Source organism: Calonectris borealis, chromosome 3, assembly GCF_964195595.1.
Source record: "Calonectris borealis chromosome 3, bCalBor7.hap1.2, whole genome shotgun sequence".
In the NCBI taxonomy this organism is placed as follows: domain Eukaryota; kingdom Metazoa; phylum Chordata; class Aves; order Procellariiformes; family Procellariidae; genus Calonectris; species Calonectris borealis.
This window is the reverse complement of record NC_134314.1, coordinates 85,149,705-85,438,062: the sequence shown is the minus strand read 5'-3', so window position 1 is coordinate 85,438,062 and position 288,358 is coordinate 85,149,705. Positions and strand designations below refer to the sequence as shown.

At 40.3% G+C, this 288,358-nt stretch overlaps 7 protein-coding genes and 1 long non-coding RNA gene across 24 annotated transcripts in view; 3 read left to right on the top strand and 5 right to left on the bottom strand.

The window, feature by feature from the left end:
* Window positions 1–33,222, bottom strand: part of ACTN2 (actinin alpha 2) — a 67,214-nt gene extending 33,992 nt beyond the window's left edge. For 6 of the 7 annotated variants that reach the window (XM_075146523.1, XM_075146520.1, XM_075146521.1 and 3 more), the window contains exons 1-5: window positions 32,800–33,222; window positions 10,718–10,832; window positions 9,297–9,416; window positions 3,079–3,165; window positions 1,932–2,019 (exon numbers count right to left, since the gene is read on the bottom strand). In XM_075146523.1, the coding sequence (XP_075002624.1) occupies window positions 1,932–2,019; window positions 3,079–3,165; window positions 9,297–9,416; window positions 10,718–10,832; window positions 32,800–32,934 (545 nt within the window). In that variant the 5' untranslated portion in view covers window positions 32,935–33,222. Of the gene's footprint in view, window positions 1–1,931; window positions 2,022–3,078; window positions 3,166–9,296; window positions 9,417–10,717; window positions 10,833–32,799 lie in introns of those variants that run through there. The other variant, XM_075146522.1, reaches the window with a different exon arrangement.
* A 15,849-nt stretch (window positions 33,223–49,071) lies between these two features.
* On the top strand, window positions 49,072–91,998 carry HEATR1 (HEAT repeat containing 1). 2 transcript variants are annotated; one of them, XM_075146514.1, is made up of 45 exons: window positions 49,072–49,154; window positions 49,393–49,571; window positions 52,132–52,348; window positions 53,287–53,428; window positions 53,956–54,057; window positions 54,990–55,130; window positions 56,929–57,140; window positions 58,381–58,514; window positions 59,318–59,426; window positions 59,778–59,888; window positions 60,333–60,450; window positions 61,659–61,766; window positions 62,188–62,283; window positions 63,289–63,377; window positions 63,682–63,893; window positions 64,173–64,294; window positions 64,832–65,029; window positions 66,670–66,853; window positions 67,127–67,275; window positions 69,394–69,586; window positions 70,130–70,302; window positions 70,649–70,816; window positions 71,671–71,913; window positions 72,662–72,793; window positions 73,369–73,475; window positions 74,575–74,718; window positions 75,491–75,609; window positions 75,866–75,987; window positions 77,473–77,601; window positions 80,546–80,776; window positions 81,479–81,605; window positions 82,688–82,854; window positions 83,505–83,551; window positions 84,395–84,518; window positions 85,348–85,488; window positions 85,697–85,986; window positions 86,762–86,912; window positions 87,441–87,599; window positions 88,342–88,476; window positions 88,734–88,838; window positions 88,932–89,100; window positions 89,849–90,003; window positions 90,374–90,532; window positions 91,230–91,338; window positions 91,777–91,998. In XM_075146514.1, the coding sequence occupies exons 2-45, from the start codon at window positions 49,430–49,432 to the stop codon at window positions 91,863–91,865; spliced, it is 6,474 nt and encodes a 2,157-aa protein (XP_075002615.1). In that variant the 5' UTR covers window positions 49,072–49,154; window positions 49,393–49,429; the 3' UTR covers window positions 91,866–91,998. The 2 variants fall into 2 exon arrangements, 1 of the variants encoding a protein (XP_075002615.1); XR_012673085.1 differs by lacking the exons at window positions 88,342–88,476; window positions 88,734–88,838; window positions 88,932–89,100; ... (2 more) ...; window positions 91,230–91,338; window positions 91,777–91,998 and having other exon boundaries at window positions 86,762–87,127; window positions 87,441–87,528.
* LOC142080685 (uncharacterized) lies at window positions 71,907–73,437 on the bottom strand. Its single transcript, XR_012673086.1, has 3 exons — window positions 73,349–73,437; window positions 72,388–72,502; window positions 71,907–72,283 (listed from the first exon to the last, which is right to left on the bottom strand). It is a non-coding gene; the product is annotated as an uncharacterized LOC142080685 (long non-coding RNA).
* A 1,071-nt stretch (window positions 91,999–93,069) lies between the features above and the next one.
* On the bottom strand, window positions 93,070–109,424 carry LGALS8 (galectin 8). 4 transcript variants are annotated; one of them, XM_075146516.1, is made up of 10 exons: window positions 109,276–109,424; window positions 106,927–107,065; window positions 101,965–102,053; window positions 101,025–101,235; window positions 100,266–100,382; window positions 98,469–98,525; window positions 98,366–98,392; window positions 96,893–96,981; window positions 94,821–94,986; window positions 93,070–94,366 (listed from the first exon to the last, which is right to left on the bottom strand). In XM_075146516.1, exons 2-10 carry the CDS (start codon window positions 106,966–106,968, stop codon window positions 94,217–94,219), a joined length of 948 nt encoding a protein of 315 aa, XP_075002617.1. In that variant the 5' UTR covers window positions 106,969–107,065; window positions 109,276–109,424; the 3' UTR covers window positions 93,070–94,216. The 4 variants fall into 4 exon arrangements, with proteins under 4 accessions (XP_075002617.1, XP_075002618.1, XP_075002619.1 ...); XM_075146517.1 differs by lacking the exon at window positions 98,366–98,392; XM_075146518.1 differs by lacking the exon at window positions 98,469–98,525.
* An 8,136-nt stretch (window positions 109,425–117,560) lies between these two features.
* EDARADD (EDAR associated via death domain) lies at window positions 117,561–136,610 on the bottom strand. 4 transcript variants are annotated; one of them, XM_075146511.1, is made up of 6 exons: window positions 136,497–136,610; window positions 131,537–131,595; window positions 129,800–129,839; window positions 126,127–126,227; window positions 123,201–123,246; window positions 117,561–120,678 (listed from the first exon to the last, which is right to left on the bottom strand). In XM_075146511.1, the coding sequence occupies exons 1-6, from the start codon at window positions 136,525–136,527 to the stop codon at window positions 120,302–120,304; spliced, it is 654 nt and encodes a 217-aa protein (XP_075002612.1). In that variant the 5' UTR covers window positions 136,528–136,610; the 3' UTR covers window positions 117,561–120,301. The 4 variants fall into 4 exon arrangements, with proteins under 4 accessions (XP_075002612.1, XP_075002614.1, XP_075002611.1 ...); XM_075146513.1 differs by having other exon boundaries at window positions 126,127–126,215; XM_075146510.1 differs by having other exon boundaries at window positions 131,537–131,598; window positions 136,497–136,606.
* Window positions 136,611–145,132: 8,522 nt separating this feature from the next.
* On the top strand, window positions 145,133–178,331 carry ERO1B (endoplasmic reticulum oxidoreductase 1 beta). Of its 4 annotated transcripts, XM_075146505.1 has the most exons (16): window positions 145,133–145,545; window positions 150,279–150,398; window positions 155,714–155,797; window positions 156,196–156,237; window positions 161,047–161,129; window positions 163,107–163,180; window positions 165,848–165,968; window positions 166,059–166,105; window positions 167,239–167,250; window positions 168,115–168,141; window positions 169,581–169,673; window positions 169,831–170,077; window positions 170,928–170,997; window positions 172,201–172,287; window positions 173,556–173,689; window positions 174,605–178,331. In XM_075146505.1, exons 1-16 carry the CDS (start codon window positions 145,447–145,449, stop codon window positions 174,663–174,665), a joined length of 1,401 nt encoding a protein of 466 aa, XP_075002606.1. In that variant the 5' UTR covers window positions 145,133–145,446; the 3' UTR covers window positions 174,666–178,331. The 4 variants fall into 4 exon arrangements, with proteins under 4 accessions (XP_075002606.1, XP_075002609.1, XP_075002607.1 ...); XM_075146508.1 differs by lacking the exon at window positions 150,279–150,398; XM_075146506.1 differs by lacking the exon at window positions 167,239–167,250.
* Window positions 178,332–180,314: 1,983 nt separating this feature from the next.
* Window positions 180,315–206,387, bottom strand: GPR137B (G protein-coupled receptor 137B). Its single transcript, XM_075146509.1, has 7 exons — window positions 205,881–206,387; window positions 197,062–197,111; window positions 191,621–191,843; window positions 187,627–187,780; window positions 185,603–185,727; window positions 182,575–182,699; window positions 180,315–181,038 (listed from the first exon to the last, which is right to left on the bottom strand). Exons 1-7 carry the CDS (start codon window positions 206,247–206,249, stop codon window positions 180,927–180,929), a joined length of 1,158 nt encoding a protein of 385 aa, XP_075002610.1. The 5' UTR covers window positions 206,250–206,387; the 3' UTR covers window positions 180,315–180,926.
* Window positions 206,388–234,191: 27,804 nt separating this feature from the next.
* Window positions 234,192–280,718, top strand: NID1 (nidogen 1). Its single transcript, XM_075146504.1, has 20 exons — window positions 234,192–234,421; window positions 241,580–241,879; window positions 243,110–243,339; window positions 243,979–244,406; window positions 245,526–245,675; window positions 246,972–247,223; window positions 248,352–248,552; window positions 250,422–250,667; window positions 251,626–251,769; window positions 252,864–252,992; window positions 256,141–256,284; window positions 257,018–257,140; window positions 265,424–265,648; window positions 266,303–266,475; window positions 268,492–268,618; window positions 272,197–272,368; window positions 274,371–274,528; window positions 275,926–276,049; window positions 277,215–277,327; window positions 278,875–280,718. Exons 1-20 carry the CDS (start codon window positions 234,218–234,220, stop codon window positions 278,994–278,996), a joined length of 3,765 nt encoding a protein of 1,254 aa, XP_075002605.1. The 5' UTR covers window positions 234,192–234,217; the 3' UTR covers window positions 278,997–280,718.
* The last annotated feature ends 7,640 nt before the right edge of the window (window positions 280,719–288,358 follow it).

The window sequence follows — 288,358 nt, the reverse complement described above, 5'->3', positions numbered from 1 at the left end:
TTCTGTTACTGTACTCTTCTTCCTGTAGTACGTACCTTACTCTACAGTCCATACACACTTGAGGACTCCATAATGCTTTCTAGGCAATGTACATTATGTGCAATAGTCCCTGATTTCAATCGCTTAATTTGTGCAGTGTTCCAGGACAGCTCAGAGTACACATTCATCAATGAAAGTGCATAAGCTCCTATTACACTTACAGCATGTTTGCAAAAAACTAAAAGGAGAGCAAACCTGCAATTACTTGAATTTGCTGAAGCAATTGGCTTTTTCTGTGTCAGTTATTTCAGACAATTTATTTCAGACAGCACCATGTTGTGCTCGTAGAAGTAAGAAGTCATAAATCAGCTTAGTTTATTTAAAACATTTCACACATATGACAGCTTCGATCTGAGCTCTTAACTTCAGTGTGACTTCAGGCCCACTGCCTTTCGAGGCAAGAATAGGTAACGAACGGAGCTACAAATAATATCTATTTGGAAAGATTATGAGAGGCTCCTTTCAGCCAGAAGCAATTATTCTGAAAGATACGTTATGTAAACACTTTATGCAATGACTGGGACTGTGGGTTTGAGGTCTTATCCTGTGCAGTAATTGTGTGATACTAAACATGTTAACACTGTTAGAATCCCTCTCACTGAGATGTCTGGGTAGATCCTTCAAATAACAGAACCATCTCCACTAAAAATGTAATACAATTAAGCATAATACACATACATTGTATAATATAAAATCATCCAGAAGATAAAACTGAATCAAAATGAGCACCAAACTAACAAAAAGCTTTTTTCCAAAAGGTATAGACTAAAATGGTGTGGACAGCCTATTGTAAAGTAGTTCTATAAGAGCTGATCAACCCAAATATTAATCAAGGTCCTTCCATTTAAGGTGTTTTCCCCATATCATGTATCAGACGAGCATATGTATGTATATACACACTAAGATTCTGATACTGTAACTTACAGTATACCCTGCATCCGTATAAAGCTCTACTGAAATATACCTCTATATATTCAAGGAAAATAACACGTAACAAATTTCAGATCTCTTAAAGGCAATACAGGGATTGTAAATCAAACAAATTCTCTTTATCTGTGGATGCATGTGTGAACCTTATCTTCTCTATCACCACACGTGCTTTAGGTGCTGCACATTAAGAATGAATTCAAAACACCAAAACACTGTAATGCAGAGCTCTTGTTGTAAGTACTGTAAGGGTTTCAGGGAAGGCAAGATCACATGGTTAAACAGTGCAAATGGCAAATCATGTAGTTTAATGAGGTGGGTCACCAGCAGAGCTACAGGAACTAGCCCAATTCCTGGGCAACAAAACCAGGCATATGGCCTAGAACTCCCTTTCTAGCCCATAATGAAAACACAGAACCACAAGGCTGGAGCGTCACTAAATTTTCCAAGTTAGGTAATGATCCTGATTCTGAAAACAAACATGTTTAAAGTGCTGCTGTTGTGTACTGAGTGCATTTTTGGCTCCTTATTTATAGTTACGTTACAAAATAATAAAGACTGATTCATCATAATGAGATATTTGCATGTTCAACACATTGGTATTTTTGCCAAGAACAGTCTATACCTATAGTGCCTCTCATTTGAAAGCAGTCATTTGCCAAGTCACTATGCGGTGGTACTCAGATATTCCCATACACCAAGGACCTCTAATAATGTAATATGGTCATTCTGTATGTAGTAGGGATTTTTTTTCTTTTAAATAGTAACTATGGAAGCCATGGTTAAATAATGCCAAAGGCTAACCAAACTAAGACTCTGAAGATAGAACACAAAAATTTGAAAAAAGTCTAGTTAACAGTGAAGAGTGAAATTCTCCTGTCAAATATATACCTACAGAACTATGGGAAAAATCTCACCTAAAATATTTTAGACTGCTTCTAGCCCTTGAAATAATGGAAGTTTACCTAAGATGGAAGTTCTGAATGTTCACATTTCTGTAAGGGGCAGTTTTTCTTTGACACCACAGCAGCAGCCCTTCTTTGGCAGAGGTTTCTGAAAAAGACACCAGGGAGTAAAAAAAGGAAAAATGTAAAAAGTGCTCAAGTAATTAATTTCTTGAAACTGGTTGGCATAAGCCAACATTTAATCCTAAAAGATACTCATACAAATGGACCAATGGGGCTCCATCAGGACACAGAGGTCAGCTCAACGGGAACAAATCAGACTAGAGTCTCAGCCTGCACAATAATTCTGAGATATTAGAAGGTTAAGAAATTATATTGGTTGGATAGCAGAATGTATATATGGAGAAAAACACACAATACAAATATAATAGAACTAGACATAAAAGATTGTGTTGGTGCCTACATGAAATACGCTTGTAGCCTCAGTCCATTTGCTTACAGGGAGATGTAAGGGCTGAAGAAACACCTTCATTGTCTGAACCCTATGGGCATCTGAATGCATAAGTAAAGGACAGAAAAGATTCAAATAGACCATTAGGTCCACATTTAATGTCCCACAAATTATGGGCAGGACAGCACGCAGAGCTTGAATTGACTTTACTTCTGTTGAAAATTGAGATTAGTTTCTAGAATTCTAGACTTCTCATAGCATAGACTTGATTTAAAGAGTATTGTAACTACAACACACTTTTTGGAGCCAGTTACCAAGTGAAAGTTAAGAAAAAAAACTCTGAAGCAGTGGGGGGAAAAAAGTGATAGAAAGAAGAGGGATATAATCAGATAATATTTGCAAAGAACGTGAGAAATGGAGAGGACTAAAAAAAGTATGTTGGAAATAGGACCACCATGCAGGGTACAGCATAGTTTCAGGCCACCGAAGCTCAGAAACACAGGCATGTTTCTCTCTCTGTAACTAAGAGACACGCCCAGAACTTCTGCATTTAGAAGCTGGCTCGAGGTCTCTGTCAGGGTAAGGAGAGTAATTCTCTCCAGAAATTGATTTTTTCACCAGGCAGGGAACTTGCAGTATCATTTTCTGTGAAAAAATAATTCATTTTTAGAACACTCATCTCACTTGTGCACAATTCATATAAAAATGTCTTTAAACAAATTTCCTAATTATTTAACATAGTTGCATTACTATTACCTTCCACTGAAATATCCTGAATAGCAAAGCGAAGGATGATAGTCCAGATCATACCCAGTGTCATTTTCACATTGCCATCAACAATTTCTAAGGTGAAAAAAGAGATAGTAGTAGTATTTAGAATGTGTTTTCCATTTTCTCTTATTTTAATCATATATTTCTATAAATAATATACTGTATTTAATAAATTTGTAATATTTCTACCATAATCCTTTATCTACACAGAGTTCACCTGGGTTCATTTTTCAACAAACTCATGCTTGTGCTACCCTGGCAGTAGGACTGAAGATTAGTGAGGTTAAGGTCACTTCAGCCCTTCCATGCTAAAAGGCTTCTCTCCAGGTAGTTGTAACTGTCTCAGATCTTTACCTTTTAGGCTGACTTTTTCAGAGAACAGCCTGAGGGGAAATACTTATTTAAAGTTTGAAATTTAAAATTTGAACAATATCAGCCTTACTGTTTTAAAATACAAAGAACTGAAAAAAATATGGTCTTACCCCAAATTTTTAAGAAGCCACAGGACATGAACAATATTATTTTTTAATAAAATGCTACTCAGAAATTCCCCTATACTATTTAGATCTTTTTGAGAATTTTACCTATAGTGCCAGCACAGACTAGATATGAAGAACAGCTCAAAAGACACAGCACCTCCTGAGACTATCCTACATAGCTTCCTGCTAAGCAGTTCAGAAACATGGTCACGAGGTTGTAATGTCTTATAGCTCTGATGCCTATGCACATTTATGTATCTTTAATATAAAATGGGATTTTTTACCTTTGGGGACTCAATTTGTTTCAAGACTGCTTGAGTCTACCTACAACACAGGGCGTTAGGAAGGTGCTTTCTCCAACCCTTCTCACACATACATGGGAGTCCCTTCCACAAGCCAAGTCATAATCCAGTCTTCCTACATTGTAATATGAACAGTGATACCACTTAAATTTCTCAACACCAAAAACTGTACTGCCAGACCACTTAAGTGTGGTGATAATGTTAAATCAATCTGAAAAGTATGGCAAGAGACTCAGAAGAACATAGTGAGACTATAAGGAGGGTCCAGCACTGGAAGGGAAGGAGGTGGGACAATGAGAGAAAGGAACTGCAGACTGCCTTTCCAGTCACCTCACATCAAAAGAGCAGTGGAGCAGGGAAGGCACCAGCTGCTCCCCTACTTGAAAGTCACCTCCAGCCATCCTCAAAAAGTGGAGCAGCTGTAACCGCCTGGGGGCCCACTGGTATTCTGGGGAAGCAGCAGGAGGAACTTACAGCAGGAGGAATTTCCTCAATTTAACGTCAAATGCCAATAGAGGTGCCAGCAGAAAATGCAGTCGCTCTGCTACTTAAAAGTTGCCTGAATCCAGGGGCAACTTTTACAGAACTAAGCAGCTGCTAGCTCCAAGACTTGAGATACATGTTAAATTGCAGCAGTATGTGACACAAGCTGTCATCTGAACCTATCAAATTAACAAATGTGGTAGGAGATATGTCACCCATCACTAGTCTATACTTACTTTGCCAGTGTAATAATCCAAGTTTATATATGAATGGCTATTTTTCTGCTTTCCCCTTTGGGTCCTACACTAATTTTCCAGAATTCTTACCTCATTTTGTCTGCCTTCCCTGCATTATTAGCACTTTATTGGCCCTGAAAGACCTCAAGTGTCTTCAAATCTCAAAACTAAACTCTTTCAGCCAAAAAAGACCAAATGGCAATTAGGGCGTGTAGCTACTTCTCTCTCCTCCCTCCTCCTCAGTCAAGTATTTCATTGTATTTTGATCAGATGTCTGATATGTATATACAGTAAAGATGAATTTCTTCAAATGTAAAATAAATTAATTTAAATACTCAGGAGGCATTGCGAATTGTCAGGCCATCAATTCATGGATTTGCATAATCACTAAATTGTTGTTTTGATTTACATATCTGTATGTACACACAGTCTGAATGAAAGAGCAAGAGAGGGAATTTTCTATGTTTTGCCTCAAGAGTATTTTCAAGCTATTTGCCAGCTTTGGTTTCTCATTATCTACTGCTAGCAAAAACCACAAAAAAGACATGTATAAAAGACAAGGAAAAATATCTAAACAAAAGGAAAACAAAGTTGCTAAATGTTGAAAAGAATCAGTGATGAAAAAATACTGTTTCATTCCTATCATTTTCCTCTACAGGTCAATAGAAGACTTCATTATTTTCTTCACACTGCCTGCTTGCTCTGGGAGGAATATAGTTCCTACACCTCACATATGTAAAGCTACAGCTTTCTGGGGAAAAAGGTCTTGCTGACCTATGAGGACAGGAAAAGAGAGAAAGGAAAGGGAAGGGGAGACAATAAAAATGCCTAGGGAAAAAAGCTAAGCAAAGCAGTGTGGCAAGTTCTCAAAGGCATTAGTTTTGGTTTTTTATTCTGCTTTGGCTTTATTAATTTTTTTTTATTCTAACCTTCTTGTAGCAGATTCACAGATCATTTGGTCTTTAATATTTCTCCCGCTCCCCAGAAAAGCAATACAGAAGAGTTTCCTATTAACAGGATACTTCTCTTTTGTGGTTCTCCATATCTCAGTTCATTTCATTCAGGATCCAATTACCTTGCAAATGGAGTTACTGCACTTTTTTAAAAGTTAAGGGAAAACTTCGAACTCCTGGACTGTGAATGGCTCGTAAGGACCACTTGCACAGCTTTTGCTTTAGCTTCTTGACTCTCTAGTCTCATTTCATCACCAATGGAAGGAAAGACTCTTCCACAAGACAGATCAGAATACCTAAATTGGACTTCTGCTCAGCATCACGTTTAAAGGTGATCACCTCTCTCTTCCACTCCACAGACAGCCCAAGGAAGTCAGCCTCAAAACAGTAATGATGGCTTTAAAGAATACCCCTGGCTCCTTAAAAATACTAAATTGAACTTTGTACAGATGTCCCACAGGAATCGCAGTTTAATCTTTTTTTTGAAGCCCCATTTTAAATGCCAGTTGGTCCCCTTGGGCCTACATGCTCTTCACCACTCAGCATGTCAGATAATAAAACATGATCCTCAGCAGATTTAGATAGAAAATTTTCATGCTTTGGAAATTAAAAAGTATTCCAATCATCCATGTGACTCAGAGAATGCCGAAACAGATGGGTGCAGACAAGCCCATATGCCCCATGCTCACACACAGGGGCAGTGAGTTAAGGGGTTAAGGACTTTGATAACAATACAAGCTTAAGGAGCCTGTGCTCTGCCTCCTTGGTGGCGTTCATTCCATCTTCATGCTATAATGACTGCCCAGTCAACAATGCTGAAAAATGCAACAAAAGAAAAAAAAAAAAGAGGTGAAGTGTGTTTTGAAACCAGATCAGATTGCTGATCCAGTCTCCAGCATAGCTACAGAAACAGTTGTCAGCCCAAGTGATGGGGTAGGGCTGTGAAGTGTGGGAGCAAGTATGCAGGACAAGGGGGCACAGGGACTCTTTAAACACTGGTGCTAGAGGTCCCAACACTGTGAAACTGTACCCAGTCAGATATGATACTGCATTGCTGCATCAGCACGGCACCGTCCTTTAGATAACAAATTTAGTAGAGGGGTTGTGCCTTAACAGGGCACTAAACACGCCTGGGCCAGAGCTGGCTTTGTGTTCAGCCTGTTTAGAGTAGGAGTGGAAGGCACACAAATCTATCTGCTCCTGCCCACATGGATGTAATCTAATGTGTGTTAGTAGCCATACTTGGCATAGTGCAATGTCTTACAATGACAGGTTCCTCTCTGCATCTAAGCTATGACAGTAGCAGTGGATTTTTCTCCTGTGCTTCCACCCAAGAATTTAAAACCTTTTTTTTTTAATGCTAATGAATGAATTTTTGCTTCTAATCCCTCAATTTTACAGATCGAGAATTCCAGAAACAGGCAATAAAAGCCTGCAGCACAGCCAAGAACATCACCTTAATCTCCTGGCTTACTAACTATGGCCGGCTGTTACATGCAGGAAGAAATATTGAGTGCAACAACTGGCTGAGAAACTGGAAGAGGTTACTGCCTCTTGTTCCCGCTTCCCTCCCAGAGGGAATTACCTATTATCACAGAGCATCTAAGCTCACGCCAGTTGCTGCCAAGGAGAACAGCAGGGTTAGTTTAAATGGTTTTAATGGCTGATCTGATGCTTTGCCTTCAGGTGATATAGAAAGTGCTCAAGCACTGCTCCCTAGTCTGAGCACCAATAAGCAGGGCAAAATAAGGGAGATGGGAGTGCAGAGGGCTGGCACTGATATGCAGGTATGAGCTGATGTATCTCAGTTTAAATACTCCAGCCTCGCTTGAAGAACCTAGGTGTGAAAACACTAGTACATTGTGCAAACTGCGATCAGAGAGAACCACCACTCTGTCCCACAAGATACTCCTTTTGCTACACTCTTGTTTTCAGTCAGGAAGCCTCAGAGTCCCAGCATGACATGACAGAAACTACCATTCATTTGCTCCACACTCTGTACTCCCAGTATTTCTGCACCAGCTAGCGAACAGGCTTCTGTATTCTTAATTTTCATTTCCACACATAAATTGTCTCTTCAGTACCCTCTGCTGTCCGTTCAATGCCATGTCGCTCTCAGAATAACCTTAGCTGCAGAGGTTTAGGGTAGTGGCACATTTTTCCATCCCACTTCATTTAATTGAGCAAAGGGCCCAGCTGCCCCTGACTGCCTGTACAACAGATGCAGGGAGCCAGGCACCTCTGAAATGCAGTAGAGCTCCTCTGAGATTGAAGTGCCTTTGGGAATTGCCGGGTTCTCCCCACTGGTGATATATTCCCCAAAAAAGGTCTCTGTTATGTGCCTAAAGATAGATAGTATGGATTTGGACTCAGATGGCCCACCCAGTTCAGTCTCAAACAAAAAAAGGGTGAGTTCAAACAAATGCTCTACCCAGAGAACACGCATTTCTTGGGATTTTGGAGTTCTAGATCTAGAAACTGAACACATAACTGAACACATCGTTCACACACTGAACGATACTGGAGGAACCAAGCGGGCTAGGTCAAACCATTGTGTGATCAATGAATGCTGATACATCTCTCTATTACATCTACAGATGCCCTTATCCCACCTAATGAATCTTCCTGCTCCAGCCACAATTACAGAAAGCTCCCTGAGATCAAGATTTGGAAGCCAGAATAAGGACATATATATATAAGCCTGGAGAAATCAGAAAACAGGAAGAGAAGGCTCATAAATCAATCTAAAAAGGCCTAGCAACGTGAATATAATATAGCTAGTGTTTCTCACTGTGATGCTGAGGCTACAGCCAGAGTTTTGCTCTAAGGACATGTTAGAGGATGCCCCCAGAATGGACAGCACATCATTGAGGCTATGGAATCAAAAGTAGTTGGATATCATGCTAGCCACATCACTCCTTTGTATGGTAATGGCTATGCAAAGCATTATGCAAATATCTCCATGGAGCAGCTAGTTCTATATAGACCTTTGTCCTTTTTAAACAATTAATTGAATCTCACAGGAGGCATAGGTTCATTTGTAGTGAAAGCCTTCCTTCTTTTGCTCAGTTTACATCTGTCAGCATTTAGCTAGCCAACTGCATGTTTTTATTTAACTACCTGAACAACAGAACAATAACAAAGTAATAACTTTAGTAAATAACATCCCATCCCACTTTCTTCATATGTTCAGTCTCTCCCCAGCTACCATAATTTCTTTTGATCACTCCCTTAACTCTACATCTGAATTCTAGAAACACAGCTGCCATCCACAGTCAATCTCATAATAAAATGGGAGTAGGTCCCAGCCACCTGGTAGTGATGTCAGCCTTTGTCTCGTCTGAATAATATCTCCTAAAGATAGAAAAAGATCCCAGACTGGATAAAGCACACTCTAGAATCCAACCTGATTTCTAAAGGCGTTCCTTATTTTTAATAATGTATAGGAAAAACGTAATGCTCTGAAAGAAGAAATCATTATCTGAACATCCACTGAAACCCAGACAATTCAATTTAACCTTGGAGAAAAACTAATCTTAGAGCCCATTTATATCCCTATCCCTCTCCAGGTGTCCACAAATTTCCACCTCTCGTCTTTTCACAGATATAGGTCAGCGATCAATATTAAGGGATTTTTGAGGCTGTTTAGAGAACAGCCTGCGCAATTTGGCCAAGGATCTCTGTCAGACTTCTTTGCAATGTGAATGCCTAGGATCTAAATAAGGTGCATTGTCAAGCTCTGTCACGTACCTTCTGCACCAATTGACACAAGTTTCACTCCTTTGCTGGCGATATAATCCAGAGCTTTGTTGACATTAGCAATTTTATGGAAGCGCATCTTCCCTCTGTCTGGTTTCGGTAGTCTTTCCCCTGCAGAATAACAAATTTAATGTGTTTACTGTTGCATACACCTGGCTACAGACACCCAAGTGATTAGAACTCAAGAGTGAATGTGCCCTGAACACTGTCTAAAAGTTAGCAGTTATTTTAACAGGTATTTTTCTGAAAGAATGTCAAATGGCTTTGAACAAAACCCTGAAGAGAAAATTCAAATACTGAAACATCTGACTTAGATCTTTCTGATATAGCAGTAAAACCAGAGTAAAATTTTTTACGTTTGCCGTAAACATCTAGAAGATATGTGAGTGCTTCCTGCTACTCAACTTCTGGTTCATTGCTACTGTGTTAGAGTAGCTGAATATTAAGAAGGCAGGATGTTCTCAGAGCTCATCACCCTTACCTGTCTTACTCTAAAGAGAGGCTGGACTCTACCCAGTAGATTAGCCATAGCATCCTTCCACATCTGACCAAGAACAATGGCTTTTAACAACCAGTACAGCAGAGCAGCTAATTTCAGAACATAGACTGATGTGTTTGAATGAACTTCTCTTTTCAAATGATCGCAAAGAAGAATAATTTCTGAAAATATGACTCTCCATTTCATGAAGAGTGATCATTTGAAGATCATCTTTCTGCACTGAAATCTCCAGCAAAAGTCTAAACTCTCTTTTCCATAAAGACGTCTTAAAAATCTTCTTGCCCTTTTTCACTTTTATTGTGTGTCTGTAACTTGAGCTATTCCCTTCCCATTCAGGGCCATTCTCAGTGTACCTTGAGGACTGCCTCTCTGAATAACACATAAACATGGGTGACACAGTGAGTTTACACCAGTTAGTCAAAAGGAGTTCTTGGATGTTCCACCCTTCTGAAAAATGAGACCTTTTACTTGTGACTAAATATTGATCTAGTTTTACTTTAGGCACTCATGTTCGAAAGCATTGGTCCATCCAATAAAGTCATTAAAAGCAAAACAAAACTTCTATACTAAAAGTGAAATAAAACGAACTTGTAACCTAAGTGTAAAGGCTTTTTAATTGTTAGGGGCTAAGACCAGCTCCTCAATGTTTGTGGTTTGTCCAACAACACTGTGATGTCAGTGATACCCTGATACACACTGAAATCCTAGAATACAAGCACAAAACAGAAGATTTTGGAGACAAGGAAAGAGCAGAGCTTTTTTAACTCCATTTTGGTTTACAGTGTGTTTCATCTCTCACTTTTCAGCCTACTTAGAGTTTGTGTTTGCTGTTTTGAATGGTTAACGATTTTTGTCCTTTTAAGTGTTTCAGTTAGCATGCTGTAAATACAGAGCAAACTTTATTTTAGCCAACCTGAGATAACTTCCAAGAGCAGCATCAGTTTGAGGCCATTTCTGAAGTCCTCCTCAATGTTCTCAATCTGTGTGCCTGCTTTCCTGAGGTGGGAATTGCACCAGGCTGTAAACGTCTGTAATAGTAAGTAAAAAAAATACTTATCAACAAGGCATTTTCCAAAACAACTGCTAAGCCATCTTGAGTAAACACTGCATCTGAGATTTTCACTGCTGCCTTACAAATTCGGATGTCCAACTCCATTCATTTCACATGTGTTGCTGAGTTCAAAATTCTTATCCTAGATGTTCATGAAGATGCAAAGAATTGCTTGATAAGAAGCAATATCGTGCTAGATTCTGCTCATAAATGCGTCCCAAAAAAAGATCTACACATAAAGGCAAAATTTGTCTAGTATTTGTTACTACACTTAACATTTTATGAGCACGTAATTTTATGTTGGGACTTATCTGTTACACATTCTTCCTGAAAAGAAAGATTGATATAGTATAAAGGAAGCTGTTGTGACAGTAAAATGTAGGCAATACCAAGCACAGAAGCAAAAACTTTTAGTACTTGAATTCATGCCATGATAAACATTTCTTATACAGACTGTCTATGCCAGGGACAAGTAACATGCATTTCTCACAGGCAGGAGGTTGTGAGAACACTCTTCAGGATGAAGTAGCTGAAGAGAGACTTTATACAGCAAGGATACCAGCAAAATTGCATCTGCTCCTACTTGTAACTACAGCAAGAAACAGAAAGCCTTTTGAAAACACGGACAATTAGAACGGATTTTGAAAGTTTACAACAATTCAAGTGCTGAAGATTCATATTCACACCCTGCAGTTATGGCCTGCCTTACCAAGGGTTTTATTTTTAAACTGTATTATATAATTTTCAGAAAACTACCACAACTTCATGAAACACACAGATGCAGACACTTAAGTTTGCAGGGCAAAAATGGTCACAAAAGCAACCATGAACATTTCTTTCTCCATGGAGAATAACCAAGTCTGCTTTTACTTGCAGAGATGAAAAGCAGAACTAACTCCATTGATCTACAGAGGTCTTATACACATCACCTTTTGCATGAATGAAATCAAAACATGGGCTACTATAAAATTTAGTAGTTAAAATTAGTCTGTTTTCAAATATCCATTACTTCTCAGCCTTCTGACAAATTCTCCTTGCTCTTCAGTGTCTGTTAAGATATATAAAGCAAGTTTGTATTTATTAGGTATTTCACCAGGTATTTAACTCTAGGTATATAACAAGGCCATACATTTTGGTAAGTTAGACTCCAGCTACTTAAAATTGTCAGATATCTGGAATTCCCCTTCTTTTGCCATTTCAAATTACCATAGTTTTAAAAACATTTAATGTAAATAGTTTGAAAAAGAAAATATATCCTAAATCCCCATTGTCAATATGAAATTTCCTTTGGCCTTCTTTTTTCTTGCCTGTTTTTTTAGACTATTTAATTTGTGATGTCTCAGAAACAGAATAAGAAAGGCCAGTAGATGAAGGCAAAAACTTGCCCTGGAACTGAATCTTGTAAATTCTAGACAGATTTCATACCTTAAGACGGTATTGGATTGAATTTTCAACCATGGTCTTTTCTTAAAAATGCAAATTTCTGTTAAAGAATAACATTTTGATTGTTGGGTTTGACTCACTTTATGTGAAGAATTTATGTGCAGCTTGTTGGGCTCTTTTCTCAGAGCTCCTACAGTGACAAGGAACAGCTTGCTAAACTTTAGTTTTATCGACTTCTCCTTTCCAATTGAAAGGAAGAAGCAAGAAGTGCTATGGGTATGGGGAGCTGTGCAGTGAAATCCCTAATCCTAGATATCCAGAGAAAGGAGAGACAAGACAGTATTGGGAGTGGTTCTGGGCAGGGATCCTATTGGCCTGCAGAGGATGAGTTGCAGGTAGAGGCATAAGAAAGTCATTCTGTGTGCAGATGAAGATAAGTATGGCTGCAGCTGAAGCATCTCTGCAAATATATCTATTTTAATAAAGGGATGTTAGCTTGAAAAGCAGTCATTCAGGAAGGTAAAACTTTCCTCATTTTAAGGTAACTAGCTTTACTGAGCTCATGGGAGACCTGAAACCAGAGTGTATCAAGCATCACAACAGAGATACTAGGCACCTCTACCCTCAGGGCTCAACATGATGGAGTCTTAGGATGGTATTTGGTTTGGATCATTATACAGTTAGGATCTAGTTTATAAGACTAATTTGTCTGCCTCAAGCAGTATCTTGTTCTAGTGATATGTATCTAAAAAGGCTTAGCACCACACTAAGTCACTTGCAAACACTAAAAATTACAAGCAGCATCCTTGGAAGGAACAATGTCATGGTAATACAGGAAAAACAGTTGAAAGCACTCAAGGGTAAATGCACATGGCGTTTGGTAATAAATATTAGAAAGCTGAATCAGTAAATGAATGAGCCTTTCATGAATTAACCTTCAGTGATGGACATGTGCTTATCTGCAGATGCTATTGCAGTTTGTAGAATTGTTCCAAGCTAAATCAAAGAGGAATTTGAAGAAAAGCCTCAGCCATTTCCATCTCTTCTTTTAGACATTTATGATGAACGTTCTGACCTGGTACCACTGAAGTAAATGAGTTTTCCCCATTTTTCATTTAATTAAGAGTTTAATGGCAACAACCCCCACAGTCTTAAAATACAAATCTCATTCCTACTGTGAAGAAAGCTACTTCTCACTCAGTTTCTTAAGAAGAAATGGAACCTGGCACTGCTTAGCTCATATATGCATATATAAATATATATATAAAAAGAAGCAAATTAGAATTTTGTCCACTTCTAATCTCACTATGGTCCTCTACTTCACCTCTACAACAGCTGATTCAACTCACTGGATGCCGCACTGGTAGACACAAAACATAAGTTTTATCCAAAGTTCCCGAAGTTTTCAAATAATTTAAATAGTTTCTCTTGAAAACTGACATTTTTACGGCACTGAATTTGCTGAAAGACAAATTCTCTTCTCAATCTTGTTCATTTTATGAAGACACTTCAGCAGCCAATGTTGCTATGACATAAACAAGGAAAAGGTGCTACTTCTGCTGAGTCAAGATGCTTTCAATAAATAGTTTGATGACAGTCACTGGTTTTATGGGCTGCCTTTTTATATCTGTAGGTTATTTAAGATTCTTTCCAGTCGTATTGGGGTTTGTCATTGACATTGTAGCATTCTGAAGGATAAACTTGGAATTACCTACAAAGCCTCCATTCATGAGATAGCAAGTTCTGCTGAAGCACTCTACTCTGCATGGATTCTTTATTTAGACTATCTGTATCTAGATAGTTTAGATTATCTTCTACATCTAGAATAAGAGATTTAGATCTTTTATCTAAACTACAGTTTCTCAGAGCTTTCTGTTTTACCAGTGCACCAGGTCATGAAATGGTGCTATCCCCTTATGCCAGTTGTCTTGTGCCTCATGGAAAGTGCCTGTCATGTGCTGCAGTACATTGCAGCAGTCTCTCAACATGTAGCTTCATAGCCTGGTGCCTTCCAAACCAGCTTATTTTCCTAGGACTAAACATGGTTATAGGAATGCTACTTAAGGAAGTGATGCAATCCATAAGTGACTGTATTAAAGCTACTGAAAAACTTAACTTGCAAATTTTAATAGTTTCCACAATCCACATTTTATTTAACCCTCATCCATCTTTTCTTATTGTGATACCACTTGTTCTCACTGCTTTGGCTTTAACTAACAGTTCTATTCATAGTTATTAAGAAACAATTCAAAGCACGTTTAAGTCCTGGAGATCAAGATACAGCCAGCATATTGTACCCTGCAAATTTGTAATCCACGGGGATTTAAAAGCTATTAAATGACTTAGACAAAGCAAATTCCTTTTCCTGCTGAGCTGTACAGCACATTTCAGAGTATCAGATTGCCCAGAGAAACAAGGCAGGACTGAAGGCACCAAGCCGAATACCAGGAGGGACACAAATAAATGCCTAGAAAGCTAGACATTTCTTTTTAGAATTTATTTATCATAGGTGGCTCTACAAATTTAAAAAATAAATAAATAAAAATTTTTCCTTTCCAAAGTTGTTACTACAAAAGAAACTTTGCTGACATTCTTAGATGAGAGACCACAGAAGAGGGGATGCAGGGCAGGAAGCCAAACAATTTTCAGTCCCACAGGTAAATGTTCTCTTAATGCATTATTAATTATCTACTCCTGTCACGGGTCTATTTTGGAAAAACTAACTCCAGAAAAGGGAGCGCAGTTTGTGTTCTATGCCCACTTAGTCTCACTGCGAAGACTGCCGATAGCATATTCTCCATAATTTGGATTCATAGATCTGTGATGGCAAAGTGTGTACCTGAGGAAAAAAAAAACCTTACCTGGTAATTTACTCAGGCCACTTAATTTTACAAGCCCTTGACAAGTAGAATTGCAACCAAGGGGCAGAAAAAGGAGATATCCCTAATCAATTATCAATCAACTGCAGCTAATGACAAAAAATAATAGGGTATGCCCGTTCTGTGCAAATATTTTTACATATGCACAATGAAGGACATGCTTTGATGGAAAAGTGATGTCTCTGAGGGCTGAATTCTCCTACGTTCCTGAGAAAGCCCACACGTCCTTTTTATGTGAGTGTAATGATAACTTACTTTTGATAGTGCTTCAAAGCCAGAAAACAAGATGCTATAACAACAACTTTCATGTGTGCATGTGATAATAGGGATAAAGAGAACTGAGAAAGCACCAGTTACCACCCTCTCCAATACTGTTACCCATCAGTGGGTCACAAGACAACTTGTTCCACCTGCTGAAGATACAGGGTAAATGTCTAGTTTGGCACTGACAGTGAGTCCAAAATGTGTATCACCAAAACAGCAGCATAACTTGCATGAGGACATGTTCAGGGGATACACTCCACAAGTTCAGGAAGATTTACTTGCACTCAGAATTGAAATTGAGAAGTAGATCCAGCCCAATAAAGGATTTGAGACCCATATCCTATTTAGTAGATATATCTCATAACAAAGGTTAACACTGCCTTTCACTCTCTCCAACTCAAATCAATTTCTGTCTGCTATAATATTTACAAGTTTTAAAAATGAATATTGATTTTAAAAGGCATGTGTCTGCTTGTCTGTACCCCTACCAGAAAGGCTACTGGCCCACGAGTCATTATTTTTTGAGTTTCTAGCCTTTCCGTAACATTTACACATAAGAAAATATAGACAAAATCCAATTTTAACCTGTGAGTTGTGAAAAACATTGCATTAATAGGAAACTTAATACTTCTTGTGTCTGTTAAGTAAAGCAGAAGCACAAGTCATTTTAAGTGGACCTTAAATTCTTATTATCCCTAATTATCTCAGTCTGATAGAGTTGTTTCTTAAAACTCCGCTTTAAGAAGCCCTTCTTCTAAAATATTTTTTCTCTCTACTTGTGCTGGCTAAGGGTCTTCATTACTTCTAGGCTAAATGGGATGCAGTGATTCACTCTGTAGTTATACGGAACATTACTGGGCTCTGAGCGCATGGCAGGGCTGTTACAGAAAGAGCTCTGCCAGAACATTCCTACTAGGCCAGACTGAGGTTTCCCCTTGAAGAATTTCCCATCTGTCTGTTACCCATGTTTTAAAATATAAGTTGTGAACCTGCAACACGATCTCCTAGCTCCTGTGTCTACAGAGTGTTCTAATGACTGCAGGATCAGGGCTTTTCTCTGGGTTTGGGATACAGTCTGCGTTGGCCCTTGTTCTCTTAACTATTTAAGCCTGCTCCCAAAAGAAGGGGCATGAAGGTGAAACACAGCAGAAAATTTCACAGCCTTTATAAACTAGCTTGATGTGAACGAATGACTACACACGGCACCTTTTAGATGTTCCTAGAACATCTAGATCAGCTGTACTTTTAGTATATTAGGTGCATGCGTATATTTTTATGAATTGAAAATAAATAAAATCTTTCATCTTACTTGTTGATTTGAATTATTATTAACTGTCTCCTTGCTCTTATTTCCCCTTGCAGTGGAAGCCTAAATGCATTGGTACATGTTAGTACACGTTAGTAAAATAACTAGAGTAATTATAACAGGTGAGGTGGTTCACCAGTACAACTCGATCACGCCAAAACACTTGGTAGGCAAAGTGGGATTTTAACACCAGAGCACAGCAACAACTCAAATAGAAGCACAGTGAAAGCATAGTGAAGGATGCCATGAAGGCTAAGGTAGGGGAAATGTTTAGCATGTTCCAAAAGGTCATTAAAAGGAAACCCTCAAATCATAGGCCGTATGTCAAAGCCAAATTCCTGGGAACAACAGAAAGGACAGCATAGAACCGTCTCACAAAGGAAGTTAGTAGAAGCTCCATCACAAGGTCCCTAAATCCAAAGTTGGGGAAAGCCCTCCCTGCTCCAGCACAGCCATCCATATAGCTGAACAGATGGTGTCAGAGATGATATGCTGGCACATTCTGCACTGTCAGCAGATCTGCTCTAATAACTAAGGGAACTTCACCCCAGTTCTTTAATTTTATCATTCACAGGAGACATCGTCAGAGGGATGCATTCATCACACAGGACATTGCACACGTCTTGCTAGCATTCTGCATTTTGCTTGCATGGAAGAGCCTGGGAAGACCTCAGTCCTTACGAAGCAGGTGGCCTAATCCTGCAAGTCTAGGGTTTCCTGTAAAACATGCAACCCCCTCCCAGTACTGAATGATTGCACGTCTGTTTTACAGTGCTCGCTATTAACAAAAAAAAACAGAGCATGTAAATATCTTCAAGCATAATTTGGCAAGGCTGAACCCCGAGAAACGTAATGAAGATTGAGCCTTTTGTTGCAAAGTGAGTGACATTAGTTCTTTCTTTCAGAGGAGACAACAGAGAAAGGTTATGTTGTCCCATTGGTCTAAAATGGAAGAAAACTCCAGGAGGCAGCAAGATGTATAGGAAATTCGGTATGGGTCACTGCATGCGCTGTCCTCACCTCAGCCTTCTTTTCTTAAGGGAAGAACAGTAAGGAAAGGAAGGAAGATAAGAGGTTTCACAAGGTCTTTGGAGGGGCTAAAACAGTTAAAATATTGCAAGGTTTATTAGGAACAGGCAAGTAATATCTTTATTGGATCACCTGAGATAGCTGGAAAAGATAGGGAAGTTTTCAGGCACATAAGACCATCTTTACATGTGAGAGAGAAGCATCAGTCTTAAGCATGAAAATTTAGGTGAGTCTTCAGACAACTCAGGACTTTGATGGACCATCCGTGTAATACTACAACAGCTCTATTCCCTGAAGGAAGCTCCTTCCTTTTTCATTTACTGTTGATGACACACATTTATGAAAGTTTTACAGCAGCAGGCATCAGTGTGATCCAAATGTGTTTTCTCCCCAACTTTGTGACAGCTTTTAAGTCATCTAAGACAGGAATTTTTAAAATGTTTTTATTGTCCTAAATGCTGAGCATTTTACGACCCATGATTCCTCATATGGGACTATAAGCCTTTTAACAATGGGAGCAGATGTTAGCCATAGCTGAGTACTTTTAAGTGTCCCACTTCTGTATTCAAGGATAATGAGAATAATAAACCCTCCATATCCCACAGCACTATTGTGGGGGGAAATTCACCATTGGTTTTGAGGTGTTCAAACACTACCCTGAAAAAAAGCCCAATAAAGAAATAGTAGCAAGAAAGATTAGAAAGTTGACAAAACTATAAATATCTTGTAAATAAAGAACTGTAAAATTAATCAAAAACAGAACCTACTGTGAACAGATGGAAAACCACACATAACAATTACCAACATCTTCAGCATCTGTTCTCAGTCATCCAAAGTTAATTTTACGTTTAAAAATCAAAGCTAGCTGTTTAGCATAAACCAGTTACCTGCTACTGTAAATCTAGTTGCATGCTAGTTGTCCTTCCCTCCTTAAATTCTTAGTGAATTACAAAATGTGCCAGTCACTTAGGTATGGAGAAAGAAGTCACTCAGGGAACTGTTAAGAATAGCAATGACTCTGAATAACCCCAGAGATGCAATCTGAGAAAGCATTTTCACATACAGAAATTGTTTTAGCTTTCACCTCTATGATGAAAAGTCACTGTCCCTACCTCTCACTAATAAGGTCAGTTTTGGGCACCTCCAATGAAGCTGCCATTTCTGCTGGTTTAAGTGATGGGGACACCTGTCCCCCAAGAGCTAAACTGAGAGTACAACTCACCTCATAGACATTACCAAACAGCCTGCATGTGTTAGCAACCTTGTCACTTATTCACCTGGCCTGGGTTCAAAACACTGACCTAAAAGTGAAAGGTTCCCCCCAGCCACGCATCCCCAACCAATAAATTAAAAGTCCATCTTCAGTACAAGGTTATCTTTCATCATGAGTTGGGGTGTAGGAGCTATTAGAATATTCCACTCGGAAGACTTTGCAATACTGAGACTTTTAATTAACATTGTCACCACCTTGCTAAGCGGTGACAAAGGTCAGGGTTTTGCAAGTCAGCTTTCTCTTGGATGTGAATGACTATTTTTGCAATATAGTTTGTTCAGTCACATCATATGCATGAATCCTTGAAAAAAGATGGTCACAAACAGCATGCCGGCAATACCCCGTGAGAATTCTTTGTCCCAATGGCAATGTCCAGCTGTCTTATAGCAGTCCTGGATAATTCATTCTAACTAGATGGAGTAATGGGGAGCAATCCCTTGCTGTTTGCAATGATCTTACCTCTTCACCTTCCCTCCAACTTCAATAACAATATGCATGACATCATTTACAGTTATACACTACCTTTCTGATGACTCTACTCTCTTTGCTTTTTATGTAAAACAACAGGTATGTTAATACCTAGTGATAACAGAATTAATACCTCTGAATTTTTTGGATTACATACCATTATTCAATGCATTAAAATGCTCAAGGTACAACATTAGCACTACAGAATGTTAAATAAATGGTATAACCTGTGAAGTAAACAAAGTTCTCAAATTACTAACAGATTTCCGAGTTATAATAGCCCCCATTTTAAATTGCTTTCTCTCATTAGAGTGAAAAGACAGACAGCGAGTAAAGACTCAACATGTGAGTCCTTGCTCTTCCACAGCTTTTTGTACAACTTCTTTCAAGTGGTAAAACCTCTTTACACGTCTGTCTAAAATCTTTACCCCACAGTAAAGGTGAAACATAAATATGCCCCATGGACTGAGAGTTCTAAATGCAGAATTAGAAGGGCTCCTTTCATCTCTAAAATGAGTGATTGTGCAGTATTTTACAGTCTCATGTACATTTTGCAAATTTAAAATGCTGTAGCAAGTGAAAGAACTTTTATTTCACAAGCCTCAAAAAACAAATATTGGTGAAAAAAGTATCTGTGAATCAAGAATATTCAGAACACAGTTCTTAAATGGGAGTAAAGCTTTAAAAACAAAACAAAAGCAAACAAAAAAGAGACTAATGGAACAATACAAATGCGAAGTTTTGAATAATCTATTTTTGGTCAATGGCTTTTGTTTTCTTTTATTTTCAGATGTTGATTTTGTATTTCCCTCGAAGGAAAAGTTTATGGACATGTTGATCTCTTTCAATAGGCCATATTGTTTCTAGCATTTAATAATTTAACAATTAACAGATCATGCTAGAATTTTATTTTTTTTTTACATGCAACACTGCCAAATTTTGCCCTTCAAAATGTCTCCTACTGAAATCTGCAGAAATAGAGAAGCATCGCCCACAAGGACCTGATAGAGACACAGTACTCCCACACAGCATGACTGGGAGTGTACAGCATCCAGACTGAACCTCTGAGGACTGCCAACTATTTGCATGGCACAACAGTATTTTCTTCTAATAGGGTAACCTAACTTTAGAGCATACTAACCAAATATTCTCTGTTCCAATACACTGCACTTTGCAGAGCTTGAATTTACACTATAAAAACAAGTAATTCCGACATAGCAACCTAAAGCAGTATGGCTATAGCAACTAATATCTTACACAGCATTCCTGATCACTTTACACCACAAAACTTTACAGCGCATACCTACAAATAAATCAGTTCACACCTAGTTGTCAGAGCATTAAAATAGATTTGCCACTACACTGCACAAAGTTGAGTGCAGCAAAGAACTGTTGTACACATTTTTATAAAAGCTTTAATGGACTCTATCACTCATGCAATAAAAACTGCATCTTTGCATTTATATAGAAATATATATTCATATCTCATAAAGTGCTGTCCAAAAGATACCTCTTCCCAACCAACCAGGTAGGACACTAGGGACCTAAGCAGAGAGCTTGCAGAGCGTGAAGTGTGTAGGTTCTGTTAGAAACTCCAATGTACTGATGCATACTCCCAAACGCACCCTCTCTCTCTTGCTCTCTACAAGTTTTTCGATGCAGATCTTGGGTGCACAAAATCAAGACAACAACTGATACTTTTGAAGGCATACTCAATTAATGGAACAGTAAGCTATTTACATTCTGGTGCTTTCTGGATCACTTTTGAGCAAAGTGATATTTGGGAGGTCTCACTGTAAGCACTAGTTAGACAAAGAGCTATATTTAAAGCACACTTTTTGGATCTAACTACTGAAAAACTAAGAAACACAAGGATAGAAAACGGTATTTAGTATGTCATGGGACCAAAATCTCCAACGAGAAGTTGAACTGTTATAGGGTCAAAAGAAATTCACTCATTTCTACATGGTTCAAAAGGAGTTAATTCTGGAGCACGACCTTCCACACCCAGCATTTCTACTTCACAAGAGTATCAAGAAACTAGAAGGCATCTTCAGAAAAGGATTCACAGTAAAAATGCCAGCAGGTTTGGAGGGAATTGTTTCAGCAATGATAAAAGGTTTGAGACCAGCCATTTTTGTGGTTTTTCTCTCCCTCTATATTCTTTTCCAATTGGCCACTTCTTCGCTATTATGGAACAAAAGCATAATCTCTGTTATATTTGCCGCTCCCTGTGGAGAGTTAATAACGAAGTATAGGTAATCCAAAAAGGGTCTCAAATACTGTGGTGGATCTGCAAGGGACAAATCTGCAGGTGTGCTTTAAAGGTGAAGTCTATGCCCTTTATACTGCCTGGGGCTTTCTCTCAAGTATATTAAACAAAGAACATGCATTACCACTACCCTATCTGTGCCAAATGAACCTTCCTATAAAGAGATCATATCTCCTATTCTCCTTTCCAGTCTTGGGTCCTTCTTCCACCAGCTGTGCCCTACAGTGCTCCTCCTGGTTTCCCAAGAGTTCCTGAACTATCACAGATGGTGCTGGCTAACATTTTTGTTTCAGCAGATACACGTTTAAAGGAGCAAATACTAATTAGGATGAGGTGAAAGAAACATTCACACATTATGGTATGGAAGGAACTAAAGGTATGCCCTCTGGAAATAGAAGGATTAATTAAAGTAGGCTAATCCAGGATTTAGTTGACTGGATTTCCAAATGTCTTTCCCTTGCTTTCTCTGTTGATTTTCTTCACCATGCTATCTTTATCCAGTAATTATATACTACATTGCCAGGTGAGTAAGTAAATCCATTATAAATTGGTCGATACAGTCAATCAGAGTGGAATAAAAGTATGTTCCTATCACATTTATGAACATTCTTTAAAACACTTCCATAATCAGGAAAAAACATGTCATCTGACTGATAAAGCTAAAACAGATTTTGAAAGTTTTTTCAATTCCACACACACCAACACGCACATCTTTAAGTCCCTGACACCAATAAATGATGGGAAAAGCATGTCAAGAGTCAGACCCCAAGATATTTACACAGGAAATGTTGTCTTTGCACTCTGTTATGCAGTACATTTGATGAGCACCAAATCTAGTTTCACTTGTAATCTAAACTAAGGTTTCTGTTGAGATTCTTATAGAGAAAGGAAAACCTTTAATTAATTCCCAATTTAATTCCCAATTTAATTCCCAGTTATGCAACAAACAGCTCCTCTGTGGCATATATGCCAGGTTACTCAAGGCAGTATTTCAGTACACAAAGCATATAATCTGTCCATGTTAATTTCTTTACTGTTGTAACAGATGTTAAAAAAAAAAAAAATTTTGATTTCATGCTTATTTTAAGAATCTGTTTTTTAAAGAATTTGTTAACTTCTGCTGTTAAAGATACCACTTAAACATATCGGGTTGATTTTTTTAAGCTCTAATGTTTTTTTATGAGGCATTAGCTATAGAGTAACATTTTCTAAAACATTTAAAATATCCTGTAAGCCAGCAGACTTTCAGAAAAATTCCAGAGTTCATGAATAATTTTTAGTGAGGCTCAGGTTCTTAAATTACTGAGCTTTTCTTAAAAACAGAATAAAAAGCAAAACATTACTCGGGATCTTTGGATGGTTTGATTATATATGAACATGAAATTTAACTAAGTTAAAAAACTAAGTGTTCTCAAGCACTTAGCTAAGAATGGATGGGTAAATAACAAACAATGATGGCTGTAACTGCTGAAAGCACGAACACCTGTGTTTTAGACAGTACAGTGTTTGTGATAGGAAAACTGCTTTGTCAATTAAACACACAGTTCTTTGTTTATAGCATATCTATTCTTAACAGGAGCCATGCTGGGACCTGTGCTCTGTCATGGAAATGAAGGCCTTACACAAAAGGAAAGCAAGCAAACCAGCCTCATTTATGGTGTTTTGTTTGTCTTTTGATAAGTGCATTATACATAATATGTACATGTACAGATATAGCTGCTTGTGGGGCTGCGCTGCAAACTACATTACTGAAATGACTTGGGATTAAGAAGTGGTGAGAACAGGGAGGATTGCTTCAAATTTCTTCAATGATCTGGTATATAGCAGAAGATCACTGTACCAGCAAATGAAGGGGACTGGAAGTCTATGGATAGGAGTAGAGTCAAAGGTGGTCAGCTGCTCTGCCAAAGAAAATGCATGGTGGAACTACACTCCAGAGCACAGCTATAGAGGTTTTCCACAGCCTAAAGAAACTCCTCTGTGAAATAATACCCCAGAGCTATACAATAATTTATGTTGGAGTGTTTTTATTTGTATTTAGTGCAGCTGGGTACAATTGCACAAAGAGTGCAATTTCTTAAGTCTTGCAGCAGTGAAAAGCTACACTGGTGACAAGATTAAACATAAAACGGAGTTTAAAAAAAAAATCACTTAACGCTAGATGGTTAAGCCTTTCTGCGAGTGCCAAAATAGCAGGCTGATTTTCAGAGGTGCAAAATAGACAGAAGTTCCTCCTGACATCAGTGGAAATGCCTGGGTGTTCAACACCTATAAAAAATATGAGTGTTTCCTTAGACGTTTAAGGAATAATCACAGGTGCTAATTTTGGACTAGAGTAGTCACTTTCCACAGACTCCTGCTATGATAGTGGGGGTAAGCAAGGCTTTTCTAGGGGGCAGTTCAGAGTAGAAGCCATCTGGTCTAAATTAGGTTCTGCTAGTTATCAAAGTAATGGATGGCTGGACTGATTTTGCTTACAGGTTTTTGAAGAGAAATAAGAACAAGCATCAGATTTCAAGTTAAAGGGATTCTGACAGTTAAGGGCAGTTGGAAGGAAGCATCTGAAGTCAATGGAAAATCTTACTCATACCAAGTACAGCAAACACTTGACACTTTCATCTGTAAAGCCAGCACATAGGTATTACAACCACCATTTTGGAAATGAAGATATGGACAAAGTGATACGTCCTTATAACTCAAAAGCAGGGAAAACTGGGACCAGACGTACTAGCAGCAGTCCCTTTCTTGCACTTAGGACATAAACACAGGACTAATTTTCTCACACATAGAAATTTAAGGTCCAAACACAGAAACTAACTAAACATTAGCCAGACAACTGTCAGCTTCTGCTTCCCTCTGGACAGGCCTTCTAAAGAATGAAATGAATTTCTACAGGCTACCATTTCAAGTGGGACACTTTCCTAAAAGGAGAACATTGCATTTCAAAGTCTTCTACCTCTACCTCTGCAGACGCTCTGTTCCTGCAGATTCCTGTAATCCTTTCACACCAGTAGTTTGAGGATTACTAGGACCATGCTATCTTGATCTGTATTGAAGAGTTACTTGTACTGCCAGCAGGAAGAGCTACTACAGAATATGTACAGAAGCAGTCACAGAGGGTGATCATAACACTGTGTTTGCTGGTTAAATGATGTGAAAAGAGGTAACTTCTATCTTTAAATACATGCCCAATTTTATCAGGTAGAAAAAGAGCATTGTATAGCACCTGTATAATTATGATCAGCTTTATGCATCAAGTCTCTCAACATGAGGCATATTTAAAACCAACAAATCCAGTGATATTGTAAGAACAAATGTCACACGCTCTTACCACGGCATTTCATGAAATGATGTTCTTCAAACACTGAAGACTTGGAAATCACCCCCAAAACTGCTAAGAATGGAATCTAATTTAGGAGGAAATGGAGTGCTCGATGTAAATACATTCTCCTTCTGGTATCAGCTGAGAGTAAAAATTGCATAGCCATAAAAGACATATTCACTCAAGAGTTAGCAACTTTTCACTGTTCACAGTAGAAGAATACCACATCAGTTACACATTGTTTATCCTGACAATTAGGGCTCAGAAGAAATTATGCTTGGCAGTAAAGCCATCCAAAACAATTCAAATTTGCCAACTGTGTAAGCACTTTTGTATTTGTTTGCTTGCAAGGATATAAAACAACATGCAGGAAGGACGCCTTTTGACTTGGGACAAAGCTCAGCAGCACAAATTCCCATTTAATTCTACTTCACTGACATGCGTCTTCCTGCATCATGTCCACCTGCATTCCAAATACAAATTCTATGCATTCTTCTGTAAGCAGGCTCTGCAGTACAACTTCTAAAATACTACCAATATCTATATAGTATTCACCATTCACAACTAAAGAAAATCCTAATGCTCAGTCTCACTGAAATTAATTCAGTAGAACTGTACAGTGCAATACAGAAATTACTATCTAAACTAAACATCATTAAATGGATCAGAATTTATGCAACAGTGATTAAATTTATGTTAGGCATTTGGTATCCGATTTTTCCATCATAATGATGAAACCCCTTTTGCCTTACTTTTAAGAGGATGGAAGGGCTTTGGTGGGAGATTTTGAACAGTGTTACCTCATTGGCAAAAAGCAGTCAAAATTCAGCTTGCAGAGCTATCTTAGTTTGATTTGGAAATTGGTGACATAATCATGATATTTTCTTGCTGGGATTCATTAGTTTACAGAATATACCTGAGCCCTGCTTTTTCTCGCACAGGGCTACAAATTGTATGAGCGTGGATTCCCTATTTACTGCAGTCTCAGGGCTGAAGACCCTCAGTGCTCTTCCAAGCAAACACCTCCCATGCCTCTCTCTTCAGCTCTCCAATGACCCAAACACAGATCCACAGCAAGATGCAGACCTCCCACCCCCAAGAGATTATAGCAAAGTCCACTGCTTAACACATAGCTTTTCTCTAGCTCTTAAGCACCTTGGTTGCAGCTTATGGAAACCCACTTAGATCCATACTTTCTTCCAATCCTTATTGTCTTACTAATTGGATTAGCGTATCTGCAGACATTTTACTATACAAATATTTCAGGGGAGGCTTTGGTGTGTATCTGTGAGTGCAGGTAGGAGGTAGCCTTTGCTTTCCATTATAAAATGGTTCTTATAATTTCTTTTCATAACCATACAGTTCTGTTGATGGCAAATATTTGGGGGTGAGTGGCAATTAACAGCTGAATTGGGACTGTAGGAATTATCCATTTGACAACACTAACAAAGGCATACAGAGCCTGGAATGGGTCAACATTGAGAGGGCTGTTTGAGTTTAAATAGCAAATATAATATTGAGTAATACATTGATTTCTCACACTTAGTACTGATAAAGAAAAACTTCCTATTCGAAAAAACTACCTCCATAAACATTTCTAGGTAAGTGAATTTCATAATAGCTTTCTTTGAATTTTCCTTCGTACACCAGCACCACAGTATTCAGGGCCCTCTGTAGCTGCACGCTTTATTGACAGCTTCCAAGACAGAATATGAAGCACACTGACAAAATATGATCATTCCACTATCCTTTCAGCATGCTCCTCTCAAGCACCATTCCATGCAAGTAACATCAGCAAGAGGAATTTAACATGTTACTATTTTAACAAGCACTAATCTCTAAGAGGCCAATCGTACAGAACAAGCCATAAACACATCCTGTATTTCTTTAGAGTCCCTCTACCCTCATGGCAACACTTCATAGGACTAGAGAAACTGCAACTCCATGTCCTTCTTTTGCATCAGTGTCTAATACTTAGGACAATTATAGTATATGCTGAAAAATCAAGACATGCTGTCGCAGGAAAAAAAATGAAGTCTGTCCATTGACTACCAAGTTCTGAGTCAGACCCTATACGGGGCCATCTACCACTGAGAAAGTCACTTAAAGAGCACCCAGGATTCAAAAGGAAACGAGAGTGTGTGTGTTCTTAATACTAGAGGTTTTGGCATCCACTGTTTGAAAAGAAAATTCTTGATGTACCTGGAGGAGAAGCATTTGGCCTTGGAGTGCTGAAACTTCATGTTACTATAAGGCACATTCTGCCTCTATAGTGGCATATATCATTTGGCAAGACATTGTTCTTCCATAGAAGGCAGTCACAGAACTGGCCGAATACTAGAAAAAATAAGTCTAAAAAGGTGAAATTGTTTACTTTTCTAACTATTAGTAGTAATAGAAAATCCTCCATTTCAACCTACAGAATTCCCAACACACCCACGTCATCCTAATTCTGTGCATGAAAGGTAAGGGAGGCAGAGAATTGCGGTGTAGGACTCAGTGTAGCACATGATTTTTCCACTGACTATCATTCTGCTTTCGACTCTGGAGGATTTTCCTCCTAACAAATTAAATCCCTCCTGAAATTAGTCCTAAAGCTACTCAGCCCGGGACCCCCATCTTTATAAGAAATATCCAACTGTTAACAGGTAAGTACTAGGAATAAGTAATGAGAAGGCTGATACTCTCTTAGAAAGGAGTGTACCTTTTGCCTCCCTCACACCTCCTACATTCACTGCTGGTTCTCATCCAGACCCTGTTCATGTTGCTCACTTACAGAGGGGAATCTGTGTGCCTTCTCAACAATCCCACTGGTATTCCATGTGGGTAAAAAGTGTCACCTCAGTAAAAACCCTAAAGAGATGGATGGTTTCTCTGTGTGCTATGGGAGCTTAACCCCAAGGCCAATTATTCAAGGAAAGAATTTTGCATGGTCTAAAAAAACCTAAAACAAATAAAAACCGAACACACACACACCCCCAAAACCCCAAGTTTGATTATTTCCAGATAATCTCAGTAGAAGAGCAAGATCTAGGCTGGAACGCCCTGTACACACTGTAGATATTGCTATATTCTCCATGACAATGATTTCAATCCAGAGCCTGTAATTCCATGAGGAGGGGTTCTACAGTACTGAATTTTCCTGGTGGCAGCCAGCCTGTCCTGCCAACTTTCTTCTGCCTTACATTTCTTTTTCATTCATTCAAGGCTTGGTTATTTCTCTCCTTCTCTTCCTGGTTGACAAATGAAGCTGTTTCCTTTCACTGCTTCATCTGTCTTCTCACTCACCAGTAGAGTTCTTCCAGGAAGAGGTTTCTGATAAGAAATCAATTTAGGTTCCATCCATAGAAGACCACACAAACTTCATAGTGAATCTGGGACACTCATTGTAACTCTATTTATAGACACTGAAGTCACACTGAACACAAGGTCAATTTCTCTTTCAGGCTGCAATGAACCTCTCAAATCTGCTGAACTTAATGAAGTTGCAGCAACACTACAAGAAGAACGTTGTCCGTAATTCATAGTCCTGGTAGCTTCTTCCAAATAATTTGCCATACATGTGGCTTCCAAATGCATTTTTTTCATTTGCAAGGACAACAGCAGTTGTAGTACCAGCCAAAGGAGGTAATGCAGATAAATCCTTATAGGTCACACTGAAAATGTAATCTGATATGTACTGCTGAAGACTGGAAAGACACAGCTTCTTTCCTAAAGAACCTTTTCCAAAGTCCTCACTCATGCACAGCGTTCAGTGTCATCAAGAAGATTTGCATTCACAAAGAGTGCAATATCAAGGTAAATAAATATTCTGAGTCTTCTTGCTTATTCTATACCAGTGTAAAAAAAAAACATCAAACTGGACAGAAATTGCAGTGACACCTACATTAAAATCCTTCTGCATTAACAAAGCGGTGGTATCAAGGCCATACAGCAAGCTAGAATAAGATCATTCATCTAGAATAACATCAGTAAGGCAAGGAGTATGTTTCCAGTTCTTTCCTTACATGTGTTAGTGCAACAGTGTCAGAGAGAAGTCTGAATGACTGGAGAAGACACACATGAAATGTGGAGCCAGTTTAGTGCTTTACAATACAATACAACTGTCCTGAAGAAGGGATCACACCTGTTTCACAGCCTTCAGATCTTTATCCTGAAGGCTTAAGACTTCCTTGAAAAACTAACAAACCACATTTCATGTCAAAGTTTAAAAAAGCACACTCCTACAATGAAGTATTTATAGCAAAAGTTACAAATAAGAAAGAGCACCGTTTAACACACTGCTCCCTAAGTAGCGTTGGCAGTTCAAACACATTGCAAACAATGTTTGCATGTATGTTTGCATTTTGAGTAGCATTGTTGTGCTTGGTTTCCTAAGCTAAGGGACACTGCATTTTCCTATGTTCCTTTTAGTTATATTGAGATACAGGCTAGTGAAAACTAAAAGGTTTGTGGAGTTTGTTGAACTTTTTTCAGAAACTTAAGAAATAAATTTATCATGGAGAGAAGAGAAATCAAGTTTTAAGTCTTCCACTATGAGCTAATATGATTTTTACTTCCACTCCAGTCCAGCAGGGTAGGGACTGAAAGACAGCTAATCACTAGTTTGATATCACACCACAGAACCAACCACTTCTACCAGTTGTTACAAATATCACTGCTGTCCTCTTTTTACCAGTGGGAAAACCAAGGTCTGAGGTGAGCTGACCTTGCCTAAAGTACAGAGGAGAGTGAAGAAGAGAATCCCACCCCCTCTGGACAGACTTTTGGATTTCCAATACTTTTTTATTTCCGTGTAGTACTGAAGAAACAAGGGGCCACTTTCATAGATCTTTCAATTGCTGTTTAAGCACATGTGGCCAGTGGAAGTGTACTGGGTTAAGGAGCAGATTTCAGAAGTTTCCAATCTCATGGTTCCCATCTACATGTTCAAAGGACACCAAGGCTGTAGTTTTCTAATTAGTTCCTACTGAAGACAGCATGTCCATCCAAAATACAGTATTTTTTTGTTATTTATTCTTTCTCTAAAGTTGCTGCCTGAAATTTCCAGCCATATGATCCTGTTTAAGTTTTTAACAATAATGTCTAATGCAGCAAATGGTCAAATTGTTGTATTTTCTTGGTTTCTTGATTTGACACAGGCTAAATGTTACCCCAACTAAAGCATTTAATTTGTTGTTCACATTCAGAGAGACAGAGCTAAGCTACAACTCAGCTTCTTTCCTATAGTGTGTTTCATATTTATTCTGACATCTGCAACCACCGAGGAGCCTGGACTACAGCAGACCATAATACTCTATGAACCATGGTTATAATTAGGCGTCACATCCATTGTAATCCTATGGACGTCATCATGTGTTACCAGCATCTGTTGACAGATCTCATACCAGGCATATCACTGAAATGGCAAGTCTGGAGAAGGCAGCCCACAATAGAAACAATGGCATTTATTTTTGGTTTGTTCCAAGACTGTCTAATAGAAAATATATGCTGCCAACTGCCAGGGGTCCACAGCGGTGACTTTTCAATATTATATTACCAGTTAGAACAAAGACCTGTGCCCATGTACCTGCAATCTTTTCCTAATAAATAAGGAAATAAAGAAAGCACTTTCTGCAACTGTCTTAGCACCAATTAGAAAAAGATAGAAGCCTTGAAATTTTATAAAGTTTATCAGGCCCTTTATCATGAGAGTACTTATTTTTCATGTAATAATAAATTCAGACTGCTTTCCAAGACAAGGAATGAGGATCCCTCCTCCTAAATTTTATTGAAATGTGGTATCACTTTAATATTAAAACTAAGCCCTGGGAACTGGCACATAAAGTAGCAAAGCCACAATCTCTCTACTCTCTGGGAGTAAAGCAGAGTCTGCTTTAATTTATCAATGTGGAAACCTGACTTTCTGCTGAAGCGTTATCTGTTTGGAGGAATGGAAACAAAAAATTTGCTATGGGGTCTTATACTAACTACTCCCTGCTCTTCTGTAAAAGTCGAGACTTACTGTAAACATAAGAAAGCCTACAGAATCCAAATTCTTTTTATTTTTTATCATTTATCTGCGTTGTAGGAAAACTGCATTAGAATGCTGACTAGAATTAGTAACTTGTCCATTATTTCTTGATTTTGAAAATAAATGCTGGCCAATTGGAATCCTAATCAGATGTAACCACGACCTGTTATGGCTGAGCAGTTTCAAATCACTAAAGCACTTAAGCACTAAGATAATTTCCATTCTCATTATAAAACATAAAAGAATAGTTCACCACCTAAAAAGTGTCAAATTAAAACAAATGTCAGTGCTGATGAGTACAGCTCAATAATTGGTTAGGAGTTGCAACAGCTGGTAGATCAAGAAAACTGAACTTCAGCCTAGCCCAGAACTTCTCCCACTATACTCGTACAGCAGGATTCGAACAGGTGTGAATGTAGGAAAATTAATAAAAACAGCTAAAACTGACAGAAGGAGGAAGGTTACAAGTGAAAACTCAGAGGAAAATATTGGCTCTACCGATTTTAATGGCAAAGCAAACCTATTGGCCCCAACGATTCTAACAGCTCTTACTTTTATAGCTGTACTTTTATAGTATAGCTTTTATAGAAGCTGTGACTGTAACAGTGGGCCAGACTCTGTCATCAGATATAAGTTGGCAACTTCTACTTAAGTTTTTGAAGTGAGCTGCTCACCTATAGCAAAAAGCATATTCAACCTTATTGTCTAGAGCACCATTTTTTCTCTCTCTCTCCTCCCCCCTTTTTTTTTCCATCCTTTTTTTCTTGTAACCAGCAGATAACCTTTTAATCCTAGATCTGTCAGCTGTGACTTAACACCACCTTTTACATTAGGAAGTAACAAATCCTTTACAATATTTCATCTCTCTCTTTTCCGTATGCTGCTTAAAACTCAGTGTTCTGAAAATAGATATTGCAAATATTACTAAAGTACCAAACCATCGACAAGACTGCTGATGGGATTATATTCTCTGCCTATGCTCAGAAAAAGAGCATGGGCAGTACTTGCTGGCATAATCATCTCCCTACGCCTAAAAGGCAAGAAGCATTTCCTCTACAATGATATATTCCAAGGAGTTTACAGACCTGTTTTTTCCCAGACAGTGAATTGGCGTGTGGGAACCTAATCATGAAATAGAATTTTCCAAATCTAGCCTGGATATATTTCTGGGCAATATTTTCCCTGTCAGATCATTCAGTCAAAATTAAGAGTAAATTCTAGTAAGACCTGACTCGCAAGATCACAATTTCAAAAGCGATTTCTCAGTCTGCTCTCAGAAATATTGCAAACTATTTTTGCACACCAATTTTGAACCATCTCATTCATCTCCCTGTTTATAATTGCGATTTACTGTTTTTGAGAAGCAATCAGGCACACACATCAACTCAGAGTCTGCTTTCCGAAAGGAAGACCCAGGAGGTGAAGTTAAAAATTACTCAAATACTAATATATAAATCTAAAGGTACTGACAGAATATTTCCAGCGCAATATAAAAAGAAACTCCTGACTCTCATAAATTAGTTTCATCTTATATAGGTTTCACTTAAGAATCCAAAAAGCAAATGCTTTATCCTCAAAATATGGCATAGCTAATATATATTATATACATACTTTATACGATGTAAAATATATTCTTTTACAAAACTAGAACCCCTCGCTGCACAGCCCTGGCAATTCCAGGACATCATTCCACACAGAAGCACAAAAACAGACACATATTACTTTATTTCCAGACCTTCCTTTGCTGTTTCTCCCATGCTGGGTCCAGGAGCAGGTCCCTGTCCCATTCTTCTTCTTGGGTCATGTACTCATCTTCTTCATAGTTGTAGGTGTACTGCATGTTTGTTTCTATCTGGTTCATGCTATTCATGCTACCCGGGGATCAGCTTCAGCTGCTGTGGCTTCTACTACGTTTAAATATATGTATCTTTTTAAGCTTAGTTTACTTGCTGATGTGTCTTTTTTTTTTTTTTCTTTTTCCAAGGTGACAGGGGGGTGAATATTGATGAGTCTTGCTGAGAGCAGAGGCTGAAACTGTCAGGTAGGTGCTGACCTGTCGTGACCTTCCTTCCTTCCTTCCTTCCCTCCCCCTCTCTCTCTCCCCTGCCCTCCTTCCCTTTCTCTCTCTGCTGCGGCGGCTGACCCTCCGGAGAAGCCCGGCGCGGCTCATTGCTGCGGCTTATTATCCCCGCCGGGCTGTCACGTGGCGCGGCGGCGGCTCCAGCCCCGCTCCAGGCGGCGGGGCGCCCTCAGCCGGGCCGGGGCCGCCGCCACCGCCCCCGCGGGCGGGGCGGGGCGGGGCAGGAGCCCCGCGCCCACGGGCGGCGCTGGGGCCGCCGCACCCGGCTGGGCGCTGTTTCTGTCCAGGACAGCGAGACCGCCTGCAGCAGGGGAAGGCTGGCCGGGGGAACTCACCTCCCGTAAGCGCTCTGGCCAAAAATTACTGTCTGCTCGTCTGCCTGCCTCTCTTTCCTTCCAAATCGATAAAATACCTGTCTTTTTTTTTTCTTTTCTCTACTGACATGTATTTCTACTTCTCAAGACCTGTCTATGATCTGCTAATGTAGTTTGACATTGTTTATCATTAGTCTGAAGTCTGTGTGGACCCTTGAGTCACTTCACACTGTCCTTTTCACATTAACGACCACAAGAGCCAGCGCACACAAGGGCACCCGAGAGATGAAACAATTTCCAGTGGAGGTCAGGTCTGGAGTTAAACCAGAAAGTATGGAAGCACAACTTAGAAAAGCAACATATATCTTTTTCATCCAGGAAACACGCTCAGTACATCCCAAAAGCAGGCATCAAGAAGCACATACAAAGGTCTGTGGAACCAATAGCTTTATAAACGTGTGACAGGAACCGTTTACCCATGCTTTCCACAAGGTAAAAATCTGAAAAGATAGCACTCAGATCAAGCACCCTGGCAAGCATGTCCCATATCTCCAGTGTCATACCATTTCAGTTGCCCCAGCGACAATGTTTCTTCTGGGAACTGGCAAGTTTACTATGTTCTTCACGTAGCCTGTTATTAATGCCTGCGCCTATCATCAGCCAAGGTCATCTTCTCTAGCAGTGTCCACACTGGATACAATTTGAACCTTACTTAGAAAAAGAAAATGCTCACCAAAACCAAGCTTTTGGAAGCCATAAAAAGACAAAGTCAGATATAAGGGAGAACTATGTTCAGTAAAGGCAACCATAGGTCTCTAACCCAATGTGAATGAACAACCAGAATAATTAACAGCTAGACAGCATATGTTCACCACTTCGTATTGCTAACTAAAGCTCTGCTTTCTGCCAAGTCGCCTTCTATCCCATAAGTCTATGCACTTCAGAAGAACATGCATACATGCACAGCTAATACCTACCCATCAGCTCAAAAAAACTTCATAAATGAAGCACTAAGGTTGCAAATTGGAATTCAGAAAAGGATTGCAAAATGTTTCATGCAGTCAAAGCAAGCTGAACTTCCAAAGAACACACTGTAAGATAAACAGTCTAAAAATCAAATTCCAAATCTAAGCAACAAAGTCAGAACCACATGCTTTTCACCTGCTCAACGCAAATATTCTCAAGGTGCTACATTTCCATCTATCTAATGAAACAAATGTTGATGAATGCTATGCTTAGACTTTTTTGTTTCAAGTGCAGATGACCATTCTCTTAGGATACTCTCAGACAATATCAAATAGCAATTACAAAACAAAATATTTCCTGTATGTACACATTATGTATATGCTGGTGTAATTTGTGTGGTTTATTTTTTTAGCTGGGTAGTCATCTGTAGTTTGTGATCCATGTCCAATTTCAATCACCTAAATGACTAAGCCTTTGAAGTCAGTAAAACCATTTCTTCTTATTCACTATACACAACACAGTTTCTAGAGGAAAAGCAGGAAGGAGTCAAAAAAGTCCCAGAAGTATACATGTAAAGCTGTAATGCTCTGAACCAGAGCTGTCTCCTGTGCAAAGAGCTCTCCTGCACTGACAAGACCTGTGACCTTTTATGCACTACTTCATTGGAGGTGGGCCATTGCAACCAGCTTCGTGCCTTTCCTCAGCACTGCCTTGTCTGGGGATCTACGTGGATGAAGTCAGATGGCAGCGCCCCATGCCCCACTGTGTGGTACAGGTGAGCCTTACGGGTGCTAATGGCTTCATACAGGGAGGAACTAGTTAAAAGCCACATTTTATTTGTTGGCCTTCATCCTATAACACGGGCCAGAGTGCCTGTGTCATGAAATAAAAACTGCGGCATTGTGATGACAAAGAGTATCCGATCACACTGTGGATTAGGACTGGAGTCAGATCCATGCCTAGATTTCTGCAAATCAAAGGGAAATCTAGCCAGATTTTCTAGAATTCTGAAAGAAGGTTATTAAGTTTTTTCATAAAATAACTGGATTTGCTCAAAACATAGCTAGCCACTGCTGCAAAGGTACTGTTCATTTTTTCATGCTTACTTGGTACATAGGTAAACTTAGTACTTCCATAACAAAACAAATAAAACAAAAATGTCATCATTGTTCCAAGGAACCAATGGCTGGAATCATAGTATCTCTCAGCTAGTCTGAGAGATCAAAAAAATTCAGTTAATTCCAAATAGGAATAAACCCACATTTTTCTATAAGGGGTAAGTATTTCAAAATCCATTTTGGGTAGGTTATGTTAGTTCATTCTGGATGAAAAAAAAATGTCAGAATGAAAAACCTAACTTTTTAATTCTGAAAATGTCAAAATAGGGTGCTTCAGCTTTGTCAGTGTGCACTTTGAGATAGTTGGGCTTTTTACCTATGAAACAGGAAGCTAAGTGGAATATCCCCATTTTAAAAAAACTGCCTATCTTAGCGGAATCTGACCTGTTTTAGGTTCTCTAAATAACTGCTTACTGCCCCTTAATCAGACAGCATGAGTAGGCAGGGGAGATATTTATAGATGGAGCTTTAGGAGGAGTATCTGGTATTTTGTTTACTACTTTAATTTGATTTTATAAACGAACTGTGTGGATGGTAATGAGAAGCATATGAATGGAGGTCCATAGTGGAAAGAGAGCCAAAATGGAACTCTGACGCCAAGCTCGAAGTGGAAAGGGAGCTGCCTCTTCAAGCTCACCTAGAGAAAAGGAAAGCTGTGCCCAGCAGAATAGTATGAATAAAGCAGTGTGCTTCAGTCAGCTTATTCCCACATCAGAGGTAGGTTAGTATTATCCCCAGTAAAGCTGGCAGAGTCACATGCTACAAACTATGTGTGCCTAAGGAGAAAGAAAATAAAATCAAAACAGAAATAAGCAAGCTGAGCAGGAAAGAAAGGACAAAAGTCCCAAGCAGAGAAAGAGGAAGAAACACAGTGAACCATATAGATACAGAATTTTAAGCTGACATGGCAAGATACCCAAGAGCCAGCAGGTATATTTGAGATAGAAATGACACAAATTTCTTACAATGTGGTAAGACAAAAAGAATACTCATGATTGCCAAACAGATTAGAAGAAATAAGGTGGCACAGGGAGATCAGAAATGGAGATGGCAGAGCTGAATTGTCAACTATTTTTATCTTTTATTTGGCAAAAGGTGTGCAGTTGTAGTTCATGCTAACATAAATGCTAGTAAGGGCCTACCCAGGAGAATGCTTTTACCCCAGGAGAACACTGTGGCAACAAGATATCATTTCCCATGCACAAGGAGCACCAAGAAGGCCAGAACTTTCCTAACAGGAACAGCAGGTCTGCGGGTGAACTCGCTCAGTATTTCTTATCACAGTTCCAACTTACAAAGGATCTTTGAATCTAATACCACCTAAGCGAAAGCCTCCTGGCACGCTTTCATTAAGCTGCTTGAGAATCAAAGGGCTTTTCTAACTAAAGGAAGCAGTTTTCACCTCCTTTGTCAACCTTTATCATTTTTTTAATGAAATGGAAATTGTTTCACACAGTTTATATTTAACATCCGTTTGCTCCCCAAAAGCCATCATATCATTCTCTCAAGAACTCACTCCTCTGTATTTTCACTGTTCATCAGACTTTCAATCCCTTCAACCTGCTTCTTATTCTTCCCTCTCATGAAATCTTAGAATAGAGTAAAAGCCCAACTTTTTAATAAAACTTCAAAAATGCTGAACACTACAATGTTTCCCCAGATCATTCTTCTACTTGAACTTAGTGAGATTTAGAATAAGAAATTAGCCAGATTTCTTTGCTTAAATTATCACCTGTGAATCAATCAACTGATGTGAAAATTATCAGCATTAGTTTTCAGCTGTAACACTTGTGTGTAGGAACACAATAGTTCACATCTGCCAAAACTGCCTCAGAAAGGCCAAAGGAAGATAAAGAACATTATGAGAGTTCAATAAGTCCATGAATCTTTAAGCAATCGTCTTTTCATAGGCACAGCCTGTTTCTTTGTGAAAAAGAACAGTACGATGGTTTCTCAAGAAAGAAGTCAGTGAAAGATAAAAGAAAATAAATTCAAAGTGATTGTTCTCTCGTGTAAACTGTTAACAGAATCTTAAAAGAGGGATCAAAAAGCCCTTTTATTTTCAAAGCATGTCATATTACTTGTAGCAAATATCCACTAGTTTAAAACTTAACCAACAAAAATTTGAATTATTTAAAGACGACACTGATAATTCAGATTGGGCCAAAATGTTGGATTCTGTTAAAAATTATGCGTAAATTTCCCGAACAAAGCTAAGCAGAAAGGTGGGATGTGTTATAAAATGTATTTATTTTTTATTAGAGTTTGGGAGAAATAATGCGCTTTTTTTCCCAATACAATAAACATAACCCACCTTCTTCAATGTAAGAAACACACTATTTTGTAAGTTCAGGAAAAAACCAAGGAATTAAATTCAATATGTAAAGATAATATGAATAAACATTAAACTTGCTTCATATTCCCGAAATGAACATATACAGAAGGAAGACAGAAAGACAGCAGAGAAGAGAAGCATACATCTGGGAACAAAAATTCTGATTTTGTCTGAGCTAAGGAAAAGCACCGTGGGCACTGAGCATATTAGCCCTCCCACATTTAGCACCAAAAGGCACAAACTTTGACTCTGAAAAATCCCCATGCTACTCATGTGTGGTGGTATCAATATCAATAGTTATTTATTTTAAAGTATACTATTTCAAATTACAGGTTTGGAAATAAAAATGGAGAAAGAGCTGAAAAATGCATTGCTGGCTTCATGCTAACAACTGACATTGTCAGAAGATCCCGAAGTGTTTCATCAGCTATATATAGAGACAACTTACTCTGTCACTGAAATTCAGCCATGGGTGAAGTGTAGCAAGAAGCATTTATAGGACAGACAAATACTACCAAAGCATAGCTTGGGCTTCAGCAGTATGGAGAAAATGCTGACTGCACTGACATCACTGGCTTTTGCCAACCCTTTGTGCCGAAGGAAAATCACGGGACTGAGACATGGGGTGATCCATACCAGCTTAAGATGCCCTATGTGACCTTGAGCAAGTCAATTCAGATAAAATTTTCCCAAAAAGCTAAGTGTTGGCCCATTAGATTACTCTCACTGAGAGAAAGAGAAACAAGCTTGTTGTGCTGCACTCTCCCATCTCTAAAATAGTGTCAGCAATGCTTTCTTTGGTCCTTAATGTCCACCCACAACACAAATTCTCTGGAGCAGAGGCTTTTTCTGTCTAAAAGCCCCGAGGAGCCTACAGAACAAATATGATTATGTGTGCTTTACCTACTGTACACCCTTCACCTCCATGTTTGTCTCTCAGGTCTGTGTGCAGCCTGCACCCAAAAATGCCTAGCATTATTCTAGTATGTCAGGCTTGCTCAGGCATTCAGGGTCCCTTATACTCTGGAGGGGATGTCCCTACTGTTTGTAGGGCCACACTTGCAGCCTTGTAGCCTGCACAGCAGATGGTCCTTGTTCTCAGAGAGGCTTCAAGGCAGATATTAGTAGGAAATATTCAACATCGGGTCTCTGCCACAGTATCACTAGGCAGTACCGTGATAACAATCACAAACTGCAATGTGAGTGCTGAAAGATGTAATGTAGCAGAGGACAAACCCTCTAGTGATGGCGACTGCCAGGCAGCACTACACAAGATCATCCCTTCCATGAATGAGAAGAGCCCTCAGACTTCACATTCTGACATATTTCTGTTAAGTATTTCAGAAGAAACCATCCCTTATCCCTTGAGCTAGCCTCTTGAGGGTGCCTCTTTTTGTTTAATGGTCCTTGTCTGGGTTGATGCAACTCACAAAGACAGATTAGATCATGAACTAAATAATATCAGAAGCTTCGATAGATGCTTTGCACAGATTAGAAACGTAACATCAAAGAAAAAAGTATACAACAGTGCAGTCAGTCTGTTAGCACACTGAAGTTGTAGAGCAATATGCAGACAGTTACAACGTAATACTCACAGTAACAGGTGGGGAAACTACAAATAGTGCTGGCATAAGATCGGAAAAAATGGTGAGACAGATCCAGGATTTTAAAAATGGTTCAGTGATGAGAATGCAAGAGGCAGGACTAGGGGTATAGCATGGCCTGTTACAAATCTTCTGAAGCAACCTTCATGCCATCATGTGTTCTCAAAATCCTGGCTGTGTTCCTGTTTTATATTGGCTTAGCCGTATCACACAAAGATACTAAGCAAGGAAGAAACTGTGCGACTACGGCAATGTGAAAGCCTGCAACTGACTGTACAATCTGTACTTCATGAATACAACCAGTTAAAAAAAATCCCTTAGTGAGCCAGCCTGTGACCCATAACTGATTTACCTGAGACTATTTGTCTAAAAAAGTACAACATCATTCAGCAATAGTTTTGGTCACACTGAGAAAAGAGAACACAGATGTGTGTGTGAGATAAGGAATGCACAGACAACATGTCTTTATTTATCTAGAAACAAACATCATCAACTAAGTCAGAGTTTCCAGACAATAATTATCTAAGGGGCACAGATGAGACCTGGCAGGTTTTAAATCACTGAGGTATGAGGTAGAGATTATGGGCACAGGATATGGGCGCTGGATATCAGACACTGCTGTGTTCTAAACTCAGCATTTGTATAGACTGACTGAATGACCTTAGACAAGTTGCAGTCTCAATGCCCTCATTTCTCTTTCCAGATACACCCGTGTAATTTCACTAACGTCAATGAAATTAAAGTTACACACTCAAGAAGGCAACCTGGTTGAACAAATTGCCAGTCTGTGAAAATGAATACTAGCTACTTCTTATTCATTCCACGGGAGCGATACAAAGATTAGTAAAAGGGGCAAATTCATCCCGCCATGAGGCAGCATTAGGCAACCTGAATTACTGCCAAACAGGGATAACATGTTCTTCTTGCAACACGTATAGTGCAAGTTTTCCTTTTCCAGAACTGTTGCCCTTACATCCTGTCCAACAAAGCTTTAAGCTGACACTCAGTTGTAAGAATCAGCACTGAGAAAATGAGCAATGTTCCTGCCATGCCTGACATGAAAGCAGCAAGGCCTGAATTTTCCAACTCCTGTTCTGAAGACAATTGTTCCCTCTCCAACTATGATCTCTCTCACTATCTTCAGCCGTATTCTCATCTCAGGAACAATGGGTATCAACATACTTTCCAGTACAAGACTGGTTGCTCTTGAGATCTACCGGCAATAACCTACTCATGGTGAAGGCTCTTGTATATTCTCAATCCCTCTGAATGTGGACAAGTCCTTTGTTTCTTAATTGGCTCAGCTCGCTCTCTGCATAAGTCCAGTTCAGCATAAGCAAAGGAAGAGAGGAGAGTATTTGCATGTTTCTTCACTTTGAAACCAGTTTGTCTATAGGATAAATACAGTGGAGTTGTGCTAATGTGCAGTTTAGATCTCTGTTGTGTGCCATAGTTAAATCTGGAATAGCTGTAATCTTCCAGAATTTCATAACGAAACCAAATTCAAGAGGGTTTTTTTTTGTCAAGCCAGATGCTGTTCTAGGTATTTTTCCAGTTCAAATGGACAATAGTTACCGGAGGTGGAGTCAGCAACTAGGACAAAGGTGAACCTACCCTCATAGGCTGTAAGGCTCCACATGTATTTATAGCAAACTCTGGAATTCATTTTTTAGTTGAGACAGTCTGAACACATCTTCCCCTGACCTCTTTTCCCATGATAAAAGCATTCAGCAGAAAGCTTATTTGGCAGTTCAAATGGATGGATTCAAATATATCTTGGACTTCTCTAGGGGAGACTATTCAGTTATGAATGCGCTTCTAGAACCCCAAGACACTTTTTCATTTGTTCCCCATGGCTCAGCAATCCCCCTTATATCTCCTTCATAGGCAACCCTGGCATACAGATGATCTATGGAAAATTAGGTCAATCAGGTCCTAAATTTGTAGGGCCTGATTTTTTACTGTTAAAGTAGCAGTGGTGGAAGTCAGGAGGGTCATAGACTGCACATTCAATTGCAGGAGAGAATGTTTAAAAGAATGCATGATGGAAATACCAGACAAATACAGGATTCTGCTGGGCCTAAAGGTTCAAACCACCAGGCCTACTCAGTGGGCAAAAAGACAGTATGTAACTATACTCTGTAAAGCACTTCAGGGAAAAGACAAATTCCATAGTACCAGCATTCATTATCCTAAAACTATCCACTGGATGAGGAAATGGAACTATGGACAGTTTGGAGCACGTGCCTCAGTTTTCTTTCCGTAGACCAGGAACAACACTAATGCTGTGAAGCATAAGGAAGTATGTGAAAATCAAATACCCAATAGATTTGGAATACTTGAAGACAAGTACAAAGATGACCAGAGCTGAAAATCATAAATTACGTATTTGGGAACATGCTTCAACTGAGTGCAACAGACCTTCACTGAATAAAAAAGAGAAATCATAATGCTGTAGAGCACTGCTTATGCAATACACTAAACAAAGCAGGATTTATGGAGAAAAAGCAGTTTGTGACTATGCAATTAAAGTCTGCATTGCAATACATAAAAAGCAGCTGAATTAAGATTGCTTGGAAAACTTAACACTAGCATAGTCCACCATTAACTGACTTGTGGTCTTGATGTTCTTTTAAGATATCTGCTCTATAAGTAATTATAAATACATTATAAATTAAGTAATTATAAATGAGTTCTGAACTGGACAACAGTTCATACAAAATGCTAAGGAAAGCACTAAAGGTTTCCAGCTGCAGCCTAACAGTTACATAACCACTACAGCTTCTGCTCAAGAACGAGCATCATGTTTTGCACCTCAGGTCTGTCTGTTGTAGTTCACACAGAGTCTTTAAATGTGTTAGTGACACAGACAGACTAGGCGCATTTTAAAGATTAAATGATTCATAAATTGTTTAAAATGTTTTGTTCCCCCTCTACAGGCTAAAACAAGGCACGTACATCACCATACTGTTAAGAATCAGCAGGTATTGCAAACCAAAGGGATCCTACCACAAGTAAAGCGAGAAAGATTTTGAAGCGTAGCCTCTCCTGTGCAGTATTTGAGAGCATTGCAGCAGAGACTGCTTTGTCTCTGGCCACCAGAGAGGTGTATCAGAGGTGTATCTTTATTTAAAAGAGGTGTATCAGCATTAGTGGCAGAATCACCTGATTCTTAGCGCCACACATTCCCCTTCACTACATGTTCAAGACCAGGCTGCCTTCCTACCCACTATACTAATATTTTCTGCAGAAATAGCACCTTCCTCTCAGTGTGTCCAGGGAATTGCCTCTGATGTCACTGGGCCTCTAAGTCTCTCTCAAGTCGTTATCTCTGCGGAGAACTCTCTTAAGTCACTCGCATACACAATACGTGTATTGTGAGATGAGTAAGAAATGCATTGGAGAAAACATTGACATGTACTTTTGTCAGTAAGAGTTATTAGCTGTTATCAAGAACATTTCCAGTTGTCAAGACTATTTTATGAAAGGCAGCAGAGAGTCTTTACATCATCTCGAGATAGGGCCATTATTTTAAGTCTGAAAATATGGCACCCCTAGTAAATCAGCAAATCTGGAGATCTAGGCTTATCAGCAAAACTCAGTTGCATGCCCTCACCATCTAAATCAAACACACTATTTCTTTTAACAACAGGGTTTTTTTCCCCAAGAATTCGCAAGATACATAACAGCATGAACAGTTTCCAATGCACAATGAAAGCAAATAAAAAAGCTAAACATTTTTTAAAACGGCACTGAAATGCAGAGAAAAGTTTGGGGGATTTTTGTGATTGCAGATACTTTGTATAATTCAGTATCACAGAAATGCACTCTGACTTTCTAATATTTTTTAAATATTATAGTATTAATATCTCTCATATATATGCATATAAACATACGTTAAAAAATGTTCAGTTGTTCCCAGTGTTCACAGTGCCACTGTGCTAGGCATTACACAAACACATAACTCATTCTTATACAAAAATATGTAAAATAAATAAACTTTAGAAAGTGGATAAATAAAAATACGTAACTGAATATAATTGAACAGCAAAACTGGCAGATAGATATTCTCCTCTCTGCTACTGAATGTGGATCATACTGTTTTCAGGTATTATGAGCTCATTCTAGTTGAAACCACGTATTCACGAGGTATGGAAAAGGCCCATGGACTGGCAGTGACTGGGGCAAATGAAGAAATGAAAGCAGCACTGGCTTCAATGGCCAGCCTGGGAAAAGGCTGAAATTTGTATTTAGTGCATCTGGATAGGAATGACACTGTTTCTCCTTCAGGGAGATTCATCTCAGCATTTAAAAAAAAACTCAGCAAATGGCTGGCTGACAAGCAAACAGAGGTTTGAACAGCTGCAGGTCAGGAATGGGTAGTTGCACCATATGAGATCCCAACGCCTGTCAGTTGCTTGAATAACAGGCAATTGAGGGAGGCGATAGCAAGACAGTATACTGCAGTAAGAAAAGCATGCTGTGTTAAGCATGTTCCTTATTGATCACTTTTTCCTTCGCCCTGTCCTTCAGTTTATTGTGTCTTTTACTGTTTACAGCCCTGCTATGAAAGATGAGACATGTCTAGTACACAACACACTCCTTATTGCTTATTACATCCAAGTCCCTAATGGCCATGTTGCTACACTCTGATTACCAAGTTCTCCCGCATTAAACAATGTGACTCACAACTACCACACAGTAGACCTATGACACCTACTCTCTCAGTAGATTGTCTGGCACAGGTATCTTTTCATAATAATAAACAGCTAACATATACACACAGTATCATATTTCCCAGCCTAATAAATATCAAATCATGACAAAGGACTATCACAATCACAGTAATCATGAGAGACATTTTCCTATTTTTCACTGCAACAATTGTGCAGTCGTTAAAATCCAACTGTCTAGTTGACTTTTTACACAATAAACAAAAAAACCCACAATTCATCAAGTAGTTCAGCACTGAAAGGACTGCTTTTTTCTTCCATTTTTCACCATCTCCATTTGTCTTCCTTACTCTCCCTGATGCTTTTGGGACAAACCAGACCAATCTCCAGCGGATACAAATTGAGTTACAAAGATGACTATTGCCTACCCTTTTCAAGCTGATGCTTTCTCTGCATGTGCCTAGCTGAAGCTAGTTTGCTTATTTGGGGTTTATTTCTCCTTATCTAGAATATATATTTAAAAGCTTCCTTTACAACAATTTCGATTCAAAAGCCCTCAGTTTATAGTACCATATCAGAAAGCCTTTAATACAATAAAATCCCCAAAATAGCTTCCCACTATCCCATACAGAGGATTTCTCTTTATTGTTAGATCTGGAATGCAGCTACGCATGAGAATTTATGGATGGGGGAAGCTGCAATAGATTTTCCAAGAAAAGCTGGGGAAACACGATACTGCCTGCCACAGTGGTCAGTAAGTCGATGATGCACTTGATACACCACCTAGCAAGGAAGCTTCTTCCAGCCCTTCAGCTCAAGTGAAGAATTATTCTCCCTTCAGTCCTGTTCCAGCAGGGAGAACTGCAATTCTCTGTAATCTCAACCACCACCGAATTATGCTTGATTGTTTCTGCCTCCAGTGACATCAGCTGCGCACTCATACAACTTCACTGACCTCATCAGAATTACTCCTGAGTTTCACTAAGGTAAGCATAAAAAGATCAAGCCCTTAGGGGAGGAAGGGTAGATAGGGAAAACAAATCTTAACTCTCTCATTTTACATATTTGCATTGCTATATGATACGATGGCTCTAATCTCTTTGCTTCTAACAAAAGCTTAGCCAAGGGAATAATGGCCTCAAGGCCTTACCAATGTAAACACTGTAGAAGGGAAGGGTACTGTCTCATCACTTCATAATGTCCAGAGGTGAAGGGTGACTGCTGCATTGGCACAGGGAGCAGAAAGAACTGAAAACAGAGAAAAATACATTACTGCAGCCTTAAAGCACACAATAAAGCACTGTTCTCCCTGATAATTTCAGTAACTCTATAAATTCAGAGACCACAGATGTATTCTTATAAATGATAAACTTCCAATAGGGAGCAGATATGGACACAAATTAGCTCAGGACACACAAAGGACACAGATTAGCTCAGAATAGCAGATTTAACTGCGCAGCCTCCAAAACTACAAAACTTCTGCATGCCTCCTACAACCAATAGCAAAACAAAATATATCCCTTGACAATAAGATTACCTTGGCTTACAAGATGTTCAAGTCACTGCTCCAGAACACAGATTGGTCTACAAGTCAGTTGGCATACATATACCCACATTAAACACACATATCTGTTAACACCTACTTTTGCTTAAAAAGTTAGAGAACTTGATACACTCTAAGGAAGTTACAGTCTCCTTTGCATATCCTAGAAAGGTTTTAAGATTACTTCATTACATTGCAATCAGATCATATTTTAGATGTCAGGCACTGTCACATTCCCTGTTAGAAATGGCATGGGGAAGTGTCAGGGAACATACCAAGACTATTAGCAAGTGATGATGAAGCGCACGGAAGGTCGTTCTCGTCCATCTCCTTCAGAACTGTTTTAGCAATCCAAAATCATGGTGGCTCACTAGATTACAGGAGGTCATGCAAGAAGGAAAAAGAAGCATCATCTTAGCAAATGAATCAACAAGCTTTTGAGAGTACTTAAGAGTAGTTAATACACTCTCTAACTTTGTAAACAGTAAATTGTATAGGTAGTACTGAATTCCTTACCTTCATTTTGATATATTACAATTGAATGCTACTGAACACTCCTTTTTTGTATCAGAAGTGATTCCCTTTTCCTCTTTATATGAAATTCCCCCCCATCTGTTGCCTACACATGAAACCAAACAAGAAGATGCATTCTGGGAGCGCACTTAATGGGAATTTGGTCTATAGGGCATAACAAGATCTAGTCTGCATAAAAATTCTGAAATGCACACAGTGTGAGGAGGGCTCCTCAGCACACGAGCAAATTCTACAAATTTCCTCCTACTGGGTTGCGTTACTTACCAAGGTAGATACAGCTCTACATATGCACAACTGGTGAGGTGAGTTAGAAGGAAAGGAATATAAAGACTAGATGTTTATCTATATAAAAACATCAATTCTATTTGCTCCAGTAATATCACAAATTTACCCAGACATAAAGAACATTCGAAGTTTAATAGTGTTTGCACTTCTCAATCAAATGTTTTCAAACACACAAATGCTTGCGAGTGAATAGGCTTACAGAAAACACTTGAAACAGATCACTTTTTTCCAAATAAAAATTAGCATATGACAATTTATATGCTAAGACTTCAAGATTTTTTAACAGACAATCTAATCTGTCAAACACAGTTTAATAGCAGCCATCAGCAGAGGTGATCTCAGCTGTAGTATGGCTATAAGAATTCCACCCATACAGACTAGCTATGTGATGATGCAGGCACTGAGAAGCTAAAGGGACTCGTTGAAACAGGCTTGGATTTAAGTTCAGAAAAGCATCTCTTTGTAGTCCAGCATGCAGCAAATCTCTGTGATATTCAGCTTCACCACTGGGGAATTACAAAGCCAACAAAGCATATTTCCTAATAGACTTTCTGGTTTTATATTTTTCCCAGGAAACACTTTTTCAGAATTAAATCAAGAACAAATATTTTTCCCTCTGCAGAAGGTGTCTCTGTTCCTCCAATTAACCTCCAAAGGAAATCCCAGGAAATCTGAAACCAAACAAGGATGGAACAGAAAGCACAAAGGTATAAAACCTCTGCCTTGAAGCTCTCCAAGGGAAAGAATAGAGTGGGATAGGAGTACTGGAAAACCTGAACACATTTCGGCATTTACAACTTCTAGTTTATCTTTCTGGTTAGAGTATTCAAATAATGAACCACATTGCTAGAAAAATGACTAGTTTTCTTTTTTAGAAACAGCTTTCTGTCCTCTGCAAAGACTACATATTTTAACGTTTAGTATTTTTAGACATGGAAACATGCAGGTTTATGCAGGTTTAAACTATGCTAAAAATAAGGTCAGACGAAGGCAAAAGGAAAAAGATGCACAGAAGCCACAGGGAACGTGAAAAAGTGCAATAAATTGGCCTCTTGGTTTGCACCATCCCTAGGCAGCTCATATGCTAAATGATCAGACTCTCAGTGTTAGAACAATCAGAAAAATAATAGCAATAGTTAAATCAGTAATATCCTCCAAACACTTTAACACTGTTATAATTGCAGTGATAGCAACCCTTAACAGCTCAGCAATTGCTGTCATTACATCCAGATAATACCATGTCAGAAGTAACACGATATATAGTTAATACTATATGCTCTCTGACAAAGCACACCAAATATAATCAGGCACTAAGTCAGACATCCAGCTTCATTTCCTCTCTCTGCTCCCACTCCTACAAAGGTTTAACTTAATACAAGCAAAGAGTCTTGATGAAATCAGTGGATACTCCTAATGGATAGAATTAAGCATTTAAACAATTCTCTGCAACCCTAAAGAGCTTTTTGTATTTCTACTGTTTGCTAAATGATTACCAAATAAGGCAGCTTTACTATGTGAACAAATTCATTATTTCTGCCATAGCTATACAGCTTCTCAACAATGTATGGAAATAATTTTACAGATCTGGTGCTGGAATTGCTATCTTTGCCATCATTTTGTCCATCTGCTGCCATCAACTGAAATCAGTTTTATTTCTGCTTTTTTTTTCCAGGCTTCTCCTGGTTTGTCACAAGCCATGTTCCCTTTCTGGCTTTGTGCACCGACTTCCAGGTGCAGAACCCTTGAATGCAAAGCCTTGAATGCAAACAGGTGGGAGACATCATGGTTTTTAATCTTAGGAATTTCTTTTTAATCTGAGGGTAACCAAAGCTTAGATGAGAGGCTCAGTGAAGCTGTGGGATTTCCATCTTTGGAGATACTCCAAATGCAAATGGACAAAACTCTGAGCAACTTGCTTTAAGCTGGCCCTGCTCTGGGGCTAGATCAGAGGATGACGCTTCCAACCTACAACCTACCTGTGGTTCTGCAACTGGGATCTAGCCCATACACACTACAGTAGCTTTGAAGACCTTTTGCTCATGGGAGTCCCGCACTTCCCCTAGCATCACCCACTCCAGATATGGAAAAAAACCTAAGGTGGAGCAAGTCCAGGTGTGCGTGCCCTTACTACTAAGACACGCTGACCCCATTCAGTGGATCCCCATCCACGGCCCGGGCTGTTGCCTTGCTGGGCTCAGCACAAAGTCAGCAGCACGCCTCGCCACAGACACCTCACTGAGGCTTCTCCACCTCTCCTCCGGCACTGGGGGCCTTCACACCTTGACGGGTCGCCTGGACCGGCTGCTCTTCCCCAACACAGGCAACCTGGCCCCCGCACCGCACTTGCACGAAGGCTCCACACGAACGCTGAGCTCCGGGGCACCCACCCGGCTGCGCGAAACCGGCCACAACGGCCACCTCCCTCGCGCAGGCCTGCCATGCGCCAGCTCCTCCGCGCCCGCAGGTGGCGCATGCCCAGTGGCGCTCCTGCCCGCGGCCCCCGGGGGGCGGGGAGAGGGAGCGGGGCGGCTCTCTGCCCGTCGGGGGCGGGAGCTTCCCGTTCCGCCGCAGCCGCTGTTTCCGGGTTAGCGGCGCGCGCAGCCCACGTGGGGCCCGGCAGGGAGCGGCGCGGAGCCAGGTCGGTGTCGGGGACCGGGGCCGGGGCCGGGGCCGGGGCACGGGCACCTGTCACCGCGGGACGTGTCACCGCCTGCCGCTGTCCCGCTTCCTCCCCGGCTTGGCTGGGCCCGGCCCATCCCCACCCGAGGGGCAGCTGGCAGCGGGGCCTGCACCGGCAGGCGGTGCGGGGGGCGAGAGATGGCACGTCTCCCTGCAGCTGCCTTATCCGCGGGCCTGCTTTCGTTTTCTTTCATTAGGTTTCTTCGGAGGCTGCTTTCCTCGAAACACGGAGCTATGACGTCCCTCGCGGAGCAGCTGAAGCGGCTGGCCCTTCCCCAGAACGATCCCAGCCTCCTGAACCGCAGCGAAGTCGCATCGCTGCTCTTCAGCGGCAAGGAAGCTGCTGCTATTGACAGGGACACGTTTTTTGCAATCGGTGAGTTTGGCTGTTTAGGTGACTGTGATTTTAAAAATCATCTGGCCAAAGAACAGCTGGAGAAAGATAAACGGGAAAGGCAAACCCATGTTCAAAAAAGGCCAAAAGGATAATTCAAGAAACTACAGGCTAGTCAGCATCACTCCAGTCCGTGGGAAAATCATGGAGCAGGTCCTTTTGGAGCACGTTTCTGGGCACGTGAAGGGTAGAGTGATTGGGAAGAGTCGGGGGCCCCAAGGTGGTCAAGGGCTGGAGAATTTGCCCTGTAAGGGGAGGCTGGTGGGAGGAACGTCTCTGGTCTCATTCAGTCTGGAGAAGGCTTTGAGGGGTCTAACAGCAGCCTGCCAACGCCTATGAGGAGGCTTCAAGAACATGGGTCAGGCTGTCCAGAGGAATGCATGGCTGGAGGGCAGGAGACAATGGGCGTAAGTTGAAACAATAGAGGTTCACACTGGATATAAGGAAGAGCTTTTTCACCATGAGGGCAGTCAAGCAGTTGAACAGGTTGCCCAGGGAGGTTGTGCTCTCCATCCTTTTGGAAACTCCAACTGAATAATGCTCTGAGCAACCTGGTCTGATTTCAGGTCTAACCCTGCTTTGGGCAAGGCTTTAGACTAGAAATCTCCCAAGGTCCCTTCCAACCTGAATTCTGTGGTTTTGTGAAAACATGCTGGCACCCTGCTCTTTGGTAACTTTAAGGCCACAAATAATGTAAAATGGCAAAAGCCAGTGCTGTGTTTGCACACTTCAAATCCTTTGTGCTTGTCTCTTTTGTATAGAATTTTACCCAGGAATGTGATACTTCTTGAAAAGTAGAAACCAGAAAGATTGATATCATATATCGATTTTAAGTAACAAAATTGTAGATATATGTGTCTTTGATGCAACACAGAGTATTTTTTAGTTTCTTAAATAATTACTATAGCACTGCTGCATATAATCTTCCGTATTTCAGCCAGCTGCCTGGTTTCTTTGCTTCAGCTGAAGTTGTCAGCTTTGTGCTTAGCCATTAAGATTTACAAGCTTGTGTAAAATAAAGAAATAATTCCAATGGTTCTCCAGTGGTGTACATGGAATATTGTATTTCAGTTTATTCAAAGAGGTACCTTTGCTTGCTTCATCTGTATAAAATCATAGAATAATTTTGGCTGGAAGGGACTGTCCCGATCCAATTTCAGGGGAGGTTTCGATATGATCCTAAGAGCGAGATTAAGACAGAAACAAGGTCAAATGCCGCATGTCCTAAACAACTTTTATTATCAAAAGTAAAAATCAGTAGCAATAGGATAGATCAGAACAAAGATAGAAATCAAGCAAGCATTCGGGATAGAGTTGCAAGAATAGTCACCACCATGGATCCGCGGCGTCCCGGGGGCCCAAGTCTTTCGGTGTTTTGGCAATGAGTAGTCGCACTCTGGGGTCACGCTCCGGGGTCGGGGGGTCGGCGGTGGGCGACAACACCTGGGTTGTCTTGGCAGTCCCTTTTATTCCTGTTCAAGGGCTGTAGTCTCCATGGCAACGGCACGTTGCTACATTCCTGTGCTCAACCGAATCTTGCACACAGCGCAGCCCTTGCAAACCGGAGGTCTCCGTGGCCTTGCAGCCGCTCTTATCGTATTCAGAGCAACCTTTGAGACAAGTGTTCTACAGTTCAGTCTTTCGCACGTATTCAGAGGATTCTTTGCTTAGATAAGCAATCTTTAAGACAAATGTTCTACAGTTCAGTCTCTCCCAGGGACATCTGAAGGTTATTTGGTACTAGTCCAACTGAGCTCAGGGCTAGTTAGCACAGGTTGCTCGGGCCTGTGTTCAGCTGAGTTTGAGGGTGGAGGTTTCATGGTCTCTGATCCAATATTGGGCCTCTGATCCAGTGTTCGACCACCACTGTTTAAAAAAAAATAATCAATCCATACATTGGCTTGGAATTTCCTATGTTTCAGCTTGCATCTGTTGCCTCCCATCCTTCCATTGTGCATCTCTGAGACGAGTCTGGCTCCATCTTCTTGATGACCTACACTATATCCCATTAAGTAGTTGCAGACAGCAGAAGGATTTCCTTTTGGCTCTCTCTTCTCCAGGAGGAACATTTCATTGTTCCTCCAGTTCCTCCATTTCCTTGTATGTCATTTTCCAGTCCTCTGACTATCTTAGTGTTCCTCTGCTGGGCTCACACCCATATGTCAATGTTTTTCTTCTACTGTTGAGCTCAAAATTTTACACAGTACTCCAGATGCAATCTCACAAACGGAGGGGACGGTTCACCTCCTTCAGCCTGCCGGCTACGCTCTTGCTAATACAGCCCAAGATGCTGCTGGCCTTCATTCCTGCAAGAGCACACTGCTGATACTCGTTAATGTTCTTTTTCTTCATCAGTTAAGAAATACTTTTAAGTGTAGAAGAAGTTTTGGTCTTAGACCTGTTATTGTTGGTTTGGTTTGCTTAGTGAGGATGACGTATGCCAGTGTAGCAAAGAAGTTGGATATGCCAGTGAGGAGGTAGGTGGGTAGGACTGGTGTATAAAACTGTTGCGTTTAAAGCAGTCTTCCATTTTTTTCCACAGGATGCACTGGCTTAGAAGAGCTGATGGGGATTGATCCTTCATTTGAAGTGTTCCAGTCCAGTTTGTTTAGTTCCACATCCAAAGGCCTGGAACGCAGTGTTCAGTCTAAAGCAGTAAATCAGCAGCTGAATAAGAATATTTCGTTATTCCTGATTCACCTGTCCCCTTACTTTATGCTTAAGCCAGCCCAGAAGTGCCTTGAATGGCTGATTCACAGGTAATCCACTGAATATCCTACATGTCAATAGATAAGGCTCCTAGAAATGCCAGATTTTTTTTCCCTGATGAGAAAAATTTTGAATAATTTTACTTTAGTTTTCTGAAAATACAGGTTAAAATGTTAAAAATACCCATTTGGGCTTAGTCTTTGTGGGGCCAGAAGTTCTTCTTGTCAATTAGATTTTTGTCTTTTGGTAAATTTCTTGAAGATTTTGATCTGTCATGATATTCTACATAAAGCCAATTATTTCCTTGCCTGGCTTTCACCAAATTTGCCCAGCTCTGACTGTTTTACAGAGGATCTAGAGAGGCATTTATGTAATATGCTTTTAGAAATGGGCTGTGTAAAATAGCTGATTTTCAATATTAACTGTGAACCATGAACAGCATGTCCTTGTATTATAACATGAGCTAAGTATTCTTATTTCAAGGTTATGTAGGAAGGTGTGAAGAAAAAACAAACCCAAGTATTTTGTGAAGTGATGTATTTATTTATATAAATTAACCTATCCAGATGCAGAAAGTGTAATATTTCATGTTGTGAAAGAGTGAGTGATTTTGTTGATACAACCTTTGAATCACAGGTTTTTTTACATATGTATTATACTGAAATTCATACTAGATTATTGTAATGTCTGGTTTAATATTGAAATCTATGCAGAAGAAACTAAGCTAATCTTAAGTCATATAGGGACCTAAAATTATTGAGAGTGAGTTAAAAAATTGCTAGCGCTGTTTCTTTCCTCTAGCACATACAGGCTAGTGGCCACCTTGGGATTCTGGACTGTAGGTGGACCATATGTCTGAGTCAGTATGACAATCATCTCTCGTCTTGCTTAAAAGCGAGTAAACAAGGTGTTCTGAGAAGAACATGACTGGGTCTTTTTTTTGGACTTCCAGATCATTTTTAACTGTATATATATGTTTTTTCCTTAGATTTCACATCCATCTCTACAATCAAGATAGTTTGATTGGTTGTGTTCTGCCATATCATGAGACTAAACTATTTGTGAGAGTTATTCAACTTTTAAATATAAAAAGCCCAACTCATAAATGGCATTGGATGGATCCAATAAGGGTAAGGTATTTAACAGATGCAAGTTGGGAGAAACATGAGGGACTTTATTAATAATATCTTGACTCTATTACTAGGTTTATGAATATGGTCCACCTGTTCATGTGGTTAGTTGTAGAACTGTACTGAAAGATTTAATTGCAGGGATGAAGCCTGGATGCCCACCTGTTGTTTCTGCTATCTTTCTTTAAATATAAAGTTAATTATAAAAAGCTTTGATTGTAATTACTCTTCGTTTTGGCAAAGTTAAAGTGTGCTTTTAAGGTGCAAGTATTTGCTACTGCTAGGAAGATATGTCAATTACTAAAATATATGTTTATTTGAATATAGATTATATGTAATGCTCTTCATTGTCTATCTTAATGTAGATACAAAAAATTCCAGAAAGGTGTGTGGGTTTCCATTGCTTATTCCAATTTAAATGGTGTTAACCGATCGGTAGCATTAATTTAGAGATTATATTAATTTTTACATCGGGGGTTTCACTTTACCCTGGAGTGTTCTAATTTTACTTTTTTCACCATGTAAAGAAACCAGGAGTCCCACTGGCAAGGGGTACTGTCATTACACACTGCTACAAAGACCTGGATTTCATGGATTTCATCTGCAGGCTGGTGGCAAAATCTGTGAAGGTTGTTCATTTATTCTAGAACATTATTTGTTTGTTGTCACTTGGTTCTCCCCATCTTTGTATTTGTTTAGTATTATTCTATTTATTAATATTTTTAATTACATATCAAATAGTAATAGGAGTCATTTATCAGTAAACAATACGAAAATTTCTTTTCTTATTATTTGTGTAGATAACAATCTAGCAGAAATTCTTGTAAGGAAGTGGCTGAGAACCAATGAGCCATGACAAAACAATTTGGCAATACTGTATTACTTAAAGATACTGTATTGCTTCAAAGTACTTCATTGTCTTAATTTCTTTTATAAAGTCATTCCTGCTATTAGTTTGTAATTGTGCTTTGAATTTGAGTATCTCTTTTGGGGGTTGTCATGGGTGTTTTAAACGTACATCTACAAGTATTCATGAGAACTTAAATTGAGAATGTTAGAAGGTGAACGGATTTATTTGTTTTTTCAGTTAATGTCAAATAGAGAACTAGTTCTATAGTCTCAGAAGGGTAAGATGTACGACAGTTCCAGTTATTTAGAGAACTAGAATGCACGCTACTGTCAAACTAAGCAAAGCACACACAATATCAGGGTTTATTCACAGATGTAGTAGGGGGTGTTAAACATATACCAGTCAGCTTCTTAGCTGTCCAGTTCTCAGTCTTGAGCATTACACCAAAATCACGAGTGGTTTAGGTTACCTTATTGTAATTAGCTACAGTAGCTGAGAAGTAGCACTCATTTCCGTCTGCCTTGTCTGCAAGGGGGAGCAGTAACCTCTGGTGAGGGTTACTGCTAGGAGGAGGTGATGACTTCAGTTGTGTCAGCAGGAGCTGGTAGAGCTTACATGTTGGAGTTCTGAGATTTTGCTGGTTTGGGGGGAAGCTGTGTGTGTGTTTCCACTTTTCCTGATGTCTGAACAACTGATTTTTCTGTGGTCCAGGTCTTTTCAGGGTGTCCTGGCAACTCAGCTCAGTTGAGAGTTCTTCTTGTGTTTTATGCCTCCACCATTGTATCAGCTCTTGGAGCCACAGAGAAGATAACAGATACTATCGTCTCTATGCTGCTCCCTTACATCCAAAAGGTAGATGAAGCTTTGTTTTCCTTCCTGTGTGAAGAAGTGTACTGTGTTGTGCCGACATGCTTTCTGCAGATAGCATAGGAATCATAGAATCAGTAAAGTTGGAAAAGACCTCTAAGATCATCCAGTCCAACCGTCAACCCAACACCACCATGCCCACTAAACCGTGTCTCTAAGCGCCTCATCTACACGTCTTTTAAATACCTCCACGATTGGTGACTCAACCACTTCCCTGGGCAGCCTGTTCCAATGTTTAACCACCCTTTCAGTAAAGAAATTTCTCCTAATGTCCAGCCTAAACCTCCCTTGGCGCAACTTGAGGCCATTTCCTCTCTTCCTATCACTAGTTACTTGGCAGAAGAGACCAACACCCACCTCGCTACAACCTCCTTTCAGGTAGTTGTAGAGCGCGATGAGGTCTCCCCTCAGCCTCCTCCAGGCTAAACAACCCCAGTTCCCTCAGCCGCTCCTCATAAGGCTTGTGCTCCAGGCCCTTCACCAGCTTCGTTGCCCTCCTCTGGTCATGCTCCAGCACCTCCATGTCCTTCTTGTAGTGAGGGGCCCAAAACTGAACACAGTATTCAGGGTGCGGCCTCACCAGTGCCGAATACAGGGGCACGATCACCTCCCTGCTCCTGCTGGCCACACTATTTCTGATACAGGCCAGGATGCCGTTGGCCTTCTTGGCCACCTGGGCACACTGCCGGCTCGTGTTCAGCCGGCTGTCAATCAGCACCCCCAGGTCCTTTTCCTCTGGGCAGCTTTCCAGCCACTCTTCCCCAAGCCTGTAGCGTTGCCTGGGGTTGTTGTGGCCGAAGTGCAGGACCCGGCACTTGGCCTTGTTGAACCTCATACAGTTGGCCTCGGCCCATGGATCCAGCCTGTCCAGGTCCCTCTGCAGAGCCTTCCTACCCTCCAGCAGATCAACACTCCCGCCCAGCTTGGTGTCATCTGCAAACTTACTGAGGGAGCACTCGATCCCCTCGTCCAGATCATTGATAAAGATATTGAACAGGACCGGCCCCAGTACTGAGCCCTGGGGAACACCGCTCGTGACCAGTCGCCAACTGGATTTAACTCCGTTGACCACGACTCTCTGGGCTCGGCCATCTAGCCAGTTTTTTACCCAGCGAAGAGTGCACCTGTCTAGGCCGTGAGCCGCCAGCTTCTCTAGGAGAATGCTGTGGGAGACAGTGTCAAAGGCTTTACTGAAGTCCAGGTAGACCACATCCACTGCCTTTCCCTCATCCACGAGGCGGGTCACCTGGTCATAGAAGGAGATCAGGCTGGTCAGGCAGGACCTGCTTTCCATGAACCAAGACATGCTATCTGAAATGTATCGTACCACTCTTAGCCTGCTTTGAAATATCAGGCAGGTGAAGGTCCATGAAGAATAATATTTTTTCACACCTCAGATGAGCACTTTAAGAACTCTGTTTCCTACTCTGCATGAGGAGTGGAGCTGTGAGAAATGGATAGAGTTTGAATGAACCTCTTTGCCTTAGAGACTTACTGTGCTAAACAATGAGGAAATGGAGTCAGGGTGGACAGCCTGCTTTCCTCCAGGATTGTTGCTCTGTTAATGAACAGAGCAGTTAATGAATGTGTCTTCTGTATGTGTGCACCCTGCATGACAGCTTTTTCTTCCTGAAAGTTGAGTTTATAGATCCCTCGAAAGTTAACATATAGAGAAGAAGGTAGTGTGATTCCATGGATGTCAGAATGAAAATTATTTTTATGTTAATGTACTTTTTTTTTAATTCATGTGTGTTAAAAAATCCACCTTTATCTCTTTTCCTAGGGCTTGAAATCCTCTGTACAGGATTACAGAGCTGCAACATATATGATAATCTGCCAGATGACTGTAAAAGTGACAGTGGAGACTTCCTTGGTACATTCCTTGATGTTACAGATAAGCAAGACATTATCTAAAGGGCCCTCATTAGTCAGGGACGGGGTGGCGTGCTTGAACCTGCTTCTACAAACTCAGAAGGGAGACAAACTTGGGAAAAAGTAAGTCTACATGAATTGAGTTTTCCCACTTTTTAAAAGCTCTGACTGCACTTGGATTATCCTCCTCATTAAAGGATGCTCTCCTATCAGAAATTTTGGTATTTGACATTTCAAAGGGCTCGAAAGTTTCTTTGGCTTACTTTGAAAATTTGTATGCTCGCTACAGCTAAGGAGTCTCGGTGGTGCGAGTCTGTCATCTTTCGGTCCCTGTCCTGCCACTTCCCTCAGTAAAGGATTGCTGTCAATGTGCAAAACTGAACCCTGCCAGTAAGAGGTTTTCTTGAAAGTGGGAATCCTGGAAGACAAGCCAGCATAATCTGAGGTTATTTGAATAGCTTGGAAAAAAGAAGTTCAGTCCCTTCAATGGAAGGGCTTTGAGCTCATACAGTTTATAACACCTGAAGTGTAAGCGCTTTTATACCACCACTTCTTTGGTCCCACAAGTCAGGTGTTCTTCTGGAAGTACATATAGTATTTCATTCCCATCGATCTGTCTGCCCTGCCCTGATACAGTTAGCTAGTGCTGTTAACATGCAGTTGAACGTGGTGATGGAAGTCCTGCATGCTACAGGGAGTTTGCTTGCTGGCAGAGAGGTTAGTGTGGGTATGCCGACAGAATAAATCTTTGCTGGGATAAGTACAGTGATTACCTGCCAGATACTTGAACGCAGTCATAGAAGAGGAAAATGGGTTAAAAGCTAAGGTGTGGGGAACTAAGGACAAGCATGCTTGATGCATTATGCAGCCAGGTGGATGTAAAAGGAAACAAAATGACAGAAACTTTTTATTAGCAGGAAGGGAAATTGCTTCTACTCCCTTTGAGGATCTCTTGTCATTGAGGATGTCTTGTCATTATTATTTCTCCTCCGTTCCTTTTGCTGCCACTGGGTAATAGAATATGCTCCTTGCAATGTGAGGGTATCTCTTCATGCGATTCATGCAAGTATTTTTTCTTGTACTACCAACTTCACAAAAACATAGGTATGTTTGCTGTGCCATTGCAGCAGCTGTGCTCAATGTGACTGGCAGTACCCTGTTTTCTTCTTGGATGTTAAATGTGCCAATAAACCTTTGGCAATAAGGAAGTGGTACCCTTTGAATCTTTTCAGTATTTGTTTACAATGAGGCTGTTACCTGATGCTGAAAATTGAACCCTTAGGAAGTCTGCATGGTTTGAAAGTGTTGGTAACCCAGATGAGCATACATACTTTTTTTTTCATTTCCCTATTCCATTGTGCAGGCCGTTTTATTATCTGTGCAAAATCCCAGAACTGGTAACACTTTTGCAAGGGCTTTCAGCAGGCTATGATATCTCTCCTCTTCTGCGTTACCTGTTGCCTCATCTTGTTTGCACTGTCATGAAAAGAGATACGGGTAAGTTAGCGTACATTTTTACAATTTTGTTGAGTCTTATGGAGAGATGGCTGTGGTCAATATCATAGCTGTGTAATTTTAGTTGCTTCTGCCATTAAAACTGCACCAATACAGGTGAAGACCTGATTGAGCTTTTGTGTGTGTGTTGCTTTTTGGTTTTCCAGGTCCTACAGAGGAGGCTATTTTAGGCATTGTTATATCTATATCACTTTGATTTAGATGTTGATTTGCCGTATTTCAGCAGTAACTTAATTTTGATGTACGATATTTCTGACTCTTAGAGATGTACTGTAGTACTGAAAAAAATTTTAGATTACATGTAGTCCATATGTAGTTTGAGATCTGTGTTTACCTGGTGAATTAAATGTGCCTGGAAACGGTCCAGGGCAGCGAGGCTGACTGGCATGCAGTAGTAGCCTGTGTCTGCACTGGTAAGTCTGTTTGCACTGTGGACTTGTAACTGCCAAATCATGGCTGGAAAAGCTCTTTTGTTGAAAAGGGACAGATTCACGGCAGGGAATGCTCTAGCGATTTCCTGGCACAGGTAGCAGGTCTGGAACGTTCTAAAGCATACTTGAATTTATTGGTAGCAATACAGTCTTTGGCATTTTAATGACATTGGTATAAAGCATTGCTAGCAGCACATGGAGAATTAGTGCTAGTAATCAATGAACATTGTGGTCTTCAAGTTGTGTGCTTGGTTCACCAGATGATGACACCTGTACAAGCTATTAACTCCAATTAGTATGAGGAGGTTATTCTCAAACTGTTTTTCATCTTTTATGATTATGCGTTGTCTTTAGAGGAACAAGAAGAATCTGAGGAGACAGAGAATCAGATTTACATCACACATCTTGAAGCTATTCTTCAGAGTATACCACTGGAAAAGGATTTAGATCACCTGTTGGCTTCGTGAGTTAACTTTGATTATTTTTCTTCTTCAGTACTACAGCCATTTCTGGTTTAATAACAAGCAATTCCTGACAATGGCATTAGCATTTTATGAGCATGTTTTTCTGAGTTCGTAAGTTAACTCCAAACCTGGATTTTGAAACTGAAACATTCAGTAGTCCAGAAGAGCCATGCTTTTAGCATTTGTGGGAGTACTTGTAGTACAGAGTGAAACTTCAGGTCTGGAACAAATCTGTACTTGCAATAAGTAATGCATATTAATTCTAACCTGTTTAGCAGTGTGCTTTATAACGTTAATGAAAAGTGTACGATCAAAAAAATGGTGGCTTTTTCTTTTGTTTGTGATATTAGAAAGTTTCTTGAAGAGTTTATCTCCTATGGTACAGAGATTGAATCTAATCCCACCAAAATGACTGCACTCAATCAAAAGATGCTTCCTCTTATCAGACTTCTTGAGAGAAAGTAAGTTCCATTTTTCTATGACAGACCCACAATCTGTAGAGTGGTGATGTCAGCTATGATTTTGGCTTATTGGGTGTAGTAAGCACAACATTCTTCACCAAATAAATACAGTAAAAATAACTGACTCCTAATCTTTGTCCAAATTTTATTTTACTGATCTGTCCTTATGTATTTTGTTATCACTGTAATACATGGACACAGACCTACTGGCTTTGTACAGCTGTTTGCTGTGTAGTGACCTTTTCTGCTTATTATTTATCCTAGTGGTCTGCATATCGTTCATCTGTGTTAAGACGTAATGGTTGATTGCCTTTGCAAAGCTACTTAAAATAGCTGGTTCAGCGTGTGCATTCAGCTTTCTTGTATTTCCCTGTATTTCTCTAGTAAATACATGTTCTTCTGTAACGCTCTGTGGAAAATGTTGGGGGTTTTGTCGGTTGGCAGGTATCCTAAAGCCTTAGACTCTGTGTTGGAGAAGCATCTGGAAGATTGCACAGATGAGGCTGACCAAAATCTTTTTCACCAATTTATTTCTCTTTCATTAAGCTGTGGCAAATACAAGGTAAGTAGAAGCTCAGTTTGTGATCCTAGCTCTTATCCGATTATACTCTCAGAAGGCTGATATTTTGGCAAAGTTCTGCTCTCTCTTCCTCTTTCTAAACAAAATCTCTACCATTCCCACCAAAAAAAAAACCCCAAAAAACCAAAACCCCCAACTTACTTAAATGTGGTTTTTTGGGGGGGCTTGATCAAAACTGTGGTAAAATCAAAAGCTATCAGATCTTTTAAGTTCGTGTTTATCATGAGCTTTTTTTAATGGTTAATATTTATACATTTCCATCTGCCTCGATTGCTCTCAATAATTTTTTTCCTGAGGAACACGGCCACTACATATACTGTAGTGGTCGATAAGGACAACATGGTGGTGCCTCATCTTACTTAAAGATTTTGTCAGTGTCAGAGGTGTCTGTTTTGGGAAAGTTGACAAACAACTTTATCACTGTTGAGAGAAGGTGGCTCGGTCCTTTTTGTTGCATTGATTTTATGAATGTTTACAGTCAGTAACGTGGAAGAATAGAGTGACTACAGAGTTCTTCCTGTGCCACTTCTGAAGAGCAATTGAAACTCAGCCTAGCACAGAATAACCATGAGTGCAACAGATCTGTCCGAGGAATTTATTATTAAGAGATGGTTAGTATTATGACTGTTGTTTGCAATGATTGAAAGACTGAAAGCGCTTAGGAAAAGATGCTAAACTACATAAAGAAGTGCTTCATGTATTTTTGTACTGATTTAATGAAGGCACAGATTCTGTGACTGAATAACAAGTGGATTAACAGAAAAACAAGGCATGCAGAACAAAGGCATATGACTCTCTTCTAGCCTTTACAGTTCCTGAGATAAGCGCACACAATTGGACTGGCAGGGATGCCTTTTTAGCAGTTTCTATCTGTGCTCTGTCACACTGACATTGTCACTAGAGCTTTCTCAGAATCCTTAGATAAGTGTAGTGCTTTCCTAGGACAAAAAGGTGTCCGTGGCTTACTGTACTTTTCAAGCTGTGTTCCAAAAACTGTCTGCCAAAGTGAAGAAGACCAAATTTGAAACAGTTCTACAACATCATTGTTCTGTAATTGACACTTTTTGGGTCTGAATTGTACAGGTTTTCTTCTGGTACAAAAAATTGCTGAAAGAATTTCTCCTGTTATCCTTATGTATACTTACAATATTTTTAACATGCAGTGAGTCACTCTGAAATCTGTATTTCAGTTTCTGGAAGACTCTGATACCTCCCTTCTGCTTAGTTTGAATCATCCTCAGCCAGCTGTGCGGGTCCTGGCTCTTCAGCATTTGAAAGATGTTATTGAAACAACAAAGGTTTGTGTCCTGAATCTCTCACTTACAGAACTGACTTAACTTATAACGTCTTCAAAAAGCTGTTTGCCAGACATACCAGTTGAAGATGAGTGGTACATTAAACTATGCATATGTCATCCTCACTGTTTTTCATGGTGTTTTCAGTAGGCTTCTGTCACTGTTTCCCCCTATTCTGGAGTCTGGATGTAGTTCTTTTTTATTAAGCTGCTTGTAGTCTAAGATAAAATCTAAGTTAACGGATATTTCTGTTTTTCTTTCTTTTGCTTTTGAAAGTTAGTCTGCCTGTTATTTGAGGTTTAATTTAGATGATGCTACTGCTTTTCTTGTATGAGGATTCAGATATTTCATTAAAAGCCTGTAAATTGTGGTACCAACAAATGATTTTTTTTCTTTTGGCTCTTTTTTTCCTTTATTTTTTCAGGAAGGCTTTGATCAGTCTTTCATAGAAGAAGCAATTTTTGGTCGGCTCAAGGATGACAACAGAGATGTTGTAATGTCTGCTCTCAGTTCTTTGGAGGTATGTGTGTATCTTTTGATAAGTCAGGTGAGATTTCAGCTGGTCTTGAATACGTGTGTCTGGAATGTATTCTTTGTAATTGCCCTTCTTCTACTCATGTCCTTAGTGTACGGCTTGTGTCCTTTAGCAGGGTGAAGCAGCACAAATTTAGGAGGCTTGTGTTGTTTACCTCCTCACAATTCCCCCTCAAATTTCTGCTTCCTGATCTTTCCCAAAGTGTTTGCAGTTAACCTGAACTTATTGATCTTTTTCTATGTAGCTACTATAGCATATTTTGATCTTTGATTATTATTTGAAGTGTGCTTCCTGCTTATCCTTACATTTTTCTGTGAAAACGCAAGCCATGCCATCTGCCTTTTGGATGGAAAATGGTGCAGTGACAAGTCATTACGCTAGTGAGAAGTGCTCAGTTGAGTTTTTCCATGAGAGTCATTTGATCAGTTGATAGTGGCAAAGTACTAAACTCCAGCTCAGGTTTACTGGGCAGGACTCTGGTATGCATTGTACTGATTGTTTCCAGCTAGAGTAACAGTCTGTCTTTATTGCTTCTGCTAGTAGTAGTGGAGAATATTACTAGCAGTAGTATAATTGGTCTTGTGTGTTCATTCATTCTCAATCACTAAAAAATAGGAATAGAAGCACGAGTGCTTCTTTAAGCTTCAGTATTTTTTGTTAATGTGCCTTATATTTTTGTCGTACAGATGCTATGTAAAGTAAAAGCAATTCTTATTTAAAGTGTTTTGCTTACTGTTTATCAATTTTACCAAACATTTCTGCATTCGATAAATTCTCCGTACGTTAGTGTATCAAGAGGGCATACTGGGCAACCTTATAACTTCTGTTTACCCTGATAATATTTTTATTACATGATCATCAATAGGAATGCAATTAGTGACGTTTGATCCCTGTTTCCACTTGGTATAGCAGATGCATTTTCCATTATGATACGGTAAATTATTTTGTATTTTATTATACTTTAATTTCTTTTTCTTGATTACTTTTCAGATTTTCAGGAAACGAGTCAATCCAGAAGTAATAGTATCAAGTCTTTTAAACATCTTCCAGAGAGCTGATCTTTCAAAGGATGGGAAGTGGTATGGTCGTGTCTTTTTTCAGTCTACATTCTTTCTGTATAAATTAAATTTTTAAAATGTAACTCTAAAGAATACTTTAAAACCTGTTTTTCACTTCAAATAATTTTTGTATATATAATGCTATATCTATGCTGAGTTACAAGAGAAATGTTCAATTATTTGCATACCATTTCCCATGAATTCCTTATTTGTTCTCAGTGCTATTTGGATTCAGAAAATCACCATGGAAAATGGAGAACAAATCAAAGAAATATTGCTAGTATGATTGAGGAATGGGTTTTGAACATCACTTGTTCTCTTTTAGGTACAAGGTTCTGGAGCGAGCAGTAAAAATTTTAGTCAAAGAGGAGATTTTGAAAGAGAAAAAAGAACTACTAGATGAAGCAGTAATGCGGTTGTTACCTTTTATGGTAATCACTAATGCGAATTCAAAATCTTCAGATTGGAAAATGGCTGTTTGTCTGTCAGAATCTGATCTCTGCTCCTTACACTCTTTACTGAAAGGTTGGCCAGAAGGTAAAGCATTAGTTGTAACTAATTCGGTAAAAGAAAAACTGTGCAAATTTGGGACGTCATGCTTATTGAACCTAAACACTTTTCTGAAGGACACTGGCTGTCATTGACAAGCTATCATGCTATGAGTGTGAATAGAGTTGCTTAAAAAGCTCTTTGAAAAGATGAAAAAATTGTCTGGTATGTTTCTTGATTCTTTCTAAATGTTATTGAGCCACCACTGTTTTAATATGTGATTTTTATACCTAGATTGTCTGATTATTATTGTTTTCTTTGGAATAGCTCTTGAAGAGGCAATTAAAGCTAGCAAGTCTGCAGAGCTGATTGGAGTGGCCAACAAGAAAATGATTCTGCTGTTTTCAAAAAACATGACTTCAGGGGACCCTTCCTTACTATTGCAAATGGTATGCGTACCATGTTACCCTAACATTAAGAGATCTTACTTTCCAGGTGGTCACTGTAGTAGAACAAATGTGATATAGGAGAACTTTGTACATGCGCTTCTTAGCATTAGTATGCCATCATCAAGCTGCTAGGCAAATATATATATATACACACACACATATATATAGAATAACAATCCCCAATACAATCTAGATAAAACAGATTTCTACCTTAGCATAAGGAAAAGACGAAGCAAAGCTATTACCTATTTGACAAATTATTAGTGTAACTAAATTCCAGGAATTCTTAGTTTCCTGAAAAAAAAATTCTAGAGAATAAACAAGTATACCTGTGGGTAGTTCATAGAAACAAAATGCATAAAAATGTTTGTGCATTCCCAGATTCCGAAGAGTACCGTTACAGCAGTGATTTGTTACCGATGATGGAAGGTAACAAGGATTTAATTGGACATGCAAATGAAACACGGTGTAAAGTCATGATGAAGTCCCACTGTCTTACAGACTTTCTGTTGTTTTTCCTCCACTCCCTTTTCTAAGGTTGATGATCTGATACTCGTTGCTGAAACGGAATCTGACAGCGTGAGACAGAAAGTAACTACTCATGTAATTGGTTCAGTGCTTGTTCAGTGCTGCTGCAATACACAGATGAAGGAAAGTTATTTTTCAATGGCTATCAGAGTCTTCCGTTTCTTGGATAAAAAAATAAAAAATCTCAGAGCTTGTGACCCTGCAGAGGTAAGATGTAAACAGTTTGGAGAGGGCATTTTCTTTCTAAGAGAAATCTTTTTTGGAGGTTCAGAAACCTTGAGAAGGACTGAAGATCTCGCCTTCATTTCTTTTCAAAGCAAAAACACACACTTGGCAGCAGTACTAGAAGCTGCCATTAAGAATTGCTCTTACATTTTACCACTCTAGTGAGTCTGCGTTAAAAAATTAAGAACTCCAGAGTTTTAGGCTAGCATCCCACCAGCTGATTCAATGTTCCAGTGCTGTGGGCTTGGCACAAAGTTTGGGGCATTTCTGCCAGCTACGCTGTGGTGTCATGTGGTGTCATTGTTCGGCTTAGGAATATCAGGGGTTTTCGTCATTGAGTAAAGGTTTTGCTGCCTTGTTCAATAGGGGAAAGAAGGAAATGCAGTTGAGTGTAAAAAAGAGCTTATGCTAAGAGCGGTTCCAGAGGACGGCTACAAAAATGGTCAGAGGGCTGGAACACCTCTCCTATGCAGAAAGGCTGAGTTGGGATTGTTCAGCCTGGAGAGGCGAAGGCTAAGGGGAGACCTTATTGCAGCTTTTCAGTACTTAGAGGGGGCATATAAAAAAGGTGGGGAGAAACTTTTTACCAGGGCTGTAGTGATAGAACAAGGGTCAATGGTTTTAAGCTAAAAGAGGGTAGACTTAGCTTAGATACAAGGAAGAAATTCTTTAGTATGAGAGTGGTGAGGCACTGGAACAGGTTGCCCAGAGGAGTTGTGGATGCCTCATCCCTGCAAGTGTTCATGGTCAGGTTGGGCGGGGCTTTGAGCAACCTGATCTAGTGGCCCGTGTCCCTGCCCATGGCAGGGAGGTTGAACTAGATGGTCTTTGAAGATCCCTTCCAACCCAAACCACTCTGTGATTCTATGATTCTATGAATTGCAACCTCAAGCATGTCCTTGCAACAATATTGAAAGTGTTGTTCCTGGATTTGCTGGGTTTTGGTTTATTGTGCAGCTCCATAAGCAGTTGTATTGACACTTGTTGGGAGGTAACCTAGAGGCAAAAGCAGGAGCCATCAGAAGGGCAGGAACAATGTTCAGAAAGAGTATTTCTACATCTTTCTGCTACCTTTCTTTGCCTTATTTTTATGCATCTTTCCCGTTGGGGTTTTCTTGATTTATTTTAATGTTGAAACAGTTTGTTCTTTTTTTCCACGTGAGCAGGGCTCTATTTCTGTGTGTGCACCCCCTCACACACACACAGAGCAATACATGGTAATTAGTTATTCTGACCTCAGATTATTCCATTAAAGAGTTTTTATATATACAAATATCTGAAAGATAGGTATTATGTTGCTACAACAGAGCTAGATGAAAGGATGAAACTGAATGTCCACAAAATGCTGTGAGTAACTCCTAATGCCTTTGAAGAGATATTTTAGAGAGATTGGTATTTTACTCTTCTGTTACCTCACTTAGGTACGCTGTTAATTATAGCAGTAAGAGCTGGCATAATTTTTGAAACTGCAGGTGCAGGTTTAAATCAGAAATGTAATTTACTTCATAAGGATACCTCTTTTGGGGTTGGAAATTAAATATTGCTGAATTTTAGTGCTAAATTTCTGTCTTCTGTTGGATGAAATTGTGACAGTATACACTAAAATGAATTTTCATTCACAGGAAACTCCCCTAAATTGGTCTGTTGAAACAACAGAGGAAACTTTGGTGCCTAAGGACTTGTTAACTGCATATATAGAAAAGCTCAATAGTGATCACACTGCTCATGCAGAGGAGTCAGCTATGTTCCTGTTCTTATTGAAAAACTTCATTAATGGCCTAAAACCTCCTCTGTCCTTTTCAAAAGGTAGGTGTTAAGGTTTTGACTGTCTTTTATATCAGTGAAGTGAAGAAGGAAGGTTAATTTTTTTTGTCTTCAGAAGTTGTTGGAAACAAGCAAGCCTTGCTTCCCTAACCTTCTTCATTCATTGTTACCGAGATCTGTAAAAATTACTTACTTGTGATCATGAAATCAGCCAAATGTATTGTCTTCTTTTAACTAGAGATGTCTGTTTTCTCTTGGTTTCTGAAGGTGTTCATATGCATCCACTATGTCTTATTTATAACCTGTATTTTTTAGAGGAAACTTGGTGGAATCCCGAATCTCTACATCAAGATAGCCAAGACTACCTCCACCTCCTGTTGGGGCTATTTGACCTACTTGTCTGTGGAGCTAGTGAGGGGAGCAATGCTGCTCAGTACAGAACATTGATGAATCTCTTACTCAAGGTATTATTTTTGCATTTGTTGCTCAGAATTATTAGTCATCAACTATTAATGCAGTTACATAATTTTAAGAAAAACTGAGAAAAATGGAGAATTGATCATGCAACACTGCTTGTGGCATGCTGGTACTGTGAGCAGATGAAAGTCTAAGCTTCAGCTGGTTAGTTAACCCTAATTAAATGTAATAAATGAAAACTAAAGTAAAAAAAACAATAAATGGAGCAGTTGAGACAAAGGTGAAAACATAACACTGATTTGCAGGGCCAGGTCAAGAGCTTGAAGTTTGAGCTAAAAGTTTTGATCCTATCTGGGAGCAAAGCAAACAGTTGCTCTGTAAGATTTGTTAGTTTTTAAATTGAAAGGAAAACTTTTTGAAGACATTGCACGTTTCCTTATAACATCATCTCATGTTTTCTCACCTGCATCAAGTGATACATTTTTGTGAAGAGAATAAGAGATTTTGACAGTCTAGATTTTAGATGACAGGGAGTAATAACTGCACATTCTGAGGAAAAGAGAAGCAAGTAATTGACACAAAGCCGCTGTTACTGGAATTTGATGCTGTTTCATCAAGAACAGCACATGACAAACACAAACAGAGGAAGGAAGGAATAGCAATGATTTCATAACAAAACTTGTTTCTGATGTTAATTCTTATATACAACTTTGTCTAATTATCAGTCACTCCAAGGTCTAGTGGAATTGTACTGACGCTGAGTTGTAAAAGAGATTGATTCGGTGCCTGGCTAGTTAAAGGTTGTCAGCAGGGAAGCAAGGATGTTATTTTGGTGGGGTTTTTGACTGAGCAAGCTGGGTAATATTGCACAGAAGATGAGAAGTAGGAGGGAGGAGGGACTACAGAAGGTTTGTGGAATGGGGTAAGTAATGTCCTAGACCTAGTGAAGGCAACAGCTGCAGTAATAATTTGCTGCTTTCACTTGTGGAGTACTGCCGATTTTGAGGGTGTTTAATTTGAAAGGGACAAGAAAGATATTTTTGCCTACTCTAGAATAGTTAATATAAGTAGAACCTAGGCCTTGGTGGACTTGTGGAAAAGAGAATAGGCAAGAGTATGTCAGAAGCTGTATCAGTTGTTCTGGCAAGCTGCGTTCAGTCTGCAGGATGTTGCGTGGGCACTCCTGTTTGATGAATGAAGAGCTCTTAGGATTCCGGAGAGCATCTTGCAGACAGAAGTCATGCTAGCTATTGCCAGACTATGTAGTAAGCAAGAACTTTAAATTGATGTGGGATACTATTAGGAGACAAGGTAACTGGTTCAAAATCAGAAGCTATCCTCATTAAATTTTGACAAAAAGGTCCTAAAGCAAAGTTAAGGTAATTGGATGTAGTTGTGTGAAAAACTGAATTGACTCTTCTTGGAGCAGCTCTTACTATTGGGGCGGGGAGAAGGCACTCTGACCTGTGTCTGTGGTGGTCACTGATATGTTCATGATTCAGAGTTTGTTAATTTTGGTCCATGCTCTATTATTACAAAGCCTATATAGCCAATCTAGGACAAATTCTAAGAATAAAGTTTAGTGTGAATATTCAGCACAGAAAGCTGTGTTGTACAAGGAAATTGGATGCCCAGCTCTTGTGAGACCCTAGTTCATAGACTTCTGAAAATCATTTTGTATGACTGATGAAAAAGTCAGGGATTACTTAGAGAACTTTTAATATTAAGATTACTGCTGCACAAAACAGGAAATAGAAGTTCTTTAGTTTGCATGTAACAATTTTCTTGCGCAGCTGACATACTATCAAATGTTCATATGGATGTGTTTTCAGTCCATATGATTTTTTTTTTCAGATAAAAAAAAAAAATCTCTTGTATTTACATACCTATAGACTACAAGTTATCTGTTAAACTAAATAAGCCAGCTGTTAGGCAACATGTGGACTTGTGCACACATGCAAGTACTGCTTACCCAAAAGCATCTACTCAGTAACTTTTTCTTCCCAAAAGACACTGTTTCTGACTCTTTAGTTCTCTTTCTGCATACTCCTTTAATTTGGGTGGTTTATCAGATGTTGTGAGTAGTATTTTGCCAAATAAATTAAAGTTATTAAACAAGTGCTTTTTTCTTTTTTCTTTTTTTTTTTTCTTTTGTTAAATTTAAGGTACATCTAAAAGATTCAGAGGTTCTCTTCAAATTCCTTTCAATTTTGTGGACTTACAGTTATAACCTTTCAAATCATCTGAACTATGAAGTCAATGCAATGCTCCAGACTCAAGCTCTATATATTGGCTATGCACTGCTTGAATCACAGACATACCAAAAAAAGAAACAGCTGCTGTCGCCATCGTCTCCAGGTAAAGTAAAACAGTATCTCTCTCTCATCTTAAGACTTAAATCACAGTATTTTTTAATTTTGTGCAATTTTACTATGTTTTATACCATGAAGCGTATCTATAGTTATTTATGTTCGGCTGCACTAGACTGAGACAGCTGTCTTTCTTGCTGATTCACTGCTGCAGTTACTAGCCCAAGCTTGGAAGTAGGTGAAACCACTCTTTTTTTTAATCTTAAAAGTGTTAAAGAAACATGCTCCTATGCTGAAGAAGTCAGTTACAGCACCTTACTTTCTGTGCAGTATAAGGATGTGGAAGTCAGTAGCAATAGATGAACTCTCTGAGCTTACACACAAATATCAGGACTGTGATGAAGAAGTTCAGAGCCATGGATCTGTGAGATTCATGTTGGTTTTGTGTAGTCTTGAGGCTTACGGTGAAAAGAGATGACTTTTTAATTCCAAAGTAATGTTGATGCCTCTTCAGGGACAGATACAGTAAAATTCTGACCACTCACTTTATTCCGTTGTCTTTTCCTCCTTCCTTCCCTCACTCTTTTTGCAGTGTTGATATCTTTGCTAATTAACTTGGGTAGTCCTGTGAGTGAAGTTCGAAGGGCTGCTCTCAACTGCCTCCATTCCTTGAGCGGGATAAAGGAGTCTCTGTTTCATCCTATTCTTCAGCATTTGGAGCAAAAGACAGAAGAAATCATATCTGACCCTACATACATAACACAGGTATTTTTCTTATTAAGGTGTACATTGGTACAAGTTTTGTCTGCTGCTGTGAGCTCCCATCTTTTCTAAAAGAAATCAAGTTAACTGGGGAAGTTCATTGTCTTTGTATACTATAGTAGACTGACTTTTTAATATTTTTTTAAAGGGCTATAAAAACATTCAAATGATTTATTACATACAGAGAATTGAGAATATCAGTAAAATAAGAGGTATTAACTTGTGGTTTACGGATGAAGAATTCTGGTTTTATCTATATTGCATTATTATGAAAGCATTGAATAAACATTCTTTTAAGGCATTTTTATTGCAGGGAAAGAACTTAATTTTCACTTTGTTAATGAAATAGATTATGGAAGCTCTATTTGAGGAGCTTGAGACACAACCAAAACAGAAATCCCAGAAGAAAAAATTGTTGGAAGCTTTGGAAAGCATACTCGATTGTGTACAGAACCCTATTTTCCCATCATATATTGCAAGAAACTTAATGAAAATACTTCATGAAGTCCATGGCGAGGTAAGTGCCGCCTTTCTAGTTGTTTTATCAGTTCTGCACTTGATTGAAATGCAGAAATCCAATTTCATTTAGTAATAACACTGTTAAATAACTTCATAATGTATTAGACTATTAGGCATTAAGTTGAGACCTCTAATAATATGTGGTAGTGCTGCAAAGTATGATTGAATGAAACATAAAATATTTGCATGCCCCATCCAGGAGTGTAAGGGCTGCAGAATTTTGCACTGGAGTTCTTAAGGAAAATCCCTTGATGTTACAGAAAAAGACTGTTTCAGAAGAAGATTCTTCCAGAAGAAATTTATTACCTTGGTTAGATATCAGTGAATAAGGGTTTTCTGTACAGAATTGTAACGTATTAGGTAGTATTCTCAATTTTATTGGTATGTATTAATCTCCTCTTATCTAGTATATTCAGAATTCTCTAAGTGCTCACAAATACATGAGTTCAATGTTCAAAAAATGAATGAAATTACGAATTTTTATGCTCTGTTCAGTTGTATGTTTCTTGAAAGGATTGTGAACTGCATAGAAGATGAGTGTTCTTGCCTCACATTTGGGGTTTGTAGGAGACAGCAGTCATAAATCGGTGAAAAAAATTGCTTTGTTTCTGTACTTTAGAAACATGAAATAGTGCTCTGCAAAGAAGAATAGCAAAGTAGCAGACGAGCATGTACTCATGATAATCTCACAATAAGTCTTGTATGTTTCCTCTTGAATAGCTGTTGCATAAAATACTGTGTGCAGTGTGTTACCAGAGAGGGGATGTTGCAGTAAAATGAAGCTGTGCTACTGGGAGTTTGTTAAAATGAGAATGGATAAAAACTTCTGTTACGAATTTCCTCTGTTTGCAGATGATTCTTTCTCACCTCTTGCCTGCACTAGACCGGTTGCTAGAGAAGGTCTTTAAGAAACCTGAGGCAATGTTGAAAGATGAAGTTGTTCTCCTGCATCTCATCCTTGGAAAGTTTAATGAATATTCGGCAACCCTCTTGTGCAAGAATCAGCAGAGTCTGGATTTATTTATCAAAAGTTTGCATGCTGCCAAGAAAATCTATGAAGGAATTCCACCATTTCAGATCACAGCACTTGGGCAGGTATGGCTTTATGAAAGATCTTTAATTTATTTTTATGCTTAAAGCAAATAGCAGTGTTTAGGATTGGATTTACAAGGACTCTCTCGCTGTTAAGGAGTCCATAGCTTTTGACTTGTCTTTCTTTTAGTACAAGTGTTCAGGGTTTCCATAGGGTCTTTGAAACGTCTAAACAGGCTGCAAAACTTTCTCCCTTAAACTTACCAGAAGGAGAAATTGCTGCTTGCTTTATTTTTGCATTTTGACAAGTACAGAATAGAAATATCATTGTATTTGCGTGCAGATGAATACTTGTATCATTGCCTGCAGATACTACTGTTCCACTGTCCTCAGTTTTTGTCAGTCAGGCAGGAGCTTTACTTATGTTTTTCTCCTGAGGAAAAATTGTCAAGAAAATACAGTAGGTGAGAAGTAGTCTCATTTGAAGGAGGCTACAAATTCAGGCCTCCTATTAGCCAGGTATTAGCGTATACTTACCGACGGCTGGCAACAGCAAATTTGTTCACCCCACCAGGCAAGCTATGTGAAAAATTTCAGGAATCGGTATGTCTGATGGATATTTCAGAAGTATGTGCTTTGCATCTAAGGATTCCTGGATATATGCAAATACATAGTTAATATGCAAATTTTTACGATATATGTTCGTACTAACATGCATATATAATCTAACATACCTAAGTTCCATAGCTTGTGATTTTGTTACCCTCTTACAGCAAACCTCTCTGCATCCTTTCTTTTTTCCCTTTTGTAGATTACTAAACCATTCTTTGCAGCTGTGTCAGATGGGATAGTGCAACAGAAGCTATTAAAAGTATTGTTTGACTTACTGTTAAACTGTAAGAACCCGCTTTGTGCCCAGACTATCAGCAGTGTGTTTAAAGGGGTAAGTGGCAAACACCAGAACACAGAAATGTGTTCAAACTTGCTGCGGTAGTTCTATGTTGCTACATTAAGTAACGCTCATTGTTTATATCATTCACAGCATGCAAGGAATTGGAAACTATTTGTCACATAATATAATTGTGTTAATGGCATGAAAAGTTGTTAAATGACTGCTTTTAGAAGGTATTGTTTTAAAAGCCATGCATCAGTCATTTGCTATACTACATGAATGAATTTAGCAAATGTCATTTGTTCTGCTGCACCGATTTTCATTTTCTGGGTAAAAACTGCTTTTGTACTGTTACTAGGAGACTTCTCCCAAAATACATTCATTGTAGCTTTCATATAGCAATTTATTATATTACATAGATTTGAAATCACTTCCTTGTTTTATTTGCTATAAGAACTACAAGTAGGACAGGCATTCAGAGACTGTGGTGATATGACTTGAATATGTGGATTATATACCCATATGTGCATGAAAGGGACGTGTTTAAGAAAAAAAAAAGGTGGGGGCACAGATATGTGATATGACATGTTGTTCGTTGATACTTGCATTATTGTTCTTTGTTTCAGATTTCAGTGTGTGCCGAGCAGATCGTCAGAGAACTGGAGCCTCCTGAGAAAACCAAAAGTCTGGCCACCGTTCAGCAAACTAGAAGGCAGAAAATGCAGCAACAGAGGTAAAATAACTAGAAATCCAAAAATGTTATCTGTACAGTTTGAAAATGCCACTTGTTTTACTACATTTCATGGTTTGTACTGAAAGCATAAGCATCCTTTCCCCCGCACAGTAAAATAACTCTAAGCTACTTTTGGCAGAAGAAAACCAACCCATGTTGCTGTTTGAGAACTGATGGAACTATAGTCAAAATTTAAAAAAAAAAAAAAAATCATTTCCCAGTAGTTTTAGTGTTGGCATTTGCTCTTGTAGAATATGGCTTGACACGGCTGAACAAGATTCATTTTTGTAGGTATTAAACTTGGTTAGTAATAAAAACGTATGGACAAATTACGTACACATGGCTGAAGCCTATAGATGCTCATCAAAATGTTCCTGTTAGTTGACTGAAAGACAGAATGTTCTTTCAGTTAAAACATTAGTAATTAATTTTTAGATCTTTTTGTCTTGTTTCTTCTCTCCATCCTCATAAGGAAGGAGCTGTTCTGTCCACCATACTTACTCTCTTCTTTAAGCATCGGCTGCCAGCCACTGCTGAAACAGGATATTGAGTTGGTTTTCTTTGTTTGATGTAGAATAGATGTTCTTACGTTCTTATTTTCCTTCACTTGGCCTTTTTTAACAATCATCACCCATTAGCTTGATGCATCTGTAAACTGTGTCTGTCAGAGTTTGTAAACATACACGCTTGAGCACACACCCATTGCCTGCATAGTCAGTGGTTAGACAACGAGTAGTTCAGAAGATGCGAGTTTCCTTGCTGATCCTGCAAGATCAGCATTTAGGCAATTATTTGGTAATAGATTTTATTTTTTTTCCACAGAAGTCTGCTTCATTGTATAGACTTTTTGTATACACAGAAGGCATGCTATACTTGTTTGTTTTGTCAAGTTTGGTCTGGATTTTCTGTCAATTGTTTAAAATGTGTTGCTGCTTCAATCAAAAGCCCACACATTGCCACCTCTCCCAGGAGGAGCAATAAAGGATATTACTACGTGAAAGAAAGTTTGTCTTTTTTACTTATGTGTGTGTTTGTTCCCTGAAACGCTGTACTTTTTTTTTGCAGATGTATATCCTGATTGTTTGTCTTCTCTTTTTAGAAAGCCTCAAGATGCAGAATTGGCACCAGAAACAAGCCACTTCAGCTGGCAGAGGGTTATGCTTATTCTGGAATTACTGCAGCATAAGAAGAAACTTAGACGTCCGCAGGCATTGGTACCTGCGCTTTTTAACCTGCTGAGCCGGTAATCGTGCCTCCATAACACATGAGTCCTTCAGCTTTCTCTCCTGCAGCAGACACTGTAAAGCCTTAAAATAAAGGCTGCTTTCTCTCTGCTTTGTTGCCATGTTTTGTAGCTTGCCTTTTTTACTTGAACTTCTTTTAGGTAAATCAAATGAAGGGAATGGGAAGTTGTTACAATTTTTTTGCCCTGTAAACAGTGTGTTGGGCTTTTTAAGATGGTTACCTGATGCATAGCTTCCTATGTGAAGACTTTGTTTCTCAGGTGGAGGGCTTGGGATTTCTAAGGAGGATGACACCTATGCTAAAACTGGCACAATTGACAGGACTTGTCTCTTTTGCAGAGCTATTATAATAATACCCTGAGCTTTAAAATTCCTCCCAAAATGTTATGGAACAGCTTTCATCCAGTGCAACCCAAGAAACCTATTGCTTTTCCTGCCAGCCCTATCTCCAGGCATTTAGGAAAGTTTACATATAGTTTGGGTATTTATCTTTTTTTTCTTACATTTGCCTTCACATAGACTGGCAATCATATTTCAGGTAATCATCTTATACTCCTGACAGTGCTTTGATAAATGTCTTTTATTAGACCAGTTGATGTGTTTCAAAGCAAAAAAGAAGAGAAACTTTTTGGCAAATGCTTTTTAGAAGCCTCAATTTAGAACTAATGTAGAATGAAGATTGCAGTTTCTTATTTGTACCTTATACGCAGTTTGGCCACTTATTTTTCTGTCTCCTTTTTCAATTCCTAAATTTTTTCCCTGAATGTATAGGTGTCTGGAACCTATGGCATCAGAAGAAGAAAATATGGAATATACAAAGCAGCTAATCCTCAGCTGCCTGCTAAGCATCTGTCAGAAATTGTCTTCAGATGGTAGCAAGATCCCAGCAGGTAAAACTTGCCAGACCCGTTTCTTGGTACTTCTCTCACCAGTACAGCGTTAAAACAATGGCCTCTAACTTTTTTCTTCTCTGAGTCTATGCTGTATTATTGGGGAGAAGTAGACTCCGTTATAGGGTCTTAATCATTTTTTGTAGATCCCTTAGGTACGGTCTGCAAATTGAAACCAGTGCTTGAGAGTGTAGTGTTTTTATTCCTACATCGTTGACCATTAAGGTGTTAATCAGTGAATATTTTTTACTTGCAGATATCCTTGACAAAGAAAAATTCAATGTGGAAATGATAGTTCAGTGCATCAGGATATCTAAAATGCCCCAGACACACCACCATGCACTGCTTCTCCTTGGTGCTGTTGCTGGCATGTTTCCTGTAAGTAGTACCTGAAATCTATGTGTCGGCTCTTCTCTTCAGGTTCCAAATATCGGGAAGAGTGAAGAACATGTAGAGCTGTTCTATGGGGAGAAAATTTCTGAAAGGAGCAAGAGGCAAAATTTACAGGTTCCCTGCTCTTTTAGGGCTTTCTATTCCATTTTACTTGAAAACAAACCTCTGTCTTGATGCTTTGGTCACTAGTCATTTATGACTTGCAGTGAAGCGCATGAGAAATGGAAGAAGCTTTCTGACAAGAGCCCTGCCTCACCTTCCTGCTGTGGTCAAAGTTCTCCTGCATTGTTTCTTCTTTCCCCTGCTTTTTTATATACAAGAGAGAAAACATCTAGCCCGATAGCACATGTATTTTACAAGTTCCTATCTTGTACAACACTGAGAAATGTAGTTGTAGTTGATGATAAAACCAGGTTGATCTGATTTTAATTGACTGAGAAACAGGCCTTTTCTTCTATGGATTGAAATTTGACTGTACACTCACTCTTCTAAGATTCTTTTGCTTTGAAACTATAAAAGCAGCAAAATGTATCCAGATGTATCAAACTCGGTTTGCATCTTTATCTTTACCTCAGTACTTTCTCCACGCATTTGGAAAGATAGCGTTTTTCCCAAAAGGCAAAACTGGAATGTTTTTGACAAATTTGGGGAGGATTTGGCTTTTTTATTGTTGGGGTGCTTTTTCTTTGTCGCCATCTTACTGCCATCACCTGCTATAGAACCAAGCTTTTATTCTACGTTAATATTCATTCTTACAAGGTTTTCAAGGTCAGAATACAAGGAATATTTTGTATGAGTCTCATCTCTCTTTTTAAATCTAGAACACTCCTTCAGTTCACTAAAACTGAACGAAAAATGTGCCCACAACTTCTTGCTCTAAGTTGTGGCAAAATCTAGGAAACTAACTTTTGAGCTAGGTGACACCTCTAATCCAGCCCTCTTAAAATTAATTACTGTGATTACAGTCTAGCCCTCAAAAAAGTCGAAAATTAAAATGAGCATGGTTGGTTTCCATTGTATGATTGTAGATATTGCAGGTGTTTTGCAGATATAAAAAGGGTGAGTGGGAAAGGTACGAAAATGACTGGAATCTGTGCCACACTCACGTTTGTGCTTCTGCAAATCTCCCCATAGCTGATTTTGCTTGTCATGCTACCGTGGCACTGAGTTGAAGAATACAAGCTATTTCATCAGACTAAACTCTCAATTTCCACTCTTCAGTTATTTGCTTAGAAGTGTATCTTGGTTTCTAAATAATATTTAGAACTCTAACAATCACATAGTGAGTAGCTGTAAGGGACACTATAGGTTTAAAATTAGTTTAGTGGAGATTTTGGAAGATACTAATGATTCTCATTTTCTTTTATAGGAATCTAGTGGCATTTGTGGGAAGGAGAAATGCCTTAAGGTATAATATGCAGAGCAGCACAGTACAAAAAATAAACTAATCTCATCTGTCTTCTTTTCCAGGATAAAGTTCTCCATAACATAATGCCTATTTTTACATTCATGGGAGCAAATGTCTTGCGTCTGGATGATACTTACACGTTCCAAGTAATTAATAAGACGGTGCAGATGGTTATTCCTGCTCTTATACAGGTAAATTTGTCTACTTAATGGAGAGGAGTAGAAAAAAGCGAACAAGAAGATTCTTAATTAAGTAAATGGTTTAGAATATCAGGGGTAGAATAAGTTGTAGCCTATTCTAGAATTATTTTTAGATAGATACTAAATTAAATATAATATTAACAGATGACTACTCGTTTGACCAACTCCGAGTTCATCAGACTACTGCTTCTTCTTAATCTTACGAGCTCCTCTACTTTATAAATGGTTTAGCCGAAACAGTGTCACAACTGTACCTAAAGAGGATCTGAAACATACTTTAAGTTCAAGTTTTTCATCATAAAAATAGCAGGCAAGTTCAGTAGAGGAACCATTGGAAATAAGAAGGTGGTTATTAGTCCTATAATAATATGTCATGGTCATATCAATAGTAGACATGGTCTGAAGCAAATGGAAAGGTAAAATGTTTTTATTCTTCCAGCTGGTGTTTGTGTGGGTTTTCCTGATTTTTGTCTGGACATCTTAGATAAATGGTTATAAACCAAAACAAAAATCATAGAATCATAGAATCATACAGGTTGGAAAAGACCTCTAAGATCATCGTGTCCAACCGTCAACCCAACACACCATGTCCACTACACCATGTCCCTAAGGGCCTCATCTACACGTCTTTTAAATACTTCCAGGGATGGTGACTCAACCACTTCCCTGGGCAGCCTGTTCCAAGGCCTGACCACTCTTTCAGTAAAGAAATTTTTCCTAATGGCCAATCTAAACCTCCCTTGGCGCAACTTGAGGCCATTTCCTCTTGTCCTATCGCTAGTTACTTGGCAGAAGAGACCAACACCCACCTCGCTATAACCTCCTTTCAGGTAGTTGTAGAGCGCGATGAGGTCTCCCCTCAGCCTCCTCTTCTCCAGGCTAAACAACCCCAGTTCCCTCAGCCGCTCCTCATAAGACTTGTGCTCCAGGCCCTTCACCAGCTTCGTTGCCCTTCTCTGGACACACTCCAGCACCTCCATGTCCTTCTTGTAGTGAGGGGCCCAAAACTGAACACAGGATTCGTGGTGCGGCCTCACCAGTGCCGAGTACAGGGGCACGATCACCTCCCTGCTCCTGCTGGCCACACTATTTCTGATACAGGCCAGGATGCCATTGGCCTTCTTGGCCACCTGGGCACACTGCCGGCTCATGTTCAGCCGGCTGTCAATCAGCACCCCCAGGTCCTTTTCCTCTGGGCAGCTTTCCAGCCGCTCTTCCCCAAGCCTGTAGCGTTGCATGGGGTTGTGGTGGCCGAAGTTGAACCTCATACAGTTGGCCTCAGCCCATGGATCCAGCCTGTCCAGGTCCCTCTGCAGAGCCTTCCTACCCTCCAGCAGATCAACACTCCCACCCAGCTTGGTGCCATCTGCAAACTTACTGAGGGAGCACTCGATCCCCTCATCCAGGTCATTGATAAAGATATTGAACAGGACTGAGCCCTGGGGAACACCGCTCGTGATCGGCCGCCAACTGGATTTAACTCCGTTGACCACAACTCTCTGGGCTCGGCCATCCAGCCAGTTTTTTACCCAGCGAAGAGTGCACCTGTCTAGGCCGTGAGCCGCCAGCTTCTCTAGGAGAATGCTGTGGGAGACAGTGTCAGAGGCTTTACTGAAGTCCAGGCAGACCACATCCACAGCCTTTCCCTCATCCACTAGGCGGGTCACCTGGTCATAGAAGGAGATCAGGTTGGTCAAGCAGGACCTGCCTTCCATGAACCCGTGCTGGCTGGGCCTGATCCCCTGGTTGTCCCGGACATGGCTCGTGAGCACCCTCAAAACAAACTGCTCCATGATCTTCCCCAGCACCGAGGTCAGGCTGACAGGCCTGTAGTTCCCCGGATCCTCCTTCCGGCCCTTCTTATAGATCGGTGTCACATTGGCGAGCCTCCAGTCGTCCGGGACCTCCCCAGTTAACCAGGACTGCTGGTAAATGATGGAGAGCGGCTCGGCAAGCTCCTCCGCCAGCTCCCTCAGTACCCTCGGGTGGATCCCATCCGGCCCCATAGACTTGTGAGCGTCCAGGTGGCATAGCAGGTCATTAACTTCATCCTCTTGAATTATGGGGTGTTTATCCTGCTCGTCGTCCTTGTCTTCCAGCTCAGGGGAAGGAAACATCATTGTTTCTCAAAGGGGACATTTTTTCTTCAGTCAGATTTCACTTGCATCTAATAAATCTTAATTCTAGAGTCATTCATAGATTTAAACATGAAAAATGCCATCTAAATTGCTTATGTAAAAATGAATTGGAAAAAAAAAATTTCTTCTTCTAACGATGGGCTGGGGATTTCCTGGTGTATTTTTTAATGATGTGTATACACATTTTGCATCCTCTTGCAGATCTCTGTTAGAGAAATCAAGTTGCTGTCTCTCCTTTTTTATTTTTTTGTTTAACACCTTTCATAGCAGCCATCACAAGTTTCTGTGACAAATTATTTATGGCACACACAATTATTACATTGTGGGGAGAGCCTAATGTTACTTACCTGAGATCATGTAGCCTACTTGGGTTATTTTTACTAGGCCCTTGAATCCAAGACACTAACTCTCAGGCTTATGGGCAAAGTTTTCAGAAGGATGTGGCATTGCTTTCCCTTGAAAACGTCCTGTTTGTTTCAGCTGATGCCAAGTAACATTTCTTTTTTCTCTTTTTTTTCTCTTTTTTTCTTTTTTATTCTTTTTTTTCTTTTTTTCTTTTTTTTTCCCTTTTTTCCCTTTTTTTTGTATTTTATTTGAAGCATCTTCCTTAAGCACTGAAAACGAACTGTGTGAATGAAAACTGTTTATTTTGGAGCACTTATATTTTCCTTGAGATGATGCTTTTGGTAATGCTGTTATCAGGCACGTAGTGCTTTCTCTCATTTTCTGAATTTACAAGGACGAACTTGTACCCGTTGCGATAATCTGTTTGAACTGCTGTACCTGTTTGTACATAGGCTGAAGACAGCGATTTGTCAGAGTCCTCGGGAAGTGTGGAAGAGGTGGTGATAAAGATCATTCGTGTGTTTGTGGATGCCTTGCCCCATGTGCCGGAGCACCGACGCCTGCCAATCCTGGCCCAGCTGATCACTACGGTGGGAGGAGACAAGTTCCTCTGGGTCCTCCTGGTGCTGCTGTTTGAGCAGTACGTGACCAAAACTGTGACTGCGACTTCAGGCACAGACAAGGTTAGAAGACCAGCGAGGTCAACTTTTTCCTCAAGAGACTGATGTCCCCCTTTATGTTCATGGTCTTGCCTTTAAGAAGGTGCAAGATAAGCCCCTAGGTTATGCTAAAATAAGAAGAGAGCTCCGAGCTTGTGCTGTAGCAGAATCTGATGGTGATGTTGACTATGATTTGTATTGCAGACACAATATTGTTTTGTCCTGGAGCCTGAACAATAAATCAGATCATATTGTACAGCAATCCTTGACCTGAAGAGCTGATAATCTAATTATGAAGTGCTTCAATATTTTTAAGTTGGTTTTTTTTTCTTTGACTGTCTTTGTGAAACATGATACTGGTCTTCCCGTACAGACCAAGATAAAAAGCCTATTGTGTTTTTGTGTAGGCAGGCCCTCGGATTAGGTGAAAGCATAGCTTATGGGGAAAACTAAAAGAATTATTAAGGGGACATTGGTGAGAAGATACAGTCTTTGCTGTAGCAATTTAATCTCTTTTTACACCCTCTGGAACTATGTTCTTTCCAAGAGCTTGCTGCTATTACCCTTGGTGTTAATCCTGGCAGTATCCAGCTCATTGGATACTGATACGTTGAATGGCATTTTCACAAACTCACTGAGGAGTTTTTGAGTCTTTTTTATCATTATTAGTAATTTTTTTTTTAATTCTTGAAATAATTTTTTTTTACATTTCTAAACCATTAACAGGATGCTGTTCTGGAAGCAGACACTGAATTTTGGATTTCCATCTGTTGCGAATTTAATGTACGTTCTCAGTTCCAGAGCATGATGAAAATAATCCAGTACTTGACAGAGCTGCCAGAGAACAAAGAAGGTAACCACAAAACAGAGCCTGTAAATGCATGTAAACCTCCTATAACAAGGGACAAGGCGTAGTGGTTTTAAACTACAAGAGGGTAGATTTAGACTAGATATAAGGAAGAAATTTTTTGCAATGAGGGTGGTGAAACCCTGGAACAGGTTGCCCAGAGAGGTGGTAGATGCCCCATCCCTGGGAACATTCAAGGTCAGGTTGGACTGGGCTCTGAGCAGCCTGATCTAATTGAAGATGTCCCTGCCTGTAGCAGGGGGTTGGACTAGATGACCTTTAAAGGTCCCTTCCAACCCAAACTATTCTATGATTCTATTGCTCCTCTAGAAGACTAAGGGATACAGAATGACTCTAATGACTTTTCTTTTTTAAATAAAATGGCTAAGATATATGAATACTTTTTTTTTTTAATCCTTAATTATAGATTAATTTGAGCACTTAGAATCAAACAGTAGTCCTCATTTAGAAGGTACGGTAAATCATTTAGTTGAAATAAAAAGCTATTATTCATAGCAGACAAGATCACAGGGAGTACCAGTCATTTCTGGGATTTTTAAGGTTTCATTTCCTTCTACTACGATATATTTAATACTTTTCCAGTCTGTTATTTCGAAGAGCATTGGGGAAGGTGGGTAAGGGTTGTTTGTTTCTTTTTAAGTTAGGACTTGGTGTATTTGTTGTTTGAATACATTTTCTCAGCCAGGAAGGACCAGGTAATGGCACTGAAAGCAGTTTTTCCCAAATATGTGATGCACAGTGTATGTGGTCCCACCTCAAAAGTCTCTCGTGTTTGTAGCCAGTGTACCATAGCCTTAGCACCAAGAAAAAAAGAAGATTCTTGACGTAAAAATGATCAGATGGAATGGCAGTGAAATGGCACTGCTTCTTTTGAGGCCGTTGAAACGAAAAATTTATCTCTTGTGGTATTTCAGGGCATCTTTTTTGGAACTTTGACATGATTTTGGATACTGCAGAGTGACTATGCTTGATAGGCATCTGACTGTAATTTTCCTTTGTTTCTGTAATCAGAAATCAAATGTCTTTTGTTCTTGGCTGCAAATTTGTTTTGTGAATGTTTTCAACAGAGGATCCTGGGCCAAAAAAGTCAAGAACGTGCAAGACAAAGCTAAAAAATCAGGATGGGCAGCTCTTTAACGTGGAGTCTCACTCAGACAAGCAACTTCGGCATTTCAAATTCTTGTCAGTCTCCTTCATGTCACAACTTTTATCCTCTCAGAGTTTTGTGAAAAAGGTAATAATGGCAGATTGCTTTTAAAGTGTCCACATTAAGTAATTGTGCTGTACTGTAATAGATGAGGTTTAATTTGCTTTTTAGTATGACTTTATATTCAAAGGGGATGAAAGAATACACTGTCCAGTGTATCTTGCTGACACCTTTATTGACACAGTTTTGAAACCTCTCAGTAATGTTAATTATTTTTTAATAAGGCTTTTCCAGATAGACTCTGTTTGTGTGATTGATGAATAGGTAACAGAGTGAAATTCTGGTCCCAGTGGATTCCCACTGGCTTTATGGAGTCTGGGATTTCACTTGCAGTCTGTATAACTCCAAGTTTGGTGTGGGATTCATACTATTAACTCTCAAAAGACAAAATAAATGTTACAAATTTTAGGCTGCGGCTCTAGCTGGAAGTAGTTCCCAGTTTTTCAACTGAACATCATCCACCAGCATGAAGGGTATTTGCTACTGTGACTGCATTGCCTAAGATTCTCAGATTTTCTTCTAGAATGATGGTTTACGTGCAGATGTGGGGAACTCGTAATTACCATGTTAGCGGACATTTCATTCAGAACAAACACATTTGCGCATACTGGGATATTAACTTAATGAGGGGATGCAAGTTTCACACCTAGCATTTTCATTCTTCCTTTTTAAACCAGATAGTTGAATGTGAAGAAACAGAAGAGCTGCAGAAGTTGGAACAGAGGTATGCTTTAAATCTGCTCCACTCCTCTTATTTCTAGTTTTCACTGCAACCTGGGAATATTTTTTACGTGTAGTCGCGTTAGAATATTTTTTTTCCCCAAGGATACTTTTAATGTTGATTTCAGCAACAAGCAGTATTTATTACATGCAAGTTATTTGGGTTTTGTTTTGGGTTGTTTTTTTTTTTAATATGATGTGGAGTGTTTTATTTCTGAAAGATTGCTCTACCCAATATTCACTCTTTCTGTATTTCTGATAGTGCTTATTTACATACTTGGCCATAACTACTATGCTATTGATGATGGAGTCTCTAAAAGAATTCCAGATTTTTAGCAAAAAATATCGCTTCATTCGTAGGAAAAAAATTGTTATTCACAGGTGCCCCTATATTGGTGTAAGAAAATTACCAGTAATCACAGATCACAGTTGTAGACATTGGGCTATGACAGCCAATGATGCAAAATCGAGGGTTTCTTTTGCGGAGGCTTAACTTTTATGTTTGTTCTAAGTGAAAAAGGGTGTAAGGATTTATTTTGAATGCTGTGTTCCTTAAATGCTCATTTTTAAACATCTATATCCTCCCAGATTCTTTTTGTTTTAAAGCAGAGTTCTTAAGTAGAACTACTGTTGTATGTAGATGCTAATTTGGGATACCAAGGAGCACATGATTGTCCTTATTGCCATAGCTTTTTGTTAATATGTAGATGTGATCTGCTAGTCTCTTCATTAGGTGTTTCATTTTCTTTTATTGTTGCTGTTTCGTGAAATTTTATGCTTTCCAGTAATAAAGTCGACTTCTTTAGTGTCCTTGTTACTCACGAGAAGATGCTTCCTTTCCATCTAGGCTATTGGAAGAAGTTCTTCACTATATAAACACTGTGGCGTCTTCAGTGGAAGGAAACGTGGACAAGCCAACAGCGAAATTTTGGAGGGTTCTGCTTAACAAGTCCTATGATATGCTGGATAAAGTATGTCTCATTAGCCCTCATGTTAGCAGTGGACCTTTCTGCTTTTGCTTATTAATATGATGATGATAACCTTTGTAGGATTTCGTGTTGGATTAGTACTAATCTTTATTGGATGGTCTGCAACCTTGTGCATCATTGTTTAAACTCATCTAACAACTTTAATAACTACAGCTAACAGCTTAGACAGAACAACCAGACAAAAAAAATCAGGAATGCCTGTTTCCTCTAGTTAAGTGTTCTACTGGCTGGAAGCAGTCATTTCACTATGTGTCTGGTGGAGAATGGCTTTTGGCAGCATTTCTCACTGTTAACTCATAAATGGGATTGTTGTTCCATATTTCTACATGGAATTTAAATGGAGGAAAGAATCTACTTATGCTTTTCTTATCTTTTTCTAATCAGAAGTATATTTGTAGAATTGGACTGGCTATCTCATTGCATGCTGTGGAGCACACATCTTTTCACAGCTTGGATTTTTTTTTTTATGTGAAGCATATTCCAGTTTTCATGATGTACACCACTACCAGAAGTATTTTAGGGTAAGGAGGGATAGCTCACCAGTGCAGACAAAAGGAATTGCTGAGGAAATCTCGGAGCTAGTGGATAATGGCTGGTTAGCAGCCAGCGGACATACATCAAGTACCGTAACTGGAACCTGCTTTGTTCTTTTGCTTGCCTCAGATACAGCATTGCTAGCCTGTCCTCTCTTCTTCGATCCTGAAACCCATGTGGGAAGTTGAAGAGAGTTTGCCTGTTTTATTTGGAGGCTACTATGTCACAATGCATGGAGGAGCGTTTATGGTATTGTTTTGTTTGTGTTTTCTTGTAGGTCAATGCCTTATTGCCAACAGAAACCTTCATCCCTGTAATTAGGGGACTAATGACGAATCAGCTCCCATCTGTGAGACGTAAGGCAATGGACCTTTTGAACAATAAGGTGCAGCAGCGCACAAGGTGGCAGAAGAGCCAGGTGAGGCGAAGTGGTTAAACTCGGTTCCTTTAGCAGAAGTACCCGGAGAGAGATTGATGTAGAAGTGGTTTGCTCCATGTAAAGATGTCAAGTACCAGTGCCATGTCTGGCAGGCAGCTCTTGAGTAGCGAGATGTGGGTGACCTGCCCGTAGTTACCTTGCAGGTTCTAATTGTATGTCTAATGTGTGTGTTCTCTTGTCCTCTTAGATCCTGCAGCTCTTAGAGCTGGTTCCTGAGCTCATTGCTATTGTGCAGTGTAAAAGAAAGGAGGAAGAGGAGGAGCAAGCCATCAACAGGCAGACTGCTTTGTTCAGCCTCAAGCTACTCTGCAAAGGTTTTGGCACAGAAAATCCAGTGCCGTTTGTACCTGTTCTGAAAACTGCCATTGATCTAATTTCTTCAGAGAAGGAGGAAAAGAACGTGATGGGAAGTGCTTTGCTCTGTATAGCTGAGGTCACCTGTACACTGAAAGCCCAAGCAATACCTCAGCTTCCAAGGTAGTGTTGGGGTCTTTTTCACAGAACCAACTGCAGCAGGAATTAGTTATACTAAAATGCATTACTGAAGGAATGCTGATGAAAGCCAAGTGGCAGTCGGCCCACGTGTGTGTTTTGTGTAGATAAAAATAAAGGTATTCGTAGTGCTTGAAGGTGCTTCCTGGTCATAGAACTAAGAAGCTAGTGGGGAAATTGTGAGAGTTTTGTAATCAGTAGAGTTCCTTATGGAGTCTGCTACTTGAACAGAGAGGCAATCTTTATGGCTTTAGAAAAGTCAGACCATACTCTGTATTTTTACTGTAGAACAGATTGCATTTAAAAACATGAGAACCAGTACTGTTGGAAACCCTGCATGTTACATTATTTTATTCTCCCTTATTATTTTATTCAAGAAGAATTCAAGCATCTAACTTGTTGCTTTTAAGACTCATTACAAATACAAGTCATTAAATCTTTAAACTAAAGACAGGGCTTTAAGCAACCTATCTAGTGAAAGATGTCCCTACCTATGGCAGGGGGGTTGGACTAGATGATCTTTAAAGATCCCTTCTGACCCAAACCATTCTATGATTCTGTGATTCTAAACCTAATATCCTTCATTAGCTTCGAAAAAATGAAATACAGCAGAAGAGCCCAGAATACTGAGTTTTCTCAAATATACATGTAAAAATTCATATGAAAATTGTCCCTGCAGGCTTAACAGATGGATTTACGTGATTGGAAATGTGCCTCCAAATGGTCAGTGGTTTTCCTATTTATGCTTGATTATTCACAGGCTGATGCCGGCACTGTTGAAGACTTTAAAAAATAAGAAGGAGCTGGTCTCCAATGAGATTTACTTGCTGAGTGCCGTCACTGCTCTGCTGAAGGTTGCAGAAACATTACCACACTTTCTTAGTCCTTATCTTTTGGATTGCTTGCTGCAGGTGAGCTATCTGACTCCTACAGATATGTAAAGGGAGACAGGATCTGCCCAGTTCCTAGAAGAACCTACAGAGACCACTTTTTTCTCTCTGAAACTGAAGTAGGAGTGTGTGCCAACTATGTGGAAGGTCGTAACGTATTACTCTTCTACTCACCTTCTTATGCAGATAACTGAGATACAGAATATAAGAGCGTCTCCTACTCCTCCCTCTGACAGGTTGTAGTTTGCCTTTTTGGAAAGGGAGATGAATCCTGAAGGATCATTCTGTAATATCCATGATCTCCTCAAATGTGTATCTAACAGCTCTAGTTAGGGTAATTCTGACCCCCTGCCGCTGACAGGTGCAATTTTTCAGTGTTTATCTTCGGAAGACAGTGAAGCTCTGTACACAGACTTCTTAATGTAAAGTGCTCCAAGGGGTGCAAACAGCAAAATTCCCATCTGACACTTGCAACAGACAGACAACTACTGCAAAATAAGTTCCTGAGTTGTTTTAAGTATGCCTAACTTTTGTTGGATTTCCTGATAGGTTGTCCGCTTGGAAAAGATTGTGGTCGAGTTTGGTCCTTCTTCCCAGATAAGCTTACGCATAACGTCATTGAGAACTATCCTAGCTACAAGGCTTGCTCCCCGAATACTCTTGCCTGCAGTTACAAAGTGTTACAGTGAAGTGGCAAATACCCGGAAGGTAAGGAATTTTTCATTCTTTTGCATTGTGATTAAAAAGAAAGAAAGAAAAAAAAAGAAACAAGCGGCGCAAAATTTGGTTCAACTGTCCCGGCTGTGTCCCCTCCCAATTTCTTGCCCACCACCAGTCTATTCACTGGCGCAGCAGAGTGAGAAACCAAGAAAGTCTTAACACTGTGCAAGCACTGTTCAGCAATAGCCAAAACATCGGTGTGTTATCAGTGTTGTTTTAGTCACAAATCTAAAACACAGCACCATATGAGCTGCTATGAAGAAAATTAACTACATCCCAGCCAAACTTAGCACAGTCTTTATATTATCTCTGTTTTCTTTTGTACCACAGTGGTGATTCAGGAAAGTTAGACCTGGGAAAAATGCACCAGTTTAATGTCCTTAGCATGTTAGATGATGAATGCTTTAGAGATCATCCCATTCCTAAAGGCCTTGATTTATCTGCTAGGAACATGAGTTGAGTCATAATTTTCATGTGGGCTTTGCTCCTGTCTCATAGGTGCAAACCTTTCAGATTTAACTGGTATCTCCAGTACTGGAGAGGGGAGACCAAACTCTTTTCAGGAATCCTACTAACTTAAGCCCCCAAAAAGTACAGGAAACAGTTTGTTTATTTTATCGACAGTAATGAATAAATGTGTGAAGCGCAAAAATCCAATTCCCTTGTTATGTTTCTCAGTTACTGTCAATATCACAGTTGCCTTTGCATTGCTTTGCTTTTGTTTTGGCAGAATTGCCTGGGTCCCCTTATGAACATTTTGAAGGAGCACATTGTTGGTATGGAGAAGGAGCACCTGATCTCCCATCAGTCTGAGCTGACAGCATTTTTCATGAAAGCCCTGGACTTCCGAACAGAGCATGCCCAGGTGGCTTGTTTAGGGGGATGAACAGCAGCAGCCTAACATCTACATGCTAATTCTATCAGTTGTTTTAAAAAATAGTAGTAGTTTCCAGTGCATATGTGCTCTGAAATTCTGGGTATCAAATATTCTATTCTGGAATTGTTCTTGCGGTAGAAGACATTATGGCTAGGTATTTAGTCTGAAACAGACAAAATTAAAACGTATTTTGAAAGGTCCAATTCTAACATTTCAAACTTGGAATTGTTTTCTAATTTTTCTAGGATGACTTAGAGGAAGTTGGTAAGACAGAGGCTTGCATTATTGATTGTCTAATAAGTATGGTTATGAAACTGTCCGAGGCTTCTTTCCGACCCCTCTTCTTCAAGGTAAGAAGTTTAAATATGATTCATCTGCATCAGTGTATTTGTATTTTCCAGTGCACAGACACAGGAAAGAGCTAATCTGCCTTTCACTTTCAGCTCTTTGATTGGTCCAAAACAGAGTCTACCCTAAAAGACAGACTGCTGACATTCCACCGAATAGCAGATTGCATTGCAGACAAGCTCAAGGGTCTCTTCACCCTGTTTGCTGGTCATTTAGTGAAGCCATTTGCTGAGACACTGAACCAGCTCAACGTTTCCAAAACTGGTAAGTTTTTAGTTACTAGCTATAGAGAGGCATTGGCTGGCTAACTCTAATTGCTGAAAGAGGTTAATTATAATTGCTTAAAGTTTAGTCTTCCAGGATTTACTTCACAGCACATACCTCTCATTTCTTTCTTCTTTCTCTCATAAATAAGGCATCTTTCTTATTCTGATGGAATCAAAGGACATTTTTCATCCATGGGCTCTGGGCTGCCAGTACAAAGTTGAGACCACATGAAAATTTTCAGTGTCAGTCCCAGTGAGTTCCATGAGAATGAAGTTGTGTGGAAAGAGAGTGACTTGTTTCTGTTTGGGTTTTTTTTCCTTCTTTTCTTGGTTTTTTTTTTTCATTCATTGACTTCTCTTATATGCTACCTGGTGTATTCAGACTCCTCTGCTTTCTTGGCAAAAATAGGTATTACTTTTTTGTATGGGAAACTATTTGCCCATCCCATTTACAGTGACCTGAAGAAATTCTCTATATCCACAGGTATGGCCAAGCACTTTTCCTATAGCCTGAGGCTATTCTCTTTTATCCCCACCTGACTGTGAACGGCAGTGGCAGACCTGCTAGGGCATTAGCTAAAAGCCAGATAACATACTGCATCCACTTTATTGTTCTGAGTGATGAGTACGGAATTGCTACATAGTACATCCTGTAGCTATATTCACAAAGTAACAATGTTTCTATTGTTGTGGAGAAGTTTGGTGGTTTTTTTAATGATTTTTTTTTCTTCTTGATTGATACATAGATGAAGCTTTCTTTGACTCCGAGAATAGCACAGAAAAGAGCTGTCTGCTGTTGGAGTTCACCATGGACTGTCTGCACAAGCTCTTCCTATTTGACACCCAGAAGTTCCTGAGTAAGGAAAGAGCAGAAACCTTGATGATGCCTCTGGTCGATCAGGTATTGACAAACACAAAAAAACAATTCATAGCTGATCTTTTTTTTTCCCATCTGAAAAATATATTTTTTTAACTATCGGGCCTTAATCCTCTCCCTTAACAAAAAGGGAGGAATTAATTCATTGTCTTTGGGCTGCAGACAATATTAACTGCTTTGCCTAAGGCTCTGAATTACTAACTTTTTAATCCTCTTTCTAAATGTCTTCATTCCGTAAGGTTCATGCATGTTGTTGAGTTCTTGCAGACCAGTGCACTCCCACTGATGCTCTTTGATGCAACTCTTAAGTACCTGAAAGCCAAAGCTAGGAGGCGTGCTTTTGGCTGGGTTTATCTGAGCCTGGATCTGTTTGACAAGCTTTTTACTTCCACAGCTAGAAAATATGCTTGGAGGAGATGAGAATTTCCAGGAAAGAGTGACAGCACACCTGATACCCTGCATAGCTCAGTTTTCAGTGGCAATGGCAGACGATTCTCTTTGGAAACCACTGAACTACCACATCCTGCTGAAAATGAGGCACACCTCTCCTAAGGTTTGGAGCTATCAGAATTTGAACTGGTTTTCTTTATTCCGTTAGAAAATGGGAACCAGAAGTGGATTAGCCAAGTCATTGCTAAAATATTAGCCTAAATTAAAATACTGATATTGTGCTATGCTACTGCCAAGTTCTAGAGAGATGTATACAACATGGCCTTCTGCTCTGACTGTAAGCAGTCAATATTGCACATGTAGATGTCTTCCATACTGTGTGGTTTGGGTTTTTTAAGGATTTGGTAGCTGTTGGAATAAGAGCTAACCTGTTTGTGTATGAAGAAAGGAGCATTTCAGAGGGGGAACTGGAAGATGGTTATTTATCAACTTTCAGACCTATTTATTACATAGTTTTGTCAAGACTCTCCTATTTGACAGGTTATGTGTATTCAGGGGGAGTAGTTACTTGGTTTTTCATTGTACTGAGCTAAGTCCTTCTGATACAGTGGAACAGAGTGGCATTGTAACAGGAAGTTAAAGACCATTATATCAAATAACTTCCAGCAACATACCTGCTTCTTGCAACCTGTTTTGCCTTTGACATTATCTTAACCCAGATGTTGAGATTTAAAGTAGCTTAAAACTAGTTCCGTTCAGTAGGGAAAGCTCGTTTACAAACTTATATGGAAAAAAGACGGGGAGAAAACAGGGAACTATACTGTAATGTTTGTTTCCTTACAAATATTGTTTTGGTTTAGGTCCGATTTGCTGCTCTGCTTGCTTTGGTAGAAGTTGCACAAAAACTGAAGGAGAACTACCTGGTGCTGCTACCAGAATCTATTCCATTCTTAGCTGAGCTCATGGAAGGTAATGTTCTAAAGTGGCATTAGTGAAGGCAGACAACTGGCCTGTGACCAAAAAAGAATAAGGGCCACTTATTTCAAAGATTCAGTCAGGATGATTGCTATAATCGCTATAAATCTCACAAATTGGTATACGGTAGCTTAAACTGTGCAGGATGCAAACTGAAATGGATTGTATCCAACACACTGCTAAAGTTCAGTCAAATTACGGTGGTTTCTTCAGTGTATAGCCTGTGCACATCTCCCCCGTTGCATGTTTTAGATCAGTGTTACAGTAGAAATAATTTGCCTAAAAGTCTTGAGTCAGTGCCAAAATATTTTTGAATAATTATTTCATACCTGGTGTTTGAAGACAGTTCTAGCCTTGACAAGTGATGAAGCCTTCCTAGGGTAGCTTTGTAATCACTATTCTACTTAATTCCTGCTTTATTTCTTCTTCTAGATGAATGTGAAGAAGTTGAACAGCAGTGTCAGAAGACAATTCAACAACTGGAAGCCATTTTGGGAGAACCACTCCAAAGCTACTTCTAAGTTTATCAAATTCCATCTGAATCGTGTTAGCTTCACACATGCAAGTGTTACAGGCAAACTGTCATACTAATTTTTATCAGAGCTAAGATCTTAACTTTTTAATAAAATGTTGTAAGAATCTGGTTTTATCATTTCTGGATGGTCTGGGGACTTTTCGTATGACTTTTCCTTAACTGCTCTTTTCTTAACAGTGGGAAACTGGAGCAAGCTATAAGCAAATTCTGATAGCTGGGCACAAACAGAGTGACAACATGTGAGACGCTCTGAATTCCACTGTGCTTGGGGTATGGAGTTACTGTCCCTGTGGAGGGGCTGTCGTGCTACAATGGTACTCACTGGTCCCAAGCACTGCAATCCTGAGAATCTGCTTTTCTGTCATTTTTAGGGAAGTAAAAAGTAAACCCTCTGAAGATACTGAAAAGGAAGTTACAAGAAACTAGAATTCATATAGGAGCTAAAGCTGTTTTTTAGTCTTTAAAGACTGCTACTGATTAGCTGCTTATTCACCTGAAGATCAAGAATAAATTGCTTGCTATGTTAATGAATTTACCAAAAAACTCACCACCTGTTTTGCACCAGACGGTGCTAGTTCATTACACTGCTAGTAAGAAGGGCACTTGGACTCTGTAAAGTATGATATAAAATGCAACTGGTTAGAACTAACACTGTAAAGAGGATAATCTTACATCCCATCGGGTGCTGGGAATGGGCCTCTTTCAGGGTGCAGCATGTCGTGCAGATCCCGTCTGCGGAAAGGTTACCCCATTGTGGTCATTCGTGCTCTTACAGGATTTTCTTAAGAGAAAACAACTATTACTCATGTCCGCTGTCAAACAAAAGGGATGTTCACATGAGAACTTCCTGCTGAACTCTTAGATAGAGGCAAGGACACACAAGTGGTGTAATTGCCATTACCGAGCGTGAGCTGCCTACCGGCTCCTCTGTTACAATCAGCCAGCTAAGTTTATCCTGCGGCCAAGGGCTATGTCCAGCACAACACTGTCCTGAAGGCCACAGCAGCACAGCGGAGGCCTGGGCCTACTCAGGTTAACTGGTCCGTGGATCGCTAACTCCTCGACGTGGAAATAGTCCTTCAGTCAGGATCACTGTGCCACCTTGGAGATAGTGGTAAGATAATAAGCAAAACAAGACAAAATATAGACCAAAGAGGGATCGTAGCTACTTAGCTACACTTGGAGAAAAGCAGAGTTCACAAGTGTTTTTATTTATGCTTTTTATACATTAAATCTGGTAATTTAACAGTCTTTCAGGGTACATCTTATTCTTGAAATTGCTTCACTCTTTTAGCAGCTGTTAAGATAAATAGGAACATCCCTCAGGCATGTAGTGACAGCCAGTAGCAACTTATTTTTAAAAAGTATAAAAATTAAGACTGACTTTTGTACAGAAAACTGATTGAATAGGAACAGCTTGTTTCAGATAAATAGTGTTTTAATACAAGACTGAAAAAGGCTTCACTACCTATTCCACTGATGAGTATCTGAGTCTCATCTCAGCTGAAACCCTCCCTGCAGTACCTGGGTTCACACATTATTAAAAAATGAAAAATACAAACATCTACTTCAGTCCCTGAGCAATCTCAACTCAGTTAGGAGCCATTTCAGATCAAACAAGCTTTCAAAAGTTCACGCAATTGGAACTAGCTAAATCATTTTAATTTGTTTCACTTCAGAAAACTAAAATGCTGCTGTATGTTTGATTTAAGCCACTTACAAGCAGGAGGTGACATAACCATGAGTGTCAGAGAAGGTACTACTGCAGCAGCAGACGAAGAAGTTAAGATCAAATTCCTCCTTGCCTTTTGCTAGAACTGATAGGTCAACTGTTTGCTTAATCCAGCCTCAGTAAAAAGGTTACAGTTGCTAATATAAACTAAGCAGCAGAAGACTATATTTCATAATTCTATTTTAAATGAATTATCAATGTCTCTTTTGGGGTGGATAACCATATCTTCAGATCCTATTTCAGCCTCATTTCTACTTCACAGTATTGAACGTATGCTATCAAGGAATGCCGAGTAGTAGTTTAACTTAAACATACCAAGTGCAATTGTTAGACACAGTATGATGCAGCATTTTCATATTGCTAGGTTCAGTAATACAGGAGATTTATCTGAGTACACACTTATTTAGCTTGCCAGGATACTGTAAACTAGAGGATGATTTAATCTCGCAGTTAGCAGTTCTGGTACTCACCTAACTCAGAGAGGCAGATGCAGAAGCCTAGATGGATAAAGGCAGGCTCGGTGCGAGTCAGCACCTATTTGTACTTTGACAAGGAGGCACTGTCATTAGAAGCGGTTTAATCATTTTAGCACTGATTGAAAAGAACTACCAGCTCCTCACATCTAACAACTGAACATCTCCCGTGATTTCCACTATGTTGATCTTTTCAAGTTGTTTAAAACGATGCTTGTACTCCAGAGTGTGAACACCATTAACAGCAACTTTGAACTGGTGGGCATCACAGAAAATGATCAGCTGAAAAGCAAGAAGAGAAACAGTTAAGTTTTAAGCTCAGGTAAGACAAGAAAAACAACCTGATGACCTAGCCTAGACTTGGGCAAGCCCTGCTTCTGTTACAAAGAATGTTTCATGCAAAGGAAACATTTAAAAAAGTGGAACTTCAATGAAATTCATAGAATCATGGAATAACTCAAGTTGGAAGGGACCCATAAGGATCATCAAGTCCAACTCAATTCAATGAAAATTCATTCTGAGAACCTATTGCGACTATTAAAAAAGAAAACTGTCACTAAAACCAAGTCAAATCTCTGCTCCCAGTGGTCCCATTTAATCCTAAATATTCTCAAGACGTTGAAATGCAGGAATGGCAGTTTTATTTAAATCTGTATTAGTAACATGACATTTAAGCACCACTGCTAATCCTTTGGGCAGAATTACCAGTCTGACGCTATGTTTCAGTTAATCTTACCTCAAAGTACATCCCAGGACTGAAAGGGAAGTTGGCAACTTCCTTTTCTTCTTCTCCCCAGCTGTCATGAAGATACGAGTTTCTTACAAAAACTTTATTTTTCACTCGAGGATTCAGATGTAATGCAATGTCCTTTGAGTCACTTGATTTCAGATCTATCGCAAAGCTGGAAGATATTTTTTTAAAGTTTACTATACCAAGGGTTTATAACCATGATGCAGTAGTCCATGCTATCTACCAAGCCCTTAGCCAATACTCAGAATTGTTCTGGAGCCAGGGCCATGATTCACCTGAAGAACCAAGCAGGCAGTTAACATGCATTTGTCTCCTTCGCACAGAAACCTTTGCTGGAGGCAGCAAACGTAGGACATGACCCTGCTAGATCTGCTTCATCACTCCCAGCTTTCTGTTCATGTCTCAGCAAGGAGGTATTGAGCCAAGTGGGCCAAGTGCTGCTCCCCTATAGCACTAGGAAGCAGCCTTCTCACAGAAACATATGGTGCTACTTGCTCCACCATCTCTTTCTCTTAACTCAGGCAGTGGAGAGTGGGAGGCTTTGTTTTACCTAAACACATTATATTCTTTCTGCCAACAAACTGGTTAGACTCTAAGGAAAAGTTTGAGGATTCTCTCCGTACATTTAAGATTGGTGGGACACCATGCATACAAAGTGTTACTTTGTAGGCAGCATAGCTCTGCCCAGGCTGAATGAATGCTCTGCAACCTCAGACACACCCACAACACCGGGGTCCTGAAGGGGAGCTCTGGAGAAGAGTGATCAGAGGGAAGAGTCATCCAAATTCAAATGAGTGCTTCAACCTGTGGCAAAGACCTCACTGCATTTGAAGAAGAAATATTCCTCCCCCCAAATTAGTTCCAGTTGTCAGGTTATTTCCCTCCTTTGAGAAGCCTAGAATTGCTTAGTCCAGATACGAAATATAGCAATGGCCACACTTTCAAGCTGTGAAATCCTTTTTTTCACTAAGAAAAAGGAACATCTACAGCTCTGTGAACTTAAATAACTTAAAAACTGTGTAAAAATCTGTATGTTTAAAAGCACAAACGCAAAGAGCAGACAACCTGCAATGTTTTAACTAATACCCAAAAGCCTCTTCACGCTTATAAGCAGTACATTCAGCACTAGAAATGTGCTAATAAGTTTTTCAAGCCAAAAGAAGGAAAACAAATGCTACTATCTAAGTATTAATTATCCTGTTCAATTTAAAGTCCATTCAAACTTTGTTGATGAGATTTCTAGACCTTGGGTTCCAGTATTAATATGAACTCTGAGTGCTGCTGAGCTGCAGGGAAGATATGTGCTCGGAGGAAGCAGGAGTGCAATGCATACACACAGTGCAAAAAGCATGCTTCTCATCATTTGCACTAATTGCTTCATTTTTAAGCATGTTTCTGCAGAGCCAAAATCACCCTTCAAGCAAAGGGCATGCTGAAGCACAGACATTTCCTCAGCTCCATTTTGACCACGTTGCGCTCCCCTTCCCCCCTCCTGCCTTTAAACCATGTTGGAAAATGTCTTCTTTGCAACCTATTGTTCTTTATTTGCTATGAAAATTATAGCTCATATTCCCTACGAGTTTTCATCACTCAGTTGTTGTCAGTTAGGCACCTTCGGGCCGTCGACGAAGTATTCAGAGAAACGTTGTAACACGCAGCATTTGAGCACATCAGCAACTCATCTAACTCACTCATTTTCCATCTACTTTTGCCAGTTCCCTTACTCTTGGATCTCTTTAGAATAAAAGCTGTCTTTGTACAATATGTGCGCTCACATGCCTTGCACAATGGAAACCCTGAACAGACACAATCTTGCTAATGATGCAGATTTAGTTGGTAAGACACTCAGGTTTTACCTTCACTTTTCACAACGGAGCTGCTCTTTTAAGTTCTCTCTAAAGCGGTATCCTGCAGGTTCCTGAGAAAACTGCATTGTAGTTTCAGATAATTCCAGATGCAAAGTTGCAAGTGAGTAAGGATATACTGAGGCAATGGAAAAGCCTACTCATTCTCTAGAGTAGCTCAGTTAAATCGCAGAAAAATTCAGCAACACTTACCTCTTTGGGTTTTTATTCACTTCTCCTTTAATGGCAATTGTGCATCCTGGACGAAGTGCAGTATCAAGTTTCCCAACATAAGGAACTCCCTGGAAGTACACCACCAGTAAAATTTTTGACTGAGACTTACTTTTTTCAATATACAAGCTGAGCTTTACCATGGCAGGAAGAAATTTGGCCTATGATTGCGAATCTGCACTTATAGCTAAAGTTATTCCTACCAACATGTTCTGGTAAACTAATACTAAAGTAGAAAAGTTACACTGAGATAAACATATCAATGTGTTGGGTTTTTTCTTTAGATTACCACTTTGGGTTCAAAATAAACATTATTTACAACTACTTCTGCCATCACTAATGGTGGAAGGAGGGGATTGGGGCGGGGGGGAAGTAAGCATGAATTTAAGCAGTAATTTAAATTTGTATCACATAATTATTCAGATACCGACATCCTGACCTCTCCTCTCTGAAAGCTTGTTATGCTTTAAAGAATAAGACTCATGCTAGGTGTGTAGTCCCACAGTTGCATACGTACTAGAAGTAGGGTCACTGAGTATTCTGTCCTCCTGGCACCAGTTCATAATGATAGATAGCATAAGTATTTTATTTGCCTCTTTTTTTTTCATTGTGTTAGAAGTTATTTTGATCAGGGAAAAGGAGTGAATGGAGAAGTACTTCGCCTTTATTATTTTGTTAAAGCCACTTGCAAATGACAATATTGCATGTTATTTGGTTTTGAAAAGAAGACTGAAGAAGGCAGACTGTCAAGTGAAAAGGCAACTAAAATCATGGCACTCACTGCAACATCACCTTCTCCACAAATTCTATTTCTATATATTCCTGGCTTCCAAACCCTTTTCAGTTTGAGCGTAGTCCTTACTTGTCTGGATACTGTCCACACGTACAGCTTTTTGCAAAAAGACGAGCACTCACTCTGCCTATGCTCCATGCTAGCTGGGTGCGAGTTCCAACCCTAAGGTGCGATTCTTGCATCCAGCCACCTGAAGTGTATGCAGGGTAAGCATGGATCTGTCAGCAAGAGGAAGATGTAGCCAGACAGGTTCTGAGATATGCACATTAACAGAAGGCCATTTGGCATAGTATAACTGCAGAATACTTTCGTTTTGCAGTTTATTCCCTAAGGTGGAGAAAACTAAGTATGCTTACTTGAATCACTTTTTTATGTGATTTGGTCCTTTAAAACTTCAGGATTTTATTCACTTTTTATTTCTCTGTTTACGGCTGTGGATGTTGCGTTTATCTTTTGCTTTTTCTATATGATTTAACAAATAGCCTCACTTTTACTAGCAGCAGCAAAGAGGACTTCTCTCTACAAAACCTCACTGATGATCATCTCCCAGAAGATTCTCAATTCCCTTGTTCTGTGCATGTTTTTTCATGAATAACTGAGATGTTTTTATTTTGATTTTTTTTACTCTTCACATTTGCCACAAGTCTACACGAGACACTTACAAATTGTGAACCATCTGGCATTTCCCCCTACGAGAGAAAACAAACATTAACTAGCTTATCAGACAACAGGGAGATTCATTCAACCTTTTACAAACATACGTACATTTTCTGTGTTTATCTTTGTTACTCCTAGAGATGATGGCTGAGAGCCTTGTAAAGACTGCAGAAAGAGAGATATTTAGATGTCATTGCTAACATCATAGAACTTTAACATAAAGTTGGTTTAGAACTGTATATGGATCTGTACTACTTTGAAGGGTGAAGTGTTATCATGAAAATTTAGAGCTATGGTAAAGAAAAAGATAGCCAAACCCCTACAAACCAAGGAAAAGTCCTGAAGAGCAACTGCTGCAGCCAAATTGAGATTTCTGAAGACCACCTCATTAAAATTTGAATCTTTATTTAACAGTTGAAGCACTGTTAACCTCTTAGCATCTGAGGGTAGCCACTAAGCTTTCCCTACTGGGGCAGGAATACCAGCAGGGCAGGTCCATGAAGGGGACCGTGGGATTCTAAGCAGCCGCTGCATCTCTGTCCCTTCCCATGGGAAGGGCATATGAGCAATATGGCCATGCAGAGATACAGTTCCAGCCTCGCCTTGGCTGACTGTATCTTTAGCTTGTTTATTTCAATACAAGCCTCCCCCTTCCTCCTCAGAAGAGTATATTAGAAGCAAAGACAAGAAGGAAACAATCGCCCTTCTCTGTTCCTTTCTTCCCCAAAGGATACAGCATCAGCAACCACAGACCAAAGCAACTCTGCTCTGTTTTGTGCTTGGGACAGAAACCAACCTACAGAACCTGCTTGCTCCCAAGCTCTTCTCGGAGTCAGTCCTCCAAAACCAGGACTCAGACAGCTTTGAAACAACATTATTCTGCCAACATGGCCAAGTGATGGGGCCCGTAAAACTCTGTGCATAGGCTTTGCAAATGATCAGTGAGTAGGCGTATCTTTAAAGTTTAGACCCTATTTCGTTCAGGCCCAAAACTCTACCTTCCAACAATACAGTTATTAGTCTGCTGACCTGAGTTAGATCTGCTGTTTGGCAGCAAGAGACCCAAGCTTTACGCGCAAAGTAGCGAGGACGAGGCAGAAGAGACACAGAATATTACACAGGAGTAGGTCGGCTGCTTAGTGAGTGGCAGGAAGAAAGGGAAAAGGCATTCACCTTCTGTATCTCCCTGGAATTTATCACCTTCCATTTCTGCTCTAAAAGTCTCACCCTTCTGAGAAGGGAAAGATCCTTCTGCATAGGGGAAAACATGTTGTTCAATTCCTCCCTGGTGGTTTACTTTCTCTAGCAGAGCTGGCAGCTGAGAGGAAGCACAGCACTGCCTGCACTCTATGTTCGCTGCAGTTTGGTCCAAGTGCAAGTCAAGCCACAAGGTCTTCTTCAAAAAAGGACATCTCTTCTCACCCCCCAGAAATAAACATACACTCCTAACTTATCATTTCTTTCAACAATTTGGTCATTTTAGCAGGAAAAATAGGGTTATGTGTACAAGCAGTTCCAGCCGTGGCTGAACTTGGCACGTGGAAGCCAAGCAACAACTTACAGCCGTGGCTGAACTTGTCACTTAGAAGCACTGAATACTGAGAGTTAATTTTGGAGTTCCTGCAATATTTGAAAAGTTTAATCCATTCCCAGATTCAGTATCTGTCCTGTTAACTTTGTAAGCTGTAAACTTTGTCACCCTTTTGCCCCTAACCTCAAGACTAAAAAGGGAAGAGAGATCCTCACATGAAACTCACATGTTGAGCTGTGGGGAAAAAAAGTCTTGTTACTGACGTTAGACTGCGTAGCTGCTTTTCTTTACTTCCTTTTCACCATAAATCCTACTCCGTAGTTTAGCAAGACAGAGAAAAGGAAACTAACAAGTCAGCTGTCTATATAACTTACATTAGAAACAAAATCTATAGTTTTGATCTGCACTTTGCCATATATTCCAAGAGTATCTATTCTTTCAAGGTTAATTCTGTGGTTGTAGAGCAGCAAATGCTTCTTGTTTACAGTCACCTAAAGAGACAGGAAACAAAATAGGAAAATTGTATTAAACATACATGATACCAGCCACATACCAAATTATATGCATGTATCTCTGTTTTACACTGTTTTGGTACAGAAGCAGGGCGTGTCCTAGAACTTTCAGAGCAACTAAGTTCAGCTCATCCATGATTCAGTCTCTCTCTCCATTACTATAAGGGGGATTTATCTGACTACACTAAAATTGGCATTTCACACCTTTTGTTTCTATCACCTGATCATTTACCAATGTGGTGTTGCCAGCCTAATAGAATCTATTATTGCAGTCTAACAGAGCAAGACAAATACACCTCACATGTTTCCTGCAAGAAGACTGCCCTACACTAGTCACAAAACAGGTTTACTCTATGGTCAGCCCTTTGCACATAAGAAGGGAAGGGTGGAGTAGCCATTAGCCACTGCAGCCACTCATCTAACTTAGAGGGAAGCAATACAAAATTAAAGGTCTGATTTACTTAGTACCTCTTTAAAGAAAAGCTTCTAAACTTTTCTGTAGTTAGACTATACCTAGGTAACAGAGAAACCAAGGCTTCCAACTATTTATTTTAAGTATACAGAACACCTCTCTTTTATCGGCCTGACAACTGGCTATGGATAAAGTCGACCCAGACTCACCTGGAATTTATCCTTCAAAATCATGATGACAATCTCAAATGACTTCCCTTTCTGAAAGGGCATCTCATAAGTGATCTCCTCCCAGCCCCATTTTTCCCTCTCCAGTGTGTTGCAAACAATGCAGCCAGATCTTTTGAAGCGCGGGTTGAAATGAAACGCCACATCAGCTCGAGGCTTTATGCTACTGCCACACTGTAAATCCACCTGGAACCTAATCATAAAAATAAGACAAACCACATTCAAGTCAGTCTGTCAAGAAATCGCCTAAAAGTTCGATACGTTTATGTTTTACTGCGGAGCCTCAGAACAGGCAGACACAATGAGTGTTGTTGGATAAGGAAAAAAAACCAAACATGTATTTGTCCAACTCCTACACATTTGTGAAAGGTTCTCCCATGATTTATTGCAATAAATTAAAATATTTAAGTATTTATTTCATGGTCATCATTCATATCACGTAAGCTCCTCACTTACTGTGTTCACCACCTTCCCTCCCATCATCTTCAGTAGAATAAGCAAATGAACTTTAGGCAAAGTCAGGGAACAGGATCCCCATACTGGGCACACGCACTAGGTCATACCTCCTTATCCCAGTTTAAATTAATTATGTCATGCAACACATGCAGTTATCAACTTTGTTAGTCTCGGATAACCTCTTAGACAAGCAGGCATATGCTATGACAGGGAAAACAACATTGCCAAAGCAGGCAAAGCAAAAAGAGAGAAGAGGGGATCAGCAGAAAGCAAAAAATCAGTTCATCCTCCACTTCTCATCACAAAGCTTTCATTAACCACTTAAGCCTGTGTTCACTCTGACGTTATCACAGGGATTTAGATCAAGCCTTTGTGTGCCATCATAAGTAGGACCCCTAGAAACATTTTATCCATTACATTCTTGTTCACATGGTGACACTGCAAAAAGTGACACTGTAGCCACCACCTGTCTGCATCATCAGGAACAGTCCCATGTATCACAATCAGCTCTCCAGGAACAAGGCCACCAAGTATTGTCCCTACATATGGAATGATCTAGAAGAGGGGAAAAAAAAAAGAAAAAAAAAAAAGATTCAAATAACATTTTGTGATGGAGGCAAAAAAACCCACAGTAGTTTTAAAATAATATTCTAATAATTATGTGGTGCTCTAGCACATTAAAAGGAACATAATTAGCATTTAATTTAAAAGAAACGGTAGAAAAGTACTAAATACCCACCACAATGGGAAGGAAAAACCCAGCAGATTTTTATCTATGAAAACCAAGCTTCTCAGATAAAATTAAAACTTCCAGTCTCCATTCCTAGCTCTCAAATAAAGAATGGCAATATTTTATTACCTCACTTTTAATAGAATATAAAGAGGATTCACTTCAAATTAGGTCATTGCCAAGGGCTGACTATTATCAGCCCTTTGCTGGTAGCAGGAGGCACCTTCCACAACCCTTCTGACCCCAGACTACAGCAGCTGCCTTTTCGCTTGTTCTTGCTCCATTTTGGAAAACAGTGATGGGAAAAGAAGAGACTATGTCACAGAGTGTCTTCTTAGTAAAAAGACGACATGACAAACACAACAAAATACCTCATCCTAATGAGCTAAGAACTGCAAGGTGCACTGAAATAGCCCTATTCAGGGATCTCGGTCTTTATGGGACCTACGGCATGCAGTCTGGTGCAAAACCTGCCTATTTTTTCTTCCGCATCAATAGCTGAAGAAGGTAACACATGCACGTTATGCTAAACTGAAATGGCAACACAGTAGGAGTTGTTAAGCTATATGAGGGGACATGTCAGATAAAATAAAAGCCCCAAACACCCCATCAAAGCTCTTTGTCAAAGGCTTAGACATGCTGACAGAAGCCCTACCCTGGCCATCAGCTGGCACACCCAGAATATCAGGGAGGGAAGGGGAGCACCTTAATTGAAAACTGTGGAAGTTCAAAGGAGACTGGTCTGAAAGCAAAGCTATAAGTCTGCATCTCATCACATGTGCTTTAGATTGAAAAAGGAAATAAATGGTAGCAAATTTTGCATTTGTGCTGGTTAACAGACAAAAATTTCTGCCAAGGTTGTTTTTTAGGGTTTTTTTTCCCCAAAAAAAAATTCCTTATCTATGGAATGGTGTATAAGATTTTAGGACATCTTTGAAATGAAATATCAATTGCAAACAAAAGTTCCAGTATTTAACAACAAAAAATGAACAGACTGGAAATACTACTCTTGAATGGAATACTGGACCATAAAAGGACAAGTTGAGATTTTTATTTTTTAAATATATACATATATCATCATGCGAAACAGGAAGATATGAAAAGGGGATGTGTTGGCTGACACCTATTCTTGCCAATTTCGGAGGAGGAAAGGGGGAATGATAGCAAAAATTGTCTGAATCCAGAGTGTTCATCATTTCTGCCAGTAGATACACACCCTTTTCTGCCCTCTCTCCACTTCCCTTCTCAGCTGCCCACACATTGCACAAAACCTAATTTGCAGTCATCTTCTACATCAGGCAAAACAGACTTAAAGAATTTCCTTCTCAAGCATAAGCTCACAAATAGTCAAGTTGTTTTAAGTCTCATGTATTTTTATTGGCTTAAGCAGGTGCAGTACAAAAGGACCAAAATGTGAAATTAAGTATTAAAAGTGAAAGAATAAATAGGCTGAAATTCCTTTGCTTACTGGTAGTAGCTTGGTTCCTTACTATACAAGCTGTACACAAGAGGCTCATTTTTATTCAAAGAATAAGGACAATAATAATAAATAAGAAAAAACATATCTTGATTATTTTAGTTTTAACACACTGCTCCTGCAGGGTAGTAGCTCTGAGTAATGCAGTAGAGTAAGAAATTACTGGTTCAGTCTCCAAAGACAAACCAGAGAAACCCCCTGTCCAGGGATGCTGGGACTTAACCACTCTAGTGTATCAAAGTTATTTACCCCTGGAAGAGAAGCTGTGGCAAAAAAACTTCTTTACATTCAAAAGGATGCATTTATTTAAGAGAAAAGAAGGTTGGCCCATCTGAGCTTCAGAAGCTCAGACGTGGAATCTGCAAGGCCATAATAGAGCATTTCCTGGGTGCAATACTACAGACTTATTGAGGTTTTGTCATCACAAAATGTGCCTGTAATTTCCTCACGCCTCAAGACATTCTTCTACTAATATTTCCTCATTTATTAAGAGTAATGCTTGTGACATCACATGATCTACCAGCATTCCGGCTTCTTCCAGATCTCCAAAAATTATCTCTGAAGCCAACTGGTCAATGTCAACCGAGTTTGAGAGGTCTCGAAGATCAAGTTCTTTCTAATATCTGCCAGTTTTCATAAAACAAGAGGACAGATTATGGTCTTAGAGAGGAAAGGACTGTGATTTCCCTCTGGCCATCCAGTGGGACCTGGACAAGCTCAAGAAGTGGGCCCATGTGAACCTCATGAGGTTCAACAAAGCCAAGTGCAAGGTCCTGCACCTGGGTCGGGGCAACCCCTGATATCAATACAGGCTGGGGGATGAAGGGCTTGAGAGCAGCCCTGCCGAGAAGGACTTGGGGGTACTGGTGGACGAAAAGCTGGACATGAGCCGGCAATGTGCGCTCGCAGCCCAGAAGGCCAACTGTATCCTGGGCTACATCAGAAGAAGCGTGGCCAGCAGGTCGAGGGAGGTGATTCTGCCCCTCTACTCTGCTCTGGTGAGACCCCACCTGCAGTACTGCGTCCAGCTCTGGAGCCCTCAGCACAGGAAAGATATGGACCTGTTGGAGCGGGTCCAGAGGAGGGCCACGAAAATGATCAGGAGGATGGAATGCCTCTCCTATGAAGAAAGGCTGAGAGAGTTGGGGTTGTTCAGCCTGGAGAAGCGAAGGCTTCGGGGAGACCTTATTGCAGCCTTTCAGTACTGAAAGGGGGCTTATAAGAAAGATGGGGACAAACTTTTTAGCAGGGCCTTTTGCGATAGGACAAGGGGGAATGGTTTTAAACTACAAGAGGGTAGATTTAGACTAGATATAAGGAAGAAATTTTTTACTATGAGGGTGGTGAAACCCTGGAACAGGTTGCCCAGAGAGGTGGTAGATGCCCCATCCCTGGGAACATTCAAGGTCAGGTTGGACAGGGCTCTGAGCAACCTGATCTAATTGAAGATATCCCTGCCCACAGCAGGGGGGTTGGACAAGACGACCTTTAAAGGCCCCTTCCAATCCAAACTATTCTATGATTCTATGATAACACAGCTTTCATCCAGCTTGCTGGGTAGCGGACAACTGCCCTATCAGATGGGGCATGACAACATTTCTTGTCAGATGGGTGGAGTAAAGGGCATAAAGAAGAAAGCAGGATTTTCTGGATGATTCAAAACAGTACAGTAGTGAAGAAATAAGTCTCAGACTCAAACCTATAATAAAGCTCTTAAGTTTTGCTGCTCATGGAACAATTCACTGAAACAGTGAAATCTTCATAGCCTGCCCTCCTCCATCCCTACTAAATTCATCTTGCAGTATCACACAGGTGATAGAATCACAGAAGGACTGAGGTTGGAAGACACCTCTGGTGTCAATGCCTTGCTCAAAGCAAGGTCAGATAGAGCAGGTGGCACATGGCCTCGTCTGGAGGCTGTCCTGAGGTCATCGGCACAATCTTTCCCAACTCTGCCTCCATATTCCAATTCCAAATATTCACTCTTATTCCCACCTTTGACTCTTGACCCCTAAGCCTTAGACTAACCCTTTATGTTCTCCAGCCTGGTCTTGTCACCCATCATACTCATCAGTCCCCCTGCAGCCATCCAATTTTGCTGAACTCTTACTCTCTCCCTCACACAGATTATTTGTCCTAAACACGTCCTAATCCTCCTCTTCACACCTCCTCTCCCACCAAAATCCCCATCTACCAACTTTCATTCTCCCTTTCCTTTTGCAGTTCAGTCCTTCCATCTTCTAGTTAACCTCCACACAGATTTCTTCCCTCTCCCAGCTGGGTTCTTTGAAGAGGGCTGAAGCTATTCCCCTGTCATCCCTAACTCTATCCACTTCGCAAGCAGTGAACACGTAGTGGGACTGAACAATCAGATTCACTGACGGCACAGGTGTGTATCAGTGCAAAGCTGCAATAAATAAGGAAGTCCTGTGCGGATCTGCGCTACTGTACACTCCACATAGATACTCTACAGACTTTAATATTTGTGAAGAGTTCTAGCACAGAATGTTAAAAATACTATTTCCTGCAGGTTCAAAAGAACTACCTTTTTAAAGATACCATGAAAAGCACAGCTCCCGCCCACCCCTGTAGCCACATGCCAGTGTCAGGCCGCTGCCCCAGATCATAAGAATACTACAGCTTTTCAGAGAAAGTCTCCAGACTCTAAGCTAGGCAAACAACATTCCATGAAATCCACTCTCTGCAATGGCTGAATCATGTTAGCTCAAGTCTTCCTTACAAAATAGGATTTATTGTAAGGTAAGATATCAACTACCGAAAAAGATTCCAAGTTTAATTGTTCAGATTGAAGTTACAAGCACAACAACAAAAAAAAAATTTCATGAGGGCTGCCAGGAACCACCCATGTTTACAGAGAATTAGGAGTGAAGATACTGCTTATCATGTTGTCACCTTCGATCCAGCACATTGTGCAATCCAATAAGCTGTGTATGAAAAAGGATTACCCTCCAAGGCCGACAGAACTTCCTTCCTGTTTTGGCAGTCCTGTGCATTAAGTGTCCATTTGCTTACAGCACAATTTCTAAACACCATCAGCTCCTAGTGTCACCTGTTACATTCTTCCTCAAATACCTGACCAATGCAAAGAGTTCTCAGTAATATCCCTCACTGTGCAAAACAGTACAAGTACTAACTATTGACATAAAACAGCGGAGTCCCACTTCCCAAGGGAGAAGTTGTTGACATGACAAGGGAGTTACCGGGTTACTGATTGTCTTCTGCGATCCATCCAAGGACATCATCTTCCCTCCTCCAGTTTAAGTTTGTCAGTTCTGTGTGGCCACTGCTGGAGCGTATTTAAAGGACTCACTGGTCGGGCAGCCACCAAAGGAGGGATCCCTTTGAAAAAACCAAAACTTTAAATTAGAAAGAAACAAAGCGACACTACATGAAGTAAAACCCTCCAAGGTATAACTTTAAACAGCACAAGAAATGATGCAAACATCTTTCCTTTCCAATAAATTTGCTGGAGTTTTGAAATACAAAAATTAAAGGCTTGCTTAAAGAAATAAGGTGCTACCCTAAAAAGGGACGGTGCACACAGGTACACAATATCAGCAGCAGCTTCCTGAGATTATGTATACTGAGACAGAATCCCTCGTAAAAATCATCATTGTACAGGGGAACACTGATAACTCAGTGCCCTTCAGCTGAGCCCTAATAGCTCTCCATTTGCAGCTGACCTCTGCCCTCAGACAGAGAAAAGATACACAGTTTTTCCAAGACAAATAAACAACCACTTCTGTTTCCTTTAACACTTTCTGTGCTATCCCCAGATTTCCCAAGGCAGACAAGCCCTAGGGGCTGAACCTGCTTTTTCCAGCTTTATCTTACATAAAGTTAAGAGATACTAGGCAAAGACATAGCAGGGAAGCAAAGGGTACTTTTTGTTTCTTCCTCCAACACACACAATCCCTGAACTCCACAAATAACTACAGGAGTTTGTAAAACTTGCATTAAATGCACAGCATTAATAAGAAACGAAACAACAGTTTGTGAGTATATCCAGCTACACTGTAATTTCTTTAGTAAATCTTCTAATGAAGTGACCAAATTCAGGGCCCAACTGAAACTACTAAATAATTATTTCTTGCACATTCTGGAGAAATAACTTAAGGTAGCATGCAAACTGTGTGGTGATGACAGGCAGACAGGGAAAAAGTCAAAGGTGAGGGTTCCAGCATCATTACTGTGTGACAACTGCTAGCAACACTAAAAGAAAAAAAAAGAACAAATAAAAAAACACCCACCAACAAACCAAAAACCCAATGTCTGTGACCTGTTCCACAGGGCCCTGGGGTTAATCTTCTGCAACAATTCAACAATAGAGTGGCCCATTGCAACATCTGGCTTATCTTGTGGGAGATTTGGGCCAGAAGGATATTAATTCTCCTACTTAAGACCACTGTCTAGAATGTAATTCAAAGAACATAAGGTGCCTACGCTGCGTAACTGTTTTGCCCCTTTGATCTTCTCATAGGATACCACCATCAATTCACAATACGAATGTGCAACGGCAGGCAAATTTCATTATTTTCATTTTAAAATGAAGAAAATCAAGACCAAAGCAAACAATAATTCTGGCTTTAGCATCAGAAAGTCCAATAGCAGACCCAAAAAAATGATACCCACACCTACAAGCCAGTGTCCACCTGCCTGCTAACTGAACGTTCCTGGGTGTGCAACAGCAATCTAGATCCTGCTGAAAGAGGATCGTGGAACAGAACTGACTGTCAGTGTTGGCAGACCAGGTGGCACTATGGCAAAGCAATGGGTTGAGGGTTTTTTTGTTTGTTTATTAGGTTTTTATTGAAAAGGTCACAATAGCGAGGGAAAGCTGCAATTCAGGCTCTCTTTGACAAAACAGGAGACGGGCATGCAACTGCAAGGTTCTCCTGTAACCTTCTGTCAGAGGAACCACTGTCAGTACATGTTACACCAAATCTTAAGTCTGCAACACTGTAAATTAAGGTTTCCTGACTATACTTCTAGAACTGAAAAAGATAGGTAATGCTTTCCTGTTATCTCACACACTGCAAAGCAGCTGAAAACCTCTTCAATAAAAAACCAGGAAAACAGAAAGGCCAACAACCAGCTATTACATTGTCCCCCTATGACATGCAGAAAATATCTTTCATGAGGGTAACTCGGGTTAGACTATAATCAAAGCTAGATTTTCCACCAAGGCAAACAAGACTTCTGCAAAGAGAATAGGCGAGATACCTCCTCGATATTTGCAAGCAATTAAAGCACAAAACCCCAGCCCCCGCCTCTAAGCCCAACACTACAACACACTAGAAGGACACGGGCCTAGTTTCTCCAAGAAACCTGGCCCGCTTCAGCCTTAACGCGCCCCGAGGAAGCCCCGGCTCCCCAGAGGGCCTCCCTCAGCCGGGCACGCCTCGGCCCCGCCAGGCAGCAGCCCTTCTCCCCACAGGCAGACAGGCCGGGCCGGGCCGGGCCGGGTCGGGCCGGGCCGGTGGTTATTGCTACTTTTACCCTCCGGTTCCCCCCTAACGGGAAGCTCCTTCTTTATCCGCGCAACGTACCTCCGTGACTAGCAGCGCCCGGAGACCCGCAGGCTGAGACCGGCCGGCGCTGCCATCGCCGCCACCAGCTACCCCCGCTCCGCGCCCGGCCTGGCCCCTCCCAACGGCTTCCGGCCGCCTCCAACGTCAGGGCGTACGGCGAGCGCCGCCCGGGGCCTGACTGTGCTGGCAGGAGGCGGCGCCTCCCCAGCGCTGCAGCGGCTCCCCGCGGCCGTGCCCGGCCCCAGACGGCCCCGGCCGAGGACAGGCACCTTCCTCCTGGGGGAGCGGGGCCGTGCGCTGCTACCCCGGGAAGGCACCTGGCAGCGCGGGTGCGTTTGACGCGACCCGGGGAGGAAGGCTGCGCGGGGACCGCGCCGGTTCTCGGCCTGCGTCAGCTCCCGAGCCGTGCCCGGGACTTGCGGGAGAGCGCTGCTGGGCCCGGGCCCAGCCCTGCCACAGGCCCCCGGCCCGCTGCCCGGGACGTGCCCTGCGCGCTTTCACGTACAAGCGCTAAAGCAACGGCATGGTCGCGAAGTTAATTCAGCTCCTTAACGCTGCCACAAGCTTCCCCTGAAACCCTTCGCTTCCTCTGCGCTTTGTGTTTGCTCGGTAGGTCCCTTGTTACAGCCTAGCCCCGTCTCCGCCCAGCAAGACACGTCTCCCGTGACCAGACCCAAGTGCGGTTCTCAAAGCCGACTGGGTCGTTTGTTGCTGCAGGACAGTGGAGTTTCTGAAACCTGGAAATGTTGCACCCACCCCCAATCTTACACCCACAGCCCCAAGGCTGTGTTTTTATCTTCCCGTTCCCTCGCAGGATTCACCACGTGTGGTTTTGGCCATTTCAGTCTAGTAAGCAGATAGGGCAATGAAGTCCCTAGTAGTTTTACAGCTCGTAAGCGGCTGTAGCAACAAGCTGCTCAGAGAACCACTTAAAGCTCTTCCTGTTCATATGCTGGAAGGGGGAAAGATGAGCACAAAAATAAAGGTTCAATAGAAAAGTCCCACAAAATTAAACCACCATATCCTATTCAATTACAGGCATTCAGTATTTCTTTGCCTTGCAGGAAGCAGTGCACATGGCTATACAGCAAAGTTGGAATGGTATTCAGCCACTCTTGTCACAAAGACCATTTCAATATCTTAGCTAGATAACATCCAGTCTTCTAGTCTACAATTAACCGGCACAAAAAACCTCATACCAAATCATATCTACCTGCTAGAGTTCTGCTAATAGTTGTAGGATTGCTGCTTTAAAGGGTACAAGCTTAGCTATATGGGATTTGAAGGATTCATTCACAGAAAGGTACGATAACATTTCTTTTGAGGAGAACTGCAGAAATGAGCTATTCAGATTAAAGAGCAGCAAAGCAGATTGCCTGGGGAAAGATACCTTAGAATCATGCATGGTTTTGAGAAAGGATTGAGAACTATTGTCTGTAGTCAGTGATAGCAAAAAGCCTGCTATTCAATTGTTATACAAAATTCCACTGCACTTTTTAAAAAGAGAATAAAGAAAAGGTCCTAGAGCCTGAATTACCACTTAGTTTTCCTTTGAAGCTATTGTTCCAGGCATTCTAGTATAAAGAGTAGAAAGTTTTGATAAAACCAGATTGACAGAAGTACATGAAATGCCTTCATTTCTCAGTATTAGAAAGCAACCTCAAAGCAGGTTTGAAAGTTCAGGTCAAAAAACAGGGACAGAAAAGATGCTGAAGGGCTGGAATAAAAAAGTAGTGATGCTGAAAGGAAGAGCAGTAAGTGGAAGTGTTTCTAGAAGAACCACAGAAAAGAAAGTTTTACTACTTTGCTACTACTTCTAGCTCAGAGTTGTTCTGCTTTTGGGAAGAAACAATCCAAAGGAAATACAGTGATTTAAAGTATGCACCAGTTCTTTACTGAAGCATAACAGCTGTTTCATTATCATACTGATCACCTCTTTGGAGGCTGAGTCATAGGCAATTTATGAAATTTGCAGGAAAATCCTTATTTCAGCTCCCAAACCTAATGCACCATTGACAATGAGTCAGTTGGGTTACAACTTGAGTAGCCTTGCACTACACTGCAATGGTTTTGTTCATAGACTGTCATTTCCCTGCCGATTTCTTGTGACTGCTATTTTTAGCACCATTTACTAATGGCAGTCATGACGGCAAATAAAAAAGTTTTCTCTTATTTCCACGGTCTAAGTCCTAATTCAGGGTTTTGCTTTTAAAGCTACAATTCAACATACACACAACCATTGCTGGGACTGTGTGTTATCCTGTCAGCATAGTCTGACTTGCCATGTTCCAACAGAATTTGCTGGAACATGACAAGCTTGCTGGAGAAACAGAAGTGCTTTGTCAAGACAGAGGCAGACAATTTCAGCTGAAGCAAATTTAGCAGCTATTCTTGGCCAAAAGGTAGCATTTGAGAGAGGAACCTGTTACCCATAAGAAATTTTACCCACCTTTCCTGCCCCCGCTACAAGAACTGGGAGAGAAATATCATCACAAGACATCAGCGGTGCAGGAGCTGCTACTGCACATCAGGTGCTACCATACCTAACCAGCACTACTGAGTACAGCCTTTATGAACTTTCTGCTTATTTTTAGTGATAATTAGGTGACCTCCAAATGTTACATTGGTACATGAGTACCAAGAACTGCTTTGATTCATGTCATTAAAAACTGAAACATGATCTTTTACAGATTTAGCTTTCCATTCTGTTTTCCCTTTCCACTTTGGAGAAGAGACAGACTTAACACTTGAGCAGCAGTGTCAGACCACAACCCACTAATTAGGACAGACTGATGTGTGTCTAGTACCATTTTACACAGAGCTTTTGGATCTATGTGACTTGAGTCTAATAGCAACAACGAATTTTTAGTTCAGATAAATATTGTGCTTGCTGAGTCTGTTGTCAGCAAAACTGGATTTGATAGTTTGTTACAATCACCTGTGTAATTGTAGCATGCTTCAGTGTAGGTTTCTGACAGCAACACAGGCCATGCTAATAACAGTTAAAGCCCACTCAGAAATCTGGGAAAATTGAACTAAACTGATGACCAGGCACTTTTTTTAACCCCTTCTCACATATTGAGTCAGGTGGCTTAACAAACACCACTTTATTGGACAGAAAAAGAAGAGTACAACCCCAGACTATTTTGAGCCCTCCTGTAATTTCGTAGTAAAGGAGCTGCTATGCTTACTCCTTTCTTCCTGCAGCAAACAATGCATCCTACATCTGCGCTTCTCCAAAGCAGAGGCTGGTGCCTTCCCTGCTGGGCAGCAGGGCTGCATCCAAACTGCAGCATTACAAGCTGCTCTGTCCTTTGCGAGTCACTCCAGCAGCGCTCTAGCTCTGCTAGCTGCCTTAGCTACCTGCTGCCATTCGGTTACCTGCTCCTGCTCTCCAGTTCCTCCCACTTTTCAGCAGAGTGCCACAAAGTACATGCTTACATGCTATCCTGCTTCCTCAAAGGAGACTTCTTTCGCAGACCTCCTGTCCTTGCTTCCCAGCCTATAACCTGTACCTCTCAGGGCAGCAAGTCATTGCCCAAAGTACATGTAGTCATACTTACTTGACCCAGTATTTTATAGACAGTTCCAATCACAAAATTTCCACCAATTAATGGTGAGCTACTTAAAAAAGAGAAGTCCCTAGACTTGACACAAATCATCACATTTCAAAACCTCTCATGGGTCCCTTTTTGTTCAACTCTCCTCCTCTCCACAATCCAAAACACCATTCTTCCCTTTATGTAAGATGCTGCTTTTCCTTTTTGGACCTATCCATCACTTTCTGTAATAAGTTACTTGTGTTTTTTCAATGTTCAAATATGTCTATTTACTTTTCTTCCTAGCCTATGTACCAAAGCCCAAATTTATGCTGACTTTAGTCTGGGGGTAGGGTTGGCTGCCCTGCTGGCATACAGTACCATAATAGCTTCCTAAGTACTGCTGTTCATTTGAGGCTGGTACAAGACATCTATGGTCTGGTAGAGACAAAACTGGCGGTACCACATCAAGTCAAAGGGTCATGTACCCGTGACCATTACAGATAGTGGCCGTCACGAGCTGCCTAGAGGAGCAGAGTGAGAACCGAGGCAAGCACGCAGTACAACACACTCAGCTTTTGACCATCAGCTGTTTAGGACTTTCTAAGCCAGAGGTTACAATTGCACATCTTACTGAATAAGCAGACCACGAATTTGCCCAATTCATTTTTAGGTCAATTATATCGCTTTTGGGCCTCCACAACATTATCCATGGCAGCATGTAGTGTATTTTAATGAATCACTGTCTGAATATCCTGCAAGAAAAATCCTGTCCAGAACGAGAAGCTTCTCCCCACTGTACATACGGTAATGTGCCACTATGACCATTCAATGTTAATAACCTCAACGCAGGTCTCATCAAGAGTCCTTAACAGGCTGGTAATAGATCAAAATCATGGGTTATGACAAGTTTGTTTGTCCTATTATCTAGCTTTGCAGTGAGGCAATCACAGTAGCCTACTAGTCCCCATTAAGAAACCTGCCCAGTGGAATTTACTCTCAGCTAATCTTTTTTATATTGTTGTGTGGTACAAGAATAACTGTAATTTCTTCCCCTAGTTAATACAGTACTACAGGCCACAGGGGTAAAGCCTCTAGCACACTATACTGTTCAGCAGAAATTTTATGTGTAAGGACTTCATACGATCTCAAAAGCCTGACATTGTTGTGTCTTCCATAGCTTTAGTGGAGCTATTTGTGCATTACAGCATTTTCTTATAGAAATTATTCCCCTAGCTTCTTTGAAAGGCTGTAGATTCAAAGTGGACATGAGTCACCACTTCTTGGTACACCAACATTAAAATTTCAGTTGACAGCCCAGCTGGGTCAGCTGTTATTTAGTTACAAGTTAATCAGTGGCCTTACTAACTCTTCCTTGATAAGTCAATACTTAGCTCCAGTGATCATTCAGATCTTCCAGTTTTCTGTTTAAAGCCTAAATGCACAAATCTTACAAATCACAGGGAATAAAATAAAAAGCCTTTTTTTCTTTTTAACGAGCTTACCTATTCAAAAGCTTAAAATGCTACTGCTACTTCAGAAACTAGTAAGTAGTCTATTTTTTTGTTGCAATGCCTGCTTTTTAAAGCAAAAGGTTCAAGAGAAGCATAAAAGCAAACAAGATACAGATTAGGTATGAGGGCCAAAGGACAAACGAGTTACAAAGAAGTGAAATTATATAGGCCATATAACCCTTAAAACATACTCGCCCCTTCTTTTTTAAAATCAGTGACACAACCCTCTAGGATTCTGAAAGTAGTCAGGATCACTTCTTCACTTGCATTGGAACACATACCAGAGCAAACCTGTGCCTATGCCTGCCCTGTCTGCCCCCGCAGAAGATGATCATGCCATGGTCTACACAAAGATAATGCCTCCGTCCCTACCTACCTAGGGAGATAAAAAACAAGAAACACCAGACATCTGTGCAAAAAAACCCAACTGTGTGATGTTCTCCAAACTAGAAACTGTGACCAAACCCAAGGTCCTTAGCACTACATTTTCATGCCTTAGCTACACCATCATCCTCATTGCAGTGGCCTTTGGCTCTCCCTGTTGGGTCTCTGCAGTTACAGATGGGCTCACTTGCCCTCAGCATTGCTGCACTTTCAAGGGAGAAATGAGAGGGCTGTAGTATCGCCTCTCACCACGAGATGGTAGGTGTTTTCCGATGGTTAGAGGGGAATAGGCTTTTAATAGATCTTTGAGTTGCTGAACTCCTCAGCTTCAAAGAAGTAGAGACAAAAGTAAATTAGGAAAAAAAACCCTTATAAACTATTTATGGGATTGTGAATGAAATGAAGCTTGAGAGCAGTGGGGGAAGCTCACATATATTGGGCACAAACATAAAAAAACCTCCTCAGCTTAGACTCAAGATATTATTGCTAGGTAAGATTTAGGTGCCCCTTTCTTATTCTTATCCTGGCTCTTCCTGTTAAGAAACTTTTTAGTTGTGTAAATGTGTTTTACGTCATCAACAACTTGAAACTTTGGTTATTTTTGGAGACAAAAAGCATTCCCAAACTAAAAATTGGGTAATTTTGAAGCAAACTCATAATAAAAAAAAAAAAAAGCACCTTTATGTGGATACTTAAAGTTGCATATCTATCTCCTGCTGTACACAGAACACATTTATTCTCCAAGTTACTAATGCATTTGGTCTTGTTTCTGGAATTTTCTCAAAAAAGATTGAAAGATGCAGCTGTGAATAACTAAGATTTTTCAGTCAAGGAAACTATTTCTGTACATATATCAGAGAAAAGAGAAAGTTAACACCATAGACATTACTTCTCACTAATTATTTCTGACAGAAGCTACTTCTTTCTCATCTCTTCTCTAATTTTAATCCTCATCTTCATAGCACTGTGAAGGCCAATAAACAAAGCCTGAACAAACCCAACGCACCAATACTCTCTCATGTCAGAGTCCAAAAAGGCCAAAGCCAACCTTGCTGATCCCATCCTAACAAGACTTGCACTGCTTTATCTTTCTCACATTTAAGATTCTCATGCGACTCTCATTACCATCATAACAAATATACATTTACCCCAACAACCTGCCTTCGAAATCAAGAATCACCATTTTACAAAGGTAAAATACAGAGATCAAACCAACTAGTAAGTCTGCCCGGTTGTTTAATTGCCCCCCCAACAGAGGGTACAGGCAAGCCTTTCCCAAGTCTGTCAACTCCTCTTTGCCATCAGTTTCTCATAAGATGGAGTCAGTCCCAGTCCTTGGCCAAGGTACAGGCTTACAAATACTACAGACTCCACCTTTCCAAATAAATTCTTCTTAATGCTGCACATATTCAGCCTATCTGACTAGTAGATCCATACCTTCCCTACCCAGCTAAGGCTAACAACTGACCATAGCCATGCAATCAGGACTAGCTGAGCTCAAGGGCAAGGAAAAGCACTTTTCTGTTAAAACAGGCAACAAGCCCAAGTCCTCATTTTATGGCACTCTGCCCTACTGTCCAAAACTGACCGAAAACTTAAGACTTACAAGATATATTGAAATTAGTTGCAAATAACCAATTGCTTTTCCTTCATGAACAGAGAACATTATATGCTGCAAAAATTACAGAAGTAGGCTGCTCTTTACGTTATTATAAATGCCATGCACTTTCTTTGACCTTGTTTAAACAATTCTGCTGTTTGACAAATAATTTCCAACTATGTCTGGCCGCAAGTCAACAGTGTTACCCTAACTTAAACCACCATAAGGCAGAATTTACATTTTTTTCCACTTGCTAACAGCTTGTCTTGGAACTGTGGGAGGCAGTCAGTTTGAGACAGTGAAAAATAGGCAGTTTCTTGCACGAACCGTTGCCCACACTGAGCTGCAGCTCTCCATTATTCAGTAGTGATTCAGGAAGAAGTATAGTTTACAGTTTCTGGTCAACTTACTTCCAAGCAAGTACCTGGGGCCATGCTGACTACCCTATCCTTTATGGTGGGCTTCCAAAGGACAGCCCCAAACCCACCTTGCACTCCTCTCCACAGATCAAAGGGAAAGGCATGCAGCGAGTAAGGCAACTGGATGCTGTCACCATTTTGTTGGGGATGCCCCATAGTCAACCTCAAAGCAAAACTAGGGGCTGCTGGAGCACAGGACTGTACCTTGCTGTTGAAGAACAGTTATTAGGCTCACCATGTCTTAGATAAAGCTGCAGGAATGAAAGAATATAGTGGTTTGGACATCTTCATATATGCTAAAGCGGGTGGGAAGGGCCACTGATTATCCTGCAGGCACAGAGATGGCAGCCAAGGAACTGGAAATCCCTGAAGGGAGAGTGAGTCTCATATGGGAATATGAGAAAGATATAATGGAACAAAAGTGATAGTCTAGTAGAGCCTTTTCAGTGTCCATGTGATTCTCTAACCTTCATTATCAGATCAGTTTTTAATTCAGGAAGAGTTCACCCAGTGTAGGTTTCATACCTCTCTGTAGTTAGTAACTTCACTGCAAGTTTCTAGATAAACATCTTTGTTCATCATCTCATCAAAATTAACTCATTTTTCATAGGGAAAAGATTAAAAAAGTGCATCTTCCTTTCTTGAACAGCAGTATCTGTTGCAAACATAGGTGCTTTAAGACGCCATGAATCTTGTATATAAGATTTTTTCTTTTTTTTTTTTTTTTTTTTTTTTTTTTTTTTTTTTTTACAGAGCACAACTAGTTGCTAGTTCAGTAGTTCCAAGGTGACTGATGAGAAGGAAAACAGCTGTTTTCCTAGCTGTAATAAAAACAAATACAATCAAGTCAAACATTGACAATCTATATTTCTTCTAAAAATAGTATACATTATAACAGAAGATATAAGAATAAACTGAACATTCAGACCCAATATCTTGCAAACAGATATAAAACTAAAAAAAGTGTGTACATCTCAATTCATGCCATACAAAGAGGAAAAAAAAATTTCAAGTATACTAATGAGTAATCCAGTGTGTGATGAAGTTTAACGCTAACATTTTCAACCTTCAGTGATGAATTTATACAGAATCCACATATGAACTCTCAGAAGCAGCTTTATTTCCATCAGACACATATCCTTGCAGCTGACATTGACTTTTCAAGAGCTTCAAGGGATCAGAACTCATTTCCACAAGACAGCAGTGTTTCTTCAAAAGTTTACAAGTTTTAGCCAGAAACAGGAAAAGGGGTAGATTTCAGTTGAACATCTTGGTTGAGAAATGCTGCTCACCATTTCATATTCCCATTGTGAATCTTAGGTGAGGGCTCCAGCTCCTTGCTGGACTGGATCTACCAAAGCAGAGCATACTACAATACCACACACATCTAGCTGTGGTATGTTATGCAAAAGAAAAGCTGTTGGCATACATGCCAGCACTCATCACTCAGAAGAACAACTTAACACACAGACACATGATCCTAAATCATGCATATAGTAGGCCCAAGGTATGGGGATTATGTTGGACAGGCTGCATTATGAGCTATTTGCACGTACGCAGTGGATGCCTCCATAGGAATTGAAAATAGCAGGCAGCCCAGCCACAGCAGTAGTCCTCAAAGCTGATTCTAGAACTCCTAACTAAAGACAGAAGATTATTTGCAAAAATTAGAGTTGACAGACATCTGTTGGGAAACCCCTGTTCCTAGAAGACAAACATGAAACATTTGAACTGCAGCCCCAACAAGATAAAGCAGTACAATTTCTTCTTTAAAACATGGCTAGAAAACATATTGTTGTAAAGAGTAGCAGCCTTTTTGATGAATGGTTAAAAAAAAGTTATTAAAAATTCCAGTCTTCTACAAGCTTTTAAAAAAAGAAAATATTAAAACCTCAAATTTAGGTCAGTCTTTTCACCTTGAAACTAGTATTCTTCAGCTTCCTGAAGTCACTAAAATAAAGCTAATTTATGTTACCGCAGAACTAGTGCCTGACATTGAAAATGTTAGTCTTTACTTCTAGCTGCTCTGTAACCGTGTCACTCAGTATCTATAGTATAGTATTACTAGAGGTCCCTTTTCATTCTCTTACAGTAAGAAACTCAGTATAGAGCATTAGATTTCCCTCAGCTTTGCTACTAATTCCTAGTCATTTCTACTCAAGAAAAGTAAACAGTGCATCAACCTGTAGCCCATTCTAGTTTTGCCCCACATCTTGACATACTGTTCACCAGTGCTTTGGTATATACACCTATGTACATATTAGTATTGTCTGAGATGCTTTTAGTAAGGGTAACAACTAGAAGTATTTTTAAGTCACAACATTTTTGTGTGTGGCATTATAGCTATACGTACTTTATACATCGTATTGTATAACTGATTTTTCAGGTTTTTTTTTTAAACATTAGAACACAGAAGAATGATAGGGAAAAGACCAATTTCTAAAATATTTAAAATGTAAACAGTGTAACTCAGAGCATCAAAATTCTTTGAGAAACATCAGTCTAAACCACCATAAGTACTTTAATAACCATCCACCTGGACAGTAGATGACTGTAGAATAGCCATTAGAGTGGCTTTAATCAATACATAGACTTGTGCTAGTTTCACGCAAGTGTGCAACTGCTTTGGTGTGGGACAAAAAGTAGGTCAACCCACAGGACTGTAAAGAAAACCACAGCCTGTGAAAAGGGAAGTTATACTCAATACTAAGGATATACTGTGGGTGAGGCATTAGCTGTCACCTCACACTGCAAAGTGAGAGGCATTTGAGATAAACAGATAAGTCCAGTCAGAGCATATATTGTCTTCAAAAATTTGGAAAGTAATTTTAAGTACAAAGCATTTTAATTGATTTTTTTGGTCCCTAGTGGGGCTGGAAAGTCTCTCTGAATTGCATGATTTCTTCTATAGCAAATACATGCCCTATGATGTAGAAGTATGGAAATAATTATTTTGTTTAACATCTACTCTTGTTTATAAAAGAGATTTAAAGCTTAATTTGCCTGAATGTGATGTTGAAACACTGAATTAATTGTAACATTCAAATCCAAACTGCTGCTTGGATCACTGAGGTGTTCCTGCGCCAAAAATAGTGTCATAAAGCTTAAAAAAACCAAACCAAAACAAAACAATAAAAGGTAGGAAAAAAAACCACACCTCATCTTCTACTAGGTAGAACATATAAAACTGTGGAAGGGCTGCCAGAAAGGCCAAGAGACTTGCCTGCTAATTGTGGCTTTCCCAATAGCAACAGCACACAACTGACATGGTCCACAACTGCTGCAGTAAAACCAGTGGTCTGGCTTTTTCATTCCTCTTCTGCTTAGGAAGCCTACAAACAGCAGCAAAGAAACTGAAGGCATTTGTAGACTGAAGAACACAACCTGCATTATTCCATCCATTTTTGGAAGGTTATCTTTGCAACCCTGAGGGCACAGAACATTATATATGTGTATACAGTACCTAAAGCTTACACAGTATACAAACCGTCAGTACAGGCTCACTCTCTCTTGCAAGGGAAACTTCCCATGTAGTAGTGGCAGCTAGTCCCAGCATTTAACATGTACAGACTAACAACTTTCTTTGACCTAGAAGTCATTCTGGTAAGTTCTGTTCCCTCTCTTGGGCCATTCCTCCTCCACCCATTTCAGCAGCACTTTCACAACATCAATTCTCTTATAAAATTTACAGAGATCAATCAGCTGCTCCACAGTCCTGTCACTATTCCGTAGCAAGAACTCCAAGGTGGGACTTTGGGGCTTCTGTTCAAGGAAACACAATTCATCATAAGTCATCCCCCACTTGCTTGCTAAATTTCTCCAGTTTTTCACTGTTGGGTGGCAGGGATCCAGCTTTAGCCTCACTGTGTACAACAAGTCCTCATCATTGAGCATGTCACTGATGGTCGGTGCACGGAATAAGCACAAGGAGCAGGTGCCATTTTCCTTGCAGGTTTTCTTGAGATCTGCAGTGAAAACCATTACATGGGGAGAAGTTAGGATCTATTGCTGTGGTTTCACCACAAACAAAAAGTTAAAAGCACAAAGGGTTGAAAAGTATTATGTTCCTGTGAATCGTTTCCGAAAAAGTCAGAATAGTGACATGTAATGCCTTTCCTTATGAAGTACTCATGAAATTAACTTTCTAAGACTTCTCTCTTCACTACGCTCAGTGGTTGTAATCAAAAGGACAGTAATTTTGAAAGTACCGTATTTATACTTTCACAGAAAAGACATGCAATTCAACCCAGTGTGTAAGCTGGGATATTCCCCTTTTTTGTTTTGGGGAACTACGTTGCTTCCTTGAGTCTGCCATAACCCCTGCTTACATCACCAACAGGATTATGTGCGCGTTATGTGCATCTTGTATACATGTGTTGTAGGATGAAGGAAAAGGTTTTGCAGTTCTGAGCTGCTGCCTTCATAACAACACGAAATATTTGCATCAGGAGAATCTCTGCTGACAGCTGCAAACACAACTAACATCTAGTACTTTAACAAAATGAAAAAGTGCAAATGTTCCTTTGCTTTGTAAGGGCTCTTACAATAAAAGCTGTTCCTGATCTACCAAGCAAGACTATTTTAAATGTACATTATGGAAAGGAATAAAGTGCATACTCCTCCATGTGTGAGAAAAATAAAAATACCAAGTTGCTGGAAGTAGATGGTGATATGTTCCAAAATCTGCATCAAATACTGAAAATTGCCATTTAGAGGTCTCCCACACACAACAGTCAATATCTCCCCAGCATTGTGAACAATGTGGTGCTATCAGACTATATTAGATATTAATAACATGTAAAAGCATGTAGAAACGAGTTCTAGTCATACTTCCAGATAATACTCATACTAAGACCTTGAACATTACAGTGGTGTAGGGCATTGTTTGAGCATTTTGGCTGCAGATATGACCTGAACTCTCCCTGCTCCTTTTTGAAGGCAGGGAGAATTTGGTAAGTCTGAAGAGCGATAGATAACGGACGCAGCCTAGAAGCACTTTCTAAAGCTTCTGCCCTCCAGCCTCATTGTACAGCTTGAAATAGGGAAGTAACTGGTCATGCTTGGGATGAAACTCTGACAAAGGGACACTACAATAAGAAAACTTGTATTAATCAAGAGTGATTAAAAATAACAACAGAAAACAGTGACACACAATTTGCAAGTGTTGGATCAGTGCTGGTCTAAGAGACCTGAACTGTATCTCTGGCAAAGGGCAAATCTGGTACTCAGTGCCACCTACTCATACAGACAACAGGTTAAGGTTCGTTTTGTTTTTTCATTTGCAGTAATTATTGTCAGATTGTGTGAAAATTCCAGAAAGACCGTCAAATTGTGTTTTTTTTATTCTGAATATTAGTGCTGATAAAAGCAACTCAGCTGAATGCAGCTTCTGCATGCACTTGGTTTTTTGTTTTTAAGGGAAGAACAGGCTATTGTTCTTTTTGTAACGTTGCTCATTGGCTTGCTTTTTTAGCAGGCCAAAGACAACTTCTGAAGTTTTGAACAAGTTAGGACGTGCAGCAACAACACTGCTGCAGACACATAACTTCATACAAATGCTTAGATTCCCTATTAAGGCAAAACATGTTCTGGTGACATCTTTGCTCACAGGTATTCCACAGGCATTGCAGCTGTTCTCTACAGAAATACGTATGTGAACCATTCTGTTCTTCTTGTGCACCCTAAGCTCTTGCTGAAGTGAGACAAAATTTGCTTGCTTCACTTGTACCAAGATTTAGTTATACAAACAAGGCAAAATGAATGTAATCCAATCAAAGTTCTGGCTGAGCTCAAAGGGCAGGAGAGCACCCTATCTGAATTTCATCTTATTTTGCTTTGCAAGGATGCCAGAGTAATTTTCATCCTCCAATAGAAGCAGGAAAGAAGGGGTAAAGAAAACACAGAGCACAGTTACAGGTAAACAAAACTAAACCAACCTGCTTCTTGTGCTATACTGTGCGCAGACTGTCAAAAGCATTATAAAGAATCCTGCTTTTCTAAGACGCCCTGTGTTAGATACTGATGAGCAAATGATGACCTACCCACCTAACTGCATGATCCTAATGCTATGTGATAGGACAAGCTTCTTTACTAACAGGAAATTCTCAGTTGTTCGCTGTTAGATTAACAGGGCTGTATACCATCCACACCCCACCCCCAGCTGAGCTCATACAATTATGGGATAAGCCCCCACAGCCCACTGCCAGCTTCTGCTCTCTCCAGCTAGCTGTTTACAGATTTCTTCCAAAGGTGGATGTACTAGATGTATTTGGAAAGCCCAACTTACACATTTTGTGTGGTCTGCATTATCGATCATCACCCCCTTTAGAATAAAGAGGAAACTGTAAATGACACTGGTAATGAAACAAGCTCCACAAGCATTGACTACCCAGGCAGTTCTTGGTTATGACAAATAGCAGTTTTTAATAAAGTACTGTCAAAGAAAATCTAGGAATAAAATATGTAGGACAGTAAAGCTGCATATTACCTGAAAGTGATTCGTCACTATGGTTTTGCGTGTTTCTGTCTTCTGGCTACGAAGCAGAAAACAAATATAAATCAAAACAATGTATTTGAACATCTAGAATAACTATTTGGCTAATTTAAAAGTGGCAGGAGATTACTTAGAAGAATCCCGAGCTACTTGTAAAGTCAGACAGGGAATATATCTGGTTTTGAGGAATTACTGGCAATCTGCAGTCTTTTCAGGCAGCATTTTCATGCTTTGGCTCACAAAACTGCGCTGTTGGTTGTATCCACTGAACAATGTCATCTTTATTAATGATATGCTATGGGGTTACATCTGTTGAAGAATTTGTTCTTAATCCCTCAACAGTTGTTCAAGAATTCATAAGGCTTGAGTAAAAAGATTTTTTAAATGCTTTGCAATGAAAAAGATGAGAATTTTGCCTGTAACATGCAGCAGTAAGGGATTGTTTCATTGATCTAGGAAAAGTGGAGGACCTATTTTACAAATTTTTTTACATACATAGGAAGCTTTTCTAGACAACAGGTGGACTTGAACATTTCTGCTGGTTCACGTCTAACCCTCCTCCTGTTTGAAGTAAACATTCCCTCAGTGGCTTTTGCCTGCTAATTAAACATAATGAAATTACTTAGCAGCTTGAGACTGCAACACACGTTGTAACATTTCAATTCTACTATTTAGAAAGCAACATCTAAAAACTGGAAGGACAGCACCTTGATCCTAGAATTGCTGGAAACTGCAGCTGCCCTTACTTTAACTATGCGGGTGTGGAGCCAGGTGAAACACCTTTCTTCTGTTGAGGATTTAAAGATAAAAGCAGAAGGGGATTTTCCCCTTAGATAGCTGCAATAAAGTATTGTTGATTTTTTGTATTGCACCATTCTTTCAAAACTATCACAGCAGGCTTCTTAACATTTTGCAGGCTGTGCATGCAAACACAAGTCAACTGGGTAACAATATAGTGTAATAAGATACTCTATTCCTACCTGCTACACCTTCTGTACTAAAGAAATTCACTAAAAATAGAATATAGGCAGTTTCAGTTGATGTGGTGAACATGCTACATTCACCGTCCAATTATAAAGAAGGTAAACTATCTCCAAAATATTTCAAGACTTTGTTAGCAAAGGAAAAATTTGCATGCCGTTTTCAGCATTTCTTTATTCCCTAAAACCTGCAAGATCACACATGCAACATCAAATCACCACAGAAAACGTCTGCTCTCTGCTCAAGAGAGATCTAACACTGCATATGCCACTTGCAACAGAATAATCCTTGCCATTACCTCCTAGTAGTTTACTTTTCCACTGGCACCATGTAAGCTTTCTCTGGACAGAGCTTTTTAAACATGAACCTGGCCTTCATGGCAAAATGTGAGCACCCAAAGCTTAAGAAAAATTGAATCTAGAAATCCCGATTATAGTCATTGTCTCCATTCCCACAAATTCCTTAAAAAGGTAGAACATTATTAGTGAGCCCTGAGGAGCAAATCCCCAGAAGGGTAACTCATTGGGAGAATGAGGAGCTGCCCATCACCGCTCAGCCTCCCCAGAGATCTGTTTCAAAAGAAACAAACAAGCAGATAAAAACAAAAGGAAAAAATAAAGAAAAAAGGAAAAGTGGATACGGTTCACTTCGTTTGCAATAGCTAAGTTGCTGTCCTGAGCTTCAGTAACATTTCCCAGACCTTATGAATTCACGAAAGTTCAAACCATATTATGAAAGCTAATACCTAGATGCCTTTAAGAGATGTCATTATACTCATGTCTTATGATAACAAACAACAAGAATGGCTAGTACTGCAAAAAGTACAAAGAAAACCCGGGATACTTACCTGTGCCATACATCTGTTTTCAAAATTTGTATTTTTACTGATCAGTTATTATCCATTTTTATCAAGCCAGATGCACTCAGGTTTATTCAAGATCATTTTCTTGTAATGTAATTGCAATAAGACAATGTAGTGCTACTGCCCATGAAATGAAGGTATTAAGCAAGAATATTTTTTGCCTAAAACTAAAATCCAATCAACCTCTACAGGTCTAATCAAAGCCATAAACCTATGCAGAGTCTGAAGATAAGCAGAGAGTTTTTCAGCTCTGTAGAACCATTAACACCCTAATACATGGAAATATCTTTATAGTGATTCTAAGCTGGCAATAAATGCTCTCTTCTTGATGATGGGAATGAGACCATTACCTCCATCATCTGTGAAATGCATAACAAACCCATGTTTGTTTCTGATGAAATTCAGCTGGGACTCTGGCATAAGGAACTCCTTTTAATTCTTCTTCTCGTTGGAAAATGCTCATTCATTTCTCTTCTCCAAGTTTTCTGCTCAACCCAAAGAGAATCAATTTGAAATTCAGCAAATAACATTCACTTGAAAGATGGTAACCATGGAGCATGGGGGTCACTCAGCATTGCCCACCCTACGGCAATGTAGGATTTCACAAGCAGAGGAGAGTGTTTCCACTACGGGAAGAACAGTGTCCCAAAGTCAAAGCAGAACAGTCAAATGCCTCCCTAAGGGCAAAACACAAGGAGTCCAAAACCTAGGATTCCTTACTACTTCACTTATTCTCTGCCCTGCTCTATTTTCAGCATGAAAGAGGGAGAGCATGCATGACAAAGCCTTAACTCTTTGTCAGCTCTTCTTCAGAGCGTCTACACACTAATGAAAACCTATTTAAAATACAAAGTACACATTAATGATTAAATAACCTTTCTTTTGCTCTTCTCCACAAAAGCTCACTTCATTGAACTCTTGAAAAGAGAGCCTATTTCTGGTCTGTTTTACTGAGTAATTCCAGAGAATTACTGGAGATTATTTTGGAGATATAATCTGAAAATGTATTTATTTGCTAACATACTTATTTAATCAATAGCAATAACTTAGTTCACATTCAGGTATCATTTTTCTTACCTGTTGTATTAGACCAGAATCTGACGTAAGGGTCTTGATGTTCACAGATGCAATTTCCAGTGTAACTTGATCTGTTAGGTATTCCTCATCTAAGACAAAGACTGTGAAACATTGGTCTTCCACCCAAATACAGATTTAAATAGTAAGACTATCAAACATAAATTTTAGGTGTCTAGCATACAAAATTTAACTCCATATCATGATCAGTCACTGGGAAATGCTGGATTAAAAGCCCAAAATGTTAAATTGGCAGAGACTACAACAATCATGCAGAGCATGACTGTGCGAAGAAAAATAATTCTTGCAGAGATCAGATATTGGTGTAGCAATTGTTTTGAACAAACACCACACTATTTTGAAGCAAGAGTCATGTTCTTCTTTCAGAAAGCTGACCAGAGAATATTAACCAAACCAATACATCAAAGTAGGCTGAAGACGACTGCCACAAGTCAATATAATCCCTTTTTGCTTTGCTTTTCTCGTCACACTTACAATGATAATTGTTGAAATATGTACTATACAAATATTTATCTTTTATTCTGCCCCTTTGTGAATTAGGCTCATCCTACTTATCTGTAGGACACAGGAGTTTTCTGAAGCACTGAAATAATCCGTTTCAAAGTGTGTTATCAACTGCCCTGGGAGTCCACTGAAAAGCACAACATTCTCCAGTACAGCACAAACTCTATTTACCTTTCAAGCTTCACTTCAGCCCTCAAAATGGAGTACAAGGGATGCATAAGCCCTTTGTGAACCTTGTGCAAACAGACAAATTTCACTCTGCATGATTAATAAGGTCCTCATCATCAAACCATTTGCATAATTCCCCTGGGTCAGGTACCGACCAACCATTAACACGAGTTTAAAAGAGGTTATATTCTACATGTTTTTACACACAAGAGCTCTCCATGGTGGTGACTATGTTTGTAGTGTTGGTACATTTCCATTTGCTGTTTGTTTAGGGGTAAGATCTCATTAAAGAACAGCTATTATCTTTATGAATCATCAGATAATAGAAAGAAGACATATTTCCTTATCTCACTCAAGAAATCGATCCGAATCAAATAATTCATCCTTACACTTGCAAGAAAAAAGAAAAACAACAAAATCATGATTTTCCTCTTTTTCTGATTTTATAAGACTGTTGAAACTTAAAGCCAAATAGTTTTCCACCCCCAGCAGGGTAAACGTTTAACAAGGATCATCTTTATTCTTTATGACTGTAGGTCCAGAGACAACAAGAGGGGAGGGGGGGGAAATCCAAAGAAGTCTGGCAAAGAGTATGGGCATCAAAATTCCATTTCATTTTTATGGAAACATTGTGTGTGAAATTTGTTCTATATCTGAGTGGAGGTAGAATTATAATCAAAACATGATGTAAATATTAAGCCTAGTCCTGCAAGATGACAAGCTCCCTCAACTCACCTTTAATTCATAATTGGTAGAGGGTGCTAAGAACTTTAATAAGTTATGGCCCCAAAATGGTCCATTAATTAATTGACCTATAAAAGCAACAAAACAGCCCCCACCCTGCCCCCGGCCAATATACCATCTATTCAAACATTGTATCTGAAGCAAACATAATTTTGTGTTACACAGAATCAGACCTGCACACTTTTTAGCTCACAGATTTGTATTTCTAAGTCTGTATTTTCATAGAAATAGTTATGAAAAATCATTCTCAGAAAAAAATTTAAATCACAGAAATGAACAAAATATTAAGAGGTATTTGTATCACTTTCAACTCCAAAGGGGAAATGTTAAGCTATATTAATACTTACATCTTTCTACACTTAGCAAGAGGAAGCAGAAACTGAAATTGAAAATAAACCAAGTTCATTTCCTTTCTACAGAAAGTGCTGAAATTTCTACTTCCTCTCAGCTTTCCTTTTTAAATTAAAGGCATTTAAAACATGCAATCTCAGATTTCAAACAACTTAGACAAATTTGAAATTTAGGAATTTATCTAATTAATTTTGAGGGGGACCTGATGTCATGGGTGAAATAAAAAACAGGACATGGAAAAGAATGTTACAGAGAAATTCCTTTAGTGTTGATAAACAATTTTGAAAGAACAAACCACCTGGCTGCAAATAAACAGAAAGTAGTTTATGATTTGAAATTAGTTTTCATCCCACGTTCTCCTTCCCTACTGAGCAGCACTTCTGAGAAGATGCTCGTTTCCTCTGGCTGGCTCCCTCAAGCCCCCAAAATAGTCTCTTACCTTTCTTTAACCCCAGTGGTATATTGCTGCCATGGTTTAACCCCAGCCAGCAACTAAGCCCCACACAGCCGCTCACTCACTCCCCTCACAGTGGGATGGGGGAGAGAATCGGAAAAGTAAAAGTGAGAAAACTCGTGGGTTGAGATAAAGACAGTTTAATAGGGAAAGCAAAAGCCACGCACGCCAGCAAAGCAGAACAAGGAATTCATTCACTCCTTCCCATCGGCAGGCAGGTGTTCAGCCATCTCCAGGAAAGCAGGGCTCCATCACGCCTAACAGTTACTAGGGAAGACAAATGCCATCACTCCGAATGTCCCCCCCCTTCCTTCTTCTTCCCCCAGCTTTACATGCTGAGCATGACGTCATATGGTATGGAATATCCCTTTGGTCAGTTGGGGTCAGCTGTCCCAGCTGTGTCCCCTCCCAACTTCTTGTGCACCCCCAGCCTACTCGCTGGTGGGGTGGGGTGAGAAGCAGAAGAGGCCTTGACTCTGTGTAAGCACTGCTCAGCAGTGACTAAAACATCCCTTTGTTACCAACACTGTTTCCAGCACAAATCCAAAACACAGCCCCATATTAGCTACTATGAAGAAAATTAACTCTACCCCAGCCAAAACCAGCACAATTGCTCATGCTGCTCAGCAAAAGTCTCCATTGTGACTAGCTTTGGCATAGTTTCCTGTGTCTCTCCCCACTGCAGACCTGCTGTGCAACACAGGATGGAGAACCCACTATCTGCAGAGCGCTCCTCAATTGAGCCCCTGCCAGTGCATTCCCTGGACAAAAGCTAACTGTGAAGCCTGGGATGACAAAAAAACCCACCCCACATGTCAAGGAAACCATAAAGAGGATTACACAGTGTGAATATCCAAGTATCTGACTTCAGTGCAATACAGAACCTGCACTCCCTCACTCCATTTTCAATGAGAGGCAGGAGCTTGTGCAGAGTGGACCTATACTAGGTTCCCAAGTAGATGGTATTACTACCTGCTGAAGGTAAAAGATGTCATGAAGAGTTAATTGGTTATAGGGCTGAGAATGCAGTCAGAGACAAGAGACCTGGAAGATATTTCTGGATTATATTTCTGATAATCTGAAGGCACTGGTAATCTCTTCAAAGCCACATTCTAACGTTATCATGTCTCTACCACCTGTTCTCTGGACACTGTTTTGTGATGGCACCACTGTATTTTCCTTCCAGATTGAGAACCAAGATCTTCTGAAGATAGTTTTAGACTGACTTTTAGATCAAAACTTGGAAGGAAATTTCAAAAGTTACATATATATACCAAACTGCCCTTAAAAATACAGATGATGACACTACATTTAAAACATAAACATCTAGGAAAAAGTAAGAGTATGTCAATCTGTTGGATAACACCAATGGTTTTATTGCACGTAACAACATAGATCTACGACACTTGAATAGACAGAATTCACAATACTTACCTTTAGGTACTCCTGTGTCTTGGACAGGATATTTTTCAGTCTGTCACAAAAAGACAAGAGCCGCAGATGTTTGTTATTTTGAGTGTAACTGTGCTGGAGAAAGAGTATATAAAACCACATAATTGTAGTTGCATCTCTTAAATTGCTACTAGTTGATCCGTCTACAATCAGACATACTAACACACTTCTTATGTGGGAATTGAGATGCTACTAACACTACTGATTAGCACATGCCAAAGTAATAGAGATTGCCACTTTGCTGCAGTATTTTTAAAGGTATTACTTTTTAGTGAAGAAGGAGAGATTGGGAAAGAAATTTTGCATTTAAGTAGCAAGATAATCTAGAAAAGGTAATGCATACCAGGAGGAATAGAGATGACTTCAAAAGCTCTTTTAGCAGATGTAAGTTTTTACTAAAATGTTACTGTACTGAAAGAAAAAAAAAATTTTCCCTTCTGCTCTAAAATTAAAAAGCTGACTAAGATGCAATAGAAAACTATTATTTAGTTTAAGGGGATAGCTGGTGATTTCCAGGCATGTTATAACTTACTATTATACCTGAAATCCACCTTCTTCCCTATGACCCCCACCCTTATGTAAAAGTAGGTGTGGCTTTCATAGAAGCTCATAACCAAGCAAACAGATTAAAGACATCTTAATTTAAGGGAGTGGGGGGGATAAACAAACTTTCATTCAACTCAGACACAGCAACTTTTCCCCACCTTTTAAAAACTCCCCTTAGCAAAATATAGCATCTAATTTAGTCAGGCCACAAAAACAATCACAAAGTCTGTATCTTTTATTAAAACCTGCTAACATAAAGGCATGTACACAGACTGCAATAATGGATTCCAGTGAAGGATCAGCATTTAAAGTACTAGTGAAATTTTCAGAGTTTCCTGCTGACTCCCTGTTGCAAAGCTTCAAAATGGGAAGAAAACACCAAGGCAGAGCAATAGCTTGCTCACTTGCCATAAAATAAACCAATGTATTTCAATCTGTTTACACAACTACATTAGACAACAGTCTTCTCTGGGCTATACGGCACTGTAACTTTTTCCCCGGAGTAAACAATCCATAGCAACATCAAAAAGAAAAACTCTTAAAAGACTTCACAGAATTTCATATTACTTTTACCTGCTATACTCCTGTCTCAGCGTAAGAGTTGTACGTTTAACATCCTGAGACACAAAAACTTGCCATAGACGTTGTTACTCTGCCAGCAAGCACTAGAGAGCGCTGTTTGGTTTCGCCCTAGGTTCACCCATGCCTGCTGCAAGACACGGCTGTTTGGTCTTACCTTTCCATAACTTTACCTCATCAGACAAAATAGGTACAGGAAGGAATAACAACTTAGTACAATTGAAATTTTAAGCCCTAGGTGGGTTTTCTTATCCCTCCAACCCATATAGACAGAAGAATATCAGCACCAATCTTTCTCGGTTTTTTTTTTTTTAAATTAAAAAAATGGTACTGTCATAGCCTCTGGAGGCTATCCCATGGACAGCTCAGCTGATACCATCCAATTCAGCTTATGTACCTATTGGTATTTTTATTTACATTTTAACTGCACAAGGTTAGTAAATTAAAATTTGTTTATACAATCATACAGATAAGCAAAACCCTATATATACTCACAGTTTGAGTTAATGTCCTTGAATGTTTCACCTCACTTCTGCATTACATAACTGTAGAGAGCTATAATGATTTGAACTGTATTAGACCAGAAACACATACCATTGTTAAGGAAAGAGTGCTTGGATCCGTATCCTCCACTGGCTCTTTTGCTGCATGATCTGCTGGAAATAAGAAAGCTTTATCATTGCGTAATCCTCAAAATATTTCTGTCTGGCAATTAATATTTTGCTTCTTTGTCTGACCAAGATAAAGCACAACTATGCACCAATTACATGCACTATGTCAAATTACATTTCCACAAGAAAACATGACAAACTAGAAAATGTCAGAGCTACTAGCACATAGATGAGAAACTACATGCAACAAGGAAACCCAACTCTAAGCTAATACAAGAGAGACTTAAACGAAAATTCCAAATTATTTTTAGTAAAAAAAAAAAAAAAAAATCACAAAACAATTCAGCAATAAAGAATAAAATCCAGTCAATCTGCTAAAAGCTAAGTTTTTTTCTCCAAGTGGCAGCACTCTGTTTTCTCCTTAGAGCAATAATTCAAATAGTAAACATACACACTACAACAAAAATTAATACTATAACAAACAGCAGGCTGTAGTACAAAGTCTAATAAAAAAATATATTTGAGGTAAATATTAATTATTTGTATACAATAGAATCATAAACTTCAATTATATTAGCATCAAAAGGATACAAAAATAAATCTTCAAAGCACTTGCAGGTGAATCATTAAATGTCAACCCCTCTGCACCAACAGCTAAATTGACAAATAATAGTGGGGTACTGACCAAAAATGTGCAGAGAATCTGAAACAAATCTCATACAGAAGTCAGGATTCACAACACCACTCCTGTAATTTAACATCGTCATGCCATTTCCTCAAGGAATCTCTTCTGTTGATAAGTATCACATTTTCAAAAACTGAAAACCATTTTAAATTATTTAATAGGATTTTCACTCCATTCTTGTCACTCTCATCCTAAAAGTCTTCATACTTACTACAAGAACACATTAAATGTTTTCAACCGCAACCAGAAAGAGGTGGTTGGAATCAATATTTGGTGATTACCTTCTCCCAAATATAGAAATCAGTGCAGTTTAGAACACAACTTAATTACAAAACGCCCAGTATAAACACTGAGTCCCAAAATAGCACAAAAGTTACATAGACACTGTTCTAACCAACTCAAATTTAGCATAACATTTTACTTTGGGGCCTGCTCCTACAAATCTACTCAATACAACAGAACAACAAGCTAAAGCATAAGGCAACACAAGCCAGTACAACAAAATGAAAATAAAAAAGGCCTGAAAATAAAAAATGTGGCAGCAGCGGGACAGAAGAAGCCCCAGGGCTCCAGGACAGAGCTGTTCTCCTTCCTGCTTCTGTGAGGCAGCCCCATCAGCAGCAGTTCCTGGGTGTCCCGTGTGGTGCCCAGCCCCTCTCTACAATGCCAGGAAGAGCCTTTCTCAGTGCTAGTGCCCACAGAACGACCACACGCATTCTCCAGGCAGGTGGCACACGATCAGAGGGGTCAGATCTATTCAGGCTTGAGCGCAGCCTTTGCACACAGGCATACTGAACATTTTACAAAGGCAGAGGTCTTTGAAATTTCCGATGAGCACGTTCATGCTGCAATGCAAAGTTTAGGAAGACATATGCAGAAGAGGAAAAAAACCCAACCCAAAACCCCATATTCTTGTCACACTTGCCCTTTTTGGTAAATATTAAATCCCTGCTCCGGTAACATGGTATTAACAGAACATTCTGGATAAGCCTGCCCTGATGGCAAGGGCCAGCACAAACCGCCATAAGGTTCCCAACTCAAATGCAAAGAGGGCGGGAGTCAGACTAGGATATGAGAAAATAAAATAAGCTGGCATAAGACATCACACGAGAGTAGGGCCAAAAATGGAGGATCCAAGTGGGAACTTTAGTGGAGAGCTCCGAAAAAATTGGAAAGGGAGCTGAGTCAAAGAGAAAAGCCCACCCTGTAAAGGAAAGCTGAAAAAGGAGGAGATATTGGGAGCCAAAGAAAGGCTCCAGGGAAGAAGGCCAGCCCAGGCATCCCTAGTCTTGCTGTTTCTCCACTGTCAGCAAAGACCCAGCAAACCCAGTGGCAAAGCATGCAACTTATCATCAGTTTATTCTGGAGGCCTTACAGCTCCTTACAGATTCTTGTCTGAGTTAAAAGAAAAGAAAAATCTTTCTTTTGCCCTTGTAATATAAAAGGAGCCTTAAGGTGGGTGAAAGCAGACTCCACAAAAGGTCCATGCCCTGGTGAACCTTGGTGGCTACTGTGGCTATGGTAAGGGCTTCATCCCCTATCTTCTGTCACATCTCCAAGATATGGCTAAGGTACATTGCAATGCTGGTAATTATTTACCTTCCACAATCCAGAAGGAAGCACTGAAAAAATGGGAGAAGCTCCAAGAATATGGGCACTTGAAATAAGGATTTGATAGACCCCAGGGTGACCCTACAAGAGGTGATGGGGTACAGGGTGGTACCTTTAATTGACTCCTGCTTTCTAAGTCTCACACAGAAACACAGTCACCGCGAATCTGTGACTCTGCATCTTTCTTGCTTAGTATCCATCCTGAAAAATATTTTAAAACTGCATTTCTTTCCCTATACCTCAATTCTTTCCCTTTTGTTTTTCTAGTTCTTTATGAAGAACAGCAATTTCCATGGTTTTTAGGTTGTAGAGCACTACTAAGTCCCAACATTTTCTATAAGTGGCATGTATGTGTATAAATATTTGTACCTAAGAATAAACACTCCACATACTGGCTGCAGATGATTCACCATGGTCTTGTTGATCATGGATAGTTAGCAGATAATTTGAAAACCACAGACTTAATATTTAATTGTGAATAAGGGAATTAAAATGCCATGTCCCCTCTCTCTTTCCCACACGTACCTCCCACAACGTTCTGCAGCTCGTCTCATACAGCTGGATGCAGGTGCACAAAACAGCAGGGAGAAAAGCTCTCTGTTTATCTCAAATGTAAAACATTCAGTTTTGCATGTTGAAAGGCTGACAGGAAATACAGGTATTATCTGACTGACTATTCAGTGCAGACTGTCTGATTTCATAGTTACTTTGACAGACAGCTTGATAACAACATTATCTGGGATCCCTCAAAAAAAAAAATCACTATCACCATACTCCCCACTGACAGCACACAGCCACTGGCCTACATTTACTTCCCCACACTTCTGCCAGGAACCACACATGAGTTGACTGGGATGGACATAAATCAGCACGTGCAAATTGACTCGGACAGACGTAAGTCAGGTTCAGTGGTTGCTCCCAAGGTTCCTTTCTGCCACCCAACACCTGCACACTGACTGCTCAGCAGCTGCCATGGCTCTTCTGCCTGAGCCTGTCCAGTATAATCAGTCTGCAACAGAAGCAGCAGACTTAGAATCATAGAATCATTAAGGTTGGAAAAGACCTCTAAGATCATCCAGTCCAACCATCAACGCAACACCACCATGCCCACTACACCATGTCCCTAAGCGCCTCATCTACACGTCTTTTAAATACCTCCAGGGATGGTGACCCAACCACTTCCCTGGGCAGCCTGTTCCAAGGCCAGACCACTCTTTCAGTAAAGAAATTTCTCCTAATGTCCAGTCTAAACCTCCCTTGGCGCAACTTGAGGCCATTTCCTCTCGTCCTATCGCTAGCTACTTGGCAAAAGAGACCAACACCTACCTCGCTACAACCTCCTTCCGGGTAGTTGTAGAGTGCAATGAGGTCTCCCCTCAGCCTCCTCCAGACTAAACAGTCCCAGTTTCCTCAGCTGCTCCTCACAAGACTTGGTCTCCAGACCCTTCACCAGCTTCGTTGCCCTTCTCGTACCATCACCATCTTGTACCTATCACCACCATTTCTCTCTGTTCAATACTTCTACTCTAACGGGTTGCAATGCTGTGCACTTACCAGTGTGAACAGTTTGTCAATTTTTTATATATGCAGAGGTATATGTGTGTATACACATACACATTCAAACCTCTAATCCTACATCTGCTCTTTGTCCTTGCATTGGAAGGAAGTCTGAAGGTGAGTTTTGGAAACCTCAACATTTTGACCTTTGAGCAGGAGGGGGTTCACAAAGCACCATGTAGCAGAGATGGTATTCCCCTCTGTTACAGTTTCTTCCCTGCAACACAGCCTTGACACCACCAGTAGCGAGTGAAGCATGTAAGGTCTACCATAGTTATATAGTTCAACCATACACATATAAGACCTCTTTCACGCCAAAGCAGGGCATACACATTAATAGTACAACTTAGTACAATTCAAAGTGATCACTCTAATACTAACGTGGTTCATAGAGATGAACCTTTTAATTAAACCCAAATCAACAACGATGCTTTGACCAGAGGGCTGTGAATTTCAGATTTGAATAAGAGGAGGAAATATAGCAAATTATATTAGAATATTCAGTTCTTTGAAAAATCTAAGTCCATCAGAACTTGTGCATTTTTGTTTACTGTTATCTACTCAAAACTTTGTCACTGTCTGAGCAGATAAGTAGGAAAAAACTGTGATGCTGGCACACCTGCGATCAGATACGCAAAAGTCATTTGCACCGTTAGCTGCGTAAGTTAGAGAGTGTGGGCTTCCTAACCACCCAGAGCCTGGGATTTTAAGAAAATAGCTTCTTAATGTGCTGTTAGAAAGCACAAACTAACTTACACGCTAAACCCTGGAGCAGGCTTGACAAGACAAGTTGCACTAAATCACATCAGCAGAGCACATGATAAATTATTACTATGCTTAATTAGCGTGTGCGGAGGGGGAAGGGAGCAACTAACAAACCCTTTTAACCTTTGCCGGGACTAGGCTCCTCACCTTGGCTCCCGTGAGCCACGGCCGCGGGTCACCCCCGCCCGGGGAAGGAAGCGGGGCGGCAGGACACCGCGGGGCGGCAGGACACCGCGGGCCGCACCCCGCCTGCCCCCGGACCCGCGGCGGGGCCTGCGAGCGGCCGCCGCCCCTCCCGCCCGGCTCCCCGCGGCGGCGTCCTCACCTGGGGGCAGCGGGTCCTGCGGAGCGGCCATGGGGCGGGCAGCGGCGGGGTCCCAGCGGCGAGGAACAGCGGCGCCCGCCGACGTGCCCGGAACCGCCGCCCCGCCGCACCGCCCCCTTCCTGCCGCCGCCCCAGGTAGGGCCGGGCGCGGGGCCTCGCCTCGCCCTCCGCAGGGAGGGAGCTCCCGCTCCCGGGCGCGACTTCCCGCTGGGGCCGAGGGCGTGTCCGCCGGGGCCAAGCGCGGCGGCCGCCGGGAGCCCGCGTTTCCCAGCGGGAAATACCGCTCTCCCGCCGACACCTAGGGTGAGCTCCCCCGGGCGGGAGGTGCTTCGCTACGTGAACACGCCGTGTCTCATTAGCAACGCAGACACAGGGTGCGTGTCATGGCTCGTCAAGTAATACTAGTTTGGACCTAAAGCAAGCTACCTCAGCAATATAAAATCAAGTGCTCGCTCTCCTGCTCTTACAGATATTTACGCGCTTGAATAACTACCTTCCGACAGAGAAAGGTGGTCTCGATTAGCATTTAAGTTGCACCTGCAGCTGGCTCACAGTGCAGGGACAGAGTTTAAGAACCCAAGTATTGCAGAGCAACAGTCACAAACTGCACCGGTTTTTCACAAATACTTAAAATTCATCCTCTTATGCTACAGACACTTCCAATACCATGATGATATCAGGTCTTTGCATGAAATTGCTTTGGGTCCCCATTGTCATCTCTCTCACTTAAGGTTTCAATATACTTAAAGTAATACAGGTTTCTTAAATGGGGTCCATGCATGCAATCACTTTCTAAATAAGAAATATCATATATTGCTATTTGTACAATACAAACAAAAGAAACCAGCATAACTGAATTTGCCATTATAAAGACCACATTTGTGTGTTAGCCACCTTACTCGTTTATTAACAAGGTAACTTTACAGCCAAATTCTACTCTTGCACTGGGAGAGCTCCGATTCTGTCAACTGGCTTACACTGGAGTAACTAAAAGTAGCCTTTGGTCCATAAAGCATTAAAAATTGAGTGCTTTTCCACAGATCATTTTCCATCTCTCATGCATGTTACAAATCTAAAAAACATAAAAAAAGTGGTAAAGATTAAATTGCTCTTATTTTCAGAACTTAGATTGAATACAGTGGCTCATCCTGCTATTTGGCTTTTCATTAATATCAATAATATTAATGATTTCCAATGATTCTGTTATTGAATTTGTGAATTCTTGTAAAAGAGCAAGTCTTTGTCAGGAGGGCTCTTACGGTGTACACCTAACTCATACTACCAGTGAGAGTACTGACATGGTATTTAGAAGATTCAGAGCATCACCCTTATTTCACCTGGAAAAATTGAGGTTTTGCTGTTGGATTACACACACACACAAACACATACATTTATTGCTATATATCTTAATTTCCAAGGTAGAGCTAACAGATCACTAACGTTTCTGTAATTCATGATGTGTAAAAATCAAAGAAATATTTTTTTTTGGCATATCATTGGAGCCCAGCTGTTCATGGTATGTGTTGACTCTGATTGCTTCCATTAATATTGAAACTCATTCTCAAAGAACGGAGGCATTTCTTAGTTTAAAAGGGTAACACCAAGTCTAATTAGAAATAAAATTGCTGATTCTCTATGTTTCCCTAGATTTCCTTAGAGGCACAATGTTTTTGGTGATGGATAATCACGCTAAGGGTTAGAGGGTGCAGAGGTGTTAGTAAGTGTATTCTTACCAACGCAGATCTGCACAAATGCTCGAGTAATAATTGGAGTCTCTCATATAACTGTAAGGAATGACAAAGCCACAGTAGAGCTAAGAATTTTCTGGATTTTAAACCTACCAAATTTATGCCTCAATAAAATGAATGCCATATCTGCCCTGGGGACCTGCATATATGTATTGCCTCTGTTTGAAGACTACTGGTTTTAACCCCAGAAGTAGATAGAGTCAGTGAATACAAAAACTTTGGATAAATATATGTGTAATCTATATAAAAATGTATCCATTAACATCCTTCAAAATATCCCTAGAGTACTACTTTTACACAGGTGGCTGTAAACTGCAGAAACATACAAAGCATTGGTGTTGGGGGCTAAGCCAGGTTTTGCCATCAATGTGGCATTTACTCTTCTCATAACTTACAACCGGAAATTTTCCTACATTAGGATTAAAAAATTATTTTGGTAAGTAATAACAAAATAATTTTAGCGGAACAACACTTGTGCCAGCAGCCAAAACTGGTTAATGTTGTTAAAAATCATGTATTTTTAAAAGCGTATCTGTAAATTGCATTAACTTTTCAATTTGAAACAGTTTTTTTTTTTTTAACAAATTATTCATAAAGAACTTTTTAAAAATATGGAATTTAATGATAGAAGCCAATAGTCTAGATAACATTACTGCCTCAAACTTAGGTTAGTCATCAAAATTTAACATTTTTTTTCCTCGTACTGAAGCAGGAGCCTGCAATTACACACAAATATCTCTAGAGCACCGTCAACAGTACAGATAAATTTGGCTGTTGCATGCCTGTTCTTGTATCATTCTTTAATGAGTGATACAGAAATCTTTGTTTGTTACTTAACTAACTGACCAGTTCAGAAAGCCAGCAATTATTTTGGCAAAACTAAATATAACTCTATCATAAAAACTAAATGCAGAATAAGATTCTGCAGAATAACTTTAAGCAATAGCATTCTCTAAAACAGTGGATTAACTTTCTAATCAAATTTCTATACTTAAGTACAATCCATATCTTATCTTGCTGTAACCCTGCAAGCTACTAAATTCGCTGTAATGATAACATGAAGAGTTCAAGATTTTGTTAATTCCCACTCAAATACAGAATTAATATTTTCAAACAGTTTTTACAAATCAAGTCTACACATGCCTCTTCTCACCCCTTTTCTGGCCTCATCAAAAGAACAGCCATCTTTGATGAGGACAGAGATTTTTCCCAAAGATCTACAAACTATCTGGTAATACATAGCCAGATAGTTTATTGTTCTAAACAGCAATTAACCCCCGGTCTTAAGGGGCTTCCCGCCTTCTGAGCACAAGGCTGCAGATGAAACCTTTTTCCTGCCATGGACAATATATTCCTCTCCAGAAAAATATTATTGCTATCTCCCCACAAAAAGATATAAAACCTTTTTCTAACTGATCCTCTACAGCTTCTCCCCTTTATGGAAATAAAGAACTTCTGTTCCAGATCACAAATGCCACTAACACTGTGGAACAGTAATCTTCCCCTCCCTGACAGGGGCTGCTAATAGTCACGATAATCGCGGGCCTGTCAGTATCGCATGGCAACCTTGTTTATTCTTCCTCATTTGTTTACTTTATACATTTCAAAAATCTTAATTTAAGGAAGTTCATATTGAGTAAAATACTTCTGTTTCAACATAAGTTCTTCACCTCTAATGTATTTCAGTAGAGTTAAGAAATATCTCCCTGCATTTTCTTTCCCAGATATCCTATGGATAGCTTTCAACTGTCAGCAGCTGACAGTGTGTTGCTAGGCCAGTTCTTTAAAATTCTGAGACTGTTTTGGAGTAGGAATAATTAACCAGCAGCTAAAAAGTTAAAACTACTTTCTTTGCCAATAATTATGTTGGTTTGTTCTTTTACAGTTGCACAGGAATGTTACAATTTTGACATTCATTTGACAGAAACAACATTATATGGAGAAAACAAAAGAAATTACATACAGCTAGACCATTTTACGTAAGCCTGTGCATAATTTGTTTGCCTTATAGGACTGCATGATATGGGAAGGTTCCCACCACTCTGGGAGCTGTGCTGTGTCCAAGTCAAACAAGCACCACAAAAACAGTGAAACCTTGCTTTCTCTAGATTGACATATTGAAACTGAGCCTAATAGGATTGGTTTCAGGCTGCAGCTTATCCCTCTGCAGGGGCATTAGCAGGGTCCCCCTGCCTGGCTGCTTGCTTCCCTAAAATGTATAATAATTTAGTTGAGGTCTCTACCTCACAGTCGGATTTGTTGACAAATAAGCACACACACACAATGTGCAAGTGCATAGACCTTGGGGGTTTTTTTTAAACAACATTACTTATGTTCATCTGCACCTGCTATATTCAGAGGTTTGGCAGAGTTAGTAGACTCATTTCTTTGTTAGCATTCCTTCGTCAAAAATGATAGGTACTACAGAAATGACAGTAAGACTCCAGAAATTACTTTACTTCTGTTCTCTCGATTCAGACAATGCAGTCATACACTACACAGTGCAGTTTGTTAACATTCAACTATAACACACACACACGAAACATAGGACCAAGGATACAGATGTACAGTCAAGATTTATATATAGTTAATTTTTCACCACCTACAAAAACTTTTTTAAAAAGGTACTCCCTCTTTGTACTTTGCTATTCTTTATTTTTACTGCATTCTATCTTTCTTTCTCCTCTTTTTCCTCATACTCATTGTGAAGATATTGCTGTATGAAACTTTTGTGTTAAAAATCTCCCTTTTTTTCACTATACTGAATTTGACCTATTGTTTTGCTATTTACAGGCCATAGTCCTGTCATTTCTTGTTTATTTAGACATCCATGGATACTTTTCAAAAGTTATTTGCACCAGTTGCCTCAGACTTGCACATATATTGTGGTTTTAAGGCAGATATCAGTAGGTGAGAACAGGATGTCAGTGAAGCATGACTTGCAAGGAAATATAATAACTTGTATCAGGCTTAACGACAGCTGGATAAAACAGGGTTTTGGGCACCCAAGTTCTTCAGTTGTAGCCGGCCTGGTAGACCACAGAACTCATGCTCCACTACTTGTCTGCTTTTTGTACTTACATCAGGTGGTTTACTCAAAGTTCTTACCCACAGCTTTGCTTTGCTGTTATTGTCAAATCTTCATAACTAGGCTACCACAAGATGTTCCATTGCTCAACAGGCACTGCACTCCCACTGCTGCTGTTTGCCAGACTTAAACAGAAGTTTGTGACGTATTGATTCCTCTGGTTTACTCTCCTAAGTTTAGAAAGGACTCATTCAAATGTTAATTTGGAAAAATAAATAAAGGCAAAAGTTTCAAGGGCAAAAAATTTCCAGAAATCCACGTTTCAGTTTACTGAAATCTAGATGACGTTGGTGAAGCAGCTAGGATTTACCAAGCTTCTCCTAACGTGAAATGTGAAGCCACCCTGTTTTGCCTGTTCATTCACTTAAATTGGTCTGTAATAATTTCTAAGATACATTTTTACATGGTTGATGACCACAGATCATGATTTCTGTGTACAACCAGAGTGCATTAGCTCAATTCTGACAAATAAGAGCTAACCAAAAAGCACCGATGGAGCTAATACAAGAAAAGTAGCGGGACTTTACCAGTTTCAGTTCCCACTGTGTCCTCTCTGCAGGCCAGAGACAAGTTTGGTAATTGCAGATTTGTTATATCCACTAAAAGACCTTCTGTCACTCTCTGGTACACCCAGATCTCTGTCCGCTCTAGAGAACAATGTTGTGATGGGGAAGAGGTGACTCTGATGTGCATTATTTAACTGTTATTTACTAATACAGAATAACGTTTTTAGTTCCTGTGTTCAAGGCTTTCTTTGCTAGCACATAGAAATAACATGTTAGAGCTTGCAAATAAAACAGTCAGCATTTTTAACAGCAAAGCATATTGTGAAATCACAGAAGATATTTGTTCTTATGCCAGGCATGTACATTGTACAATGTACATGTACATTGAAAAAATTAAATATATATGCCATACTCTTTTCATGAGCCCAGGAAGCTGTAAACTATGATTATCCCTCTCCCCAGTAAAGGCTTGTCCTCAGCCCTTGCTAAAATATTATAACGTCATGGCAAATTTCTTTAAAAGAAACAGGCTTAGTAGGTACTCCCAGCTTTGTAACATGCTGCTAGGTTTCATTTGCAACTGTAAGACTGTCTCTTCTGCAGCTATTTCCTGAAATTGATTTCACAAAGGAATCCTATGTTAGGATTTTTTATATTTTTTTAAACACTTTATGACATTACCAAAGTAGCATTCATAGGTTGAAATCAACACTAAAACATGAAAATAGCCTAGAGTTTAGCAAACTGTATTAAGCTAAATTCAGCTCTGGTATAGCAGATAATACTTCGGTATACAAGGAATTAATTACTTTTTTTTTCTTAAAATTATTCATTATACATTTCTACAGCCAATTCCTTATTTTGACATGGCAATCAAAAACTAAACTGCTACTGACTTTTGATACAAGTAGGATAAGACTCTGTCAGAGGTGAAGAAATAAAGTGCTTTCTGTAACTAACATAAAATGTTCTAAATTGACAACTTAGAAAATATGATAGTTTATGTCTAATTTGCATAGTCCTTTATGCAGCGCAAATGTGGGATGGTACAAGTGGTTGATTCTTCCAAGGTTTTGGGGCTTTTTAAAATTCTCATGACAGAAAATTTGCCCCAGAATCAAAGCTATAAAATGCAAACAAATACAATGAATTCACCTTAATCTGCTGAACAGAAACAGTTCCTTTGTGAAAACTACAAACCACTTGTGATAAAGTATGGAGTACTGATAGTAAGAGCAAACCATGGCAATGTAAATATTAGCTGTTCTGCCATTTCTGCTCAAATATCTAGCCAATTTATTGGTCCATTTGTGCTGAAAGTAGGAACAGATTCTCATTTAATCCTTCCCAAATGATAGGTCTACAGTCTGTACTCCAAAGAGGAAAGGAAGGAGCAATTACATCATCTCTCTGGGACCAAACTATTAAACTACTGCCTACTCCACTTCATGGTCTCTGTAATTCATAGCTATCAATCCTTCATCTTTTCAAGCCATTTTCAGCAATGCAAGATCTGTGACATACTGGCATTTAAGGACAAATATGATAGAAAACTAATTTAAATTAATTTTTAAGTAAATAACAATGGCCAATCCAAAAACTTTTAAGCTCTCCAAATTAGTTTCTTCGACCTTAAAGCTTGTCTCCATACTCCAGTAAAGGAGTGTTCTCCTCTAACTCAAAGGGTGTAAGAAGAACCTGGGTTAGCAGATGGAGTGAAAACAAAATCCTAATTCCAGCAACCCTGCACATGAAATCAGTACAACACTCACGTTTTCCCACAGGAATATCAATTTTTGCAATTCTGGAAGTGAATTACATATATACATTTAACTGTTGGGACAAAAGATTGTTCCTGAGCTGTTGTGGTTTTGGTTTGTGGGGTTTTTTTGTTTGGTTGTTTTTTTTTTAAGATTTTGAAAGGAACTGAAAAGAGGCAGCAGTAACAGTCTTAGACCAGTTCCAATAGCTATTAGCAAAGCACAGCTAGACAAATTCAATTGATGTCATACCGTAACTTTCAACATCTCAAGTGCCAACCACTCTCTGTAAGGGGGTAATAAAAAATTAATAAATAATAAAATAAAATTAGGTGTAGCTAAACTGATCTAACAGCTAGCAGCCACTGGAAGGGATAGTCCTGCCCTCTCTTCTCCCTACCAGGATAGGTACCCTTGCCTCTTCCCCTGGATCAGGTTGAGTGATGAAGCAGACATACAGTGAGTCAGTTCAGCTGGCTGCTCTGGCAGAAAATTACCTCCAGGGGGAAAAAAAAAAAAAAAAAAGAAATCACTCAAGTAGCTGAATTGATTTAACAGGCAACTTCAGGACTGCTAGCTCAGATACATGGGATGGAGAACCTGAAACAGGACTGCCTCTTTCCACACAACTCAGTATTTCATTATCCTAGCTGTAATATGAGACCACATCCAAAAGAGCGTTCTTCCCTCTTGTAAGCTTCAATTTGCTACACAGTAGCCTATGCCTCCACTGAAAAAAAGTATGTGCAGGGGTTACAACTATAAAAACGAATTAAAAAAAAAAAAAGCCAGTGGATGCAGAGTCTATTGCTTTTCCATTAACTTCCAGCCTTGCTCTCAAAGGGAACAGGTAAGAGAATTGTACAAGGCAACCCCCTATTTCCTATCTCCCTGTACTTCTTGCTGTTAAAAAAAGTTATGTGTGAGGAGCTGTGCTGAGAGAAAAGGGCAGTTCAACCTGAAAGAAAAAAGTCACTTCTAAACACTCAACACAATTCACCTCTAGGACACTTCCCAGCACCAAGACGACGAGAAGTCTCCAGAAGCACTTTTTGTCTCTGTGAGGCACCCGGCCGAAGGCTGGACGCGGGCGCCAGTAAACACCGGATATTTCAACTTGCCGGCGTCGGCCCCCTCCCGTCCGACGGCGGGGCGGGGGAACCTGCGGCCTGCGCCGTTGCCTAACACAACCACGTAGCACAGGGCTAGCGCGGCCCCAGCCCCTGCCGCCGCACGTTACCGGAGGCGGCCGCAGGGGTGACACCCCCCCGCGGGACAGGGACGGGGATGGCCGCCGCCGTCCCTCCGCCCGTGCCGCCCTCACGCGGCTCGTGCCTCCCCTCACACGTCGGCGTGCGGGCACGGCCCCCCACCGCGCGCACGCGCCCAGCCGCGCCTCACTGGCCACTTGTTTTGGAGGCGCGCGTGGTCCTCTCCGATTGGGCGCCGCGCCGTGCCCCGCCCCAGCCCTGCCGCGGCGGGGGTTGCGCGCGCGCGCGGACTACAGTTCCCGGGATGCCGCGCGGCTGCCAGAGGAGCGGGCGGTTGGGCGGCCGTGCGGGCAGCGGCGGCGGCGGCGGCTGCGCGAGAGGACCGTGTGCGCGCGTGTCGGTGCTGTGGCGGCGGCAGCGCGCGGGCAGGTTGAGGTGAGCGCGGCGCCCCCGCCCGACGGCTCCCGCCGCAGGCAGGAGCGGCTGCGCCGGGAGGAGACGCTGCCACTGTCGCCTACCCTCGATTCGTCCGTCTTCCTCCTGTGGCGGCGGCGGCGGCTGCTGCGCGACGGGGCGAGGGCCGCCCTCCCCCGTCAGCCGCGGCGGGCGGAGCGGCGGCAGCAGCAGCAGCAGCAGCATGAGCGGTGGCGGTGCCATCCGGAGCACAGCGGCGAGGGCACGGCTGGCAGCGCGGCTGCTGGCGGTGCTTAGCTGCGTCCTGACAGCGGAGGCCCAGGTAGGAACCAGCGGCGGATGGGGCGATGCGGCAGGGTCCCCTCATGGCGGGGGCGGGGGGGGGACCTTGGGGAGGGAAGGAGCAAAGAGCGTGGCCGGGCAGGGACGCCCCACCGTCTGTGGGTAGTGCTGCGGATCCGTGCCTGAGTGGAAGGAGAGCAGAGGTCCTTCCTCTCGCGGGCTGGAGGAGGCGGTGAGGGCGCTTCGGAGGGGCGTGGGGGAGAGGGCAGCTTCGGGCCGTGTCTTGTGCAGCCTCCCAGGCGGAGAAGTCTGGCGATCCCTCGCTGAAGTCTGTAGCCTCCGTTCTTCCTATTCGATACCCTGCGGTAGCTACTTGCTGGGATCCAGCCCGGGGCCTCCGGTCCGTGGGGCCCGGCTGCTGCAGTGAGAGGAGAAGTTAGTTGACCTGGGAACCCCACTGGTAGTACCCTTATATAACGGTCCAGCTACACAGAGGAGTTGTTTAATCCAGGTAACACTGCTTGCTGTCTGTGGGGTGTTGTGTTGAGGAGTTCTGCATTGGATCATACCCTTGGCTTTCGGCAGAAACTTTGGTGTCCTTATGAAGTCGATGAGAAGCCGTATGTTTGAACGGCAGTATCAGTGCGTGGGCTTGGCTTGTGTTTAGGTCATGTCTGTTTGCCCACATTACAGAGAAGAACGAGGATGCTCCTTCTTTCTGTAAACTGCCTTCACAGCTTCAGAAGGACAAGTGTCTGTAGTTGGGAGTTTGCTGTTCAGCAGTATGACCGTGACTGAAATAACAGCTGGTGTCAAGCAGGGAAGGATTTCAGCTGGGGCAAAGACATGAGAGTGAGTTTATGTGGAAATACGATGTCCACGTGGAGCAAAGTATCTGATTATTATTTTTCTTACATTTTCTAAATTTCTGCTTTGTATAACATGCTACATTGTATGTGACCATCCAAGGCAGTGTCTAGAGTAGTCTAGCATAGATAGCTTTTATTGCAGTCTTTTTTGTTGTAAGTTGAGGTTTTTTCAGGTTTAGAAATCCCTTATTTTAGTAGCTATTTTAGCGTAACTAAATGCTAATTGAATTGGGATTCTTAGAGAAGCCGTTAACAAACTGGCATGGTTTTCTTATGACGCTTGGCAGAGAGATTGGTTGTTGCTATTTCATAAAATTGTTAGCATATTGTATTCAGAGTTTAAATACCTAGAGTTTGACTTGCGCAGGGAAAACATAAATCTAGCCATTAGTTCTTTGAGTCATGTTACCTATAGCTTTTCTCTCATTCTGCAGCTATGGCAAAGTAAAACATTGAGGAACAAAACAAGGCATCCCAGGTGGTCTTCTAATTGTTGAAGCAATTAAAGTACAACAACCTGGTAACACTAATACGGTTGTTTGTATGAATAGACTACTTGTTAGTATATGCATTTATTCAGGTTTTTCTTGATGTTGAAGGGCTGAATACATTTCTCTTTCCAGATTTCATAAGGAGAAATTGATGCAGGTTGCCTGTTGACCTTTTCTTCTGAAAGGTTGATTTATCTTGGAAAAAATAAGTTAAGTTTAACATCTCCAGTAGAGCTCTGATATCTGTACAAGAACTAAACTAGATTTGACAATACGTGGAAATACTTTGATAAGCATATTGGAAATGTAGAAGAAATAGCAGCTATTCAATGCCAGACGACTTCTTGAACACAAATTATAGTAGGCTAATGCTTTTAGAGTTTATCGTAGAGTTCAAAGTAATTAACAGATTAAAAGAAAGCTTGATTCTTGCCCATTGTAATAAAAGTTGTGATAACTTACAGTACAGTTTGGCTCTGTATTTGTGGACTAAGTTAACTAGTATAGTTCAATTAAAAAAAGGCAAAATACCAATTGTGTGAATAGCAAAGTAGGTCTTGCAATATGTAATTTTAACTGTGTAATACGCTGTTCTTATTTTGACGTCTCCAGTTAGAAAAAGAATTCACTGGAAGATCCAGGTGTTGACAAAAATGAAACAATTTTCTGCATGTTCTTAGAGTGGTCCATCATTATGCAAGTGACAGCACTGAAGACTACACCTGGACTAATAAAAAAATTCTAACTAGGTGTTTGAAGCCTGTGTTGCTGTTTTATTAGTGTGCTATGTGCTGATGTGCAGTATTGGTGTTTCATATGTGCTGTCAAACCTTTTATAAATTGCGGTTTGGTACAGATATAGCACAGTTTAATTTTAGATCATGCCTTCCAAGGAAACATTGAGTTTGCTATTTTATGTATACAGGGAGCTAACTGTTCCAGTTTTGAAAAAGTTGTGAGAAAGGAATGAAGAATTTCATTTGCTTGCTCTTGTTACTCTAAATTAATTTTTCTCTTAATAATTTCTTAGACCAGTTCTAGGTTTTAGGGAGGGTTTATTTCTGAAACTTTATAATGTTCTAAGTAAACTGTACTGCATTTTGAAAGATGTTCTTAGAATCGAGATTTTATCAGAGACGTCTGGCAAAGGTGTGACCTCCATTAGTTTGCCATCTTAGTTGAATAAAAAGACTGCAGCTTTTTATTTTTCCATGGCAATTTGACACTGAGTGTCAAAACTGCATGTTTATTTGGAACATTTTCCTCTGAAAAAGCATTTTCAGTTTTGCATAGATGGTAAAAATATTTTTGTAAGCAGTGGATAGCTTCATGAGGTGGTCATCAAAATAGTTTTCTACTCTTTGTCTTCTGAGTCCAAAGAAAATTTCTCGGATCTTTCCTACCGCTTTCAGCTTAATAAATTATTGCTTTTCACATAAGGTTTATCCAGTTTAATAATATTTGAGCAAAATGTTCAGAGTTATCTTTTTGCCTTTTTATATTATAATGAAATGTACTGCTGTTTGTTTTGTGGTACGGTGTTACCTGTAAAGACTGCAAAATTAATTTCTGCCTATGTGTGACCAATAAGAAAATTTGAAATTTTTAATGAAATCATTATAGATTAAAATGCGTGGGGGTTTTATTTCTGTAAGTATCAATAATAACAAGTTTTGTCTTCTGACTTTGAAGCTGGCAGTCATGTGGGCTGTGAGCTTTCTTGGCTTTGTGAAAAACCAAGAATCGCACATAGGCTCTTTCATAGCTGTTTGCCCAGGTTTGAAATTAGATAACATTAACAAGGCAAGCATAACAGCATGGAAGACTTTGGGTAAAGTAACTTCCCTTAAATGAGTTTTACTTCATTACCATATTTACTCTGCAGAATTGTGACAGCCTATTTAGTGCCTCAGGAAAAGTAGGATCTATGTAAGGTGAATTTTCCTACTTAAATGCTTTATTGCTATACCTCACTTTTTTATTCTCACAGGGGGTTGGGAGAAATCCATTTTTCAGGCCTCCTTTATGCTTCATAAATGAGCAGAAGCCTATAATTCCGTTTCTAGTGACTCTTTTACATCAAGCTTGGTTATATAAGGGTATCTGTTCTGTAAAGTAGTGGAGTGATTTATCATGCATAAAACAGATTAGATGATTTCATAATCTCATCTATGTGAAATCTGTGGAGAAAAAAAAAGCCATAAAATATTTTTCGTCTCCTTTTGCATGTAACCTTTTAATAGTTAGAAGTTCTTCTAAGCCCATGCAAGATATAAGATGTGTGGGCTTTCCTATTTTATATGCTTTCTAGGCCATCATGTATGTCGATGAATTTCCTGTCTGGCTGAAGAATAGTAGTAATTAACAGCAGTGTTTGGTTCCATACCCTTAGATATGGTCTAAACCCTTCAAACTTCCATTTGAAAGGCCTTTTAAACATGTTTGTAGTTGTTTAAGAAGCTATGCTTAGGAGTAGTTAGTTTAGATTTAATGAAATTTATCATACAAAAGTTCATAGAGTCACACTTCCAGTGTTTCTGCCTTTCACTAAGACACTGTCAGGGCCTCAGCAAAAGTGTTGCCGTAGCTTGGTCTATGAAGTTAGTTGGGCCTGTCCTCTCTGCTGCTTGCACAGTCCTGCCTTCCTCTCCTGTGCTGGCAGTAGCGCTTCTGCACTTGTGTGCACTCCTTTTCGCAGAGGTGGTCTTACGCTAGTGCAGTACCTTGAACCAGCTTGCTATCCTGGCACAAGAAGAGGGATGGGACCTGGAAAGTTCAGACTTAGTTTCACAATAGATTTACAGCCTTACAATATAGGTGCCTGCACCTGGTTTTCCTAATATTTATTTATAGAATTTAACTGTGAAGTTACTAACTTCTTGGGCACAAAAGTACCTATTCCCCTTTCTCCCATGCCCCTAAAGAAGCTTGCTGGAGTGTTCTTACGCTTTGAGAAGAATTATAAAAATAAGATGACAATGCATGAATGTGGGGTTTTTTAGGCAATTCAACTATTGAGCGGTTGATAGGATAATACTTGGTATGAGACTCTGATGTGCTAATATACCATGTGTTCATAGTTTGGAAAATCTTGCTGCTCATTCTGCAGAAAGTTCCATATGCTGAATTTGTCAACATGTTTCAGGGCTGAAAGTGTTAATCTGGCTAACATTGATTCAGCATTGCATTTGGAGGTGGACTTAAGCTCAAAAAAAGTGCTAAGGTTTGTTATTTTCTAATTCTGTGTAAGGTATGTTGTAGGGTATTTTAATGATGAGAAATAAATTATTTGCTATGGAACTGCATTTCACTAGTATTTCTTTTGACTGCCACCTTTTCTTCTTTAGAGGATTTTTCTGTAGATACTATTGCATTTCTTAATTAAAAATAAATTATTATGTATTTTTTAATAGCTCACAGGAGTCCTAGATGATTGTTTATGTGACATAGAAAGCATCGATGACTTCAATACTTTCAAGATCTTCCCCAAAATACAGAAACTGCAAGAACGCGATTACTTCAGATATTACAAGGTAAAATTAGAATGGTGTTTTCCTGAATAATTTAAATAAAATCCAGAAAATAGAGGATTACATATCAAATCAACTTGCCTATATTGAGTTGTCTTTTAGAAGCCCACAGCCCTTTAATTTGGTTGTAGCAGGTTTTCAGTTCCTGACAGTTATGTTGATAATAAGTCACGTTTGCTGTGTTAATCCTGGAGTCAGTGACAGTAAATCGTGACTGCTTTCATTCAACTGATAAGTGGTAATTTTAAAGGTAGTATCTTTGTACTGCTGCATCTCGAAAGGGATTGTATATTAGCAACTTTCTGACAGCGTGCAGTACTTGTCTTCTAAGAAATGTGCGTAATTTGAAATGGAAATGGTGCAATGATTTCCTTTTCTTGTAAGTTGCTGTCTTAGTTCTGATCTTAGTGTTTGCTATCTACAGAACCATTACTCCTTTGAAAAATAGGTAAAATATTCAATTTTCAAGTAGTATGCAATATCTCTTTTTTATGATTTTAAACATTTCTTTTCTCTGTATTAGAATCCGATGAGCAAAATAAGACTTTGAAGCCTGATACTTCTGTTTTCAGATATGCTTAACTTGAAAATGAGGTTGCATTTTGACTGAACTGATCAGGTGGTTGCCTGCCATTGGAAAAAGGAAGTTACACTCCTTTAGGGCAGACTGACCTGCCCCTTCCCTACTTTTAGCTCTTGGGCTTGTCTGACTGGCATTAGGCCAATGCATCTCTTTAACCTGGTAGATTTTTAGTTTGGATTTGGGTTTGGTTGTTGGGTTTTTGGTTTTGGTTTTTTTTTTTTTTTTTCCCCCAGGATGTAGTAAGTTACCTAGCTGATCTGGGATCAGACAAGTATTAAACTCATGCAAGATGGGGTTATGAATGTGAGGAAGGCGAAAAAAGCACTAGAATCTTCCCCTTCTAGTCTGAGCAAGCAGTAATGTGTAACTTTACCCTGAATCTCCTCCTGCTACATGATACAGTTCTAACTTCACTTTTCAGGAGAAACAAGATATATATACAGTGATAATACATCATGTAGTAGTTGTAATTAGATTCTCCAGAGGCAACAGAAAGATACAAAACAAAGTATTTGAAGAAGAGGAGCAGCAAGTATACAAGGTTTTATACAACAGTAATTTCATCCTGCAAATTTAGAGCTAATCTTCATTTCTACAGCAGTTCTGCAGATCATACTTTAACGGTGTGTTGCAATCCTACCTCATCTTTCATAGTGATCTTCCTGAGAGATGGGCAGTTACAAGGGCCACTGTGCAGTCCACCCATCACTGCACATTATTTAGTACTTCCAGTTGTGACAGGGAAGAATTTGTGTTGAACAAGCAAACTGAATAAGTAAGTCAGAATGTTTTTCACCTTTTCCCCTCTGAAAAAGCAACGGAGTTTTTTTGATGTCCCTGCACAGAATCATGGAAGTGCTATTAAGCACATAGATGGATGTGGAAATTGTGAGGGTAGGCAATAGCCATCTAGGTCAACTACAGTGTAGATAAATACTGAATAAGGGGGAGGGGGACCATTCTTGTTCTGGGAGTGAAAACACTCCTACTCGGAAGTAATTTAATTTGTAGTAGGAATTTGGATCATGAACTTTTGTGACTACAGTCACAGTATTCTCATTGTGTTACTAATTCAACAGCCATAAGAGAACTCAAACTTTAATGTATAATACTGAATGGACTAGCTAGTTTTTATTTAAAGGCTGAAGAAAACTTACTTTTTAAAGTCTTGCTGAAATTGTGCTAGGTGGTTTCTAGATAGTGGAATACTTCTCAATGAAAGAAATAAAGGAATAAAAAATTTTGTCTCTATATAGTTTTATACATCAAAACACACAAATTGTGGAAGCCTCGTGATAAGGAATCTAACTTTTAATCTGTGGCAAGTACTGAATAATACTCTAAACAATAATAATGAAATATAATACTTCAGACCCTGAAGGACAGTAGAAGGATGTTCTGTGTAGTCAGTGCGTGATTGGTATTGATTAAAGTACAGTTGCTATACAACCTCAGTTTGTCTCAGATGTCTGTGTGTGCGCACTGGTTTTTAGCGCTCTTGAATCATTCTGGGACTAGTATATCTTGATTTGCAGGTGTTCTTTCTGAATTAATCTGCAGTTTAGACAGCAGTATTCTTTTATGTATGGTGTTCCTCTGTGTAAGAACAGTGACTGCCTAGTTACTTGTATCTTCCTAAGTGTGTTAGCATTTTTTTTAATTGTTAAGAGTTTACTTTGAAGAAGGTTTTAGTCTAACTATGTTTGCTGATCTTTTTTTTGATAGAAATTGGTGAGAGAGGAGTGTTTTATATAATAGGTGTTATTGTGAAGGTGATGTAAAATGTAAAACTTTTTTGTGCTTTTTTTAAAAAAAGAAGATGAGTGAACAAGTAAAAAAAATTCTAAAATTTTACTTTTTTTTTTTCTGGGGATGATGTTTGTGGATTGAATAGGGGAAATGGGGGCGGGGGGTAAAGCAACCTAAAATCTCTGCTTTTAATGTATCTGTGCTAGCATGGCTTGAACTTGTAACTAGAAGATAGTTGTCATCACTCCTAAGAAGTCGTACCATCTGCTTAATGTCTTCATAGGTTTTTTTTGACTGAGGAATCTCTTTAACATTTTAAAGCTGAATTTATAATTCCCAGTCATGCTGAGTAAGTACATCAAAATGGAAACCTGGAAAACAGTCTTTCCTTCAGATGTTATATAGCAGTTAACTTTGTATGCATGCTTTGAAAATACAGAAAGAACTTACTTGCTGAAAGGTTTGGTAGGGGAATTTAGTATAATAAAGGGCAGCTGAGCAAGTCAAACATGAAGTTTTGCTCTTTGGGGATCTTTTGTGGTATCGACAGAACATTGGAAGAGGGAATTCTTTTTGTTTTGCTTTAATTTGGGTACGTAGTGCCACAGAACAATTTATCCTTCAAGCATTAAAGGTTTTTTCTTTATTTGTGGTATGTAGTTTTGATCTTTCTTAGCTGTCAAAATTAAGAGAATAGAATCATAGAATAGTTTGGGTTGGAAGGGACCTTTAAAGGTCATCTAGTCCAACCGCCCTGCCGTGGGCAGGGATATCTTCAACTAGATCAGGTTGCTCAGAGCCTCGTCCGACCTGGCCTTGAATGTTTCCAGGGATGGGGAAATAGACTGGGGGGGAGAGTAAAATCTGGCTATAATTAATTTCAGATTCTTCATATTGTGCCTGTTATGTATCAGAGGCATATTGATCTAGTTTTCCTTATGCTTAGTATGTTACGTATAATGCTGGGGAAAAAAATTGAATTTGATTCATTTTTTTTAGTGCTGAGGTTCTGGTTTGACAATTCAGTGAACGTAGCCATTGGGCATCTATCGCTGTATTTCCCTAAAAAACAGGCCACTTAAAGCAAACCACTGATCCAGTATAAATGTACTCTGCCAGTTAAATGTGTTCAAAGCATAAAAGTTTTTTTTAAAGGAATAATTGTTCAAGACGGCTCAGTGATTTCAGTTTTTCTCCAAATTAAAAGATTGAGTAGTGTGTTTCTTTTATCATAGCAGGAACCATTCAGGTACCACATGCAGTGGACTCCAAATTCGTCAAAGCATGGGATTTAGCGTTCAGTTGCCAATTCTTTGCCTAAGGGGCTGCTCTGGCACTACTGTACTAGATGTTTAAGCCTTGTTTGCTGTCTATGTTTCTCCTTATGTAAAGTGAAAGTGTAAGATATAAATTAAATGAATTAGAAAAATATTCCTACATCTAAAGGGAAAAATGTTTTTCTGAAGACTAAATTGATGAAGTGTTTAGTCTCAATCTTTTAACCTATTAGGTATAGCAAAAATACTGTTCTTTATGGTGTATGACTATTAGTCTTCTATACAGCTTGTATGTATTTTTTTCCATAAGCTAGCGCAAGGATTAGTTTTCTGACTTAAGATTTGTAGATTTAAATAATTTTTATAAGCACATTTATAATTCTTAAATTTTTGTGTTGAAACTGCTCTAGAGCCTGATACCATCCTTGGGATATTAGGCTTAATTTATAGTGCATTTTATAGAACTCTTGCTGTGTCTGACTACAGAATCAAATTCAGTATCTGCAACAGTTTCAAATAAGAAGTGATACATCAAATCATTCAGGATGTAGTTTGTTGGATATAAGTAGTGACTTCAGTTGAATATCTTCATGAATAGTATTTATCAACTGAAGAAAACTAGTACAAGCTGTGCTAAAGGAAAACAAAGTAAAAGAATAGAAGTAATTTTTGTTTTGTGTGTTTTCTTCTTTTTTTTACTTTGAAAGTTTTAAAACTGACTTTTTATCTGGAAAATAGTCGTTGCTACTGAGGATGAATGCTTTGTATTTTATTTGTAGTGTTAGCTTTCAAAGATGTGTACTTTTGCAGTGTTTCTGGTTGATCATGCAGGAAAAGCTTTAGTCTTCAGTTTAGGAGTGATGAGGTCAAAATGTTTTTTATCACTAATGTTTGTTAGTATGTATAAGGTTAATGTAAAGGAAAGCTGGGATTTTTTTTTTTCTTCACTGACTTTCACATTGACAATCCAAGTGAAGTGTAGTGAAGTGTTTGAATCTCTTGCCATGTAGTATATATTAATATATGTGGTGCTCCCTGCCTTTATTGTGCCATTTGATGACAAATAGGAGCACTAATCATCACAGGATTTGCTGGTAATGTTTCTGAAGTGGTTTCTCTACATTATTTGTATTTGTACTATATCAGCTCTCTAATTTGAGGCCATTATGATACTCATTCTTCCTTGACTAGCTATGACTACTAGTAGTAATGATTGCCTGTTTTTATTGCTTGAAACCTGAAATCATTCAGGCACTTATTTGAATTAGTAAACTTGTGCACTACTCTGTCCTCCATCAAATGTATTTTCTTGATCAGTATAGTACAAGTACAACTGATTGTAAGTACAACCATTTTAGAGTTGCATATGTCTGATTTGCCTTCTTTTTAGTAGGATATTTACTTCTTTGAAGTTATATTAGTGGTGAGAGATTTAATTTGTGCTTTAATATACTATGCGTTTGTGTCCACTGGAGATCATTATCACTAACAATTTCACTGCAGCAAGCTTCAGCTTATATACTCAGAGGAAGAGTAGTTAAAAGAAATCAACCAACTGACCAAACCCCCACAAAACCCCCCAAACTTAAAGTACTAAATTTAACCCTTTTTCCTTGTATCCTCTCCTTTAATTTGAAAGGATTTCTTGATACCTTTTAAAGTTGCCTTATGTAAGTGTTGATTGTAAACTTTTGGTTTTGTATGTTTAGGTCAACCTGAAGAGACCGTGCCCATTTTGGGCTGATGATGGCCATTGTTCTATCAAAGATTGTCATGTAGAGCCTTGTCCTGAGGTATGGATCAAATAATATAAAATAGAAAAAGGTTGGTTAAAAAGTTTGCTAATTTGCAGTGACTAATATTATACTAACAATATTTACTAATGAGAACTTAAATTTAAATAAAAGAGTGACAATAAAATTATTTTCCATTTCAAAAGCAGAAATACAACCAAAGTATTTTAAGGTCTTAGTCATTGTACCAATAAAACAAATTATCTGAAGAATAAGTCTCTTCTAAGCTCTAGCACTGTTTTGGATATAACATGTTGAGAAGGTAAAGGAGCAAGTTAATTATTTAAAAACAAGTTTGCTTTGACCTCTGTAGAAATGATATTTAATTTGTAGATTTTAATCAAGCATAATCATTTCTATGAACAGTGTAAAAACTGTGATTTATTTTTTGTTTTTAGAGCAAAATACCTGTTGGAATTAAGGCTGGGAGCTCTAGTAAAGTAAGTAGTCACTTATTTTCTAAGTTCTTTCTGATATTTTTTTTTTTTTTTTAATCTTAACATTACAGTAGCGTGTGACTTTTTATTACAAACCTTCAGTCTTGGCATAGTGATGAAATTGTTAACATAACTGATCAGTTCCTGTATGTGGCTTTACATTTTTACTTTTATGTATAATAGTGTTTCTGACATAGCTGGTACTGTCATGTCATTCCGAGTCTGTCGTAGCTTGAGAGCTGGTGCAGACTGAATCAGTGAATGACCGGGGACAGCAGTACATGGCCACAGAATGCCTGATGCAAAATTCTTTGTTCATTTCTGAGTACAGGCCACCTTCTATAAAGCCATAGGCTAAGATGCACAGATGCAATAGCAGTGCAGTCTTTTGTAAGAATCATATATAACCACAACCTCTAATACTAAAAGAACCTGAACCATTACATGTAGTTTTGCCATGTCTAATCTTGAGCAGGTCATTAATCTGAAGATGATTTGGTCATTAGTATAAAGATAATTTAGGCTAAAGTGGTCAGTGCAAGCTTAAGTAGTCAGTCTGTGCTGTTGGCTTTTGCTTGCTTCTCTCCAAGCCATCCTTCCTAGATCACCAAGTGATCTTAGCAAAGCCAAAAAAGTCAAGAAGTCAGAGCAGAACCCTCCCCCACTCCCAAATCTCAAACACAGTGCCCAAGAATAAGGATTTTAGCAGTTGATGGGATAATGTGCCCAAATGAGAGATTCTCCTGTTGAATGCCTTGGCTGTGTTGTAGACTCATACTTACTCATGCTTAACTATAACATCTCCATCCTCCCCAGTACTTTCCACCTCACTGGGCAGCCATAGTTGCTGCTTGCCTCACCAGAGTGTAATTCACTGTATCACAAACGACCATTGGCATTGGTTTGGACTTTATGCCTTGAAAGATTGCCAAAGATAGCTGAGAGGAATACTTCACTGTGAATTGATGACTCTGTGTCCTGCTGTCATAAACAGTGCAGGCAAGTCTGTCCAAGCTTTAGCTCAAGAGGAAGTCTTGTGTCCTTTTTATACATGTATTGTTAAGCTCACTCTGAAGTAAAGTGTGCCTCTTCATTTAAAGGTTTCTGGTGATCAGAGAAGAAACATCTTTCTCACTGACCTGAGTTAAATGTCAGTCATTCGCTGTTTCAGCACAAGCACCAGTAGTTGTTCTGGGAAAACTTTGGCACTATCTCTGGGCAGAAGATCTTGAGTTTTAGCTGGATAATCTGTTGCCAGTTCTCTTTTTCATTGACTCTGTTCTCTCCCAAGCTTGATTGTAGAGAAACTGACTTTTGGAATACCGTAATGTCTCCTAAAGAGGCATTTTAAGACTTTAAAGACTCTTTTAGAAAGGATTGTTCTAGTAGGCATTTGAACTTCCTGAATTGATTAATCTTGAGAGCCATAAGAAAGATGTTAATTAGTAGCCAAAGAGTATGCTATTCTTGAGATACTTCACATGAGCATATTGAATTGGACTTCAGAAGTGAAAAATCAGCCGCCTTTTGCTTTCACCACAATAAAGAAACTGGGATATCTTCTTTGGGAAGCTGTCATTTGCTGATAATTTGTTACAGTTGTTTCCTTTGAATTGTCTTGTAGGTTGTTGCAACCAGCTACAGTACTGAAAATTGGGCAATTCTGCACCTTTAATCTGTAGTAGAGGGAAGACACTAATATCTGCTGCTTCTCTGTCAGAAAACAAAATATTTCTGCAGGAAAACTGTCATCAGGACTGACATAAATCTTACCTACACCATTTTCTTACTTATGATTCAGTTGAAGATCTTTCTTGGAGCCAATTAAAAATTGACAATCTCATTTAATATCCCTTCTTCTTTTGAAAGCTCATCTAGCCACGAAGACCAGGGTTACACTTCCACAGCTTCCCCACAGAAGTGTAGTTAACAATAGAGGATCTCAAGGAGGTTGTAGCAAGGTGGGTCTTGGTCTCTTCTGCCAAGTAACTAGCGATAGGATGAGAGGAAATGGCCTCAAGTTGCACCAAGGGAGGTTTAGATTGGACATTAGGAAAAAGTTCTTTACTGAAAGAGCAGTCAGGCCTTGGAACAAGCTGCCCAGGGAAGTGGTTGAGTTACCATCCCTGGAAGTATTTAAAAGACGTGTAGATGAGGCACTTAGGGACGTGGTTTAGTGGGCATGGTGGTGTTGGGTTGACGGTTGGACTCGATGATCTTAGAGGTCTGTCCTGGTTCCAGCTGGGACACGGTTAACTTTCTTCCCAGTAGCTTGGGGGGTGTGCTGGGTTTTGGGTTCGGTGTGAAAGGAGCGTTGATGGCCCATTGATGCTTTGGCTGTTGCTGGGTGATGCTTGCACCCGGAGGGGGGAGCACAGCCGGGGTGGTGGACCCAGCTGGCCAATGGGGTATTCTATACCATGTGACATCATGCTCAGTATAAAAACCAGGTGGGGGGGGGGCTCGCCCCCCGTTCGTGACACGCGGTCGGTGAGCGGTTGCGTTGTGCATTGCCTGTTTTGTGTATTCTGGTATTGTTGTTGTTCTCATTGCTATTATTACTGTTCTACTTAGTTTTATTTCAATTATTAAACTGTTTTTATCTCAACCCGGGAGCTTTCCTACTTGTGCCCTCCCGATTCTCTCCCCCATCCCACCGGGGCGGGGGGTTGATCGAGCGGCTGCGTGGCGTTTATTTTTGCTGGCTGGGGTTAAACCACGACAAGGTCTTTTCCAACCTTAATGATTATATGATTCTATGATTCTTTTTTAATTCTTGGCACCAACGTAAGCATTTTGAAATGGTGTTGGAGAGGCACAAAGTAGTTTCCCTTTCTATAGTCCTGTTTCATTTGAGTGGTGAACACATTTTGGGGGGCTAGACATTAAAGAACTGTCACGACAGCTGCTGTATTAATCACTGAAACAAGGGACAGGATGCAGTAGCTCAAGGTTACAACATTTGACTTAATATTTTACTTCCTGCCCACCTGTTTTCTGTTTTCTTCCAGAAACTGCTCTTGGGAGATCCTACTTTGGCAGGAATAGATACTTTGTCCTGATCTAGTCAGTGGTTACAGAGCACTGATCGGATAGCTGTTGCTGTAAAACACTGGAGAATAGTGAAGCCTGGAAACATGTTTTGAGACTTGAACGTTCATTCTGTTTGAAACCTTAAATTTAGGATTATATTCTTGGCAGTAATTTTTTTCACTTCGGAGTGGGGATTGGTTTGCAACTCTAGACATGTAGAATGTTTACTTCAGCATCTCAGAATGTTATTTCATCAGCAGTATCTGTTCCATTCTAGGTCAGATCCATTCCTTGTTCACATTTTTCCATTTAACATCCATATGATGCTAAAGAATGAGCCACCACATGTGGCAAATCCAAGAAAATTGAGTGAGAAGTTCCTTTTAGAGTAAATATTTGTTATGGGCAAGGCCCCTAACAAGGTTTAAATTATTTGGTGTTTTTTTTTAATCTCCTTCACTACTTTGGTCTTCAGTAGGTTCTGCTATTTTTCCTTGTATTGGTTCTGGCAAACGCATTTTTAAAGCAAGTCTTCTTGCTTACTCATCTGAACAGTTTTAATTAAATCCTTTCTTTTTTGAGAAGTATTGTGGTGGTACTTTGCCTCTGGCAAAAATCTTGACCACAAGTCTGTCCTCAGAAATGAACTATTCTCTTTCTTTTAAAATTTATCAAATTATTATTGTTGCTTGCTATTTCGGAAGGTTGACCAAAGCTTTTAGCTTACGTTTTTATTTTGAGCTGGTTTTGGATAGTAATCCTTCATGTCAATATGTATGTGCCCTGAAGTGAAGCCAGCAGTTTAGTTTTATGTAAGCTATCAGTTACTTAACATTAAATAATTTTCTGTATTTCTTAAGGACTGTGATAAGGTAGAAATCTGTGTAAACCTAAGGCTCAGTCTGCAAAAGAAAACACACACACAGAAAAAAAAACCCAACCCAAAAACCTCACAAAAGAGGAAACTGGGTTTGTTTGTCTTTTAAGAGAGCACTGATACTATCTATTATGTTCCAAAACTGTTAGAAGGGTTTTTTTAGCTTTAAGCTGCCAGACTTAACAAATTCCCTGCTGACATAACCATATTATTGTAGAATAGTGGAGTTTAATCTTTAATTCTTCAAATGTTTTCCTTAGAAGTATTCTCATAGTAAGTCTATTTTAGTGGATTACTTTTTTAAAAATACTGTAGAATCAGAGTTCAGCTTAAATACTTCAATTCTGGCTTTAAAATAATCAAAATTTGAGTTCAGCTTGAAAAGCCTCTCTTCCAGACCTGTGCATGTCTGAAGCATGCTAATGAATTGGGTTAAATGAAACATGAGGGGAAAATGGCCAAAACTGATACACTTTCCTACTGAAATGACCAATGAAACTTGGGGTATGATTATGCTTGCAAAATACAAGGTATGTTTATAGGTATGACACTGCTTGTCTTGCAAAGTCCTTTTACAAGAATGTAAATAAGTATCTGAAACACTTCAGAACTCCATTTAATTTAAAGAAAAAAAAATTAGAAAAGCAAAACAAACAAAAATTGACACATTTAGCTGAATTTTCTGTGGTAGTTAAATCCACAGAGCGAAATTGGCCTTATGAAATTGAGTGAAGAAAAATGGAAATAAGAAATGTTCCAGAATTACTTACTGCTTCTAGAATCTGAGGATTTTCCCTGATACTAGCCAATTCACTGCTAAACGTAGAAATACCTTTCACAGCACCTGTTCTCAGAGAATTTTAGGTAATTCATATGTATATTAAATATGAACTTTGTTACAGTATTCAAAAGCGGCAAATAATTCCAAAGAATTGGAAGACTGCGAGCAAGCTAACAAACTGGGAGCAGTTAACAGTACCTTAAGGTATGCTGTGATTTACAAAAATAGTACAAAAATAGTAACAAAGGAGCATTTCATTTTGTCTGTCTTGGTTTTGCAATGTGCTGGTTTTTGTTCTTCATTCTTTCCATAGCCCATTAGAAAGTAAATGTGAAATGATGCAAGAACATCTGAAGGTAAAGGTGTTAAGTGATAACTAGACTTTCTTTTTTTTCTTTTTTTTCTTTTTTTTAAAAAGTACACTTTGATATTATTTGAAAGAAGTATCTTACAGCATCAAGAGTTGGAGGAAACTTGCAAATAAACCCACCTTTTTTCTACTTTTTACCAGTATCAGTCTTTGTTCTTGATGACTGTGCTGGATTAAGGGATTCTGTCCCTCTGTTACACTGATGTGCCTGTTTGTGATCATTCAGTGAACGAGGTCAGGGAGCTTATGAGTTACTTTTGTTGTTGGCAAAGTTATTTTTAGCTTGGATCAATTCCCTGATCTTGCTTATTGCATAGCACAGTCAAGGTTGGGTGGGAGGAATTCTGCAGGATGGTGTTGCCCCTGAGTAGGGAAGTGTGTGGAACAGCACTTAAAAAAACTTGCATTCTACTAGATTCCCCACTTCTAAAAAGTAGAAATAGAAAAATCAATTCTTCCCTATTGATGGAGTGGTATGGTGTCTTTGGCCACAGATTTCAGCAGTTCTATCTGATAGAGATGTTGAAACTCTTTTCTGTCATCTGACAAAATGGGACTGCCATGAAAAAGCAACTGCTTCTGCCTGGTGTGTGGTGTTTTAAACCAAACTGGGTAGAGCCCTTATCCAAGGTTTTTTTAGGGGAAATAAGAAACTATTAATTCTCTTCCACTCCTGTAGGGCAAAAGAATATGAGACTAAGTACACATATGGAGAGCTAAAGAGAATGCCTTTTGTGAGAGTAGGGTAGACAATTAAAGTTGGTAGAGGGCAGGTAATGGATCCTGCAAGTGCAGGAAGAGTTTGTGCTTTGTAGGCAAACCTCCATGTTCTCTACCTAGCAGTGCATCATCCTCACGGTTTTGGGTTATTTTCCTTTATCAACTGTATCTCTTGTGATTATCAAATCTTGCCTGCAAGTAATTACTGGAGAAGTTCCTTACCTAATGCCAAGTATAAAGTCTCTTATTGTGATTTGGCAGAAGGTTAGAAATGTATCTTGTTATAGAATTGGCTCTGTAGAATTGAGCTAGTACTAATTTGATCAGATGGAGTAGGTTTTTTTCATTATTTCAAGGTGCTTCACTGCACCCTGGAGCAGAGTTCCCAATCTTAACTTTGCTTACGTTTTGCTGTCAGTAGTGTCGCATCGGTAGTTCTGTGCTGCACATATGCGTAGAAGAAAGCATTCAGCTTTTGGTACTGTTTGTGTTTCATAGTGTGGGAACTTCAAAGTACTTGTCTCTCTGGTACAGTACACCTTGAAAAGTGCTAGGGTGAGTGGAATACCATTATTATTTAAAAGGCTTAAGACAAACCGTATTTATAGAGTAATTTAGCTTGGAAGGGGCATTTAGACATCCAGTCTTCCACTAAAAAGCAAAGCTAACTATTGTAGGTCTCATTGAAAGTACAGGTTACGAAAATATGATGATTCCCCCCGCTCCCTGAAGCGACAGCTGCTAAAGTAGTACTTTGAAAAGTATTAAAAATGTATGCTATGAAAGTATTTTACCAAGCTCTTACTGAAGGAAGAGAAGTCACTGCCGCTGCACAGTTTGTTCAAATAACGATGGTGAAATCTTTCTTGCTGTCTAGCATTAAGATGACTTTTTAAAGTATTGTAGTTGATGCTTGCTTGAATCTCTGTGCAGCTAACAAGCGGTAACTCCATGTATTCTCCAGTTTCAGATATAGTAATTCAGAATCCAGTTCCAAGTTAACTGCTATATTGGATTGTGTTTCTTTCGGTAGCTCTTATTGATGTGTTTATTTAAAAGTTTAAAATCAAATGTATTTTTTTCCCCCTCAGTAACCAAAGTAAGGAGGCTTTCATTGACTGGGCAAGATACGATGATTCACAGGATCATTTTTGTGAACTTGATGGTAAAATGTTTAAGCTTTTTCAGAGTGTTTGTTTTATTTGCTGTCTCTTAAAAAACACAAAAGATTATCGTTTCTCTGCAAATAACCATTTTTAAAAAGTTTTAATTTTGTACTAAAGGGAGATGTGACAGTTCATATCATCTTACATGCAAAAAATGCAATTTTTTACATGGAGCATTTGGTAGTCTAAATAGTGCACATTCACTGTTACCTCCTGCTAGTGTAGTGAACGGGAGACTTTTATGGAAGTAAAAAAGAAGGTAAATGGGAGGGGAGTTAGCATATATTTTTTTAAAAAGCTTCTTCTCACAAAAGAGTTGCATCTAGCACAAATATAAGACAAATTACTTGCAGCTGATTCAGTTTCTTACTACTATATTATTTTTGTTGCTATTCTACTGTCTATGCTTGGACTGAGTTTGTTCCTCTTCCAGCCTTGCTATGTTTCCAGATGATCTCTGCACTAAATTCACCCTTATTTGTAAGGACTTTCTTATTGTTAAAACATTAGGATACTAGATTGTGTCTTCCCTCTGCTCCACATATCTGAGTCTTTTTATTTGCTTGTGACATTCAAAGCTCAAAGGAATGTTTTTCAGATAAACATGATAATTGCCAAGTTCAGGAATGACTGCTAAAGGCCTTTTTAATAAATACCTTAGAAGGCTTTCTATGCTAGGAAGACTTAGGGCACAATGCAAGATGTTTTAATCTACCTTTAGGCTAATGTTTGGTGTCACCTGAGAAAGTAGCAGCTGTAATGGGCTTAATAACTGTGGTTCTCTTTCAGCATTTCTGCTGCGTCTTATCTGTGAAAATTTTCTGTGTAAGCTGTTTCTGTAATAAATAGTTGGTGAGCATTACTGTAGATCTGAACTGTTACATGCAATAAGCTGCTGTTGTCTCTACTATCTTCAAGCTGCCTACCTACATTTTTAAGAGGACTCAGTTGGGAAAGGTATAGTTTAGGAGCATTTCTTTTAGAAGTAATACTAACTTAAGTAGTTCCTGATTCTACCTCCATCTCTGCTTACATCATGCCCTGCTGAAGGAGAATGCACTGCCCCCAGCTGTGTTCTTCCAGTGCTTTTATTGCACTGGCTCTGGCGTGCATCTTTCTGCATGGTAAGCTGATTCAGCTTACTTGAATAGCGGGAAAGTAAGTTGACATCTCTCTCCCATCTCCCAAATTGTTGTGATGAACTGGCTTATCAGGTGAGTTTGTGAGCTGGAACAGGGAGAGGTGAGAGATAATAACTACTGGGAGTGACTGGGAGGAGGTAGAAACTCTTGTTCTCTTCCTCTTCTCTCTTCCTGGTGGTGAGAGAGCTCTTAATTCACTCAACTGTAGCACAAAACCATATCACCAGTTTTACTTTTTACTAGCTTTTTGTTGGGCTTAATGATAAACTAGATAAGGGAATTGATCTAGCTGAAAAAACCTTCATAACCCAGGTCAGCTTTCCATCTTTCTGTTGCACTGCCCCACAGACTCAGTTGTATGTGGATAATGAGAAGAAAATGTGGAGACCTGAAGTGACCGGGAAGTGTAGGAACTGCTTAGATTGGCCATGCTGTCAAAGAAATAAATAAAGCTGTAATGTTACTTTGTCTCATCTGGCACTCACTGTGTTGTTGTGCATCTTGTGTCTGTCTCTTTTCTTTGTTTTTGCTACTGCTGCTGAAGTGATGCTTAACTGCTCATGCAGAATCATCTCTTCTTTTTAGAGCAGTTTTCACTCTCTGTTTCTGTGGCTTTTTTCGACATCTGAGGAGATACTCAGTGGCACTGCTTGGCCTATTCCTATGAATAAGGCTCTGGACTACTGGCTTGTATTGTATGTGGGCTTTTTTAAGCATGAGTTGCTCCTGACCTAGAATTTCAAAGAGGAGGAATTCTTCCTGCTTTTTACTGGTTGTAGCTCAAAACTTAAGTTTCTATTCGTACAGAGTTTAAACAGAGAGAGTATTGTTTCACAATTTTCATTGGATATGTTGCCTGAATTTGTAGTGAACTTTAGAGATGAGGGTATAACTTGTTGAAATGCTGCTTAAATAACATGTTTCTTGCCATAACCAACGGAGCATTCTGCAATATGCTGAAAGTTTGTTCAATTAAGCAATGTGATCCAGACTTTCTGCCAGTATACAAGGGTATCTGGGGAAAAAAGGGATTTAGCTAATACATATACAATATATACCAACTACAAGATGCACTTCTTTCACCTTGTCTTTATTAAGAAGCCCCTGTAGCAGTATACCCATTTCAAAAAAGCAACCCCCCCAACCAAATACTGCTGGACAAATAAGCCCTGAATTTGAAGCCCATTTAAAACAAAACACTGTTTATATCTTTGCATAGGGTGAGAGAACACATTGCATGACAAATGTTTATGGTGGAGTTGAAGAAGCCACATAGAAGGCGTTCAGACGTTGTAGAAATTATGGCCACACAAGAGACTTTGGAATAATTTATATACTTTTGAGCTTTCTATTTAGTATGTATATTGCTGTATTTTTATGTACAAGGCATTTACAATCCCAACTGGAAGACAGAATAGTATTATATGAGATGTCTTATTTATATTTAATTCTGTGTGACTTTTTAAAAATTAAATCTTTTTTAACTGATCAGTTAGAATGTGTAACAAAAGGTTTCCTATTTAGATGAGAGATCTCCAGATGCACAGTATGTGGATTTGCTACTGAATCCAGAACGTTACACTGGATACAAGGGGCCTTCTGCTTGGAGAGTGTGGAACAGCATCTACGAAGAAAACTGCTTCAAGTAATTGGGAGGGAGAGGAAGCCTATTTCTTATACTTGCGCTTCAATTTAGCTTAAACCTGATTTTTGTGTTTTCTAACTTATGTTCTAGGCCTCGATCTGTCTATCGTCCTTTAAATCCACTGGCGCCTAGTAGGGGTGGGTCTTGCCTGTTTTATTTTCTAATGCAGTTCTTCTAACATAGTGACTATTGCAGTACAAGTGATACAAATAGTAATCTTCAGTCTGTAGGTGTGCTTTCTGCTTTTTTAATTTCCTCTGTAGAAGTAGCCATCCATTTTCAATATTTAGACTAAGGTTTGTGATACTTGATTACATATATGCTTAATCTTATGCATATGAATAGGCTTATTAATGTCAGGGGAGCTAACGTGAAAACTAAAGTAAATCTCAAACTGTTTAGTAAATGTTACAGTAATTTTCCAATGTGGATGGGAAGGAGTTAAAGTTCAACAAAAATTTCAGCACTCTTGTATTCTTCTCTTGTTGTTTTTTCCTAGAGCATTTAATTTAATCGCTTTAGCTCATAGTCATCCTAGTGTAATGTAGCTGTACATTTTCCATCCATAATGTTTAGTGTATTACAAATGTACAAATAATTGCATTATTTGAAGAAAGAGTGGATACTTAGGAAGGCTTAGATATCTGCAAGAATGTTTTAAAAAAAAAAAAATTATGCCAATGACGTAGATTTTAAGTTTTCAAATTTAAATTGAAAACTATAACCTGGTATTCCAAAGGAATCGGCTTTCCCCTGTCAGTGTGTCTCATTTTCCTTAAAAATTAACTATTAGCCAATAGATTGAGTTACAAAACATCACCACACATTAGAAAATCAAGATAGCTTTTAGTAATTATAAATATTGAGATAATATATTGCTGGTATACACAAATAAAAAGAATTGTAAGAGCAGTTTAACTCAGGGATCAGAATTTCAGAAACACTGGTCAGATTGTTGAATAATGTGAACTGAAGAAGACGATTTCCTAACCATCTTTCTGAAGCTAAAACATAGCTTTCAAGAATATGTAAATCAGCTGCTACTAAGATTTCAAATTCTTAGTGACTTTCATTATTATAATGTGTTTAGTCTCAGGTGGTCTTGAGGAGGAGGAAGAAGATGGAAAGTAGCCTATTTTTTTGTAGATTAAATAAGGTTTCTTGCACTTTCTCAGTGTTTGTAGTAAAGCCTGTGTTCATTACTGCTTTGCTGTGGAAATTATCTTTTTAATGCTTATGGATTTGTTTTGTTTTGTTTTTTTTCCCTAAGGAGGAGATGATGGTAAGTCATCTTATTTTGCTTGACTTGCAGAAATGAAGTAAGCATTAAAGAGTTTTGGACATCTGATTTATTCACTTTATTGCTATTATATTAGAGGGCAGGAAAGTTATGTTTTTATGCAGATGATTGATCAGAAAATGTTTTTATTGGGATAATTTGGAGTAGGGGGAAGGAGTGGATAAGAGCAAAATACAGTTCAATTGTTGGTTCTTATCCTTGTAACAGAATATGAGTTGCGATAATGTTATTAGCGAGATAACTGGAGATGCATAAATTAAAGCATTCTTGGGTCTCCTCCAGAGCCCCATTGATACCGGTGTCAGATCCCTTAACAGAAGAGGGACAGTTTTTTGTGTACTTTCTTGAATGTCCTTGATTTTGGGAGGGTGGGGAGAGAGTGGGGAGAAAAAGCATTTGGTCTGTTTACAGTGAAACAGACTTTAGGATTTTTCAGTCAACTGAAAGCTCTCAGGCAAAAGATCTAAGCCGAGAGGAAACCTTCAGACAGTTAGCAGTCAAAGATAGTTAGCAGTCAAGTTAGCAGACAGTTAGCAGTCAAAGCCTATCAGATATAATTACACTCCTCCGTCATGTCTTTCACCACTAGTGCATATAATCAGGCTTGCACTTCCATACACTTCTGAATGCCTTGACTAGTAGCTTAGTCATGCTTGTTCTTGTATTCCTCCTATTCTGACCCCAACAGATTTAAACTAACCTCAAAGTTCAGCCACTTCAGTGCCTATTCTCACTTTAATAGCTAAATTGTTTAGATGTCCAGATGTTAGTATGCATAGTAATATAAAGATACTGTAATGTTGAAAATGAATACTCTTCATTTAACTATATACTTTGTATTTACAGGAGAATCTTTCTACACATGGCTAGAAGGTAAAAGTTCTTGGACGGGTTAATATAATGTTAAATTCACTAGAAGAAACACTGTAGTATTTTTTTCATCTCAAATATTTTTCATAGTGTAGGCTTTTTAATAAATTGTGCAGAACTTCTGAGTGTCATTCAAAGAATATTTTTTTTTTGAGGGTCTTTGGAAATCTTCTCATTCACTTAGATGGTATACGCCATCTAAGGGGAGTTCACTTCAATACCAGTTACTTTGAATTTTCTGCTCATTCTGCTCTGTCCCTGCATTTAAGTAGGGACATTATTATTAGTAACATTGCTAGGGGTTTTTATTTGAAAACAGCTTTAAAAAACATCAAAGTTTTTGGTGGTTCTGTTCCCAGTACATAAACTAACATAAGTATAATGTGTGTTCAGAAGGCAAAGCAATTTGCTTTTTATTCATATTTAAATGGAAATTATTATTACAGTGGTAGCAATCAAAATTGCATTTTGGAGGTGTGCAGAAAAGTAAATGAGTTAAATGTACTTAATTTTAAACTTAGTTCATTCTGTCTTTCATAATCCTTTACTTGTCTAGTTGGAAATCTCTAACTGGTGCTATTGTAGGAAAGCATACAAATTTCCATGCTTTTTAAATTGTGATGTCTGTAAATGAGGCCATATCTCAGCCTCACAGATAGGCTTCACCATCAACTCTTCCTGCTTCTGTTTGTGGAGATTGGAGTGGCAGGGAAGTCAGCCAAACATATCTTTGAGAAAGGAACAAACTCCTAAGTTCCAAGTGTAGGCTCTTTCTCTGGGTCTAAGTGGTGTCATAAGTAATTTCTGCATTTAAATTATATTTTGGCCACCCAGTGCCATTGTGTTTCTGTTTATGCTATAGAAGTCTGTATCCATCAAAGTCATATTTTTCAAGGTTTTGCTCTGTGCATTTAAATTCAGTGAATTTACATTAGAGCTTGGAAGAAATATTTTTGCTGTTTTCCAATGCCATAAGGTTTTCTGGGGTTTTTGATGGTTTTTCTGTAAGGTCACTACTAATTCAGTGGTAGCTTTAATTCTGATTAGGATGGGTCACAGTATAGTTCTGGTTTCCAGACTGTCAAAATTCAAGACTATTTCAAATCTGTTGCTCAAACAATGTAAGCATCTTATTTTTGTGTGGCAATTTATTTGTCTGTACTAATTGACCAGATACTTATTTGACTGTATTTATTAGAACACTAAAATACTAAGTAAGAAATGTCAAACTTCAATCTTAGTACTTCTTTATATAAAAAATAAGAAGTAAAGTTTTCCTATGATGGATATAAGGGCTTATTAACAATGCTGAAGAACTGTAATTGTAACTCTTGAAAGCTAAACGATGCAGACTTGCATCACTGAAATGTCAAGGTATATTCATTTTAATACATTATTTCCAGTATCTACTTTGGGGTCTGTTTATCTTTTTTCCTGGACAGGTCTTTGCCTTGAGAAAAGAGTGTTTTATAAACTCATTTCTGGACTTCATGCTAGCATCAACTTGCATCTGTGTGCAAATTATCTTCTTGAAGGTAATTTAAGTCTAGGTAAAATTGCTGAATGGAATTCTACACTATCTGTAACATGTATTTGTTTTTTTCTGAAAATTTTTGATGTATACTTAGTTGTTTTCTTTTTCTAAATATATGTGTTTTACTCTCCCTGCCCTTTTTTTTTTCCTCTGTGTAGAAACCTGGGGGAAGCCTCGCTGGGGACCAAATGTGAAAGAGTTCACTCACCGCTTTGACCCTATTGAAACAAAAGGAGAAGGACCAAGGAGGCTCAAAAATTTGTATTTCTTATATTTGATAGAGCTGCGTGCTTTGTCAAAGGTTGCACCGTACTTTGAGCGTTCAGTTGTTGATCTTTACACAGGAAATGGCCATGAGGATGCTGAATCTAAAGCTCTCTTACTAGATATCTTCAGGGATACAAAGTAAGGCATAGCATTCTTTTTTATCAATAGTTTGAAATTCTCAGTTATATTCGCAAGTGTGAATAGATGACTTCTTGATAGGATAGGACAAGAAGGAGAGAGGAATGAAGAAATAAAATTAAGTAATGGGAGAGAACAAAAGGAATTTGTACATTTGATGGGAAGAGACGAATATTTTTGAGGTTTGAATATACCAATCTTTAAAAAACAAAACCCCCACAAAAAACCAAAAAATAACAAAAAAACCCACCCCCACAACACCCTGGGCTACTCCCTATTTGTTGCTTTTTCTGATTCTTCAGTATAAGATGCACATGATTTATTTTGAAAGGGAGAATAGTACATGTAGTTTTTTAAGGATGCAGTGAGTTAATCCAGCTTTTATCATAGACTCAACCTCTGGGGTTTTAGCCAACCCTTCTTCCTTCTGTTTAGTCTGTAAGGTTCTTTAGGTCCAATTCCTTTGCTCACCTTCTCGCTAATTTTTGTGATTGTTAATGTGTGGCTTCATTGCTGTCCCTAATCATAATCTTGCTAGGTATTTGAGATGTGGTCAGACAATGATCAACTGAAAGAGAAACATTAAGACTATTTCAATGTATATTAGAAAGAAATCTTGATCAGTGGAAATGGAGTGAAAAAAATTCTCACAAAACTGTAAATAACAGATTTCAAGTTACAGTGATTGAATAGTAAAACTGATACCATTCAGTAAATTTTTAAGAGCTATTCTGCAAAGACTAGGAACTCTGAAAAGTATTTTACGCTGATGGCAACAACTGCTCACCAAGCTTGATTGAACACTAGTTTATGCCAGCATTTGGGTTTTTTTGCATTTTGTCTTTATTAGGTCCTTCCATATGCACTTTGATGAAAAGTCCATGTTTGCTGGAGATAAAAAAGGAGCCAAGTCATTAAAGGTAAAGCTAGTTTGCTGAATGCCATCCAAAATATCCATTTTGGAATTAAGTTGTATAATTTTAGAAAACCTCTCTACCTACCAGAAGCATAATACCGAGAGTAGAAAAGACAGGGGTAAAAACTTAGAGTTGTATCTGAGGCCTCTTAATCTACTTTGTAGTAAATGAATGCAAGGTGTTATCCTGAGCCAAGCAGACTGAAATCTCTGGTTTAGTGCCTTGGGTCTGCCATCAAGACTGTGGTGAGGCAGATGAGTTGAATTGCTATTAGCAGTAGACGCAATGGTGTTTTTTAAATAGAGTATCTATTTCACATAAGCATCTGAAAAAGAAAACCTCCAGTGATGTTTGCTTAAAAAACAGATGCCTTATATAGTATAATATAGTACAATATAATGTAATACAATATTATACTTAACATTAGAAAAGCATAGTTCCTAGACATGGGAACCTAATGTGAGTGCTGTTACTACCTAGCAACTTCTAGTGTTAACATGCTAGTGTTCAGATTGGTATGCACTACAATTCCACAGCTGTAGTGTGGCTCGGCAATAAAGGTCTGTTTTAATACTTATTAACACTTTTAATACTTATTTCAGTAGTAGTATGGAATTTCATCAGCATTAGAAAGAACGCTATTAGAAAGGTGCCAGTAGTTCATCAGCCCAGCTAGTGTCTTTCTGACCTTGAAATTTAATTGTGATCGTCTTAATTAGTTCTGTGCTGTGCTTGCTTCCACTCTGATTGAAGCTGCAAAGCAACAACCTACCCATAGCTTTGGACAGGAAATGTCTTTTGTGAATTGTAACTTGTTTGCCTGTTTGTCAAAAAGGTAGGTTGGTTCAAAAGGGAGTTGAATAATGGGAGAAAAATTGGTCAGGGGCACAGATACAGTACTTACAGCTCAGAAAATTTTGAGCAAGTTGCTAGAAACTCAGTGTACAGAATCCAAGTGTTACCCTGCATGTCCTGTATTTTGGTTTTTTTTTTTTTTGAGGAATTAGCTATTAGCAGTGGCTTGGAAACAAGATTCTGGGTTTACGTGGACCTTTGTTATGGCCTGACCACATATGGTAGTGGTTTTGTTCAGTTTTAGTAATAAAGAATTGATATTCTGCTGGTACTAGATTAATTAACCTTCTGTTTTTGTAAAGCTAAGAGGTACTTCAAGTTAATGTTTTTTATTTTGCTTTTAACTGATAGGAAGAATTCAGATTGCATTTCAAGAACATATCCCGCATAATGGATTGTGTTGGATGTGATAAATGTAGGCTGTGGGGCAAACTGCAGGTATAGTTTATTTTATGTGTGTGTGTGGCGCGGGGGGGAAGGTCAGAAGATAAGTATCTCAGTTTGGCAGGATGCCTCTTACTTTAGCATTCAGACTTTCTGCACATGGTTGGTCTTTGATATCCTTTCTATATATTAAAAATAGACATATGTTTAGTTCACTGTTAAACAATTTAAAAAAAAAAATTGTTTAAAAAATGTTTATTTTGTTTAGTCAACAGCAGTTTAGTTTACTAAAAGGTCTAGTTTGTATTCTCCGAAAAAAATTTATTTAAAGCAGATGCTTCACAGCAAAGTCTTACTGGCAGTCAATATCTTATCTGTATTCAGTCATCAGATGAGCCTTGTAGAATCACCTATGGGAAGCCTTCCTGGAAATACAACACTTGCTTAATTGTTAGAAAATTCAGCATGAGACTTAACTCCACAAATTGAGGCATAAGAAAAAGAAGTAATTCAGATTTTCACAGTTTATGCAGAAGGCAGCAAATGAATGCAAAGGTGCACAGTAAAGCTGAAAGTTGAAAAGCAGAATTTCAGTTTCTGGACACGTGTTTTTTTGGGGTTTTTGTTTTTGTTTTTTTTACTGAGAACAAGATTTTAAACCTCAAGACTAATGTTAAGTCCAGACTAAGAATAGTTGTTACTTTGGGGTGCCTACTGTACTATACTGCTGTATAGCATTAAGCTTATCAAAGTTCAGTTTTCAAAGAAATTTATAACATCAAAAATTTGGTGGTCTCTGCTGAATTTCTGGAGTTCTGCCTACTCTGTCCTAGTTAATACTTCTGATCTATTACTGTTTTCTCCTTCTCACACAAAATGAAATAGGGCCAGATTTCCTGACCTATAAAATTCTCCTGCAGCCAGCCTCAACCACTTTTTGTCAAAATCCAGTGGTTGTTTCTGTAGCCCGATTAAAAGGGGAAATAAGAATAGCTGCTTCTGTTCTATTTCTGTATAGAAAATAGGGATTGAAACTGAAACTGCAATGTCTGCCACTGGGTCTGGAGGTGGTAAAAGCAGAAGTGTTGTGATACCTCATAGTAAAACCTAGTTTGACTTGGAAGGGGGAGGGGAGAAGAAAAGGGGAGATCTGATCCAACAGCTCCTGCAGCAGTGGGGCATGTGTAAGGTAAGGGGCGGGAGGGAGCTGGAAGTATTCTAACAGGCATATTTTTATGTCCATCTGCTGTGGCAGAGAAGAAGAGAGATGGGAAATGAAGGAGTGATCTTACTGATGTTAAAACATTGGACTTTTCTTGTAGACTCAAGGCTTAGGAACTGCTCTGAAGATCTTGTTTTCTGAGAAAGAAATACAGAACCTTCCTGAGAATAGCCCATCAAAAGGTTTTCAACTCACACGTCAAGAAATAGTTGCTCTTGTAAATGCCTTTGGAAGGTAAGTTTTTATCATTTGTATAGTAGAAAACCAGTAAAACTTCAGTGTCAACACTCAAGGTCTGTGGAAAGATGCTGTTGTACACGTAGCTGTAGCTTTTAAAGGCTGAATTATTATCAGTGATGAACTTAATGCCATCAAACTGAGCATGTGGAGTGCTGATTATTAGCCTTGGTCATCACTGTGGGTTGGGATTCAATTCATCTCTTTATCTCAAATCTCATAAATTCCATCTCGTGAAAGCTGGATTTAAGTCTCAAACAGTCTTAAGCATTAGACTTTGGGTATGTCTCCTCAGTTTTGGACACTGAGTAGAGCTGTTCCACATTTTTTTGTTTAATTTCCGTTTTAACTGTGTGTACGTCAAAAGTAGTGAAAGGGAAGAAAAATACTTGGAGATTTTTTTAACGCTGTCATTTAGCCCTTACGCTTTTGTATTTTTGTGTATGATGTGATTTTTTTTTTAAAAAAACTTCAGTTTTGTTTATTTTTTTGAAAACAGCAAAAATTTACCCCATTCAAGTGATGAAATAAATAATTTCAACAGCTTCAGAAGATGTGTAAAACTTGCTTTGTTCGTCATACTAGTTCTTTAGATCTTGAATATAACAATCTAGTCCTGTTTAAAATAATGTAGTTAAAGATTATTACCTCTGCTTAGAGATTTTTATAGATGTTCAATGAAGTCGGGAAAATTTAAAATGTATCTAAACGTTAATCCCTGTACTATAGTATGTAAATAAAATGGAGAGTCAGATAGTAGATCTTTTGAGGGAAAATAGTATCTTAGTTAATCTTTGGAACGGAACTGTGTTAAAAAAAAAACACCGAACAAAAAACCCCCATGGAAGATGATGATTTGCACTTCTCTTTCGCAGTTGACTTACTAACACTTACGGGGTTTTTGTTTTACAGGCTTTCCACAAGTATAAGAGAGTTGCAGAATTTTAAAGTTTTATTACAACAAACTAGGTAATGAAGGCCTTTGCACAACCCATTAGTGAAGACCATTTACATGACTGCATTGAGCAGAAGGAACTGATCCTTACAGGACTCACATGAACTGATAAAATGTAAAATCAAATACCAACTTGAATATTTATGTTTAAACTAGGAATGGTTATTAATTAGAAAAGATATTTATGAATGAAATCTATAGTTTTTAAATGTGTAAATTATGCTGATCTGTTTATATTTTAAGTTCTCTGCTCACAGTTCTATTGTACTGAAACTTCATAGATTTTCTTTATTTCCTTGTCTTTTTGAGACAGTTGTTTTATATGGAAACATATGTACCTCCACTCTGACTTAGCCTGTCCTGAGAGAGGTGGTTCACCTCTCGCCTCTCCCCAGTACTGAGCTTCAGTATATTCTGAGGATTGGGTATGCTGATTCTGGCTGTCTAACAGGGAAAAATAAAAAAAAAAAAAAGAAAAAAGAAAAACCCACCCCAGAAAAGGAAATAAGGCTCTTGTTGAGCACTGACTTCTCACTGTAATAATGAAACTTACTTAAAAATAGGAAATTTACTGAGCAGAAAATTGTATTTCATACTGAGCTCCTTTGCATCATGTGGATATCAACATTTTTTTCCTTATGTGCTGCTTTTCAGAATTCCTTTTTTCTTTAAAATAACTACCTTGTCTCTGGTGCAGCACAATTGGAAGTGACTTTTCTGCAGCCCCTTGGCTACCTGCATTTGCTTGGGGGTGGGGGTAAGGGCAGGGGGAGACGGTTAGTGGAGTGCTGCTAGCTGAAAAGCCTCTGTCAATCAAATTCGCATCTAGCCCATTTTATTTTCTAGATTGTAATCACAAGTTCAGTTTCCAGAAATTGTCTTTTTAATGTCTAAAATGTTAAAATAGCACACTTGAATCTTTGAGCCGTGGAAATGGATTTGCTTTTTTTGGGTTATGTTTTAGTGCTATGTTAAAAGGTCAGTGCAAAAAGTAAGAACTTGTTTTTGTGGTCACTTTTAAGAAAAGATGCTTTTTAAAAATCATAATCACACTGACATTTAATACCGCATACTCTATCTATGCAATCCCTAACTGTATCTTCTTTAAAAGGATATTCAGCATAATAAAACGGGTATGTTAATAACATAACTTTCATAAAATAAGAAATTACTCGTGTATCGTTATCCACAAATGTCAATGATAACTTACCATTGTCCAAAACAGAATTCAGAAACAGCACTACTGATTCGTAGCAACCAAATATTGGTTTAAATTTAAAATGAAGTAATAATTTTTTTTAAACCAGCATGTTTCAAAGTGAAGTTAGGAGTTATGAATGTAGGAAGTGCTGGTACAGTGTAGATACATCTCTTGTTTTTAAAAACAAGTCTTCACAAAATAAAGTGCTCTTAAACATTTTTTCACCCTACCAGATATTTAGCGACCTGTTTATATAATTGATTGTAACTGTATTGGCTTCCATAATGTGGTCCTTCACAGCTGAGATTTTCTGAAAGCTGGAATACATTCTGTCCTTTGTTTCCAGACTAGCCTCAAATTTCTACATGACTGGAAATGAGAGACTATCCCGCTTACACTTGCTATTATAAAAAATACTGTTGCTCAAGAAAGTAAACCTTCTTGAGTCAAACTGGGATAAGTTAAATGACAGAAAAAAAAAAAAAGAGGGGGAAAAAACCGAACCACAAACCACCTGCACAAAGTTTTGGTGATAGTTGCACGAATTGGCAATAAACTGGTATCCAGTCGTAAGTTCCTGTTTAAGTCAGTAGATAATTTAACGTGGTGTTAGAGAAGGCTGATGCCAGTCTGGGGATGTTACGTTCTTACCCAGCAGCTTCTCTTGCTTGTGGGCACCCATGTCTGAGCAAGTCACCACAGGCTTCTTTTTTCTAGTTAATGGAGAAGGGCAGGTGATTTCTAGGTGGATTCATCTGGCCTATTCCAAGCTCTGTGTGATAATGCTCTAGGATGCAGTGATTTGCATCCTCGAGTTTACTTTTCTCCATTAAACTGAAGTGGGAATCCAGGTAACTTAGCTGAGATGTGAACAGCTGTGTTTGGTAAATGAGTTACACCCTGAATATCTAAGTCTTCTGAGTAATTGTATATATTGAAAGTGTGTGTTTTTCAGTTGGCCATTAATTCCTTGCCTTTTGAATTGACCCGCAAGGGCTAGAAACTGTAGGCTCACTTGTGTGAAGAATGCTGTGTAGCTGGGATTTATCTGTATTATTATATATTATAGTGCCTAAAGCTTTAGGCAGGATTTCCTAGTTGAAAATAAATTGTGTTGTCTGTGCTGCCCCAGGAAGGACCTGAGTCTCAGAATTGTTTCTTCCCTTTTTCCCCTTGCTTTATGGGGAAAGTGAATTGCTTCCAACCTTCTTCTGGGGATGCAACTTGCTATTTTTCTTTTTTTCCACTGTGCCTGGCTAAAATCTACGGACACTGAAGCAGTATCACACACTAGCGTCACGCACTTGCTCATGGGACAGGTGAGGGATTCAGGCATGCAGATCCTGGACACCTGCTCCTTGCAACCCTCCTTGGCCCAATGCAGGCAAGGTTAATACTGTTGGGTAAGGACATAAAGAGATGGGAAGTTTTTCTTCTTTTCCTTTGTGTCATGAAAACGCAGGAATGCAACCAAACAGCAGATTCTGTGTACAGGGAACTTCTGTTGCATTTGAAGGTACATCTCGCTTGGTGATCAAATACGGAAGGCATTTCACTTCACTGTCTTTGTAGAAATAGGACATAAGATTTTTCCTGTTACAAATCTAGTTGAAATAATTTTCCTGTCACCATCTTTTTTACTGTATTTGATGTACATTCTGTGACTATGCTGCCTATGAAGTTTTGCCATGTGAGTCAGGTGACTTAGTTCTTTATATGTTAAATTAAATTTTAGAAATTTACAGATCTCTTTTTATACTAAAGAATAAGGTTAGAGACACTGTACATGGCCGGTAAACTATTTTAAATTCCAGCTCCCTGTTGGAGATCAGCTTGTCAACATTGTCTGCCATTCATTTCAGCGTAAAAGTACATTTTCTTGTACAAATGACACAATGATTGTAATCCCAGAAGTAGTGAGAAGACAAAGACAAAAATGTTTCATTTTTCCCAAGTCATGAAGACTTACACGAAATGGTGAAAAAGACTTGGTGCAAACTGCATAGGTAAAATGTAGGGCGCTGTTGCTGAACAACTTGCTCTTCAGTGCCTGAGGAGGAAGGTGAGAATATGGATTTAAAACAGTAAAACATAGAGACTTGTGTAAGCTGGAATAACAAAAGTATTTTCCTACTTCAGCTGATGATTTGTGCTGTATGTCATTGTATGTGCATGAAATACACTGTGCCACACTTTCCTGAGTTGTGTTTTGATGGTTGGGTTGCCTTTATCTGACCTTGCTTTGTGCTTTTCTGGGAAATGACCTGTAATATGTTGTAAATAATCTAGATGCTTATGTTTATAAAGTAGCAATCAGCAATTCATCACTTTACAATTCCTCCATATAGCTAGCCTATTAAAATGTAATATTTATTAAAATCAAAATCAATGTTGGAACTGCTTACTGAAATCTAAACACTTCTGAATCTTTGCTATGTTTGAATCTATGAAATGCGAATTAAAGTATTTTCTGCTACAACTTATTTTTGTGAATGTAATTTTTGGGTTTTCATTTGAAAATTTTTTTTACTTTTCATTTACCTTTCAGCTACACTTGGTAGAAATTAGGTAACTTAAATTATTTACATGTCATTTACGGTCGTTTAAGCTTAAGAAGATGAGCAGGCTTTCGTTCTCACTTTAATTCTGTTCAAAAGACGAATGTAACCCATGTACCTGTTGCTGTTTACAGTGCATTGTAGTGTGTCATCAGAAATTCATGTGGTAGAATTAAAATATGTTTCTGTATGAACATGGCCAAATTTAGCCACTGTTTAAGTCCAATTGTTTTAAGAGGCAAAAAGGCTTCTTTTGAAATGAACTTCAGTCCGTTCTGTCCCTTTCTCAGAATAGCTTATAAAATCAATTTTGTAAATATTTTTTCTGGTTGGTTTACCCAGTGGGGCTCTTCATGTGAAATTATTTCCCCTAAAGGGTTTCTGCAGTTTTCTGTTTCATTCCACGTATGCATTTTTAACAAATCATCTTACTAAAAATTTGATACACATATTTCATCCTCAGTTTAGGTGGGTAAGTGCCTGTTACACAGGTGATGATAATTAGAGTGATTTAATTTAAATTTAAGATCTTACCTTTCGCATTGTTGTTTACATCTCCTGTGTTTGAGAGTATTTAATTCATTGCTATGATTCATTGTAGTCACTTGTAATTCCACTTTTTTGCATGCATACTGTGGCATAGGGATTAAGCTTGTTTTAAGTGCAGAATTCTCATAATTAAATTTTTGCTGTGCAGCTATATCTACTGTGAAGAAAATGTAATTCCTGCAACTTTTCTTGCACTAGGTCTTCAGGCAGTTTTGTACAAACATGATTGTAGAACTCCAAAGGGTTTAATAAAATTTATCCTCTTCTCCAAACCCTGTGGCACCTTTTTTAATCTCTGGCTGACAGTTTAATTGCCCTTTTTTCTTCAATGAACATTCGGGAAGAAGTGAAGAAACTGGTGGAAGCTCTGGAGGGCAAACAATTGGCAGGGTGCTTCTGCCAGAGGCAAGGTTTGTGCTTTGATTTTACCACAAAGGCCCCAAAAATCAAAGACCCTGTGGAAGACTTGGCATATGAGTGTGGCACTACTATGCTTTTGGCTGCCAAGCAGACCTGATCAGATCTACTCCCCATCCCTTCTTTTTTTCCTTTATATCCTCTGTGAAATGTATACGAGCATTCTCTACTTCTTGTATTTCCTGAAGTTGAATATGAGGAAAACATCAAGCCTGTCCACTGTGTGGGGATGCTGTAGTACACCTCAAAATGAACTACGTTTATGGAAGTAAAGATTACTATAAGACATATGTTTTTCTCCTAGGGAAATGTGGATTGAATTGCAGAATTTGTTTCATGGGGGGAAGGAGAAAGAGATGCTGGGGGTGCGGAGTTCTTCACAGTAAAGCATACCAGTCAGTATTGGGTACAATAAAAAGACCTGAAATAGAGTTAGGGCTCCTGCCCATTGTAGATTAGTATTAATTATTTTTAGGCTTACTATGTGCAAATGTCACATATTAGAATGGCATTTATCCACCATTTCCACTGCAAACTGCCAAATTTATCTCTAAACATACAAGGCTGAAGCGCAGCTTTGCTGACCTTCTGCTAGTTATGCAGAATTTATCCTCTAGGTCCACTTAAGGTTTTTCTGCTTTATGTATTCCTGGTTCTTGTTCTATTCCCGGACTGCACTTCCTAGGTTTTTATTAAATAAATAAAGAAGTACTGTTATATGTATGCATCTCCCTGGCTAGGTATTTGACTTGCTCTTCTATGTAATACACCTAGAACTGATTGACAGAGATGATCACATAATGTTAATTTTTCAAACTTACAAATTTTCAGCCTGTTTTACAGTTCACAGTGCTCCAGCCAGAGCAGATGCCCCTCTCTACTGTTCTGAGACTATAGCTGCTGCGAAGATACAATTTTCTTACTTTCTTAGAAGAATGCAAGGTGTTTTGAGATCATAACTAGAGTATAGATGACTTTTCGCCTCCAACCATCTTGCCACATTGAGTAAGCAGTGATGATCCAAAGAGTAAATTGTGCTCCAAGATTGTAGCAATAACTTGAAAAGACAGTATTTAATCGGGTTGATATTTTTCCCTTACAGGCTTTTATGTGCATGTAAGAATCGCTACTGTCATGCATTTGAACAACCATTCATGTGTTTACAGTATATTCATCATAATCATGTATTTCTAACCTAACACACAGTGTAAAAATAAAAATACTTAGAAAATAATTATGCCATTTCACTTCATGAAATTTGCTCTTTTAAAATGAGCATAGAATGATTAAATTACACCCTCTAACAACTCTATTCAAAGCCAAAAATACCATGGCTTAGAACAAGGTATTAATTAGAACAGTCTTCAAAGTTTAAATCATTAGCTTATACTTCTCCTTGAACTATGAAAAGCTCGTGGCAAAGACAAGTTCTTCATTCATCTGTGCATAGGAACACTTCTAAAAACCCAAAGGTGAAGAAAAATTGCTAAACTTTGTTTTTGAGAACATTTGTTTTAATATTGGAATGTCCTAGAACGCAGTAGTTGATTGAAGTTATATAGGGCTCGGCCGGTCTGTGTCCAGCGCTGGATCTTGTTGGAGGGATCCTATGTAAGCCATGAAGCTGTTGTTCTGATGGCCCCAGTCGTAGTAGTCTGGAGAGAAACTTAAAAAGAAAACAGGAGAATTAGTGACTGGCAGGTTGGTTTTGTAGTGAATGTGGGCAAAATGCAATCACGTAGATGTAGTTCTCACACTGAAGTGCAAAAATAAAATAAAACAAAACCCCAACCAGGGGTTCAGGCTGCTATTTGTTTTTCTGATCTGTCAATTATTTCGGCCCAGGTGTTCTCAACTCACTGTTTCCTGATTCTTCTAGTTCACTAAGGACTCTCCCCTTCCTGCTTCGCTAATCCAGAAGGTGTTTGAAAGCCCTAGAAGCAGTGCTGCTAATCCATGCCAAGTCCTAGCACTGCAAGGGCCTGTCGGAGACAGACCTAAACCTCCTGTGTCCGTGTGCAAGGGACCGGCACTTGGTTAGCAGCGCCGGCACGCTGGCTTTTCTCCCACGAGCAGCATGAGTCAACGCACGTGGCTGGTTTGTGCCTGTGTTACCGGTGTGGCTGGCGCCCTCGTGCCTCTGTGCGGATGGGAGGGTGCCCCTGGCACCTGGATACCAGCCTGAGGTGCACCACCTCCAGCATCCTCAATGGGTTTAGTTGCTATGTGAAAAACTAACGCAGGGGTAGGATGACTGATAACTGTAAATAATGAATATCCAACTTTATTGAATCATGGTTTGGGCTCAGAGACAGTGACTACACAATCTTAGCTAAATGAGTGACAAGAATTAGATCTGCATATGTTAGCTACAGCTAGCAAGTTAGCCTTCCTTTTAAGATGACTGATTGTACTAATCTACTACTAGCATACTGTAGATACAGGAAGAAGCAAATGAGTAACAGGTGACTGAGCCTCCTTTCGCGGCAGGATAGCGTCCTGGCAGTGCCTTTCCTCCTCCGCATTGGGTGCTACCATTCTTCTGTGAACTGCTCCTTCCTGGAAGGGAATCCTTACCTGAAGCTCAAAGTTACACAGAGGAAACAGGCTTTTTGTGCCAGTTCTGGGTTGTGTGGGATTTCGACAGTTAGGTGGATTCACAGAAGCTTCAGCAAGCGGGAAAGCAAACGCCCCCTCCATTTCAGGCAAACCCCAAGACATTTAGCCATGTTACAGGGCAACCTAAGTTGAGAGGCTTCTCGCTACCACCGTCACAAGCTGCTGCCTGCGCTGTCGGGCTTTTCCTTGTTCTCCCTGTCTCCCAGGGAGACAGCTGTTTTTCTAAGTTGCCTTGCTCACACACTTAAACTAGTAAATGGCACTTCTTAGGCCATTCTTGGAGGAAACAGAGGGTTGAAACATGCAACCCAAAGATCTGACCTGAGTTTTTCAAAAAGCAGCATGCTGTTACAATTCTTAAATTATGTAACCATTTTCATTCTCGTGTCCTCGCAGTCTCTCTGGGGCCCTTGGATCCCCACAGTCACTCGGTGCTGCCTTTCCACTTCAGCTTCCCCTCGCCCCCTGGAATTTATGCAACAATTGGAGCTAGACAATTTACATTAGTCTTCTGCAGTGTGTGAGAGTTCTTTCTCCTCCAGTTTCTGTTACAGGAAGGAAGCGGTTCCCTCTTGTATCTCACCTGCCCTGTGCCCCCTGTGGTGCAATATTCCATGCTAGATCATCATCACTGTCGTATCTGCGAGGGTTGTCAAAGAAGTAAGATCTGGGACTGAAGCCATGGCTTGGGACCATTCCTGCATTGGCCTGAGGGAAGGGAAACCTCAGTCAGTACTTGCAACAGATAGATAAACTGCTCGGTGCCCAACATCTTAAAGAAGTCACTGCAGACTTACCTCCTGGCTTCCAAAATAAACCCGGCAATTTTACATTTGTTGTAGACAATAGAACTTTTTTTGCATTTTCTGTTCTTCTCCACCAGCGTAGTGATAGTCTACTGATCTTAATGGCTTTTCTTTTTCCTTCCTTCCAGCTAACAGATACGACCCATTTCTGAAACCACCCTCCAGTATGCATTTAACCTGTCTGCTGAGTTCCTGTCCATCCTGGACACTTTGTGCTTTTAGCTAACTGACTTGAGGTGAGCAGTAGGGAAGCAGCTGAGGAGCTGAAGGATACGAAACACCTAAAGAGATTTGGTTTTACCTCCCACATTTGTAACCCTCTCTCCTGGTGTGTTACCTCCCTCGCCTCAGGAACTGATCGTGCTGAATCTTGGCACCCTGCTTAATGAAACTACAGCTGAAAAGCCCCTTAGAACCTCTCTGAGCAATTTTAGTATCTACCCTACAGTGCTGTCAGGGTCAAATCCCAAGGAAAGGTCCTTTGATAAAACAGGGAAAGGGGTGTACACGTAACTCCTTCATTTACAAAGCATTTTGCTTTTATTTCCCTATGAATCAAAACAGAAACCAAAAGATTCAAAAGGTCAGTTTGATTCTGGAAACAGTGCAGAGGGACATCTAGGACCCAGCTGAACCTCTTCCACTGCCCCACTGCTTCCATCCCCAGGCAACAGGGTTCCCTGCACCTGCGGATAAGCCAGGATGACATCTTCTCCTTGGCCTTAAGCAGGAGGGCAGTTTAATCTCCCCCTATTTTTTAGGTGTTAAATAACTTCTTTGACAAAGATGAACTAAAAATAGGTCCATCTCTGTCATCTCCCCATTTCCAACCTTTGACTGGCTGAAGCTATGGCAAGGCAAAGGACCACACACTGCAGTTACCCTGTGCCAGCACCAAAGCAGACAGCTCATTCCAGGCTATAACCGTCTGTGGAGTGGAGCTTTACATTTGAACAGAGCTGAACGCAGGCTGCCTCTACTCAAACTTTTTGTTTCTGAAGTCCTGAATGAAAAGCAAAACCAAAGAACAACAACTTCTTGGGATTGTTCCTTATTAAAACTAAAGAACATTTTGGATTTTTACTAAATCAGAGTCGTTGTTAAGATTTTTTAACTAAAAGGAGGTTTGTTTTAATTCTCACCCCATGCTTTCTGGCCAAATATTTTCAACCACCGGACCATTTGATACTTAAGTGCTGTAACATAGACGAAAGTCCTGTGGCCCTTGGTCTCCCTCTTGTGGCATGCTTGCTCTGAAGTTCAGTTTTGCCTTCATTTTTTGTTTCTTTCTGTTGTTTCCAGTTTTCCTCTTACCATGATATTGTTTAGCATAAATATTTGTCTTGTGTAGAAAAAAATCCATGTATGACCTATCCACTATGACAGATAACGTCTATCTTAAAAAAGGTACCCATAAAAGAAGTGATATCAGTGATTGGCTCTCCTGAACTGTATCTTTATGAAGTTGGAGATTTAAGGCTTTCTGCAAATCACAGTGCAAAAACATAATCTTATATGTGTTCCTGCAGTGCTCTTTGACTTGTGAGAGCATGCTGCCTCTTTGACTCCATTTGAGCTCTCGTTTGAGCAGGATTCCAAGTTTTTATGTGATCAGCTTTTTGAAAGGAGAGATTGGACCACATCCCTTATTTTCATTCTCTTGTGAATCTCTCCCACACTATCCAAATTTGACCACCACGCCCAGCCTTACTCAACTCACTTTAAATAAAATGAGATCTCTCTGTGGTCACTTTTTAGAAGAGCAGCACCACTGGACTGTACTTTAAAACATTTCTGCTCTTTGCAGTTGTCCTGTTTAACTCCTAAGCAGGAGCGTGGCTGAGATTTTTTTTGTGATGGACACTGAGGTCCACGGGGTTTCTTAGTCTGATGTCAGGTATCACAGGTGAACTGTAAGAAGGGCTTTATACAGGTGGGGATTTGTTACTTCCTTGTTCAGCTTGGCTATATCATTGTCTCTGAAACCTGCATGTGAGAATAAAACCCATCGCCTTCTCTAAAAAGTTATTCTATTAATTGCTTCTCTTACTTGTGAATTTACCATTCATATCCTTCTTGGGGAATATTAGCTTTGGTTTGGTTTGGCCTACAGAAACAGAGACATTCCCTTGGTAATCCTAGTGTGAGGCTGATATTCCCCATGTGCCTGTCAACCAGCATATCCTATGCTAACCCGGAGACGTTGCCTACAGCTATAAAAAGATGTTTGTCCATCTATTAACTACCTGGATATTAAGGATACTTACAGGGAATTATCCTTACAACTCACACCTTAATCTCTGCTCTGCTGAAATAGCAAACAAAAATGTCAGCAAGTGCTTATTATGGCTATTGGTCTTTGGCAATTGGAAACAATTCAATGGGTACAGGGCTGAAATAATTCAATCTATTATTTCATACATGCCATTGAACAGTTAGCACACAACCATTTTCACTGCTATGTGATGAAAGATCCCAGTTTTGGGTAACAAACTCCTTTGCTACTGACTCCAGTGAAGTACCGTATTAACCCAAAGGGAAGATGTCCCTAAATTTAAGAAGTCTCCTGATTTTTAAGGTAAACTGCCTGAGAAACACCTTGTCTTTCTTCTGGGTAAATATGATGAGTTTCTCTCATGAGGATTTAGTATAAAGAAGTGGGAAGTTTGCATTGCTTGTATTCTGCCAAGGACACATTGAAAGAAGAGAAGTCAAAATGTAAAGAAGCAAACCTCCCTCAGAAGTTGAGCCCTCCAGATCTGCCTGAACATTACATTAACAAATACACTAACAAATTCCACTTACTAGATCTTTTGTAGGGTTTCGGACGCGGAAGAAATACACAACCAAGGAAGTAGGCAAGAGCTCCCAGATGAAAAGGATCACACCGAACACTATGTAACCTGCGTCTCCCAACTGACATTTCAGATCTGCCTGTTGAAAAGCCAAAGAGAAAAGTTTTTAAAAATAAAGATGGCAGCTAATTTAAAAGGTGCAGGAGGCAACATGTCTTCTTACGAAGACCTATATTTAAGTGGCTGAAACGCTTGACAACATGGCCAGAAATTCCATCCAGTAAAGCCAGATTAACCTGGCTAATGTTTAAAGGCATACTAAAAAAAAAATCAATATTCTATCTTGTTGGGTACATGACTTCCCTTTTACCTTTCTTCCTCTCTCCTTCTCCTCCTCCTATCTTTCCTTCAGCAAAATAAAAGTTTAATGCAGGGGTCTTCCCAGTCTAAGGGGCTGGCAAGCAATCATTTGATCAAGTGATCAAATCAAGGTAATGAGAAACTAGTTTTCCAGTCCTTTTCCAGCTGGGAATAATATGTGAAGGAACAATCAATGCCCAGGTCTTCAAGGTCATTGCTGGCAATCTGGCTTTTAAAAATTAAGGCTTGGATCCCTTCAAATTGGTGCACATTGTTATCTTGAATAACCATGCTGTTACTCTAGCATTAGCTTTGAATGTCCCTTTAGATTTCCCCTCCACCACTCACCATAGTTGCAGAGGGCAAATCCTGTCCTTTCATGTGTTTTGTACAGGAGAGAAAAAGGCAATGTTTCTGACAGTTGACCTGAGGCAGTACCACAGTACAAACATCGGGCTGTACTTTTAAAAGTGACTCTTGATTCTGGTACCAAATTGAGTACCTCCTCCTTAGTTCCAGGCCCTTTACATACGGCTCAAATCATTTACCCCAAAATCCAGGCAACCCTAATGCCACAAGTCAGATCAGATGTTCAAAAATCAGTAGTTGTGACCTAAGGCCTAAAGCATTCCACTGAGCTCCCTATGAACAACCTCTGCCTCCATGGGGGAAACGGGACCAAATATTCTGGCCATAAAGTTCCAGCCCCTGTTACTCCAGACTACAGGAGTCAGCACAAGAAGTGCCCCCTGCAAGGGGTCGGCAGCAGCGGCAGCAGCAACACTCCAGGCCCCAACAACAGGAGGGAAAATGTTTGATTCAGGAAATGAAGCACAACCTAGTGCCCTTCTGCCTAAAACCTGTGTCTTCTAATCACACGGAGTGGCACCAGCCAGCTGCACTCCTCTTCTCCGCACCGCAGCAGGGTTGATTAGTGGTCCCTTGACAGACCATACTCAACTAACTCGTAATGAGGTCCTCTGGGCAATCCTACCCTACTTTTTACCTACTTCTTATTTACAGGTTTATCTACTGCTCAACAGAAAATTGTTAATGGCTCCAGGTTTGCTTGGCCACCCTGGCAACTGGATGCCCCAATTTCATAATATTCTACGAAGAATCCCCTGCTATTTCCTTTAGTGTTTTTATCACTGTTAGTTGTCAATCCGAATTGTCACTTGCAATTAAAGGTTGGGAAGAATCATAGTCTTATCCTCAAAGGTATCACACTAATGACAAAATTCAGGTAAATAACTCCACAGCCCTGGATGGCAAAGGGAGATTTGATTATGACTTTAGAACTGAGCATTTCAGTGGAAACAGTACTGTTTTTCTGCTTCTCCAAGTACAGTACATTCTTTCTAATGGACAAAACATCTGTCTTTTTTAATAAAAGGATTTTTTTTTAACAATAAAATCAAGGTAAATAAAAGATTGCTTTTTTTAAAATTATTTGGCTAGTGGTTACTTCTTTCTTCTAGCACTGGGCTTTTTTTTTCCTCCTTACACTGAAATTACCAGAAATTTGTAATCCTGGAGCAAAACAATCTTAGTGCATTGAATAAAAGAAAAAAATAATAGGATTTTAATATATTAATTCTTCTTGTCATAACATTTAGGAAATCAGCCATCACATACATAATGAGTTTTTCTCATTAGCCAATATTGTCATACTTGCCTGATCTGATACGTTGTACCAATCGTAATCAAAAGAATTGACTTTCTTGGTTTGGGAAAATGATAAGATGAACAAGTTGTAACAGGCTCGTGAGGTATAAAGTAGTATAACAGTCACTCCTATACTTGTCACCTGACAGACAGATGAGCCCTGGAAGAGATTTAAACACAGGTTATTATTCATAAGGGCAGTTGACAAGAACATTGGTTTGCATGGAGTTAGAGGATGCATGCTACTCTGCCTAATGCAGCTGACTTTTTCTCTTTGCTTCTTTGATCAGTGTATCCTATACTATATATATTCCTGTATTTTATCAGTACAGTGGTTTCCAGGCAACGGTAGCAGTTCCAGCCCTTACCAAGATGGGCTGCGACTAATTCCTACAACTTATTGTACAAGTGCTATTTTCAGAGCAATCAAAACACGTAAGAACTACACTTGGTATCATATGGAGCAAGAGAATTCAGCCTTCAGCTGTGCATTAGCTATAGAGCATCATGTATCAGATGCTGGCTAGCTAGCATGATGCAACCTTGCATCTTTTTACAGCTGCTTGCTGTGCACCTATTTCCTGAGTACAGAGCAGATCGCAACAGTCAGCAGTTAAACACCGCACAGACAGGAACAGAACATCCTGCCTTACCTAATGTCAGCACAGAGGAGACAAAGCGGAAGCACGGCCTACGGGCAGAGTGACCATGGCAGGGCAGTCTGTGAGTGGGAGCTTGGGCACAAGGGGAGGAATGAGACTGCGAAGTGTGAAATCAGAACAGTTCCTAAGCCCTAGAGAGAAAAATGGACAGAGCAGGGGAAAGAGCCTAATCCAGTGTGAGGAATAAGTGAGACACCTGACCACTGTGTCAGGTGGGGAGGGTCACTGGGGGGGCTGAGACTCCAGCACAGGAGTTGTTGTAGCAGCAAGAAAGGAAGGAATACAGGAGCCACAGCTAGAGGGTTCAGTGTGAGTCCGATCACAGAGGCAGGCAGATGTACAAAAATGGGACTGGCTTTGAAGGAAAAAGCTCAAAGTAAACTCTGTGCAGTTGGCTCTGGAGTAGTGCTTTGCACAGCCACAGGAGGAAAGATGGGCTAAAGCGCTGTGTGCTTTTAGGGGAGCAAAATATCTGGCAGTCCTGTGCTTCACAAGCCCTGCCCTCTCCCTCTCCTGGCAGAAACACACACCACGAGGATGGACTCCTTTCATCTGTGTGAGAGAGAGAGGCCGAGAGGGAAGTTGCTCCTCCCCTCACAGGACCTCTTATGCCAGCGCAGGAGACAGGGAGGTCTGCACCCTATTCCCTGCACTTACTCGCTTCCAGGTTTGCAGCCAAGGAGCAGAGGTCCAAAGCGCTGTGGCAGGTGGAGCGCAGACATAACAGAATGGCTGTCAGGGAAAGTCACCAGGTCACCACGTCCTCAATCCCTGGCCTTCAGGAGGCTACCAGAGCCCCTCTGCTGCTCACCCACACTGGTGGCTGTTGTCCCTGCGGCTCTGCCAGCCAAGCTCCTCTAGCTGGGTGTTCTCTGATGGCTGTCAGCAAAGAGGAGCTCAGGGAGCAGTCAGGAAAGCTTGCAGAAAACTAGCTTGCCTGTTTTCCCAGCAAAATAATATTCATTCAGGGAGCAGTCAGGCTTGGGAGTATTACAAAAACGCCAGTGCAGTCAACCTCCCTGACTGACTTCCTGCTTAAAGCACACTGGAACTACCACTGCCCACCGGGCTATAACCTGCAGCCGTGTCAGGCGTGAGCCAAGAGCCTGCTGCTATACGGGAATTGAAGCCAGATACGTAGTAGGCAGTGGTGAAAGCTGTGGCCAGACCAGCAAGCAGGAAACGCCACAAAGAGGAAGTGTTTGCTAGGCACTTCTCTATTCTCCTTCAGTACTAGCAAGTCAGTCATGCTGTCATGGAAACCGAGGGTGAGAGAGCGGAGAGAAGCTGCTGACTGGCACATACCATATCCCAGCTCAGTGGCATTTACAGACTGGGGATAGCGGAAGTGAAGAGCAGAATGGGGTCAGTTATTTCCCTACATAGGTTTCCCTACATAGTTGTCATTCTTTAATAGTTAAATATGCTAGAGATTTAACAAACTTCAATCCCACCAAGTACAAAAAAGGGGGTAAAAGTGTCCTGGTTTTGCTGCCAGTCAAATATACTTAGCGGCTTGGGAAAAGGAGAGCGCAGCAGTAGAAGTAAAGCCAGAGGAATCCTTTTTCAGTCACAGGCCCCCAAAGAAACGAGGGGGAGCCCCGAGTTTGCAGCATGTCTCACTACATGATGCTTCTGGCCAGCACAAAACTGTCCCAAGTCGGCACCTAAGGGCAGGGCTGTGCACCTCCTTGTGCTGTCACAGCCTTGGCAACAGAAAACCAGGCCAGTCCCCCACGCCGGGTCATGGAAGTGAATGCGTTTTCACATGTGGTCAGAAGATGCGTGCCAGCAGGTGGGAGATGCAAATAAAAGGCTGCCAGTACCGATGCCTATCCATATGCACCGCAGAGCACGCATTATCTACAACACTACTTCTATCATATCACTGCAGAGAATGGATTTTTCTTCTTTAGCTAGTTTTTTCAGCACAACAGTAGCAGATTAAACCAGGATGTTTTTTCACTGCCAGCTCCAGATATCTGTTTCCCTAAGTATGTGCAGTCAAATCCTACTGGAAGTCCCCAGAGGAACTCCCATTTCAGGTCAGCAGAAAGGAGCAAAGCACTCTTTAATTCCATTTCCACATTAAAACTTTCATCAGCTGAGAGTTCTGTCCTTTCCTGTCTGCAATAATGTTAGTTTGTTTGGTTTTTGTGAAACAGCTTGAAGTAAAGAAGATCAAGTTTCCTGCAGGAGGAGGAAACGGAACAAAGTAATCTACCAAAACTCCCTTAGGTTAATTCTGCTTTGTTACAGAGATTTACGCTTCTGTGATTTGAGGCAGTAGAAAAACTTTTCTCACTAGTAAAAAATAATCCATTGCCCGTGCCCTTTGGTCAGCAAGTGACAGGCTGGAAAGAAAAAAAAACAAACTAAGCTGTGTTTTTAAATCTTCTGTTCAGCCCTGAACTTTCAGTTGTTGTGCAGTACGGCCAGATTTGATTAAACAGGAAAAGTACTCCTTTCATCTGATTAAATAAATGGATAGAGGAATTTTATTCTAAGATTTTCTAAACAGTAGCTGAAACTTACATTTTTGAAAGGTTTGTTGTGATAAAAGTAATGTGCTATTGGTTAAACTAGTAATTTATTTTAAGATTTAACTATCTACTGCAAACACAAGGACCTTTGAAAGCCCTGTTTCATTATTTGTAAGTATAAACCACCTTCACCAATTTTATAATAAACACTGCAGATTTACGTGATGCCACCCAGCACCTTGACCACTGAATGTGTCCAAAGCTGTAAACCTAACAATATTTCTTTAAAGAACATTTTTTAGAGTAATATGAGAGACTTTTTTCCCCTTCTTCCCATTTGGCTGAATTTATAATGCATTAAGTCATTTAAAACACATTCTCATTTTCTATAGGACAGTATGCAAATGTATAAAGGGAGATTCATATTCCTCTATCTGGCTTATCTTCAGCATGCTGCTACCTTAAACATTTAACTTAATCAGTCAATAATCTGACAAGCTGAAGGATCCCAAAGTATAGGCCACTTCTATGTAGCAGTACTGAAATGAAGTGGCCTTCAGACAGGGATCTGGAGAAAGCAGTATCCACTTGAAAAACAGCTGTGAGAAACTCCAGCCAATAAGTTGTGTAAACTCTGCCTCAAAAATACATATTGTGGGGTCACTGGTGTTAGCCAAAAGCACCCTTGCTAGCACCTAGTATTTAATTCATATACTGAGCAGGATGGCCAGCCAAGCACAAGCTGTGAAGTTTAAGGCCTCCAGCTCTCAGGGGATCTAAAGACCTGTGTGGCTTTGCCTCACACTGCCCTGGTCTCTCAGAAGGTGCTTGAAAAGAACTGAAAATGTACCTTACCTTGGACTCCAAGTAAATGTTGGCTAAAGACATCTTGGAAATCTTATACAGGCAGATGGAGAGTGAAACAGCGCACAGCACAAACAACGTGTCATTAATTGCCACCCGGACAGAGACAATGACTTTTCTCTCTGAATTCTGTGTCCTCACCAATACTGCACATGTTAAATTCACCAAGAGGAAGAGGAGACTTATGAAAAGAGAAGCCAGGTAGAGGGGCAACCTGGGAGAGTGAGGAGAAAACAGTTTTAGCGACATTGTTCAGCAAGTGTCAGTCATGAGATGGAAGTTGCACTCTGAGCAATGAAAGCTGCAGTGTTGGGCTGCCACAGCTGACAGAGTGATCAGCTACCTGAGCCCAAATCAAAGTGCTCCAGATTGCTGGAGAGATTAACTTAGCTTATTTCAAACCTGTTTTTACAGTTACACAATAAGCTGTAAGTAAATAAACGAATGTCACGCAGCAAAACATGGAAGAATGTTTGCAGCAGAAATACAACAGCACAGTTCTTAAAAACTACTTAGAAGACACATGTTCTTTCTTAGAGCGTGTACTTCATGTACAGCACAAACCCTCTGACTACTTCACTGACAGGAGAAATCTTGCAAAAGGTTGAGTTGCCTGGAATGGACTGGTTTTGATCATGGTTTTACTACACCACCATTGCCATGAGAAGCATCACTGACTGCTGATGCTTACCATCAGATTTCATACGCCCCATCCCTGGAAGTGTTCAAGGCCAGGTTGGACAGGGCTTTGAGCAACCTGGTCTAGTGGAAGGTGTCCCTGCCCATGGCAAGGGGGTTGGAACTAGATGATCTTTAAGGTCCCTTCCAATCCAAACCATTCTATGATTCTATGATTCTATGATATTAAATTAGGGAAGTGTCTAACAGTAGGAAAAATCTCTGAGTTACTGGTTCCCCAGCATCTTTGTCTGTCCCTTTTCCTAAATAACTTGGTCATGGGCAACCTCTTGAAAGAAACATCAAGAAATTTAAATATGCATATTGATTCTGGGTTGGCATTTTTCCATCTATGCCAGGCAAAAGATTCATTTGCACAACCGCAGGAGCGGAGCTGGAACAGAAATGTGACAGACAGAAGCTCAGAAGCTGGACTGGTTTTCTCCATCTGTTTTTACCCACCTACCCAGCACTGATACCTGCAATATAAGTATACCACTTACTCAAGAAAAGCTGCTTCTAATTCCTCTTTACTCCTACACACAGCTATGGAGCTTTTCACTTTAAAAAAAAAAAAAAAAAAGGCATGTTTCCATTTCAGGTGTTTGCTTACTTCATTATCATTGCTGACCAAGGCAATTACTGATAAGGGTCATACTTTGCAGTCACTGAACAACAGGTTTTGGCCACAGCTTTTCATGCCTGCTGGGAACTTTAAATTTGTCTGACAACAAACATCCAGGCTGTCCCTGAGGAATCAAATTCTGATTGTTTAAAAATACTTTATCCAATGGTGATCTTTTTCTTTCACACATTCATATCCTTTTGGGATAGCATCAACCCAGCTACAAAGCTGAAGCATAGCTGGCTTCTTTTCAGAGGGCAAGGAAGGAAGGGGTATACCTTTGAGACTTTTAAAATGTGTAACAGGGAGAACTGAAAGCCTCAAAGTCCCTGCTTGTGAATCAGTGCCCTTCTTTCCAGCTGTATCTGGCAGTGAGCAAGGATTCTGTCTTTTCCTTGCCAGTCACGGAAATTCCCTCTCAGGGGGAAGATTGTACTCATTCTTAACCTTCCAGGACAGGGCTCTGTTTTTAAGATAAGCAGCTAGAGGTAGTTCCTTTAAACCTCACAGTCTAATGCTGGAAGCACTTAGCTGAAACTCCTTTCTCACATAGCTTCCTGTGGAGACCACAGTTCCCAGTTGTAGTGGTGGTACACTTACAGCCTTTATTAATATCTCCAAAGTCTTTATGTCATGGTCATGTGTCTTCCTTTCCTTCCCCTCCCAAAGCCTATTTAATAGTCTCATCTCTGCTTCCCCATTGTAGTGCAGGTAGAATATTCTTGTGGGGTTTGGGCTTATGAGGAAAGGTATGCTCTTACGTGCTGCCTGCTTGCGGGACAGTAAGTACATGCTCTCTTTTTGCTCAGCTTAGTTAGAGGGACCTTCTGCTTCAGCACAGCCTGCATGGCCTTGATGCTGGCTTGCAACCAGCAAGGCTTAGAGGCTTCCAGGTCAGGCTCCTCCTTGACGGAGTTTAGCAAAAAAAAAAGCACTGTCACGCTGTCATGCCCACACACTCCTATACGTGCCAGGGTGACCTGTCATGGCCAGTCAGTTGTGCAGCTCTTCACATAATGATCTTCCATCCCCCTTATTGACATGATGTGGCTGGGGAAATGGCTGTCTGTTTTGACAATAGAAGCATTGTTGCTGAACTTTTGAATAAGCACTGATGGAGATGCAGGCTGTGTCTCTCAGGGCAGTTTTAGGGTCTCTGCAGCTGCAGAAAGCATTCCTAACTCACTTAAAGGCAGAAATGTATCCTTACAGCTCAACTACAGGGGCACCTACAAGGTATGAATAAGCATACGGGGTTTTTTAGAAAATAGAAAGGCAGGGCAGGAGAAGTGCTTCCAGATTGCACCAGTGACTGTCCAAAAGCCTATTGTGCCTAATCCCCATTTGGGGGCTAGTCCCTTAAAAGGAGCTGTGTGTAATCTGGGTTGGTCAGGGAAGGCATGTGCCAGGGTGTTCTGTTCTTTCTCTGTCAGGCTGGATGCACCCCTAAGTTTTTCTTTGAGCTTAAAATAAAACTTCAGGTGAATGCAGTGAGTTTTGCCTTGTTTAACAGGAAAATCTGTTGGAAACTACTGCATTTGGTGTGTGGTTTCCTCAGAAATCATACAGTGTCTAAGGCTCATGTGTAACAAGACATGCACACACAGCATAGCAAGCCTCATCCAAACCCAGTGACTGTAAGAAATCCCCAAGCACAGGGAGACGTGCAGAAGGACTGTTTAAACATGAAGTTGGGCTGGCATAGGCTTCACCTTGAGCTCTTTTGCCACAGTGACTAACATCATGAATGCTGTGCTGAGTAAAGTTTGCTTAAGATTCTAGATCTCTGGAAGGATTTTATCAATTTTTTCCATATCTGAAATGATTCTGATTTCTGAGACCTGTGCCAATACATAGACCACAGTCCTACCTCTCTGTTGCCCTGTTTATGTTGCCATTATCTATTGCAGAAATGCCAATACCAGGCAATAAGGTCTGACACTTATTAAAGAAAATGAGGAAAAAGAAATCAAAAAGTGAACATTCAGCAATGAGGGAAAATCAAATTCAGTAGGTGCAGACTCCAGCCCCTGTCTGTAAGCCATCCATCTTTCTATCATCCATCTCTCCATCAGGATTTGAGCAACATGATCTAATGAAAAATGTCCCTGCCCATGGGACAGGGGTTGAACTAGATGATCTTTAAAGGTCCCTTCCAACCCAAACCAATCTGTGATTCTATGATCTTTCACTAGCCTGTTATAATTAAGATCCAGGACCTCAGCTGCGGGTGTGCACGTATTACACCACTTCAGTTGCCCTGTAAATGATAGCAAACGAGGTCAGCTTTATTTATATGGCTCTTTTACACAGGCTAACCACATTCATGCTAAGAGATCTAGATATTAAAACAAAACACTTTACCAACAGAGCTGAATAAGAGAGAAAAGGCTAGACCAGATCCAAGACTGATCTGTGTTAGAAATGCAGTAGGCAAGAGTCAGGGTGGACATGGAGCTGTTGTGGGGAGGGTGGTCTGTGCATGAGTAATTCCAGTCACATGTTTTGTATTGGGGAACACTCCAAGAGCTACATGCAGGGTGCTAATGCAGTCACTTCATAGGCATTGACTAAATATCACAAGCTCCCTTTGCTTGAAGAAAGACATTTTCAAGCAGTTTTCAGGAATAAAATCTTGCCACAAACATCAGTAACAGATGAGGTTCAAAGCTTCTACCTCTCACCCCTAAAGCCAGCCAGAAACATGTTCACAGACCTGCCCTATACCATCCTAACCTGCAGCCCAGGCTTTGTGCAAAACCGTCCTCTTTGTTCCTCTTGCCTATGCGTACCATCAGGGGCAGGCATGCTTGCATTGGGGGCTGGCTGGGGACCTGGCTGATGTGTGCGGTGCTTGTCTGGCAGCCAATACTCCTGGATTTCCTTCCCACAAAAACCAGAGCGCAAAGCGGGGTGAATGTATTTGTACGCCACAGGGAGCATCCAGCTCTTTCCCCTCGCGGTTTGGGATGTGGCCAAGGTATGCACACAGACCCACTAACTTGAAAGCATTCCTGAGGCCACCAAAATAGATGCAGCCTCTCTGTTCCCAATTTCTGCATCAGCTGCGGTTCAGCATGGAGTCCACATCCCTCAGTCAGCCATCACACCCTGCGTGTCCCATACCCTCACCAGCCCAAGCACAGCCCACCCCAAGCCTGCTCTCATTGTAATGCCATTCTACCAAACATGGTTTCTGAAGCACTTGCTCCAGATCATCGCCTCTCCAGCTGTATCAAAATCCAATTGGAGAACAAAGTTTCCAGAGCACGGACAATGTTAATATTTGACCTGTTGATACAGTACTGTGTTCTCCTGAACAGTCAGCAAATAACAGATTTCAGTTTCAGATTACTCTGCTTTCCTGTCCTGACTTCAGATTGTAAATTTGAATGGAGACAACCTCTCTCTCCTTCCTTGTCTGAACATTGCTGCGACTGAGGCTTAGGCATTGTCACAATAAACATTAATTTATTGAGCTCTTCCTCAGCTTTCTGGACATTACTGCCCTTTGGGGAGCTTTCAAGTAATTCCTGACAATCCCTCCCGCTCAACAAGATCCCAAACAAATCCCTCCACCTAAATGCAAAGCTACCAGAACCTCAGCTCTATGGAGTCCGGGGAGGTTATCTGTGAGCTCCCAAACACATCATCAAGTTGAATCCATTCTTTCTACCTCTTTCCCTTCACAACTCTTCTCTCATCTTCCCAAAACTTTTGAGTCTTTTATTACCAGTGACCTCACAGATTAATACATACCCAGTCCTACTCATTCCTGTCACAATAAGTACATCACTGTGCTACCTTTACCAAAGCACTGGATCTGAATTCACCTAACAATACAACTGTTAAAAACCTGTAAACAAACCACCAGAGTGAGTGTTTTCTGCTTGCATATGAAATATTTGCCTTTGAAATATATCAATGTCTAAAAATGGTGCTTGTGTTGGGAAATGACACAGACTTCTAAATAGCATAGGAAGAAGCTGGCCTCAGACCCATCATCATAAAACATTGGTATATAAATATGAATAGCTGAGATGTAAGTGCCGTATTATCAAAGATATAGTGTTTCGCAAAGAGCATGGCTACTCTTCTTTACCACATTGAATGTTTGCATAGTTCTTACCTGTATTTCAGTAGCTCTGGGGAATATTTTGACTTAGCTTTGAAAATCACCTGCAAAACAGAAAAATATTGCATCAAACATAGGATACATGTAAGTAAAGAAGGACGCTGTGTTCCGCAGAAATCCTGCCTCATAGGTCACAAGAAATGTAATGATAGGTTTCATTAGATAACAGATTTGCATTTATTGCTTATCCATGGCAGGCAAGCTCTAAGCAAAGTATTAAAACCCCTCAGCAGACGATCACGATGTACTTGTGTACAAATTGTCTACACTATTATTTTCACTTACTCTGGCTTGTGAATAAGATCCTTTATACCAGTATTCACAAGAGGACCAATGCCAGTATAATCATAGAGGCAAGTAATTAGTAGGCTCTTATATGACCTAACAGTACGTGTCTCTCACGTAGACCAGCTTATACCAGCATATTGGGTCAGATGCTCTATTCACATGAAGAGCCTGTCATAGTACCCTGGCCTGAAATTGGATATATATGTTTGTATCCGTGTTACATTGCCAAAAGGATGCCATCGAGAATCAAACTCATTGTTTTACTCTGAGGTATATTTGGCTTCTGCTGACTGTCTGTTCACTATACAACAATATGCATTTTTACAGAGAGATAACTCATGCCCAGTAGTTACCTTGCTGTAACAGGAAAGACAAAATACTGACGTATTTTCTGCAATGTAGCTAGATAATAACAGTCACAGGTGTTTAACTACCATCAGAAATTATACAAAAATACATTAGCATATTTTATATCTTATTTATTAAAAAAATTACAGGGAAGCATCACTGCTTTTTCATGAGCTAACATGGTTTCCAAACACACTCGGTTTACAAATGTTCATTTAAATCAACACTGAAGCACATTGATTGCTAGTATTACAAAAAAACATGCTGTATGAACTATTCTGGGTTGTTTCCTAATTGTTTTCTCCTCAAGTTATCCTGCCTCATCCATTTCACTGGGTTTTGCATGCCCTTTAGTATAGTTTGCATAATATTTGCTATGATTATCATGCTTTCCCAAGGAAACAGGACTTACATGATCATTACGTATGTGTAGGCATGTGTCTGCCTGTCATCCTGTTTACCTGTCCCCCCACTAATCTTAAAATACTCTGGTCAGAGAACTGATGGAAAAATACTTAAAGCATCAAAGACATGATTCTTTATCACCCTCCTAAAAATTAGTGACCCAACAGAAGTAACGAATCCTATAAATGCATCTGATACATGACCTCTGTGAGGAGAACCCTGCATAATGATCCTACACATCACCCAGTATGAGAGAGTCTGCATAGCAAAGTATTGTAAGAAATGCCCCAGTTATGGAAACAGCTCGAAGTCAAGCATGTGACATAGATCTGGAGAAAATCAGGCTTCACTTGTTCCAGCGCTCCTGGAACAACTTGTCATTTAACTCCTATTCACCATAAACAGCTGCCTTGACATGGAAATTATTTTTGTGATGCATCAGCCTACTTAGCATGAGCTGAACCAGCAGAGAACACTGAGCATTTCAGCAGGCCCTAGAAAAATAACAGCTGAGAATAAAATTGAAAAGTTGGGGGAAAAAAAATCTCTAAAGATATTCTGCAACCATTGATACTGTTTTCAAATAGTTAACATCTCTGGCAGTATCCCTTACAGAAGATTCTTGTGATTCATTCTCCAAATTCCTGGCTCATGAATTCTCACAGGAGTTCAGGAAGAAGTTTTATGTTGTTTTACTTACTTGCTACTGAAAGGAGAGGTACAAGAGGCTTGTGAATATTCTGCATTTCTGTGGTGCACAAAGAGGGGCTGTCAGTTTTTAGGGAAGAGATGGGGTTCAAAATACTTCCTGTACGTTTTTTGTACAAGACTTGTTGCCTATCCTGCTTATTCTGGAAGACACTGTGGGCAAGCGGGCGGGAACAGATTCCTGACCTCAGTGAAACTAAACAAGTAAAACTTGTCTCTAGGGCCATTCCACAATCCTCACCTGTTCTGAGTAGCACTTACTCACACATATTGTACCGTTAATTTTGACAGCTGTCAGGAGTAGTGCTGAACAGAAGTGTTTAGAGCCTGTGCAAAGAACTGCACAACTCAAGCAATTTGCAGTGGGCAATGAGTTGTGCTGGGTCCACAAAACCTAGAAAATCACAAGTTCCTGAATACCATCTCCTGCGGTTCCCCCAAAATGATCCACTCATCCCTACAACGTCACAGAGCAGTCCTGTCGCATAACCCAGTCCGGGGCTGCCCTACCCAGCAAAAGCTCCGTGGATAACTTAGCTAAAACCAAACACGATGTTCTTGATGCAGATCCAGCAGGATTTCCAGACGTGAGATCACCGAAACAGCTGTTACTGTGATTCTACATTTGGTGGACCTGTCCCAGCCGATAAATGCTTCTGAATTTTATCAGAGTAAAATGACCGTTAAGAAAGAAAATGAACACTGCATAGGAAATGGATGCTAAATAGAATGAAAGCTACAGTATAAGGCATGGGCACTCTTACAAATTCACTGCTAGACAGAAACACAGGCGGCCAAGTTCTGCCACCTCTGCTTAAACACTGACGGGGCCTTAATTCGTGAGTAGCCTTGCTGGAAGCAATGTGATTGTCACAGAATAAAGGGCTGTTCAGTGGGAGTAAGGATGTCAGAAGCTGATCTCAATATACCTTACAAGCGTGGGTGCAGCTTTTTGCTTTTAACAGTCATTTAGCTCCAGAGATGTGTTGCTCAATGGCCCCTCCCCACAACAGTGTTGAGAAAGCTTCCAGTCAATATCTGAGTCATCTAAGCAAGTCTTCCAGCAAACCAGAGCAAACCAGGCTATTCCTAAGAATAGACTTAACAGCAAGCAGAATGCAGACTTTTTAAAAAAGACCTTTTGGAGAGCCCCAAGATGAACAGCAACACAGAAAACTCAGTGAAATTCCTTGCTAATTTTCTAATGTCTAAAGGGTTACTTTTTCTTCTTAAAAGCGCTTCCACTTTCACTTGTTCTTTAAAGGAGAAATATCCTGTTTTGACTCCTTGTTTTTGCCAAAGGACTGGAAACCTCAAATGAAATTCTCACATTCCTTCCTCCACTCCCCTGAGGTATATGTCTGCTTATAAAACTGCAGCAGTACAAAAGGACTCCAGAAAGCCCTTCGTACAGCCAGGGAAAATTTCTGTTGCAGGAACTGATGTAAACAGCTGACCTTAAAGGCATTTTACCAGGCCCCAGCAGAGGAGCAGTGGGAATGGCATGGGAGCCCATCAGCAGCTTGGTCGCAGAGAGGTCTGCAGAGCTGCTGGGCAGCAGAGAAGGCAAAGAGGTCCAGGCTGCTGTAGCTTAAGGGGTTCCAGCTATGGTTATGAAAGTTAAATCAGGAGCCACTCTGGCCCTGTAAGTACCAATGAAACAGGTGTCAAAGCCAAGTCACATATTCCCAGAGCAAAAGAAAAAGACAATCTCACTGCAGCAATTTTCAGTCCATGCTCTGAGGTAGCTGAACTGACGTGATGGCTGGTACAAACCTCGACTAGTGCTAGCTGATCAATTCACTTCTACAGGAGCCACAGCTCAGCTTACCAAAAAGCTTCAGGTATGTGTTAAGTGCTTGCATATGTTTCAAGCTGGCCCTCTACACAGGAATGAAGTTCAGCTTTATTTACCAGTTCTCATTTCAAAAACTCTAGAAGGAGCATAGCATAGTACTTTTCCTTCCCAGTTCCTTTCACCATGGCCCCTCTCTTCCTCTGTCACACTCCATGCAAACTTCTCTTTGCACTCTGAAAATATGCCACAACCTCATGCAGGCCCAGTAACCCTCACCATCAGCACGTACACCTTTCCTCTGCTGTATATCTTCCAGTCCCAGGCCCACCTTCCCCTTTCGCTCTTTCTCCCATGTTCATTCTTGCATTTAGATCAGATTCCCCCAAATATGCAAGTTTTCTCCTACTTTCTAAACTCTGCACAGTTTGTAGGGCCTACAGACATGGGCAACATGACTCACTACCATACTCAGCCTTGTGTAAATTGGTAAAAATAGTCCTGAAAGAACAGGGACCATTGTGGGGCTGGCAGCCACAGTAAACTTGCATGCGTAGCTTTCCTATCAAATTATTTTCTAAGTCAAATGACCTCACTCTTCATGTCAGATGCTGACAGCCAGCCAGTCTGCAGTTGCAATTTGTCTCCTATAGATCCAATACTGAGGGCAACGTTTTACGCCAAACATATTTGCTGATGCTTTACCATCTGTAGTTAGACTCCTGTGTAGTTCTGTGTACACCTAAAGCATGCTTTAAATTAATAACAAGCTTTATAAGATATGGTGTATTTTGGTGTAAAAAATAAATATTTCTCCTAACTAAAAAGCCCTCTCTGTTCTCTCACTGGTGGTATTACTTTTGAAATGCTATCTCCAGTAATTAGAGGATGAGAAGTTCTCTTAATTTTCTTCCCAGAGCTAACACATACCCCAGTTCCACTGAGATACATGTAACCTCTCCAAAAGCCTGGTGCTGGTTTTACCCCGCCCTGCCAGGCACTTCCAGCAAGGCCAGCTCCCCTCTAAACTGTCTTACTCTGCACAATTTCTCTTCATTTGAAAGTCCCTGATTTTATCAGCTCTGCCTGGGAGGCAGGGTAAGCTTCTCAATCTGGATGCCAGAGAAAAGGGAAGGTGGTTAGGGAGGAGGAAAGAGAGGTAAATCTGCCTACCAGCCCTTCTCCACCCATACAGCCTTACAGTTCTTTAGCTCATCACCACGATCCCTAGGTCCTGGAGAAGTTCCCAACCTGATGATTAAACTTACAGCCCACCAAATGGTTTACTGTGCCTGGCCACAGGGGAGCCCTGGGATTTCCAGCATCCCCTATGGCTCACCGTCTTTGGCCCTGGCCTTGTTTTTTGAGTCTGTAACCTTCCATCCTAGCCTCCCTCCTGCTTCATTTGTATCGTGTTCCCCAGGGAAATGTAAAGTCTGAAGCAAACAGGACAAAGTGGAGACCTTCTCTGCCCACCCCTCACCCACACCAAAAAAGGCAACTTCTTATGTAATTTCGCAGAGCCTCTTTACACTTTTGCCCACAGCACTGACTGTAAGGCTTGAAGATTCATCTCACTCTCCCCTTGTCAGGGGCACGGAAGATTTGGCTAGGCAGGACATAAATAAGAGAGTGCCTGAGTCCTGGGATCCTCACTGTCTGGAGTCACTTAAAGTGGAAAATATGTTATTTGCTGAATTACAGTCTTAGCTTTATCAAGCAGCAAAATAAACCCGTGGGAGCTGCAGGTGTGAGGCAAACATATACATGGGCTTTTTGGTCTCTGAAGGTGGAAGCACACACTTCAGCTCCCTATCTGTTGGATCAGGATCAGGGAGCTGCTCTGGCTTGGTACAATGCAATTACTTGCTGGTGTTGGGCTACTGTTTTATGAAAGTGCCACTGGATCTCATCTTCACTTGAGATTTATTTTAATGACTTCTAAGCAGACAGAGCCTTATCCTGAGAGGGTAGGTCATCTTTTTTTTTTTTTTTCTTTAGAAGAGAATGAATACAGACACAGGATTAATAAATTCTAATAAATTTAGCACTCTCATTAGAAACCGTACGTATTTTCTGCAGTATGTGATTTCTGAGAGGAGCTAATATACAAGCCTTATCTGCAGCAGCCTTATCTTCTATTCTGCCATCAAGACCATAGCAAAGGACCCTGAATTTGGCTATTAATCCAAAGATCACCCAGGAGTTGTTCTGAGTCAAAACTAGATTGATTGTTACTTCTCTTTCGTCCACTGGTCCCCCACTTTAGCAACCTGCCCCAAGGCATTAGAGCTCTTTCTGCTGTACCTGCTGATGGTCATGCTCAAGTCTGGGAACAACTCCTGCTGTGCTGATGCCATCATGGCTTACTTGTCTTGCTACACATAAAACACAGTCTAAATTTGCATCCCCATTGCTTTGGGATACCTATTGAAAAGAGCATAGTTGTGGCTAACTTTCCGTCAAGTTCAAAGGTGCTTATTATTCTGAAAAATGCCCTCAGGCACTTGCCAGATGAGGTTTTTTGTTTCGCCAGGAGGATTTGCAATATTTTTGGAATCACTTTTTCTTCTCACATTTATATCTAAAAGTTTTCCTAGCAGTGCCACATGTCTGGGTGCTGTACAGCAGATAATAAACACCTGCAAATTCCAGAGACCCTTGAGGTCTCTTCCAGTCCTCTGTCCCTATACTATACATAGATCACTTCTTTCCCTCTAGCTAAGCACCAGTTGAATAGCATGGTTTTCATGCAATAAGACACAGCTTCAGACCCTTCTTGCCTTCCTTCTAGAGAAAAAAGGATAGAAGTTGTTTCTGAACAGGTCTGTGAGGTTATATGCCATTACTGAAAACAAAATTCTCTCTCCCCACCCCTTTAACACTAGTTCTTGCTTGCCTACTGTGGAAAGCTAGGTGCACATTAAATATACAGTTTCAAGAAGATGCTGAATTTCAAGCCAAACCACCTTTTAATAGTTAGAAGTGAAGAATTAACAACAGTGAATTAAAAATATGTGCACTTATTCTGTGTCTTACATTATATTCCTACAATGGCTGTGCTTGTATTTAAGGCTTTGTTTTGGCTGGGGAGATATTTGAGATGAGATTTCACTGGGAGCAACCAGCTCTAAAGCAAACAACAATACTAATAATATGCCTGTCTACAGTGGCCCACGATCTTTAAAGATTATGACGCACATCACAGACTCTGAAAGTCCCTTGCAAATATGGTTTCAAAAGCCTCACAACAGCTCTTCAAGACAGGTAACTATTCCAGTCTTTTACAGAGGGGCTCAGAGGAAGATCGTGAGGACTCATGGTGACAAAGCAGAAATTGTCTCAAAGGCAGAACCAATAGCCTTAGCATTTTTTCTGTTTCCAGCCACTGACATGTGCTTCCTGAATGATATCAACCAGCAATGCCAAAAATAAATTAAAAGGACATACGTGTGCATTCTGTATGCTCTCTTTTTAGATCTTCCTTAGACGAAAGGAATCGGTTACCCGCAACGCTAAGCCCCCGAGTGCTGTAATGCATATAGTGCAGACTGCTGTGCCCTGTCTGTGCTCGTGCCAGCCTCAGCTTCCCTTGGCAAAGAGTGAGGATGCTGCATTCTGCCTCCAGACTTCCACAGCAGCCCTACGTGTGTGTCTGAGGGAAGAATCTGACCTAGGGCTATGACTTAGTCCCAGCTGCCGTGATTGGGGATGGACTGTATGATGATGGACGTTTGCCCCTAGGGAACCGCACCATTATCAAATGACTCTCACAATAGCTATGGGATAAAGCATAGGTCACCACATGCCTGAGCTGGATTTGAGTAGCATGTAGATGAAAGGTTCCTGTAATCCCTTAATATATCTCAAGTCCCAGGGAGTGAAGCAGGGTGAGTTAGCAGGTGTTTCAGGCACTGAATCCAGAAAAGTAAACCTAAGCACAAAACTGTGTATGTGATTCTAAGTATTTAATATCCTCTACAACTCAAATGATCCTCTTACAGCTGTCATGCTTGCCATTGCTGCTTTTTCAGCTCTGGGATAGCAGCTCTCACAAGCAGCCTGATCTCTCCAGCCAGGCTGTTCAGAATTGACAAGCCTGTAATCACTACAGAGCACTGTTAAACAGTGTAGGTACTACAGAAGCACCCAGACCCACGTACCGAGCTGGTTCCAAGTGGGGCACACAGCAACACTCAAAGCATCCTGAGCACTGCCAGGGGTGCTCCATCACTGGCTGGTGCTCTCGTGGCCAACTACCCCTGTACTGGGAAAGTGGACTTTGACAAGGGTCATCTGAGTGCAGGCTTGGCTTCCTGCTCCAGGCACCATAGTGGGATTGAGGAGATAGAGGATCCAGTCCCTGCCCTCCCGCAAGCTTCCTGTGAGATCTTAGGCAAGCCCAGCAGCCTTTCTTTGCCTCAGCATGCCAGTATCCCATCCCGCAGCCTAGTGCCAAGATACCCAAGCTCACCTAAATACTTCCAAGCAAGTCTAACTGCAGCAACCTGGAGTGCTGTGCAGCCTAACTCATCTGGCTTCTTAGCTGTCCATAGCACAGATACACTCTCAAGACTTCTTTCTGAAATGGAGATACTATTTCCTTTACCCCACTCTACAGCTACTTTACCTTTACATCACCGCGGCCTTGAAATAGAGGATGTATCTCTGTACGGCACTTAGCGCTTACTGGGGTCTGGAGTCATTGCTATTTGTAATACAGATAATTACAGGAATTTGGGTCCGCAGCAGGACTCAATCAACAGTTTTGATTGTAATACACAGAACAGAAATCGCACTCAGAAATATGTTAGCCAACTTATGAAAAACTGGGGTACGGGGTTGCCAGCAAAATTAGAAATTACAGTTCTGACTGCACACAGAGATCAAGTCTGCTAAGCCAGGAGGTTTATGAAGTCTAGTAACAACAACAACAATAATAAAGAATAATAATAGAACGGCATTTTGGATGTCCAGTTTTCAAGCTTTCCTATAAATTTTTTTCCCCAATCTTTAGATTAAATGACACCCATTTAATAGACAATAGATATATTATTTGCCATTCCTGAAATGATCAATTCAGGCTCCAGTTTCATTGTAATACTGACCACTTGCATATAGATCAAAAGTTAAAATTCCCAACTAAATAACCGAAATTTGCTTTTTGCATTGCCGAGGTACATTAGGAAATTACATTTTTTTCATGATTCTTACAAAATAATGCTTTACCATTCTGTCAGATTTAATCAACCAAATATCTGTTGCTTACCTGTGTGAAGTAAAGATTCATCAGGGTCAAGGTGAAAAACTGGAGGCAGACTGGGAAGCAATAGAGAAGCCAGAAGATGAAGGGGCTGAGAGAATTTGCTGTGACAAAGTCTTTGAAATAAAATGAAAAGAGCACAGTCCTAAGAGAGGCCCAAAACAAGCACAGAAACAGAAAGACGGTTTGGTAACTGAACCTCTTGTGCCTGTAGTGAAGGACCAGCCAGAGCTGGACGTAGATGAACACAAAAAGCAGTGAATAAAAAACAGTATATACAATGGTCAGGCCCAACTTCACATACGGAGGGACAGCTGGCGTCAGGGTCGGCGGAAGGGTGTCATTTTTCAGTGGGTCCCACTCAGGGGCCTCCATTTGATATCAGGAATCCTCAGAATTATTTATTAAGTTTGGCTGCCGCTGTTGCCTCCTCCTCCTTCTCCTTTCATCTTCCTACAGCATAGGAATCAAGAAAATGAAAGAAAACAAGCTGCACTTCCTCTTTGGCAGCTCACTGTGGGCTGGTAGCACATGATCACAATTCAGAATGATTCATTAGGACTGCCTTTGTCAGCAATTGGCAGGGAACAGCTCAGAAAGCTGCCCTTTGCTGATGTTTGTGCACAAATCTTTACCATCCTTAAGAAACAAAGAAATCCACCAGCCCCTGAATGGTTTACTGCTGATTTTTTTCCTAAGGAAAATTATCTGGATTTTAAATTAGTTAAGTAATGTTCTATTTTCTACAAGAAGCAGGTACTGACATTTTCCCAGCGGCAGCCACGTCGTATCTTTGTAGGATTTTTTTTGTCTTGTTTCCCATTTAGCAAGTACTGTATTTAGCTGCATTTCATATGGAATAATTTTAAGCGCCTTAAAGTACTCATGAAATTCAAACCACTGTAACAAGCTGTAACAGTTCAGCTCTGCATTGCAGAAACCTTTGTGTTTATAAGGAAATACACTATTTGCACAGCAAATCTAACACATTCAGTATCTTCTTTTTCTTCTAACATAAGACATTTCATTAGAATGGAAGAAAAGGCACATCAAGGCTTCCGAACGTGGTGTACACAGGAAAAATAAAACCCCCTAAATACCCAAATTCACCAAAGCGTACATGCACCTACAGGTTCTTTTCTTCTTGGTTGTTGTCTATTTGTGCCATCACTGTGGCAACAGCTGACCAGACACGCCTTCTCACAAGTGTGCAGATGTGCCCTTGGGATTAAATCTATAAATTAATAGGCGCTATGGCAGGCTGCTGGGTTTGACTCACGGGGGTGAGAAGTGAGAACTGAAACTGAGTGGTTTAGACATTTGTAGCGTGGTGGAAATGCTTCATATATCTCTAGGCCATGTATAGCGTCATATACCATCAAATAACAAGGTTTTTAAAAGATACCTTGGTTATGGCTGGAGCACTGCCATGTTTTGTTCTATCGTTTTTAGTAAACTGATTACGAGGAGTGCTTGTTATCTGGAATAATCCCCAGGGAGGACCCCACATGTCTGGTGAGCAGTGAAAAAAGATTCCTTTAGTGAAAGAGTCCATGTAGTGAACTAACACAATGTTCAGGGTGTGCAGATACTGATACTGACACTAAGTACTAACTAAAATAATGATTGCCATTATTCATGCTTCACCCCAAGAGGAGTTCAGAACTACTATTTTGCTGAAGACGACAGTTATTGTAATTGTGCTTATTAATATAAATACAGCATACATAAGTTTGGATAGTTCTTTAAAAAGATCTCTAAGTGAAGCCCATCCTGCCCGAAAAATACCCACACTGAACACTTAAAGCTATGTTCCAATATCCATGTTTGGGTACTGAAACATAAGCAGTTTGATTTTAAAGGTGCTAAGCAAACTGAGCTCCCATTGACTGGAAAGGGATCTGTGGGTTCTCAGTGCTTCTGTAAATCAGGTCACTTCTATTAAGGTGTCTAGATATGATTTTAAGACCCTTACCAGGAGCAGTCAGCTTTAGAAATCCTGGATAAACAGTTCACAGAAGCAGGGGGATACACAGCACTGAGTGGCTGTGTCGATTTGACTACGTATAGAAATACACAGAACATACAATGAATGATGGGAAAGAGGAGAGAGGATAAGAAATGTCCAAGTACTAAAAATCATGTATGTGTACAGAGGTATGTTACAGCTTGCACAGAAAGAGAATCTTATGGTTTCAACATGAATAAACTTGCACTTAGTTTTAAATTAGCACCTGCTCCTAGACCCTGCGTATTTCCTGGAAAAAGGTAAAATTGACTCGATACCAGAGTAGAACATGGAAAACTGAGCAGTTACTGAAGCAAGTTTGTCAGAGAAGCTGTCTGAACTCAGGCCATCACATTCATTAGGCAAAGATGGGGAAGATAAAGGGCCTGGACAGGAGTTTAGACAGTATGTATAACAAATAGAACAGATACAACAAAATATATTTCAATACATACTACAGAAGGCTCCGTCTCCCAGATCAGGAAAACACCTCCCCTAGATTGATACATACTTCCTTCTAGCAGACAAGGAAAACCTAGCCTTTCCCAGTCCCACTAATAGGCCTGCCTCATACATCCCTCGGTCTCCACAACCACAGTGCACACATGCACTATCTAGAGGCCAGAGTACAGTGATAATAAATTCAGTGGGTTACACACCACCTCTCTGCTCTCAGCACAAACTTTCTGATTATGCTTGTGGCTAACATTAACCCACGATGGCCATAAGCACTATATTGCTTTTTATCAGTGACCTCTAACAATTCTTCACAGCTTGTGCTATAAGACTTTAACCTGCTAAATGAGGGTAAAGGCTTCCATGCCATGCCATCAGCAAAAACACCAGGATTTTAAGACTGCCACATGCCTGAAGTATACTATAAAATGTACAGAGAAGCAGGAATCCATTTCCACTCAACGAACTGCTGGTTTCCTTCAGTGCCCCTGTGGATGTGATTGCCAACTCGCGCTTCGTGGGCAGAATGTTGTAAACAGCCAAAGCAAGCTGCTGCTCCCTTGATCAGGTGTTGCCAAGGGACAGCAAAGAACAGTGGTTGCACAGGCTGCATCACAGACGTGTGCCCTTGCCAGTAGGTGAGCAAAGGTTGGTTGGGAAACTCTGCATTGCAGCATTACAAGAAACTTCTTAATAGACCAAACTTCCCGTGCAGCTCTCCAGTGCCTAAGAAGTTCAGCCACTGCTTGGTCTTCAGCACACTCCTGCTGCTGTCTAGGGATGTTGGGCAATTCCAGGCAATTTGTCTGTGTTACTGTTTTCTTTCTAAGGGTCATCGTCCAAAGGAATAAACTTGAGTGGAGCTCGAGGGTTCAAAAAGTTTCTTAGCTAGGCTGTCCCACTGCTATTTGTCTTGAAATGAACAAAACTAGATAACATTCTGCAAGTTGAACTGCTGCCCTACTCCTGAGCTGGGAGGTCCGGAGTTCTCATCTTTGATGTCACTGGCAACTAATGAATTTGCTGGCAAGACTGTTAGCGAATCACTGTGCGCTAAAGCACTCTGTACCCTATGACTCTCACTAGTGTGTAATTCAAAAAGTCTTTTAGAAAGGGCTTTGCAGAAAGGAGCACTTCTAGGAAGTGAGGAAAATAAAGTAATTTAAGATTTTGTTAGATACTGAACCATCTTCATCTTTGATTTTATACTGTGGTAGTCCAGAGAGTTTGTCCTCAGTTACACTGGCAGGTTTTTCATTCTTTTGAGGTTTCATGATTTCTTGGATTATGTTTCTTACAAATACCTGGCTTTCATGGTTGAAACCTCAAGTACTGAGTAAAGTATCATATCTGGACCTTAAAGTCTGTCCTTCTTCAAAAGTTGCTTTTCCCTAAAGTTATCTGAAAAATAGTGAGAGGCCCGTCCATGCAGTTCCACCCCAGCTGAGACATACCAGGAGAGGTTGCCAGATAGGCAGGCCTCTTGCCAAACCAGAGAAAAAGAAAATGGTATTTGGGGTCAACATTTTCTTTTGCTCCACACTCCATGAGGCCTACGATTACAAATCTCAACAACAACTTTTTGAAGGAAATAATTCTTGCTATTTCTACTCAAAAAACAAGTGGGACAGAAATCTGCTGTTGAACAAGATCCATCAACTAGCTGGTGGAGAGTGGGAGTATTAAGACTCTCTGAATTAGACAAAAGGTAGAGATAATATGGAATTCATGACGATTTAATTCACCCGAGTTTGTCACAACACTTACACATCCTCTTTCTTCATTTTGTGTCCTGCAGAAATACCAGCTCACATCCTTGCAGTCCATTCATTTCAATTTAATTTAATTTTTTGGAAAGGCAAATTCCTCGGAAGCCTTTAGTAATGTGGCTATTAGAATAGAGAAATTTAACTATGATGTGGTGTAAGCACACACCTTCTGCCTCTAATACTTAGGCCATTGCAATTTGGTGCATTACATGACAAGATGTCAGGTTTTCTGATGGTGAGAGTTGGTGGCCGGGATGCTGAAAAGAATGAACATTCCCTTGGAACAGGTTCAGGAATCTGATTTAACTACAGAGTAGGCACTTAAAGTAGTGCCTGCTCAAATTGATGGATGAATTAACCAGTAAATCCTGAAACTGTAATTTCTCATTTGTCTTTGGATTCTGCAAACCTTATATTTGAAGCTTTTCGAATGCAAATGCATTGCAGAGCATGAGTACTTAGCCTTGGAAAATACTGCTGATGGGATACTTCCGTCCTTCACTCGGTGTGGGCTCATCTCCAAGTCATGGACTACGTCACCATCTTTGGGATCCAGCATCTCTGTGCCATTCAACATTTAGCAACTCTGGCAAAAGCCAAACAGAGGGCTGGGAACCAGTTTTCTCAAGGGAAAAAATGTCCTTTCATTGTTGGGCTTTCTCTGTGCCTGGGCATATTAGATTTCGCTATTAATCCTGAGACAGACCTCATACTCAAAACATGTCTAAATAAAGCCCTCATAATAAATCAGGATTTATTATTCTAATCTCATTTAGGTCATACAGTGGCGTACAACAGTACAAATGTAGGGCCTTAACCCATAATCCTTAAGGCAGCCAAAGCTTCCATTGGCTTCAAATAAATGCATGAAGGGCAGGAACTCACACAAACTAATCAGAGGAGCAAGTAGCTTTAAAGCAAGAAAACTGTACTTCCATAATTTCAGCCAATACTTGACCAAAAGAAAATTTTCTAGAAGAGTTAAATATGCTACTCAGTGAATAGAAGATGGAAAGAGACAGATTCTGTGAAACAGAAGCATCAGAACATCAGTGCCTTTGTTTCCTTTTGGAGTTTTGTCTCTATTGGGGTGGTTACACATAGATTTCAGGCTCTCCTGCAGACTTCTCCATTGCACAACACGCAATAGGAGCAGACTTAACCTTGGAGATGCAGTCTGCATTCCAGACTGGTAAGAAAGTCTTGAACACCCTGGAACTTCTGTCTATGCTGCACGTTCCTTGGGGTTTAAAACAAGACTCAGCAATCTGTAGATCTACAATTAAAAAGCACTGAAAAGGATTTGTTGCTTTTCACTGTTTAAATCGTTCTTTGCAGCCTTCAGTTTCCCAGATGCCTCCATAACCCAGAAGGATACTTTAAATCCATGTTAGCTCAAGTAGAATATCTTCTCTCCTTTGCTAGCCTTCTCTGCTTTCTTTGACTTAGGGTTTACCCCCTTATTTGCACCCCTCCCTACCCCCCACTGGAAAAACCCATAAAAGAGGAACTAAAGCAGTGAGGTATTTCCCTTCAGTGGGGATTCCCTTAGATATATCAGTCAGCTGGGTATGAGCTGACTGGAAAAGTGGACTAGATGTGGACTGACAACAAAGGGAGCTGGATTTGAGTGCTAAAGATCACTTGGTCCAGTGTCTGGGGTTTCATATCATCTATGACACATCCTGGCAGGGAACATGTCTTCTCTTCACAAGAAACTTGATGAGTAAAAACTTTCCGGACGTCTGCTGGAAATACCACACGGCAGAGAGGAAACAGTCGAGGAGGTTCCTGGAGTGTGTGGAGGATAACTTCCTGACGCAGCTGGTAAGCGAGCCCACTAGGGGAAGTGCCTTGTTTGACCTGCTGTTCACAAACAGAGAAGGACTGGTGGGAGATGTGGTGGTCAGGGGCCGGCTTGGGCTTAGCAACCATGAAATGGTAGAATACTCAATACTTAGTGAAGTAAGGAGGGGGGCCAGCAAAACCGCTACCATGGACTTCCGGAGGGCGGACTTTGGCCTGCTCAGGACACTGGTCGAGAGGGTCCCTTGGGAGACAGTCCTGAAGGGCAAAGGGGTCCAGGAAGGCTGGATGTTCTTCAAGAAGGAAGTCTTAAAGGCGCAGGAGCGGGCTGTCCCCATGTGCCGCAAGAAGAACGGGCGGGGAAGGCGACCGGCCTGGCTGAACGGGGAGCTCTGGCTGGGACTCAGGAAAAAAAGGAGAGTTTATCACCTTTGGAAGAAGGGGCAGGCAACTCAAGAAGAGTACAGGGATCTCGTTAGGTCGTGCAGAGTAGAAATTAGAAAGGCAAAAGCCCAGCTAGAACTCAACCTGGCCACTGTCGTGAGAGACAACAAAAAATGCTTTTACAAGTATATTAATGACAAAAGGAGAGCCAAGGAGAATCTCCATCCTCTATTGGATGCGGGGGGGAACGTTGCCACCAAGGATGAGGATAAGGCTGAGGTACTCAACGCCTTCTTTGCCTCAGTCTTTAATAGTCAGAGCAGTTATCCTCAGGGTACTCAGCCCCCTGAGCTGGAAGACAGGGACGGCGAGCAGGATAAACGCCCCATAATCCAAGAGGAAGAAGTTAATGACCTGCTACGCCACCTGGACGCTCACAAGTCTATGAGGCCGGATGGGATCCACCCAAGGGTACTGAGGGAGCTGGCAGAGGAGCTTGCCAAGCCACTCTCCATCATTTACCAGCAGTCCTGGTTAACTGGGGAGGTCCCGGACGACTGGAGGCTTGCCAATGTGACGCCGATCTACAAGAAGGGCCTGAAGGAGGATCCGGGGAACTACAGGCCGGTCAGCCTGACCTCGGTGCCGGGGAACATTATGAAGCGGTTCGTTTTGAGGGCGCTCACGAGCCATGTCCGGGACAACCAGGGGATCAGGCCTAGCCAGCACGGGTTCATGGAAGGCAGGTCCTGCTTGACCAACCTGATCTCCTTCTATGACCAGGTGACCCACCTCGTGGATGAGGGAAAGGCTGTGGATGTGGTCTGCCTGGACTTCAGTAAAGCCTTTGACACTGTCTCCCACAGCATTCTCCTAGAGAAGCTGGCGGCTCACGGCCTAGACAGGTGCAGTCTTTGCTGGGTAAAAAACTGGCTGGACGGCGGAGCCCAGAGAGCTGTGGTGAACGGAGTTAAATCCAGTTGGTGGCCGGTCACGAGCGGTGTTCCCCAGGGCTCAGTACTGGGGCCGGTCCTGTTCAATATCTTTATCAATGATCTGGATGAGGGGATCGAGTGCTCCCTCAGTAAGTTTGCAGACGACATCAAGCTGGGCGGGAGTGTTGATCTGCTGGAGGGTAGGAAGGCTCTGCAGAGGGACCTGGACAGGCTGGATCCATGGGCCGAGGCCAACTGTATGAAGTTCAACAAGGCCAAGTGCCGGGTCCTGCACTTCGGCCACAACAACCCCAGGCAACGCTACAGGCTTGGGGAAGAGTGGCTGGAAAGCTGCCCAGAGGAAAAGGACCTGGGGGTGCTGGTTGACAGCCCGCTGAACGTGAGCCGGCAGTGTGCCCAGGTGGCCAAGAAGGCCAATGGCATCCTGGCCTGTATTAGAAATAGTGTGGCCAGCAGGAGCAGGGAGGTGATCGTGCCCCTGTACTCGGCACTGGTGAGGCTGCACCTCGAATCCTGTGTTCAGTTTTGGGCCCCTCACTACAAGAAGGACATGGAGGTGCTGGAGCGTGTCCAGAGAAGGGCAACGAAGCTGGTGAAGGGCCTGGAGCACAAGTCTTATGAGGAGCGGCTGAGGGAACTGGGGTTGTTTAGCCTGGAGAAGAGGAGGCTGAGGGGAGACCTCATCGCGCTCTACAACTACCCGGAAGGAGGTTGTAGCGAGGTGGGGGTTGGTCTCTTTTGCCAAGTAGCTAGCGATAGGATGAGAGGAAATGGCCTCAAGTTGCGCCAAGGGAGGTTTAGATTGGACATTAGGAGAAATTTCTTTACTGAAAGAGTGGTCAGGCCTTGGAACAGGCTGCCCAGGAAAGTGGTTGAGTCACCATCCCTGGAAGTATTTAAAAGACGTGTAGATGAGGTGCTTAGGGACATGGTTTCGTGGGCATGGTGGTGTTGGGTTGACGGTTGAACTCGATGATCTTGGAGGTCTTTTCCAACCTTAATGATTCTATAGAAAAAAAAAAAAAAGCCCATTTAAATAGGGATTATTTTAGCCACATCCAGTAAAGGGAGTTAATTCATTTTCTTCCCTTCGCTTCTGATACTTGGACAATACAAAGCATCTGGCTCACAGCTAATAAAGCCTCACATGTTAGAAATCATCTGCTCCAGCCCTAATTATCTGCTCATTCAAGCAGCTGAGAATTCAGCTGTGGAAGCAAAAAGTCCTGAATTTTGCTGAATCCTTCTCAGGTTAATGCCTGGAGAGGGTTTTTAACTCCAGTATCCTAAATCTACTCCAGCTGGTGCTGACATCCATACTAGCTCAGAGGACTGTGCAATGTTAGGAAGTGGGTTCACAGATGGTCTGAGCAGCTTGATGTTTCCTCACTTTCCTAAACTGCATTTGGCAAGGCTGCCCTCTGAATGGTCACTGCAGAAACTTTTCAGCTGTAGGGCCTTCCTTGGAGTAGTGATGAAGACATTTTTTGTTGGTGAGGGGCCTATAGAACTCCAGTCTGGCCTTTCCGGGTTATAAAAATGGGATGGAAAGGGGTAGCCAGTGTGGCTGGAAGCAAAGGATTGCATCTGAGACTATGAGGAGATGTAGCTGTGCAGAGGAACAGCGAATTCCTGAGCTACGTGTCAAACCTACAGCTCAGGGATGAATTCCCACAGGATGAAGTTTCTTTGATCATTAGTGAATCTGTACTTAAGGCATCTGGAAAGACCTGAGAGACAAATGTAACTCCTGGGCTAAAACCAAATAGTAAACAGCAAATTTGCATTCAACATTTAACACATAAGATTCAGGCAGCAGCACCCTTCCTTGCCCTTTACATGTGTATCATTTGTATGGTGTATCCTGTATTTGCACGTGTGTATTTGTGCTGTTACTTTCCTGCTGCCATATGCCTTGTACATATGGGTGAAGGACTCTGGTAGCTCCTCCAGGTTCAAGCAGAGGAACGGGAGAGAGCTGGCACCTTACCTGGCGGGGCAGAAGGGTGTCATCTACAGCCCCTGGACTGAGCTGTGTCCTTACCCCCTCCGAGGTGCCTCTCCGTCAGCAGAAAGGAGGTGAAGACAGTCTGGGACCCCTCGCCTCGAGGGACCAGCCCTCCGTCCCTGTCCACCTACTGCAAAGGACAGGTAGGGCTCATCACAGCCTCCCCCAGCCGCCCTGCTCCAGGAGTGGCCTCGACCCGACACCCCTCTCGCCCCGAGGCGCAGGGCCACAGGGGAGCTGGGGGCACGAAGGCAGCCCTGGGCCCTGAGGAAGACAAGGAGGGGTGAGAGGGAGCGGTGAGCTGGAGGGAGGCGGGTTCTGCGCGGCCCTGCCCGTCAAACAGCGCGGGCAGAGGCTCAGCGCCACCCCGGCCCGCTCCCCTCATGCCGGCCCGGCCGCAGCGCGGCTGCCCACGCCCGGCGCCGTCTCTTCGGCACCACCGCGCCCCCTAGTGGCGCAGCGGCGTGGCTGCAGCTCCGGCCCGGACCGGCTGGAACCGGCCGCCGGCGGCGGGTGCGTGGCGGCGGGCCGGCTGTGGCGGCGGCGTGGGCCCGCCGGGGTAGCGGGGCTTGGCTGTCGGCTTGCCGCCCTGCAAGCGAGCTGCTTCGTGTGCTGCAGGCTGGGCACGGCCCTGTGAGAAGAAAATGAGAAATGGGAAAAGTTTTACCAGCTGCTTTTTGATAGGTTTAAATTCCGGCTTTGGTTCTGTGTTTTTTTTTTGTTATTGTTGTTTTGTTGTTGTTTTTTTTTTTTTTTTAATTATTATTGGTTTTAGGGCTCGCAGGGCGAGCGCAACAACTTCCACTTACAAACTTCAGGGCAGAGGCGGAGCTGGGCTGGGTGCGGGAGGCGGCGCAGCAGCCGGTCTGCCAGGCCCGGCGGGACCGCCGGGGTGCGAGGGTCGGTGCCGCGCGGTTACCTCAGCGTGTGCTGCGGTGCCCTGTCCCTCCCACCCCGCAGGGGTCTCACCCGTGTGCTGCGGCTCGTTTGTTTTACGGTTTGTTAAGGCTGCCACGCGTGTATACACAGCATTCAGAGTTACACGGGAGCCAGGGGGCTAGGCAGGCAGCAGGCTCCCGACTGCCGATCGCCTGGCCAGGACACACTGCGCAGAGATCGCAGCTGCTTTCTTTCCCCTCCAGCTCTCTGTGTCCTGAGGGCATCTGCTTTTCTGTAATGCCTGCCTGTGAAGATGCCTGTTTTCTGCATAAAATTCTGCTGGAAGAGAGGCAGGGGTGGTTACATAGGTTCATGTCCTTCAGCCAGCTGCATTTATCCAGGCGGTTTCCTGTCCCGACCAGCAGCTTTTCCGGATTGACCCCTCTTGCAAAGCAGTAACCAGCATCGTCCCGTTCTGATTGCTTCTGCAGGATTTTATTTGTTCATGAACTGTGGCTCAGTGGCAGAAATCAACTGAGCTTTATCTCCTTCTCCTTAACATCATTAAAACACATTTATGTGAAAAATGAAGTTAATAGCAGCTGGCTTAACAAAATACTGGTTTTATTGGGGGAAAAGTGCCAAGAATATGTTGTATGTTTGTAAATGGAACTGCTTTTGCTTCTAACACAGTAAAATAAAAGATGATCATTTCATGAATTTAATGATCGTGCCAACTATTTATGTTTGTTTATACCATGACAGAACATTAAATGCATTAGACTTCAAACGGCCCAGCTGAATAAATTGCCCTAGTGGGTGGAGCAGAGCAGAGAATGGTAAAAGTGTGAAAAAAGAAAATAGTGAAAAAAGAGGAAAGGGGAAACTTTGAAGAAACAGAGCTGCAGATGTTATTACAGGAACTACATTAAAGAGAAACTGCTTGGAGAAAGTAAGTACTATGCAGATCTCTTAACCTTTGGGGGATTTTTGTAAAATTCTCATAAGCAAGTTGTTTGATGATATCATCATGTGGATAGCAAAAACTTTGTCTTTCTGATTTCATAAATCTGTGTCTATGTAAGTTTATTATATTAAATAAGCATTTTGGCTACAATTATAATTCCTTAATAATCATATTTGATAATACATTTATAATAAATCATAATTCTAAAAATAAATAGAAACATTGTGTAGCTATATTAATATTATACATTAATATTTTATGAAATATAATTATAACTAGGTAATAAATTATAATGTGTAATTATTAAGTAAGAAGATATTAACTATTTAAAATTTAGGAAATGGTGGAATTAAGGTTGTCAGTGCAAGTTTTGTTTGAACCCCTTTGCAGGTGCTTTTTGGTGTTACCTTTAGTGATTGTTTTTCCCCCAGGATCCTTGCTTCATTCAGAGGGCAGAGTAGTAGTGCAACAAGTGTTCTAGGAGGAACCAGAGTTGTAAGGAAGTGATGCGGTTGTTTGTAAGGTGTAAGATGTATGCGAATTGGGGTTTGGTAAAGTAAGGGTTTGCATAAGGGCATATCAGGTCTTTGTAACTACAGGATGAGGAGACCTGAGGAGCTTTGCAGAGAGGAGAGGGTAGAAACTGTCCAGTGCTGTGAAAGGAAAAAGGATAGAGTGATTTAACAGCTGGGATGAAGGGCAGGGAGTAGGTATTTATCCTGGACATACTTCTATCACCTCCAGCTGTGCTGGCTGTAGTTTATTTTGGAGCAAAATCCATTATAATACAATGGCAGATTTCCAGTCCTCTTACAGAACAGACAACATTGCAGTAAAAGGACTTCAATCATTTTTGCTATTAAAATGTTTTAAACAGTGTGTTCCTGTGTGCAGCTGTATTTGCTTCGTCTTAACTATGCCATTGCAGAGAATGTTTCATCAGAAACTGCTGTCTTTTGTTTTGTTTTTCACGTTTTCTTGGCCCAGATTTTTTTAAAAAGTAATGAATGTCTAAATATCAGCTAGACAAAGGTGATACAGCCACTTGATTAATGAATAGAAAAAATATACAGAATTTCAAACTACCTTAATGAAAGAAACTGATCTGAATTTGAGTCTGATTAATCAGTATGAAATGCTTTGAGATATGTGTAACCTAATTTGTTGGTTTAAATGTGAGAGATGTACTAAAGAGATCTCGGTCAGTGGCATCAATGGCAAAGCTAAAATCAAAAGTGATTTTAACTAATTGACAATGCTTGTTGGGATTGTCATATGTTGGGACTGCTTGTCCCAATTGTTTCTCAGGTCGATGACATCAGGTGTCCATTACATACATCATGCTAAGTATTGGGTTTTTTGAGAATACAAATTGTAGAGAACCACAAATATAAAATGATAGTCTTATGAGGCCTACAGCACTAGGCCATTTATTGCATCTTGCTAAAAGTGTGTCCTGTGTTCAAAGACATGACAAAAGAGTATAAAGATATATAAAGATATGAAGAAGAAACAATTTCCAGGACTGTATCTTCAAAGGTAGGATGTGCAAGCCTCTATCTGTATCTTCAGACAGCTTTGGTTTTAATTTAGTTAGGATCTTATCAAATCTATTCTAATGGCCTACCTATTTTATTGTTTTTATGTCTATCAATGATTTTTAATTAAGAGAAGAAAAACAGTCATGTCAGAGAAGGTTTGCAATAAAAAAGACGGTGTGATCTGGTAGTCAGAAGTCAATTGGGGTGTGTGTGTCAGTTTCCCCCATAGAGCTCTATAAAAATAAGTTGCACAAAAAAAAAACTAGTCTTCCAAATGTTTTCATTGAGACACACTAAATGTAAATTATTTTCATTTGTTCAGTTTGCAGGACTTCGTAAAAAGAAAGAGATTTTTATTTAAAAAATGTGAAAACTAGTTATTTGCATGGTATATCCTCTTTATAAAAGCCTTATAGTGATATATCAAAAGTGAATAACAGTGGTATATCAAAAGTGAATGTGATGTTAGAAGAAATGACGTATATTTTGGAAAAAAAAAATCTTTTACTTAAAAAGTAAAGCACTTCTGTGCTTTCTATTGAAAACACAGTGACTGACAGAGACCCTGGAAAATTCTCAGCCTTTTTTAATTCACTCCAAAATACAGAGATTAATGAGGAGAAGATACAAATATCTCTATCACATTTTGTAATAGATACTTGTGTATGCAAAGCAGTTAAAAATCCTGAAAACTCAGCAGTAACAAATTCCTTCCTTTCAGGGGGGTTCCACAGTCTGACTGAGTGTGTTAGCTTTCAGTATATATTTTTTGCTTTTATTAGCTTCAACCACATTTTTCATAATTTTTTACATTTAAGCAATTTTATGAGGAATTTTTTTTTATTCACTTTGATAATACAAAATCTGAGCATTTCTAAATTCTGTAAGAACCTACACGCTGCCAGATTGTTAGAAAGAAGTTTGAGCATCACCAGAATTGGAACAGGTAAATTTACTAACAGTGCCACTACTTGTCTTTTTGGACAGAGACAGATAATGTTGATTTTATCCCCCAGCTCAGGGCCATATTTCTGTCTTGGAAACTATGATTGCTTTCTTAGTTGAAGTCGCTGTATGTAGTGATTTCACTCGAGTTTGTATAATACACTGACTGAAGATCTAATCCAATGTGAATTCTTATACATGGTCACGGTGTCCAGGAATTTGTGGTAAGAATTAATCTAGTCATTGCATTCTGTGTCTATCCACTCACATGATCTTGGAAAGCATATTTCAGATGCAGTCTGTCCATTTAAATTCCACATAAATATCCAAATTCCATGTAGCTACAGTAAGCAAATGTAATGGCTATAAATTAGCTTTCCCAGTTTCAGTCTAGGTATTTTTGGTTATGTAATTGGTAAGAGTAATCAGAATCAAATATATATATCAGCCAGTTCTTGGAATCATTGCTACTCTTCAAGAGCAGCCACTAAAATAAAAATAAACTGTATTAACCTGCATGAATGCACATATGCTAAAAACAAAGAAAATATCCCCCCCCCAAATAAATATGTAATCAGATCATGAATTGGTTTAGGTAGACCATTATCTTCAGTATGGACCTTTGTCCCCTTCTGGCAAGCATCCTCTGGGAAAGACAAATGCTTTTATTTCTAAAAGATGCTCAGACTGTGGAGTGAGATGTGTCAAAGAAGAACCTACTTATTTCTTTTCACATCCTTTCTACTATCTTTTTGCAAACTTGGGAACATACACAGGCCTGGGTAGGTATTTACTATTACACAGCTCTTCCAAGAATACACAGAGAAACGAAGGTTTCCTGATCTGTTTTTTTCCATATCTGCATGTGTTTTTATTACTGGATACCTTGATATGGCTAAATATCTTCTATAACTACACAAAATAAAGATTTTTAGATCAATAATTTACAGGTGGTCTTCAAAGAAAAAACCAAATTAAAATGTGCTGAATGTGCTTAATCACAGAGAGTCACTATTTGCTACTTCTGGATCAAATGAAAGGCACTTTTTTGTGAACTCTCATGCACACAGACACCCTGTCTTCCTCACATGCAGTGGCTTACATTGTGCTTTTTTTGTTTGAATTTTGCACATATCCAATGGCCAGAAATATTGGAGGAAAAAAGATGACGATAATACCCAATTTAACTTTTCATCACAAGCTCCCAAATAAGGTTGGTACTGTAACTAAAGTGCTAATTAAGATTCGTCTGTTTGGGAAATATATCTTTTCATATATGGTAACATAATTTATTAATCTTCTTATTAACACTAAAATTAAGTGCTCTTTCTGTGCTGAAGCTTTAAAGTCACTGCCCCTGCTTTTAAGATGTGTATGTGTATAGTGACTGGAGGCAGCTGGAGGCCACTTACAGAGACCATGACCTATTAGTATGTTTAGTAAAAAGGTGTATTTCTATAGATTTAACACAGGGGATCTAGCAGCAGCAGCTCCCATCAGCCCCTTTACTGCAGGTGTCTTCATGGCAGGGGCCAGCGGAGGGTGCTGTTGTTACTTTTCCGTACCAGAGCACGGTGGAAAAAAAAACGAGAGTAACGTTGTACTGGGAGAAGTACCGTGTGCCAGCGTGGGGTCCTGCGGATCCCCTCCCAGTGCAAACTCCCACCACCACAGCCTCGAAAAACTACGAAGTGGTTAGTAATGGTTGACAGTGAGCACCATCTCCGGTCTGAAAGACAGGGTGAGTTAGCTACAGTGTGGCGGGGGGAGGTGGGGAGCAGGAAGGGAACAGCTTGCTTTGAGAAAGTCTGCAGCAGAGTGCTGCAAAAAGCTGTGTGGTAGGAGTCAGTTGTTTGTCTCAATTTTCAATGTGTAGGGCTTGACACATTGGCAGGCAAGAGGTTCGCATCCGTCACTGGACTCATACTAGGTGTTTGAGTTTGTCTGAGCTCTGTTTCTATTTTGAAATAGCTCTGTGGAGCTGCACAACAGGGATTTACCTCCTTTCGTATAAGCTTTGGCTGCATAGGTACATCCTTTGTGGTGAGCTTTTGCTTACTGTGTAATATTGTAGCTTCTTGGCTGTTTTCAAGCAATCCTGATGCCAACTTTGAAAAGTCACCTTTTAGAGGTTGCAAGGTATGCAGTATTAAAAGTATCACGGATCGTAGCCCATGCATGTTGAATAGCATATGCTTGGATCTTTGCTGGTTGACTTCACAGGTATGGGACCTCTGACAGGGGAAAACTTGCTGGAGCCCTCAGCTTCTGCTTCATTATATCTGCAGTTTGCCAGATATCCTAAAGAGAAAGCCTGCAATGCCAAGAAGTCTTTTAACAGTCACTGAATAGAGTCTGAAGACAGAAATAAACTATTAGACATAGGAAGCAGGAGTCAATCTCAACAAGAAATTACTTCTAAATACAGTTTAAGCCTCTTAGTGCCTCCTGTGTGCTGCTCTGTCTTTTTGGTAGGCACCAACTTCACCCAGTTTTTGATCTTTGGACCAGTACCAGTGCCTTTCTTGTGCTTAGCGAGTCAGGCGTGCCTATTCCTTTCCTTTCTCTAAGGATCCTTCTCTATTACTGAGTGGCAGCGTTTCTCCTTGATTCAAACACAGCAGGCACTCATTTAGAGAACTCACTCATCTTAGTTGAGCATTACTGAAGATAAGAGAGATCTTCAGTCAAAGAAGAGATCAATTTTTTTTAATGCAGGGTGCCAAGACCAGCAGGATCAGCAGACCTTGTGTTTCATTTGGTAGGGCTGGGAATGTATGCATGGTTAGGCAGCAGACCACCTCTTGCTTCTTTGCCTGCAGGATTGGATAGCCCAAGTTGTTCTCTTCTGGTTGCCATTACTGTGTGATCAGTCCCCTTAAAGTGAATGGGACAATTCGCCTGCACAGATGCTGGCAATGTTGGGGCTTTTATTTGTATCCTCTGACTTAAAAGGCTCGGGTTCTCTTTCTCTTTCCTACCATCCTTCTCTCATCTGACTGCTTTTTGAAATCCAGTTTTTCCCCTCCCTGGTTTATTCCTTCTCAATTGAAAAATGACATCCTCAAAGTATGGAGTGAGGTTACTGAGGCCAGTGGAAGTCCAGCAGGCTTCCTTTTCTCAGTTCTGGGTCTGGCTCCGCCACAGCCAGGAGCAGCTGAAAGCAGCTGCTTCAGATGCTGGGACAGTAACTGAGTTGTTACTCTGCTGAAGCAACACATGCAATAAATGTTTGTATCTGGTACCGAGAGGGATAAAGTGTGTTCGGTGAAGCGTGTCTCTCTCTCTGGAGATTACAAAAGTCTTGTCCTTAGGCAAGGCTGAGCAATTTAGGGGCATTTCTGTTTAAGTCAGCCTGAAAAGCCTGAGAAAAGTAGTAGTAGTACACTGTAGGGAATGTTCAGAAATAGTAGAAACTAGAAAAAGTTATCAGAGTTAGTGGCAGTGAAATAATAAGGGTAATGTTCTTATAAGTTCTTCTGTACATATAATATGTATGATACTAAATATAAGCCCAAGGTTGCAAATGCTCAGGCAGAAATGTTCCCAAGTTCTGGATAACACTTAGATGCATGAAACATGCAGGGCATGCTGATGAAGATGTGGAAATGAGCATCGGCAAACAAGAAAATTAAGTTAGTCTCGGTCATAGTTTGCCATGTAAAATGAACATGATGCTGTGGAAACTTTAAAGGCAAGGTGTTATTCAGGCAAGAATCATTTCAAGCAGTTGTTCCTCTCTACTTCTCCTGTCTTTGTACTTTGCTGTCTTTGGATAGAGGGTTATTTGAAAAATACTGCACAGTCAGGGGTGATTTGCTGCTGCTGTTGTGTTAAATCAGTCTGTTTGTTTTACTTTACTCTGAAGCATACATCCTGTTTTCAAAGTGATGGCACAATTTATGGAGATCAGAAACAGCTTGCAGATATTTAAGACCAACCTTTTAATTCCTCCACTACACAGAATGGAAACTGTTGCAAAAGTTTTGTATCTTTCTCTGCTTACTTTGTAAGCAGAGAATTGTAATTTGTCAGTCATATGCCCCCTCAGTAAGACTGAATTTGGCGGCCAGCAATAGAATTATTTGTTACATATTCACCTTAAAAAACTGACTCTTAATTTTTCCTTGTGATTGTTTCATTCGTTTCTGCCATGTGGTAGCCCCCTGAATTTCTGAAGTTGGTGAGCTTTCCTGAGGCTTGTGAGCATTAAGAACAACTACACAGCTTCACACTCTGGGTACCCACAGGGACAGTTATTAGTTGAAACTGCCATTTGTCTCAGGAAGAAACATGATCTGCTCCACTTCAGAAAGCTCCTTCTGTTGTCAGGAAATCTCCACTGAGTTTCCTATGTGTCTTCTGATTTGCCAGGTGGACAAGCTGCATTTCTTTGGTGCCTTATTTTTTCTGTTTGTGAAGTTGAATAATAATAAATGGTTCTTAACTCACTGGGAAAGGTTTTGAGATTTGACAGAGTAGTAATGGAAAGTGCTGTCGAGATTATTATACCGTGACTGCTGTATGAAAATCTGCTTTATGCTTTAGCACTGCTGCAGGGAATAAGCTGCAGAAAATAATTACATTTTGGATGAGGCAAAGGCCTGTGCTGAGTACTTAAATAACTGAATTGTATTTACTAATATGGAAGAAGCAGAGGGCAGTAGATTTCCCTCAGGAAGAACACAATGCCCTCGTTTGTTCAAATGCCGTGGCTCATTCTTCAGAAGTTAGATTCCCTCCTCAGATGATAAAAATGTAAATACCAGTATATCCACAAAAATCAATCATTTTGTTAAAACTTAGGTCCAATGTAATACACATTTTCCCCTATTGTTTGTTTTCAATAATTGCATCTCCAAATATTTTCAGACTATATAAGCTGTGTACACATGGTGAATAGGGGTCTCTAAATGGCAATTTCATTTGTATTTAATGGCTCTAAAGCTGGGTGGGATTGCTGGATCAGATAATTGTTTTAAGAGACAAATGCATTAAATACAAAAAATGCATAAGTAAGAATTACTGTATTTCAAGGAAAAAAAAATAATTAAGGACTAGATTTAGATGATCTTATTTTGGATAATACTTTTTCTTTCTTAAGTCATTTCCTTAAGTTTGGTGGCCTTACTTGTAAATAAGAATAACCCATGCTGGCAGAACTGTGCTTTGAAAGATCTGTGCTGCTGGAAAACATTCAAGTGTTTTTCATGCAGGAAGTTTGAGAGAATCATAAAAGATCTGCAATTAAAGGAAAACAGACGTGAGCTTCTCTGAGAAAGAACTCAAGGAATGAGAACTGGTCAATGAGCCATAAAGTGGGTCAGCCCTAAGATCCCAAAAGGTTAATAAAAAGCCTCTTCTGGAAAAAGACAAGGAAGGAAACTAGAAAGAACATAACCGGTACAGAGTGAAAGGCCCTTGCGGGGAAAAGGTAATGGAGGAGGATGTTAATGGTGGGTTCGGAGAGCTTAAGGGAGAGAAGACATGACAAGGAAGATCATAGGTAGAAGTCCAATAGTGACTGCAGAGCAAGAACAAATAATTACTTGAAAAGGGTTTTGGTAACCTTTCATTTGCAAGTGTAACTTTTTCAATGGTAACAGTCTTGCTATCTGTCCCCCTTGAAAACTTACAAAGATGCCTCTGACTGCAGATGTACATCTGTATTGCTAAATGAGAGAGGGCCAGGGGTCTCTCTCATGCACTGGGCCTGCTTAAGTGTTAGCTGATTTCCTGCCTGCCCCAAACGGCTCTTTCCAAGACAAAGCACAGGAGCAGTCTGGGGACAGTTTGCTCCGAGGGTGACGCCCAAAAGGCAGTCACAAGCCAGGACCAGACTTGTTCTTGGCCCTATCTAATCTTCCAAGGCTAGCCCAAAGGCTTTGTGACTTCACATATCTATACATACCCTCATGTCACAGGCTGTGGCATGTGACCTGTAACCTTAGTCTTTTGCTGTAACTAAACTACTGCTGGGCTTTACTTTATTTCAGACACTGTGAACTGGGGGGAAGAAAAAAAAAATTGTGTCCTAGGGCTACAGTAACCCAGCAGAGATCGTGGGCTAAATGCTATGTAGTGTGGACACAGCCAGCGAGATCTAGGGGTTAGCAGTTTGGACACAGTCCAGTCCTTGCTACTTGGCCTCAGGGATCTCACCCTGTCCCTCTTTTAATTGGGAGTGTAGACTACACACAGAGTTTGTTCTCAGCAGCATCTTGTAGGAAAAAAGAGAGTTCCTGCTTTTCTTGCTCCTACCCTGTCACTTCTCCAATGAATAAGTTATTGCATCAATCCTAGTGTTTGCAAATACTGCCTCTTTTTCCCAAGGGCAACATGATTGTTTCTGTGCAGAGTTGCTTTAGTGTAGGTCCTCATGTTTTATTGTTGCTCTGTGACAAAACTGCAGTGTTTCATCCTAGGCTAAAACACTAAACTGTGTTTGGGAAGAAATGAGTAGGCCACTGTTTATATTAGTCTGCAGATTCCTAGTGAAGTGAACAGCAGTATAAGTCCTTGGGTCAGGAAGAATAAATAGCTGTAATTCATGGAATCACTCCTGGTTTTTTGGATCTGGACTGTTTCAGACCAGGGGAAAGTTCACAGTCTTTACACAATTTTTAAAAAAGGAGGAGAGAAAAATCTCTTTCAGCATTATAGATGCATGGTGTGTTACGGCCAACTGTATGCATTATGTCCAACTAATTTTAAACAAAATTTATCTTCAAGCACACAATTAGGCCTTCAGATTAAAAATGCACAGTAGGTTCTTGAACTTATGCGTGTCTAATCTAAGCATAAATGGTTATATTTATAGCACCTCATAGCTACAATTTCAACTCAAGGTAGTAGGAATCTTATGAAGAAGAAAAAGAAATTAAAAAAACAGTGAAAGTACTGAATTGTTACCCACCAGTTTTTACTAGCATTTTGTGTGGAATGCTCAGCAGAATTGTCACTCCAAAATTTTGCCTGTTGACAACGTTCTTGGAGTCTAAGGTTATGATCCAGCCATCCTCAGGCAAGCTTTTGAGAAGAAACATTTTAGCCCTTACACTTACACACACTTACATCCACACTTACATCCAGCCCACTCAGCAGGTTATCTTAAGCTCACAAATAAGTTTCAGTAACTTGTAGGAAACTTTGGTGTGTGTTGAGTGAATTCCTGAAGGCAGAAAGCCTTTGGTGTAGCTAACTTTGAACAGTTGACCAGAAGAGGTCAGGAAACACTTACATCTTCTTTTTTTTGATGGAGGAATTTTCTTTCTTAGTAGACCTTGTCCAACAAAGAAAATGTTTACAAGCAACCTCATTAGAGAAAATATTAATACCTAGTATTCAATCTGGCCAAGCATGGACTTATATAGGGAACTTCTATGCAGAGCTTTCACAACTATCTCTACATGTAAAGGTGAACCACAATCTAATTTTGAGACCATACAGTTAATAAGAATAGGTGTTATCTTTAATAAATATTTCTTCCCTTATCCAGTCCTGTTTTAAAAAACAGTAATTAAAATTCTCAGCCTTTGCTGCACCACAGCATCATCCACCCTGGCTGAAAATCAGTTTCTCTGTTTTACTCACAGCTGCTCAAGGTAATGATATAGTCTCCTGGGTGAATTTCACTAGCTTAGGCAATGGATTCCACTTCAGAAAATCAGTTTCAGAAATAAGTCTTTTTCTTTGTAAAAGAGATCATCCAATCGTGATGGGGGAAAATGAGATAAATGTCTTCTCTGAATTTCATGATTATTCACACTCGTCTGAGAAATCATGTACTCTTTTTCTAAATGACGATTGTTGCAAGTTGTATTATTCTAGCAGGCAGAGAATCTAGGCAGGGCTGGGCTCCATGAGGCTGAGTGCTCTATAGGCACAAGGAGCAGATGTGAGATATTAGCTTGGCTGTCACAGGAGAGACAGACTTTACTTCAGACTTTATTAGCCCTTTTGAATGTTCGTAGAAAAGTTGAGGTTGAGCTTCTCTCATAATCATTTGTTAGTGAATTTCTAGCCATGACTAGCATCAGACCAGTGTTTGGCCTCTCTTTTCTTGTTGATTGTTGTCTAGAAGCTTTGCTGCTGGGACTCAATATAACATCTTTTTTGTGTGTTCTGTGTACAAATGAAATTCACAGTCATTGCAGTCAAAGTCTGGATCCCAAGTAAAATAGAATACAGAATTTAGCAATGCTTTTGGTTTGGGTGCACATTCAATCTGAAGTGATGATTTAACTTGAGATGCATTAAGTACCATCTCATCACCAGACTACAAGGAGATGTATTTTCCCTCCGTGTATTATCTCTGTTCTGAAATCTGACACAGTAAGATATCAGTGGGTCAGAGTAGTTATTTCTTTAGTCTCAGAGTAGATAGGAGGTAAAGGATAACTTTTCCATATCTGTCTTCCTGTCCCATTCAAATTGCTTTTCCACATGCCATTTCCATTGTTTAAAAAACAATGTTCCTTCATATTGTAATTGTTTTTTGCATATATCAGAAAATAGTCATACATTCTGTCTTCCTGTCTCCTGTGTGTTTTTTAAAAGCCTGAAGTCAGTTATTATAGTCTGTTTGGAGTCTTTTGTTGCACAAAGCTAAAACTTTTAGATAATAACAAAGCAGCAAGACTTGGAGGTGTAGTAGTTAGTGCTGTGCTGAATATTTAAATAGAAGACTAATTATATACCTTCTTGCCCTATTACAACTCTCTCTTACTGCAGAGAAGTCCTAGTATTCTTACTGGATTAGAGACTCCATTCTTGAAAGACAACAAGCATTAGGATATAAGAAGGATATTTTCATAAAATATAAAAAAGGTAAAAAGCATCATATTTTTCGTGTGGCTATGTGACAGATGGGAGGATTGTAAGGTTGCTTTTTTTATCTAGCCAGTTTCCATGATGCTGATATCTTTCTGTTCCATTTTCCATCTCATTTTTCCTAAGTTATAAACTGGGATGAAGTGTTCATGCTTCTGTGTAAGCATCACTTCACTGCATAAATTCCTCCGTGATAATTTTTTTCTGTCCCTTATTGATATAGTTATCAGTTCTAATAATGAGACATAGGAAATAGATGAAGGTAATCCTAGAAATGTAAACAGTCTCTCCTAGCACCAGACCTAGGAAGGGCCTGAGAGATACTCTTTCTCCCATGATTCTTGCCCTGCTCCAGGCAGTTACTAATCTGTTACTGCTATGTACCATTATATCGCAGCAGTATCTCTCTTCTGTACTGACCAGGTCATTGGCCAAGTGTTAACACATCCCCATTCTTGTCCAACTGTTCTCCAGAACAGGATATGAGTTCCCAAGAAGCTTGTCCTTTTGTTGCCCTGTAAGATCTGTGCATGAGAGAAAAAGAAGGGATTCTACACTCTTCTGTAGCCTGCACTGGTGCAGAGGGCGAGATACAATATTGCCCTTCATGTGCATCTCTTCTCAAGAGCATCTAACAACACTTCAAAATTAGTCTCTTTCTGCAGAGAGTTCTGCTGCAAAATACGCTTTTTTTGAAGTTGTTCCCGAGTCTTGTGACCTCCATAGTGATACAGGCTCATGTAGAGTTACAGAGGGAATCTCATCATGTTCCACTCTAATGAACAATGAACATTAAGTTCCAAGGCAGAGTGATTTAAATTTATGATGCTCACTCCATGATCTTCCTGCAAGCCTTGCCTTTGCTTGTGACCCTCTGATTCCCATGACCTTGTCTTTCTAAAAAATGCTTCTTCTCAGCAGACCTCAGTCCTATTCTTTCCTGTCATTATCCCAAATGCTCAATTCTCTCCAGTTTATTACCATATGGTTATTCTGTCCTTTGATGATCCATCCACTAGAATGCTTTGTCATCTTTGGACAGCAGCAGATCATCATGAGGGGCCCAGGGCATTACTTTCCTTCCTCCAGTCATGTCAGCAAAGGGGACACTAACTCCCTTTTCTCTGTTAAAAGAACCTGGAGAGGAGCTTTAGAAGGTGAGGAGAGTCACAATATCTGCAATCCTCTTTTCCAAATCTCCTCACATGTAGGCAGTGAAAGTTTTCAAATATATGTGTGTGTATACCTGTGAGCTATTTTAGTACCGTGTGAACATAGAAACTCAGGTCAAAACCTGTTGGGCTGTCTCGTCCCGTGATCACATACAGGATTATTCCGTATGGTCTGTTGTTTAAGTAATCCGACCAACCTTGTGTTGGACTACTCAAAGCTTTCTGTCATTCTGCTTCCACTATGCCTAATCTATGATTTTTCTGAAATAGCCCCCAGGGTAGGGAAGCATTTTCTGATACTTGGTTTCATGGCTTCTTTTAGTTATTTTGATCTCCTAGTTATCTGTGTTCCTCAAACTCACCCATATAATTCCTCCGTCTGTTTGGTAGCACTCTTCAGATATTTGAATTGAAGGCACTCCATATCTTTGTTGGAAGATGTTAATCAAATCTCCTCCCCATTATCATTTAGCCAAGTACACATATTCGGTTCTTTAACAATTCCTTGTACATCACTCCTTCTGGTCCTCTGATCTTTTTTATTGTTTCGCTCTGAATTCTCTCCAAAGGTGAATTTTCTGTGAGATCTCTAATCTCACAAGCAATCTCTGGAAAAGCAGTGTCATTATATCCCTTCAGAAAATGTCACTCACCTCCTTGTAACACAATAAAACCTACTCATTTGTTGTATAGGATCTCAGTGGCTGCTCTGGAGATGCTGTTGCTTTGTAAACTGCTGTCATATCTGATTTATGATCCATTGAAAATGTGATATTCTTGGCATTTACTAGCTATGTTCTGAAAGATTTTTCTCAATGGTGTGTTGGCTGGTAATACTTCAGTTTGCATCTGAATACATTTCTTCCCTTCTTAAACCTCGCTGAAGTCTTTTGCGTTCTCCATTCTGGTTGGTGTTAGCAATGAGTTAGTATCTCCCAATTAATTACATTATATGTAAGCATGCTTTTCCATCACTTTTACAGGTCATTATTGAAGATGCTAGAAAGGACAACTGAAAATATTTTTTTAGTCTTAGAACTAACAATTCTCCTTACTCCTCACAGTGGGACCTGCATACAAGGTAAACTTATTCAACTACAACAGAAACACTGCAATCCTCTTCAGGTAAAAATAGACTAAACAATCACAATATACTGAACGACAGACAAAGGATTTACCATAACATGGCTATTAGTCTGTATTTTAAACATGCAGATGTAGATATTTAACTCTTCAGCCTTCAAATCAATTTCAAATTTACTACAATAAGTTTCTGGCTTCCCAGTGGTTCTCATCCTCCAAATTCTGGACATAATACTAGGAAATCATGTGGATCTGACAGGAAAATGTTACCCTCAGAGTTTTCTTCTTGTCAAGCTTACTTGAGCTTGACTTTCGTATTGAGGGAAAATGCCTAACAGAAATGACATTTTTATGTTGTGAATGTGTATATGGGGTTCTGGAGGTGCTGCGGGGTTTAATTTAAGCTTTCTTTTTGCTATGGAGCTGCACTGCACAAGCACATCTAGGTTTTAGATTCTGCAGGTTTGGAAATAAGCTTATGCTGGAGAGAGGAGGTTGTCATGGGAGGATGATTTTGTGGTGAAGGCAGTTGGTAGTATTCCAGTGTACACACTTAATGTGGGTAAGAAGTTACAGTTTGCTTAACTGCTTATTGTTTAAGTATCCATTTGTCAAATGAGGAGAAAGGTACCTCAGGTATTTTAGTGGATATGAGTACACTCAGATATGGTGGTGATCCAGCCAAGAGACTATTTTTGTAGCAGTGATTAGCCAGATATCCCTGAATCCACCAGTTACTGTCTTACGGGCTCTGAAAATACGGAGGGAAGTTGCAGGTGAAAGTACAGCGAGAACTGAATTGTGTGGAGAGAAGTCTTGTCTTCCTCCCAGACCACCGTGCTACTTGTCTCAGTGGCTGTTTTCACTGCAATGTAGAAGTCAATTGTAAATAGTTGCTAGTGATAATAATGGTGATTAGATATACAGATGTGTTTCTCTCTTTTAGGTAGGCATGGTTATAGCTCTACCCTGGAATGTCTTGTGCTCTTGCAATGCACCAAATGTAAAATTATGCTTTCTTATAAAAAAAATGGGCAGGTGCTTAAAGAAAAGTAAAAAGCCATGTAAAAAGCATGTGGGTAGCGCTTCAGCTGCCTTCCCTCAGGTGCTTTTCTGCTATAAACATTCTGTGGAAATATGACGGCATACCCTTTACTGGACAAGATTTAATCCTTAAACACTGCTGTCTTCACTTGGAAGGTTTAGGAAAAATATGTGAAATATATCCATTCTTCAGTTGCTTCTGAGTGTTTCTTGGGAGCAGGACTAGGCTATAAAACAAGAAGACATAGTCAGAAAGAATGTATTTAGATATCCCATATTTCTTTTCTCTGTATCTCATATCATCGGTGAGATGATATTTTTTTTCTTTTTTTTTAGTTTTATGTTACAATCAAATGCAGCTCTGACACTGATGGTGTTAATTTATGAAACATATTCCAGTATATTTAGGCTTGCCAATGTGACGCCCATCTACAAGAAGGGCTGGAAGGAGGATCCAGGGAACTACAGGCCGGTCAGCCTGACCTCGGTGCCGGGGAACATTATGGAGCGGTTCGTTTTGAGGGCGCTCACGAGCCATGTCCGGGACAACCAGGGGATCAGGCCCAGCCAGCACAGGTTCATGGAAGGCAGGTCCTGCTTGACCAACCTGATCTCCTTCTATGACCAGGTGACCCGCCTCGTGGATGAGGGAAAGGCAGTGGATGTGGTCTACCTGGACTTCAGTAAAGCCTTTGACACTGTCTCCCACGGCATTCTCCTAGAGAAGCTGACAGCTCACGACTTAGACAGGTACACTCTTCGTTGGGTGAAAAACTGGCTGGACGACCGAGCCCAGAGAGTTGTGGTGAATGGAGTTAAATCCAGTTGGCGGCCGGTCACGAGCAGTGTTCCCCAGGGCTCAGTACTGGGGCCGGTCCTGTTCAATATCTTTATCAACGATCTGGACGAGGGGATCGAGTGCTCCCTCAGTAAGTTTGCAGACGACACCAAGCTGGGCGGGAGTGTTGATCTGCTGGAGGGTAGGAAGGCTCTGCAGAGGGACCTGGACAGGCTGGATCGATGGGCTGAGGCCAACGGTATGAGGTTCAACAAGGCCAAGTGCCGGGTCCTGCACTTCGGCCACAACAACCCCAGGCAACGCTACAGGCTTGGGGAAGAGTGGTTGGAAAGCTGCCCAGAGGAAAAGGACCTGGGGGTGCTGGTTGACAGCCGGCTGAACATGAACCGGCAGTGTGCTCAGGTGGCCAAGAAGGCCAACGGCATCCTGGCCTGTATCAGAAATAGTGTGGCCAGCAGGAGCAGGGAGGTGATCGTGCCCCTGTACTCGGCACTGGTGAGGCCGCACCTCGAACACTGTGTTCAGTTTTGGGCCCCTCACTACAAGAAGGACATGGAGGTGTTGGAGCGTGTCCAGAGGAGGGCAACAAAGCTGGTGAAGGGCCTGGAGCACAAGTCTTATGAGGAGCGGCTGAGGGAACTGGGGTTGTTTAGCCTGGAGAAGAGGAGGCTGAGGGGAGACCTCATCGCGCTCTACAACTACCTGACAGGAGGTTGTAGCGAGGTGGGTGTTGGCCTCTTCTGCCAAGTAACTAGCGATAGGATGAGAGGAAATGGCCTCAAGTTGCGCCAAGGGAGGTTTAGACTGGACATTAGGAGAAATTTCTTTACTGAAAGAGTGGTCAGGCCTTGGAACAGGCTGCCCAGGGAAGTGGTTGAGTCACCATCCCTGGAAGTATTTAAAAGACATGTAGATGAGACGCTTAGGGACATGGTTTCGTGGGCATGGTAGTGTTGCGTTGACGGTTGAACTCGATGATCTTGGAGGTCTTTTCCAACCTTAATGATTCTATGATTCTATTCTATAATTCATCATTTCTCCCCGACAATAAGCACCTGGTGTAAAAATTATTTCAGAGGACAGCATAGGGATTCATACTTTTGTTTCCCGTTGATTTTGGTGCTTTGTTTGAGCGCGTAAGCCGTTGGCGTGCTGGTGGAAGATGCTGCGGCTGCTGGAGTAACTCTGTCTGCATTTCCCAAACTAACGCAGAAACCCCACCGGTCCTGGGAGAGAGCCATAGCTTTCAAAGCGTCTGTCGGATGCCTGCCACCCCGCACCAGTTTAGCTTCCCGAGTTCCCCACCCCGCAAGAGACACGGGCTGATCCCCGGCCTCAGCCGCCCGGCGCCCTCGGGGCGCTCCCGAGAGGCCGCCCCCGTCCCGGAGCTAACGCCGCTTGCCTCTCACAGGCTCAGAGGCGGCGGGCGAAACCCCGAGGCGGGAGCGAGCCCCCCTCGCTCTGCCCCCCGCTCCGGGCTGTGGGAGCGGGCCCTAGGGGGTCCCGGCGGCGGGCGGAGCCGTGCCGGGGGCGCCCCGGGGGGCGGTGAGTCCCGCCCGCCCCCGCGCCCCCCGTGCAGCCATTGGCCGCGGCGCCGCGCCCCCGCCCGCCGGCCCGGCCCGGCCCGGCCGCCCCCACCCCGCTGCCCGCGCTTATAGCGGCGGGACGGCGCCGTCGAGCCGGGAGCCGTCGGGATGCGCGCCGCGCAGAGCTGCCCGCGCTGGGCGCTGCTGGCCCTGGCGCTGCCTCTGGCGCTGCCCGCCGAGCGGCTGGCGCTGCTGCCGCACGGCGAGGAGCGGGGCGACGCCGCGCTGGAGCCCGGGGACGATGCACGTTCGGCGGCGCTGAAGCTGGGCACGGCGCTGCGCTTCTACGGCGCCGCCGTCCGCTCCCTCTACGTGAGTGTGGGGCCGGGAGGGCGCGGGGCCCCGCTCAGGCTGCCGGAGAGTCGGAAAGGCTGTTGGGGGCTCCCTGCCTCTTGCCGTCGTGCTGCCTGGCTTTGGGTTGGTGCGTGGTGGTGCTTGTTGGGTTTCACGTCGGTTGTGTGAGCGCCGCGGTCAGAGGTCGGGGCAAAGAGCTTGATTGTTCCAGTCGTGTTCAGTCAGGTATCAGGGCGTGTTAACTCCCTTCTCACACTGTGGCTGTCGCTGATTCTTTGCGATGCACACAGTCTGTGGAGGCGATGCAACAGGCAGTAGGAGTGTAAAGAGAATGTAATCGGTTATTCAGAGTGAACACCGTACCTAGGTGTTTTCTGCACTCCTGCGTAGGGTGTATGTCCAGCTAAAACACATGCTTGTTGTGGTCTGTGTTTTGCGTGCTTCAGCACACAAAGACACAGAACTGAAACTATGAGTCTCTAGCCAGCAGCCTGACATGTCCAAGACTTGCACCTCCTAGCACTGAGAGTGCTGTTCTGCCCGTTAATTGGGCATTCTCAGATGTTCATTGCTCAAGAGTCTCTTGGGTAGGGGAAATGCACATCCTGAGCCACTGCGGGCTTTGGGCTGCAGGCAGACCTCAGCCACGTGTGCACGCCTCATAACAGAATCTGCATCCCAGAGTTGTGTGTGCATGTTTATAGCTAGTGGAGGACGTTTGGTGTATGAAGGTGGGATTGAAAACAGATTGCCTGGAGTAGAGCTGCTCAAAAGTAGCCAGAAAAAAAAAATTTTAAAAATGGCAGCATGTCTTCAGAACGCTGCAAGAGTACTGGCAGTTTTACTATTGCCTCTTTTCCCCTGAAGCCTCATCTAGGCTGGCAGTTGAAGATGCTAATGTATTTAGAAAGGTCTTAGTAGTGAAGGCGTAGCGTGTTTAGTGCATTAATCTGATCAAGTTAAAACCCACCTCCCTGTCCAGATAAACCAACGTGCTTTAGCACCATGGGTCTAAGATGCAACTTTGGGGACTAATCTACATGGAGACACTTGGGAAACTAGACCTCCATGTGGCCGCAGTTATTCAAAATTTGATGTAGCTCCCATGTACTTGAGCCTGTTTTATGGATATTCACTGAAGATTTAGTATGTTTGCATTACACTGAATTATATTAATGCTGCCACTTAACTTGCACTCTTTTTCATTGTCCACACTGCCCCTACCTAGATAAATCCTGAAATCCAAAATTTTGAGGGATTCAAGTTTTGCCTGTGTGGAAAAAGGGTGTTGTTAACTGAGGCTGGCAGTAAAGACAAAGTAATTCATAAGTATTAAGTGGAGTTCAGACTTCAGTTTGACCCTTAGTTCATTGTCTTGTCTTCCATACTCTAAGTTTGATCACTGATTAACCAACCCAAGTAAAAAACACACTTTTTGAAGCACAGACATATTCTTGAAAGATAGCGGGCTGTGTATCCAGTCACTGAGAAGCAAAGATAACAAGATAACGTGTCAGATAAGTGACAGAAAGGGGACAGAGTTTTCAAAGAGCAGTGAATTTGTTAACGACACTAGGTTTCTTTAGTTTAATGATCTTGTTACTTGCCCATGCGATAAAACAGGAATGGTTCTAGTTAGTTTTTGTCTGGAAGAATACCTGTATAGAGGCTATTCCAGAATCGCTTTAAGAGCTCTTGCAGCATGATTACTCATTACTAAGGATAGGTGATTTTAATATGGGCAAAGTCTGATAATGAATGGTATTTCAGTATCAGTCTACATAATATGCAGAGGCTTTCAACTTGCATTTAACCTGTCACAAGTATTGCAAAACAGAAGCACAGTACAAACTGTATGGGAAAGGAGAAGTATACTTGTTAAGGAAAGGTATTGGGCAGTCTTAAATGCATCTTCACAATACACAGTATTATTGTATACTGGCAAGTGAGTACTTATTAACCTCTATGATGTTATTTAGCAAGCAGAATTTACCAAAGTATTGCTAGTTGATAATAAATACTATCAAGCTAATACAATTAACATGTGGTATCAGTAGAAATACATCATAATACTTAAAGGAATTCCTGGATCAGATTTTGAGTTGTGATGAAATGCATCTTTCTGTATGGTTCATCACGATAATGTGATAACTTTATCTTAATTTTTGAGTGCTTGATTTTGCAAGTTTTGCCTTCAATCAGTTGAAAATTTACATGGGTTCTCTATTATTTCTAACAGTTGAGAAGCTGAGTTGTTTGAGTTAGCTCTACACATGAACAAAAAGGCAAAGACTTCTGAGAAACGATTGTTTAGTATCAGCTTGTCATAAAATCCCTGGCAACAAAACTTTTTTTCTTTTCATAGACAGAAGAGAGAACTTTTATTCACTCTAAGTGGAAACAGACTTTCACATATTGTAATCTTCAATATGGTGTTTTCCTATGCAAGGTTTATAACATTGAATCCTATCACTAACCCATGCTGATCTATTTGTTTTAATAGCATACATTTATTAAGGCTTTTTCAGTTTACACTAGGGCTTACTGATGTGGAAGAGCTAAAGGATTAGGGATTACTTCCTTTTAGGGAAGAATCAGAGTCCTTTAAGGCAAGCTGGGATCAATTTGTTAATCGTTACTTTTATTAACTTCCTAAATTAATAGTTGGTCATGTTTATATTAGAAAATTTTGCTGCTTTAAGTCAACTGGCACTTCGTTATACAAATAAATTCATTTTTTCTAAACTCTTTTACTCACAATATTCAAGTCCTCAAAATGCCTAGTAACTGAACAGGGAAAAATACCTCATTTGTTTGAAACTTTAATTTTTGTTATACACACACAGATACACTTTTTCTTTCAATAGAAGTACTTTGTTTCTTTGTACTTCCTTCTCCTCGCTTAGTTTTTCAGGGTGGACCTATAATAGCGTGTGTGATTTGTTCTGCTACAAACCACGAATGTATGTTAACTATGTGTGTAATCCAGAAGTTTAACATGCTAAAAATACATCTGTGTTAGTTCCTGTCAAGTTAAATAATATTATACCCTAAAAGGAAAGATGTACAGTACAGCTGGTCTTTGGACAACGCCCACCTGAGACCTTTGTTTTTTTCCCTTTCCCTTTTTACAGGAATGATACTTTAATGAAATCCAGTACTTAGCCTGAATTACTACTTTTTATTTTGGGGTTCACACTTTAACCTATCTGTGTGACCTTAAAAGGAACAGGGTAAAGTTAAATCATACTGTTCACCATCTTTGTCAATATAAATGTATCGTTAAATCTGAAAAACATTTTTTCAGTAATGATGAATGTTCATTCTCTACACTAAAAGTCTCTTCACAAAGTGAGCAGTTTGTATATTTATTTTCATTTAATGGCTTGCAAATGTTTTCTGGGTGATAGAGTACTTGCAACCAAACATTCCCTTAACATTTAAAACTGAATTGTCTCATTTATGAACTACAAACAAATGAAAATGGGGTTGGCATTTTTGCATCTCCTTAATAAAACTACTTGTTGCCTTTAAATTTTTAGCAAGATAGGAAATGAATAGTCAGAAGCATGCCCCTAGTAGGTGAGAAGAGGAAGGCCAAATGTTAGGTCATTTCTTCTGGTCTCTACTTTATTCTGTAGTATTAACTAGTCCTGATTGTATTTTCTTTTAATGTTATTTTAATCTCTGCCATAAATGGGCGACCAGGCAGCCGCAAAGTCTGCACACACCAAATCTGATGAAGAGTATGGAATTTGTTTAAAATACTTCAAACACCAGTCATCTCTCACAAGGGGATTTAGAGTGGGAGTATGGATGCATGTGTACAAGAAGTGTAAGCAAGGAGAAGGAAGGGAAAAACTTTTAATTTACTCTAAATTTATTACTTTAAAGGTGGACTGCATCTCCTTGCTAAAATGTCTTAATGCCCACCATCTTCCCTACTGTAATCCAGTGGTATAGTATAATTGGTGGCTTTTAATTTTTAGGGTAAGTTTTAGCTTTGGTTTACAGGGATACGAGGCATTTTCTAGTGTACAGATGTAATAGAAGTTCTGGGAACCTTTCTGGACTACATCTCTCTTGCATGTCTGCCTGCAATTGCAGGGTCTAGACTGGGGTAACCCATGCTGTCTCTTTAGTTCTGTATTCCTAAAAGTCATAGTTCACCTTAGGATCTGTGGCCACTGTTAAGTCACAAATGATTAGAGCAAAAATGATCATAATATTCAGCTTCTCCTCCTCCTTTTTAACATGACCTGCGTTCCCATCATGCTTGTGCAGATTACATACTGCTTATATATCTTAGATATACTGTTCATGCATAAAGCCAGCTTCCCATTTTTTACATGATCTTAACTTTTTGTAGTATTTTTCACTGTAGCAACTAATGAAATTATACATCTGCAGACAATACAGTCAGCATATGTCAAGCCATTTTTAAAGTAAATTCTGATACACCGTGTGAACTATTTGCTAAGTTTAGGTAATGGTTCATGCTAACCATTATCCAGTTATATACCAAGCTGATTGACCACTTGCCTGTGGCAGGGGGCATGCTCTGACCCCCCGGGTAGCCAAAGGAGGGTTCAAGGTATAGGTGTGTGCTGTATATGAAGGGGTGATTTGTAGCACGAGTTCCCATACTACACTTTTTCTGATTTGCTATAGGTAGCAGTAGTAATGGTGGTCCAGATTTTAAAGGATGTTGCCAAGACGTATGTAGCCAACATCCCTGACAGGCTTGCACAGCCCACAATTTCTCTGTGTCTTGAAGAATATATGTAGTACTGGCCTCCTTGTTTCCAAATGTATATAGTAGAAAAGGGGAAGAAAAATTTGTAGATAATGAGAATGATCAGAGACAGGGAACAGCCCTTACACAGGGAGTGCGTGAATAGGCTGGGGGTCTTCATTTTGGAGAAGAAATTACACAGGGGAGAGACTGGGCAAGGTTTGACTGTATGTCCCAATACAGAAACTAGGGGCCATCAAATGAAGCTGGGAGTGAACTGAAAACAAAGAAAAAGTAGGAGAGACCTCAGGGTCTCAGATCTGTGGATTTCCTTTTTAACGGATTTTGTGGATGCATAAAGTTTATATGTGTTGAAGGGAAGACTTAACAAATACGTGAAGGAGATCTACTGAGGATGAATAAACAGTTAAACCACAGGGAATTTCTTGAGCTGAATGTGGTCGGAGGCTGGTTGGAGGAGTATGTGCATGTCCTGCTCCTGTTCTGCCGAATCCGTAAGCTACCAGGTATGGTTGGGGACAGGCAATTGGGCTAGATGGCCTTGAGGTCTGAGTCACAGTGGCCATTCTGACCCTCTTCCAAGCTTTCATAAAGATTGTGTAACGTGAACATCTTGGACTGTGTGAAAAGATCCAGCAGCAGTTTGTTCTTCTTGGATTCGCAAGAATCCAGGTGAGTGAGATAAACTGAGAGATTGTAGTTTTAGTTTCATAGTTTGTGGTGCCAGTTTTGGGAGCTCTGTCCCTCTCTGAGTCATCTGCATGTGTGGCAGCAGCTCTAGAGTGGTGAGTGCCTGGCTGCCTGCAGGTAGTCAGATCCGTCCTCTTATGAGGTAGTCAAACACTTGGAAATACATTTGTATGTGTCAGATTCATACAGTGCCATACACATCTGGAAGAAGGGCCCAGGACAAAAAGCTGTGTGTGAGCAGTTTATGCACTGCCTCAGGGCCTGACACCTGTAGTCTTGCTTGCTTCTGCTGTGTGTGTGAGAGTCAGCTCTGGCTTGCCAAGGGAGTTTGGCTCTCACACTTGGACATGCCCTAGCATCTACCTGTATGTATGTATTTATTTATTTCATTTTTAGTCAGAGGTGGTTGGCTGCGAGTCATCATCTCGCTGACCAGTTAAATCTCGCTGAGCCAATATGTATGCATTTTCAGACCAAGAGTTTCAGTTATATATGTTAATGCTTCCCCCCCCCCCCCCCCCCAAGTAACAGAGCCAGTTTTCCATAGGACTGTGTCAGGGCACTCAGCTGTAAGGGAATTTACAGGGTGGCCTGTATCTGCTATAGAAATTCTGTCTCCTAGCCTCTATAGGAGCTGTGCTCACAGCGTATCTTAAGAGTGAGCAGCGGCTTGTTGCGGTCAACCTTGCACACTAGCAGAGAAGTTCCTAGGAGGATGGTTGTAGTGAAGTGAAGTGAAAATTAGAGCAGTCCTGGCCAGGCAAAGAAAAATCTGTACATCTTCCCAGAAGACTTTCACCTAAGCTATTACAATATTTAAGCATAGAGCAGTTTTTTGGTGGGTACCTATGTGTAGATTAGTTCTTTGCTCAGAAGTTCTATCAGCTTCTGAAGCAGTGCTGTAGTGGCAAGGAAAGCTCAACTGACCCACTTGCGTCCTGACTCCCTAACCAGGTTTTCATGGGAATGACATAGCCTGTGTGTGGGACAAGGCAGAGCTGTTCAGTTTCTCCTTTGCCGCCCCCCCCCCCCCCTTTTTTTTTTCATCAACAGCAGACTTTCTTAGGAATGGGCAGCTTTCTAAACTGTCCAGATCCTCCTCTGCCTTCACAGTAGAAATCCAGATTCCCAGGGGGTATGCTATGACTTTGATACAGCTTCTCTGTAGTCCACTCTGCTTTACACCAGGTGAGAATCTAGCTTGCTGGTTAACCAAAAAAGTAACTGTTGCAAATACTTGCTTCACCCTCACCATCCCCAGTGATGCTGTTGTAAAATTGCTCTTCAGGAGAGTAACAGCTAAAAGTGAGAAGAGCTTTTGGTCGTCTGGGAGGGTCTGTGCACAATTCTTGACAGACTCACAGAGGGGTTGCGCTGGGTCTTGGTCTGAGAAAGACTTGGAAACTTGTGAAATGTGGTGGTTATGTATATCTTTGTTAGAAGAGGCACTAAGTGTCTGAAATTTAAATAGCTAAAACCCTTACCTGGGGAAAAAAGATTGGTCTATCTGTAAAGTAGACCTCTGGTTTTGGGCAACTGAAATCCCAAGACTCTTGACATGGGATACAAAACAAAAACTTGAGAAAATTCAGTTACTTTACAAATACAAGACTGACTTTTGACTCAGTTTCTTTTGGAAATGCAATGAAAATATTGTGATCTGGAGCACATAGGTGTGGGAGAGAGCCATATGAACAGTACCTATCTTATAATTTCCACCTTTTTATTAGGTTGCCACCAATGGGATTATTGCAGTGAATGAACCTTCAAGTGAAGAAAAGTATCTCGGTCAATTTCCAGTCAGTTTTGGGGCTATTGCTCCTTTTATGGCTGACCTGGACACAACAGATGGACATGGAAATGTGTATTACAGAGAAGATTCATCCTCAGATGTCTTGCAACTTGCATCAGACTATATCAAAAGTGGTTTTCCTGAGACTACTTTTGATCCCAGCAGTGTTGTCATTGTTACCTGGAAGCTCGTGGCTCCTTACCAGGCACCGGGAGAAGATCATGCTTTGGAAGAAAAGGTGAATCTTAATCAGAGCTTTAAGACATGTTGGACACATGTTCAGCTGAAGTGTAACACCATAACCTGTTGTTTTGAAGGCTTGAGTTCCTTTGTGTTTAAATGAATCCTGTACAGTTAAGAATGTGTTTTGTTGTTGAAAAGGCTGTAGCAAAATAGAAGTTTCCAGAATTTTTACTTGATTTTTATTTTACAGTATTTTATTCATTCAAAAGAAAATGCTTGAATCTACATAGCTGATTTCTTTGTATTCCCTGGCAACTTTTACTTTGAATGTTAAGTGTGATGTGGTAATAACTGAAATAGTAGGATATCCTACCCTCCATCTGTCAATATAATGCAGTTGGCTTGCATTTTTCAACAGACTCTTAAGTCATTTTAACATCAAACTATCTAAAATCTGATAGGCATATGGACTAATAGGAATATCATACTGTGAATCCCTTTTGGACAATTGACATTGCATTCACAAAAAGGTCATGCTTTGTAGCTTGTATTGAATGAAGAGGCAATTAGAGGTTATTTTTTGTGTTACTTGCAAACCATTTTCCCTTTTTAAACCATGTTAGGTACTATCCTGCAAAGATACGTAACCTTATGCACCATAATTATCCCAGCTGGTGAGCCTGCTCACAATGTATAAAGTTGAGAACGTTACAACAACTTATCAAATCTTCTTTTATCAAAGATTAATTTCTTGTGCCTAACTTGACACAACCATTGTGTTCACAGCAATGATTCTGCACGCTGGTAGCAACGAAATAGCTGATGTCTGAGGTACTGTCTCGATGGTTCCTACAGTATGTAGGAGTGTTCCTACAGGAAAAGATACTTGCAGCAACATGAAACTTGAACTCTTCTTTAAATAGTCTGTTTACAGAATTTTTCTATTTAGTCCAACACATCACTCTTTTTATTTTAAGGAGATGATATAGCATCCTATGCATGTTACAGAACTTAGAATTCTTACGTTTTAGGCAGCCTCTCTAGCTATTTCCTAACAAGTTCACTCACCTTTGATAATGCTTTCTTTTTAGTGTTTATGCATGGTAAAGCTAAAACTGCTTTAGCAAAACATAAGCTTGCGTAATATTGATTTCTCCTAGGAAGTACATGATGCCTTATGTGTGATGGAAATTCTGATTTTGACTTTGTGTTTAAAAAAATGTTATTCTGTTGTCTATCTTGATTATTTTTCCATGAGTAAATGGATGTTGATTTTTTTCCACAGAGAAACACATTCCAGGCTGTTTTAGCCTCTTCTGACTCCAGTTCCTATGCTATTTTCCTCTATCCAGAAGATAGTTTGCAGTTCTATAGTACATACTCCAAGAATGATGATGGAAAGATTTCTGCTATGGTTGGCTTTAGTCAAGCCTCTACAAACTACTACTTTTGGGAAAAGCCAGGATCCTACAATGTCATTGCTAATGATGAAGACAGCATTAGAAACCTGCACAAGTATGCTTTTTTGTTTGTTTAAACTCCTCAAGAAAACATCAAGGAGGTCCATGTTTTTCTTAATTGTAGCATGAGTCAATGAGAAATAATAAGATCCCATTAGTCATTGCATAAGAAATTGCAAAGTCTGCCACTGATAAATATCCACCCTCTTGAGGAACATAAGGACTTTGGTCTAATTTGTCAAAAGTCCATAGTTCCATTGTCACGGGTAGGAGCTGCTCTATACTTAGCCCTTCTAAATATAGGACCACTTAAGACTTTAACTCTTTATCCTGGGCAGTCTGTTTTTTGAAAGAAAAAGTGAACAAGAAGGAAAAGGAATGAGTTAGAAGGTTCTAGTAAGTGTTAGCAAGAACTTTGTGATCCAAATATCTCCTTTTGTTTCCGTCATTTTGGAGACAAGAAGGCTAGAAATTCTCAAGAAGAGAGCTCTGGGTGTGGAGAAAAAAATGCTATCCAAACCGTCAGGGGTGTTTTATAGCTAAATAAACTGTACCTGTAGATAAGTATGTAGATAAGATAATTCGATAGTTTTGCCCTGATATTTCTCAGTGAAGGATAACATTTTGTGTAGGCTAGAAATACCACACAACTGTGCTTGATCATTTTGTTTTGGCATATGCTTCTCTTTGATAGAAGCAGCAATGCTGGGAAACAAGGTGTCTGGGTGTTCGAGATTGGTAGCTCATCTGACAGTATTGTGCCTGCCAAGATCAGCAACGTTTTGGAGAGCCTAGAGTCCAATGAACAAGACCAGGAGATGACTTCAAAACCATTTATGTCAGACTATGGCTCCACTGAAATAAGACAGCAGTATGTCACCAGTAGTACAGACAGCACAGAAGAGGATCAGCAACACGTTACGTATAGCGTTCCTCAGCTTGCTGCAGAAGACTTTGTGAATTCATACCAAGATGTAACAGGAACACCTTCAACTGAGTCTTTTTACAGTCATCAAGATTTCCCAACAGCAAAAGCTCCACCTCGCCAGTTCCAGGTCCAGCAGTTCCCCCCACAGCAACCCCAAGTCATAGATGTGGAAGAATTCGATGAAACTGGTATAGGTAAGGTCTTTTGTACAGCTTGGGTACTTCTAAGATGGATAGGCTGCAAAAAACAGAGGTGTGCAAGAAATTGAACTACTAAAGGAATAATCTGTTTCCTGCTCACTACCTTCATATCTGAAAATCTGGACACATTTTATAAGTTTGTGTTATTCATCAAGGTAGTTAACTTGGATGTCACCTCAGATTCAGATCTCGCCAGTCTAGTAAACTATGGCCCCAGTCAAGCTCACAGGAGAGCACATTTACAGTGCGTCTGTGGAACCTGAATCTCTCCTAAGGAACGCTTCCTATAGGGATAACTGTATTCCTAAAGCTGGTGTATTCTTAGCGGCAACTGATTTCCCCTTCTCTTTTGCCCAGGACTGTTGCTAAAGGTATGATCTTAAGTTTAATAGCTGCATTAAGTGGCTGTTCCTGGTAAGGGTTTTATGATCAGTTCTACTGAAACCTAGCTTATTTCCTTCATAGATGTGTTACTGAATACAGGTGATTTAACAAAGGTTGGGAATAGTCACTGTTGTAAAAATTGTTGGCGAGGGTTTCATGGCCTTAAGTTTTACAAGAGTGGGATTAGCGATTGTAACTTCTGAGGAAGTGTTTGAGAAAATTCAAAACAGTGTGACTGACTGCCCAGATGTTAATTATTTCTTGAAGCAGACGTGAGAATTGCTATCACCATGAAATAATAGGGTAACCCAATTAGGATTACAGGGTGCATGAGTTGGTGCATGGTTCTGGGTACGATACTGATGTGTTTTGTTCTGAGGTTGGAAAGGCTCCTTTTTGCTTTGTTTTGGAAACAAGGGCGGGTTAAAATTATTGTGTATTTAATTTTGCCAAGACAGTTTAGCTGATCTGTATTAATATAGATCTGCTGAAGTCAATAGAATTAAACAGTTTTCTAATATCTGAAGCCCTGATGTTTTTTGCAAAATAGTAGACTTACTTGCATATTGCAAGGTTAGCAAAAATCAATTGCAATTGTTTCTTTTCCTTAAAGAGAAAATGAAAAAAACCTCATCAAGTTAGTCTAGAGATATTTTTAAACTAAACCAGGGATATGTGAATGCTATAGTAATTGCATGAAGTATAAGTGTCTGGTCTTATTTTCTACAGTGTTTCGCTACCACACAGATGTCCAACAGACCTGTGCTAACAATCGCCACCAGTGCTCTGTTCATGCTATTTGCAAAGATTATCCCAATGGATTTTGTTGCAGTTGTATTGCTGGTTACAAAGGAAATGGCAGACAATGTGTAGCAGAAGGTAACTTTTTTGAAAATTAGGTACATATGCCGCAATTGCACATGGTATTCTTGAATGAGGCAACCTGTTTTCAATACTAAAAAAGACACGTGGTTAAATACTTCTTGAAAGACTTATCACTGAGATGTATCGAAAGGTATTTTAAGAAGTGAGCTATGCTTTCTAAAATGGTGTGGGTTTTTGAGTGAAGCAAATTATTTTAGGTGGTCAGTTATATGCATTATGTATTTTAACATGACTTTCTAGAAAAAATAAACACTTACATAACTGACATAATTTAATAGATAGTGTAACATCCAGTGTTTATTGCTAGAATTAGTCGTGAAGTTTCAATGTGTTATAATCTGATTTGGTTCCCACTCTAGAAATGGACGGTTTAAAGGGGACGAACAAATTAACTTTGATGATCAAAGCAAAGAGCATGGCTCCTCTTTGTCTACTCTTAAGCTTCTTTACTAAAGGGCTAATCTGTCAGATTTTTGTTAGATACCCATTTAAACTTTGTTCCTGTGTAAAATCCATAAAGGAATTTCTTATATATACACTTGTAATCCTCATAGTGACTTGACTCAGGAGTATAGATGCATTTCAACAACTGAAATAGCTGACTGCAGACTTTGTGTTTTTTATGAGGCAGGAAAGCAAAACCTACTACTTAGCTGTCAGTTCATAAAATTTAATTTTCTGGAGAAAGAAAAGAAGGATCTGATGATAATGGAATTTGAATTTGCATATAGGAAATTATATACAGAAGAAAACTAGCAATCCAAAGTAGCTACTTCTGTAAAACACGGACAGTCTTAAAATGGTCAATAGTTTTGAGTCAAGAAATAGAATAGGTTAGAATAATAGGTCAATTATTCTAACACCTAATGGTGTTAGCCTTCTAATTGGGAATGAACAAATCTAAATTTAGTAGGTATTGATATGAAGTGTGATCTTCAAAAGAAGTTTCTGTATGCCACTTACTGTCAGAGAGATTGTAACAGCTAAGTCTGTTTATGGAGTTATGCCTGCAGACAAAATTGTTAATTAGGGTAAAGGGCATCTCTTCAGGCAGTTTTGGCCACTTAGTCATCTGTATAATGACAACACACACACATGCACGCACGTACGTACGTAAGCAAATTAACACAATGTTAGTAGGCAGTTTCCTTGCTGTTGAATTCTGTGAGCATTTGTTTGCCATTTATTTCAACATTAATATCTTCGAACATAGTGAATGCTCTGAACACATTCCTTGGAGAGCATGTGAGAACTGTTGTTTTGTTTTGATGCATTGTATTGATTTGCCAGGTTCTCCTCAGAGAGTCAACGGGAAGGTCAAAGGAAGAATCTTTGTAGGAAATAACCCCATTCCAGTTATATTCGAGAACACTGATCTCCACTCCTATGTTGTGATGAACCAAGGGCGTGCCTACACTGCTATCAGCACAATCCCAGAGACTTTGGGGTATTCCTTGCTGCCTCTTGCCTCTATTGGTGGTATCATAGGATGGATGTTTGCTGTGGAACAGCAAGGATATAAAAATGGATTCAGTGTTACTGGTAACGTCTAAATTAAAATAATGTTCAAAAACTGTGCTATGCTTTCCTCTGTCTTGAGGGAAAAGAAAGGGTATTTGGAAGCAATGTAGGATGGAAACATGTTTATTCTGAGCTGCAAATGGATTGCTTTGTAATCAAACTTCTCACCATTTTTCTTGTTTACAATGTATAGATATTGGACTTTTGAATTTACTGTCGGTGCACAAGCGTGTTAAGTCTGTTAGAAAGAAGAATTGCTTGGCCAGTTCCTATGCAAGAAAGAGATTATTAAAAAGGATCTGATTTTTGGTACTAGAGTGTACAGAGCTACTGAAAAAAGTTGCCCCTACATCTACAAGAGGTCTAATGTGTTAATTGCCTGATTGTACCAATGGAGCAAAAGAGAAAAGAAAATCTGACCTCATGAAGGTCTGAAATTCTTAACAGAAGCAATTCCTGCATGAGATGCAAATGATTCTGCTGACTTATTTGAGGGAAACCCCAGTTCACAATTACAGCTTTTCATGAGAGTCTGAGGCCAAACGGTTGTGCACATGAATTCAAGCTGTAGATCCAATCTGTTCTAGGAGAACATGTGTTTCTTTTTAAAATTTTATCCTTTACAGCCCTGTACTGTGAATTCAGTTGAACATAACTTTTGTTTTGGGATTTTCTTGGATTTGGTGTGTTTGAAGTTTGTTCTGGAATTTACAACATACATTTCACTTGGTTTTGTTTTGGAAACAGATGTACTAGATTTTTTTTATTTTTTTTTTAACTTGCTGTATTCCTAATGGAGTTTTTCTCTAAAATGTGCAACTCCTTTGCCATTTTAACTTGTAGGGTAAGGCCTATTATTATTAGCTTTGTTGGAACTTTTTTTTTTAATTTAAAAAACCCTGCTTCTTCAGGCTTACTTGCAATTTAGTGGGTTCAGTGCTTAAGAAAAGACAGTTTCCTTGCAGTATCCAAGGATATTATGAGTATACCTCTGAAAGTTATTTCTGTAGAAACCCAAAATATTAGCAATTACGCTACATCAAATCTTGCAGAAAATAGTAATTTATATTTTATCTACTAGAAGCAATACTTTGAATAGAAGGATTAAAAAACCTCTGTTACGTGGTTTAACTAATACTGTTTCTTCAGGTGGTGAGTTTACACGGCAAACGGAAGTAACTTTTCTTGGCAACAATGAGAAGCTGGTTATAAAGCAGAAATTCAGTGGAATTGATGAGCATGGTCACCTTACCATCAGCACAGAAATGGAGGGCAGAATACCTGAGATCCCATCTGGCGCATCAGTCCATATAGAACCATACACTGAACTCTATCACACTTCTAGTTCTGGTAAGGTTCCCTAAGAATGAAATGATAAGAAAATGCACATTTCTCAGAGCAGAGAGTAAGACAATCTAAAAAACATTATTTTATTCCCTTCTTAGCGAGTGTACTTAGGACCCTTCGATTTATAGAAAGTTGCTTTTTACCTCTTAGGAACAGGTCCCAAAAGAAGGTAGATTTTGAGTGGGACAATGCAAATATTTCTAATGTTTTTATTGAAAAAGATGTGAGTTTAACTTTCTCTGAACCAATGTTCGCAAAACACTCTTGATTTCCCTTTCCATTGGCCTTGTTTTTACACTGCTGGTGGCAGTCATACAAGTTGCAAAGCTTTTTGTAGGGTCCACAGCTCTTCAGTAGGAGCTGTACTGGTGTATACCTTTTTGTGGTAATGTCATTAAGTGGGCTTTGGTCTTGTCCGATGAGACTGTACAAACCAGTTATTTACCAGTATGTATCATGTAAACTGCATTGCAATGACTGTGCCTTGTGTTAGTAACAAGCATTTGTCAGTATTATTTGAGCTGAATTTGAACAACTGATCAGAAAATTAGAAGCCTCTTAATTCACTTATCAGTTTCCTCCATTGTCTCTTCAGTACTACTCTCCTCCTCTCTCTCTCTTCCTTATCTCAGACTCTGAGATTTGGTAAGAGAGCCATTCTTCATTTCACTATTTACAGGGGAATCTCCCATCTTCTGCTTTCCTCTTCCTGCATAAAATTATGGGTGTTTCAACACAGCAAAAACAAAGTGAGGTTGGAGTGGTGTTGCTGGCCAGCCAGCCTGGCTGTCAAAGAGCAATAAAGAGGAAGCAGCCTGTGGTGCATCCAGGTGCACATGAATACTGGAGAGAGTACACTTTGCTCCAAGGGCACACTTTGATTGCTAGAGATAGCCGAAAGTGGTGTAGTTGCATCACTACTGTCTTAAATCCACTGATGTCTGGCTTTGGTAGCCAGTGATGAACCCCTCTTGCTGCTTTGCCTGTTATTATGGACTGTGAGGAGGAGGAGCTGGAGGCAGCAGGAAGGTTCCGCTTTGTGCTGAACAACTTCAGAGTTTTGGAGGAGTTGTTTGGGCAGCATGTGCTCTGTAGAATGCCTGCCTTCTTGGCAGAAATGCTGTCCCTGTGGAGGAAAAGTCGGGGGCTGGAAGGAGGCATCCTTCAGGCTGGATTTGATTTACCAGGACTCAAATAGTTATTCTGCTGTCCTATGGCATATCTGATAGACCACTACATAGCAGAAATCCAGCTTTTGCCAACTGTTGCAAGTGGATTGATACAAGTGTGTTCCGGTGTCCACGTGAAGAATAGTGGAGTTCTGAGGAGCTTTCTGTTGGTGGGAGGATCTGCAAGCCCAGATCTGCTTTGAAGAGTTTTGGTCACAATTTTTCACAATATGGAAAACTGAAGCATACAAGAGCTCTCAGACGTGCATCTTCTTCAGGACTCTGTCAAAGTCCAATGCCAATAGACTACAGTGAACTAAAAGTGGGTGTAGTTTGGTCCTGGTGAGGTGGCTCTTGTCCTTCTTGGCTTATTGATCCATTACGTAAATTCATCTAAAGAAACCTCTGAGTTTCCTGAATTGAATTTTCCTTTCTTTACCTGGTAACCCACAAAGTAAAGTTAAATTTTTAAAATACGTCAAGATAAATTATATGACTCGTTCCTCAAGGCTGTGATATCTGAGAACAGAGTAAGCCTACTCAAGTGCCTATTCCTTTGCATGGAAATGCATACACTTTCATAGCTTCTTGCCTTTGAAATTTCTATTTACGCTACTCAGCCTGTATCCCAAGTCTACAGATAGCATTGGGCAGAGTATTTTTGCTCTCTGTTCTGATCAGCGTGTTTGTTGCCATGTTGCAGTGATCACTTCATCGTCCACCAGGGAGTACACAGTGACAGAGCCAGAACGGGATGGGGTTGCTTCCACGTACACGGGTGCCTATCAGTGGCGACAGACCATCTCGTTTGATGAATGCATTCATGATGACTCTCACCATGCTGCCTCTGCTACTCAGCAGCTCTCAGTGGACAGTGTGTTTGTCCTGTATAACCGAGATGAGCAGATTCTGCGATACGCTATGAGTAATTCCATTGGCCCAATCAGTGGTATGTATGAATTGGAAATCTTTTTTTTTTCTCTTCCGTGAGTAATTAAGAGCAGGCTTCTATATTTTTTTTTTTTTAGCCTGCCTTAGCTGAGTTAAATTAATGAGTTGTATTAATTCGTTGCATTAGTCAGTAGAAGTCCGGGTCCATCAATTAAGAAGAGAAATGGGACTGTTTAGAGTTTGTATTTTCACTTGGGGAAAAGTATTTAAGTGATTATCTCCTCTTGAAATTCAGCGGACTTTGTGTCTGATTCCTTGAAATACTCTCAACATACCGCCTTGAATCTATTGCTGCTTAGATATGTGGAGTGTATAATTTATCTTTACCTAATTTATAGTTCCTCTATTAATGAATTTTTTTGCATTGTCAGAGCAAAAGGCAAAAGAGGGGAATAAGATTTGCCGTTGAAACAGCTAGTTTCTATAATTTATCTTGAAACACGGCGTTTTATCTTTGGAAGGTAGGCAGCCTATGAAGTGTATTTTTTTGGATGAGCTGTCCAAGTTTGTCTGTTTGCACTAAAATCAGGAAAAAACAAAGGAGCTATTTGAAAATGCACACCAGATGAGTACAAGAAAAGATTGTGCTCACTTTTGTTTGTTACAAAGATATAGTTCTACTAATTAAAATGAACAAATCAAGCTGTTAAGAATTGCGTTTTGGGTCTAGTGTCAGTGGCTGGAAGATGCATTATCTTTGTCAGTCCTGCTCTTCAGAGAGGTTTTTGTGCCTTCTCTATTTTTTAACTCAGCAGTCCTTCGCACAAGTAACAAGGAATACAGGTGCTATTGCCGTGTCTGAGATTCATGTCCTGCATATCACCTGCAAGTCCCCTTCTTCCTGGTGCGTTCTCTTTCCTTGTTTCCTGTGCACTGCAAGCAATCTCCTCCTGGGCCTTATCTGAGCCTATTACTTGGATAGAGTCATCATGGCTAAATATGGTCTCTCTTGTCAGATGGTTCTGCTGATATTAACCGGAATCCTTGCTACACTGGTACCCATAACTGTGACACCAATGCGATATGTCGTCCAGGAACTGGAAATCGTTTCTTCTGCGAATGTTCCATTGGCTTCCGTGGAGATGGAAACGTTTGTTATGGTATCAGAAAACTTTCATTACAAAATGACAGCTAATGTAGAATTTGTTTTGCTTGGAATGTATTGACCCTCAGGACTAGCGATTCTAGCAAAATGAACTGTCCTGAGAGGCTGGTTTTAGGAAAGATAGGTTAGAGGGATGCTGGGGTAGCTGACATATCTCAATAATCAAAGTAAGCAAGTTTGACTGTCTTGAAGCGTCAAATTTGGGTATGTTTTGCTAGCTTGCAAAGCATCTTTCCCACCCAGTTCGTCTTTTCATAAAACCTGTGGGAACTTAGCTGTGAGAAATTTTCGGTACTGCAAGTTCTGGTTAAAATGAGTCAACTAGGTTAAAAGTTCTTGAAGGAGATGAGGAATGGCATATGCGCATGCGTACAGAGCACAGATATGTGGAACTCATTGAAATAATCTTTTTCAAGATCTGCTTTGAAAGTCCCTTCTGTTCAAGACTTTTGTTCCCACTCTGTACAGCTCTGTATTCTTAATGTGTTTGGGTTTTGTTTTATAATCAAATGACACCACAAATACTTGTTTTCAAGAGGTGAAAGTGTGTATTAATGAAATTTAGTTAACTGAGTTGTTTTTTTTTTAATAAAAAAATGAAAACATAACCCTCCCCTGACTCCAACCCTTAAATCAACTTGCAAATGAAAACAACAACATCACACTGACCCTCCCAGTCCTCTGGTGCTGTGAGTTGAGCAGCAGTGGATTTGAGATGTATATGGATAATGAAAGGGGAAGTCTTTCCTAAAGTTCATGCTCCCCCAGTAGTCATCACTTCTTCTGATCACCTTGTAGGCTGTATTTTCTTTCTCAGTGGCTCCTCCTTCCTCTCTGATTTACTGTCCCTTCCCCTTGTTACTCTGTTATAGAACAACTTCTGCGTTTTTTTGGTACAGATTAGCTGAGGACACAGTTACCTGAAAATTTTTTTTTCAGGATACTAACATGTCTTAAGAGGTATGGCCTATCCAAGATGTGGTTTAAATACGCAAGCCTGCTATTATTCAACAGTTGCACAGTTTCTAGTTTTCTGGCATCAGTATTAAATGCATCTTTGTAATAACTGGAATCCTTATAATAATCTAGATGTTGATGAATGTTCAGAGCAACCAGCTCTATGTGGCAGCAATGCAGTCTGCAATAACCAACCGGGAACCTACCGCTGCGAGTGTGTTGAAGGATACCAGTTTGCAGCAGATGGGCGGACTTGTGTTGGTGAGTTTCACGTTTCTTAAAAGCATTTCCCACCGGCTTTCAAGCTGTGATTCATCTCACAGAGACAGAAAACAGAGCTTCTAGGATCTGCGCTGACTTCTAACGTGAGTTGAATTTTAGGAGTTCATGCTGCAGTTAGTGATTACAATCCATTAGGTAAAAAAAGGAGGTGCCTAAAGTACTTTGTTTTCGTCTCATAAAAATTCCCCATTCAGAATGTTTCCAAATAGAAAGTGGAAATGATTATTGAATGCTTCTGTCTTTTCTATACCATTATTTAGCTGTAGATTTCACATGGGAGTAAAATTCAAATTTGTAAAAGAAGAAAAATTAAAGCGAGTAGTTATTAATTTGTTGGTATTTCACAGCATCTCACTTTCAAAATGAGGTCGGGCTTTTCCGGCATTTTCTGTAGTCCTGTGCTTTTGCTTTTTGGGGTTTTGTTTCTTTATTATATCTAATCCAGAATTAGATTTAACAGATTAGATTTTAGTTAGAGATTTATCCCTGGGATAAGGCAATGCACAGGTCTAAACCAGTGTGTCTTGGCTATTGCAGGCTTCTTCTGAAGTGATAGTTAATCATGCTGAAAAGGAACTATAACTACAGATCTGTTAAAATCTTTAAGATTTGGAGGAAATTTAGCTGGTTTGTTAATGGACCATGAAAACTTCAAATTCAGTAGTTGTCACTGAATTAGTTATTTTTATTTAATTTAAAAACTTTTTTCTGGAGGAAGCCTGAGTTCATCTGTACTTGCTGGACTAAGGTTGTCCTAACACGGGATGTTTTTTCCTGTTTGCTCTGTTTTTCACTGAAGTTGTAGAAATTCCATTTGGTAGCTGGCAGAATTGCAAGATGATTGTGTGGGATGTGTATTGAAAGTGAATTTTCCATATAGAAAGAAAAACCATGAGCTTTACCTTTGGGAAAATTAAGCTGATTCTTTTGGGTGTCATTTATATTGCAAATATCAAAAGCTAAATAAAAAAAATCTACAAATGGCAGATAGAAGAGGGATAATGACTCTACTGCTAAAGCTGCAACTATGAGGATAGGATATAGATTAGATTTTTTTTTTTTTTATTTAGAATTTTTGTCTCTGTTTGCAACCTGACAATAATTCTGTACTGACAAAATTTGTACACGCTCTTCCAGTGTGGTTGGACCAGTTCCTGTTTCTTTCAGAAATGACTGGTAACAGCTGAGGATTACGTTTGCTTCTGTCGTGACTGCTTTGTGGTGGAAGCTTAGTTACCCTTTGATGAGCTAATGCATTCAGGTCTTTCCTCATTATAGCCGAGACTGTTCGTCAGCTAAGACTGAGAAGCCTTCATCTTACAACAGAAATTTGCATTACTTCCCTTAAGTGTGTGACTTGGCGTGCTGTGTATTACATTCCACCACGAGCCCAATTTCTCTGCTCCAGTAAGAGTTGCCATTCACGTCTGCTCACAGTGCACCCTAAGTATCCCCTTTGTTGCAGAATGGTTGGAAAAAGCAACTTCTTCTACCAGGACACTGGAAGAGAGAGGGCGAGATGTGGAAGAGCAGCTTTATGTTCTTTCCATTATGTCCACCACTGCCCTTTTGTCACTTGGACCTGAAAGGGAACATTCTTCCCTCCAGCCATGACCTCACTGGCTTCACTCTACCACTTTCCCATGAAGTTGATGAGTCGCACTTCTAACAAGTGCTAGGTAATTCCTTGCCCAGCTTGAAGGACTTCAGTTTGACCCCTTCCTTCAATCAAAAACAAACTTTGCATCTGTAAGACTGAAGAGAGGGAAGATGAACTCTCAACAGATTGAAAATAAATGTCATGGTACTCTTGTTCCCCTTTCCACAGGGGAGGGTTTTATAACCCACAGACAACTTGAACCCCAGAAGGGGCAACAGCTCCCCTCTGTGCTTTTGCAGCTTGCTCTGGGATACCAGTTCTGACTCAGCTTTTCTGGAACTCCAGCTTTTTCATACCAGCTCTGTGACTCACTGGATAGCTTTAGAAGAGAGTTGTAAATAAATCCGGTTCTCCTATTGGTAGGCTGAGGAGGACCTGGGGACTCTTTTTTGAGCTCCAACTCCAAAACTTATGCATTTATAATGCAGTTCTGAATAGATTATTTTGTAGTCTAAAACTTACTTCATCAAACAGAACAGATATAAATGATTCTAACAATGATGTAAAGTCCTCCAGGGAAATGGAAAAAACAGCTGTTTTCAGATCTGGATCTGATGGCAGATTTTTGTTATTTCCCTGCCGATACTGTGTTAGTTTCCATCTGTGTACTGTGATGAAAGGAGCATTGTAGAATCTCATCTTGGTTCCCTCTCAATTCCTCGTAAGAACTGTGTAAAGAAAGCCTTAGTGGACTCTCTGCTACGGCAGCTGGAAGTCTGTTCTAGATGTGCACACTGCAAACTCGTGCATTTCTGGGCCCAAAATTTTTGTAGTATTTTGCCTCTTCCTATTTTAAATACCACAGTTTCCTTTCCTCTTCTCTGACATAACAGGTAAACATGGGCAGGGCTCCAGCAATTACCTGAAATAATTTGTGTGCAAAGCGGTGCAATGCCTCCAGAGTCACTGCTGTCAACAATGAGAAAGTTATGAAAAGCTGCAGGACTGGTCCCAGCTTCCACTGTTCGTCAAAAATCTCTCCGATAGTTAACAAGTGTGTTTATCTCCTATTGAGTGAGTCACAGCTCCTATCTGTTGCCAAGTGATGACAGCCCTGGGTCAGTGCTGGCGGGATATCTAATAATTCCCGGTGCAGTGAACTGGCCACTTAGTTAATGTGTGAGGTACCTCTGCAAGATGCCTTACATTTCTCCATCCAGGACTCATGGATATTAGGATCTGTCACTGTGGTAGCCTTTCTGCCCTGTTCTATGTTAACAAACATCTATGAGGTGCTGAGGACAATCACTTCCTTGTAAAATAATAATAAGATTTAACACTAGTGAAAGGGGAGATCTTGGCAAAAAAATCCCAACCCCCAAACCAAAAAACTCAGTTTCCTTGCTTCCTTTCTCTTCTGTATGCTTTCACGACTGTTCTTCTCTCCCTATAAACTTAATATGAGCTTCAGACATTGCAGAGGAAAATTCAAATTTTCATCTTCTCTCTTGTACATCTAACCTGCAGCTGTTGAATACGTCGTAAACCATTGCCAGACAGGCACACACAATTGTGACATTCCTCAGCGCGCTCAGTGTGTGTACACCGGAGGGTCCACCTACATCTGCACATGCCTCCCTGGCTTCTCTGGAGATGGGCGTGCCTGTGAGGGTGGGTAGCACCATTTGTTGTAGGGTTTTTATACCCTTTGTTGCACATCTTGGCTGGTCATTGCAATGTCCTTTAGTTACTTGTGATTTAAAGTAGGAAATTTCATAGTTTAAGTTCCTCAGGCAGGCATTGCATTAAGCTTTTGTCCTTTCCTTCCCTCACTTTTGAATTCACTCCTCAGTATTTGAGCTACAGAAGGTCCAAGATGAGGTAAATGCAAAAATTGCAGTAGTTGCAGTTAGCAGACCAGATCTTAATCTGCTGGAACTGTTTGCACTCTATTGGTTTATATTACTAATCTGGTGTCACATGATGCTCAGGCTATGTAGAAAAGTTATATACTGTTTCATGTCAATGGGAGTGCACTGGGGGAGCAGCTTTACCTACCTACATGTTGGAAACCTTGCTGGCCAAATCCTACTTCTCTGGCTGTGTTAAGTCTTTTCCTTGAGAAACAAAGGCATATATTTCTAAACTACTGTGTGAGTTAACAATGCTAGTTACCCCTCAGAATAGCAGAGTGCAGGGATTTGCTGAGAGCCAGAACCTAAAATACATGCATGCTTTCCGCACCCCGCGCCTTTGCATTTGTGTATAGACATTCTTCCAAAGGTCTATAATTCTAATCAGATATCCTAAAATAGGAGCCTGAAAGTAATACGGCAGGTTTGCACTTTAATTCACCACCCTGATTTGTCCATCAGTTATCTGAGATTGATCTTTTCTTTTACAGATGTAGATGAATGTCAACAGGGCCACTGTCATCCAGATGCTTTCTGCTACAATACTCCTGGGTCCTTCAGCTGCCAGTGTAAGGCAGGTTATCGTGGGGATGGTTTCCGGTGTGTGTTAGGAGGTAAAATTTTATAGTTCTTGAAAGCTGGACCAGAAATATAATTTGGGAATTGGAGGATATATGTTAATTTGGTTTCTCTCTGGAACAAATTGTGTATTGTCTTATTGGGGTCTTTATTCTTTCTCAAGTCTTTCAAGTTTTGAACTTCACCAAGCTTGTGTCAAAATGTGTATCTTGACTATTACCACTTTTCCATGATATGCTGTTCAATGTCCCATTTTATGTTTTGTGTGTTCTGTCCTCACTAGTTCTCAGCCCCAAGCTGATACTGTCTTTTGAAGTTGTCTTATGTAAAGGTTTGACCACAGATAGATTTGTTTTGCATACACAGTAGTCACTTATCATAAAACATCTGGAACTGTTGGCAATGTAAATGAAAGGCAACAATTACAGGAGAAAAGTGAAGGATGAGACTTTGCAAAGTACCTGCACCGCTGTCTTCAGTGGGATCTAGATGCCTACATGCCATGTATAGCCAGCAAGAGTCCAGAAAAACGAACTCCAGTTTCTAACTAGCACTTAGTTGTTTCTGTATTTATCCAGCTTGTTCTCTGTTTAGCAGAAAGTTCTTTACCCTCCCACACTTCTGTTCTTGCATTGTAGTTTGGGCCTTGAAGTATAAAACTCCTGATCTAGAGGGTATGCTTTAAAAAAGAAAGTAAGGAACACTGAAGCACAAAGTAGCATTGTTATGGTTACTTTATTTCGAAAGTGTGGCAAACTTAAGGGACAGCAGTCGGGTTTTGCAGAATGGTGAATGCTTTCATCCAGGAAATAAACCCTAACTTCTGAGTATATTCAAACCCAATTCTCCTGCTCCTAAGATTCTTGCTGTTGGGCAAAAGACCCTGCACCTCTCAACAGACTGAAACTCAAACTGTGCAGCCAAGAGTAAGACAGGCATAGGGCCAAAGGGAAAGAAAGCAAGAAGCAGCATGACGGAGGAGGGAGGCTGTCTTTATAATTCAGCTTCTGCACTGTGGTCTTAATGATGTCCAAAGTATTTGATGATTCAAAATTGAGAGGGTTTTTTTTTAATAGTGGATGTGCTGGCTTAAGAGTGATTGTCTGCATGGCACAATACTACTACCTGATGCGTTGCTGAAACTTAATATTTTTCTTTTGCCGCTATATTCCCTAACTCTGAAGTTCTGACTTTTTTTTTTTTTTCCCACAATTGGATACTCATGTCTTAAAACAAAAAGGCAAAGGATCGTTTATAGGAAAGGCATAAAAAAATCACAAGGTTGTTTCTGGTTTTAGATCATATTTACATGACTCTCCATCATGTGCTCAACAACGCGTGTTACATCAAATCACCCAGTGCTTGTAGACTTTTCTATCAGATAAATTGTAGGAGGTTTTGCACTGTTTAATCCTGAAGCTCTTGTTTTTGCCATTTTGTCAGTCTTTCAATATTATTTTTAACTAACTTTTCATGCACAAATGCCGATGTGTATTTTCATTTTAATGCCAGATGAATTAAGAACTACCTAGTGTTTCTGACCTGTGTCAAAATATTTAGCTAACCACCCAGCTGATAAAACCAGGATTATTCCTCCCAGAGGAATAATTGATGTGAAGAAATATGGTGAATTGATGTGGAGAAACTTGATGTGAATAACTTGAAGCGAAATTGAACCTTAAAGCTTCCAGTTCTTCAGGCAGAATTGTAGAGGCAGAAATATTGCTTTCATGTCTGGCACATCCCCTTTGTAGCTGAAACAGGTGGTTTAGTAGACTAATACTTGAATTCAACCAATTAACTTTATTACCAGGACATAATTAATTTCTTCTGAGTATATGTGGTAGCATATTTAAGTGGGTTTTCTTTGCTGAGAACAATACCTTTTCACATGCAGTGATTAGTGTCTACTAAGCTGCTAAGCACAATGTACTATTTTGTAGTAGCTTTATGGGTTTTTTTTCTGCTATCCTGTACACTTCTTGACTTTGCATACTCAACACAATTGTATCTTGAATGAGGATCTTTCCATGTCACAGCTTTAATGGTAGTAACAAAATACTTTGGAGAGTTTTGTTGTATCTACTGTTTTAGTGGGTGGGAATCTGCCAAGTTTTGTTTAGTCTTCATATATGCCTCTCTGATTTTTATTTTTTTAATGCTTTTTGTACTATCAGTAGAAGACATGCTTTAGAAACACTTGTATCAATTCGCTCTGCTCATGAAATGCTCTAAGCAGAAAAAATCTGTGTAGATAAGAAGTCTCACTTTTGCTGAATCCTGACTGAAGTACAGAGTATCTGTATTGCTCTGCTAGTTGGCAGCAATGGCAGTATTTACAATAAACTTAGCTATTCCTCCCCACTTAGAGAGTTAATAGAACAATAGCTGCCTTTGGGATGTCATCAGTTGCTAAAGCTTTAGTACTTTTAAAATGAATATATCCAACAGTTAATCATTGCCAGGAGATAGAATCAAAATATACTTTCTGAAGTCTAGCAAAAAGCAGCTTAGTTTACTTTAGCACCCAATCTGTTTCAGAATGGAGATTCCAGATGAGGCTGTATTGTATTCAGCTGTAATTAGAGACCATTTCTTCCCCTTTTTACCCACTAAGGTTTTGATCTAATTAGCCTCAGTCAAGTCACTGAAGTCTTTCCTGGTTGTTAATATCATGGAAACTTTCATTCATCTGAATACTCAGTTCTTTCTGCTGTACCCTTTTCTGATCCATGTGTACAATTGCTTGCTTGTTTGGTGTCTTTATTATTATATATGAAACTTACTGCTGAACGGCAACTCTTGAAACAAGTAGACTAACAAGTAAAATGGATGTGAGTCACACACAAGAGAATGTCTGTAGGAGTGAACCAGCAGGTTAATGAAAGAGTTAATGATGCTGGAATGTCCCACAGCTCACAGCTATTAAGAAAGTCTGTACTTCATTATTTCCTCACGCTTCATTTTTCCATTTCAAAAAAACAGATGTCTGAGTGTTTCTACCCCTGCAGACCCTAGACACTGTTTACTAAACAGAAACAAATCTAGATTCTTGGAACTAGGGGTCTGACTGTCAAGAACTGTTCGCTGGTCCTCTGTATACAATCCCTTTCACATGAGAAATGCACTTATCAGGGCAACACTGTAAGTGAAGGATTACGAAGGAAAATGAAGGGACAAGGGGGAGTGTATTATTTTGTCTTGGTTTTTTTCCTCTTCTTTTTTTGGCAATGTCTGAGAACAGCAATTGAAAATGTCAGTATAACTCCCTGTGATATGTGGGGATTAAGTGATCCACATAGGAAATTAAAAAGTACTCTTTGATTACATACTGATTCTGGACACAGTTTTAAATCACTTCTGTCTTTAGCTTGTGAATGAAAACCTGTTTGAGTAGTTATATCAGATCTTTAAAAATTTTTGAATGCTGTTGCAGAACTAATTGAATTCGGTTTAGTGTATCAGACTGTAATCCCCCCTGCAAAATGGAAGGGAAGAAGTCCTATGCATCTCTGTTTCTCATCCTGTTTTCTCAGCCTCCATCTTTTTTTGGAAAAGTCCATAAATCATTTTCTGCAGTGCTGCTGCAAGAGCTTTCCTTTATGACCAAAAAAGACTTTGAATGCTTGTATATGGCTTTAGGTTTTTTTTCCTCCCCCATTCTGTTTGTTTCTTTGCTTATGTGGGAAATATGTACATGTATGTTTTTTGTCTGGCCCACTTTCCATATCCATGCTATTTCCATTTCATTTTTTTTAAGTTCTGTGATGTGTTTCAGTGACTTTTAAATTCCAGATTGCTACTGGTATTTTATGAAACAACTGAAAAAAAGATGTTTAAAACATTAAATACAAATTTATTTTTCTGAGGAAGGGTATACTTTTAGCTTGAGTTCAGGATGCGTTCTTTTATGTATCTAGTCTGCCCTGTGTGTACTGTGGTCCATGGAACAAGGATCTTTGATCTCTCTTCTGCATTACAGCTTCTCTCTTAGGAGCTCTTTTCTGTACACTGGTTCAGTTTTTCACTATCCTTCTGAACTGTGGTTACCAGAGCTGGACATAGTATTCCTTGAATCGTCTCCCCAATCCTACATTGCTTCTCTATACCTGTCCTTGTGTATATGCTGAATTCTTATTTATACCCCATCACAATCCCTACAGCACTGAGCTGGGTGCTGGCAGCTTATCTGCTTGCAGTTATCTGCTGATAGCTGTGATCTGCTGATAGTTTTTTTTTGTTGTTGTTGTGGTTTCCAAGATGAGTCTGTCTTTAAAGGCTGGTCTACACAATGTATTCCAAGAAGTGTAACTTTCCATAAGTGTGTGAATCTACTTGTTGATTTTAATGAGCTCAGTTTACCTAGTGATGAGGTCCTGTCCTTAGCATGTTTTGTGGCCCATTTCTCTTCCACAAATGATGCAGGCTGTGGTTGTATATATTCCTCTGGAATCCTAATGAAGGAATTAAATTTCTTAATAAGGAAATTTAAAACAAAGACTGAAATAATACGGGAACTTACTAGAAATACCACTACTTCATGAAGTTTGTCCACTGACTCAAGTGATTTTTCAGTTTTAACCATTTATCAAATTAAGGTAGCCCACAGTATGGTGCTTTTTTTCAAAAATGATACTGTCCTGTGGGCATAAGTAGAGTGCCATAGGGAAACACAAAGCTATTAGGTAAGTGTGTTACCTTCATCAGCCAAGCATCAACTGCATCAAAAAGCAGTGAGAATGGATTTTTACTCAATTTTATAACAAATGCTAATCATAATGTTTAAACATAGATACTGGAAAAATATTGAAACTTGGTCCTGCTGTTAATAAAAGGCTGTTGCCACCCGCACTTTCCTGCATCACTGAAGATTACCCAGGTCTTGCTCTTACTGTTTCTTTAATCTCTGGCAGTATGAACTAACCCTAGTGTATACCATTTTTCTCATCATTGACATGATCATTTGCCTTGGCTTTCAAATGTGGGTTTCAAGAATGGTAAGAACCTCTGAAAATCAGGGCTGGTAATCCCTGGATATGGAGCCTTGAAATAGGTATGACTTGTTTTCCATTTGCTACCATCAGGTATACTAGTAGATGTAACAGCACTGTTACACCAGGTAAGCATTATTTGTTCTGCTGTAGTTAATGGAAGTTTTCTTCATGCCAGTCAAGAGATCAGAGAACTCTCCTAATGTTAATTGTTCTGTATCTTTGAAGAGTCTTGGCTGGATGAAATATTTCTGTATTTATATTAAAGGAAGAGCACTAAGAAACCTCATTTAGGTTTCTGCACTGAAGGAAAGGAAAGTTACTAGCCATAAGGTTTGTGTCTGGAAGCTGGCTTACGAAGTAGCCCTTGTACTACCTAAATATGTGCCAATTCTTGTTATATGTTTTGTCTAACTTGTGGTGTTAGCTCATCAAGGCAGGGAATGTGCTTTATTTACTGTGTCAATCTCATCTTTCAAACTCTGTCATAGCTAGCCTCATTTCAGACAGTTAATTAATGCAATTTAAAGCTTGCAAGATCAGATGATCTTTTCTTAAGCACACTGAGTAAAATGTGTGACTGTATAAGCAGTATAAGCAGACTATTTATCCCAACCAGCTGTCATCTGTATCTAAGATTATTGTGCCTTGATTGCTTCATAGGCTACAACACTGGACTGGGATTCAGCTCACTTTTCTTTAGGTGTCTCTAAACTGTAAGCATAGTAATCCTGCTCATGATTCCAGAGATAAGGAGAGAAAAAATACAGTATGGATTCCAGGTGCCTGGTTTGGGCTGTCATAACTAGCTTAGGGGCTTGTTTTGGTTTATAAATTTTAATATTGGCTAAATTAATGTTAGTGAGTTGAAATGAGTTTGATGTTGAAAGACAGGTTAAAATGATTGAGTCAGCGCAGATGAACACGGTAACACTGGTTTTATTTCTTTTCAGAACATTTCTTTAACATAGATTACTTATTGCATTCAATTCTGTTAAAAAAGTTTATCACAAATATAAGAGACTTTCAGGAGCACAGAAGCAGTAAAATACACAGTTATTCCTAAAAGTGAGTGGCAATAGGGTATCTGACATCTTTTTATGTAACTGAAAAATAAGTGTTGATGGGATTTTTTAGAAAGAACAAATCATATTCTCTGCCTTCTAGAAACTGAGTGCTAATTTTGAAAATTAATTTGTTGGACTAGCCTCTTGACTTTAGTGGGGCTAATTGCATAAGCAGGCCATTTGTGAGATTGGTCTTGATCATTGCAATATAAGTACTCTTCAAAAATTCCATCAGTATTCCTTTATAAAATCTGCAGATATGAATGTGAATGTTGTCTTGAAATTAGAACAGACATTGGTATTTCAAATTACCAATAATACTAATATATTTTATGTATAACAGCTGGGTCCTATCTGGGAGTGTATACACACTCCTTTGTATAATTCATATTTGCTAACTCATTTTCTTAAAGTTGATCTAGTCTATTGATTCAAAAAATTGTAAGCTGTTGGATATTCTCTAATTCTGGGAGTTTCAGATGGGAAGGAAAAACGACCAGCTTCTACATTTGTTTTTATATCTCGCTGAGGAGGAGCTAATAGTGTCTCTCAAAGATGACATGAATGCAATGAAGATTTTGTTCTGCGATGAACAAAAGCAGGGTGGGTCAGTTTACCAATACTCTGTATTCCCCCCACTTCCTCTCATGAGCAGTGCATGTAATTGGAGCTTAAAAAAAAAAAAAAATGTGTGGCAAAACTATCCAGTTACCGGAATCAACATTTCTTTTACCTGCATAGTGCATTGAATACATGCAAACAAAACTTGAGATAGATAATGGAGCTTTCCTTCAGGGTCTGGTTTTGTAGGTTGATTCAAGGCTCTCCACCACCCACATTAAAGTATGTGCCAAGTATTTCAGTTGTTTAGAGTGAGCTGTTCTCCAGACATTTATATTTCTCTAATTGTGTCCAGGTGCATGAAACTTGTCCAAAGCTTTTGCTTGCATAACTAGTTTAAATAATAATAAAAAACTACCCTTTTTTTTTGTATTTGTGTGATTTACACCACAGTAGTCTATGGGCACATGGGATTAGCTTTTTGCTCGGCCGGGCTGGATCTAGTCTGAGCCACACATAGCTAATGCTGTCCACCAGGCAGTGTAAAAACAAGGAAGGAATAAATGGAAGCGTAATGTTCAAGCCTCTTCAGCAGGCAGTTTGTGGTAAGTATTTCTAACTGTCTGTAGAAATAATTGAGCCCATAATTAGAGCTCTTTCTCTCCCAGTGCACAGAACCCTTTAAGGGTCTCAAGTGTAAGGTAAAACTAAGCCAGATTTTTTTGTCTAGAGAAGGAAAAAGATTATTTTTATTGTATTCTTTTAATTTCATTATGTTGCTTGTCATCTAGAAGGATATATTGATCCAGATGACATTTCCTATTGCATGACAGATAATACCATAAGAAGATGTATATTTTAGTCCAAACTGCTTTGGAAAATTGAAACCAAAAGAACCGAATCCCTGAATCTCCTGATAATCTTGAAAGTTAGTCTTTCCTCTGTAATCTCTACAGTAATACATATGCGTGTGGTGTAGCCATTGTGCATCATATGTTTCTCTACGTATGTAATAGTATTCCCATTTTCTGTATAACCTTACTTATGCACTTTACCAGAGATTGGACAATCTGTCCCCGCAATTCTTTTCTTAGGTCCAAAAGTATCAAATGAGTGCTCAAACTTTATAACCGAACTCTAAAAACCTAATATACGTCAAAGCGATGAGTTGTGTCACTTCCTCGGTTCTATAAAGAGCTCAGCATCTGCCTGATGTGGTTTTCTCTTGTGGCTCTGAAGAGAAACTCGACTTTTAGCATTACTAAAAACCTTTATCCACTCTATGGCCTGGCTAATTAGTCACATTTTAAGGCCCATGGAAAATTGCCAAATGAGTAGACATCGGGTTCTCAAGTCGGACAGAATGTTCTTGTTAATGTGCCTCAAGGAGAAAGTGTTTTCCAGCTTCTGTTTATGACCCTTCAATGTAGGAAGCTGAAGGGGGGCTGTTTGTTCTGTTTTAAACTAGGCAGTGAAAGATAAAATGACACAAGTTTAAGGCAAATGCGTCACATTTACATAGGGCAGACTGTTCCTGAAGGTGCACTGAAGGCATATGCCTTCAAGGTTTGTAACAGTGCTGTGTTCCTCCAGTGGTAAGAATATTGCGTGATAAGTGGTCAGCATACATTAACTGTTAATGGAACACAGTTATTAGTTAAAACAGAAATATTCACTGATCTGTATTTTTTTTTCACAGAAGTTGAAAAAACCAAATGCCAGCGTGAACGAGAAGTAGCTCTTGGAAGCGGAGGCACTTTCTTCCCAAGGGAGATAAGAGTTGGTCACTTCATTCCCCAGTGTGATGAGCATGGGAATTACCTACCCACTCAGTGCCATTCTAGCAGCGGGTATTGTTGGTGCGTTGATAGGGACGGAAATGAGATTGATGGTACCAGAAGCGGCCCAGGAGTTCGACCACCGTGTAAGTGGCTGAAGCACTTGTTTCTTGTGGGTGTTTCTCCACCCAAGTGCACTGTCTCCCAAATGTGGTGCTTAGTCATGCCCCTGAGATACAGTGCTGACTTGGAGCAATGCAGATCTTTGCTGTCCCAGTGATGATATGCCTCGTGCTGCAGCCTTCAGTAACTCCAGCATATGCTTTTCCTTCAGCCAGGGCATCTGGACAACTGTGGTGAGCCTCTGAATAAGAAGATGGTTTTCTAACTTCTTCCCTGCCTTGAAACTGTGAGGGGCCCCTATAGTTTCTGCCCTCTGGGAGCTGTGGCAAAACTGAATGTGTGGTATCTGACTGTTGCCTCAGGAAATGAAGGATGTTCCTTGCTACATCTTCCTCGCTTCAGCTGCAAAAGAAGATAGGCTTTTCTAAACATTTGAAGGAAAGAGCAATTACAGAGCTGAACATGAAAAGACCTATTATGTCAATTGCTCCTTCTCTGTCAGCCAAGGGGAAAAATTCAGAAGCTTTCTGCATCTGATTGTAGTTATTAGTGTCTGCTTATAGGGCTGTTTCCTTCTAAGAAGTCTGACTGCAATTGTGTCTCTGCAAATAACAAGGAGCCTTGTTATGCTGTACAAGCTAATTTTTTCCCCATCTGTTTCCTTCTCTATTAACAAGGTCTGAGCACAGCTGCTCCTCCTGTTGTTATTGGACCCTCTGTTCGACCAGATACAGCACCTCTGCCGCCAGGAACACACTTGCTCTTTGCCCAAAGTGGTAAAATTGAGCATGTTCCGCTAGAGGGAAACAACATGAAGAAAAATGGTGCAAAAGCGCTTTTGCATATTCCAGTAAGTAACCTACTGTACTAAGTCCATGTGTTTTAGAAGACTTGAGACAAAGATGAAAGTAAGAGTGTTTGTCTAGGTAATTTGATAATTTAAGTTCCAAACTCAATTTTTACTCTTGATTAAGATTTCAATATCCCATCACTTTGTCACTGAAAATTCCTGACCTGACTAGTCAAAAAGCCTAAAACTGAGCTATAGAAAAAAATGATTTACCTTTAAAGAATAGCTTATAAGACAAAAAATCTAATATTTGTGATCTCACATGCCTCCAACAGCTCATCATATAAACACTCCTACACACACTTCCAGTGGCTTTCTGACTGGTATAAAAGTCTAGGAGACCTACAAAAGCAGTATGTGGAGAGGCCCTTTTTTTCTCTCTTAATCCCTCAAAGTTTCTTCCTAAGTCTTAAACTCTTCCTGTTTTTCAGTCAATTCTCTGCACTTCTTGGCTACAGATATATAAAGAGTATTTTTTTTTCTTCTTTTTTGCTTTCTTCTCCGTATGCAGGCCCAGTGGGTGGTAAATCTTTTTCCCACACTTCTTACTACTGTCTTTAGATTTTTTTTCCTTGAAAATGAATCCCTGATGCTGAGAACCTATCTTTTCCATCACCTGTGACACACGCCAACTCTTCTCACTTCCAGTTTCACCACATTCATTTGTTTTGCCCGAAGCCTGGGATTTCTGTTTTCATTCCAGTGTTACTGTATTTATAATGGATAGCAATACCAGGTAGCATGCTGGCCTTTTTTTTACATTACTGAGAATATTTAGTAGATCAAATACTAACTAAATTACACAGATTCAGTTCAGTAAATAGTACCACAAACTGTGCTGTGATGTAAGGGCAAAATCAAGCTTTTGTCTCTTGTCTAAAGTGCTGCTGTAATAATGTAAAAATAAAGTAAAATACTATGTGCAAGACGGGGTAGTTAGGCTGGTACAGAGACACGATTCTGAATCCTTGTCAGCTAGTCTCATTATTTACTTGATCTGGCTTAAATTAACTGATTAAAAGTATCTTCAGGAAAGAGCTTGCAAGAGATAAGATGCAACTCTTCATTAAAACTTGCCATTAAAATGAAACTTTCAGTCTCTGCTAACAGCATTGTCTCTGTTCGTGCTGTCTCAGTGTTGTGTATTTGCGAAATGACAGTGTTTAGCAGCGTAGAGGTGTTCAGATTGTTTTGCAGTCTACAGCATTAATGTATGCTGATGAATAAGTGCATCCGTTTTAATGCATGGTTTTGGACCATCTTTCTAGGAAGCTGCAAGTTACAAAAGCAGTAAAGGCAATAGACGTGGGAATCCGTGTGAAATTACTGTTTTACTGTGAGAGTCTTTCATTTGCCTGGAGGAAAGGGTTTCAACTCTGAACTCAAACTCTATTCCTATCTTCTTCTGCCTGGAAAATTGCATATATATGTTCCTTGTCCCTGAGCGTATTCTTTCCAGCAGAATGATTTATGGCATATATGTTTAAGCTATTTTTTATTTTAAAAACTTACTTTGCTAGAACATTTTTGAGTCAAATGATGCTACGTAGGTAATACTGGTGAAATGCAGCCATCATGCATGGGTTGATGAATTTGCAGAATACAAGTCAGATTTGGTAGAAGTCGTTATTCCTCCTTGAAGGGAAAGAATGAGAGAAAAAAAGCACATGAGGAATAACACAGTAAAATAACAACATGAACTTTCTTTAAATGGATATACAGGTGAAGTTGTAGAAGTGACCAACTGCTCAGTACTAATATCTACAATACTTCTTTGAAATAAGGTAATTGTAAATGGTGTCTGCTAGTTAAAAGGGACTCATAATTGAAAGTATTTTTGTATTGTATTCTACAATGACTGCCACCGAATCGTTTTCTCTGCCTATCCTCCCCACCTCCCACCTCTCCTCAAGAATTTCTTTTTTCAGGCTTAGAGACTTAGATCCATAAGCTAGTGCTGCTGGCAAATAATTGTTGTTTAGCATAAGCTGATTTAATTTGCTTGTTGACCAACAGGACAAAGTTGTTATTGGAGTTGCTTATGATTGCACGGACAAGATGGTTTATTGGACAGACATCAGTGGCCCTTCAATCAGCAGGGCTAGCCTGCATGGTGGGGAGCCAACAACCATCATCAAAACAGGTAACAGCACAAAATTCTTCCTCTTGCTACTCCCTAGGAATGGCATTAGAGACTTGAATTTAGTAATATATACTTCCCAGGTGTTGCCTGAGCTATAGCATTACAAGTTACTGTTATTTGGATAAACAATAACCAAAAGTCTGGATAACATAAAATGAAAAAAGATCTGTTCCCTATGCAATAGCCCTTCACTGCCTTTCCACTGCTAAGGTAGGCAAGAAGTCGGTTCTCTTTAAATAAACTAAGTTTAAGGCCAGAACTGGGAGCAGCATGTCAGTGAGATGTTTCTGTCCTTACTTGCAGTTGCAGGATAGTGTATCTGCCTAACGATTGAGTGTCACGGGGGACGTTTTAATTGAAGGTTGAGGGATTTGAAAAATGAATCAAGCTTCTGTGGTGGTTTTAAAGCATATCTCAAGGCACTAATGGGTGCAGGGTTTAGAGCCTCATAGTCTGGGCTTTGGACAGTGTCTCAGCTCCTCACAGAAATGTTCAGAAGATTTCTGTACCCAATTACAGTCCTAGACTGTGCTTATATTCTTGCTGTGTTTAACAAAGAAAAAAAAAACCAACAACCCTCCTTTTGGATGCTTTGTCACTTCTGGGGAGGAATCTTGAGGTAGGCTTGAGGCCTTTACTGCTCTATACCTGGATGGTGGAATCCACTAGGGATGGCTTAAGGCCATCCCTAACCATTCCAGCAGTTATGGAGCTTCATATTTCTGTACAACTTGATGGCTGAGATATTTGTAAGACTTCCTTCTCATCCCAGAATATTTAATCTGAAAGGGACTCTAACCTGTAGTGCAAGCATGTGCCTGTACAACTACAAATTCTGTGGGAAGAGGATTTCTGATTTCCACTATCAAAGTATTTTCTTAGATTCTGCACTTTAAAAAGTGAGGGAAATTACTATTGCTAAAAAATTTATATGGATATGAATGAGTCTGTCTAATGAGAGTGTGTGTGCATGCATTAAAAATCTTGCAGTGTATAAAATATTTTAAAAATATTTGTGAAGGCTTTCAAATTTTAGGTAATTCAAGATGCTTCAATGCCACATGGAAACCTCATGGTTTTTATCTGCTACAAAAAACATCGTGTGTGTGTAAAGACATCTCATGATTTCTGTTGTCTTGTTGTTTGCATAGGAAGTGAATGCCATTCCTGAAGAGATGTTGAGTGATGTTGCAGTCTACTTTCTGTATGTTAACTGACTCTTCCATAGGGAGTCAGAACAAAATAAGGTTGAATATTCAGTGTTTGAATGGATGTCTTCTATGCTAGCTGAAACTGAAACTTTAAAATTTCAGGAAACAGGAAAATGCCTCCCTTTCAGAAGACTAATGAGAATTCTTTGTTTTGTTTTGATCTTTGCCTTTTTCCTCCTGTGAGCTGCAGCTGCTTTCTTCTGTTCACATGTATTTTTGTGGAATGCACTTTTTTTTTGTTTGTTAAAGCTCTTGTCATCCAAGTTGTGTTGCTTTGCAGAAACATATTTTATTGTGGAGCCCCATCCAGTTCTCATCTATCCCTGCAGCTGTATAGCCTGTGGAGGCTTTCTGAGCTCTGCAGCTGGGGAGGCAGGTTGGGAAGAAGAGCTTTCCTCTTTGTTGTATGTGCTTAAGTCATATCAGCCATACACGTCTGTACAAGCCTGTCCCCAGGGACAGAGACAGAGCCTGTGACTGTATTGGGCCTGATGACAACATAGCAGGAACGCGTTTGTGCCCCTGGAAAGACTGGTGATACATGAAGCCTACATATTCCCTTACCCCTCCATGGGGGATAGTTTTTTCTGGCTCATTGTCAACCAGACAGGAAAGATATTTACTTTAGACTTCTTTAAATCTCCTGGCATATAGCTGAAGCAAGGAAACTGGTCAGGGAGTAGAGGTTCCTGGGAATCAGTGGCAGCAGATCTTTTGCCTGCTACCTTCTTCTCTTTCCTAAAAGAGGCTGGGAGCTTCTCCACCACCATTTAGTCAATGATTTTCTGATCCCAGAGACTGTCTGGGAATTGTCACCACCATCACCTCAAAATGAGGCCGCCCTCAGCAGCCTCTGCCATTAGCAAGAAAAGAAGTAGGAACGTTTGAGGGTCTGAAGTATATGTGAGGTGGTTTCTTGCAGATGACAGGTTTAGCTCCACAGAGGCACTTGGAGAAATACAAGTAGTAATGTCAAGTTAGTGTAACTCAGTTAAAGTATGCCCAAATACCCTTGGGAGGAGTGAAGAGAGAACTGATTCACATTTACTTTCTTGGCCCCCCCCGCCATGTATGAGTTGTGAGTCAGTAGCAGTGAGATCTGTCTTATTTGTTCTTTTCTGCCTCTTCAGAAATGAACATACATCCAAAATGTTGTGTCCAGGTTAAGTGTAGTAAGTGTAACCCACCTATATGAGAAAGCAGAGGCTGTTTAGGCTATTCTGCAACTATTATTCACAGCAAAGTCACAGTGGCAAATTTTAGACAGCTCTATCCAGTGCTCTGGACCAAATGCCTTTTCTCCAGAAACGTTGTTTGTGTCACATACTGTTTGTTTAATGGCTGTCAGTAAATAAACTTGAGAATGAATAGAAGGCTTAACAGGCCACATTCTGTCATTCTTGGACATTCACACGAAAGGTGCATTTGAAAGGTATTTTTTTTCGACAACTGGCTGGTATGAAGGGTCACTTCACCTCTTTTTGGGAGTGACCATGTCCAATTCTTTCTATTTCTTTTAGAACTGAAATTGGACTAAAATTGATTTGTACCTGTCTTCGGCTTCATTACATCCCACACAGCCTGCCTGCTCTTTTTCAATGGATGTATGAACCTTGAAAAGATTAGAGCAGCTTTTCGCAGTGGCTGAATTAAACCTTGGGGTGCTATATAGTTATTCTGCATCCTTCATCTGAGTTAGAAATTACTAATGCTAAAGCAGTAAGGTCATTATCTGCTATTTCCTGTTGCTTTTGGAACAACTAACTGTCCAAGAAAAACTGTGCACATACAGTACTAAAACATGTTCCAAGAAGGATTGCTCTGCAAAAACAAAGAACTAGATCTAAATTCCATCAGTTAGTTAATATAATTATTTCTAGTGCTTTGGAGCTTGATTATCTTTAAGTATTCCATTGGCTAAATTTAGCATAAATCCAGTTTTCGGAGGGGTGCCACATATGCTGCTACCAGAGAAGGGGGAATATTAGGGATTATAAAATCCATTCTAGATCCTCGCCTGCTAAGGAGGGTAGAATAACATTCTGATAATCTCTATTGTTTATTTCTCTGATATCAACTCTTTTTCCGTGTCCACCCCACGAGGCAATTTTATATGCAGATTTGGGATGCATGATGAGTCGGTTCCTAAATTTATTATTCAATGTATTTGTGAAAGTTCTGTATATTTAAACTTCATAAGGCAAAATGCGTATTCCTCTTCTAACTGACATGAAGTAGCTTTTGTTGGACCACAGCCAGAAAACTGAAAGAAAACTTAGTTAAGAGTTGAGAATGCTTTTGAGGCTGACATTGTGTATTGGGAATAAATATCATGTCTAGCCACGTTTTTCCTCTGTTCTCTTGCAGACTTGGGAAGCCCTGAAGGGATAGCTGTAGATCATCTAGGTCGCAACATCTTCTGGACTGACTCTCAACTGGATAGAATAGAAGTGGCTAGGCTGGATGGTCGCCAGCGTCGCATCCTTTTTGACACTGGCCTGGTGAACCCCAGAGCAATTGTTGCAGATCCTATGAGAGGGTATGGATATGTTGTCAAGATATATGTACAAAGCTTGCTTTTTATTTATTTATTTAACATGAGCATATACTCTGCGTCCATGTTTTCAGGCTATCTGTAGACGATAATAGGATTATCTTTTCCTAAAACAACTAACAAACCAAAATGGAACAACCTAGTTGTGTCCTGTGTCTGAGTGGTATACTGGAAATAAAACTTCTTCTAAAATGCCCACTAGGTAATACCATGGCACTTTGAGAGGTTTGTCAAATACTTGTTTGTACCTTGCTTTCAGTACATTGTTTGCAGGATGACAAGAGTTCCACTTACCTAAAAAAATATTTTTTTGCAAAATTACTGGGCTAAAATATTAGATTAAGCAATTTGATATTTTCATTTCCATCATGACAGCCCTTCTTCCTGTACAATGTTCCTTCTTTGAAAACTCCCATGGTGTCTCTTCTGTCACCATTTTCGCTTCTGTCATTCAGATGCCTGAGAAGGTCCTATTAGGCTTGTGTTTGAAAATGCAGATAACTACATACTTTTAAAATCAAGCCTGTAAGCTGCAGTCACACAAATAGCCAAGCGGAGTGTCAGTAGGAAAGTGTAAATGTTTTCAAGTTATGGTTCCAGCCTGCAAAAGTGGAAGTATATACATACTTTTATGTGTCTTTGATCTGTTGACATTTTTTCCCCCTGAGTATTGGAAGAAATACAGGGAAAATTAAAACTACTACAGAGCCTATGGTAGTACTGCATGTCTGTTTGTTAATGTCTGAACTTGCCTGCTATTGTCCTGGCGCAACTTTCTGTAGCGTGGCCGCTGCTGTGAAGAGTCATTTCAGTCAAAATACTCAGAAGCACAGAAGCAAAGAGTTTTTCTTTTCAGTCTTGAATTGCTGGGAAGTTCTACTAAGTGATTGCTTAATTGATATAATAGGCATTTGGAATGCTCTTAGGTGAGAATTCGTTTATGAACAAAAGTACTATACGCTCAGGGAGAGTTTTTTGGAAGATGTATCCTCATTCCAGATGTTTGCAAACAAGGTTTGTAGTGAGAAAAGAATGCATGTGATCCATGAAAATTTGAGTGATAAAAAACTAAATGAAAAAGTAATGGTATTGACTTCTCTCATTCCTTTAACCTAAAATAAACTTTTACATAATAGTCACATAATAGCGGGGTGAAAACATCTGTGGATGTACATTAAGTGACAGCATAATAAGGAAAAACGAATGTACTTCATGCTGCGAGAGAAGGGGAGAGGCACAAGTATAATCAGACTGAGGAGAGACCTCCGTTCCGTGCAGAACCCCACTGATGCAGTAGGGTTCGGGGTTCAGCTCAAGCAGCACAGACTGTCTCCCAGTAGATTTCGTGTGTGTGTTTGTGTGTGGTTTAAGGAATAAACAACAAAGGTGCCGGCATTGAGGGGCCAAGTAAATTCTCAGCCACAGAAAGTGCATCCAACTCAAAAAACACCACTAACAAATGGCCACTAATAATAAAGCATCAGTGAATTAATGGCCCTCTTCGGGATTCTCCCCTGACTATAAACTACTTTGATCAATATTGTTGCTTGCTTGGTGCACTGAAAAGAAAAATGTAATTTTGAATGAGTCCCACAAATGTATGCCATATGCTCCTGCTGCTTAGCCAGAGCAGGCATGATGGGTGGTGGGGAGGAGAACTCTAGACGTACATTTTGAATGGTCCTCAGAACTGTTGAAATAGAGGTCTTTTTGCCTGGCATCTTGCACATAACCTAAACAATGTAGGAAAGCATTTCTTTTCGAGTGTGTGCTTGCTCTTTTTGTTTTTTAATGGAACTATAACATTTGCTACATCTTTACTATACTTCTGTTACTTCTATATCCAAGTGCAATGTGGTCCTTCTTACTTATTTAAATGATTTGGGGTGTGTGCGTGTTAGTTTTGTGTCCTTAGCGTTTTCGTTAATTATCACAGTCTTTTGAGATCAGTCACTGTCTTAATTCTTGCCTTTTTCTTCCTCTTAAGAAACTTGTACTGGACTGACTGGAACAGAGAAGCTCCTAAAATTGAAACCTCATACATGGATGGCACAAACAGAAGAATCCTTGTTAAAGATGATCTTGGGTTACCAAATGGGCTGACATTTGATCCTTATTCCTCAATGCTGTGCTGGGTAGATGCAGGTAAAGAGGTGCTAAAATCAATCTTCATAATAGCAGTACAATAACTATGTCCAATCCTGAAATGATGCACAGCCAGCTAATGTTTATAGCTCTTTGGGCTGCATCTTAGACTTCATACCTTTCTTTTTGGTTTTAATAATCTCTCACTTTCTTTGTTGTTACTACCACTGTAGCATTCACATGAGACTGTGGCGCAAGCTGAAAGATTTCAGTTCTGATCAGAAAACTTTCTTGGAATGCGACAGGTTTATATCTGTGTGTCTTGTATGTGGCTATATCTTTAGGTAGTGCTTAGGCCTTTGTAGAAGAAGTTGCTAGTTTAAGACTGATTCATCTAATCTGGCCCTACAGAATATCATTCTTTCACTATTGTTCTAAGACCCATAACCTCTCTTTAGGTAAAGTCTGGCTTGTATTTGACTGAAGCAAGTCTTGAAAAAGCAATTCATACTAGATTTAAAGATCAAGAGATGAAGGTTCTGCCACTGATCCATTGCTCGTTTTGTGCCAGTGCCTTACCAGTAAAAAAAAAAGTGTGCTTTTAATTCTCATTTGAACTTTTTTTTTTTTTTTTTTTGCATCTTGCTCTCTTTCTCACTGTAGACTTTGCCAGAGATCTCCTCCTGTGGAGGTGCTTTTACACTTCAAGTCACCTTTCAAGTTTTTGATAAACTAAAAAGATCAAGCTCTCTTTTTTACTGTAAGGCACTTTTCTCCAGCCTTCAAATATATCTCCTTGTGCTATCTTTCTTTTCTTTTTCACTCTTCCTCTCTTGTTCTTGCATTTGTCTCTTTTCCTTTTTCCATAATTTTGGAACCCACTACTTTAAAGAAACCCATAGGTGTTTACATTCACTAGCAGTGTTCCCAACGTGTGTAGTAGCTTTACAGCTAGACCTTTTTACACCCTGTTTGCATCTACAAGTTAGATGTTCTTCCTGTAGTCTTGCCTTCATGGCCCAACCCAGCAAGGATTTTGGGAACATGGTCACCAAACTAACCTTGCAAAAATGCCTTCCAGCAGAGGTGGAACTCGTTAGTGGTTGAAGTATCCCTCCAGAATGGAGGAGACCTTCTGTCAGCTTCCACCCTAGCCTGAGGATGCTGGTGTCTGTACCAGGAGTCTCAGCTTGTGAGCAATGGCCATGGCTGCACTGGACATCTGTGTTCCTCTAAGTTAGGTGGTGTGCGGATTAACATTAGCACCAAAGTACTTTCCCATCCAATCTTTGGCACGCGCAGAGATGTGGCATGGGGAAAGCTTTGGCTAAGCAGCATACTGAAAGACTTCCAGGAAGTTTTACTCTGTTCGTGCTTGCATGCTTACGCTTGTCCTTTATCCCTCATGAGAGCTTTCTTGCTCTGGTTCAAAGGCTTAATTGTTTCACGACACCCAGGTACCAAGAGGCTGGAATGCATGAACCCTAATCAGCTTGGTCGACGAAAGATTGTTGAAGGAATTCAGTATCCTTTTAGTGTTACAAGCTATGGGAAGAATTTATACTACACAGACTGGAGAAGGTATGTTATCTGCTAAAGAAATTATGGAGTGCTTTAATTTGTTCTTTTCCGTGGTAGGAACTGAAGTATATACTGCATTTCTCATGTCTGACCTCTCACACATTCCTGTTTTTTTGCTTTCCTGGCAAATTCTAGCTGATGCAGGGTGGAGTGGATCTGTAGAGTTGACCTATTGATGTTGCCAGTTAACTGAGTTTTTGTTTTCAGCATAGTGATTTGTCCTCTAAGAAAATGCTTTTAACACTAAACATTTTTGGGAAAGGAGTGGGAGCTAACATGTTTCCCTTATGGCTGTACTTGCTGCATTGTAGAGGGCAGAAATTAGTCACTCAAGGCTTTCTATGCCTTATATTATCTGAATGTTCAAGCAGAAATAAGAAAAAAACATTTTTAGTGATTAGATGACACTTTCTTTCTTGCAAATGATCTAAAACATTGATGTATGATCAAGACTTGAGAGTTTACTATATTTTCCAGAAAAAAATCCAGTCCATGCATTTTTAAATATTTATTTTTCCTTGAGGCAGATGGGTGTGCGGGCTCTATCTGCAAACTCTTACACAAATAACTCCATCAATTGCAGCAGGAAGAGCTATTAATATGTGTAAGGATTGCCAAGCTAGAACCTAACAGCTGGGAAGTGCTATTCTAGAATAGGCTTCTATAGGTGGGAAACAGTGTGTTACAGGTCTGTCATTTGACTGCCCTTTTATTTTTAGGGAAAAAAAATTGCTTATGACTAGCTATATTCCTTCCGGATATCAGGCTCCACCTGAAACACAACATTGTCCATAATCATTATGCATAATAGCTGCAATGTCAGCTATACCAGAGAAAACGTCAAAGGGGCAGAATATGGAGAATGTGTCAAAACTACTAATAGATGTGTCCCTGTAGAGGGACATTGTCCTGTATTGGAAGTATCTTCAAAATTAGTGAGGTGGCTCCCTGCTAAATTTCTTAGCTGCCTAGAATGAGGGTTATGACATGTTTGCGTTGCCCAGGAAAGATGAGGTCTTGGATGATTTTGCTTCTGGCATCGCTTCCTAATTGTAAAAAAGAAGCAACTTCAGTTTTCTTCCCTTTTGTTTGCTTGTTTTATTTTGTTTTCCCCTGTACTTCCACCTTCATCTCACTTCCGTATATTCTCTTCTGCATACGACAGGGATGCTGTTGTAGCAGTGGATCGCACGATTTCTGTAGAAAATGATAACTTCCAGCCTCACAAGCGCTCCCGTCTCTATGGAATCACTACAGCCTTTGCTCAGTGCCCAGGAGGTAATCCAGATGATCCTCAAGTTTTTACAGCTGTGCAACAGTTGTGCGACACCTTAGCATATAAATGAACTTAGTAGCAGCTCCCATTGACAGGCTGCCAACTGATCTAGGTAGTTAGTGAAGAACAGGTTATTGATTAGATTTCCATTTACTGAGAAATTAAAAGCCACCTAATTTTTTTTTTTTTTGGTAAAAGCAGTTGTTGTGGTTGCCATATGAAACCAGAATAGGGCGGGAAGAAGGGGCCTGTTCTATCCTTTATGAAAGGACAAGTGTATGATCAAGATGAGGATCTGACATGGCAAAAGCTGCTATGTTGTCATCATCTAAATTGAATGCTATATTCACGGCTAGGGCCTTACTTATTTTTAAGTTTAAGCTACAGAAATATCATGGTCTTCCAGGAGTCCTTAATGAGATCCAGTGTTTTTAAAAAGGGAACGTTCAGGAAACAGCAGGTGATAGAGTGGGAGGGCTAGTCTTTCTGCTCTGTTGAATGTTAAGTTTTTCACATATGTTATTGAAAAGTCCCTTGTGAAGCTTAGAAGAGAGGAAGTTGATACCCTTGAAATAACAATTTGTTCTTTGGGAAACAATATCACTGTTCAGTTATGTTGTTCTTAGCAAATCACAGTTAGGAGAAGAGTTCACTTTTTATTATTACAACGTGGCTGGAATTATAGGAGTTGTAGTGGTTTTACTTTAGGCCTAAAAAACCCGTAAGATAGTTTCTCTTCAAATTATTCAATATATATAGTAAAAAAACATAATTTAATTGAAAGCTTGATTCAGAGCTTAAAAAAATGCATATAAATGTCATAATTAAGAATTCAGTTATGTTGTTATTACTTTGTTATGTTGTTTTTAATTCACAGTTCCATTGTGGTAGGCAGTGTAGAATCAAACAACATTTTGTCCTCTGAGTAAATGCTTATGTTTATAATATTCAGAATGTTGGTATCATTTCTTTCTCATCATATGTCTATTTCAAGTGTTTTTTTTTTTTCTTGGGCGGATGCCTTTCCCCTCAGATCCACTGCTTCTGGTGCTGTATTCTCTTTCATTTTATCCTTCAAATTAACGTACTCCTCCCCATTCACCTCATTTTTTTGTTTTCGTGGCTCATTCCTCCATGTTTTTGTAGTGGTTGGTATCCAGTGATGATGTCCTGTAGCATTTTGGACTTTGTCCCCATGTGTTGCACTTTCTGTATTTCCTCACTCACTGTCTCTTTATTCCAATGTCTGTGACTACTTGGCCAATTTATGAAGGGTATTTCAGGAACAGTCCAGTTTTTTCATGTTGCCTCTCCCGCTCTGTCCCAATATCTTGATCTTTCTTTGAGGTGAATATCAGAAGCTGACACAAGGGACATGATGACTCTCATCTCCCCAAAGCATAGTTTTGCTTCACTCTCAATCTCGTTATGGCTTGTTTCTCTAGGGTAGTCATGAAATCTGCACTTCTTTTGTATGTATGTATTTTGGATTTTATTGTGGTTTTGCTTTTGTTTTTCTTTAACATTTTACATCTCTGTTCTTTTCCAGGACATAACTACTGTACAGTGAATAATGGTGGTTGTACTCACCTCTGCTTGGCTACCCCAGGAGGCCGTTCTTGCCGCTGCCCTGACAACACAGTTGGAGTGGATTGTATAGAAAGAAACTGAGCGTTAAAATAAGCTTTAGAGCAGCAGACACCTTTTGCAAATGTGCTATAAACAATTCACTCCTATCAACACAATCAGGCCCCAAAGATAAGCGATCCGTGCTGCTGACAGCAAGCCACAATGCGCATATGCAGACACACACACACAGAGGCAATGACTGTTTTGTAGCAGTTAGGCAAGACAGAGCTGCCCAGGTTGGGTCCAACTGCATCTTATTCCTTGTAATATTATCTCTTTGCTTTTAAAGGTGAATGTGGAGGCCTTAGTTGCACCTAAGTGCGGGGCTAGGAGGAAGTGTCTCTTGGCAAAATTAAAGTAACAAATACTGAACAGAGTAAAGAGGATGGCATGACTCAAATCCTGAGACGGGGTTGTACCTCGGAGCATGCAGCAGTTATCTGCATAGTGGCATGCTCAGCCCATCATATATGTGGCTGGGCCATGTCTCTAGCCGAGAAGCAACCAGGGGATCCCAAGGATGAATAGATGTGGGTGGGAACACCGAGTAATACCACAGATTTAATGCCTAACTGCATTCCTTCCCACTACCAGTCCTTCCACTTCCAAAACTTGAACCTCAACTTTTGACTCTTGTATTATGGAAATACTTTATCCATGTGCTGTGAGGGTAATTCTCACCCTGGCTCATGTGATCCTTTCCCACAGCATGTGATTGTTCATAGATAATCAGCACAGCTTAGTGGATCTATTTGAAGTTTTTGTTGGATTTTGAGAGATTTATTTTTCTTCTGTCTGAGGTGGATTCCCAAGTAGTTTCCTAAATTCCACTAAACAAACTTTAGATATAGATCTCAATTGCTGATAGTTCATCAAAGAATGGATGTTGATTCATTTGAAGGTGTTTGGTTTTAAGGAAAGACACAGTCACATTTGTTTCCTGAGAGCTTTTAAAATAATATTTCTATGTTTGATTCTGTAAGCCTGAAAGTAGTCTTTGAATCCTATCCTAGCCAACTTTCTTCTTTAGCAAACCATGCCATGCCTTTTCTTAGACCATGAGAAACCATGGCAGTTCAAAATCTGATTTCCAGAAAGGTCACCTTTGACTTGGTGCTTAAAAGAAAAAAGATGGTGATGCCCAATTTGTGTGCCAATGTACAGTAACAGCAAAAAGGCGTGCTGAAAATCAGAGCAGTAAGTTTGGAGTGGGGAGGGAAAATCAAAATGCATATTCTTATGTCAAATTAGCAGTACAAATCTGGGGGTGAAGTTTGGCTTCCACACTGTGTGTTGGGAAGGCAGCTTACCTGCAAGCCAACCTGCAGCAGCAGAAAAAAACAGGGCTTGCGAGCCTTCTGCCAGAACACATCTCACAATGTCATGATCAAAGCAGTAAGCTAACATCCCCATTTCCTCCCTCCCTCTTCAGACACTACAGTAACAGTTTTAAACAGAGCCAATTCTGAGTCTTAAATGTGTGACCCCTCTTCCTCTTTAACTGTATATTTATCATAAAATAACAAACCATATAAACATTTTAAAGATTTTTTTATAACTTTTTATAACTTTTAATTCATTTTATTCATACACTTAATCAGGTATGTCTTACTGTAAATATCAAAAATGTGTTGAAATGAAGGTGCTTGATAACTCTTTCTCCAGAATTATTCACGTATCTGGTGAAATATTAAAGTTTACACTCTGTACAGGTATCTACAGTACCGTTAATAAAATTTTTTTGTTTTTATTTTCTATAAAAAAAAGAGTCATGCCTGCAGAAGGAAGTGATATGTGGTGTCTCAAATCTCTTTTCCTGTTGAGTTCTGGGTTTTCTCTAGCTCTCATATCTAGTGATGATACTTCTCTTCTAAGATGCAACACTATAGGGGGAAAAACTGTTGTTGGGGCTTTTTGTATTTTGAAACCAGTAGGATACTTTTATTCAAAACAAATATGGGAGGGCACTTAAAGAACCTACAGCGTCCTCTGGTTTGACACAGACTTTTTACTGGTTGTTAACTCTTGTTTAACTTTGCCAAGTAAGCATAACTCAGTTATACCATACTTCAGACTTCTGTGTTAGTGGAAATACAGGGCAAGGACTAGATTAAATGGGGGACAGAATTTATCCTTCTGCTTGAAGATGCCCTGGTGCTGAGTTTCTAGGTGACGGGGTACTTTGCTGCCTGGTGCCACAGCATGCAGGCTCTCTGTGTGGCTGCAGGTGTGCTGTGGCTGCAGGGCAAGTTGCAAGCTAAGTGAAGTGTGGCCTGTTGAAGGTGCTGATGCTGAGATTTAAACACAACGGCTACAGCATGTCCGTGCCTCAGGGGGGATGGCAAAAGGCTCCGTAGTACTGTGTAGATGGGCAGCTGGAGAACAGTGTGCCTGTCAAGTGAGCCACTGGAAAGGTGGACAGTGGGGCAGCAAGGAGAGCTACTGGGATCTAAAGGGTGGTGTGTGGAGTTACAGGAGGAGATTGGTGTTGATCCATGCTGGGGACTACACATGGAATTGGAAGGAATTGGGCCTTTAGTTCGTTCTTTACTGTATGCTTAGATTTTTTTATTCTGATGCTTTAAAATTGACGATTGCCTGCTTTGTATTTGGACCAACACAATATTCCTCTTTGTGCATTATGACAATTACTAATTTACTAGACCCCAGTCAGCTAATTCTGTGCTAAGCAATGAGCAGTGACAAAGATGTCAAGGAAAATACACCTCAGCAGAACTTCTAGTGTTAATGCGTGAGCTCCTGTGTAGTCTGTAGGGCAAAGAGAGAAACGATATTACTATGGACTGAGTTTTTAGACTTGAGTGACTCTCTGTTAACTCTGGTATCACATCTGACAGTAGCTAACACTAGATTAGGGGAAGCTTCATCAGATCTGTGCCAGCAGCGTAGATGTGGCAGTTTGCACAACTTTGAAGCAACCTTCAGCATTCCAGTCCCTAAAAATTAGGACAATGAGCTCAAACATCAGGTTTTGTTTCTCAGCAAATACTTGTTGCTAGCTTCAGCTGTTGTAGCTCTATATGTCAGAGTGCAGCAAGGGCAAAGCTGTTCCCTCAGGGAAAGGAGGCCAGCAGAAGCAGAGGCTTCACCAGCAAGGGACCAGTCCCACCGTACCGCAAGTGACGCAGACAGTGCCGATGAGGGTAGTCGGGTTCAGCCCAGGGGCCAGACCACCAAGCAAATCCGTAGCGACATGGTAGTCCGAAGTCAAGTTGGGAAATTGAGGCAGGATCACAATCAGGTCTGGACACAGTGACTGGGATCAGTGATTGCCAGACAAGTCCATAATGGTGAGGCAGGCCTGCAGTCAAGCTGGGAAGTTGGCCAGGACCTGGATCAATGTGGTGCATGGCTGTGGCACGGCTCAGGCAAGGACGAGGGTGAGAACCTCGGCTTTAAAACAGCCTCGAAGGGAAGGAGGGTTGCCCTCACTGAGGCCTCCCAACAGAGCTGTCTGAGGATGAGCCTCTGCTGAACTTCCTTCAAGTTTTCTTCATACCTTCTGTCAACCGGCTGGCCTTGAACAGCCAGCTAAGCTGCTGCTGGTTGGAGTGTACTCTGGGTCCTGACACTCTGGAGTTCTTTATTCCTATACACGTTTGCTTTCTCACTGAATCTTGCTAAATCTTTGGCCTCTAAATGATCTGTGGTATTGAGTTCCTTATTTTAATCACAGTCTGGGCAGGACTCTCATCCTTTCATGAGATTTGGCATTAGCCATTCCAGGATATCTCTCCTGTGCCTATCATATTTTTTCAGTTAAATGTTCACAAGTATTTTGAATCATAAAAATGTGAATTTTCTGTTTCCTTCTTCTAACCCTAGAGAGTCAATGGCATCTTTTTATAATGCAGGGTTTTCTCACGCTGACCTGGGTCTAATTAATCTACCCTATCCTTTTCCTGACTGTTGCTTATGAGTGTCTGACTGCTGCAATCTTGCTCAGGAGCAAGTAAATTTGAGATATATTTTTACATTGTGTTTTGTGTTAAAAAAGATAATGAAAAATGGAATGTGTTTTATTTCATTATTAACATTAAATTTTTATTATTATAATAGGCTAGGTCTAGTAATCATGTCAGTCTCCGATTGAAGAAAAGATTCAGTGTAACTACAGTTCACCTTTTTTGCTACAAAAAATAGTAGATTCCCAGGTTTGCCAGGAAAGGAGAACATCTGCTTTAATGGTTAAACAAAAGACAAAATATTGCTTAGATTTATTCCAGAGGTAAGTTAAATGTTTTCTTAAATACTTCCATTCAGATCACACAAAAATATTTAATGGTAAGAGCATTAGTGATGTTTATCAATGATGTAATAAGTTGCAAAAAAGTGAAATCTACTGAAAGTAGTACTGGCTTCCTGATGACTTACTTAATGGGGTGGTTCAGCCACCTTTCCATCTGAAGGGTGTTTGAAAACTCCAACTTTACTCACTTTTTAACCTGTAAAGAACTCTCTCCTCATAGTGAAAATCCAGTGTGGCTTTCTGAAACCCAGTGTCCTGTCCAGGGTTGTTCTAAGTTGGCAAACTGCTTACTCTGCAGTTCTCCAATTGCACAGTTTTGTCACAACATATTAGATTTTTAACTTGCAGGCATATAATTAACAATGACAGATGATTACTAGAGGATAATGGCCCCTCAATGGCAGTGTCACAATGCATCAGTTTAACCTATGGTTAAATGCAAACTGGTTTTTGTGTAGTATTTCATAGTGTATTGCTTGGAGATCTTGCTGGGGAAAAAAAAAAAAAAGCAGGATGTGAAACACGTATGGCTCTAGAGAATACAGTTGTGAGAAGCCCCCCTGCTTGGCCTGTCTGTAAGAACTAGTTACCTCCAGAACCTGAGTCCCCAGCTGGGGATCTGGCAGTAGTTTGTTCATTAAGTGATTGAATCACCTCCTTTGTTTAAATTCTACTCCACTTGAAATCTGTCCTTTACCTTATAAATAAGTTTAGGACATCACGCCAATGAAACAGGTGAAAGGTCAGTATATTGCACGTACAAATGTACATATTGATGACTCTGGAGCTTTGCTTGACTAACAAAAGGCTCAGCGGCCAGTGGAATGCAGTGAATGGGCTTCCCTGCTGCTTTGTGGCAAAGCAGAGGGGGCTGCAGAAACTTAATGCTCTTCTTTTTTTTCCAGAAGTATTCTGGAGTTGATGAATGGGGACAGACTGCCATCCCACAAGTAGCCAGGATGGTACATTTCAGCCTTTGGCTTCTTTGTCTTAAGTATTCACCAGAGTCCATTCAGTTTGTGGCGGTGTTGCTCGCTCTGGGCAGGCAGTGTTTCCTACCCGATGGGGTGCCTAGAACACACAGGCAGCAGGCAGAGGAGCTGCGTAGTGCAGGGCCTTCAACGTGAGGAAAACGGCCCGGTGTACAGATGTTGGTGGGGCTTGCCAAGTGGCGGCTGCGGATCTGACCCAGTAACTTGCACAGCAGCATTGGGGATGACAGTGGAAATCTTTCCAGGACCTGAGTGTAGGGTTATGGAGAAAGGGGAAATGTGGTGGAAGGGGACTAAAGAGGAAGATTTTATGGCAGTGGATGCAGATGTGTGTGAAGTTTGGGAGGTGGGGGGAGCAATTAGTATGATGGTGGTTGTACTGTGCTTTTGTGGTCTTCGGTTAGTTCAGCAGTACGCTGCTGGGGATAGGGGGAGGGAGACTAAGATGCAGAGCTCCTGAGTTATAGTAAATTTTGGAAACCTTTCCAGTCTCTTCCTTTCCCACTAGAACCAGAATATCTCACTGACCACAGCACTCTCTTCAGGCACTGTGGGAAGAACTGTGGGATCCCAGATCCAATTCTGTTTGAGGACAAAACCCAAGAGCGCGAGGTTTTGTTCTTCCCACCTCTCTTCCCTGCTTTATGCAGATAAGAAACCTAAGCAGATAAGCCAGAAGACAGTAATGGTGCAGTCCATCCAGCTTCTTACCAGAGGGCGGGCATGCTGCCGAGCATGTCTTCCCTCATGCCTGAGACAGCCCCAGATACCCTGGTGAGCCGCTGCTGGCATTTCATGGCGCAGCTGCTCTCCCAAGTTAGTACTCCCAAAACGTTTTATAATCCCCACCTGCACCACCTCTTCCAGGACTAGATCCTCTAGCTATGGCTTGCTGTGCACATTAACTGTACACCAAGTGTGTCACAGGGGTCTCTTTAATAATAAACAGTGACAAAGCACTAGTCTGCTAAGAAGCTGCTAAACCTATCCAGCAGCTTGAATCCAAAGGTCCCTGGTGATGCATTTGTAAGCATGAGATCTTTTTCCTTTGCATTTTTCCTTTGCCTGTATTACAGGCTGTCTTATTGGTTATTAACCTTTGAGCAGATGTATCTCATGTATTTTTAAGTGATTGCACTGTAATTAATCATTTATCTTAGCGGCCTGTTGTCCTTTCAAATATACACATATGGGGAAATGGCAAACCACACGGCTAATTTCATTCTCTTCCAGGCAGGATATCCTTCTAGGCTCTGGGCTCCCAAGTGGCAGTGCAACCACGACACCGATTTCTTCAAAACACTAAAAGGCTGATGTGCTGCAATCAGTTTCTGTGCTTATATGCCTTGTAACTCAACTGTCATGCTGACATGCCACACGGACATTTTTAGCTGACCTTAACCTGTAGAACAAATGGGTTTTGCTTTACAGTTGTTTCAGCCTAAATCCTGCCATGTCTGCCAGATCCTGTACTGTGTTACACCCAACTAATAAGGCAGAGTATGAAGTCTGATATGGCCTCAGCATCAATTGAATAAAATGTATCTGGTCCTGGACCAAAAAAATTGGGCATGATGTATCTTCTCCAGATAGACGTGTCCATGCTTTTTCATGGCAGGAGCAACTTTCAGCAATGACAGATGGCTGTGGTCTTCATGTGCTTTACCCTAGCTGTCTCTGACTTACACTCCTCAATCCGGTAGATTTTACTGATTAATTTTTTGAACTTGAGAGTCTGGACTTCGCCAGTAAAGATGTTTTTAATGTTAGCCATTGATTAAGACAGAGAGGAGGAAATTGTTTCTCTCAGGGGAGGTGCTGCCACAGATTTATGTGCTCCCTGTGAAAGCTCAGTCCTCACTGGGTGTTCCCTGGAATCCAAACATTTCAAGTACAAGTTGGCAGTACTCATATTTGTCTGATCATTTCTTAGTTTGTCTGCTAGATTGGCTGCCTGTGAGAAATGACATTAGGGTCTGAAAGTCTTTGTAAATTATACATTTGTTCTGATACAGTATTTTATTACTAGCGGAGCAAGAAAATTTAGCTGCATTTTTGTTATCCAGTGCTGTGACAAATTTATGTTCCGGCAATTATGCAATTTTTATTTTCTTCATTTTCAGCTTGATTTTTATTTGAATGAAGAATCACAAAGGGAGAATGAGCATGCTCTTATATAAAAAAACTCCTTAAGACATTGTTTTAATGAGCAACAAATGTACAACAGCTAAGGAACACACAATAAGAGTTTGTTCACAGATTTTTATCAAGAATAATGTTTTCTCCTAAAGCCTCAGCTCTTACACACGACCCCCAATAACCTTGACTCCAAAAGGCAAATAAAAAGACCGACACACATGATACTATTTTTTCCCAAATTTATGTTAATTATATGCCTTCTTAGAAAATTCTTACAGAAATTTAGATTGAAAGGAACCTCTGCAGTGTGTCAAGTCCAATGCCCTTCTCAAAGCTGGGACAACTTCCACGTAAGAGCGGATTGCTCAGGACCTTGTCCAGTCAATTTCTGAAATCTCCAAAGATGGAGGTGTTACAGCCTCCCTGGAAAACATCTCAGTACCGAACCACTTTAGTGTCGAAGTCCTCAAGTCCAATGGGAATTTCCTTTGATGCAACTAGTGACCATTGCTTCTTGTCCTTTCCCTGTGCACCTATGTGAAGGGTTTTGTTCTAGGTCCTTTCTCCGGGTAGCAGAAGACAGCAGTTTCTTCACCCTTTTCTCATATGCCATGTACTCCAGCTCTCTAACCATCTTGGTGGTCTTCAGTGGACCTTCTCCGGTTTGTGAATATCTTTCTTGCCCTGAGGGCCCCAAATGACACAGATGTACTCCAAATGTGGTCCTATGAGTCCTGAGTATATAATGTCTTGTAATTGTCTTGGTACCTGACCAGGGCTTTGACTTTAATGCTTGGGGTGGGCAACAGTGAATGTCGTTCTTAAGAAGAACTGTCTAAAAGACTTTGGTTTCTTACACTAAGCTTATCTTTGGGGTGGGGAGGCATGGGGAGGGTTGGTGGTGTTTTTTCTCCTTGTGATTCTGAAAGCATGTTATTCTTCATGGCTCTTTGCATTTCTGTCTTGTAGGAGCCCTGTTCCAGCACACAAAATAAGTATTTATCCATTTGTTGGTCCTGTTTTCAATTCTTAGAGTTAACATGGAGGGGCTGCACCACTACCCCTCTCCACTGAAAGCCCTGGGATGGACAGAAGTCCTGGAAAATGAGAGCTGTATTCGTTCTCCATGTGCGAGGGGAATTAATCCACCAAACTGCAGCTTTAGAAGGACTGGCATGAACACGGGAGGCTTCTTACAGTCACAATGCAGCTGAAAGGCTTTTGGATACTGTGGGGCAGGAGTGCTTGGAGGGAGCTTCGCACCACTGGGAAGGGTGGTGTAAGACAGGCAAAGAAATGTCTCATCTAAAGTTCTGCTGGGGCCTAGGCATTGGGCAGGGTCAAGCTATAGAGCTGTGGACCTTGCATTGACCAAGTGTGCAGAAGGGGACGTGAGGGTCTCAATGCCACACCTACGATAAGTAAGACTTCTTCTGGGGTCAGTGTCAAGGGATGTTCTGAGCCAAATTACAGTTTGCTTATAAATATTTGGCATAAAGTGATATCAACAGCTTCAAACTCACTAGTGGAATGTGAAAATTTCCAAACTTTAGGTGGTTAAAGGCAAGATTATTAACATAGGAATCAGGTCAGCAGCTCTGCTACCTGTCAGGCTGTAGTCTTAAACCAGGGCTGTGCTCCTGAACTTCACAGTTTAAGACTACAGCATTTCAGGTGGCTAGGTAAATTACTAGTTCCAAAGGGAGAGGCTTCAAGTACACTTTCCTTAGACACTTGTCCATTTTCACGGTTTGAGAGACTGCCCAGAGTTGTGCCAAAGAACAATCTTTTTGTCCTCTGTATCTAGTGCAGTCCCCTTACAGCAATTCAAATGGCTGTAATTCTAGTGTTTTATAGAAGAAGAAAAAAACCCAAACCAAACCAAACCCAAACACCAAAACCAAACAAACCAGAAAAAAAAAGTAAAATGAAAGTAATTCTGTAGAAAATGTGAGTTACTTTGAATCAATCTGATTGTCAGGCAGCTGTTGAATGGTTTACAG

Coding starts and splice junctions, on each gene's coding strand:
- HEATR1 (XM_075146514.1), top strand. CDS start 49,430: ATGACGTCCCTCGCGGAGCAGCTGAAGCGGCTGGCCCTTCCCCAGAAC. Junction 70,303..70,648: donor ACCCTACATACATAACACAG/GTATTTTTCTTA, acceptor TTAATGAAATAG/ATTATGGAAGCTCTATTTGA. Junction 85,987..86,761: donor GCAATACCTCAGCTTCCAAG/GTAGTGTTGGGG, acceptor GATTATTCACAG/GCTGATGCCGGCACTGTTGA.
- LGALS8 (XM_075146516.1), bottom strand. CDS start 106,968: ATGATGTCCTTGGATGGATCGCAGAAGACAATCAGTAACCCG. Junction 101,236..101,964: donor GTTCCTGATGATGCAGACAG/GTGGTGGCTACA, acceptor TTTTATGATTAG/GTTCCAGGTGGATTTACAGT. Junction 100,383..101,024: donor TTTTGAAGGATAAATTCCAG/GTGAGTCTGGGT, acceptor CTGTCTCTTTAG/GTGACTGTAAACAAGAAGCA.
- EDARADD (XM_075146510.1), bottom strand. CDS start 136,527: ATGGCCGCTCCGCAGGACCCGCTGCCCCCAG. Junction 131,599..136,496: donor GCAGGACCCGCTGCCCCCAG/GTGAGGACGCCG, acceptor TCTTATTTCCAG/CAGATCATGCAGCAAAAGAG. Junction 120,679..123,200: donor TAGTGACGAATCACTTTCAG/GTAATATGCAGC, acceptor TTTTCACTGCAG/ATCTCAAGAAAACCTGCAAG.
- ERO1B (XM_075146505.1), top strand. CDS start 145,447: ATGAGCGGTGGCGGTGCCATCCGGAGCACAGCGGCGAGGGCACGGCTG. Junction 155,798..156,195: donor ATGTAGAGCCTTGTCCTGAG/GTATGGATCAAA, acceptor TTTTGTTTTTAG/AGCAAAATACCTGTTGGAAT. Junction 169,674..169,830: donor TGCAAATTATCTTCTTGAAG/GTAATTTAAGTC, acceptor TCCTCTGTGTAG/AAACCTGGGGGAAGCCTCGC.
- GPR137B (XM_075146509.1), bottom strand. CDS start 206,249: ATGGAGGCCCCTGAGTGGGACCCACTGAAAAATGACACCCTTCCGCCG. Junction 187,781..191,620: donor ACATTTACTTGGAGTCCAAG/GTAAGGTACATT, acceptor AATCTCTTCCAG/GGCTCATCTGTCTGTCAGGT. Junction 181,039..182,574: donor CCACAGGGGGCACAGGGCAG/GTGAGATACAAG, acceptor TTTCTTTTTAAG/TTTCTCTCCAGACTACTACG.
- NID1 (XM_075146504.1), top strand. CDS start 234,218: ATGCGCGCCGCGCAGAGCTGCCCGCGCTGGGCGCTGCTGGCCCTGGCG. Junction 248,553..250,421: donor CTATCACACTTCTAGTTCTG/GTAAGGTTCCCT, acceptor GCCATGTTGCAG/TGATCACTTCATCGTCCACC. Junction 268,619..272,196: donor AACAACCATCATCAAAACAG/GTAACAGCACAA, acceptor GTTCTCTTGCAG/ACTTGGGAAGCCCTGAAGGG.